The sequence below is a fragment of the Coturnix japonica genome, chromosome 12, assembly GCF_054131305.1.
Source record: "Coturnix japonica strain WE chromosome 12, WE-NBRP24, whole genome shotgun sequence".
Classification (NCBI taxonomy): Eukaryota; Metazoa; Chordata; class Aves; order Galliformes; family Phasianidae; genus Coturnix; species Coturnix japonica.
The window spans coordinates 12,081,715-12,366,171 of NC_140674.1; the positions used below are offsets into that span (position 1 = coordinate 12,081,715).

At 40.7% G+C, this 284,457-nt stretch overlaps 9 protein-coding genes and 1 long non-coding RNA gene across 78 annotated transcripts; 5 read left to right on the forward strand and 5 right to left on the reverse strand.

The window, feature by feature from the left end:
- Positions 1-14,636: 14,636 nt before the first annotated feature.
- Positions 14,637-38,424, forward strand: AGTR1 (angiotensin II receptor type 1). Of its 4 annotated transcripts, XM_085513562.1 has the most exons (4): positions 14,637-14,794; positions 15,893-16,002; positions 19,492-19,596; positions 31,464-38,424. In XM_085513562.1, exon 4 carries the CDS (start codon positions 31,517-31,519, stop codon positions 32,594-32,596), a length of 1,080 nt encoding a protein of 359 aa, XP_085369688.1. In that variant the 5' UTR covers positions 14,637-14,794; positions 15,893-16,002; positions 19,492-19,596; positions 31,464-31,516; the 3' UTR covers positions 32,597-38,424. The 4 variants fall into 4 exon arrangements, 3 of the variants coding, with proteins under 3 accessions (XP_085369688.1, XP_015727427.2, XP_015727426.2); XM_015871941.3 differs by lacking the exon at positions 15,893-16,002; XR_014933553.1 differs by lacking the exons at positions 15,893-16,002; positions 19,492-19,596; positions 31,464-38,424 and adding an exon at positions 15,333-15,846.
- A 13,205-nt stretch (positions 38,425-51,629) lies between these two features.
- Positions 51,630-71,441, forward strand: CPB1 (carboxypeptidase B1). Of its 2 annotated transcripts, none has more exons than XM_015871657.3 (11): positions 51,630-51,898; positions 55,634-55,709; positions 57,630-57,754; positions 59,363-59,462; positions 60,206-60,307; positions 60,996-61,097; positions 62,201-62,311; positions 62,407-62,497; positions 63,117-63,319; positions 70,943-71,027; positions 71,216-71,441. In XM_015871657.3, exons 1-11 carry the CDS (start codon positions 51,888-51,890, stop codon positions 71,401-71,403), a joined length of 1,194 nt encoding a protein of 397 aa, XP_015727143.2. In that variant the 5' UTR covers positions 51,630-51,887; the 3' UTR covers positions 71,404-71,441. The 2 variants fall into 2 exon arrangements, with proteins under 2 accessions (XP_015727143.2, XP_015727144.2); XM_015871658.3 differs by lacking the exon at positions 51,630-51,898 and adding an exon at positions 55,387-55,528.
- A 7,978-nt stretch (positions 71,442-79,419) lies between these two features.
- Positions 79,420-82,610, reverse strand: NCBP2 (nuclear cap binding protein subunit 2). The gene is made up of 4 exons (XM_015871655.3): positions 82,507-82,610; positions 82,242-82,423; positions 81,319-81,457; positions 79,420-81,174 (listed from the first exon to the last, which is right to left on the reverse strand). Exons 1-4 carry the CDS (start codon positions 82,585-82,587, stop codon positions 81,103-81,105), a joined length of 474 nt encoding a protein of 157 aa, XP_015727141.3. The 5' UTR covers positions 82,588-82,610; the 3' UTR covers positions 79,420-81,102.
- A 43-nt stretch (positions 82,611-82,653) lies between these two features.
- Positions 82,654-83,873, forward strand: NCBP2AS2 (NCBP2 antisense 2 (head to head)). Its single transcript, XM_085513586.1, has one exon. The coding sequence runs from the start codon at positions 82,711-82,713 to the stop codon at positions 82,966-82,968; it is 258 nt and encodes an 85-aa protein (XP_085369712.1). The 5' UTR covers positions 82,654-82,710; the 3' UTR covers positions 82,969-83,873.
- Positions 83,874-83,955: 82 nt separating this feature from the next.
- Positions 83,956-87,485, reverse strand: PIGZ (phosphatidylinositol glycan anchor biosynthesis class Z (Gwada blood group)). The gene is made up of 2 exons (XM_015871654.3): positions 87,269-87,485; positions 83,956-87,047 (listed from the first exon to the last, which is right to left on the reverse strand). The coding sequence occupies exons 1-2, from the start codon at positions 87,483-87,485 to the stop codon at positions 85,483-85,485; spliced, it is 1,782 nt and encodes a 593-aa protein (XP_015727140.2). The 3' UTR covers positions 83,956-85,482.
- Positions 87,486-87,578: 93 nt separating this feature from the next.
- Positions 87,579-102,480, reverse strand: MELTF (melanotransferrin). 3 transcript variants are annotated; one of them, XM_015871651.3, is made up of 16 exons: positions 102,292-102,475; positions 99,211-99,365; positions 96,802-96,901; positions 95,953-96,135; positions 95,495-95,651; positions 94,493-94,560; positions 93,602-93,789; positions 93,024-93,204; positions 92,506-92,657; positions 91,960-92,056; positions 91,378-91,572; positions 90,043-90,199; positions 88,951-89,018; positions 88,657-88,844; positions 88,064-88,262; positions 87,579-87,862 (listed from the first exon to the last, which is right to left on the reverse strand). In XM_015871651.3, exons 1-16 carry the CDS (start codon positions 102,335-102,337, stop codon positions 87,741-87,743), a joined length of 2,256 nt encoding a protein of 751 aa, XP_015727137.2. In that variant the 5' UTR covers positions 102,338-102,475; the 3' UTR covers positions 87,579-87,740. The 3 variants fall into 3 exon arrangements, with proteins under 3 accessions (XP_015727137.2, XP_085369711.1, XP_032302580.2); XM_085513585.1 differs by having other exon boundaries at positions 87,579-88,262; XM_032446689.2 differs by lacking the exons at positions 87,579-87,862; positions 88,064-88,262 and having other exon boundaries at positions 88,719-88,857; positions 102,292-102,480.
- Positions 102,481-103,069: 589 nt separating this feature from the next.
- Positions 103,070-225,981, reverse strand: DLG1 (discs large MAGUK scaffold protein 1). Of its 50 annotated transcripts, none has more exons than XM_085513564.1 (26): positions 225,630-225,959; positions 225,389-225,520; positions 212,813-212,979; positions 182,675-182,839; positions 153,785-153,883; positions 150,554-150,607; positions 147,030-147,080; positions 146,694-146,818; positions 145,412-145,581; positions 144,662-144,798; positions 143,825-143,969; positions 139,880-140,006; positions 137,763-137,919; positions 136,783-136,885; positions 126,585-126,699; positions 120,820-120,996; positions 120,278-120,347; positions 115,199-115,232; positions 113,805-113,846; positions 112,374-112,409; positions 110,842-110,892; positions 109,561-109,662; positions 109,140-109,312; positions 107,848-107,957; positions 107,370-107,461; positions 103,070-104,834 (listed from the first exon to the last, which is right to left on the reverse strand). In XM_085513564.1, exons 1-26 carry the CDS (start codon positions 225,646-225,648, stop codon positions 104,728-104,730), a joined length of 2,760 nt encoding a protein of 919 aa, XP_085369690.1. In that variant the 5' UTR covers positions 225,649-225,959; the 3' UTR covers positions 103,070-104,727. The 50 variants fall into 50 exon arrangements, 44 of the variants coding, with proteins under 44 accessions (XP_085369690.1, XP_085369689.1, XP_032302568.2 ...); XM_085513563.1 differs by lacking the exon at positions 115,199-115,232 and adding an exon at positions 115,929-116,025; XM_032446677.2 differs by lacking the exon at positions 115,199-115,232 and adding an exon at positions 115,929-116,028.
- Positions 225,417-226,863, forward strand: LOC107318161 (uncharacterized). Its single transcript, XR_001557217.2, has 2 exons — positions 225,417-225,557; positions 226,210-226,863. It is a non-coding gene; the product is annotated as an uncharacterized LOC107318161 (long non-coding RNA).
- A 23,248-nt stretch (positions 226,864-250,111) lies between these two features.
- On the reverse strand, positions 250,112-262,765 carry BDH1 (3-hydroxybutyrate dehydrogenase 1). 3 transcript variants are annotated; one of them, XM_015871715.3, is made up of 7 exons: positions 262,698-262,765; positions 261,559-261,690; positions 259,757-259,829; positions 258,229-258,339; positions 253,728-253,869; positions 252,786-252,938; positions 250,112-251,956 (listed from the first exon to the last, which is right to left on the reverse strand). In XM_015871715.3, exons 2-7 carry the CDS (start codon positions 261,639-261,641, stop codon positions 251,487-251,489), a joined length of 1,032 nt encoding a protein of 343 aa, XP_015727201.1. In that variant the 5' UTR covers positions 261,642-261,690; positions 262,698-262,765; the 3' UTR covers positions 250,112-251,486. The 3 variants fall into 3 exon arrangements, with proteins under 3 accessions (XP_015727201.1, XP_085369713.1, XP_085369714.1); XM_085513587.1 differs by having other exon boundaries at positions 261,559-261,856; XM_085513588.1 differs by lacking the exons at positions 258,229-258,339; positions 259,757-259,829; positions 261,559-261,690; positions 262,698-262,765 and adding an exon at positions 254,956-255,100.
- Positions 256,784-278,837, forward strand: LOC107318190 (D-beta-hydroxybutyrate dehydrogenase, mitochondrial-like). 12 transcript variants are annotated; one of them, XR_014933564.1, is made up of 8 exons: positions 262,812-262,946; positions 266,315-266,425; positions 266,503-266,535; positions 272,348-272,489; positions 275,014-275,198; positions 275,302-275,370; positions 275,481-275,702; positions 275,869-276,001. XR_014933564.1 is itself a non-coding variant. In XM_085513593.1 (6 exons), the coding sequence occupies exons 4-6, from the start codon at positions 272,384-272,386 to the stop codon at positions 277,241-277,243; spliced, it is 741 nt and encodes a 246-aa protein (XP_085369719.1). In that variant the 5' UTR covers positions 256,784-256,805; positions 266,315-266,425; positions 267,662-271,373; positions 272,348-272,383; the 3' UTR covers positions 277,244-278,837. The 12 variants fall into 12 exon arrangements, 8 of the variants coding, with proteins under 8 accessions (XP_085369719.1, XP_085369715.1, XP_085369720.1 ...); XR_014933565.1 differs by lacking the exon at positions 275,302-275,370 and having other exon boundaries at positions 275,481-275,713; positions 275,869-276,005; XR_014933563.1 differs by lacking the exon at positions 275,302-275,370.
- Positions 278,838-284,457: the final 5,620 nt, after the last annotated feature.

The following is a 284,457-nucleotide window of genomic DNA, read 5'->3' on the forward strand; positions in this document are numbered from 1 at the left end:
TGGCCCACGGCTCTCAGAAATTAAAACCAATCCTTCCATTTATGGCAGACTTTAGAGCAGCCAATCAACTAAATGGGGTGTAGTTCGCTATACACAATGCTCACTGCTGTGGTGAGGCATGAGCTAAGCACGTTTTCATGCTCTCCTCACCTCAGCTGAGGCCCCTAACTAGGAGAGGGAGCAGATGCTGAGGTGGAAGCAGTCAGAGCATTAATTGGTTCTTTTAGGATTAGGATGGAAGTGTGTAATGTATAATATTTAACCCCCACCCTCACAAAACACCCTCTGATCAGCCACTAGCACACTACACAATGATAGAAAAGAAGGATTTTGCCTTAAACCAACACAACATTTATAATCGTTTGACTCTGACGAACAGCAGAGTTTAATTTTGCTTCCGTTTTTGAATGCAGTAGTTGTTTGCTTTTGCAAGTGCTACAAGGCAACATTAAGTTACTGGTACCAGATACCATATTCTTAATCACATCTCAGAGACAATTTATGAAATAATTTGTTAATATATGGAAACTGTGATGGTGAGAGGAATGTTTTTGTAAGGCAGTTCAGTACAGTCATTCTGAAACTTACAGCACTCTCTCAAAAATTTACATTATTTAACCTCACATTCCAGTATATTTTTTCCACTTAATTACTGCTCTCCTTTCCAATTTTGACATTTTGTTGTCATAACACATGCAATTTTCTCCTTTGGATTATTTCACAGCATTGCAAGTATCTCTAAAATAACTGGCATTTTCTACTCAGAACTTACTGTTTTTGGAGTGAAAATCTTCTCCTACACTTAAATATTAGTTATTTCTTTTTAAGTAAAAAACAAAGGCCCTTAGAATACACACTTCATTCCGTTTACATGTGAGAAGAGACAGGGAGAGGAAAGAAAACAAAGTAATGCTGATTACATGACACTTATCAAGGCGAGAGGATACAAGGAACATAAACATGTCTGTAAATTTTAGTCAGCAAAACAAGTATGTTTGGATTTGTCCAAAATAAAGGAGTGGACAAGGGGCAGAGCATCTGGCTTATAGCAAGCCTCACATTGTAAATGCCTGGGATAGATATCTGCCGACCAAACCCAGACTTCTTCGGGACTCTCCAGTAAGAGCAGAGTTGTTTAGAAGCGAACTTTATTGCATTTACTTTGGCCTATTTTGGAATTTGTGGCCTGCATAAGGAACCCAAGTACAAGACTAGCAGAACATTGCAGTCCCTGCTCTCCTTACTACCTGAATAACAGCCACTAACCACAAAGGTAGAAACAAGCTCTAAAAGTCTAAAACGCAGGAGGTGAAAACTTCTGGACCTATTAAAACCCTTGATAAATGGTAGGGAGCAGAAAAGGACACCACTTGAAGGAATAGTGACATTGCTACAGCTTCAGAGCTTTTTTTTATTCCAAAAGTGTGGTGAGCAACATCAGTGTATGCAAAGATCATTAGTCTCACAACTTCACAGAGCTCTTAAATGCAGAGGACAAATCTATGAACACTACCCAGAGCACCTCTTCCAAATACAACCCAAAGTTAATGCTGCTGTAGGGAAGATGCTACCATATGAAGTATTTTACAACAGGAATAATTAATATAGAAAAGCCCTTAAGTGTGAACAATGGAATGTAGTTTGTCTGTTACGAGTATACAGTCATACAACCTCTGATAGGAAGGTCTGTGTATAACGTAATACATTACATATTCCTCAATCACATGGTGATCACTACTCAGTGAGAGCACAAACTGCCTAAAATGACTGATAGACAATACTTGGATTTATCCAATTTTTCTTGGACTATCTTTTGGAAACACAACTAAAACTTACATTCTTAATCATTAGCTACACTTTAAGTTTCCAGACATATAAGGATTATAGTGCAATAACTTCATTAAAAACAAAACCAAGCCACAAGAGCAGTCACAGCACTGTTGATTGGTATCCTCTTAACTGGATCACCACTCCCATTTTCCTCCAAGTGCTCATGCAACTTTAAAATGCTTTTCGAGTACAGAGGGTACTTCAGCAAAAAAGCTTCATCACGTTTTCGCAAGTCTGCCTCGAGTCTAAATGGCTTTATGCCTGACTGTGGGAGCCATTTTCACACACACAGAGCACAGTGAGTAACATCAAACATTTTTAAAGTCAGATATATGCTCACCTTTCCTTCAACCTGTTCTGTCTTTATATACTTTTCCTTTTATTTTCACTTATTTACTCCTCCTCTCTAGAACTGGCACTTCATAAGCTCAGCTTTCAGAAAGCCTGTTTCTTTCCAGTCTCTTGAAATCCAAGTCATGTTTTCCTTGCTTCCATCAGCAAATTTCTTGCAGCTGTAGCTCCTCTCCACCCAGCTGGAGTTCAGCCCATTCAAGCCTCCCCCCACCCCCCATGAGATGGTGAACTTGATCACAGCAGGTCCTTTCATTTTTTTTCTACAGCTTACAACAGTTACTATTACCTTCAATTAATCCTAGTTACATCTGATTTGTACTTTCTCTTATTTCTGTTGTAAAAACAGACCCTCACCTTGTTCCCCTCTTTTCTTCCCCGTCCACCTGTTTACTCCTAAAGAAAAAAAAGGATGTACCTTGGCTAGCTTACTGTAAACTATTCCTATCACTTTCCCGTAGCCATAGCCACTGCTTTCTCTCATAAAACTACATAAATCAGTTCTCTTTGCTACTTCTCAAGTACTCAGACCACGCTACTCTGTCACTTTCATGACTCCAGCAGCCATGACTCCTCCCACCATGCAACATGCCTCATCACACTCTACGTGAATCAGTCCTTGCGTACCGGCTTACTAAAACAAAATTTGAGCATTCAGCTCCTTCAGGCAGAAGTTTCAGTTGACAAATCCAAAAATCAGGCAAATTCTACCCTTAACTGTAACGCGATGGAAAACACAGCGACAGCAGCAGAGCCTTCGGTTGCAGCAGGAGAACATTTGCTCAAATACAACACACATGGGCACAAAGACAAAGGGGGAGAAGAAAGAAGGAGGGGAAAAAAAAGAAAAGAAAAAAAAAAGCTGCTTACCTCTAGAAGGCCTGAAGTATGTAGGAAACTCCAAATGAGACACCCTCACCTGCACTGCCAACCCTTAAATGAGGTCTGGGGAGGGGCGCACCCTGGCTCCACCCCTTCCATTCACTCAGGTACTTTGCATGCACCTGAGCTCCCTGGGTTGGCCCTGCCTGCCCACCAGGTGTTTAATCACTGGTTTAGGCCCTGGCTCAGTATTTCCATTACAAAGACTCTTAGAAACGTTTAGCGTTCCTTTGTCTAGTCAGTAGCGAGGGGTGAGAACATTAAGCCACCTAGACAAAGTTCATGGTGCTGACACGCTTTGCATAACCTTCCAAACCTTTCCTGTAACATTTTATGCATTTCAAATATTTTTGTCCCCCAGTTGCCATCTCTGTGTCCTCTGATTGTATTTAAGCAGAGCTGTCTGACACCTCTGGATTTTTAAGCAGTTTGGCAGCTTGAAACAAAAATCTGCTTCAAACAAAGTCTACCATGAGAACTGGCTACAACCGAGCTACAACGGTTCTCTAGTCACACCCCACAGGGTTAATTTGCAGCTCCATTGTGATGTTATCTCTTTTCATCTAAGCAACTGGCCAGCAGAATAGCAAGACGAGGCACCTTTAAAAACGATACTACAGGAACCTCCCATATTCTCCATAAAGCAGCATGTAAAATGAACGAAAGAAGATACATATATCAACGCCCACACAGGGTAAATAAATAAATAAACCACAGCAGAACAGTGAGCTGTCAGCAAGTGCAGGCATCCCAGAGATCACACAGAACAGCATGAAACAAGTCAGGTACTGGTTCAGTATTCTTTTTTCCAGAGACTCATGCCATATGAAAAAGGAACATCTTCATGTTTGTGCAACTTCTGTATTCTAAATTTAAGGACATGATAGTTACACGTGACATAATTTAGGTGTCCAAATGACTGATGATTCTTTAAGCAGATATTCTTTTCTGCAATGTTTTGGTAGTTTGTTTGTTTTCCTTTATATTTTATTCCAGACCAATTTTGCCACCTTTTTTTCTTAAAGACAAAATAACTTTTTAAATAAAATCCGGTTGCTGTTTGTTTCTGCCAATTTTGTTGTACTAAATTCTGTTTAGCCTGCAGCAGCATTTCAATTCTGACTTACGGCTTTCACTAGGCGAAGGCAGTTAAATCTCATGATACCACATTTACTTAACCTAAACACAATTAAGAGTTTCCCTCAAAGCAAACTGCTTTCTTCTAAACCATATTTCAGGTGATGAAGGAATGCCAAAAAAAAAAAAAAAAAAAAGACAAAAAAAGCAAGTCGCAGATCAGAAAATACTCCATGTTGTTACATTGCATTTTCAAGCACTTGCTGTTTTAACAAAAGTCTCCCCAAAAAAGGCTCGAAATGAGTCTCAGAGAGTCTGGGGGTAGAATGTTGTAAGCACTGGAGTGATTTTGGCAAAGAGAAAGAAATGGCAAAGAAGAGAAAAAATAATCTTAATTTCCAGGTTGCAGAGGCTCCTACTCAGGGCAGTCTGTTCCATCTCCCTCTGTAACCAGCTGTCCTAGACTCTTCATTACAGGTTCCTTTCAAGTACCTCTTACCACACCTAGCTAAGCTCATATTTTTACTTAGAGTTTCCCCAGCTCCAGCAATCTGGACATACATCACTACAACCAGGCAGAAAGCTTATGAATAGCACTTTTGTCCTTTCATTTTGCTTATATTTTCTTTAAGCTCTGTATTTCTCAACGGCAGTACATCCACAAATCAGTGCACGTTGCCACTCAGCTGAAACAACATGGGCTGCTTTCTTTTCATTTTCCCTAATTTAATGCATACATCTGGGGGCAATCCAAAAACACCCGACATTGGAATTTGGGTGTTCCTTTTCAACCTGACTAGCCCCAAAATGCTGTGTGGCATTAGTTGCTCTCTTCTCTCGGCTATAATACAGAAGAAAATGATGAGGAAAAAATAACTTTTATCAGATTAATACACCTCTGTTCAACTTTAGGACAGTGGAGTTCCAAAGAATAACTGAAAAGCACAAGGGATTATTATATTGGGAATGCATGAAGGTGGGCATTAGTGATGTTCTTTCTTATCTTTCATTTCCTCCTTGTTATACTTTTCTACAATGCTTTTACTTTCTTCAGAGCATACAAGCAGGGGAGATCCCAAAATAAGCAGACAAATCTTCTAAGACCTCCCCAAATGAAGAAAGGGTAGAGAAGTGATGCAAAGGAGGAAAAATCAGGATCTGCTTAAGTTCTGACTTCTCTGAATTGCTTGTAATGAAAATGAGACCTGTTTATGAGGTTCCAGAAAGGTCTGCCAGCTCACTTCTCAATGTGCAATTGCGGACAGTTCGCTACAGTTGTATCTTCTAAGTAAGCTAAAACTAATTTCCCTAGGACCAGGCTTTTCCACCTGGCTCCAAATCAGAGCTGGCTTTTTTCCTTCAGCATGCCTACAGAAATAAATGGATGAACAAATACAGTTTCTGAGGGACAGTATGGTACCTCTTGGCTCTAAACACTGGAACAAAGTACTGTGCTGATTTCATGTTGCTCAGATACAAGGAAAATTACCAAGAATGCTGCTGATTCTGTGAGTTGATAAAGAATTATTATATCAAATAGCTACACTTTCCTGTGTGGATTCTCTTTTTTTGGCTTAATGTAATTATACAAGAACAGAAATTGTTTCTGGTCAAATTGCACTAATGTTGAGGTAAATTTCTTGAGGTTATAGACCTGTATTGAAAGCTAAAAATCTAAACACTGCAGAAGAAATAATAGTTTTTTGGGGGAAAAAATGTGCAGGATCCTCATGTCCATCAATTGTTTATTGAAATATGAGCAATGACATGTACCTATCGCTCCCAAACAAAGCTTCATAAGATAGTTCTAATTCACTGTTCAATCGAATGACTGCTGACTGCGTGCCATGGAATGAGCCTGACCCTTTACATACAGTTCAGAGGAGAAAATGAAGAACGCAAGTCACATGCATCAAGATTGTCCTTCTCCTAGCCCAGAATCCTGCTATAAAAGTCAACTGCAAGAAAATGTAAAATCATTCTTTAAAAAATAAATAAAGAGTAAAAATTGTATCACAATTCATGCTTTCTTTTTTCTTTTTCTTTTTTTTTTTTTTTACATATTTTTAGGTAAATATACAAAGAATATAAGCATATATAGACATATTTCTGTTCCTTTGTATGTACACTAAGAAAGGCTTTAAGGAAGCATCATTTACTCTCTGGAATTCATATTTTCTAAATATCAAAGCATCTTAAATGCTGCTACTCATTGGTGTTAAAGGCTTAATAACCTAAACCTATTCAATAAAAACATACAAACATACACACAACAAAGCCTTAGAACCATACTACCTTCCTCTTAGTAGCCTGTTGTTCTCATCCCCCTATTTACCTAGTTCACTTAATTAGACCATTCCAACCCATTGCAAAATAACATCACAGTAAACAAGCTAAAACCAGCTCAATTGTGTACAAGCTACTATGTTCTCGCCATTCATTACAGTTTGCTCAGAACTAAATTTACTTTTTTGAAAAGCAGGATAAACAACCCAGCTCCCAAACCCAGTAAAAACAGAAAACATCTAAAAACTATGAAACAGGAGTGTCAAAGGTGCACCCTGACCTGGCTGGGCTGCCTGAGAGCACTAGGAATTAATGACTTAGTCATAGGAGGGAGAGTGTGCTCTGGTCAAAATTAAATAAAGAAAGCATCCTCCTAAATTATGTCTTTAAAATAAATAAATACCATGATTCTTTGGATCATTAAGAGACAAAATTAGAAAAAAAAATAATACTAGATCTTCTTGTCTTTCATTAACCATAGAAGAAAATGGGTCCAAGGGGGGAAGTTAACTACATTAATTAACCTTAACCCTTCATCCTCTGCCCCATCAGTATTTCCCCACACTTTTAATGCAGTACTTCAATATCTGGTGGTGGGGCAGAGAAAAGAAACACAGCAGAAGTCTTTTCTCCCATCCATAGCCACACAACATCTTGCAAACAAGATGAGAGCTACTACATCTTCACCCAGGTGCTCTTCCAACTCTGCACCAGAAGGACTTCACAATGTGTGTCAAATGCCTAAATCTTTGGATTTCTGTTCTGGATTTCATACCTTCTGAATTTAGACCAAATCCAAAGTTCTGGATCCAATGGAAATAGTCAGAACCACAAGCTGATCAAGATATATGCTTTTTATAAAAATGGATTTGCAAAATCAATGCAAATTCATGTGAAGTTACAACCCTTTGCAGAGGTGATCTTGAATATCCCTGAAGAAGGTGATACTCAAGCAAGGTTTTCAGTACCATACTGGGTTTCTCAACTAGATTTTCACAGAAGTAGCAGACATGAGCAAGGACTACTTCTACAGTAGAAAACTCAGAAATTTGTACCCATTTGAAGCAATATCCAGTTGACAAATTTGCTATCCCTTATCTTACTTTCAAAAAATTATTGCTTACAATAATTTAACGAGAAAATACTAATTCCCAGATTCACAATGATGTACAGATATTACTGCCCTCGGCATGAGACAGCAGGACATCCAGCAAGTTACTGAGCAATTAAGTGGCTGAACTCCCCAGTGGGATGACAGTAACTACTTCTGCCCTGTCCATTCTTATCCCACAAGAACCGGGAAGGGTTGGGCTGATAACTGGTAAGTGCCTGGAATATGAGGTGTTCAGCCACAACTACGGCAATCATCATCCTTGCTCTTAAACATTCTGATGAGAAAAAAAAAAAAAAAAAAAAAAAAGATAGTTTTGTGTCAGGAACAAAAAGAGGTTCCTTAATAACCCCATGTTTTAAATACCGTCTTTTAATTTCTTATTCAGAAGCAGCAAAAATTTCCTGTGTTTCCTATAAGCAATCTGCACAAAGAAAATTCATCTTTACACAGTTCTGTTTAGATCAAAGAGCACAGAAAATAATGTTAAGAGGGTCTTCTAGCTATGGTTCTCTGCAAATTAAACATTTCCAGAGTAAAATTGAGTTCTAAGCCTTTCCAATTAGGTTGGAGAGGTTTTTTACACAGTAATTATCACTGATAACAATGCACCCTCTCCATTAAATTTTAATCTCAACTATTACGTCCAACAAGAATTGGTAACCAACTCCAACACTAATCTTTGTTTCTCCTCTCACTCCAAAGTATAAATATGTTTTTATGAATATATACTGTTTTTAAGTTTACCACAATGGGAAGTCTTCTTTGTTGTTTTGAAAAAAGGCATTTTAAAAATCACTAATTACACATTAGTCCAAACCCATTTTTCAGGGATGATTAAGCCATGCAAACAACAGCTTGCTTTACCATAACCACAGTCTTTTCCAGAAACTGATAATTTTATGATGAGTAAGAAATTAAACGAGATATTTCTTAGGGCCTGTAAGAGCATTAAATCATTAACGTGCCAACAGCAGGTTTCCAGCTATCCTTTTCTACTGCACAACTGAAGAAACAGACATAGTCTGAAGTTGCTAACAGTGTTAAAGCTTAGATTTCTCAATTTCCATATTTAATATGCTCCTTTAAGTTTCCTTTAGATAAGGTGAATTTACTGAAAGAATAAACAAATGGCTAAAATGTGCTCTTCTGTTAACAGTACTCAATTCAGTTCACATGTAGTATCACATAGCGAGAATAAATCCCACAGCCTCTCTAAACGTACTTCACCATCACCACTGCTTCCAGCCTGAAGGAATTTAAACTTATTTCATTCTACAGGAACACTTCTTGGCTCAAATTCTGCACTTCCCTCATCTAAAACATAAATTCTGCCAATGGCATATTGTGTGGTGATTGAAATAGAGTCTGAAATAGACATGAGAATAATTGATAAATCACACTTCAAAGGCTTCTAAATCCTTATCGTATTCAGTGTTTACAGTGTCTCATGCTGTATTTTGTAGGAAAACCTTATTTTGAATGATATGATCTGTGCAATTTTTTATGGCATGTAGCATTTTAGAAAGCATTTGAAGTATGTTTTGCTGACAGTTCACAGAAAGAACATTGGCACGATCATGTGGAATGGGTGAATGTCCATAGGGACAAATAAAAATAACAAAGCCAAGCTACACAACACACGTGCCTGCAATGAAACACTATGAAAAAGTAAATCCTATGAGTCTGAGGGGAAAAGACTGATTTCCAAAAGTACAGCAACACATTTGGATAAATAAAGGGCTCCTCAAAAATGGAACATTTTTACCATAGTAAAATTTCTGTGGGACTCTCAAAAAATGCCTTGTCTTGGCTCTTCCTGCCCCAGTCAGGTGGAAGGCAGCAATAGAAGGCTTCTTATCATTCATTTAAACAAACACCAGATTTTTGAAATTAATAAGAAAAACAAATAAGGAAGATAAAGAAAGGAAAGGAAATACAGGAAGGAAACACATCCTGCAGTTAAAATATCTTCATTCCTGCCCACTTGAATATTAACATAAATCATTAGTCTAGCAAACTAGAGTCAGTTTTACATCCTGCTTGGTCACAAATGTTTTGTGAATGTGAGAAGGGCTGTATCTGGTTTTTGGAGCTGCCAATCCTGCACCAGCTCCTGCAGCTGGGAAGAAGAACTGTGCAGCACTGGAGTATTAGATTCGGCCTTCCTACATTCTATTCATATCCCACACTGTTGGCCAGGGCCAGCACCCAGTGGCCAGACAGCATCAGAACTCTGCAAGGCAAGAGCAGCCACAGATATGAGGAAAGAGCATGAGTTCATTGAATAGTACTGTATTTCAACATTGCTGATCAGGCCTTTCCAAGAACATGAACTTCATGTCACAAACCCTTAAGAAGCAACTGCAGAGCAGAATGAGCTCATTTTGGGGAGCCCAACCCAGCCCTGACTGCTGCCTTGTCAGCATCTGGGCTCCTCTGGCTCAGATCTTGTTTCCCGACAGTGTAGCACTTGCTGCTGAGGTAGGCCCCAGTTTCAGAAAGAGATCTCTACCTCCTTCTGTTCCTGGGACTGTAAAAAAAAGACAGGGTTCTGCCACTCAACATCCTACAGATTGTCTCAGTCCTCTGGAAGATCTGAGATTTGAGGGAGGACAAAAAGTTTACATTGAGGCAAGTGACTTCCTTATGCCACAGAAAGAGCTTTGGGAGTAGAACGAGTGTTCTGCAATAATCTGGTGACCTGACAGTTTCATCGAACACAGATTTACTCTGGGCACAAAGGAAAGTCTAAATTTCCACTGATGAAATTTCCTGCCCATGGTATCATCTGAAATTCTCTGGAAGTGCTCAGGGCCAGTTTGGATAGGGCTATGAACAACCTGGTCTTGTGGGAAGTGTCGCTTCCCAAGGCAGACTAGATGATGTTTAAGGTCCCTTCCCACACAAACTATTCTATGATTACTTCTCCAATAGCAGTGGCAGTTCCTTATGCAGAGCTGGCCACATGGCACTTGCTCTGCACCCACAGCTCTTCTGCACCCATGCTGTGATGCAGAACCAAGACCCCAGCACTCTGCCCTTGATACCCCCTGAACTGCAACCCCTGCACCCCAGCACATTACACATTATATCTGTCTCTAAATTCAATAGTCCAAACCTTCGAAGCAGTTGCTGTTATTAAACTAACAATCTGGCAAAATCCCATCTAAATTGAAAAAAATAAAAGTACATTATCACAGTATTTAATTTAATTTATATTAAATTATTTTTATATTTATTTTATTTAATATATATATATAATATATATATTTATAAATATATATATATTTATATAAATATATAAATAATTAAATTAAAAAATTTAATTAATAGAAAAAAAAATTTAAGTTTTAAAGAGTGAAGATGCTCAGTTTCTGGGGGCGTTCAAGGCTAGGATGAATGGTACCTTGAGTTTCCTCATCTTCTGGGGGGCAACCAGCCTATCACAGTGGGTTGGAACTTCCAGGTCTTTAAGATTCCTTCCAACAAAAACCATTCTATGATGCTATGATTCTAAGATGTTACACACTTTCAATTCATTTCAGCTTCCTACATTCACAGTAGAAGTCACTTAAAATTAAATATATATATATATATATATATATATATATATATATATATAAATTCTACTACTTGTCTACCAAACCAAAACCGATTTAACTATAGCGTTGAGAAAATGTTGAGTTTTCAAACACTGGCTTCCTTGGAGTCTTCACATTTTTCAGCCTCCCTTTTTCAGTACTCCACAATGATTATAGGAGATACAATTAAAGCATACAGCTGAGAACGACTAGAAGCTAAAGCGTATAGTTTCCTGGAAAGAGATTAACTATCTTAATTACTGGAGGACTATCATAAAAAATAATAATAATAATAATAATGTAAATTTCCATAGCTCTGGACAGACAGACCTTGTGGATATTAGCAGCGCTGCTGTTCAAAATTTTAGATAAATGACCTCTATCTCTGATCCCAAAAGACACTTTTGCCTCTCTCACTCTCTCATTGTCTGCCACACATGGATACATACTGCCCTAAGCGGAGGCTTCTAGCCTTAGCAAAACATTATGGTATCCAACAGTCTCACACAAAGAATGAACGACAGCACCAACATACATTCCTGTTCCTAAAAGACGACCAGTAGCTTTACTTGTGCATCTGTACAGATCTGGGATCAAGAGGAGGACAGCAAGATTCACAGTGTTCACCTTCTCTTCAAAATTTTATTTTCTTAATCTTTTCCATTAACTTTCAGTTGTGATAAACAACAAGGGGAGACACACTGAAAACACAGTTCCTTGACAAAAAAGAATTACAGCTCCTAAATAATAGATGCAGTGACTTGGGATCGATTCCTGGTCCCTCTTCTGAGGAAGTATTTAGATCTGAGAACAGAATGTGACTTAAAAACTCATAATGGTAAAAGAAGTTTCCTTTGGTGAGAAGTGTTCCTAAAAAAGTGTTTGCAGACCCTCAGCATGCTGAGATCATTTTGCTACCAGGAATGCAGGGGTTTCTGGTACAATAGAAGATCTATGTCTGAATTACTTGCTTTCTGTAGAGCTATATTCAACATGCAAAAGTACAGTCAGTTCCCTGAAATAAGCAACAGGGGGAAAATGCATCAAAAACACATATAAAAAACCACAATGGAGTAGAAGCAACCTCACAGATCTCACAGCCTTCAATGTCTTCCTCAGGCCTGGCTCCAGAAGTCCGGGACATGGGGATGGATCTATATATGGAACATCAGCTCTCAAAGAAAATTATTTTCTACTTCTCATTAATGCATGTTTAAAAAAAAAAAAAAAAAAAAAAAAAGTATGAAAATGTGAAAAAGTCCACACTACTAAAAGATTCGGATTCAAGACATTGCAGTCATATTACTAAAAACTGGAGGCTTTTAGAGGAACATTATTTTTGGTCTAAGTGAAGAAGAGTTTTAAACAATTTATTCCTTACACAGTACCAGTGATGTTAATAATTATAGTTACTGGAAGATGTATCCAGTAACCTTTGTAACAAGAGCTGTTTGATCTAACACAAGCAGTTAAATAAAGCCAGCTCCCTGAAGCTTTTCCTGCATTGTAGACATTTCAATCCATTCTGAGAGGAAGAAGGCTCTTTGTTTACAGCAGTTCAATGAAAACTGAATTCCAGTCATCAAATCTATTATTCACTGGATGTTCCTTAAAGACATATTTTTATAGCAAGCACATGTTTCAGTGCTCATCATATTAAAATTCTGTTACTGGGATTCCAAACACAAAACTCCTGGTAATGAAGAGACTTTCCCTAGTTTACATAAAATTGCATCTCATATCACAGGGATACCCCCCAGAGGTGAACTAAATGAAGATCCACATTCAATTTTACAGGCACCTTTCAAAAAACAATCAAACATCCAGGGGTGTTTTGTGACTCAGAGTTTCCAGAGTTTGATGCCAGCATTTGGATTTAGATTCAATTCCTTCAACTTAAGGAGAACTGAAAGATCACTTGAGGAAAATCTCCTGTAAACATCGCATTACAGGGATCTCCTCCCTATCAGTTCCATCCAGTGGGGTGGATTGAGACAGAACTGTGCCTGTTACCCTAGTAATATCTGCCAGATACATTGATGCTCAGTAGAATTGTGTAATCAGTCACACATGTACAAAGAAACATTTGGATTGAATAAATGTGTCCCATGTCAGGAGACTCACATAACACAACCAATAACATATATGGGAATAAAGAGCAAACAGAGTTAGTTTAGTCGGCTTTGGGGACTGCAAAGGCCTGAGCAATACTTACTGGCAGTGGCTTCCAGTCTCCATCATAGTAAAGCTGTGAACACACACATAGTTCATCATTAGATAATATCTCAGCACGATCTCCTCAGAGAGGAAGTCAATTAAAAACTCCCCAAGCGGCAGGAGGGCAGCAAGCGGCCAATACAGGCTGCTTCAATCCTGAATCCTGACTGTTGCTCTGATGAAAAGGCAGATTTTTTTCTTGACATAACACAAACAAGATGAGGGCAAAGGACTATGATGTCACTGGTGAGTTTGTGTCTTCATGATCCATCAGAGACAGCCTGGAACAATTAAAGTCATGCAATGCACCTTGGTTCTCTATCAGTACCTCTATTTCAGCGAACAGATTTTTGAAAACAAATTATAACTGGACAGTTCCCTACTGATCATTCCTGTGCAGATGTTAAAGACCAATTACCATTCCAGCTACAGTTGTTATTACTTCAGGATCCAAACGTGTCCTCATGATGTGCCGCCTTCTAGCACTAAGACTGCTGTAGGTCCTAAATATTCCTAACCACAGCCAAGTTACACTGTCAGCTCATTCTAGGTCACTGTGTCTTCATTAAGAGGGCTATCAAAAACACACTCGCTGTACAAAAAGATTACAAAGCAATTTGCAATGTGCAGGTCTCATTGGAAGCATTAGCTCTCTCCATAATGATGGGCTGAGGACTTAGAAATAAAATGGAACCTGTGAAATGCTATTCCTAGTGAGCATATCAGCCTCAGAAACACTGCCTGGGATAGGGAGCTCCCTGTCCTGTTTACCACATCCAGGTTTAGAAAAAGAGAGAAACAAACGATCACGCACAGTCCCTTAGGAAATCCCTAGGACTTTTGCCCTAAGTGGGTTAACAGACTTATCTCCTTCCCTCTACTCCCAGAGAATTAAGTTTGACATCTATTGTATTCATATCGCAGCCTCACTTAGCGATGATCGGATCGCTTCAGGTGGGCTCATAGGCAGCCCGTAGAATTCTTAGAGAAACTGGAATCGGTTGCACGGCTCTCTCGGGCTCTCCTTCAGACACCCGCGGTCAAACTCACGAACAGGCTTCCTTGGCACTGCCCACAGCCTGCCCTGCGCTGCCAGCACCCCGCACCTATCCGAGCCAAGCCGCGACTCGGCACCCCGGGCACCCCGCAGTGGGCAGGGGCGGGAGGGCTGGAGGGAGTGGGAGGGAGACGGGTCAGAAGGAGGATGTCCCGGGAGATGGGTGGGGAGAGACAGCGGGCGAGCTGGGCTGGGCTGCAACGCCCCCCTCTATAAACGAAGGGGCCGGGCAGCGGAGCGAGAGGAGCGGCGCGGCCGGAGAGCGAGAGCCCAAGCTCAGCGAGACTTGAGAGCGTCAACCGCAGCTCGACGCCGTGCCTTGAGCCGTCGGGGCTGAATCTGCTCGCCCGTCGGCGTACCCGTGCGGGGCTACGGCAGTGCAGGCTTCTGCCGAGCCAGGTAAGAGGGGCCCCGCCGCGGCTGTGCAGAGAGCGCCCTGCCGACAGAGCGCTGCCGGGCCCCGGGGGGCAGGAAGGCAACTGTGGCTCTTGGGGTAGAGTCGGGTCCGGCTGCGTTTGGGCATGGTTAGGATGGAGTTGGCAGAGGAAGCTCCTTATCCTGGCAAAACGCAGGCGTTTAAATCCCGCGCCCTACCTCCCCATTCAAGAATCGCTTCTTAAGCTGACACGTATTTATTTTGGAGACAGACAGACGTTCCTCACTTTCACAGCCATGCCACGTGCATGAGCTCTCCCGTCTCTGTCACCAGCCTGACGATAAAGCCACGGCACCTTCTGCCAGATGGCACGACGCGGGGCGGGCACCTCCTCACCAGCCAGGCACTCTCCAGCAGCCAGCCCTCCTAACCCCGGGCGTAGGCAGATGAGCACTTCAAGTATATTTTTAGTGTTGGAACCTGTGAAGTGAGCTAATAAAAAGTCACCAAAGGCAGTGCCAAGTGTTTTCTAGACTTACGCAGATATTTGTTTCTTTTCAGAAAGGAAAAAGAAATGAACAAGCCAGACAATACAGCTACCACCAGTTAGCAACTAGTGCTGGTTTCATCAAAACTTAAGCAGCGTGCAGCCTCCATAACCAGACTTAGACCTCACCCTACTTCCAAGCTCAGCTTTGATTCTTAAAACTGGATTCAGAATGTTCTTCAACACCAGTGGGTGAAATTCTGTAACATTTACTGACTTCTGACTCTCCATACACTAAATCAATTAAAACATCAGTTATTTACTGATATCGAAGCCCTGTATTCTTCCAAGCAAATCCAACAATCAGATCATGGTATGGACAAGCACTGACTTTCAGGATTTAATTTTGTTAATTTCTATATTTCTACAAACGTGCTGGAATTAATGAGTTGTGTGGCAATAAATGACAGCAGGATTCTGTCCAGAGCTTGCTACAGTAAATTTCCATCCATAAGTAGCAGTATGTGTTTTGACTTGTGTTACATAGCATGGGGCACTCTAGCAAATGCACTCAGGCAAATTACAAACCTCAAAAAAGGGATGATGTTAAAAAGGGCTTTTTGTTTATTTGGAGGCAGGGAGCAGAAGAGGGGACTGTCATACCTTTTCACCTTCATGATCCCACGCCACTAACATGATTAGATTTTTGCCTGAGCAAGAAGGACTAAGTATGGCCTGGAGCAGGTAATTACCATGGTGATCTAGAAGGGCTCTTACCGCTCTGTTTTAGTGTCTGACAGATGTTTCACACCCCTGACTGCGTCAGTCCCTTTTGCTTGTTGCCATCAGAATCTTTTATAGTATCTTTCAAAAGTATGAAGCATCTACAGGTTTTCATTCATTTATTAAGAATTTTAAGTATGTGCCTCTCCAGCAAGAATGTGGCATTTCTGTTGCTTTTCCCCTCTACTATTTAAACTACAGAGCAGAGAAATATCAGTTATTTCTGTGATGTTCTTTCTAGTTTCTGTTGCTAGACAGAGAAATAAAGAGGTTCAGTACAGTTATGGAAATCATGTTTATCATGAAATTGTTGGTCTCATTCTCCTTAGTTTAGGCAAGATAGTACATGGAAATAGTTAATTTCTGCATTGGAGGAAGGCAAAAGTAGAACTATTTCCTGCCTTATTGCTTGGAAAAAGTACCTTGCTTGGGTTGGACAGCATATGCAAAATGCAATTAGAAGTTACTGGCTTAAAATACAGTAATTGCCAGCTCGAAACCCAGTGAAGCAAGTGAGGAGGTGCTGCCTTCCTGTTTAAAATATCACAGTTCCACAACCTGCTTAGAACAAGAAGATGTAGGATTTGCACATGCTACCTGCTGAATATTATTATCTTTAATTATGATTAATATCTAAAAGTATCTGGAAATGCGTCTCACTTCTTTTTGCTACCAGTTGCAGTGCTGCAGAAGCTGAGGTGTGCTAAACAAAGATTGGGATTTATTTACATTTGCTAGAATAATTCTGTTGAAACCTAGGGACTGTGTTTATAGATGTGCAGTTAGGAGTCGGAAAGCCTCACATGAAATATCTCAGATAGTGGGTAGTTGTGCATCCTTACTACTACTACTTCTTGTTCTCTTTTTTATAAATCAATACATCTAGGGAATCTACTTGCACTTCCTGTGGTTCTTCACTACAGTTTTGCTTACTGATGAGGTAGTTTAAAGCTGCCATGAACTAAAAACTCAAATTAAGCTGTCCCTGTTAAACTTTCCATAAATTACTTGATCACTTTCTCTCCTTATCCTTGGACCTTCCTGCTGTCCAGACAGCACCTCTAGTGTCACCAGGAGTATTCATAAACTGCCTTGGGACCATTGCTGCCCAAGTCTTAGAGCATCTAAACACACTGTGAGAACCATCCAGTTGTTTCTTAATGGCTGGCACATCTCTGTGTCCAACACTTCAACTGTCCTTTTCTCTTCTGGGAGCTTCATAAAAGTGTAAGTTCTGCCATAAGTTGGATAGTACACATGGATATTTGTGCACTATTTAAATCAACTACTATGACTCTCTCTACTTAGTTGATGTTGTGTTGTTTTTGTTTTTTTTTTATTTATTTTTCTATTTTATTTTTTTTCCAATACGAAATGAAATAAAAATTGTATCTGAATATATTACACATAAAGTTGAACTGGGGAAATGGGTTATTAAGGGTAGAACTACTCTGGCAGTCCACCCTTTGGCAAGAATATTCACAACCAAGCAACATAACCCCTCTGGCAACCAAAATGCTAACCTAAGGAGGTCTGAACAACAACAGCAGTCCTGACACCCAAAGCTATAATGAAGGGAGCTCAGGCATGTACATGAAACAGCACATACAAAATGGAGACTGCTTATTTAGTGGGGAACTGGATGATACCTATTCCAACAAATGACAGAGCAAAAAGGAAAAGAGGAAGTGAAATGTTAATCAGCATATTAATTCATCCTGATTCCGGTGCAAGCTAAAGCTTAATTGCACATCAGACTCCTTGCAAATTCTTACACCTTCATTTTAAACCATCACCTCTCTCCAGAGAGTATAATTTCAAAATCCTTTCAGACTTGAAAGCTTGGTAAGGCTTACAGTTGTGAGAGCTGGAACAAGGTATAGCCCAGTCACTACAGGTCCACAGCAGTCTTTTTGTGTTGTTTAGCAAAATCTCTAGCCTTTCAGTAACCTTATTGCCACTTTTAAGCCTTATCTGGCATACTGCTGATGTTTGCACCTCATGTTCTCAGCTGTGCAACAGTTCTATTAGAAATGCACTGGCCCTTTGCACTCACATTGTGTTCTGCCATATGTTCCTCTGAAATACTAATTAGCAATTTTGCTGCATTATTGGGTAATAGTTCTGATTTTCTGACAGTTTCTCCTTAAGGAAGCTATACTGTTTTTAATAAATCTGCCTCTGTATGGCTAGGATCAAGTCTGAGAACCTAGGAGAAGGAAGTGTGCAAAATATCATAGAGGAGTATTTTGTAGAATTCTGAAGACAAATGGAAAATATGTATTGCTTATCAAAAGAAGGGGGAGATAATGGAAGACATTTTCTCCTTTCTTTCTCTTGTATGGTTAGCGTACATCATGCTAACAGGAGTAAAGGGGTTGCACTTAGAATTGAACCTAGTTAGTTATGAAGACATGTGGACTGGTTACACTTTAAAGGTATAATATTCTACGGGTGAATCAGTAAGCAGTTCTAGTATTACAGTTTTACACAAAGTTGAACACGTTGCATGTAGACACTAGCTCAGATACATTAGAAAGTTTTAAATAGACACAGAAGGATTTACACTTCAAATATAAAGGTGTACGGATCTCACACAGGAGGTCCAAACACTGCACCCTGAAGACCAAAAGGTTCAAGTGAAGCTGCTTTTCCATACTCTTACTATTGCACAGAAGGTTACTAATCTTGGTATCATTTTGTGCCTCCTCCTTCTGGTTTTAAAAACCCTGCAGTGAAAGCAAGTCAGTAAGCTTTTGCTAACCACAGTATTTAAGTTCAATTTCTATCAACAAATTTGTCACTTAAAATCACTTTCAGCAATGAAGTCATTGTACTCAGATCACTTATACCACATTGTATGCCATCTTCTAAAACTTATCCTTCACCCCTCCCAACCCCACCCCCTCCCCCCCCCCCAAAAAAAAAAAAGCACAGATGTTATCTAGAAGAATATGTCATTTTTTGAACATTTTGGGGAATTTAACAAATCTGACAAATAAGCACATGAAGTTATGATATCTGCACATTTTCTTACCTGCACTGTAACAAGCCAGTGAAAAGAGGTTATCTGAACTGTAAATCCTAACAGCTGTGATTGTTTGAGACAAAGTGCACATGAAATAAAATAGCTGGTCTAATGATTTACTGACTTATCCTCAGATAAATGATGGATTAGACTAAAATTACTTGGAGCTTTCAACTGAATTGCAAGTAAGGGTAGGAAAATACCATGCTTAGAATGACATGCTGTTAACTATTCTGTGTCGCACCATCATCTGAAGGAACTACAGATTTGGGGCTGTTAGGCCTCTTTTACAATTTTCATTCTATTTGGTTTTTGCTTGATAGCAAAACCGTCCAGGTATCCACTACATAACAACACTGGCTAGAATTCTTGGTTACTATTTGTGGTGCTTTTATTGTAGTTGAGTAGCATTTCTCTTATAGGCACAGAAAATGGGTAATAACTGAAGACTACCTCTCAGCAGGAAAGTGAGATCAGATTGGCAACAAATGGCATGACTGAAGACAAAAAGCCAGCTTCAGCACAAGGTAACATTGGCAGTATCTAAAGAAACCGGTACTGAATTTGGGCAGAGCCAATGCTTAGACAGTATTTCACTGTCTGAGGTAAAGGCTAATATTAGAGTTAAGGCCAGAACAAAGAGTGATTTAACCAAATGCCTGTTTTCAGCTAAATCATCTGTTCCTTTATTTCTGGGTCATATCAATTTGCCAAATTCTGATCAATAGTTGGATAATGGAGTCTAATACTCAGTAGATGAAGAACAGGAACAAAAAATACAAAATAAAACAGCATTCCTGAGTCCTCTCCAATTTCTGAAGATTGAGAGTGTTACACCAAATGTGCCTCAGCATTTTTAGCTCAGAGGGACTCGTGCAAATAGTAAAACATTCCAGAAAACCACTGAACAGCTGTACTTTTATGCTGGGGGGCTTACGCAAGGGAGAAAAATGCACGAGCTGACTTCCCTAAAAATGTTCTGTTGGCAGTTATCCTCAATTTAACCCTCCTTTAGGATCATCACAGCCTGGGCAGACCCTTTGCTCAAAGCAGCCGGCACGTAACATACAAAGATGCAGACTGAACTGCTTTATCTAGAAACCATGCATGCCCCTTTCAATATAACTTTATAAGACTCGTGTCTCCTTCTCATTTTTCTTCACAGAAATTGTTTTTTGGCTTTTCTCCTTTCCCCCCTAATTCCTGTAACCTCAAACTAAATGTTTATACAGTTTTCCTTTCTTCCCTATGAACCCAAGAGTGTGTCAACTACTACTCTTGGTAGCTGCCCAGAAGTTTCTCCCTTCTCAGGTACTGTATTTCAAGTGGGTTTGGAAAACACTTGTTTTCTAAGTAGGACTGTAACTCTTCTGCTAGTTTTTTCTCTGTCTTACTATTGGCTTTGTTAACTAGCCAACAGCAGCTTAGCATAGGACAGTTGCAGTTTTTCCTCAAAATCTAGCTTTTATTTGGGTAAAAAAACAAAACAAAACAAAAACAAACAACAACAATATTTACATATATGCTTTCCAAAAAAACTCTTTTAAACAGGGCTTAAAAATATTTGGAGTGCAAGTACATTGTTATCATGCTGCACCAAGAGTTCTTATGCATATCATCAGGAAAAAAGTCACATCAGTGCAGGACAAGCATATATTCCTCACATCAATCAATAGTTTTCCTAGCAGTGTAGTAGAGCTACTGTGGCACCTTTTGGAGTGCACTGTGCTACCCTTCTCAGTTATGTCTGCTTGAGAAACAAGAGTGCATTTTACTCAGGGTGCAATGATTCACAGCATATGAGCTTACCTTTGTGGCTTTTCCGTTTGTTTGTCATTAATGGACTTGTTGTTTATTTTTATCGAGTTTGCATTACGTGGGGATGGGAAAGCAGGGTAGAGCAATTAATTTTGTTTTAAAAACAAATGAATAAATTTTACATTGAGGGGGGAAAAAAAAAAGAACAGGAAACGAGCTATACACATTTGGCAGAACGTCTATTTTGCTATCATTCCATTAAGTGTGCAGCTTTCCAGACAAAGCACTAGGGATCACAGTATCTGTTCTTTTCCTGGGCAGTAACATCTTCCACACTGCTTTAAATTAAGGTATCCTTATCTGAGCTTCCATTCTTTGATTAACCCCTTAACACCTTTGTATTCCAACTGACTTGATAAAAGAAAATCACAGATGCATTGCCTATCTTTATGTTTGGCTGCTCATCAGATTTTCTCCTAGTCCCCCTAACAGGATTTTTGTTTAAGTGAAAGCACAACTGGCCTCTATGTTCTCCATGTTATACTTACTAACAGCTACAATGCCACTAATTTCTCTTGGGCTTAGCTGTATTACCATTTTAAAAGATTTTTTTTGGGGGGGGGAAAGGGTCTGAATAACTCTTGTACTTCAACAGTTACCCATACTGTTTTCTTTCCTTTCTGCCTTTGGTTTCCTTTTTTCTGACCCTAATGAGGTATTCATTAAGAAGCCTCCATGCTGATCCTTTGCTTTTAATCTTTTAACTTTTCCCTCCAGGCTGTTACTAACATTTTCATTTAAGGAAAAAAAGAGTCTTTTCTGAGGCAGATTGCCATAGTGCAGTATTTTCCCACCATAAGAATATCTAAATTAATTCTATAACAAAAATAATCAAGTGTCTCAATCAGACCCAGTGAACCAAGTCCTGTTATGCAGGGCTGAATTATGACACATGGAAAACAAAGCTTCTTTTGAACATGGGCGTTGAAATCTAACATTCATTTCCTTACACAGAAATTCACAATACTCTTGCTTTTGCTTTAGAACTTCTCCAGAAAGACAAACACTATTTTTCACAATGAAGTCAAAACAAAAAATGCTCAGCATAAGATTTGTTTTTCCCCAGAGCCATAATGCCTTGACTAGCAGGAAGTTTGATAGGAGGCACCAGCCACCTTACTAAGAATGCAGTGCTATACTGGCTAACATGGAAGTTTTGACTAACATGACAAGGTGCTTTAGTGACTTTGATATGTTTTTGTCCACATATGAATGCTGCATCTGCATGAATGATTCTTTTTCAGCTAATGTTTTCTCTACTAAAATTTATCAGTCACTTTAACCACTGGTGATGGGTGAGAAGCAGGAGTGCAGTTCATTAGAGCTTCATAGTGAAGGAAAGCCTTTTTAGATAACTGCAAATTTTTTTTCATCTCTCCCACTTTGACAGCTGTTGCTGCAGATCAAAATGTTGGTATTGCTCTGCACAGTGCATTTCTCAAACTTGAGAAGTTTCCTCTAGCATATTCTTCATTAATTTACATTTTTATATATATTTATATGTATTTCCTACAGTTTTAGGTGAAAATAGTAGAACTACAAAGTACAGTCTGCAGACAGGACTGTGTGTTAGACATAAATAGCTCTTAGATTCCCCCAAGGCTCCACCCAGATTTAGCTTAATGACAGGAAGAAGTCTATTTGAAGATGAATGTATATAAGTAAGGACTCACACACAGCACAGTATTTCCTTACTGGTCAGATGTTGCTCTACAAATTTATGCATGTAAACTCCAGTAGCACATTACTTTTTTTACAAGAAAGTACAGAAATGCAGTTCCATCACTTTTGCCACAGGATCCTTGATATTTTTAGACTCCGCATTACTTTTGTTTTCAAGAAGTTTTAAAGGTTTGCAGTGAGAATATTGTGCTGTCACCAGACTAGCCTGACTGCTACTATTACAATGCAAGTTTGTTGCCTTTCATTCCTCAGTTCCATAAAGGTAGGCATGCAAGTGCCATGCCAGGTCCAGTTCTGGCCATAGCAATACTTGGAATAACTGGTACCTCTAAGTTGTACTTTGAGCTGCAAGTGTTGTCTTTATATATTCAAGCATTGTTAAAAAGAGATCTTCAGGCTAAACTGGTAGGTATCTCTATGCTGTTCATAACATTGTCTCATCCTCCTGCAACAGTACTTCCTTTTAGAAGAGGGCATAAGTGCTTTCAGCAGTACATTCTTACTTCAATAAATCCTCCCCCACCTTGTCTCTCGAAAGCCTTTTTAATGTAAGGCTGAAACCTGGAATCTGAATCAAGCCAAGAATTAATAACAGATCCCTTATGCCTCAGGTTGGCAGAGTTCACTGTAGAAGTTTATAGTTCATTCTCTATGGAAATAATGATGCTAATAGATGCGTGGTGTTAGGTGTCCAGAAGCTCCATTTGCATAGTATGTGCACTGCTGTGCAATTAAAAAAAAAAATACTTTAAAACTTCTTATTCATGGAACTAAGCTATCAAAATAGAAACTTAAAATTCATCAAGTTATTTCGCTTGCTCTTAACAAACCTGAATTTGATTTCTGTCTTTTATTAAAAATAATCACATGGGGCACACTATATTTTATATAGGCAATTCTGGCTGCAATAAAGGAAATGTGTTAATCCACTCATTTACTATCATTTGGAGAAAGTAACCGTGCATCACGTAACCTTTCATGGCTCAAACTAATCTCACTTTTATTCGTTCTGGGACTCGATGGCTTCATTCTTGTTAACTGTGGACTCTTTGGGGTACTTCCAAATACCCTAAGGGTACTACATAACGAGACATCACATCTGAAATTATGAATGTGCACTGAACTGTATGTTTAGAATAAAACAGCATCTTACGTTGCCCTTAAAAAGTTCTTACAGGTTAATGTTGAAAATCTCAGAAGTTCTAGAACTGCTGTGATTTGAAAGACATTTCTCTTTCTGGTATTATGCAATAAATGGGGCTGTTAAAAAAAAGAGAGAGAGAGAGAGAGAGAGAGAGAGAGAGGATCTGATAAGTCCCTGATAAGTAATCTTTAGGTCTGCATACTGATTATAAATGTTTTTTCCTCTCTCCTTGTTTGTCAAATATCTTCCTTTCTGGTAATATTAACCGATAGAATAGAGATGCAATAATAATAATAATAAATAATAATAATAATAATAATAATAATAATAATAATAATAATAAATAATAATAATAATAATAATAACCTATGCTGACGGGTAAGGATAATTTATGGCTTCATTTTGATTCTAATTTCAAACACCATCTTCTCCAAAGCTTTGCCTTTTGATGTTTAGTTTAAGGACACTGAACTATAAGTCTTAAGCTAAGAATTTATTTTACATTCTCATTTTATTTATTTTTTCAATTTTAAGTTATTGCTGTATGGGTAACTTTACATCTCTATCACTTAAGTATTATATGCATTGTATTTCCTTAAGTCATTCTAAACACCAGAGAGTTTGTAATACATTGTTACAGCCTTGGTCAAAGAATAAAAACAGATTGCTCTCAAGAATAACTAAGTAAAGGAAGAGACCAGAAAGTTACATGGAAAACTGTAAGCTACCCAGAAGACTGGGTACACCGTCAAGCCAGAACCACTGATCTATAAAACCTCCACAATACCAAAATTTCCCAAGAGGTTAGATAAACAAACACAGTGCATGCTGAGAATGGTTAGTCCTTCAGTACTTTGGAGCGCACATCTACACTTATTGAACCTAAGAATAGTTTTCCTCCCATTAACAGCAGGGAAAACTTCATGCTTACATATTAAAAACTCCCAGAGAACAATGCTTACTGCTAAGCCCAGAACTAGGAGACCAGAAAAATGAAGTCTATGAACTAAAATACTTACTAAAAGTCAGTTACTCTACTTTTGGCTATTGATAATGAATGATCTGTGGATTAGTCAACAAACTTCTTTTTAAAACAACCTTATAATCACCATGCTAGTGTTGTAGTGACGTTGAGAAATTATAGTGAAGTTAAGCAATTCTTCCTTGGCTCTAATATAGGTGAATACAACTTTATAGAAATATGTACATCAGGATTTCCCAACTTTTGGGAAAACAAAACAAAACCAACAGATGAAGAGGGAATTGGTAGTTAAAACTGTTGCCAAAGAACTGAATTGCATGAATAAGTATTTCCAGTGTTCCTGGACCCTGTGAGTACTATGAGAGTACGTGAAAAAGTTGTCCAAGCTTTTACTTCCCCTGCAGCTAACAGTAACATCTGTGATGTTAATACAGTGTAAGCTGTTGGAAAGGGCATCCAGAAGGTTTGTCACATATTACATAGCAGTATTTCTAAATGCTTAATAATACCACAAAGCTTTAATAGAGATGTTGCTTTTCTAAAGCCAGTATTTTTCTGTTTTAAGAGTCCTTCAATTGTAAGGACTCAAACTGGATCATAGTGTCTTAGAACTAGAACAAGTCTCTTGCACTCCATGCAGAACATGGTACTTCTCTCAACTGCCTTCAAAACTGTGGGGATTAACAGAAGACTCTTAGGGCTGCCTAAGAACAAAAGCTGCAGAGACAAGACTGGCTCTCTGGGTTGTTCCATCTCCCCTTCAAACAAAGGTGGTCAGAAGGTGCTCTGGTAATATAGCGTACCAATGTGGAGCTATTGTAGACACAATTGATTGAGGCCTTGAAGCATTTTACAGGTTCTAGATACCTTAGAATCACAGCTTACTTTGTAATACAGGTGGCTGTCTTCAAATGGGAAAATGTCTCAAAAAAATATATTCATATATCTTCTCTCAATAGCTATATATATAGAAGGCTTTATTCATAACCCCACAGACACATAAATTAATGGTTTAAACATTGGCATTTATGCCAGCTTTTCTAACATCCATTTCTAACACACGATGCTGAAGTGTGCAATCAGGAGATGATTTGTGGTAGAACTTTGTTTGATATTTATGTCTTGAATAATCTTGAAGATGGTATTTTGAAAACTGGTGACACTTGAATATAAAATAATTACTTTTAAATAGGAAACATGGACCTCTAGTGGTCAAAAGATATACTAGTTAAATTTCAAAGCTGTTCAAATATCACTGTGCTTAGCTGTGTTATTTTCCTTCACATTTTCCTGCTCCGTAACACAAAACAACACATTCAAAGTAGCATCCTCCTGCCTGATTCCTCTATTCACTCAATCCTCAAACATCGATGTTTCCAGATGAAAACATCTTTTTACCTGCCTTTTTCTTCTATAAAATTCGTCTAAAATTGAATAAAGTTGAAAGATAGTTGGGAAGCGAAGGGAAACTTAATGAGAGTAGCCTCTGAAAACACACAGCAGAGATGCTCATTCTTTTCAGCATAAATTATGAAAGCCATCATACAGAAGGACAGACTCTTGAAATGTGCAAGAAGAAATAAATACAGGAAAGTTCTTACAGAGAAGGTCAGAGTAGATAAACAATTTCTGTTTACATGGTAGAAATAACTGGTCTTCTGCTAGCTAAAAAACAGGTGATTAACAGTTTAGAGTTTTAAGGAAACAAATCCTGTGAAGATCATTGACAGTTTATGAATCACTTACATAATGCTAGCATAAAGTTGACCAGCTCCAGCAAGGAGACAACATGAAGAATCTACATATAAAAAAGGTATTTTATTCTTAAGTATACTTTATATATGTATATACACACATATATATTTAAAGACTGCCAAGTGAATAGCAGTATACCTCACCTTTATGTGATTCGAAGCAGCAGTTGTTAAAATAATAAAGCACAAGTAAAAGTTTAATTGCTTCATGTTAAGATAGTATAAGCAAAACAAGTTAATTAAAATTTATTTCAGATCAGTGTCCCACTGCTGCAAAACACATGAATATGGATGACACTCCACCTACCTTATGGAATAAGTAAGAGTAATAATTGAGTGCAGTATGATTACTGGAAATATATTAGCATAAGTAGTACAAATACACATTTATACAGTTTTTTTCCTTCAAAAGTACCAGAGTGTACTTCTGAGGCAAAAAGTTAGGTACCTCACTATGACTCAGGCACGTAGTAAAAGTAAGCACCACAAAATTGACAGCAATTTCAATGGAGTGGCAGTTGCTTCATGCAGAACTGAATAGGAGGACAGCTGTGCAGAGGCCAGTTACAAGGTTCTGTAGATTTTACTTGTTCTTATATTGAATCACTGTGTGTTCCAAAACTGCAAAAGCAACACCCAACATGACAGTTACAAATATGGATCTTCTGAAGCTTCCTTCTACTTTTGCTAATCCTAAGTCAGTGCACAGACAGGGCTCCAGTTCCACACCTGCCTGCTGCATTTACATTTCAGCAGTATGTTGGCTCTTTGTCACTCACCATGAAGTCAGACACTGACCTCTGTGGAAGATAGTGGCAGTGAAGAAATGAGGCCTGGGCACACTGCAAGGCCACGATAGTGTTGTCACTTTCCTAAGTGTTTGCATTGCTTTCACCCTTCCCAATTCATGTATCAACTGTAGACTAAAAATACTTCACAGAATCACACAGAATCACAGAATTGTAGGGGTTGGAAGGGACCTCTAGAGATCATCGAGTCCAACCCCCCAACTTTGTTAAGCTATGAGCGAGGAAAACTGTTAGAAGCAGCAACAAAAGTAAGAGCTAGGAGAAGAATAAATGTGCAGCTTTGCAGAATGTCCAGCCTCTTCACGCTGGTCGCATTTGTCAAAGGGCTCCCAAACAATTGTCCTTCCCCCAGCTCTGGAGAATGGATTTATGATTACATGAGCTCAGTTTTTCTGCAAGATTATTTGCTTAGAGAGACAGGAACTGCACTCAATTTGTTTCGTATGTTCATTTATCTTCTAAATCCATATTTGTTAAACAGTAATTCTTTTCTTTGGATGGATTACTACTCCATTTGGTGTAGGCTATTTGTGGAATATAAGTTTGGTACTGTTCAGGGGCTCCAGGAAGGCAAGGAAGAGGCTGAGGTAGGCATGTGAAGTGGAAAAGAAAATACATTTATTTTTTAAAATACTGCAAAACAAGGGGGTTGCAATGCTGGGTAGGAAAGAAAACAAACACAGTGAGGTGAAGCATTTAGGAAGCATCATTATTTTCTCAGCAATTAGAAAAAGAATACAAGAAATTAGGAAAGGAGGGGGAGCTAAACTCTCAAGATAGAGGGGAAAAAGCTCAAACCACAGGAAAATAAACATAGTTCAATATTGAACATACTGTTCCAAACATTTTACAGCCTATTCTCCCTGTGTAATAATTTTATATAAAATTAGAATGCATCATCCTCCAACACGGTAATATCATCTCATTCATGAGAAAAGTAAATAATCAACCTACCATCAGAAGAAAAAAAAACCCACCACATTTCCTAATGGTGGCAGGTTTGTTCAGTCAGAGTTTACTTAGTTTGTGTCAAGGCAAATATTAAAAACACATTACTTTTGTTTTAAAACTGACTTGTGACATCTGCTTACCTATTTATACCTGATGAAGTTCTCACAGAAAGCCACAGTCAGTGTGATCTTATCTTTCAGCAGGCAGAGTGCTGTTTACCTTGTGTGGGCCTAGCATTCCTTGTTTCGACAGGCAGTTTAATTAGGACGCACGTTCACCCAATAGAAGCAATGAGTGGAGTGGTAAATAATAGTTGGTACAGCAGTCTGAAGCATTTCATTATCAGTGACTCATTATAATCATTGTAATTAAAAAAAATAAAAGGTCAAACAGGACAGTAGCATGCAACAGGGGTTTGCTGCTCACCAGATAATTTGCTTTAAGATTGATGTTGCCACGCCATTCACAATCACATCGATTCAGTCTTTGTAGAAAAAGCTCCTTGTGTATCAGCTTTCAAATGATTCAATTATCATTATGTTAACTCAGGTCATTCAAGATGCTTTAAATGGAATTATCTGTGTAGACAATATCAATACTTGCATTTAAGTAGACAGTGGTTTAATCTGCTGAGGTGAATTTTAAGAGAAGAGAGTTGCACTAATCACTATTTCTGCAACACCTTTAAGCAATCTGTAATACTTCTTACGTGGAAGTATCTGCTTATATAAAGTGTTTATAACCATTCATCTAGTCTTGGAGAAAGGTCTTGTTCAAGCCTTAACTGGGTCCTGCATACTATACTGCAGACCTGGTTTGCAACGCTGACTTCAGTTTCATAGTGCTAATTTTGGGCTATTATCTCAATGGGTAAATAAGCAAAGGATACAGAATCACAAAATTATTTGGGATGGAAGAAACCTTTAAAATCGTCTAGTTCCAACCCCCCTGCTACAGGCAGGGATTCCTTTCTCTAGACCAGGCTGCTCAAAGCCCCATTCTCTACCTGTGGTAATGAACTGAGCACACAGCACCAGCTGTAGGTGGGACAAGGTACATCTTGCCAGACTATGATGCTGCTGAATCTATCATTTACTGTCAACCACTTCCACAACCAAGGGCTGAGATAAGAGGATTTATCTTGCAGTCTTTTTTATGTTGGTGCTCCCTGTCCTATGGGTAGGATGACCTTCCACAGAACCAGACACCAGGTACTGTGGATATGGTGCAGTGAGAGCCAGCAAGATGAGCACAAATTGCCGTATGTGATCAGACTGGAGTACATATGTGTAACGTCAGATATATTTGCTTAACTTTTTAATGTCTTAAGCATGGTAGAAAAGGGTAATGTCATTTTGAAGCATCAAGACTAATTCACTGCAAAAATTGCTGAGCCTGGTAGGTATTCCATTATGTATCTTGACAAACGGTTTGCCATTCACTGGAATTAACTAGATATTCCAATATCCAGAAATATCAAGGACATACATCCTGAGATTGTCCCATCTGATTTATTGAATCAACTTACTAATGCAGACCTTACAAGAGAACACTAGCTAAGGAGGAAACAGGAAAAAAGAAAGAAAAAAAGGAGAGAGTATTAGAAGATAATTAAGTGAGGGCCAAAGAGAGACATGCTCAATTGGTACTGACTGCAAACCACATTCTGTGTTCAGTGCAAGGCTTTTCCCCAAATTTCCTGTATGGGCTTTACAGAAGTGTATTTATGCCTCACTTTCCTGTTAAAAACGAAGATGAAAAAGTCAACTATTTAGGGATAAGATTTGTCTCCTAACTGGAGCCTTTAAGAGAAACAGAATGGCTTGGTTTGAAAGAACCTTATAGATCATCTAGCTCCAGCCCCCCTGCCACAGGCTGCATTACCACCCATTAAATTGGGGCACTACATCAGGTTGCCCAGGGCCCCCCACAACCCACCCTTGAACATCAGCACTAGCAATGAAAATAATGAGCAACTGCCTCCTTAACAACAGAGCCCACACTACTGAAAGACCAAGTATCTTTCTGAATATATACTCTTTATACAAAAGCAGCTTTAAGGGTTTTTTGTTTGCTCTAAAGCTAGTATATTTCACTTAATCTTGTTTTCAGGCAGCACAGACTGGGTTGGGCTGGCAGCTGTCAGGATCCTGCATACAGCAATAAAAATTACTCTGCTATAATAACTATTGATTTTCATGTGTATTTTTTTATGTTTCCTTTTTTTTTTTTTTTTTTTTTTGTGAGCAAAGACTGGCTGTTTATTCTCTGTGGAAAAGTTTTAGTATCAGACTCACAGCTAGAGTCATAAATCATTAATAAGGAAATTAGTCCTGCAAAACACACAAGCCTTGGCAAACCAAATGAGTGCCGTATTCACATAATTTCCATAGAGTTAATGTTGACTAGAAGTATTTTTCTTACTCTAAGACTATGACTTCAACTCTTTGGCACATTAGTTAGTAGTGTGAATTGTGCTTCCTCTACCTTCCTTAGGCTCTATTTCTGCAGTTACTAATTTACACCAAAGAGGCACAAGCTGGATTTGCGCAGATTTGGTTCTTGGTCATAGTTCGAAATCATAGTTCTAAGCCAGACAGGATCTCAGTAGCTTCTGAATATTTAAGGTCCAACAGAAGACTATTCACATCAGAGAACAAAATAAGAACTCTTATCTGACTTCATTTCTTTCTTTGTACTTGTTTTTCTGTACATAGTAAAATGGTCAATTTAGGCATTTTTATTATTATTTATTGCTTAAGTTACATACTCCGTGGTTTACTTCCTGTAGAGTCAGGACAAAGCTCCTGCTATAGGAATTGTAGCAAGGCTTTAATATATAATCTAGTCTTTTACTCCAAATCAGCAGAGAGCAAAGTAAAAGAAACTGCTCTGCTTGTTCCATCTGCCTGCCTTCCAAAGAAAAATGATTCAACAGATTCACGTGTTTCCTTTGCTCTCCATTTAAGTTTTTCAAGAGTAGTGATTGATAATGGGGCACCTACTCCCCAGTTTTCAACTGAAAGTCATAGACAGAAGTCAGTGAATGAAAAGGAGATTAATTGCTGACTAATTCACGTCTTATGAGTAAGAAATGGAATTTGGTACAATAATTTGTATCCCCAGTTAAACAGAAAATCTTGAGATTTAGTTGAAACTTAAAAAAAACAAAACAAAACAAACAACAATAAAAACCACCTAAATTCCTCATGAACTAATTTTACTTCCCCTTTTTGCCCCCCTCTCCTCACAGGTTTGATCTTCACATTTTTTCCCTGAAACAAGGCCACAGCAGAAGAGATCAAGATGGTCCCAAACTATTCTACTGAAGAAACTGTTAAGAGAATTCACGTTGACTGTCCTGTTTCAGGAAGGCACAGTTACATCTACATTATGGTTCCAACTGTTTACAGTATCATCTTCATCATAGGCATATTTGGGAACAGCCTGGTCGTTATTGTCATTTACTGCTATATGAAATTAAAAACAGTGGCCAGCATCTTTCTACTAAACCTGGCACTGGCTGATCTGTGCTTTTTAATAACTCTGCCACTCTGGGCAGCCTACACGGCCATGGAGTACCAGTGGCCTTTTGGCAACTGTTTATGCAAGCTAGCATCAGCAGGAATAAGTTTCAATTTGTATGCCAGTGTGTTCCTACTCACATGCCTTAGTATCGACCGCTATCTGGCCATAGTACATCCAGTGAAGTCACGAATCCGGCGTACCATGTTTGTTGCCAGAGTAACCTGCATTGTCATCTGGCTCCTTGCTGGTGTGGCCAGTTTACCTGTCATCATTCACCGTAATATATTTTTCGCAGAGAACTTGAACATGACAGTCTGTGGCTTTCGATATGACAACAATAACACAACATTGAGGGTTGGGTTAGGTTTATCCAAGAACTTACTGGGATTTTTAATCCCTTTTCTCATCATACTAACAAGCTACACCCTAATTTGGAAGACCCTGAAGAAGGCATATCAAATTCAAAGAAATAAGACCAGAAATGATGATATTTTTAAGATGATTGTGGCTATAGTATTTTTCTTCTTCTTCTCCTGGATTCCTCACCAAGTATTCACTTTTCTGGATGTGTTAATTCAATTACATGTAATAACAGACTGCAAAATCACTGATATTGTGGATACAGCTATGCCCTTCACTATTTGCATCGCTTACTTTAACAATTGTTTGAATCCTTTCTTTTATGTTTTCTTTGGAAAAAACTTTAAAAAATACTTCCTTCAGCTAATAAAATACATTCCACCAAATGTCAGCACACATCCAAGTCTCACTACAAAAATGAGCTCCCTCTCATATCGACCACCAGAAAATATACGCTTGCCCACTAAAAAGACTGCTGGGTCTCTTGACACTGAGTGATGTGTTACGCTGTATGCTTTTTATCTGAACAAGGTTGCGAACGAAGCAGCATGAATGACAAAATCCATCTGCAGTCCCAGACATCACAGCTTACTGCTCGTTATAGAAAAATTAAATCACGTCAGCAAAATCACACTACAAAGATTTAGCAGTGGCCTTCTATTTTACATTGTGCAGAGGACTGCCTGATTTTCACTTTGTTTTACTTTGTTGAAAGCAGCATAAATGGTAGGACAGGTGCATCAGAGTTTGTCAGCATTCTGCCATTTACTCAAAACTACAGATGATCACTGAACTTAAAGGAAAAGCTTTTGTAAGCGACATGAATTACGAAGAAACTGTTTTGCACATGTGAGCCAAGTTTCACCAAGTTTCGTTTCAGACCCTGATGGAACTACACTGCTTGGTTTGGGGTTTGTGGGTTTGTTGTTGTTATTTTGGAGGTTGTTTGTTGTTCTTTTTAATAAGTCATTTGTCATTGTATTTATAACTTGTTTTTCAAATATATACTTTATCTACAGGCCCAATTTTAAATTGAAATTGAAATTTAAGGACCATGACATTGGTCTCATTCTGATTTATGCTACCATTTTCCATTTTTAAATAGCAAAATTTCATAATATATGCAATAAAAATGCAGGTTTATTTATTAAATATAGAATAAATATATTTTTAGATTTATACTTCTAATTAGAGATTTCAAACATTTCTTCAAACACATTTATCCCAGTGGGTATTTTTATACTAGTAATATATATACATATATATATATTCACACAGACACACAAATAGGGGTTCCTCACATTTCTCCATGGTATGCCATGCTGACTGAAGAACACTATTTATGGAATGGGCTAACTCCATGCTTTATGCAGCTGTTTGAAAACAGAAGTTGTAGGACAGAATTGATCAGAAGCCTTCAAGCTATTTTTGTAGAATAACCAAAGTAATCTATGAGAGAACTACCAACTAATAAGATCCATTCAGTGTTACAGAATTCTTAGACATTTAAGCTCAGACTCTGACAAAAGCATTGTGATGCTTTTAGTCATAACACTAAACAAGCAGGACCAAACTTTGTCCTTAGCATTTACTTCATTGCTCTTCACTTATATGAAACTGATTCTGGAATGAGGATTATTTGCTCCACGTAGACCCAATTTTCATTTGTATGGAACAATTTCAAGTTTATACTAACATAAATCAGAACAAAAATCTGGCTCAAACTCTCCTCACAAATGAAGGGGAAAAGGTGATAAGAAGTTCCAGTTCCTGAAATCCTCATATATCCTTATAACCTCAGATAATGAACTCCAGAAAATATTTGCACCTGATTAACTCCCACTTATTTTTTTTCAAAGATAAATGAGCTCATAAATAGTTTCCAACATAATAAAGCTTAAGTTAAAAAAAATTCCAAAAATTCACATATTTGTCACGTAGACAAATAGATGACCATGGAGAATTTGAGGTATTTATAATCTTCTGAATGATATCTTTAATGTTGCTTAGCTGGCAAGCAGCTGGATTTTCTGTAATTCCTATTTACATCTCACAAGGCACTGTGATGATTCAGTAAAGTTTCTGCAGCTGTACTTGATCAAAAACTGCTCTTTCACTGGAGGTTGATTTAATTGGAAGCTATTTTTAAAAATCTGATACCTGAATGTGTCATTTAGGGACAGTTGAGTGATTCTGATATATAGTGCTATTTTTTTCAGCTTATATCCTTACACTGGCATGTGAAATAGCCATTCTTTGAAAATAAATATGGCAATGGTGCCGTGCATTATAAATAGCATCCAGAGCACTCAGTAAGCTGATGATGGACTAACAGAGCTTGCCATTTATCTGCATGACATTTTGTTCATGTACATGCATACATGTCAAACTACATCAGGAGTCTCCAAAGGAAGGAAGTAGCTCTTTCTCAGACATTATTCGATGTGCTGTGCTTGCCACCTGCTGGACGCAGCCACAAATTCTTCATCTTAGAATTTCCTAAAGGAAGAGGCAGCAATATTTTCCTGCCTCTTGATAGGTCTGCAGATCATCGCCTCTGGCAAAACTCCTGTAGAAATAACTGCTTCCTGGACGGACAATTTTGTATTCAGCTCTCTTGGGAAGATGCAAAGCAAGCATTTCTTCAACACCTGCTGATCCCTTTGGTCACCAAATTTCAGTGCCCCAGACCACCACAATGCATAGCTCATTTACAAAGTGTTGACTGCATTACTACAAGAGACATCTCAAAGATGCACATAAATTCTTTGATTATTTTTGCATACATATATAATAATTAGGGTAGGAAAAAAATGGCACATTTGTGTAAGCAGTAACTAATTAGTTAACTGAAATGACTCATTATCAGGAAAAAAAAGAAGCAGAATCAGTAGTGACTATGAGTGATAAAAAATGACTATCACAGGACAAAACAGACCAGAAGCCATTAGTTAGTGATTTTCATCGTTTCAAGTTGCACCCTGAATTTTCAAGTGTATGTATCCTAGCTGCTGGTGCTACCTGTGTCGTGGGAAAAAGCAAGGGCAGGCACATTCTCCTGGGTTGCTCCAGGAAAGGCAGTAAAGGATTGCAGCTGTTCTGCTTTGAATGTAATGCTAGCCTTGAATAGATAGCCAATAAACAAATAACACTCAGATATCTTTTTTTTTTTTTTTTTTCCTAAGGGGTTGGAGAATGGTCATCAGCTGTCAAGGGCAGAATCCTATTTTAGTGTTTCCTAAAACAAAAATCAACAGATACTGAAAACCACCTATATCCAGAGATAAAAGTCTCCAACAAACAGGGCAGCAGCAGAGCCAGTGCCTCCAGAGCACAGCTGTTACTGGTGCAGCCATGTACTGCAGATGGTCTCACAGAGCCCCAAACCAAGAGTCAGCTGGAGTCCCCCTCTCCTTTAGTAAACTCACATCATTTTCTTCACCCATCCTACTGTAATAAGTGCATGTTGCTGAGCCCTGCTATTCCCTGCCATGTACTTGCTGAAAATCCTGTGCTGGAGACTTGTGAGTGGGGCACGCAGAGCAGCAGTGCCACAGGGTGGAGGGTCAGGCCCCTCTAATCAGTGACCCCCTTGAAGCAACTCAGTTTAATCATTCTGACCTCCAGTATGCAAAGTACAAAGACTCAATATAAGTTTGTTTTTCGTCTGGTTGTCTGTAAGGAGCAGATAAGAGCAGTGCCTCCTTGGTCTTTGTGGTAGGCTTGGGACTGTATGGTCCACACTGAGGAGCAGGCAGAAGACCAGAGTACCTACTCCTTGCCAACAAAGGAGGGAAGAGAAAGTTTTGGCCCTGTATGATTCTTCAACTTTGGGATATCTTTGGATTGAGCCTTCTTAATTTAATACCGAAATGCAGACTAGTTATATATACTTCAGAGCAAACTGCCACTCTCCTAAAGAACACAAAGTTAGTTAAGATGCAACAATATTACATTTCAAAAACAAGTATCCAAAGTGCTTTCTATTCCTTGGGTATCCAAAATTAAAATCCTTGACGTACTCTTAATCTGTTCCTGTACTCTCCTGGTGTGTGGATCTCAAGACATTATTAGTGGGGACAACACTTAGCCCTAAATATAAAAATCACTGCTCTTCTGCTGTCATGGTTATAGTCTGACTATAATGACTTGTGTGAATGAATACTGTCTTTGTGCTGGAGGAATAATTGCTAAATCACATTATACTTGACACGTACGTACATAACATTTATTTCTATTTATTGTGCAATTGTCCCTTATGACTCACATTTCACACTCCACTCTGTACTGGTTGGACCATTAAATGCCTAGTCTGAATCATACTGTGTGCTGAATAAACTGAATTTTAGCAAAGCCCTTACAGATACAGTAGGGATTAACTTGGGTTCTTAGCTCTAACAATTGCTTCATGATTATGTAGTTAAGGTGCTGTAGAAAAATTATTAGGTCAGAAGTCCTTTTCCTTACCAGAATCACTGTTAAGATGATGGTTCTCATCAACTTGGGACTGCGACAGCAGCAGACAATACAGTAGGACTCTCAGGTTTGGTTTGGTTTTGCTTGCATAGCTTCAGCAATGATTTATCTTACTGACCTGATTTTTAAGTATTGTAAAGTGCAAGTTCTCCTAGGGAGAAGAGTTGGCTGTGGAAACAAACAAATAAAACTAGGAGGGAATGGGATGGAGCAAGGAGAAGGCCTAGAAAGGAACATGTTAATTTCAGAAATACTTAGTGCTGCATGTAAATATCCTGTTTTCACAATTTTTTATTTTGTTTTCTGTTTGCTTTTAAAGAACTCAAGAAGAAATCTCTCAGCTAAGGGTTATGAACTTTCAGAAAGCATCTCTTTTAAGTTTCTTTAGAACATCCTGCTCAGTTTGGAACATATCAAACCACTCCTACCCAACTCACAAGGTCAGGGTCTCCAGCTTTGCTATTCTATGTCATAGTACAGGCTTGGCCAACATACCACCCGCAAGCTAGTGCAAAGCAGTGAGGTTGTTCTATCAATCACTGAGTCCATTTTATCAATGACCTCGCTACCAAGGCTGAGTTAACAAATCCACTATGCTAATGGCAGAGCTATCAAGCACATTGTTGCTGGTGAGTTCTACAGACATGGCTGTATGCTTGAGAAATGAATACAGACCATGTTTGAGACCAGGATCCCACAGTTGTTGCAGTGTTCTAGTGCTGAGGCCTTCAGCTTTAAAAATACCCTATGAATAAAGCATCAAAGACTAGGTATTTTCATTTCAGTATTTTTGTGCAGTCATGATTTGTGAAGTGGTGGCTGTTAATGTTTTCTACTTCAATAGAAATAGCTTTATACTGTAAAAAGTTATTGCTATTGTAAGAGCTTTTATTGTCTGAAGTATTATGAAAAAATACAAAATGTGTTGACAACAGGTAACATATTTGTGAAGCCATCTCTGTTGCTGTGTTAGTCCACTCAAAGAAGAGATTTATTTCTATCTTTCTCTAAGTACTCCAGTATTATCAGTGTCTTAGAAAACCATCAGACAACTGTATGTCCAGGAGAGGCAGATAATGTCCTGCATATAGATCAATAACAGCTTGGCCTACCCAGCCTGAGCTCCAGGCTTAGTTTGGAAATATAAAAGAACAGAAAATATATATTGTAGTATATGTATAATTAAATTTGCTGAACAATTATGAAATACTAAGGGAGCTAAAATAAGGCTGTTTTCTTAAGTTTTGTTTTCTCTTTTATTGATTTTTCACTGTTATTTCCATAAGCTCCTCTAAGAATTCGGTTTTGCACTGTAAAAAACCCCCAAGCACAATAAAATTTGTAGACCCTTCTTTGTATAAAAGCAGTCATATAAAAAGAGAGAATGTTTATGATTTGCAGGATACTTCTCAAGGAAAGGGGAAAAATAAAAGGTACAGGGGATGTAATTTCACCTAATGGAGAACTGTTAATGCTGAACCTGGTTATTTTGTGTGTGTGTAATTTGATCACTCTAAATGGAAGTATAATGGAATATGCAGCAAGGCATACTTCATAGCATTCTTTCTATGTTAGATTGTTATGTGGTGCAGCATATATCTTAAATACAGCAAAATGATACTTCTGTTATTCTTGAATTTCTTTGTTTATCTGTGATAACTTTGTATGCCATGGTCTGTAATTTTTACGTGAGTGAGTAGTAGATATGGAGTGCTTTGCTTTAGAAGGAATTAACAAATTTTATGTTTCCGTCCAACCGGCAATTTTGCAAAAAGTAATATTTTCTCACAGAAGTGTTTTCATCAAACTGATGGTATTTTAAAATATTGAAAACATTAATCTAAAATACACTTAACTGTGTTGGTTCAAATTATTCTTCACACCATGTGGTTAGATTGTTTCGTCCAGGTTTAGTTTTTCATCAGACCTCCAAACAAAAGTGATTCTAGTTTTACTTCCCAACAGGGGCAGCAGAGTTTAGGAAGGACAGGAACTGACAAGAACATTAGATTCAGAAATTCTGAAGGTACAATGTGATTTCTTTTTTGCTCAACAAGGTTTCTGAATCAATTTCCTGTTATTTAAAGAAAACTCTAAGCTAACTGGAAAAAAAATAAAACGCTGTACTTACTGATTGAACCTAGGTAATATTCTGCGCCTACAGTAATTAACTACATTCTTTTCAAGCATCTAACTTCAGTTTTCCTGCAGGGCTCACTGTTACGCTCATATTGGATATGTTTTGAGAACTTAGCAGATCAGCAACAAAATACCAGTATTCATTGCTATACCCACAAATATGTGCTGGAGTTAAACAGGGCATTCAGGCACAATCCTGTCGAGATGCTGGAAAATATACACTATCTGAGGCATATACATATCTGATTTTGATCCCTTACCTCCAACCCAAAAGAAGATTACAAAGCTTATTTGCAAGATAAATGTTTTCCTTACACTCCACTGCTTATCTTGGAGCTGTTTAAAGGCTAAGTTTTCTACCAAGCTAATTCAAATACTCTGACAAGGCTGTTCCATGACGGAATATGCCTTTATCTCTCCTGTCGTATCATTTGATTGATGATATGCCTGTGTCAAAGCAGAAGCCAATCGACACTGCAAAGCTCCACAACTTCCAGCTATGAGCACGCTGCCACCACTGACATGCACACTTGTGCAGAGTAGCACTGTGTTCATTAGCACCCAGTTTCACTGCAAATGAAGTTCACTCATCTGGCCCAATAAATCCATAGAATCCACAGCCTCCTGAAAGATCTGCCACAAGCAGGGACATCTCTACATTTCACCTACAATGAAACTCCTGCAATGCCAGCAGAATTGCATTTACTGATAATACACAAATACAGTACTTCACACACAGCTGTTAAGTTCACTATAGCAGTGAAGAAAGACACATGGAACAGTATGAGGAATGCACTGCATAACTGTGTTAATCCTATGTTGTTTTTAAATGCTTGCTTTCACAGAAAACAGAGGAGTCAAAGACTTCACATGTTTCAGATTTGGGAAATGCTTGCTTTTCCAAAAGCACAGAGCAGTTCTCTTAAGAGAAATTTAACAAATAAGGGGGGGAAAAAAGGATATTTCAATATCACTACACACAAATTTTGAATTGCAGAAGGAGGTAAGACAGGATATAAAACGTGTTTTAAGTGAGAGAGAAGAGAGTAAAACACAAGAAATGTTTGAAGATAGACCAATGCAGATATAGATACTAGAGCTGCATTATATACTATTACTTTTGTTTCATTGAAAATAGGTAGATTTCAAACCAAGAAGACATCTAAAAAGCAGAAGTTGTTTGGAGGTTCTGTGCTATGTTAGTCTGTTTGAGAAGTATAAAGCCTAAGGCTTTACAGTAATCAAAACTGCAAATATAATTTTAACTACATATTAAATCCTCCAATATTCTACACTTAAATTTTCAGCTTCCACTAGTGAAATCTGACATTGATCTAGAGAAGTCAAAGCAGTTCTGAAAACACCAGCCATAAGTCTGTCAAAGCTCTTCTAGTGAGCAAACAGGACAGTCTGAACATCACTCCTCAGACTTCTGTTGTACTGTGCTAAAATCTGCTTGCTTTATTCTTATCTAAAATGGTGTTGCTGCAAGGACATGGTTATAGTTCCTAGTCTGTTAAATGAGACTTTGGATTTTTAAGAAGAGGAAAAGACAAAGATAAGCAGTCAGCTGTCATGCAAGAGCTATAGGGAGTGGTACTATGGCATACCAAAGAAATTTATCAAGCAAATATGAACATTGGTTGGAGTCCATTTGTTGTGGTGTCAGCTGGAATTCGACCATTGGCTTGAAATAAGAGACAACACTCAGTTCTGAGAAGCCTCATGTCCTGCCTTGAATTCTAAAATCAGGACAAAACCAGCATCTGAATAATCATTTTATCTCCCTTTGCAAACAGATTGAACTACAGCATGCAACCACAAGAAAACCACATATACACAGTGCAATCAGCTGGGCTACTCAGTGCAAAACAGATAAGACCAAAATGATGGAACCAGGAAGTCAACCCATCCGCTTGGATGGGTTGTAGTAGACACAGACAAAACAACCTAGAAAGTGCCAGAGATTTCCTATTACTACAAAGCTGCTTCCTAGCTGCCTTTCCCCTGCCGCTTCTCTATTGTTGTGAGTAGCACTTCTTGCAGCACATATTAATCAGGAAATTAACTTGATGGTAGTCTGCTTTGCTATCAGGGAGTTTGCAGTAATCTACATGAACACCACGTGCAGTGTTGCTTAGTAACAGGAACAGTGGAATAAAGCCATAAAGTGGGAGGAGGAAGATGAGGCAGAAGGAAATCATAGCAGCATAAAAACTTTTATTGGCACTTAAGCACACTTTTCCCTGATTGAAGCAGAATTCATGAAACAATTACAACCCCATGACAAAGGCTGGTAATGATTAGCCCTTAAGAACTACAGTTATTTTCTGACAGTTCGGAAGCTATTTTTGTTTATTGCAGAAAAGGAAACATCAAATCTTCTTTGAAATACTCAGAACTGAAGACACAGATTGGCACCAGCTAATGAGCCAGTGCCAGCATTTCACTAGAACTCCCACCACAGAACAGAAAAATCTATGGAATAATTTAGAATTGTAATTAATTCATGTCACCCAACTGAATTCTTTAAAGTAACATTATGCACAACAGTACTACAATACTTTTACTATGATGTGCAGAAGTGGAAAATATATGATTTAAGGAATTATTAGGAAAAAAGATAAGTAGCTGTTACAAGAAATTACAATAATTCCAGCCTGAAATACTGACAAAGATGCTTATAAAAAGAAAACTCAGTTTTGTAGTGAAGTCTATTCTATGCGAAGCCTTCCATACATTTCAGCTATAACTGTAATTTCATTATTTAAATAAAGACATGCCTTTTTACTAGTAGCTAAAAGTTGCTTCAGTCACGGAACTGAGATTTTTTTTTCCCTCCTAGATACTGGATTTACATAGAACATACACAGAATAATTCTTCTTAGCAAAGACCGTGTTTCTGACACATGTAATCATATCTTTTTCCAATCATCAACCCATTCAAAAATAAATACATCACAGAATATCCTTGCAGCAACTAGACTGCATGATTTCTATACCTTGCTTCATCCCACTGCTTGGCGCAGTAAAGCAATACCCAGAAATAGCCAGCATATTTGACAGTTGTTTTCTCGTTCAGAAAAACACCTCTCGCTCTTTCTTATCTGCTTCACACGCCCCTTGAAATTGATTTTTTTATTATTATTATTTTTAATTGTTTGTTTCCCAAAGAAGGCCCTGCATCTTGGCATCATTTAATATCATAAGAGTCTTGTCTTTGATTAGTGACCAGGTTAGTTCACTAAATGTTGCAAGGTCCACTCCTAATCCTAATCTATCTAGAAGCAGCTCAGAGCTTTAGACAGACATCAGCTTACTCCACAACACCACTCCTGAGCCCATCAATGGCACATAACCATAAAGATGAGCAGGAATGCTGCAGCCTCTATTCCACCCAAAAGGACTGCAGACCAATTCCTCTGGACAGAAGAGGTGACCTTCACCCTGTGTTTATGCCACTGATTTCTAGAAACAGTAAGATTTTTCTGTTCTGCTCTTTCAAGTCAGAGCATAGAGTTGTAAGGGAGAGAGAAGCACCAACACAGAGATAACCACATTAGGGCATACCTGGTGCCCCACATGGTCTTTACAGAACTGTCTGTCCTGCATACAGCAGTGCCTTTGCTCTCATGAGCATGTCTTCCATATTGAAGCATAGGCCCAGTGCTGGTAGTACGCTGATCTTCCACTAACAGGAGGCTAAACTCAGTATCTACTCAACTGCTGGGACTTGTCCAGCTCAGAACTCGGGCATTCAGACAAGATTTGCATAGCAGCCAAACAACCTCATTCTTTTTCACTCTAAGAAACTCAAACTTTATCTAACTTGTGAATTCCCGGACCTCCTCCAATTCACTTTTGCACCCACTTCCCCTGCTTTGTTGATGAACTTCTTGTTATGCCTAATCTCTAAATGCAGTGCTGTGGGGAAGGCGTCCATGAATTTACTCAGTAAGTTCAAATGTATGTTTTTGATATTGGATAAACAATAAATAAGTGACAGATTTTGTATTGAGAAACTCAGAAAAGAGTCCATATAAATTAGCAAACCCTGCCTCAGAAATACCGAAACCACTGAACCATTAGAAGAGTATATATAAAAAAGAGAATTTCTTATTACAAAAGCATCTGAGCTTACCTGAGAACCTACCCAGCCATAACTTTGAAGTCATAACATGCATCTTTGAAGTAACGTGTACCTTTGAAGATTTCTCTTTACACAGTCTCCACCACAGATTAAATACCCTTTCCAATAGATAATACTTAAACATTTTCTTGTCACCACAAGAATAGGTAAGACAGAAATGTTAACTAAAACTTCTCCATAAGCATTGTCTTGTATCAAATGAAACACAGCTAGAAGCAATGAAAATACTACAAGATGTAAAATATTAGTGAAACACTAAGACTGAACTCAGGCCAGCCCTGCTTGTTATGCACACACTATGTCATTACTTAAAACACATTTCCACTCAAGCAACAGTTTTAAAAATGAAGCAACATAACATCATCTTTTGACCACAGCCCTTTAAGACAGCATATTACATCACACCAGTTACAAGTGTATCCACAAAGCTGAAACTAATTTCATTTAATTTCCCATTGACAAATTTTAAATACTTCCCAATGTCCCAATTTTTTAAAGAAATAAAAACTCCAAAAAAAACCAACAAACAAAAAACCTGCCATGAAAGAAAACCCTATGCAAAGTTGCGCATACAAGTAAAAATAACTCACTTCCCAGAGAATACCCCATAGGATTTTATGACCTGGGAGCTAAACAATGACATACAACGTGTGAGTCAATGCTCAACTCCAAATATAAGGAAACCAAACCAAAGAAGAATCACTTCCCTCTCCCTAAAACCTTTTTAAAAACATAAGCACTGTTCTTTATCAGCTCCCTCGTGAAAAAATATTTGTGGTTTTCTCTTAAAAAATGATGAAGCAAAACAGATGCTGCAGCGCAGAGAGCACAACAAAACTGAGAACAGTTGTTTGCTGACTCTCCAGTGTGCCATCCACATTATTCACAATCATGCAAGACCTCATTAGGCCGTGTGCTGAGCCAGGATGCAGTCCTACTGTCTTGGGAGCTCCGCACGTGCAACTGAGGTCAGGATTTGGCCATGTACTTTCTTTCCCAACCCAACAAGCATAATCCTCACAACATAAATTCCTACAGATGCACAGATAAACCCAGCCATGGTGCAGCTTCACTGCTGGCAGAGCTCACGTTCGCAGCTCCAAACACAGCTCACAGATGTCACGTCTGCATTTGCATCAGGAAAGCAACCAATAAAACATGAAATGAGACTGTCCACTTACTGTGCTCTCAGTAATCCTGCCATGTTGAAATTCACCAAATTAACAGCTCTCCAGGACAGCAGCAGGGTCCTCTTGCTGCTGGTACAAATGGCTGCTGCAGCTGTGGTGTTATTCCTGCAGCCTGCAGGAAGGGGCCTCCTGTAAGGCCCCAGCAAAAGCAGAAGTCATTTACTCAAGTTCTTCCACTCTCCACAGTCTGAAAAGCTTGTATTCCTTGCAACTCACAGTTTGGGGAAACTAAATCTCAAACACAGGTGATTCATCACATAAAAAAAGAGGGAGGGCCTGGGCACTGCACACCCCAGCTGCTCCCAATGGGACTCCCCCTCAGGTGCACGTTATATTCCACATGAACACCTGAGTCACATCTCAGAATCAGAGAAAGGATTCATTTGGTTAGGGCTGCCAGAACAATTTCTGTCATGCTCTATTATCCAGCTGCTTTTGAAGACTTGGTATCACCTGGGCTTTTTCTGAGTCCAAGAGTTAATTGATGGAATATCTCAATTCTCACAGAAGCTTATAATTGCAGGGTGTTCATTAGAAACACTGCTGGCCTCAGCACTGTCTGAGAAGCTTTTTGCCTTGTGGAGTGGGATTGTAGCCTTCTAATAGATGTTGTTTCACAAGAATCTGGAAGATCAACATTCTTGAGCTACAATGTAGTCTTAGAAGTTGTAAACTCCCCCAAAACACGTCTTAGAAGTTCAGATGATGGTGTATACAGTTCAAAGAAGGCAGTGGAAGCTTTGCTTTATGCTCTTTCTTAGGAAAGTCTTTAAGAGGCATGATTCCTGACAGACATTTTGTGTTGTAACTACACTGTATGGTTCATCGTTTTCCCTGTAGAGCTTGTAAGACTTTGAAAAAGTTGATGTTAGTATAAAATTATTTGAGCCTTTCAGACCTTGTGGATTCTGTAAGGAAGAATTTCCTTAGATTACAAAACCTGTCTGTTAATTGACCCTGCACATCATTAGTAACTTTCTCCTCATCTCCAGCCTTAAAAACTTGGTCTAGCCAGTAAACAAATCAGAAGTATCTCCTTTCTGGGTCCATTCCAGAATAAAAACAACAGCCTGAAACAACAGGACTGAAACTTAGTTCTGAATGATATTGAAACAAGACTTAAGAGGAGCCAAACGAAAATAAATTAAAGGTTTCATTTCCATTATTTAGAGAACATCATTTTGTTGTTTTGTTGGGTTTTTTTTCCTTCTTAATCAAATGTTTCTCAGCACTAGGCTATTTCATAGCAACCTAATTACATTTTTGCTCAAAGAGGATAAATCTCAAACAGCTGTTATATTAATGAGCAATTTGGGGCAAGAGAGGGGGGGGGAAGTGAATAAGTACCCAAAATAGTTTTAAAGCATCTTTAAAAAGAAAAAAGAACTGAAACATTTATAGTCCTCTGTAATGATCTGCAAAGATCTCAGTGCTGTTGCATCCCTGCGACTGCATGGGATTGTGGCCTAAGTCAGCAATTTTGAAAATGTTGTCCCTAGAAAGCAGATTGTTTCCTCCAAGTTTCCAGATGCTAAACTACATTAAAAGAAGTACAACATACATTAGACATTTTTCTGTGTAATTACTGCTGTAATGTTAGAAAATTATGAAAGGAATGAAGATCAGCGGTTTGTGAATGGGTGGAAGCAGGCAGTCTTTCTCTAACCATGTCCCAGAAATTCCTGATGTAAGACATTTTGAAAGGCAGATTTATTTTAATTTTTTAATGCTTGGTGCTCTCTGGGCTGCTTATAAATGCTTATATGGTTTGTCTGTGTTCTTGCAGTCTCCTGGCCTTCTGCTTGACTGTGGTTCCTCAGGGCAGAGTGAATTATAAAAGCAAAATTATACAGGAAAAAACAAAACAAAACAAAACAAAAAAACATTCTTGCAGACTACAGTGTGAGGAAAATATATATATAAGAAAACATAAAGCATTTATCTCCCAGATTTCAATTACAGAAAAATAATGTCAGTGAAAAATTTGCTACTTTCATAATTACCCTTCTCAATAACTGTTTTTTGAAATCCCATGACAAGCTCTCAGAGTGCATTTTAAACTTTGAAGCAGTGAAGTAGATCAAAGCGCATTTGTGTTTATTCGCTCTCATTAAAGATGCTACACAGTGTTTGACGGCTACGGGCCATGTGAGTTGTGTGAAACCTGCAGAATCACAACGGTAACAGACTTGAATCTGTACATGTCCCAATAGATTTCGATACAAAATAACAAAGCATCATTGGCAGTTAAATGGTTCGTGGTGTTTTTCTCTCCTTCTCAGGCCATTCATGCAGCGTTTCAGAAAAGAAACAATAAAAAATCAAGGTTAGAAAGAAAAAATGGTATCTCTTCCAGACATGAAAAGTGTTGTTTTCCCATATTGAAATCAAGTTATAAAAAGAGGGGGGAAAATAAATAAATAAATAAATAAATAGGAAAAAAATAATAAAAAAAACCCAAACAGACAAAGTCTGTATTGAAGTGATAGGAGAAAGGACATGGTTAAGTGGCTTAGAATACCTCTAGAACACATTTGGACTGGAGCATTTGTGCTGCTATTTACGCTATCTCCAAATCTTCAATATAGAAGTACTATATATGACAGAGGGAGTGATAGCAGAGATCAAGAACACTTTTCTCTGTCCTTCATTACTTTGAGCAATATGTACATCTGCATACACATTTCTTACAAGGCATGATTGTTTCATAGAGCTACATTTTGTAAGAATGCGGCCTCATGTCACTGGCCCAGCCTTTGCAAAGAAAAGCTCATAGAGAAGCAAAACACTGAGGAAGATGTGTTTGAAAACACAAGTTCACCCTCTGAAGCAACATCTATCCTTTGCTTTGTCAATTTTCCAACAACAGCTGCTAGTTATCTGTCATATTAATATGCTTTCAATATACTATGCTTGAAGCAGCTGGGCCAACTTGAAACCAATTTGAAAAACATGTTTATAGAGAAAGGCAAAGGAAATGACCTGTAACACTGTAGACACAATATGTTCCACATGAGAGCTCCCTCAGTTGAGTTTTTACCAACTCAGTTGTTTTATTATCATTCAATGCCTTCAGTTTTCATTTTGTTGCTGCTAGTAGGTCTGGGTTGCCTCTGACTTCCAATCTATCTTCCCAGAAAAAGCAAAAGTAAAACAGTCATTTAAGTGAGCAGCTTCAGACCGGCATTCCTGTGTATCTGCACCAGCATGTACTGACTAAACCAGGGCCTGGTTATGCAGCAGGTGAGTGAAGGGAATGAGCAAGTAGGTATTTTCTTTTTACATCTACAAAGAGACAAGAATGAGATTCAACGAATTAGTGTTGCAAAATGATTTTAAAAAAATTAAAATAATAAAGAACACAGTTTTAACTATTTTAGATGTTAGGATGACGTTTTATAATATAACAAAGGAGAAAGAGGTGATGAAAAAAACATTCTCCCAGCTTTCGTTCTACATTGATTTACTGAGTTGATGAAATATTCTTACGTTTGCTTCAATGCAGAAATGAAGACTCTTCTTGCTTTTGGTTACAGTTCTTATTCATTTTTAAAATATCAGCACACAAAATTTTACATAGTCTGTGTGCCAGTAAGCCAAACTGATTGCAACTTACATCAAATTTTGAAGCTGAGAATGTGAACTAAGAATAAAATAAAATAAATACTCATAAATACTACAACTTTTCACCCTTTCACAAAGAAACACGTGCATGCTTTTAAATAGACATTTGAGAAAGGAAATACTGCAGGCCTATTGCTGTCACTTGGCACTAATTATTTCAAAAGTTTTGGTTGTTTTGCACTTAAATTCTCAAGCCTGCATCCAACACTTACAGGAAACTCCTTTTGTGTATCCATGTGGTTTCAAAAGGGAAGTAACAAACTGATCAGTGGTGTTTAGAAATAATGAACCACGTAAAGAGCCAGCTGATACTGACCAAAGCACTCAGCTCTGCAAATTCTCTATCAGCAAATCAGGAGGCTGCTGGTTTGCAGAAACATGCTTATTTCAGTTGTGGTCAAACACAAGTTGATCATAAGCTTCTGATGCAATACCATTGTGGGAAAGCCATTGAAGTGTTACAACGTGTGACATGAAGTGTTGTCAGGAATTAGGAAAGTACTGATGCTATTTGCATAGTCTCTAGTGGTTCTTTCCCTGAAGTACTGATCTGAGAAGTTAGAAACAGAAGTTGAGACTGAATCGCTGCAGAGCAAGACAGTGAGAAACAGAGCACATGCCTGTCATAAATGGTTGTTCAATCCAGAAAATAGATATAAGGCTTTGGGGTTATTCTGTTTGTTTGTTTACTTGTTTGTTTCATGCACAGTGAAGATCCTATGTCTGTAAATCATATTTTTTCAGTTTTTAAAGACTGTTCTTAGATTTCTGGTCCATATGTTGCAGCCAACTGCTTTGTCTCCCCATTTGCTTGCCTCCCCACTGCTTCTCCACAAACCTGTTGAAACATTGATGTCAAGCCTTACTTAAGTTGTTGTGCTTCACATCCAGCATTTTTTTTCACCTCAGATATCATAATTTTGGTGACAGGAAAGCTTTAAATCAAAGTATTTGTCTCACTTCTACCAGACCACACAATGAAAACCTTGAGCATATTACAGCAGTAATACATCAGTTTCAGAAGTCATGTTAAATTACCCTGAATCTGCAGAAAACCCTGTGGCAAGTTTGCATCAGGAATAAAGATGGCAATTTGCAGTGCTGTTCCCTGTGATACAAAGCCTCGTGAGCTCAAGAGCTTCAAATACTACACATTGATGCTTCATGTTCCATTTATTAGAGGTATGATATGGATTTGGAAACGTCAGCATCCCAACAAATCCCTACAAAATCTACCAGAATAAAACTATGAGTGATAGAAAGTTTTCAGTTGTCTTCAAGGTGAGTTGTAGCTCATGCACAGTATTAGAAAGTCTATAAACCCGATTCTCTATGAAGTATTATCAAGTTGTGCACTTGATAATACTTGGGGGGGGGGAGAACAACAAAAAAAACAAACGAATGAAAAACCTCAACTTTTCTACCAGCACACTGCTGTTGGATAGACACAAGTCAGGAAACCATACCAGGGAAGGAACTTCTTTTCTATAATTGGTTATTTAACAGAGAGATATATGTTTGTATGTATGTATATATATTCTATATTTACATATAGTTTCTTGTGTGTGCATATGTATGTCTACCTTTTATTACCAAGCCATCTCTTCTGATGAAGAGATGCAGCAAACGAGCACCAAGCTGCTGCACTTCATGGCTGGAGTCCTCAGTCACAAAGGTGTAATATAGTGGCTGGAGAATACAGCACGGGGCCTTGGGATACCTTCCATGAAGTGGTACAGCAACATTTCCACATCAAAATATATCCTTTTTCTTGAGAAAAAGTTTTAAATGATTCACAGAAAATGTAAAGATTTCAGGTAGCTGTGATGTTTCAGGAGGTAACAGATCAAAGCATGGTCTCTCTTCCTTCAGCCCTTCCCAGAAGATCTGATTTTAGGATTGGAAACTCAAAAGTGCAGAGAAACTCAAGTAAGAAGCAGAGATAAATTAGTAGGAAAAAGCCTCTGTCTGACACTGGACCTGCATGGTCCCAGTGCTTGAGTTAGCTGTATTACAGGGTAGACTCTTACGGACTCCTTCTAATCAAGGTGGTAAAAATAATATTTTTTCAATTATACTCTCCTACGGGGGAAAAAATGGAAAAAATAATAGAAAAAAATCAATTTAAACACCTAGACTTGTGTAATACAGCAGAATCTGGAGTGAATTTAAAGCAGCTATCTTATAATCTCTGAACACCTCCACATAACAGACCAGAATATTTCCCAGGAATACTACTCTTCTGAATTCTGCTGCTTGCTTCTTTTTTCTTTCTGTCAAGCCCTTTTCATTCAAGTTTATCAGAAAGTTGTCCAGCTGAATGAATTTCCAGACACATTCATGCAAATGAATAGCAACACAATGCAAATTATTTGCACTCCTTACATTTTTCCTTTGTTCTGAGAAGGGTACTTGCTACTGAAAAATATTAAATTATTCATTTTGTGAGAAGTCCAGATTTATCTTTAGCCATTGACTTGTTTTTGTGAATAAAAAGAACTTTTCATCTAGGTGAAAATCCATATTTGGCTCCATGCAATTCAGTAGCATCCATTTGATTTCTTGTTACTTTCCCTATTATGTCTCACAAAGAACTAATAAAATTGTTTAAATCAACTCTGTTCTCCTCTCGATTTCAGGTTCATTTATTTATGTGTTCGCAGAAGAACAAACAGTGCCAAGATTAAATGGAATGAATTAATTTGCTACCTCATATTCTTATAATGAGTGAGTTATCATCTTTGCAATTAGTGTGTTTTAGTAATGCTAACCGAGTATATATTATTGGTTAAGTTAATCACTTTGGAAAGAGTTTTGGGAATGCTTCTTATTAAGTAAGAGCCACAATTTTTCTGAGAAGGATCATATTGTTACATGAGCAAACTGATACACAGAATACCTCATTTATAATACCTGATCTATTTGGCCTTTTTCATTTCCTGGTTTTCTTATGTTTTTACAGCAAGACATATCCAAAATCTGATGGTAAGGAAGAAGGAAGCTTATCTTACTCAAGACAGAGAAATAGTTGTAGCCTCTGTGCTTTCAACAGAGCTCCACTTTTTTCTGCAGCTTGAACTGAGAATTCTGTCCATTTCTAACAGACCTTGGTTTTCTGAAATGGCAAAGCTCCCTGACCTTTGCCCAGGCTGATAGAGCCCTTCTTCCAGCAAAGGGCAACAGGCCTGAAAATCCTTCAGAGTGAAGGTGACTTATCCAAGCACCGGACTTCAAACATTATCAAGTCTACTGATGACAAACAAGCTATATAGGAGAAAAATGGTCATGATTTACATCACCCACGAAGGCCAATACATGCAAAAATCAAAACAGAACAGTAAATTACCCAGCAAGCTGTAAAAAGAAATTTCACTTAAGCCTAAGAGTGGAATCTAGCTGCTGTGCTCAGTCCATTTCCTTGAACCTTTCTTGCTGATGGTTTTGATGCAGCCTGGACTCTCCCATTATGTATCATCTGTCTTCCCTCCCACTCGTGGTCACCCTGCTGTGCTGTGTTAACTTCAATCCATCACTCTCTGGATCACATTTAACTAGATGAAATGGAGATTCATCTGTCTGTCTAAATCCTTCTGTTGGAACTCGAAGTGGATGATTGCACACAGACAGCCTGATTTACCCTTCTCCCCCTGAGGATCCCGGAACAGGAACTGAAGAACACTGAGAAAGACAATGTGCTAACAACCCACATTAGTTATCCTGGGGAGACCTCAGCAGTGGGCAGATACCCCTGTATCTCTTACAGCACAACTCTAGCACCTGCCTCCGCAGCATCTGCTTCTCACATTGCTGGAGACGTTACATAGGTGTTAACGTTGTGCTGAACTACACCAGAAGAGAAACTCCTACATCCATCAGATACAGCAAGAAGTTGAGAATTGAAAGAGTTGGCTTCTGTCAGTAAGGGTGCCAAGTCCCTGGTTATTTCTGTACTTTTTTCAGATTGGGATCTTTTCAGTGAAGCCACAATAATCTCTCACTATACACCACATGCTGATTTCAGTGTCTTAAGAATTTAAGGGCAGAAACCTCATGCTTTTTAAATCTTTGATCTATTGCTGAGCCCTGCCATGACCCAGCCAGCCTTACACATGGCAGAGAATAGGCTTGAGTACAAGAACCCACCGCTCTTGATCATGGTGGAAAGCCCATCCCAAGGGCAAGATAACTAAGCAGAAGACATCCCTAACAAATGAGTGTGAGGTAAGTCCTTATTGCTCAGTTAAAAGTATTTTAAAAAGTATTCAGCTTTCAGATTCGCAGTTCCTGGCTTCAGAGAATTCTGGCACTGCCACTATATTTATCTGCTCCTTCCACTTCAGTATGTTTCACATCATTTTCAAGCAAGTAGGAATTCAAATGCAAATGGTATGCACAACGTTTGGTAGTTCAGGATAAAAAATACTTTCTGAACACTGAGCAGCTTGTACAGTGATCATAAAAGAAAGCTGTAATACATTCCTTCTTAATCCTAATCCATATTAAAAATATTTCACAGGAGATACAAATCCACTGACTTCATAAAAGAACAATTACAGATTTTGTTGTTTCCTTGTTACATATTTGTTCCATAGTCTAGATCTCATCCCTGCCACTCTTTACCATTCACATGTTAAACTGCATCTGTGGGGAGAAGGGGATGGCGGCGGGAGAGGGACATACCTACACATAGCTACTGAAATGGTAGGATATAAGCATGTCCCAGGGCACAAAAGTTGAAAAAGCCTTTGATGAATTACAGGATGCAATATTAATAATATATAAATACAAAGAAAATACCAGCAAAGCTTGAAGTGCATGTTGGATAGCAGATTCTGCTGATCCTGGCATCTTCAAAGTATACTCAAAGGTTTTCAGAATATTTTCAATAGCATAACTCTTCAAAACTAATATTACCTTGAACCCACAACTAATGGTGATAAAATAAACAATCATGATAAGATATAACAAATAGAGATAACAGTATCCCCATAATCCAAAAGCACATGGCTGGCCTGAGGCACAGTTCGGATTTTCCCGCATTACATACGTATATAGGATTAATATTTGGGCATTGAGGAATTATTCAATGTTATATTGGAACTTAATAAATATCAAAGGATAAGAAGATAAATTTGTCAGTCAGGGACTAGAAGTCCTGACAATATATTGGAATCAAAAGACAATAGACCTTCTTTAACGATAACTCACCAAAATACCTGATTCAGAAAACATGTAACAACGGAGAACTTCTACAAAAATAGATGTTATTTAATCTTAGACCTTTCACTCAGTTTGATAACAAATGGAATGAAAGGCTTCATATAATAAAGGACACTTCTAAAATGCTAACATAAATATATATTTTTTCCCCTTACTAGTTTACACTTATCCTTCAAAAGAATTTCAAGACTGAATGGTCTATTGTAGAATATTTCTATTCCTATAACTGAAATAATATAGGTAGCAATAGCTTCTGCTCTCAGTATTAAGTACAAACATCCAAGGTTTATTCAGCCATGGCCTACTGATGTGCTGTTGGCTTGTAATCAGACAATAAAAAGAACAGATGGCTTAACCAAATTTAATTTGCTATTTTATTTATCCTTATGCTGCCTCTCTGACATACAAATATTGAACAGTTATATTGTACAGTTAGAAAAACAAGACTGTGTCAGAGCTTGTTTATGAGCTAATCTAACACTTAATCATCAACTCTGAGATGCAAGATGAGTCATTTAAATAGGATTCCAGGTTATTGTTTTTTTTCCTGACCTAGTCTGTGATGGAAACAGCAAAAAGTACCATCAGAAATTATAGTATTTGGTAGCACTTGCCAGCTCAGTAGTTGATGGCAGTAATGCTGCGTCAGTGACTGCACGCAAAAGCAAAAGATCTCCAACTGCATGAAAAAAAACCACATTTAAAAGTAAACTCAGGCCTTGAAATCTGACAGTATTTCTTCTATTCCCAAAAGGTTTTTCAGTGCTCAACAGGGAATGATGCCAATTTGTCTGATTACCTCTTATGATCATTTACTCATTGCAAGATCTGGACTTGATCATTAGTGTCATTGCAGTGTCTGTGGGACCAGGCCATTATATCTAATACCATAGATCTCATCAGCTTAAAGTTAAAACTGCTGAAGACTCTGCAGTATTGTTTTGGCAGTTTGTCAGAATAACTCCTGCTGTCATCCTTCGAAGGAGTCTTGAGTAAAAGTAAGATTGTTGCAGGGCAGGTGCCCATATTGCTACAGATTAGCTCATTAATTGTGAAGTAAGTTCAAACTGAATCATTTGGCAAGCTTAACTTTTAAATAAGTAGACTTAGTTCTGGAGCATCCTTTTAAGAGCATATTCACTATGAGTCATACTGTTATATAAAACTGCTGCATACTTGGAACACAGATTTAAAACATGCATTTCTAGGGCATTTCCTATATAAGGCTGCTGCAGTTTTACTGAGCTGTCTCTAGGGAACCCCTTTAAAAAAATAAGTGCAGCATCTATCATCATTTTCTTTCTTAAGACAGTCCTCTGAATCTTACTATTCCTTTTTCTCTAAGATGAATGCATTCAATTTTCTGATGCATTTTGACATATATATGATGTACATATACGCACATTTCTGCAAAATGGCAGACATGGAGTCAAAGAACATCTCCAAGATGATCTGTGTCTGAGACCCTGGAATCTGTCAGGTCACTTGGGCATAACAGAAAACAGAACTGAGCTCATACATTCCATTTGTTATATATTTGTATACTGATTCATTTACAGGCTCCCTGCCAAAAGCATCAACCACCTCAGGACATAGCATCAGCAGACAATTCATGTAATATTTAATTCCTAGGACACGTTAATGAAAACTAAACAGATGCAATCACAGTGATGAGAGAATACTATTCTCAGATAGTTTAATAACAAAGTGGAAGACAAAAATGAAGATGTGTTTATGTGACTACATGTCATTTGATCTTTTTGGCCTATAGTTAATTCCCACAAGAGAGTTAATTTGACCTCTGATTTTCATACAGTATAATTAGAGAGAACAAATGAATCTGTGAATGTTATATGAAGAATATGTACAACTAACTCCACTGTGACTAGAACTATCTACACCTTCAGTTCTGCAGACACCTGATTCCCTTCGAGTGAGACAATTGAAGCAATAAACAAGTTCAGTACATTTCTTCCCTACTGAGAAAAGACTGATAACTCATACATCCAAACTGTGTTTCCTCTTCAGACGCTCCGACTCTGTCATAGTCAGCCACAGACCACTTAGGAAAAGAGAGAGTGCTGTGTGATTAGGAAGACTGGTCACACTGCTGCAACACCTGGAAGTCATCAGCCATTACATATGGTGACAATTAAGTATTGTAAAGTTTGTAATCCAGCAATCAAAGAATTGAAGAAAATGATTACATTTTTTCACCAAAATTCACACACACACACACAACGCTAAAAAAGATCAAAATGGATTAAACTGTTTCTGACATTAAAAGTTTATCCTGCTCTAGCAGCAAAATTCCTTAGCACTACTGCTACTACCACCTTTGAGACTTTCCTATGTTTTCACAGGTGTGGAGTAAAGCAAGCATTATAAATAGTATACAAACCAAACAAGGCCAAAGGGATAATCTGACAGCTGATCAGTGGGTTGTTCTGGGGTATATTTGATTGGAAAAAAAAAAAAGAAAAAAAAAAAAAAAAAGGACAAAACAGATTATAAAAGCAGCCCAGAAGAACTGAACACCTGTTTACTTCTTTAAAAAAAAATGTGGGCGTTCTTAGTTCTCGTAGGTGCTGCAGTTGCTTCTGCTCACCTGCAAGATCTGACTTTTGATGGGTACGTACAGACATCAGGTTTATATTTTCACAGTTTCTTCTCCATGAGCAGAACTCTTCCAGCTGACTTATCTTTTTAAAATCCAATTTCTCTCTCTCCTTTCAGCCACAAGGTGTTTCGTGTGATTCCACAGAACGATGAGCAGGTGGAAATCATCCATTCCCTCGCCAGCAAAATGCAGGTAAAGAACCTGGGGGAGGAGCTTTATTGAATCCAAAGGGAACATTTCTCCTTTTCCTCAACTAATGTATCTCTACCGAAACTAACAAAACAAAAACAACAACAAAGAACAAGTAAATACCTAATCCTGATTCATGCCAACTCATCAGGAGTGCTTCTTCAGAGGGAAGAGGAGGAGGTGATAAAGTTGGAATTATGCAAATACAAGCTAATGCCTTCCTGAAAAGTCCAGATACCCCAGCCTGAGTATGAAAGCATCCACAGCAATTTATTAGTTAAGTTACTTTGAAATCATACATTCACTGTGGAGTGCCTTCAAGAATTAGACAAAACACAAAACTTCCAAGTACCAGAATGTTCAATGTAAAGGATTTTGTTCATGCAGATAATCTAAAAATTCATATTCATAACAAACTGAACTTTGTTTTGGCCTCTAGTCTCTCATGTCACCTTTTGTCTCCCAATTTCCTTTAAAATTTTCTTTCGCCAGCCAAGCTGCATGTTTCTTACTGACCTTGATGTAGATATATGATGACATAATGACATGAGAAAAAACAATAAAGACAGCAAATGTGTTTTCAATATTTCTCTTCAGCTTTGATGTTGTAAAATAGCTGTTGGTGAAAAAGACACCATTATCTGTAGGATAAAAGGATGGTATTTTTAATGAAGTACAGATGTACAGAAGTAGCAGCAGCAGGGTAGTACAGGATGCTGAAACAGTATTCTACAGATAGGATATACTACTGGTACATTTCTGCTAGTTCTATGAAAATGAATATAACAAGTTTGCTTCTAAGCCTGCAGGAGAAAGGGATTGCTTGTTTTCTTTAAAGAAAAGAAAAGCTATCTAAACTACTGTTGTTATACAATGCAATCTACCAGGACTCACATGGTAGCGGTATGTGCTGGAATAGTCATCTCACTTGAAGATACATCATTTGTTAACATGCCCACCAGCCCACAGTCCTTTATGTTCAGGACCTGAAAGGCTGAAAAGGCACTAGACTGGTTAACCAGCTTTGTTTTCACTGACCTTCAAGAGAACTCTAAATCCAAAAGAGATCTTAAAGAAGACTTCAGAAAGAATATGTGAAGTAGTAATTGCACTGTCATTTGTTCCTTACGAGTTAAACAATATCTTCCAAAGGCATAGACTCCTCCTACAAACTGCAGCAAAATGAGTCTTAAAGACTCTTAGAAATGCAACAGACCTTTGCAGCTGATGTATGTAAAGTATGTTTGTAGCTTGCTATAGTCTGGAGACCATTTCTGTTTAATGGTTATTGGCAAAAATCTCCAATGAAATGTGTACAAATAATGAAAAAAGTTCTAAAAAGAGTTACAAATTATGCATAGCGTTCACAAATCTGTGTGCATTCTGATGCTGTAATAATTGTACAGGATGTTCAGAGCAAACAATATTCCTTATGTTCCAAAACTCCAGTCTCTTTTACATCAGATTCTTTTAAATGAAGTTTAGAATGTTCTTGTGGATATGAGGACTACCTGTCATTTAATTTAGGGTGACACTTGTCTTTTTCCTTTTTCAGTTTCGAAAAGAAAAAATACTGAGCATTGCTTTTAGCACTGTGTAAGGCTAGTGCAGTCCCTATTAAGTAATATTATTTAATAAGTCAAAAATTAAATGTACTCAAAAACTGACTTAATACTTGGCATTAGTTCAACTGTTACTGCCATCTCCAGAAATCTTCCATATAAGTTTGAGGGTCTAATAAAATCATCTTCAATGAATTCCATTTAAAACTTGAGTCAGTTTTTCTGGCAAGCAAGATCAGCTCAATGTAACACTGGAATGAAATTTGTTGTATTAATCACAATCACTACATTACACACTCACTTAAAACTCAGTCATGTGTATATATTCATTTGTTCATATATTCATTTGACGTTCTTTCAGGTTGACTTTTGGCAACCAGACTACGTCAAACTGGTAAAGCCAAACATGCAAGTTGATTTCCGAGTTGAAGCTGACAAAGCTTTGGAGGCTGAACATCTTTTGAAAGAAAACAGTGTGGATTATAAGTAAGTTTTGAGCAGGAGGAGGCTGAATACTGGAGAAAATGAGCTGAAGATTTTTATCATTGATTGACTTATCTTCCTGTCACAAACATCCTCCATTGCATCCTCCTTGGCCCAGCTTGATTAGCAGGCTTTTTCAATGTGTACTGTATGTGTAAATGTAGACACAAAACTGAGTTTCACTTGATCAAACTCCCTTGACTTCACTCAGCAGAGTGGAGGGTTTTCATCACTCAGATTTGTTTCCACCAGATCAAACTCCTCTGTTGAGTTCTCTTGAAACATAACTGTTATGACCTGCTAAATCTGAGGATTATCTTACCTAAACTTACCATCCCCATGTTAACTGTGTCCTGTTTGGATGCCATGGGAGGGAAAATAAAAGAGATTGTTCTCAGTAGTACCTCAGCCTACATACAGCACGTGAATAGAGTTTCATTGGAATTTCTTCTTTGGCAAAGGAAGAGTTACATGTGCTAATTTTCCCTATGATATTTATGAACTCCCTCAGGTCCATGTACAAATCTTTTGATTGCAACAAAGGCAAAAAAAGTCTGGAAGGTGTCCCTGACAAAGTTCAGTGGAGTGTCCTTGTGACAACCCATGCAGTTAAAATTCTTTTGAAGTAGAGCTGCAGTGCCATGACATCATGTCAACATGCCCATTTGCACTGTTTGTTCTGAAGGCTGGTGGTGCCACACAAAGTGGCCTCCTGCTCTTCTATCCAAATGATTGAGGACATATTCTGAACAAGTGAGAATTTGTAAGGATGTTAAGACAAGCACTGGAAAAAACAAGGAAACAATCTTTTTTTTTATAGCCAAGGTTGAAATATAAACAAAAGGTCCTCAAGACCATGCTTGATGATGAGCTGTGCCTTTCTATCAGCCCTAGTGAAAGATAAACAAGAGAGATTCAGCCAATGCAGACAAAATATTAGGGTGTTTTTTCTGTTGTTGTTTTCCATTGTGCTTTTTGTCGGTTTATTTTTTACCATGCTGCGTTGCTACTTTAATAGCTCTTCTCACAAGCAGTAAAGCAGACTGGAGTATGGATCCTGTCATCTGCAAACTGCACCTAAACTTTGGAAGCTTGGTTTGATAAAGAATTTAATCATGAAAACATACTTGGGTTGCTAGAGATCCTGGATAACAGGAGGGTGTTACGTTACCACAGTCCGATTGTCCTTCAGCATCATCAGTTCAAGAGAACGTCCTTTTCCTTTTGAGGAAGAGGCAATCTGGCATCACGAGGTCAGTCCAAGGCCAAGGAGAGTTGCTCTTGGATAGTTTACATGCACCCTGTTTCAGCACTGCCATTCTTCCTAAACCAAACTGATGCCACTCTGGAGGTTTGCTAGTATGGGAGTTAAGTGGGCAGGTGTGAGTTAAGAAGCCATTGCTTTGTGATCATTGTCAGCAAGGATGAGGCAGGAAGGAGACTGAAACTTGAACATAACATGTATTATTTTCAAACGCATAAACTAGTCCCCCACATTTCTCTTCACAATCAACATGGCCTTAATTCTGTGCAAATCCAAATATATCCACATAGTGCTTGATTTTCTGCTAATAAACTTCACATTTCCCTCTGATTTTCTTGGTATTGCAGAGTTCTGATTGATGACCTGCAGACTGCAGTGCATGCTCAGTTTGACAGCAAAGTTCGTAGCACTGGTCACAGCTATGAAAAATACAACAACTGGGATAAGGTAAAGTCCAAAAGTTTTCCACTGTATCTACTTGATGTCTTAGCCTCCATAGTCAAAATGGCTTCTGATATTCTTTCATCAATATTCCCTGCTCCTCTTCTGTTGCATCCATTAATTCAATAACCTACTCTCCAAAATCTCTCCTTCATTGCTTATCACAGAGATAATCTGCATAACCCATCTGCCTACACATATTTATTTCTTTTGTATTTGACTTTGCTGGACTGTTCCCACAAATCCCTGCCCAGTGCTTCTGTATGCAGTTTGAGAATGATGCTAAATAGAAGAGCTGTGAAACTGAAAAACATGACATTCAATCTACTTACTGTGAAAGAAAAAAGTTTTCTTTTGTTAAAAGAATTACAAGGATGACAAAATCATAATCTCTAAGCACTATGTAGGCTTAACATTCTAAAAGTATCTTCACTCACCAGTCAGACTCCAGTGATTGGTAGTTTTAGATAAATTCACATCAGAAAATCCTAGTTCAGCAATAGTTCGATGAAGTCTGCAATGAACCACTATCTATCACTGGAAAACAAAAAACAGAAACAAACACAACCACAACAACTAAAATGAGATATAACTCTAGTACAAGTAAGAGTTAATTCTTAGAGATCTACCAATGGTGTTAAATATTTGGTTCAATTCTCAGAAGGACCCTTCCAGCTTGAAAGCTGTGAATAAGTTCCTCTGGACCTGAGGACAGACACATCAACATCTATATCCTCCTTATTAAACAGATAGCTGCTTGGACTGCTGACATTGCTGCTCAGAACCCAAGCTTGGTCTCTCGCAAAGTAATTGGGGAAACATATGAAGGACGGCCACTGTACCTTCTCAAAGTAAGTGCTGTGATTCATTTCTGCCAGACTGTTTTCCTGCTATTATCTCTGCAAGACTATGATGTCTACTGAACGATGATGCTAAGATATTAATATACACATTTTGAAAGAAATCAAATAGATTTTTTGCACTATTTATACTATGGTCTTTTTTACCGTAAGATTTAAGGGGCATAATGAATTATTAGAAGTTCAGACATGAATTTAACAACAATCCTGTGAGCCTAGAGTATTATCACCTACCTTTAAATTCTCTCCACCTGTAAGCACATTTACTCTAAAAGGATCTATGAATGTCACTCTCTCTTGCAAAATACAGTATCTTTCTTTCTTCATAAGAGGTTTTTTGAATAACTCTCATGAGTAAATAAGATACCATCAATGAATTAAAGGTGAGAGGATAAAGGTTACTTGCCTAAAATTGCACAGCATCTATCACACATCCAAACAAAGCTAACTACTAAAAATACCACAGGGAACATATCAGCAGTGTAGAACAACCTATTATTGTGGTGAAGGAGAGAGTTACCTACATTAATAAAAATAAAATGATTAAGATTTTAAGGTTTTAGCTTGAATATCATTGAATATCAATTTTACTCTTTAGGTCATCATGCTGACGACATTCTGCATACGAATTGTTTCATTCAAAAACTGGGTTTCTTTTTTTATTTATTTGTTTCTGCAGTTGGGAAAAAGTGGTACAAATAAGAAGGCCATCTTCATGGACTGTGGTTTCCATGCAAGAGAGTGGATCTCCCCTGCTTTCTGCCAGTGGTTTGTGAAAGAAGTCAGTAAGCATAATGATCAAAATTTGTTTTACAAAATGCAATTATTTTCATTTCAACCACTCACACCAGATATTAATGGCTGCCCTGTAAACTTTAAGCAGCTTAAGACTACCTAAGCATGTGTATGAGGTATGCTTGCAGAGGCATTGGTGGCAAATATAACCTCTATCTTCTCAGACAGCCATACGGTTTTGTGTAAGGAGCAGTGGAAATTGGAAGTGACATCTCAGTGGATTCAAAGGGAATGTTATTTCATTATCTCCCAATAAGGCTGCAGACAGTATGCACTTCCATTTTTCTCTCAGCAATTCACGTCACTAAGGCTGTCATTTTCACCGTCTGATCATTTAATTCATGGATGTTCCTGACACCAGCAGTGGCTCTGCTCAGTGAATGCAAGTGTGGATAGGTAGAAGAAACTTTAAAGTGCAGTCCTCTGAGAGTCCTTGGTGGCTCAGCTGGGATTGCTTCAAAACACAAAAATCAGAAACTACAGAAAACAAACAAACAAACAAACAAAAAACACCATAAAGTAGATCATTGTTTGTATCTGCAAACAAATAATGAAAAAAAAACACCTGAAGAAACAAGCAAAAAACACAGGAAAAAAGTAAGTTCTAGTGACCTAAAATTGCTTTTCCATATTCTATTCTTTGTAGTTTTGGTTAGTGATTAAGTTTATCCGCACAACAGATATCAAAACCAGGAATAAGGATTCAAAATTTGCTATCAGTTTAAACTAAAACCAAGTGTTTAAGGTGACAGGATATGGGGAGAATATATGGACCAGAACTTTCTCCCGTCTTTCAATGATAAGCTAGTAAATGGAAACCTTTATTATCCTGTTCAAAATCAACATTACTTTAAGATATAATTTATCTACCAGAAAAAGATGACTCTTTAACAGCAATGTGGTTTCAGTAACTGTAAATCTGAGCATATGTAACATCAGAGCTACCACCTCATGTGGTGCAGTGACCTAAATGACTTCACCTTCCACATTCAGTAATTCCTTATCTTAATCCGAGCCTTCAAATATATGCCAGGAGATGTTTTCATTCCATAAAGGCATCATCAGCTCTTTCTACTTTTCTCTGATTAGGCTGTTGAGACCTACGGAACAGATAGTACTATGACCAAACTTCTCAACAGCCTGGACTTCTATGTTTTGCCAGTTGTTAATATCGATGGCTATGTTTACACTTGGACAAAGGTAAGTATGTTCCTCTTTCTCAAAAATATTGATGGCTAAGCCAACTGAAAGAACTCTTTCTTACTTTTACTCTAAGCTTCACCATTCTATTTTAGGACCGTATGTGGAGAAAGACACGCTCTAAAAATTCTGGCAGCAATTGCATTGGTACTGATCCCAACAGGAATTTCAATGCTGGCTGGTGCAGTAAGTGTCTCCTAATAGTAGCTGCAGCAATCACCCAGAAATACAATAGCCAAAATACTTAATTATGGATTTCCCCTTATATTATTATGGTTGCTTTATCATGATTTTGATTAAAGATCACTGATATAGCAGTGTGGAATAGCTTCTGTTCAAATTTTAAGCAAAAAACAAACTTTGGTTACAAATTTCATCACTACGGCTACTTCTATGAGAAGCAAACTTCAGAAGAGAAGACAAAATAGCTTTTTTTCAGTTGGTTTCACTCACTGCAGAGGGGTGGTACCCTCTTTGCTGGTTCCTGAAAGCATCCCAGATATGGGGGAGATGCACAAGAAAAAGACTTTTAAGTAAGAAAGCAAAGAATAATAACTTAGATAATATAGAATTTTACAAAAAAACCTCATGTCCCTCCAAACACGCACACAAGTACAGAGCATATTTACTTAATGCTGTGTTATACTGCCCAATGTCTTAACTACATAACAAAGGAGTCCCTCCTCCGAAATGGTACAGGTGTGGCAGTAGGATTTCCAAGGTTTATTATGAAATTCATATCATAACATTCTCCTAACAACCAACTTTTTTGTTAAATATTCATTATATTCACTGTTCTTCCCAGAACTGGGAGCCTCAAGTAGACCCTGTGATTCCACTTACTGTGGCTCCGCACCCGAGTCTGAAAAGGAGACTAAAGCTTTGGCTGATTTTATTCGTGAACATCTTTCTACAATCAAGGCATATCTGACTATTCACTCCTACTCCCAGCTGCTACTGTTTCCTTATTCATACACTTACACACATCCAAAGGATTACAGCGAACTGGTAAGCACAAGTTCTTTGTCATTTTGATGTAATGAAAAGAATGTTTTTGATACAATGAAAGAGCACTATTTAGGCCTATTTAACTTCAGGCAGCTTATTTAACTATGAATAAAGAGTATAGAGTTGCCAGTTTTTGAAAATACTTCAAAAAACAGAGAAACCACGATGGCTTCCACATAGTTCAGGCACAAGATAAACTCAAGAGCCTTAATTAACTTCAATATACACAATGAATTTGGCACAAGGTCAGGATTGCCTTCCAGTCATGCCATACAGAAATTCACTGTGTCATGCAGCACTGCTTCCTCCTGACGCAAGAGTTTGCAGTGTGTGTGGCTGCAGAACATCACACAGAAACATTATACTCTGTAAGCCATCCTAACAGCTTGCTAGATTGTGATGACTACCTAGAAATGACTGAACTGGTACCAGCACCAGCAAAAAAGGAACTCTCCCTAACACTTTGTAGGGAACCTTACTTATCGCTGAAGGAAAAGGGTGAGACTCCTATTAAAGAGAATGATACAGGTTGAGGACAGTGAGGCAGTTTTTGTCAATAATAAATATAACATATAGTATTAATTACTATATATTGGACTATAATTATAATACAAAACATTTAGGCACAAAACAGGTAAAAACAATCAGTTCTGATACCTTTGTAAGTAGGACTAGATTCAAATGCACCTCTTACTTGGAAGAGAAGAAGGGAAATGTCATGTTTTAAATAACAACTCCTCTTTTATTCGTCCAAAATGAAGGACACACCCTGACACCATCTGAGCTACAGTTTGGAGGGAAAAAAAAAATTAAAAAAAAAATTAACAATGTGAAATGTTTACAACTTTTATGCACACTTAATAAGGCCAAGAATCAACAATCATGAATAATAAAATTACTTCAGTTCTCTGGCATATTAGCAATTAGAAGCTGTTGGCAGGGAAAACAACAGAGCAAAACAAAACAAACAAATCTCTATTCCCTCTCTTTCCTGGATGCTGCCAAAAGTCCAAGGCAACAACACTAAGTGTGCTGGTCTGCTGGGGGGACTTGACAGATTTATGAGTGCTCCCAAATAGATGTCACAATTCCAAAGCACAAACAAGAACTCAGGCCAACAGTGAACTTTCCTGCAGCATATTTTACAGTTTAAAAGAGAGGATGAATTCCAGATGAAAATTTTGCTTTCTTAATTTCTTTTCCAGAAAGCTTTGATTTTAATTATTCCATGGAACTATAGTCATTTCTTGTCTTCAGTTTTCACATTTTTTCACATTTCACACATTGCAGTTCAGTCTCAGGCAATAAACAGCACAAAGCCCTTGAGCTGCTTCGTTGTCAAGATCACAAAGTTCACATGTGTTAAAAAGTCGCATGACATTCCGCTCAACTTTTTGAATCAAAAGCAAATGTGAAACTGAACTAAAACCCCAGCGTGCTTCTCACAGTATTAAACTGAGAACGTTTACATCAGTGTCTTAGTATTAAAAAAATACATGAAATCTTATCCATTAGGACAATCTTTAGAAATAAGAAATATATTGTGATTTTCTTGGTTTTCACTTTATTTTATCAATTCAAATTTTTATGATAAAAAATATATCCCAGTATAGAATATAATTTCATTACTTACTATGGTTCTCCAGCTTTTATTAATAAAAGCCTTCTTTTTCTGCCATAGAGAACAAGTCACTATTCAGCATAAAAAATAAATAGCTCAGAAACACAACCTATATACTTCACCTATTCGGTTTCACTTCCTAAGTTAGTCTTTTCACTGTCATTTTATCCTACATTTTAAATTGGGTACAATGATCCCAGAGGGAGTTCCATTATTTTCCGATACAAAGCAATTACAAACCTCACCACCAACGACAAGGTGACCCGAAGAGTGGTTTTTCATGTGTTAATTAAGGGAAAATACCTCTTTTACTGGTGATCCCAACAAAAAGACAGCAGGATCCCAGAGATGTTCTACTTGAGCAGTACCTGACTTTAACAAGGGAAGACTTGAGAATGAGATCAGAGTATCACCCAATCAAAATTGCCTGCAGCTGGGGTAATTAAACAGAAAAAGCCCAATTCACTCCCACACCAATGAATTAAATAGACTGACTTTCACAGGCTCTGGGTCAAGTTCAAAGGTGCAGCTTTTCAGGCTACTTGAGATAACTAAGATCTTATGTTATGTGCTTTAGCACATTCATTTGGGCTGTAACTAAAGAAATTTAAGATTTTTCCATCAATAGCTGTATTTGCTTAAAATGATACACTTACAAAAAGAGACGTGGTTTATGTCAGCCATTATTCTGTTACAAAAAGTTCCGACTAGATGTAAAATTTAGAGAAATGTTGAAAAATTAGAATCTCAACCTTTCACAGAGATTGTTTGGGTGAATAAGAGGACCATAAATCATTTTTCAAATGGAGCAAAATTTATAGCGCCATTATCTTATCTTGGTTGTTATTTTTACTCTGACAGATCTAATAAATTAAAGGAAATATAGCTGCAATTTCTTATCTCTTCCAGTGAGCAGCTCGACATGTGGTTAAACAAAATTTCAGGTCTGCTTATCATTAATAACATTTTGTTCCATTATATTTAATTAAAGGTAGCATAATACACTGGGGTCTGTGCCACATTCCAGTGTCTGAGACACATAAGGGTAAAAAAATTGACTAATTTGAGATTGAAATCAGTAGGTCTGCAGAAACGAAAGATCTAGAGAAAGCATGTGCCTTCCTTTCCTACAAGAACACTGAGCAGTGTCCTTGGGGCTTTTGCTCACAGCCTCGAGAAATCAACAGAAGCAACAGAAGGCAAAAAAAAAGCCTGTTCTGGTTTTGGTTTCTCAGGTAAAACAGGGCACTCTGGGAGTTCCAGCAACCTTTATGCTTCATCCTTCACTGCTATAGCTAATCATAGCAACCTCACATTATTGCAACTTAATTTGAGTAGGGGATTAGGGCTATCCCCAACCACCGCAGGACTACACAGTATAGCAGGAGATAAAAGTCATTCATGACTCCTGCTTCCCATAACTTGCCATCCTTTTCCTCAGAGGCAAGACGAACTCAATCCCACAGAACACAAGAATTTTCCCCAATTTTTTCTCCCTGTATTCAGGATAGGATAATTTATTTGTTTGTTTTTCTCACTTCCGAGATGCTGCACAGAACTTTCACTGTTATCCAAACAATATACGAACAAATAAAAACACCCAAGACAGGAGAATCTAGGTCAGAAATTTCTCAGAAGTTGCACAATATTCTGGAGATGACTCCTTGAAAGAAAAATGTACTCTTTTTTGGTGGATTGCATTTTGCCTGCCTCATAATCCCCACTTGGCTCATTATTTACTATACCCCTGAGAGTTACATTGCACACAGAATACACACTTGAATCCATGGCCTACTGAGAACAGAAGCATTAGCTCTTCACAATTAAAACATGTGCTTGGCAAGACCAGTATCTCTCCCCACCCCAAAATGATTCTTTTTATCTTCATTTTACTGTTCACATTTTTGTCTTCTTGCAATACAGGCCTCTGTATTCAATCACATTCAGCATAAGCCATTCAACCCTTATGTTTTAATCAGGTCAAGCTTTTGCCTACTTTCCTGTTAGCTCATCCTATGTTTTCCTCATTTTCAGCAAAGACGAATATAGCCCTATCCATTTTTGTTTGTATTTGAATTGGTTCTGAACAGATAGAGCAGAGGAACACCCATCAAGCTCTCTCTTCCTTTCCAGGTTCAACTCCATCTCTTAGCTGTTAGATTAGCGTATTTGTATTATTCCTGTTTGGTAGGCTATGGAATATTGTATTAATTCACAGCTGAAGATAATTTTCTAGACACAAGATTTCCACCTCTTTTGTTATTTAAGCTGACAGAAATTCATCATCTATATTGGGTTGGTCTACCATTTCATTTCTCTCACCTTTCGAGCCCTTAAAATAGGACAAAGTAGAAAGCAGAGATAGGCACAGAGGCTGTGCAGTCTGCAAGAAGAGTGAAATTCAAATATGTTACATGATCTGTGATTACCATCAGTTTGATTATTCAGTCTGATGCCTGGGAGCAAAGTCTCTTCATCCCTGATTTAATTCCAGAATGTGTTTAAGATGCAGGAATACTTGTAGTTACATAATTTTGAACAACAAAAATCCTGTTTTCTAAAGGACTTGGACCTACCAAAGAGAAGTCACAACCAATACTATTGTATCTGTACTGTTAAAAACTCCTTAGATTGTACTGTTGTTACAAGTAAATATTTGGTAGAGAAACTGGGAAGCATAGCAAATGGAAGCAGCCAGAAAAGCAGTATTTGGAAGCTCTTGCACTGAGTTTGTCAAGACAGACCTACTCTGTACTGGTAGTGTCACTACTCTGAAAAGGATGCTTAGAGCAGCAGCTTCATACAGATGATGCTTACGTTCAAGCTTGGGTCGAAGTCAAGTCTCCTACAGTTGTAGGGCGCATTCACCTTAACACAGTCACACTGGAAACCCTCTCACCAGGGATCAGTTTCTTATGCAGTCTGCAATACTGCCTCAGAGAAACTGGCTTGCATAGGAAAAAGAGCATCATAGTGAAGTCTTCCACTTGGCTGGATTCCCTAGGCTCTTGGGGGAGATGCTTAACCATGAGCAACAACAAAACAGTGCACTAAATTACACATCAGCCATGGACTCCTGAGGGGAGTCTGGTTTTACTGCCAAAACAAGAAGCCTCGGAAGTGCAGCTTCACTTGGCTACAGCTAACTTTGCAAATAGCACCCTTCAGACTTCCTTTACAAAGGAAACTTAAGCAGTACATGAGACAGAGGTGGAAGGAAAATATGGTTACCATTCTCAGGCAAATCAATCTGCAGTGCAGTGAGAGAAGAGTCTGGTCCAGTCACTCAGAGGACAGGTGTCTCCAGATTATGATGGCAAAGGGAGTTGTCTGCACACAGCAGCTGTGTAATCAACATCCCTGAAGTGTTTCTAAACAGCCACAGATTGCTGGTAAATCTGCCCTGACAATGGAAGAATGAAGTGAGGGAGCTGTCCCCCCAAAATTACCTATTAATGGGCAGAAGATTCTTCTCCTGGTGAATTATGTTGTTAGCTCAAAGCTCCAGATGTGATAGAAAGGGCAGCCAGTTAGATGTATCTTTCATTAAGCGCTAATAACAGTAAAGATAGGTTTAAAGGCTGTAAATTATGTAAGATAATGACAACTGAGAACACAACTCTGCTGTCTCACTGGCCTATGCACTCTGCACACAAGATTAGGCAAAATATTATTAATTGCTGTGTAAACGCAGATGGACGATTAGTGCAGGGAATACACCTTCTGCTGAAATGGCCTGCTCTGCGAGTTCAGCTCTGAGTCAGAACCTGAAAAGTCATTTCTGCTCCCAGTTACAAGGTATTAATTAGGAGTTATTCCTAGGACTTCAGGGCGCCACTTGCTTCTCTGCTGCTATATCTCTGAGCAGAGTTTTCCTTGCAACAGAGAGATTCTTGACTGTTAAAAACAAACAAAGAAATCACAGCAATTGAGTTAAGCCAGCTAAACAAAGACATCTTTAAACAGTCAACAGCAAAGAGAATCCTCTAAGGTCAATGAGATAGCCATGCCTCTCCTAGCTGCTGTATTCCAAATAGTATACAGGCAAGAAAATCCAAACTATTTTTTAAAAGCTAAATATCGCAACCCCTAATGAAAAATGTTGTGTTAGATGCACAAGCTTCATTCTTACTGCTCCTCATTTTTATATCATGAGAAAGAGGGGATTTTGTTCCTAAGAAGCTGAAACTTTGTTGTGACCTTCAGACATTGCACTGTAAATCCATTAGGAAAGCAACTGGGAGAGTCACTTAATAAAGGGGGAAAAAAATCGAATTTCAAACCTTTTGATAAATGTTCATTTCAAGATGAAGTCATAAATGCTCGTGTTGCTCAGTTAATGGAGAAGGTCATTTAAATACCACATCAATCTCCAAGCTGCAGAACTTGAGGAAGTCGTATATTTGGATTCCAGTCTCCTTACAGCTGGAAATCTCAACTTTTCCTACAAATCCTTCTCATAACTTCCTGGCCAATAACAAAATACACCCCAGGTAAATACACTTCCCAGCATCCTTTTCCTTCTGCCTGTTCTGGTATGATTTGAAGCAGACACATTGGCAGAGAGAAAGGTATGCTCCACTCTTCCCGAAACGCAGCTTTGCTGCTCTGTGGTCTCTACAATGCAGTTCACTGAAGAGAGATCAAATATTAATAACCAGCAGGTCCACACATAGTGTAAAACTAATCTTTCCAAATTTAGTTTCCTCTTTGCATCATTTTGAAAAGAGGAAGAATGTTCACATTTAATAATGAATCTACTACTAACAGATTTGACTCAATATCAGCTTATGTATATAATATATGTAATATTATATTTGTAATACATAATATTATAATATATAATGTAAAATGTATCTGGCATTTATTTTAAATGGGGAAAAAAAAGACAAAAAAAAACCCCAAACCCTATGGTATTGCTAGCAAATGCCAGAGAGAGTTCAGCTACCCCTGCTGCTCTGAATCAAAATCCAGCACTTATGATTGGGGAAACCCTCGCAGTCCTGTGGTAGGCTACCAGCATTAATGTAAACATATTTTGATGTTGTTTTGCTCTTTCACTAAACATTTTCAAAACACAAGGTCCAATATGCATTTTTGAGTGATTCAGAATAAAACTTAAGGCACAAGCGGAAACAGAACATCTTACAATCTCTCTCCCTCTGGGAAATAAGCCAGAGTACAATCTATAGAGAGAGTAGGGGCTTAAGGAAATTCTTGGGATAGCAAGCTGTTCAGCTGTAAGCCATAAACAAAGATAAGGCAACCCATCACTAACTCTTACACTGAACATCTGCTTTCAAAAATCGTTCACAATCATCATCTGTTAGTAATAGTTTTCATGTTTTATTACCAACACGCTGTATAATGAAGAAGTGGAGAAGCCACACATTCCAAAGTCTGTAATTTTCCTTAATGCAAGCATACAAAGCTTCACAGTAGTACTGATGGGCCTGATCCAACCCTCACTGAAATCAGTGGGAGTTGAACGAGTCCCTCCGAGCACAGGAAATGAAATGGAATTAATGAGACTACAAACGGTTCTGAGGTAATTTATGCCTTTTCTGTCTGTTAACATTTATTATACTGCTTCCACTTCCAGCGGTGTCCAACTCCACTGACTAAACTTGCGCTACTCTGAATTTATGTACTGCATGAACAGAAAGAAAAAAAAGACTATTGTGTTCCAAGTTATTACTCTTCATAGGGATTCCTTATTTATTTTAAGTCTTGTACAGGTTTCTTGTAAGTATAGAAAATGCTGTTTGCTATTGCCCCAAGTTATATGGGACTATGCACCAAGGGAGCTCTACACAGGCAGATACTATGCAACACTGAAGCTTGCAGAACAAGTACTGGCAACTACTCCCATCTAATCATTCTGAGAGGTGGAAAACAGTTTACTCTCTCAAGCACAGCTTTGCAGTTTACTCAATAAATTCACTGAGATTCACCCAGAATGAATTTGGAAATCTGCATTTATATTTGCTCTTTCCCTACAGAACACCATTGCTAAAGCTGCAGCCCAACAACTGGCCAGTTTGTACAACACTGAATACGAATATGGATCAGGAGCTACAACAATCTGTAAGTACTGGCATAAGTATGCCAACCTGAAATGGATCTCAGTAATTGCATGAGACACAAACGCCTTCCCACAAGATGAAATCAATGGATTCACTATATATCCTTTTTCGAACTGTTTGTTCTATATCTCTGGTTCTGTGGCTTGTCGTTTCCACTTTTTCAGTCATGTTTTATTTCTTTATCTACAGACCCTGCTGCAGGAGGCTCTGATGACTGGGCTTACGATCAAGGCATCAAATACTCTTTCACTTTTGAGCTCCGTGACACTGGTAATTATGGGTTTCTTCTGCCCGAGTCTCAGATAAAGCCAACCTGTGAGGAGACCCTGCTTGCTGTTAAATACATTGCCAGTTATGTCCTTGATCACTTGTATTAAAGGAAACTCTAGAAACTACTAAAGGATTTATTCAAAGATGCCTTTCTCTGTATGTTTAATAATTTTTTATTTTTTGCTTTACTTAATGCTTGGCCATATCCTTAATCCATAATTGGTCAATAATCTGAATTGACCAATAATCCATAATTGGTCAATAATCTGAAAGTCTTCCAAGAGAAATTCTACCTTCTGTTAAGACAACTAATATAATTAGGGAGGGAGGATGGCAGACAAGCCTTGCTGGAAAAATAAGCATGCCCCAACACCCGCTTTTCTGAGATCCACATCTTGAAGTACAAGTTTTAAATCACTTCTCCTTACCAGTTCTGTCTCTTATTAATCTTCATACAGAATTACCTTGGTATTTCATTCCCAACCACTAATAAAATGCTAACAACGTATAGAGTGCTAGAAGAATTTCTGCAATGACTGGATTAAATGCATATACAGAACAATCCTTCATATTTTGACTGTTACACATTTTTAAAAGAATGGCTTTCTCATCTTGGCTTCACTAGAATTGCACAGATACAGCAAGGAATATATTAATTCTCACACAAAATAGGGAAGTGAAGACTAGTGAGCTATTAATGTCTGGCCTCTAAGGAGTGAGGCAGCTACCGACTTCCTCCCATCACCATTAGGTGGGATCTTGCACTCAGATTTTTATTATGTATCCTGGCAAATGTAGTACACATTTATTTCTGCCTGTTAAAACCATGATTTCCCCACTTCTCACCCCACCTTCTGTTTTCCTTTCCCTCTGGCACTCCTTACTCTCACAAACTACGCAGACTTTCCCCAAACTTCTCCCTTTTGTTCTGTTCAGAACAGTATCCTTCCTGAAGTGAAAGACTAAAATATTAAACTTGTGATAGAAACTGTCTAACAGGGAAGAAAACAAATGGAATGGATCCTGAAACATTCCTCCTTTTTCACTCCTGAACTGATACCAGAATCAGTTTAAGCTCATCAACCTAAAACTTGCTCAAAATTGCCCTACAGCTACATATAGTCAGCATTTGCAGACTTTTTACATATAAGTGAAATTTTAATACCTTGCTTCAGGCTGTTAGGATTCACCCATAGTAACCAGTAAAGGTGAAAATGCATTACATCCTAGTTAACAGGTGCAGTCTGCAAATCAGAAAAATGAATACAGTTACAACTAGCAGAAAGAATCAGCATATTCTGCACCGGGAAAACAACTATGATGCAATCTAAGTTCTAGTTGAAAGGACATGTGTGACAATGCCTTTTTGTTTTGTTTTAAAAGTATCTGTGGGCCAGATTCTTCCCTGCTGCAGCTCAGTTAGGTCAATATGACCATATGCTCTTATCCAGAAGATTAATTTACCTTTCAAGTGAGGTGGTGCATTTAAAACTCGCAACAAGGTGACTTTACCTTCCCTTATTATAAAGGAAACTTGAGATCTATCAGGAAAGAGACAAAATCCCTTTATTAAGTGCTTATCTCAGTAATGAATATGGCACAGAAGATTCATGTTAAATGAAGCATTAATAGTAAAGATGGATATGGGACACCAGACACATCCTGGGGGGAGCTGACCAGTTTCATCTCTGTAATAATCTGCACAAGAAGCTTAAGCAACTTAAGATAAAAGTTGCTTGAATGATTAAAATGATCTTTACACAGAGCAGATGGGCAGAGCATTAGGACTTACACAGCCTGAGCACTAAGCATAATGAAAGCATCTAGGTGATTTACATAAAAACACTTTCATCCAAACTTTGCCTTAATGGTGACAGTGGCAAGGAAAAATTCTAGTAAAATCTTCCAAAAGGAAGATAGCTGGGATACCTTCTTGGGAACTGTCTCAAAACCCACCTTAATCAGCCCCATCACTGCAGATTCAAGATCCTGGCCAGTCCCATCTGAGCTCAGTGCTGAAGCTCACAGTTAATAGCAGTTCAAATGACTAAGCAAGCAGAGCTATGAGCTACTCCATGTAAGGCTCTCACACTCACAACAGCAGTGTTTGTCAAAATAGCCTGAGTTCTGGTATATCCTAAGGCCCCACATGTTTCCACTGTCATTAGCAGAATTACAAACAGCTGTGAGAATGAGTTTGATGATAAACGAATAACTTTCTCTTTCAAAAGAAGCTGTAAAGAATTACCCCTTCCTGATCCATTTTCTATACAAGTAACGTGAGTCTGATTGGGTCAAAGTGGGTGAAAGTGATAAACAGCTCCCCTCGGTGGCTTTCTCACACAGCTGCACAAAAGGTGTTTGGCATTTACCAGTGCTCTTTAGGACTTGCTGCTATGGGATATGCTCCACAGAAAGATGGGAGAAAAATCTTGTGCTAGGACAGGACCTGCCCTATCTCCCAGCTGCTGGAGGCTCTGAACAGAGATTTCTTCTGTCCATTGGCACTCTGGCAATTAGCACTGGTTTTTGTCTTGTCCCTGTCTGATGTGCTCAAAACAGGCCATGAAATGCATGCCTTACTCAATAGCCTGCTCCAGTCAGCTCAGCCCCACACTTTGCATGCAGGGCCGGTCCATCTGCTGTGAACCAGCAATGAAATAGAACCCACGTGCAAAAGTAGCACACAGCAGTGAAAAGACATGTCATTCTGTTTTGCAATAGAAGTAGGGAGGAAAATAATCAGCGTTACCAATAATAGTGCAAGCAGAACACGCTGACCAGAGCCAAACATCTCACAAAGGACAGGAAAATATTTTCCTCAGAGTACAACATATTTTGGCTAATTTTAACCAAGAAACAATCACCTGGGGATTACCCAGACTACAACTGTCTTATTTTGGCAATCGCTGCAGGCCTTATGCAGAGTGAGCTGCTGATGCTCAGCACCATTCATTCATCCCTAGGAAGATTTCAGGCAACCAAAGACACCATTACAAACTCAGATGAGGGGTCAGTCATTGCCCCCAGCAGCAGCTCCAGGCTACCCCAGTGAGTTCAAACCCATGACAAGGCAGGATGTGGCACGTTAGTGCTGATGCTCATGGAGTCAGGATGCAACAAGGCAGCAGTACATAAGGTTGCTCTGCCTTCACCGCAGGCACCTCTGGTCAAATTACAGACGTGCAGAAAACAACAGCAATTAAACATGATCTGCCATATATGATCCATGCAGCTTAGGACAGGAAGAATATATGGGGAGAAAATTAAGCCCAAAAGGACATTCTGCCAGCACGTAAGCAGTTGGGATAGAGACACTGAAAGAAAACAGAGTGGAAACAAGTAATCAAGCTTCGGTTTTCAGCACTGCCATCAAAAAGCAGACAAAATCATTTGCACAACGGATTTTCAAAGATATCATTATCGTTACTCTGAGCCAACTCCTCAGTTTTGAAATCGTTCTTTCAGAGAAACACAAGAAATAGAGGAGAAGAGATAAATACACGCTGCATGAGTCACGGAGCTGAATTTTGACTTCTTTCAATAATCCTAAAGAAAAATTTCCAGTGTTCTCCAATCTGAACCTTTTCTTGCTTTCTAAAACCAAACTGATCCGTACAGGAGCGGTGAATATTCTACCAGTGCAAAAACAGAAACAGAATCCTCACAAAAAACCTTTGGGTTCAGTTTCTCTTTCTTTCTGCATTTCAGGATGAATCTTTGCGTTGAATGCTGCAAAACCACACTGCAATTGTGCAGCATTTAAAATACTTTGAGCTGTACTTTTGTTTAAGTAAAAAAGTCCTGAAAGAACACAGATGAAGCCTTCAGCCCTCATGTGCCACTTACGGAAGGCCGAGGGAATGAGAAATTCTTCAGGAAAGGAGGGTTTTGTTGACAGATCCTGTGATCCCATGAAACTCATCCCTGCCTTCCCTGCCTGATGCAGGTCAGCTAAGGATCGAGATGAAGAGCTTTCCCTTTTTGTTTAACATTGCTTCTTTAATTAGATAACTAGAAAAGGACCATTCTGATTTCTTGGTTAATAAATGCATCAAACACTTGCCATCTTTCTCATATTAAGCTATTGTTCAGCACAATACATTCAAACAGTCGATTAACTTCAGTGCTCCAAATTTTAGAAGAGATTAAGAATTGATGAAGTGTTTTGAAGACAATGCACTGCCCACATGTCAGCTCTCACAGCAGCATTATCAGACAGAACAGGCCACGGGCAGAGGGAACATCCAACCAGCACAGATCACCCAGTCCAGCTACCAACACATCCCCACTAACCCATGTCCCTAAGCACTATATTTACCCTCTCCTTGAACACCTCCAGGGATGGTGACCCCACCACCTCCTTGGGCAGTCAACCCCAACCTCGCCACAACCTCCTTCCAGCTACTTCTTAATGATTCAGACTCAAGTGCCTCAAACACTGTGCTACAAGTTAAGCCTATGCTCTCAGTTCAGCCTGCTCTGAGTGCTGCTTTGCTGACACACAGCCTCAATGTGCTTCCAGTCACTTTGAACCATCCCCAGGCCAGACGTGGGCTGTGCAGAGAAGCAGGTTGTCTTTGTGCTCCCCACTGCACTCCCACAGCTGTGCTACAGCTGCATTAATGGGTTTTTACAACAGGGGGAGAGGAAACTGCCAAATGTCACTTTGGAGAGTGGGGTTGGGTCTCCGGGAAATATGGAAACATATTTTGAGACAGGGAAATATCTCAAAATATATAAAACATTTCCTTCAAAGGTTGTTGAACAAAGCACCCCAGCTTCTCGGCACACATGGAAATGTTTCATTTCTGCATTTAACAGGAGGCCTAAAATGCTTTACTCTGGAGTTCCTCGAGGAAAGCATGAATCACGTCGCTTTAATATAAAATCAACTCCCAATTTCCTGGCTTCATGGGGAAAAAATATATATATATATTCCTGTCTCTCTTCAGCACACTGATAACATACGCTGTAAGAACTGGCGTCAATACTGCAATGAAGGAAAAGGGAGAAAAGCTTGGGAGTAATGGCTGTTATCCCATAGAACCCTGAATCTTTCCCAAGATTACCCTGAAATCACATGAAGAGGAATCTTTACACTTGTGAATATTTATGTTGGCAAAGCAGCACCCTCTCCCTGCCCACCTCCATCTGTTAAAACTCTGAAAAGAAACCAGCTTCTCACAGAGAACAAACTGTAAGACAAAATCTAGCAGCATTTCCTCTAGAGAAACACAACAATTACGGTGCCTTTTGGCTTTGTTACAGCTACCTGCGTTCTTGTACCAGGATAATAAAATAGCGATGCACAGATATAGTAACCATTCCCTCTCTTGATATCTTCAGGTGTAAAGGTATTTTGTGCAAAGCCCTGAAACACATTGAGCACCCAGACAGCGTCACAGGCAGCAAGGCTTTACTGGAGAGGGTAGTACATAAAGAACAAATGCCTTATGGTCGAGACCTGCTGCCATCCCCAAGATCAAGCACATTTATTAAGTAAGCCCCATATCCTCTGTGTGCTTTGTGCTTACCTGATAAAGAAGTTTGATAAAGCTCATTAAGCCGCATTTAGTGCTTTTACATTATGCAAGTAGATCTCACTGAACAAAATGGGAGAGAATACTGAGCTCCTGACAGGTCTGTATACAAATCAATTCATCAAAAAGCCCAGGGTATATGTATGAGACCAAGGCAGCTTACAGAGTCTCCACCCAGTTTCCCTCTGTCAAGGGTAGGCAGCAGCAAACATCTCCTTGCAGCTACACAGACTGGAACATTGCAGGGCTGCTGCTCAGAGTTTTGACCAAGATAATGTGGACATTTCAAAGAGAAGATTCAGCTGGGAATTTAAAACCAAAAGCAAGAGGGAAAAGATTAGGACATTCTGGGATTTAAGAGGCAAAAGCCATTCCCAGTTCCTGGAAACACATTCCTTCTCTTTCCAAAGCAGACATACCAGAGGATGAAAAATAAACCAAGCCAAAGCCACCCTTTGGCAGGATGCAAAATCTTGGTTACAACATACAGAAAGAACACCTCCACCTCATGGTGCTCAGCATTATGCTACACCCCAGCACTGTCAGCACACACTCACTGCTGTCACTTCAAGGTGAGTTTGGAGGCAGTTCGGCCACCAGACCTTTGTTTCAATGCAATAATAACACAGAAAAGCATTTCTTAAAGAAAAGGAGCAGCATAGCAAAGCGATAGGTCTCCAGAGCACATTGCTCCATAGGCACTGCTCAGCCTTGCTGAGTGCCAAGGATGCAGTGTGTGAGTCCTGCAGCCAGACACGGCTTCTCATGACATCTTGTGGCAGCACGACTGGTTCTCATCAGCAGCAATGGAACAGACTGCAGAACAGTGATATTTCAGACACCAAATACCCAACGAAAAGGCACCGATTTATAATTACAGTGAACAGACAAGAGTTCAATTCAGAAAAATTAGCCATTCCAAAAGCATAGCAGTACAAAGTACAAAGGAACAGGATTGTTATTTCAAACTAGTAGAAGGAAGTCAGAAGGCTGACACAAGTTCAGCTTGATGCAATTCAAACTACCTACCTGTGACCTACAGATCTGAAGACATCTTTATATCTAACACGTTCTTATCTACTTAAGCTGCAGTCTTATACCTGACGACACCCTCGGGGCAGTGCAGAAAGGTGATGCTCCCAGCTGTTCCCTGAGTAACACTTAACTCACACTTTCCCCTCCAAAGGTATTTCAATTTCTTACTGGAATTGAATTAAGGTGGCTTTTTGGCTTTATTTATTTATTTTTTGGGGGGATTCATTCTTAAGGCACAAAAAAGCAAAGCTGTGTGCCTGTACCATGCACTTCATGCTGCACCGAGCTGCTGCCAGCAGCTTGCTTTGCTAGTTTAGAAAGCAGGCAAACCGCTTTGCAGTCAGGAGAGGGAGCCAGCTGGCACTTCCCAAATGCTCCTGGGAACACCACAGCTTTGTGGAAGGGAAAGGTTTGCATCAGATCTAAATATGCCAGTTAGTGAGTGCTGCAAATAAGGGTTTGGATACTCGTGTCTACATGTTCTCCTCTGCTGTAGAGAACACTGACAGATGCTCAGTCTTTCATTAGAAGCTGAAATAAAACTGGAGAGCTCTAGTCACTGAGGTAAAGCACACCTCTGTCTCTGGAAGTAGGCTGGGAAGCAGAGCAGGGCCAGATCATCACCATAAAATATGGAACCAATACACGAGAACACACTTCTCCTGTTTTCAAAATGTGGCTTCTCAAGGAGGTCAGCAAACTCTTCCTCCCATAACCATCTTCAGCTGGCCAGGACACAACAGAACCTTGCTGTCTTTGTGGCACAGGCATTGGGTTAAGTTATGCAGCTTTACTATATAGATCTCTTACTTTCACATATTCTCCTTTCCTAGTTCATTTGGCCAGAAATTATAGTGGAACACAGGAAATCTGCCCAACCCTTATCCCATAATGTGCTACTGTCTGGAATGTTAAGCAAGACCTGCTCAAGAACTTTCCACACCAAGTTTAGAGTAAATAACATAGGCAGGTGATAAGGGAAAACTCCGTGTTCCTCTCAAATTGTGTCTTGTAAACTGGACCATCATGGCTTACGTTCATAAGTACACAGGAAACTTTTCCACAACTGGAACTGCGCTACGATCCCTTCATTAAACCAGTTACACACTCAGCATCATTTTACTAGACAGCACCTAACAACTGAAGAACGCTGCTCTGATCTGAACAGATCCATTGATTAAAACAATTTGTCTTATGGTATCACATGCAAAGGTATTCTTCTATAGTTCCTCATAGCGTCTCATTTGAGGCTGTACAATTCATGACGTTATCGTTACAATATGGATAAGTATTTTTTGAGAGCCTTACCTCATATCTCTGTCACCATTTCAAACACTTACCATTATACACAGCACCAAACAGCACCAGTCTTTGCTGATTTGCAACCCAGGAAACGGCACTCTGTGCTGCAAGCACACACTGCTGCTTCATGGTCAGTTTTTCATCTACCAGGAGCCCCAAGTCCTTCTCAGCAGAGCTACTGGATGTAGATAATCTCTATTGTTATTTATTTATTTATTAAACAGAATCAATGGGGGAAAAGAATTCATTTTAGTGTTGCAGCTTTATTTGAAAGTGACCTCAAGTTTTGATAGTACAGAGTCTTATACAAAACTGGCACCGTGAAAAATAAACTTCACAGTTTCCTACAGTGGATTCCAGGCTGCAAGATCATCATCAAATGGTTTTTGCACACAGAAAAAGATAACTTGTTCAAAGTCTTGTTTTCAGATCAGCACCAAGTGACCCTGAAAATCCAGCTTTATTCTATGTGACAGTAAAAAAGAAAAACAAGAAAGAAAAAAAAAGAAAAAAAAGGCCCCCCTCAACCTCACTTAACAGGAAAGGCATCTTACTGCAGTGCTGCACTTCTAACATACGCTAACAGTTGTAACTAACTCTACTCTAGAAACACATCAAGATTTCCAATACTCCATTCCATGAATAAAGATTAAATTTTACATAGTTAAGATTTAAGAGCTTTGGGAAGTCAAGGTATTTGGACAAAACTTTTATCAATTGCAGTTTCTGAAGAACTCAGAAGTGCATCCAAAAGGAAAAAAAAAAAAAAAACAACCAACCATCAGCCTTTACCAATTTCTTCTAAACCCTGCTATTTCAGCAGGTCAATTCCACACTGATTTTTTTCCCCTGATGCAGTATTACAACAATATCCCATCACATTAACTTGCAGTATTAATCACAGAATGACAGAATGGCATGGTTTGAGAAGTCAGTCTGGTCCCAACCCCTGCAATGGGCTGGTGGTCCCCCATCAGCTCAGGCTGCCCAGGGCCCCACCCAGCCCGGCCTTGAGCACCTACAGGGATGGGGCTCCCACAGCTCTCTGGACAGCTTGGGCCACAGAGGCCTCACAACCTCTGACTATGGAATTTCTGCCTTACGTATCCCCCCCCGTCCTAAGATCTAGAAGAATAAAAGATATCCAAGAGTCCCATAATCCTTTTACCAGTCTCACCACATGCTCCGTAAGTGATTCTAGCACTCCACATCTCACAAAGCAAGATAGTTCTGAGCCATACAATGTCATGCAACAGCAGTATGCTTTGAAGAACACTGCAAGGGTCTGATTTCTCCTATCTGCTAAGTTTGCTTCTCATTTTATGATTTCTGGGCTCAGTTTGGCTTGCTTTATTGTGCCTTTCATAAGTGCGTGCTAACTCCAAAAGGAAAGGCATCGGTGTAAAAGGCTGTTAATTCACCAACCCCGAAGTTCACAACTTTAAGACTACTCTGGAAACTGGAATTTCATTTCCCTTTTGGGCTCTTTGACTTTTCCTTCAGTCTCTGAGCCATACACAAATCTGGCTTTAAGATCTCACTCTGCTCCGTGACACTGTGAACTCTGTAAACAAAATCCAGCAACACAATGATCAAGTTTTTGCCATGGAATAAAAAGAAGCACCATTCTGCTGAACCTTTGATTCTTTCAGTTGATTTGCAGCAGCATTCTGAGACCAAAGTCCCATGCATACTATTGCTTAAAACCTTGCTCCCAGGTCCTGTGTATTAGTGTACTTGGCAATGTTTTGGATCCTGGTATTAAAAAAGAAGATATAGAATATACTATGTGACTACAGGAACACTGATAGCAGCTCCTGTATGTTTCTATTTACATAAACTTGTGTGCAAAAGACCTCCTCTGTGCCTCATGACATCTACAATTGGCATGAAGTTATCCTGTGAGGCCGACGAGTCATTCACTATTCACTGGCATTGAACAGTTTTACCATAGCCGCCTCTTCCAGCATCATAGTCTTGTCGATACTCATCTCTGACCTTAGAAAGGAGAAAAAAACAAAGAAACAAAAGTCTGGTAAATATATACAGAAAAATATTTTCTCAAGAGCTACTACACCATCAGACTATACAGACAAACTGACTCTGCAATATACAAGTGGGCACACAAGCAGACAAACCTACCTGGCCCCCTGACCTGCCCCGGCCGTACTGCCGGCCCTCCTTAAATCCTGCATCCCAGTCCGTCCTTATGATCCTGTCATCAAGCCTGGTCCCATTGATGTACCGCATTGCGTTCTCAGCATCTCCTCTTGCATAATACCTCAGAAATTAGTTAAGAAAAACAGAATCACAGAATCACAGAATTATCAAGGTTGGAAAAGACCTAGAAGATCATCTAGTCCAACCGTTACCAATACTTCCCAGCTAAATCATATTCATCAACACAACATCCAGACATTCCTTGAACACTCCCATGGTTGATGACTCCACCACCTCCCTGGGCAGTGCATTCCAATGCCTGACTACCCTTTCCGAGAAGTAATACTTCCTAATGTTCAGCCTGAATCTCCCCTGGCGCAGCTTAAAACCATTCCCTCTAGTTCTATCATCAAAACCATGCACAGATCTGCAGGGCCTGGGGACACACAGCTCAGAGAGAACATAGAGCAATGGTAGGACAACACCTGGTGGGGCAGAGGCAATGCAGGGCAGGGAAGTGAGATAGCAACAAAACCTGTGTGTATGGCAGTATGACAGTAAGGCATTATGGCAATAAGGCAGTATGGCAGTACAGCAGTATGGCAATAAGGCAGCATGGCAGCATGGCATTATGGTATTATGGCAGTAAGGCAGTATGACAGTATGGTATTATGGCAGTATGGCAGTAAGGCAGTATGGCAGAATGGTATTATGGCAGTATGGTATTATGGCATTATGGCAGTAAGGCAGTATGGCAGAATGGTATTATGGTATTATGGCAGTATGGTATTATGGCATTATGGCAGTAAGGCAGTAAGGCAGTATGGTATTATGGACGCAGCCCGTTCTTACTCTAGCCCTAAGATAATGCCTTTAGTGCCCAGGCCCGACCGGCAGAAGGATACTCGACGAAGCAGAAGCCGCAGGCTGTTTTCTTCACCTTGTCCAGCCCCATGATGATCTTCTTGATGTCTCCGCTCTTACCGAACAGCTCGTGGATCTGCTCCTCCGTGGTGTAGAACGACAAGTTCCCCACGTACAACGTGCAGCTCTTCCTCAGCAGCCGCTCCTGGTCATAGCGCGTGCCCTAAACGCGATCACAGCGTTACCCGGCACCGTACGGACCCGAACCGATACCGGGACCGGTACCGTGATCCCCGGGGCCCTTACCCTGAAGTGCTGGTCTCGGTACTGGCTGAGGTCCACATAGGAGTCGCTCCGCAGGATGCTCAACGTGCCGCCCGAGCACATGCTGCCCCGCACCGCCCCAATGCACGGATACGGCGCTGCTGTCGCGAGAACCGCTCCCTTCCGCTCGGCGGCGGAAGGAACAGGGCGGCTCTTGCGACAAGGCGGCGCTGGCCGTGCCTCAGGATGGTGCTGCGCCGGGTGCTGCTGGCGCTGCTCAACAACCCGCAGCTCATCGAGAAACTCTCCGAGTCGCGGCCCATCCGAGCGGCCGCCCGCATCACCGCCAGCGCCATCACACGGGGACAACTGGGAGCACGGCGGGCGGCGAGAGACCTGCGGCCTGGGCTGAGCCGACTGCGGGATTCATTCCTGGGAAGGACCGAGTCACCCGGGAGGGGACCGGGAGCGGGACGGGGAACGGGACGGAGCGGCCGGCAATGAGCGGAGGGACCGGGAGGAGGCGGCACTGCGGGGAGAGCCCGGACGGAACCACGGACACGGCGGGGACGGGAGGAGCGGAACGGAACGGATGGAGGCGGCCCGCAGCGCTGAGATGGGGCCGTGACAGCGTCACTTGGCAGCGGACAGAGCGAGCATCCAGAATACTGTGAAGATCAGCACTTATGTGCGTGATGTGAAACCTAAAATAAAGCCGTTTCTCACCGGACGGCCTGTAACGATTCCTACCTGTAGCGATTCCTACCTGTACAGCAGCATAATCAACGTGGTCTGCGTTTGTACGGGAGCTTTGGTACAAAGAGAGCTCAACCGGTGTTGATATGCATCCCCCATCCTAACAGGCTGGACTGCTTTGCTTTCAGTGCTGTATGAACAGCCACATGGCTTATAAATGGCTTTGTCACAGAACTCCGGGTGCTGCTGACTGTGTGCTGAGGGAACTCGGGGGGGAGGTTGCCATAGTGGGTGTCACTGCATGTGAAAGACCCTCCCTAACTGGGAGACAATCATAGAACGGCCTGGGTTGAAAAGGAGCACAACGATCATCCTGTTTCAACCCCCTGCTATGTGCAGGGTCACCAACCAGCAGAGCAGCTGCCCAGAGCCACATCCAGCCCGGCCTTGAATGCATCAAAGCATGGGGCAGCCACAACATGCTTGGGCAAGATACGTGGCTTCCAGCACTGCTGGTAACATTAAACTTTCTGCCAACACAGATGTGCAAAGAAAGTAAACCCAAATCTATGGTATACACTGTAAAAGTCCTTATGGTGAGACTCAAGCTGTGCATTTTCAGTCTGAATCAGTATTTGTAGTTGGGGTTTATCTGCCTGACTCTGCCCCAGGTGAGCTGTGAGTGGTACCAATAAACCAAGCTGTGGAACCGGTGCTTTGTCACAGGCAGGACGAGTTTCAAGGTCTACCCAACTTATACAGAGATCATAAGCTCAACAGTTAACATAACTTCAGAAGTTTCAAAATATTATCAGACTTTATAGCTGTTTAAGAATAGCTGAAAACAGTAACATGGAATACAAATGCTGGCACAATGCTGTTGTCCCAACTTAAAAGAACAAAAAGGAAATTAACATATACATTAGCGCAGTGTTGTGGTGCTTTGTTAATTCCTCCTGCTGCTGCACGAGTACATGGCACAGCCACCCTGCTGCTCCCCCACCAAAAAGCACACACCGTCAGCATGCAGGACTCAGCAGGGAGGGATGGGGGGTTCATGGTGAGCACATGGAGGACTTACAATGCAAAACTGGCAAATAAGGTCTTAATCAAAGCTGTGCGGATGGAGAACTGCAAAAAGCTTCACTGCCGCTGCAAGCAGAAAGAATTAATTCATTTCACAGGGACAGGCCTGACAAATAGACCAAATTAGTATCTTGCTCCATGTTAGGATGGTTTTAAATTCAGAAGTTCGTGAACATAAAAACCTGGATGTTTAGTTGTGCTGTACTACTAAGCACGTGTGTTCGCTGAAGCTGAGGGTTATTTGCGTCCTGCTTTAAAATGAGACTGTGCTCTATGAGAGTGCCAGGATGTGATCGTTCCAACTAAGCTGAATCAATGGGGAGCTGTTACAGAAAGGGGAGGGGTGCCCAAAAGATGCAGCTTCCCGCTTTAACCTCACACACTCACCTGTGGCAGACCTGGTGCTTCTCTAACCCCATTGTCAGCTCAGGGATCCCTTTGGTTGGGAGGGACGGGGATCAAACCCCTGCAAGGTGTCAGTTCTGTCTGTGTAGCTCCTTGAAGCAGCATATCGCAGTGCCCAAAGTCACAGCTGCAAAACACCACAGGAACAGGAAGGGAGCTGCCCTTCTTGGAGTAGATAAGTAGTAGTCAGACTTAATTCCATCAGGCAGCACCCTCAGGTTGCTGTGCATATTATGTATGCAGGGCATCTGTGGTAATTAAACTGCGTCAAGAAACACTAAACAGGCAAAATAATACTTCAATTTTAGGATTTAGCACAAATGCTTGTGCTGAAGCATCTTCCATGTTCTAAATCTGATTCTATTACATCAATACAAAGAATACTGTAACACTGGTGTCCATATGGTGACTGATACAGTGACAGAGAGGAGGGGCTGAAATTGCAAGAGCATAAAGGTAAAATCTCATTGAAGCAGATGAAGTTCCAGTCCAGTAACTTCTCTCCAGCAGATGAGTTAAATGCCTGTTTTCAGTAGCACAGCCCACAAACCTGAGATAAGAACTTCTAATGCATATCTCATATGAAGAGAATGAAGCTCAAATTGGTTTCTGGTCTCTGGGTTCATCCTCTCTCATCAGGAAAATGAGGCAAACTCCTCAGAAACACCACAGGGACTGAATGATTCTGATCTTGGTATTGGTGGCTATACTGAGCATGAAGGGAGAATGGAGGAGCTCACAACAGCCTGTGCTGAGTGCAGGACCTTGAAGGGGAAGGTCTGACAGCACATCTGGGCAGAGTCAAAGTAAAACATCAAATATTCTAAAGATCTAAAGGCTCTGCTGAGCTCTGCCTACCTGAAGGATGTACAGTCCTAACTGACTTCTCCAGTTCTCACTGAATAGGAAGGATAGTTGTGGTGGATCTTCCATTGATAAGTGTGGAAATATCAAAGTCTCATTCTTGAGCAGGACACTGCATTTGGAAATAGCGGCTCTGACTGTACCGGGGATTATAACCCAAAAGTGACAGTCACTGCAGGTGCGATTGTTTGTGTGCTGCCCTATCACCTGGCAGAGGGTGTCCTCTTTGGACCCAGCCATATCAATCACCTCGACATGCGTGTCTTTCTTTTCGATATTTAGCAGGGACCTCGGAGGCATGTAGGTATGAGCAAAGAGCAGAGTATAGTGCCTGGGGTGGTCTGAGGACTGCAAAGAATGCACAACATGCTCCAAGTGAAACAAACACGGTATCAGCCCCGCCTGGTGCAGGCATCCAAACAGGAAAGCCCCGAGAACATTAAAAATAATAATGATTGTTTTCCACTTCACAGCTCTATTGTGTGATGCGCCGAACAGGACTAATGGTAAGATGAGAGGGATGAGAAAGCGAGGCTCTTGGTGGCTGAACAGGGAGAGAAGTGCCAAAGGAACAAAATAAAACAGCAGCAGCATCGACTGGCCCTCGGAGTGCACCGATAACCTGGGTGACCCTTTATTACTACACCATCCCACCCGCATTAACCGGTGGATGTATTTCTTTAGCATTTGAAAAGCAGCATTAATGGCCAGAAGATGTAAGATCCCAAAGAGCATGACTCCGTTCACTATAAAATGCGTCACTCGGGGGTGACTTCCATGCTGCGCAAGGTTACGAGAGTCGAGATTGTAGCAGAGAAAGTTGAAAGGGGTCAGCACCGCTCTGTGACTTAACTGAGCTATAACATCCAACAGGCTGCTGTTTGTGGAGCTGAAAAGGCCGTCCAAGCCCACGGAGGTAAAATACACGGTGTCGGCTGCTATGAAAACAACAGCGGTAAAACATGCGCAGGTGATCAGTTTTAAGAAGGGGTTTATGAGAGTTTTAATGCTCCTTTGGGAGTCAGTGTTTAAACCCGCCCAGTAGAGCAGGGGCACGAGAGCAAACGCCAGGAAGGTCGGCCTGTTGAAAAAGCCCGCAGCCACCACCACACCTATCAGAGAGCTGCATTTCGGCTTCGTGCAGCTGCTGCCAGGTGTTCTGGAGCAAACTAACACCAGCAGCAAAGCAAAGAGAAATCCTTCGAGTGTGTTGGTGAACGGCCTCGTGTAAAACACCAGAGTGACGTAGGATCCTGCAAGGAGGAGCAGCGCTGCCCACGGATCCGCTCCCCAGAGAGGAGCCAATCGGTGCACGCTGTAGTCAAGTACGAAAGAAAAGACAGTGAGGAGAAGGCGAGGAGCCACGAGAAGGCTGTAGCTGCTGACACAAGGCGAGCACACATCCAGCCGCTGCAAAGCCTTCAGCACCCAGTAGGCAAATCCAGAGGTCAGCAAAGGGAAAACAGCTGTTCTGCAGGGAGAGCTGGAAAGGAATTCCCAGGGATAATAGACCTGTAGGTTTAAAATGTCTCCTACAAAGGAAGAAAGAAAGAAAGAAAGGAAGGAAGGAAGGAAGGAAGAAAAAGCAAACGCGGCTGTTTTATTCACTAATCCATCATCAGGGTCGGTGTAAGAGGCGCTGTGTCTATGAGCAGCCTCCAGCACAACAACCCTCCGTTCTTTGCGCATCGTTCACCGGTCCCTCCCGCCCCGCTCTACCCCGGGGCTCCCCCCGCCCCTCCCGCCCCGTTACCTGCCATGACCTCGGGCGATTGGAAGAACTCATCGGGGTGCAGGTACCCGACCTGCGGCAGCACGCACCACCCCGCCCGCAGCGCCAACAGCAGCGCCCACAGCCGCCGCGCCGCCATGTCGGATGCACCTCCAGCCGCCAGGGGGCGCTCGGTGCCGGTCGGGGGCGCCGCAGAGGGAGCCGAGTGCGCAGGCACGGAATGACTCGAGTTGTGCATCCCAGCGCTGAGCTTTATTGCTCAGCTTATATTTAATTACAGTGAGGTCAGGATAAAAGCAGACATGAAGGAGGCAGAACATTACCAGCAAGGTGGATCTCTAGACAAGACTTTAATACTGCTCTTCCAAGATGTAGAAATTCCTTTACAGATCAGAAAAGCAGTATCCATCTAACAGCACACCCGGGAGACCTTCAACCCAGCGTAATTCAACATCAGCAATGATGGCACAAGTCCTTCCATTTTGCTCTGATCTCACAAGCCATGCTGACACAGGACCAATGGCTTCTGCCTCAAATTCCACTCCACGCGCATGAACAGCAGCAGCTTCCAGTCCCACCCCACTCCCCAGTGAGCAAATGGTATAAGCACCTTGCCTGCAAAGCGGCAGGAAGAGGCTTTAAAATGTTAACATGACGTATTATCCACACAGCAGCTCATCTGAAGAAAAGGTGCTAAGCCAGATGTGGCCTGGAAGTTGCCATTTGGACCACGTTAGCCCAGGCCCTGTATCTGCCCTAGAACAACAAAGGGAACAATAGTAATCACTAGTAGGTGTTGTTGTATCAACTTATTACCTGCCCCAGAGCACTGTGGTGTTTGCATCCCTTCAAGGGACTCAACATATTCACTCCCCAGCCATTCTGCATACGTCCTCTTCTCTTCCAATGGCACTATCCTCACTGCAGAATCCTTAAAGATCAAGTCTTTTCCTTGATAAGCTGAAGAATCAAACATTTTGAATCCGTTTCTGTTGCTGTTATTTCCAAAATAGTCCTGAAGACAATGCAAAATTATCAGTATCTTGCCAAGAAGAAGTGCCACATTTTTCTAGTACAGCATGAGCTGTTTAGTACATAAGAAGTTCACACAACTGCAGACTCTGCATTCGTTTTCAGACACTGCAGTAGGTAACATACAGACTCCTACCATTGGGAATTACAAGAATTTAGGTTCTTGTTACTATCTGGAAAGACTTTATACTTCTATTAGTTCTTCTGTGTAAGCATTACTGTGTAATACAAGGTTGGCTGCACAGGAGTTAACGAAATGACTGAAATACTGCTTTTAAATTAGATTCCCATTGATACTGAAGCTAAATGCCTGTGGCAGCCTGGCACGGTCTGCCTAGACACATAACTCACTGATACAATAGTTGTGTCATTATTACCTGAGCTTTGTCCAATAGTCCATACAGAGCAAAAACGTTGATATCTGGGTGAACCATAATGGCCTGAGCTGGCACCTGAGCCAGGTGACACCGAGCAAACTGAGTGACTTCAGCACGGGCCCCATTCCGGCACAGTAACTGGAAATCACTGGACTTCAAGTCACGTGCCCAACTTTCAGTATTCTTACCTAAAAGAAGAAACTAATCACTGTCACTCATTGAGTGCTTTAGAACAAAAAGGTTCAAGAAAAAAAATAACTGAATTGTAATAAAAAGTCAAGTAAAACTAAATACCATCTGTGTTCTCAAACACTGTTGAGTGCTTCACAAAGGCCACATCCCCAGCGTCCTCTGCCAGGCACCTTTATGAAATGAGAGACACAAGTTCAATTCAGAGCATCTTTATTGGGAACGCATCATTTCTAATAACTGATAGATCTAGAAATCAGTTTTTCTTGCATACTTTCCTGCACATAAATCCACTGGGCCCCAAAGTAAAGAGAAAAAGCAAACCAAGAAATGAAGCATCTTGAAATGAGAGAAAAACCAACGTCACTGCAAAGTTTATAAATACTTGAAGAATTTCAAGAGAGTAATACAGCAGGAAATAGCTATTACTGGCGATGGGAGAAAGGACAGAGGAAGGTCAATATTAGATAAGCAAAGAAACAGAAGATAAATGATACTCAGTGCTCCACTCCCCATTTGGTAACAACAGCTTCCATATCTACCCAAAGATTTGGGGCTTTAAAACAGTTAATGTCCCCAGATGTTGATGTTCACTGTTATATGAAGTATTTATTCAATTTTACACTATTTTTGCCTCCTATACCTATAGGACACAATATTTGAACATAGCTGTTTGTGCTGTATGAAACCTATTATTGCATACCACCACAAATGGTGAGGACAGAGAAGACGCAGTCACAGTTCCCTGCTCCGAGCCTGTCATGCTCAGCACACACATTCATAGCCACCCAGTACTGGCTTCTCTTTGCCCATTTCCCTGCTTAAGCTCCTTATGGATGACCTGACCCGAGTGGCAGGCTGTCACACTCAATTAAGCCGGGCTGCAGACTGATGACAACCCATGTGCTCCTCACTAGGTGAGCGCCCACTGCTCTGTAAACAGAAAAGGGGATTTGGCTGTTCCTCATCTGTGTGGCTGTAGGCCAGGATGCTGACAAGAGGCTCTGACATGCGCACACACACAGACACACCTCTCTCTTGCTATGACCGTCACAGCATCTTGCAAAGGGGAAGGCTGCTACTGTTTTTAGCAGGCTGTTCTTATAAGGAATTATGCTTTTTCCTGACTAAGATAGAGAGCAGTACCTCCTTGCACTCTGACAAACAGACTAAACAACAGCCACGTGTGCTAATTACCTGAAGGCTCCACTGTAGCTGTAATACTGTTCTTGGCTACTTGCGCTGCATTTGTTGTTTCCACTATTATCTCCAATACAGAGCTGACAGAGCACTGATGGGTAATTGTCCTGCTCAGCCGAAGGCACGCAGCTGGCAGAGAAAAACTCACTCACAGCTTAAAATAAAAAGGACAAATCAATGTAAGTGGAAGATTCTGCACAAGAAAAGGTAGTTCCAGTGTCATGGGGTTATACCAACAGCAGCTTCAGGACACTAGAAACATAAACTGTAGCTGCCTAACTGGAATTCACAAACTATAACTCAAAATATTTTCTAAGTACCACTTAACTGAATACTATTAGTACTATGGTATTACCATATTGCTCCAGTACTAAATAATGTTTGAAAATAAGTCCAATAAAATTCCAGACAATAATTCATCATTTACTGCAATGACATCCCAGAGCTGGAAGTGCCACTTAGAGAGGACAGACAGCTGTAGAGACTGTGTGAGTTCCAGTGACTGTCCTGTTAGTGACACTGACTGGAGTCAGCATCCTCAGGCATGAACAGAGATGGACAGGTGTGGAAGCAGGTTTTTCAGTGATAATAGATGATAAACCAACTTGATTCAAATTTAAAAAGACACTTCATCAATGTATCTGAAAATCAGAATAAACATTTACCAGTTTGATACACTGGAGGGCAATGGCTGCTGCTGAGATGGACCTGGGCTGGCTACAGAAACACATTGATGGGAATCTCAGAGTTCAACAAAGGTGAAAGTAAAACCCTGCTTTAAGCAGGAATAAATCATGAGAGGCTGCAAGGCTGAAAAGCGGCTTGTTAGAAAAAGGCAAAACAAAAGGACCTGGAGGACCTGGAGGGCAACACACTGACCAAGAGTTGACAGTATACTCTTGTGTCAATGAGGGCTAATAGAAGATACAATAAGGACAATTCTAATTAGATATACGGAAATTATTTATACCAAAAATGGACAAAAATTAGGGCAAAGGCCCAGAAAGGTTGTAGAATCTCCAGCCTCAGAGTTACTCAGTTTTGGTTGGACATGGTCCAGGACAATGAGATCTAACTGGACACACTTTGAGCAGCAGGTTGTATTAGATGACCCCTCCAATGTGAATTAAGCAATGACTTTGTGAAAGGAACACTTCCATGTTAGAGGTAACATTCTCAGCATGGCCCCTCTATGTCTAATGCAACATTAAAAAGGCAACAATCCCTCACAAACAAACTGATTAACTTAACACACAGCTCTGCAATATCAACACTATACTTCCCTAATGAAAATGTATAATTGGACAGTTACTATATGCCACATCTTCTTACCTTGAGGAATATTACAGTCTCTGGGATTAATAAAGCCCTTCTTAATTAGCATGCCAATGGGGATATTCCACCCAGCAGTTCTCCCCAGTCCTGTGTGGCAGGACTTCTTCCCTTTCAGGTCATTGATGGTGAATGCATTGGATGGATTCCGTTTCACTAATGCCACAGCATAGTAGGCATTATTGTTGTCTTCAGCTTACAGAAACAAACAAGCAAAAAAAAGCATGATGGTTTTCCTTAAGTATTCCCACTGCTTAATGATGGCATACATCATAACCATTACACTTCCTTCTTCCATTTAAAATATTTTTAGCAGAATTGAAAAGACAAATATGTAACCGTAAGACTCAAAACTGCAAACGAATGAACCTCGTCCAGCAACAGGACAGACAGAACTCGCACTAATTCACTGTAGGAACCCAACCCATACTTATTTTCTCCTCTATCCGTGATGTGAGGATAATAATACTCATTTCCTCTGCAAACAGCTTTCCCAGCGGGGCCAGGAAACAGAGCCTGTGCTTTTAGAGCTGCTTTGAAACAACCTGGATAAACAACATCTCTATTTCCTGACGTTCTTACCAGAGAAACCTACTCCAGCAGCTGGTACAAGGCCATACGTCTTCCCAGCAATGTAAATATCAGCTCCACCCAAAGCTACAACATCAATTTCCTTTTTCTGAAAAATAAAATTTACAATTTTTGTGGAAAAACAGAAGACATTTTCCCTTCCCCGCTACAATGACAACTCCAGCATCGTATCTTGCATCTCAGCAGACAGATCTGGTAGCCAAACAGCAATCACAGAGCAGCTTAGGTTGGATAGGACCTCAAAGATCATCTAGTTCCAACCCCTCTGCCACAGACAGGGTTGCCTACCACTAGATCATGCTGCCCAGGATCCCATCCAATTTGGCCTTGAAATGCCTTCAGAGATGGAGCAAAACACTTCTTACAGTGGAAAAGCACCGGGGTTCAGGCCCATTCATGGGATATGAGCTGCAGATCACCTCCTTGAAAGCCAGTATTGCCTGCTGATCACCTAAGAGCACATCCCTCTAATCCTACCTATCCAGCAGAGAGCAGCTTGTGTTGATTGGTTTATTGCACAAGGATCGTACAGCTTACCTGGATCATCTCCATGCACTCCTCTTTTGTCTTAGCTGAAATACACTGGATTTCTGGTTTCAAACCCTTATTCCTAAAGGCAGTTCCCATCTCACCACATTTCCAAATCTCCTCAGTGGAAACAACGCACCAGTTCAGGCTTTCTGGCAATGCTGCACAAAAATGGAAAGTAAAGTTCACTTCCTTTACAAAAGAAAAGGAGGCGTACAGCTGCACCCCCATCTCATGTGCCATACATGCTATCAAAATATTTACTTGTATGTTTCCCTCCCATTCGCTAGCTCAGACATTCACCTGATTCGGTACCACTGAGATCTCCAGACTACAGGTAAGTCTGCAGTACACACCCCCTGGTGTGAAGGAGCAAGAACTCCTATGAGTGCTGACCACTAAGCACGGCTATAAGATATTGATTATTTGCAGTCCACTGTCACAAGAGTGCAGTAAAAATACCCCCTGAACACAGGTTCCCTCACAGCCAACAGTCACTAAACAGCCCTCAGAAGATGACAACTTACTGTTGGGGTCACAGTTCAGGGCCTGCATGGCATAAAGATACTCATCACCCAGCCATGCCTGGTAATTCTGAGACGTGACAGCAACGAGCTCTGTGGTGGAGTCTCTGAACATAAGGTTCTGGGCACCATAGGCTGTGGAGTCAAACATCTGAAACTGGGTGCCTACGCCATTAAATCTTTGCTGTAAAGTTAAAGAAAAAACACTGTTCACACACCCCTCTACCTGCTGTCATAATTCTGTGATGACTTCATTTACGTGCAGGAGAAAATCTCCTGCCTACATGAAAAACAATTCAGGTTTTTGTTATGGAAGATTTACAGGTTAAGAATTGATGGAAGAATAGGCAAGCATAAAGACAAAACAAAATCACCCGTCTCAGGCAATTTTCAGCATCCCTGAGACTCTGAGGGCAAAAATGAACCCTAAATCCCACTCTGCAACTCCCATCAGGGTCCATACTGATGCTGATTGCCTCCCATAGTCCTTCAGACCACACAGAGCTGAAGGTGCTCAGATATGTTCAGATCAGCCAGTAGGTGAATTGTAATGGACTGATGAAAAAAAATCACTGTCCTACTTGTCCCTGGTTCAGAAGCTGGAATACAGCTGTTCCATCTGTGTCTGGCCGTACAACCACGGCACGAGCTGGGACTCGGGCCAGGTGGCAGGTTCTCCACTCTGTTACATCAGCTGTGCTGCCATTACGGCACAGAAGCTGGAATTCCTTGGAGCGAAGCTGCTGGGCCCAACTAGAAAGAGTTCTTCCTGAAAACAGACAGAAAACACTGACAAAATGGACACTAGGCAGGGCTGATATTTCTGGCTCCAAGTCTGCTTCAAGCATCACATTCACATGTGGAGGAGAATACAGCTTTCCTGAGCATCACCGAAATACTCCTGATTGTACAATGTACCCCATGCACGTATATGGTCCTCCAGTCTTATACCTCCAATGAGACACACAGCCTAACACCTGTGAGACTGCACCGATCTACACCAGGGTCTGCAGTGGTACCCAGAGCTTCCTTAAGACTGGATCTACATACAGCATTTTACTAATTACTCTTCCCTGCTGTAACTGATGGTAGAACAGGCCCACAACATTAAAACATGTTGTGCTCAAGGTGGGTTTCTCAAAGTACCAGACAGGGTAGGCCACGTCTTGTCAATAGGTTTCCTGCTTAGCTGGGCACAAACATTTTCATAACAGCCCAGGCACAAAACCACAAGTTTAGTGTTGCTTAAACTTTCCTTCCAAAAGCAGCTGAGGATCCCACCTCTCACCATTACTGAGACTAGCAAGTGTTTGGGGGGGAAAAAAGAATCACATGGACTCATCTAACTCCTAGTGCATATCTATGTATGCACATCTTCTTTCCCTATTAGAGCATTTTTGCTCATTCCTCAGCTCAAGGTGAATCAAACACCTGGCATTACATTGGCTTCGCAGGCACTGCTCAGCACTTACCATCAGTATTTTCAGGCACTGTGCTGTGCTTCACAAAAGCAACATCTCCAGCATCTTCAGCCAAACACCTAATAAATGCAAACCCAAATACAAAGATGCATTATAAAGCACAGCTTCCACGCATCGAGCACTGCGGGCTGGCAGCCAGAGGGCTGCACGCTACGTTCCATCAGCCAGCAGACACTGACCTAGTTCGTTGTGCTGAGAATTTAGCTCAAGGCAGAGACCAGTGGCTGACAGAGCATGAAGTAAACTACTGCTGTCATTTGGTGAACGTGGACAACATGTTCTGCGCTGCTTGGGACAAACACCATGACCTTCTTTGTCCAGCAGAGCTCTCTGTCTACTGCAGTTGCACAATCTTTTGAGGAATACATGGAGGGAAACAAGTGTTTCCCATGAGTAAATTACACCTCTGCTCTGCCAGTGCTATTACTCAGGGGCTAGGAACTGCAATGCAGCACACAGACAGGAAGAAGGGAAATACAGCAAAGAGTGTGCAAAAATGGAGGGCAGAGCAAACCAGTGAGAGAATTCAGTGCAACTGAAGGGAGATAACTGAAACAGCTGAGTAGGATGGCTGATAACTGATAGGAGAATTCAGTGCAATTGAGGTGAGATAACAAGCAGCTGGGTAGGGTGGCAGGTCAGCTATCAGCCTCCAAGGACCATCCTGTTTTACAGGGAAGAATGCAAACCACTGCAACAAACAGACTTCTGTCAACAGATACCAGACAAAGCAATCAGCAGTGGGATTGCCCTGCCCAGAGCAAATGCTAGATATCTAATTTTAACAATCAGGTGTTAATGCCTGAAATAGTGGGTTAAGAATTAATTTTGTTCAGTTTCTAGATTTAAATCATGGTCATTCCAACACTACAGCAGATTTTCTAACAGGATCAACTGGAAGTTCTCTTGCTGCAGTTTCCTGCCTGTGAGGTCTGGACATTGCAGCTATAGATACAGCACAGAGATAGAAAGGGACGGAGCTGTGATTCTTACCTGAAAGCCCCGCTGTAGTCATAGTACTGCTCTTGTGAATTTCTTTGGCATTTGTTCTGCCCAGATGAATCCCCTCTGCAGAGCTGACAGAGGGATGTGGGATAGCTGGCACTGTTGGCTCCAGGAACGCAGCTAGCACTGAAATAGTCACTAACAGCTAGAAATGAAATAAGAATGAGACATCTTTAGCAATGAATAAACAAGGTCTCATTTGAGAATATCTAAACAGTACATCTCTATAGGAATAAGCCATTCTGTTCTTAAAGGAGTTTCCAAGTTTCAAACAAATTTGCTGTTTCTATCAGACCTGTGTTTGGTCTATTCCATCTTACATGAAGCATAAAAACCACAAGGAACAAAACAGTACAAAGCCACACACTTCTACCCACATACAGATGTCCCAAGATCATACAGAAAGACACTGCTGAGGAACAGATCTCTGCCCTCTCAGCTCTTACCTTTTGGGAGGTCACATCCCATTGCTGGCAGGCGCCCACTGTCAATTAGGTAACCCACAGGCACATTCCAGCCTGCAGTTCTGTTGATTCCTGTGTGACACGAGCGGACACCCTTCAAGCTGTTGATGGTGATGTTGGAGCCTTTCTTTACAACAGCCACAGCATAGTATGAAGTTCCAATCTCTGCAGCACAGGGAGAAACAGAAGCGATTAATTGTCTCCCCCATGTACAGGCAGTCACACTGCTCCTGTCCTGACTGTGGGTACATGCCCTCCAGTACCTCTGTTGTGTGCAGTGTCATAGGAAAGGCCAAAAGCAACTTGGAACAGTAAGTGAGATGAAAGACACTCAGAGAATCATCCTGAGAAGAATCTCCCTGTGGTTCTAAATGTATTTGGATTGGATTAATATCAAGAAAATTGATTATCCTCGTGGACGGTTTAATTCTCTTCGTCTATTGTTTTAGATAATTCATAGCATTAAGACTTAAGGATCTTAAGAGACCGTGAAGTCACTTAATCTGACTTACGTGGATCAGAAGCCACTCAGTCCATTCATCTCTGACTAGTGCTCAAAACCTAACAGAGACAGACAGCCACTGGACTTTGAAGACATTTTGTTTTGAGCACCCAGGGTCATGATGTACTTAGTGGTGGGGCTGGGCTGCTGCCCTCTGTTCCCCATTTCCTCCCATACTCTATAATGAACAGGAATATCCACTAGTGAACCAAAGACCTGGAGTTCAGGGTCTTAAAGTAAAGGATCCCAAAATAAAATAGAAACAGTAGAAATGCATCAGAAAATAAACTTGTATTAAGTAACCCAAGAGTTTGTTAGTCTGATTATACCTTGATTATAAACTTCCCCAACCACAGGTTTCAGGCCATGCTCCTTTCCAGCCTGGTAAATCCATCGACCATCCAATGTCACCGCATCTGCCAAGTAATCCTGTGCAGACACAAGGTAAGAATGCATGTTGAAGCTTAGAATTATGCTGGATTTTAAGTAGGCACAGATAGGACCGTCCACAGCAGCAAGGAGAAAACTGCTACACATCCTCCTGATCTACAGAACCTGTGTTATCTGTTCATTGTGTACTGAACCTGGTGCCCAGGAGACAGCATCTCCAACAAGCTGAGAGATGGCCAAGAAAACAATCAGCAGATTGACATTTTCCATTTCTAAGGTGATGCCAAGCTTCTTACCATTTTGCTTTACCTCTGGTTCAGAACCAGAAAGGGTAGTAGGCAGTATCACTTGGCAGTATGCTGAGCATTGGTTAGGGTAGGGCTAGGACTAGTAGAAAGCTATTTTCCCCAGGCTGAAACACATAAAATGTGACAAGGGATCATCTGAGAGTGTTGACAATACACTCTGGAACCTATGTCAAATTTGAAGATGTCACGTAATTTGAAGCATATACCTGAATTGTCTCAAATGAGAAAAAAAGTTACTGATTAGCTGAAACATGAGATCTCTTGAGAGCTGTTTCTTATGAATGAAAGTTGAACCAATTTCCAGGAGAACCTGTAGAGTAGTTCAAGCTGGGAGATGTTCGCATCTTAAAGAACAGAAGCAGTCTGGAATAACCTGATCCAATATTCCATTGGGGAGAGTCAGGGCTCAGGACAACAATTTGGGAACCAAACAGAGTCTGCTGTTTAGCAGAGATACCTGACAGCAGGAGGAATTGGGAGTCAGAAAGACCTGACCCACAGGGAAAACAAAATGAGCCTCTGGAAGTGGTGGTGAAAAGAAAGCAGAGCAAATAGAATAGGAAGGGTTGCCCACAGGAGACCAGGACTGTACTATGTGTATATTATTTTTCCATCAAAGACAGTAGTAGTTTTACAGGCTACAGACTTCAGCTCCTTTAAGTACATACTGCGATAGCAGCTGAAGTGGAATAGCAAGAATAGCGTGGGTATTTCTGTTTGTAGCAAAGATCTTCCCATACACCCAGCAAAAGCATGAGACAATCCCACATGTGATTTCTGACACAGATGCAATGGGAATGCAAGTTAATTATTTTCAGAAGGACTTTATTTCTGTGTGTCACAACACTCGAGAATTACCTACAGAGGTGCTTAATCACCTACTAATAAGTATGGCCAAATTAAACATTATCAGGTTCCTGAGTTTAATATTTAGACATTTCTCAATTTCTAAGGATCTTCAAAGAAAAACACTTTATCCATATGCTAACACGTTCACAGAACTAAGTCCAGGTTGGGTAGTGCTATAAAACAGCATATCTTTGTCTGCTGAGCCAGAGTTTCCCACCCCCCTTTTTGGCCTCAAAGAGCAGAGTTCAGCACAGATGCAGAGTCAGGTGTTCCATGCAGCCCTTAAGCTACATCTTAAGCACATAGTAGATTATTAGCACAAGAAAGAAGAGGTGTCAAGGACCTTGCCTGAAGCCTTATAGTGAAGATCCACCTTATCAGAAAGCCACTTACTCATGCTATCCACCTGCAGGTTTCTGAGTTCAGCTAATCAAGTTTTACAACAGCAAGCACAAAGAGTTATTAACATATCCAGTCATCTTCCCCTTCCCTCACACTTTTCCAGGGAAGACAGTTGCGATCACCCACCTCCACATTTCCTTCAATTTCCACTTGTTGTTTCTCACTCCCTCCTAAGGAGGGAATTGTTTTCCAAACACCATTTTGCAAAGCTGAGCTTTTTGTCCAAACAGAGCATGCTGAATTAATACAGTTGGATTTGCATGCCTTCTGCTCACTGCTCTGACTACCCCACGTGCCCTGTTTGGTACTGGGAGATTTGGCTCGACACTCATTGGTATAGACAACAACTGCCATGGTGAGGCTCTGAAAAAGGAGAATTACGCAGTTTCCCTGCAGACAATCTACTTAAAGGCTCAGCAGCACAGATTTAACTGCTGTCTCCATCCTACTACTCCACCCCTTCTTAAGTATCTGCTAAATAAATCTAATACAATTCCCAAATCAAAGATTAGTGCTTCAGAAAGAACGTTTAAGATGTTTGCTTGTGTTCCTAATGACTGGCCATATGTGACTAGCTGTAGAGAAGACGCAATGCCATGCCAGAATTCAGTTCCAGATGTACATTTTAATGTCTTTTAAAAAGAAATGTATATATGTTTTGATTTTCCAAAGACATGAATGCCATAAAGCTGATTGGATGAGATGTTCACTGCTCTGTACACTGCAATGTGATCTATTATTAAGCACACAGGGAAATTAAATCACTGACGTCTATTGTTTATAACTCACCTTGATCATCTGTGTGCAGTTAGCAGCTGATTCTCCCTCCACGCATTCCAAAGGGGGAAGGATGCCAGCCCCAGCAAAGGCCTTACTCATGTCCTTACACTTGGAAAGCTCTTGGTTAGACACTGTGCACCACCGCACACGTTCCAGGCTGAAAGCTGCAAACACAACAGCAAGAGGAAATGTTACTACAAAAGAGAGAACAGTTCAACAGTGAGCTTTCACACTTCTGCTTTCATTCAGATTAACAAGAATACTAGAGTTATTTGGACTAGCAACAGGTCCAAGTCTGATACTGAAACTTGATGGAATTTATGACACAAGAAACAAGGGTACTCTGGAGCAGGTCACTGAGGACAGCTTGCTCATAAAGTCTTGAAGAATATACCATGGAGAGGATTGAGAGGGAATCTTATCACTGCTTACAAATACCTAGTGGGCAGGTGCCAAGTGGATGGGGCCAGGCTGTTTTCCATAGTGCCCAGCAACAGAACAAGGGGCAATGGGCTCAAACTGGAACACAGCAAGTTTCATACGAACACAAGGAACAATATCTTTAGTAAAGAGTGTTACAGAGCACTGGGACAGGCTGCCTGGAGAGGTGCTGGAGTTTCCTCTGGAGATACTGAAGATCCACCTGGATGTTTCCTGTGCAACCTGCTGTAGGGAACCTGCTTTAGCAGGGGGTTGGACCAGATGATTTTGAGAGGTCCCTTCCAACCCATGGGATTCTGTGAAATCTTTGTATTAACCATCAGATGCTGCAGGTTTCTGAATTTCTGTGCCAGCGTTCTTTTCACAGAAGGGCACAGTCCTGGCTTTGAGAAGCTCAGGTCTGCTTTCTGGAGCCACCTTGCAGATGCATATGGTACCATCAGAATAAAATGGTCACTTAACTATGAAGAAAAATGGGACAATTCTTTTTTGACTTTGCAGCTGCAAAGAATTCCTTAGGACAAATCTTAGGGTCAGATGTGCTGTCAAACAGATGGAGACACATTTAAGCCATATATAGTGCAAAAGAATAATCCTTGAGAGCACCATGTGCTGCAAGAACGATCGCCTGCAACTGTCTGCTCAAGATGTCCTGGGACACACAGACAATCTGTCTCTTGAGCCAGAAGTTTTAAAATCATTAATTGAAATGACAGGCTGCAAAACCAAGGAGGCTGCCCAGAGAGTCCTGCCCCTTTTCTCGTTGCTCTGAATAAAAAACAACCATAGGAGCTGAAGTACCTCACCACTGGGCTTATTAGAAACACTGGGAAAGTAAACTTGTCTCTTCAAAGCACTCTTTCATAAGAGGCTGTTTCCACAGTCACTGAAAGGGAAGGGCTGTCCCGCAAATAAACAGACTGCACAGATTCCACAGTCAGTGGAGAAAGGTGTCTTTTGCGAGGCCCAAGCAGCGGTCTTATAAGCACCAAATGTTGCTGTTGTGAGGACAAAACACCATGCACAAATGGTTCAGCTGTCTGCTGAATTTGTAAGCAGTTGGCACCAAATTTCATTGCTTTTTCTTCAATTTTGACTTCCTCTAAGTTGGAGTCTACTTTATTCATCAGGTTGTTTTCTATCAACTCTACCTGGCCCTCCGCTTCCTCACAACTGTCACACAGTTGAGAAACAACACTTAGTAAGTTAACATGATTCCACTAGTGCCCAATAGCAGCTGTGCATATTTACTGACTCCAGGTCTGCAGACTCAATGAGGCTGTTGATGCCACAAATCTTGTTTTCCATCAGATACTGAAACAGAGGGCATGGTCTGCTGCAAGTCAAGAGTCACAGTTGGACAGCCTGCAAGAAGCTTTCAAAGGAGCAATTGGTAGCAGAAGGAGAAACAAGAGCTTAGCTCTAAGATGCAGGAATTCTGAGAACCAAGAGGCATAGAAGGAATACACTATGGAGTCATGGAAAACAGACACCTTATGGAATCTCAGCTTCTGCCTCATTTATCCAAGTGAAATCTTCCCCATCTATTTCCAGGGGCAGGAAGAAGAACCAAGGTTTTCACTGATCAAGGATCCCTCCTCACTCCTCCCAAATATAAGCAACTTGAAATTTGCCTCTCAGCATATATAGATAAGTGCCATTCTTCAGCCCCACCATTCTGGCTGTAGATACAAACACACTGCAGGTAATGCATGAATAGTATGAAGAAATCATTAGGCACATTTATCTGAAACATGAAGCTCATTTGGCCCTACCTTGCAACCACAGCAGGGAAACAGGAATTTGTTTCTTACTGCCTCCACCCCACCTGAAAGATGCACTTAATCTGTCCCTTACAAAACTACTGGACACCACCCAGGATCTGAACAGATGCTTTCCTGTAACAACAAATTCCCTTACAAGTTAACCCATCTGAAGTGAGCTCAGGCACAGACAAGGTCTGCAGTCAGACTGTGCTTCTATTGCCAGACAAGAACATGTGGAAACAGCAGGTGAGACTCTGAACCTAAGTTAATACCCAATCTTGGTCCAAACTCCTTTGCTGAAAATAACACTGCTGCATTGTGTAACGTCTTCTCAAAAGGCTGTTAATATACTATCAAAGGCTTTCAATAGTAACAATTTAAAAGAGGAATATACTATGATAATTTCAGAACCTGAACTTGTAAAAAAAAAATATAATCAATTGCAGAGCCCCTTCAGAAACAGCATTTGCACCTCTGGTGAAATTTTAAGCATTCACCACCAGAACCTGGGAGTGAGAGGAGAAAGCCAGCACATCACACACACCCTATTGAATAGAGTACGGTACTTTGATATTTATTTACACACACACCAAAAGGAAGTATTACAGAACTGTTCACATCTGTGAAAAATGGGGAGTGTGGAGCTAGGAGTAGCTTTAGTGCAGTTAATAAGGCAAGACACACACACAACATTCAATACATCCTTTATATTCTTTAGATTCTATGGGTTGTTTTTTTTCCCCTATATTTTCTTTCTATTCTTTTCTTGACCTCTTGAAATTGGTTCTCAACTGGTTTTAGTTTCCCTCTGCACTCTCAAATCACAAATTAGCCAATCCCAAAGGCAGCATGCCACAGCAAAACAGTTTGAAGAGGTACTTACCAGCGTGAACCAAGAGAAGGTAGAAGACATTTTCAGTGCTCTTCATCTTAAAAAAGTTGAGATTTGTGCCTTTTCCAGCCTTCAGAACTCCCGCAGATCAGTGCTTCTGCAAGTTTGCTCTCCCTGGTGTGTTTCTTGGTGAAAATCAGCAGCGTTCAAATGCAGGTGCACTTTGTTCAACAATTTATCTTGCTTACTTTGGCACACGTCACCAAAGGGAAAAAACAGCCTACCACTCTGCAGGCTGCCTTTATGCTTGGAAAAAAAAAGTCAAGACTAGGAAATTACAAAATATTCACTGCGCCAGTGAGGTTGTTACCACTTCAGCCCCACCTACAGACTTAGATCAACAGCTACACTGACTCACAGGGGTAAGGTGAGGCTGTGTAAGGGAATCTTCACCTCAGTTGTCTGAATTCCCTCTATGCTGGGGGTTGAGAAGAGTAGACTCAAGCTAAGCGATCCATCTACACTGCATTTCCAGACACAGAAGGATTCTCAGAAATACTGCACGCTTACTTTACCAAAGAAAAAAAGCTGCAAATAAACCCACAAATGATTCTGGGCCATACACTGGCAGCTGACACATGATTCAAGTCCTGTGAGCATCCCAATTAACACCAGCAACATTCTGCTCAGTGTTTGCAGCAATAATCTCACTTGCTCCCACTCTGATCACCAGTATTCCTCTACCACATCGTCACCACTTAAAGCTGATTATTTTAAAATACTACACCACCTCTATTTCTTTGTATGAAAAACACACTTGACAAATACGTCGTACAATGAAGTTTATTAGCTGTTCTCCTCTTTCTAACAAATGGAATGGATAGTGTCAATAATTCTTTACAAACCAAAGCAAATTTGGTTGTGTGACTGCCGTAAGTACATCCCCCTCATGAACAATCAGCTTCAGATAAGCAATGGCAGGTACCACATCATACGAGAGAGGATTTCATTACTGAAGGTAGTTCCATGTTTTGCTACGACATATTTATAACATTCTGCACAGAAGTTTGTGCTTCGCAAATGGAAGATCTCGCACCTATGCAATCCAAGATGAACATATACAGAAAAATAAAATGTATCGTTGACTCTGAATTCTCCCTTTGGTTAAGACATGCAGATTACAAAGAAAAACAAAAAGAGACAAACACCTGAAATTCCGTAGAAAAGAGGAGAACTTGCACGTGTTTTTTTTTTTTTCTTGTAACTAATAATTCCCTGGACTTTTTTGCCCAGCCACCACAGCCCATTTGACTTCACGTGATTAAGGAAGGTAAATTCTAATTCGTATTTTTATTGAAAACAAAAAGCTAGGAGTAGGTGGTAAAAGAAAAATATATATTTTTTTATATATATATTTATACGTGTGCGCAACTATGTAAAGAAAATAATTCCCATAGTTACAGAGTTTAGTTAAAGAAAGTTTAATATATATATATATTTATTATAACAAAATAGGCAGTTATTGTGGGTAAAATATTCATTAAAATCTGACCCCTAAGAACACACATTTTTAGGCTACGAATCGCTCTCTCATTGCCCCAACAACCATCTCTGCAGCTGTTTTCTGTATTAGTGCCAATGGAAATTTAGCAATCCTCTGAAAATACAAGGTTTCCTAGCACCTAGACGTGTTTTAGGCTCAAAAAGTGTGATGACCATTATCTATAAACAGTTTCTTTAAGACACTATAAATAGTGCTGCACGAGGAAGATTAAAAACATTACACATCTTTATCCCTAGCAATTTTATTGGCAAAAAAAAAAAAATAATAATAATGAAAAAATAGATTATAAGAATATCCATATGAAATGATGAAAATGAATATCCCTTGAGAAGGATTGATGGGAGTTAATGAAAATGTTAACTCAAAATTCAAAAGTTTCTCTTTAACTGCCTGGAAAGAAACAAAAAAACCATCAAACATCTGTGAGAATAGAATTGAATTCAGGAAATAAAACCTGAAATCGATTGCCCTGACCAAACCATGCTATTAAAGTTAAGCGTGCAAAGTTACTCATGATTTACAACTTCCTGGAATACAACTTTTCTTTCAATTGTTATGAAACTTTAAAAGAATGTCTATAAAGCTTTTTTTTTTTTTTTTTGAAAAATCTTTGAAAGTTACTTTCCCTTAAACATTAAGGAATTGTACCAAGCAAGCCCCTCCCACCCCCACCCCAAAATAATAGCTGGTCAGGCCATTCCACTGTCATGTTTGAAAAATGGCAAACCAACAACACACGATAATACAAATTGTTTAAACTAAGAGAGACATCAAATTTAAAGCGTTATGGGAACTGCAGAATGTGATGGTTAGGGTATGAACCACGCTGGGAGGAACTAGAGGCAGGCTCCACTGGAAGGGCTTAAGAGTTGTCAGATGTAGTTGGTGATGTCAGATAGAAAATGAAAAGCAAAAATTTGTTTTCATAATTTTTCCTTTGCTGGAACCCAGATGTAAGGCCCAGATTGTTCCTCTATGATCTGTTTCACTTGGTTGTAGATTTCTTCCAGTGTGTCTCCTTGGATAATAGCTGCAAAACATAACGTGGCAATCAGGTGTCATCTCTCTTTGTTCCCTAAAGAACCAAGATGCTCTAAACAAAGATGTTATTTTCTCTTGCAGGGTAGCAAAGGGATTTCAGATCACTGAAGGAACGGATACCTACTGAGAACTCTGGTTCCTGTGCTTCCAGATGGACAGACACTGCTGACAGTTGTTACAGGACACATAACGCACCGTTTCTCTCACTCAAAAGCATAGGGTTAGAATGTGGTTTTCCTTTTGGGCATACGCATATACAGCTAAGGAAGTTTATTTGCCTTTCCTAAATACAAGCTGGAGTTGGCCCAAGTCATTCCACAGACTCTGGTGCTGTCTTTGATTCAGTTCTCATTTGCATTTCCAAGAGAAAAAGACAAGACAGCACAGGGCTGTGTCCTCATGCAGTCTGTGAGCACTAACATTGGTTTTGGCAAGAAAGAAGATGAACTAATGGGGTTTGTTGCACAGCAAATAGATTCAGTTTTACAGAGTTAAAATGCAATTATAATATTCAGACTCTGATACATTTTCTCTAAGGCTAAAAAAAATAATTAGAAATGAGCCACGATGTGTTTTGACATATCAAAGGAACATATAGCCTGGTGAGAATGATGGCAAAGTGAAGTTCGAGCTGTTCTTACCACACTTCAGCCTGAGAAAGCATTCACTGTGAGACAGCAACTTCTTTTTAATTAGGATCATCACCTCAGCATTGAGATAAGCCAAGAAACAAAGTTTAATACGAAAGATAAATATTGGGGGTGGGCCAGATGTTCTTCTTTGTGCATTAATTTTATCACTGTAGCTTCCAAGCTTAAAGCAAATTACTTCTGTTTTTATTTCTACTCATTGCCATCCCTTAAAACTTTCTCCCCATCTGCAGCCTATTGCCCTAATGTCTGTGGGAGGATGAGGTGGCTCAGTTATTTGTTAGCTCTCAAGTAATACTGACAGCACAACAATGCAGTGGAAAGATGTAGAAACATCTTTACATTGCAAACATCTTACTTGTCCAGATGTTCCAACCACACTCTTTCCAAAGCCCAACACCCCCAAAACACAATATGGACATGCTCTTTCTATGCTTTAGTGTGAAGTTTAAGTCAGTTTAAGCTTAATTTGCTGATGGAGTTGACTTCAATTACTCCACATGATGTAGTATTTTTAACAGATTAGGGAATGCTCACACAATCTGCTGAGGCAGGTGAGTCATATAGGTAGCAGCAGTAAATGAGACTAATGTTTTCAAGTATCTCTAACTGATTGCCTAAACTTGGCAAAGACAAATCTGCACATAGGATGTTGCTATCTGCCCCAGTCAACAAGCCTTACACTTCTTAGAAGAAACATGGCCACGGGCATTAGAGCTCTTAAAAAAGAACCATATGACTTTGAAGTATCTTCAATTTCAGCCCTTATCTTCCTAACAGAATTGTTTGATATAATACCCTAAGACAACCTGGGAGAATACCAACTACTGACTAAATACTTAACATGTATTAACATAAATTCATCCATTTCCTGAACAACAAACCTGACATACTTGCAAATCATTTGGTAAATAACTCTGTAAGATGAAGAATTTGCAATATGTGTTGGAAAGTCCCACAGCTTTCTGAGCATAGGTGGTTATAGGGTTATGGGAAGAGTGGGAGAGCTTGATGTAGGCTTGGAATAAACAGTGACAGCTGCACAGCAATGGTGAGGGAGGCAGACAAAAAGGGAGAGACTTAAGCTGCTCATTGGGTGAGCAGCAGTCAATGCAGAGAATGAGGCAGCAGGAAGGCTGAGGCAGGGAGTCTACTGGGTCTTGCAGCTTCCTCCCATATGAAACCACCTGGCTGAGCAGACTCTTTAAGGAAGTTCTGCATTTGTAGCTCTGCCCACAAAAAGTACGTGGAAGAAGAAATTGGGCAAGGGTGACATGTCACAAAGATGGAGGTAAATGGGGCAGCAAACACTAAAACATTGCCAAAGAATGTAATAGAAAAGGAGTGAGTGTCTATCCAGGACGGGAATAGAAAAGGCTCACTACTGTCCTCCTGAAGGTCCTGACTTAATAATTCTCCTCATTTGCATGCCACGATGCAAAAAGTAAACACAGCCCGAGTGCCTGTAGTCTTCCTTTTGCTGCTGCAGTTAACAAACTGCATTTGTGCATGTTGCAGACCCTGCTGGCCAGTTTACAGAGTTATCACTACTAACATTCTTTACTTTTTGATTTCTAAAATTGAAAACAAATGAAAAGCTTGAAGTGTATAGTTTATCAACAAAGCAAACATCTGCATTTCAATACCAAAAATATGGTATAAAGTTCCATAGTTTTAAAAGACTAAATTGAGCAACTGTTAAAAATATATTAAATTCACTGATTAAATTGGTATCAGCATAGATGCATTTGGGTAGTTTTACGCTCCAAAACAATCACAGATAAGCCTGTTAAACAGTTCAACCTTATCTCAGTGGTGAGGCAGTTTCTATACAGCAAGCAATAAAATTTCAGCTCTGGCCAAGCAAAACAAACCTGTGAAGTGTTCAGTAAACTCTTGCTCCAGTTTCATCGCTCTCTCAAATGTCTTCCTGGCTTGTTCTTCTGTTAAGCGTTTATTCATTTCCCTGAGATTGAAAACATTATACATGTAAAGAAGCTACATGTAATGTTTGGAAACATCATTTTAAACCAGTGTGTGAGTATTAACCTAATAGAAGGCAGTCTCCTAAATGACACATCTAAGCAGATATGTCTCTAAGTGGAGACTGTAGAGGGAATGAGCAGTTCTGACGCTACATTATAAGGAAGTTTGCACAGGGGCACTCATTCTCAATCACTCATGGCTTAGATGAGTAGAAGTCCTTAGAAATTCAACCCAGAAAGTTTCATGAACAAAACAAATAATTACATGCTTTTTTATTACAATTATTTTCACACAATTTGCAACTGGTTTTTCAAATACCGTCACAGTCTCAAACCATTTATTCTGAGGTACTTTGCTTTTACTCACATGATATTTTCCACTGTTTTGGGTTTAATAAAAATGGAGATTGGGTACAGCTGGGCAATCTGCAACCTTTTGATCGCATTACCAGAAACATCAAGAATACAATGTTTACCCTAAAAGTGAGAGAGAAAAAGAAAAAAGGAAATAAACAAAGTTTAAGTCACAGCTATGCACAGTATAATAACTTAGAAGAGAAACCATGTTTCCAACAAAGCCAACGAAATTAAAACACCTGCATCAATGACATCAGCATTGTACTAATGTAGCATGTGGTCCCACAGTGCTCACTCCTCTGCTGGGATCATGCATAACTTGAGATGTTCTTGACTCTTTTTCCATACTCACTACATCAGAAGCTGCAGCTCAATCAACAACACAGAATACAGAGCAGCTGTACATCAAACTACACCACTATTTTAGGGTTTATTTAAGGATGCAGCCATGTCAGAGTTTAGAAAAGAGCCAGATGCCTTGACAAGCATTTCTGAGGGAATAACTGCCTCTAATGCCAAGCAAATCTATCACCATCAGAACAGTCAGATGGAACTGAATATAATGTTTCTCATTCACTGTCAGGTACCACCCCGGGGGAACGCCAGGTTTGAGACAACAAATTATATTTATTTGGGCCAATTACTTTTTATTTTTTAAGGAAACAAATACAGCTCATTCCTCAGGGGGTTGAACCAGAATGCAGCAGGGCTGTTCACCCGGTATTATTAACCTGCCACTGCTCCAGAATTTCCTCATCTCAAAGACTCCTCCTTATTCCTGAGCACCTCTTATGTCTAATACAGTAATTTCTACTTCACACATTTTTATTTCTTTTCTTTGAGTAGTGTATGAACAATTTGTGACAACACCATTTTAGAAAGGGGCAGTGTAGGGGAAGTAGAATGGAAGGACTTCGGTAGTCTGAAATGAGAACATCTTTTTCATTAGCAGTAGACCTGGCAGAGGAACAGAGAATTAAGAGCAGTAACTTGTCCATGTTCCCTTTTGTGATATGACAGCCAGTAATTGCTGCATTTGGTCCAACAATTATGCCAGGTGTTGAAGGATCTCAAACAACAGGTGGAAGACAACACTGTCAGCACTTCAGAAGTTGCTCTTCTTTCACAGCTTAATCACGATGTTCCAACTGTTTCTCTTAAATGAATTTGTAATAATGCTCTTTGATTCTAGGTTTGTATGAAGTCCTTTCAAGGTCCCAGTGGCTTCTTGCCATTCTCCTATCCACATCAGCACAGTCAAACAGTCACCTCAGTAAATGTAAACAACTGGCAGTGATTTACCTTTTCTGCTACTTCTCGCACCGATTGCACACTTGTTCCATAAAGATGATTATTGTACTGGCCAGCTTCAATGAATTTGTGCTCCTGAATATCCTTCTCCATTTGCTCTCGAGAAGTGACAAAATGGTAATCACGTCCATCCACCTCATAATCCCGTTTTGGTCTAGTAGTATCTTTGAATATAAACCAGTAACTTTAAAAGAAGAAAACAAGAAACGCCCCCCCCCCTTCCCTCCCAACATTCAAAAATAGTCCTCCATCTAAACTGCAAAACTGTAACAAGAGAAGAATATCCATTAATAAACTTCATGAAGGTATCCTAAAATTTTACTTCTATATACAGAAATTAGGTCTATGAAGGAAGTTACAACACTAAACCAAAAGCCCACTTATAATTGCTTTAGTATCTGCTGAAACTTACGTGGAACACATGAGCCAAATTTGTCTGGAAATTCTGAAATCAGATCGTCGTTAATTCTGTCTTTCATGGGTCCCAAAACAATCACAGGTCGAGTATAGTTCACTGTTCAACATAAGGAATAACTTAAGTTACATTTCAATGACATCACCTACCTTTAAATTTAGAAAATAAGCTTTACTGCATGGTAACACTAGTAATACCTAACAGAATATGTACTTCAGAAGAGGACAAGTATAAGATTCCAAATTATACTGCATTTAGCATAACAACATTAATATCTAAATACCTAGTTGTAAGCATATCATTTCAGCCATATGAATTTTAGTTCTAGTTTTAAGTTCTGTCATTACTACACAAGTCTAAATTAAATACAGTTTGACTTGTAAAATACATTTTAACTCCTGGAAGTAATTCCAATTCACAAAAGGAGTGAAGTGAATCTTATTAATTGAATATACCTTTTTCTATCTGTTTTGGGTTTTTTTGTTGTTTTTTTTTAACTGTACTCTATATTTAATAGATATCAATCATTCCTTTTTTATAAATCATATTTTTAATCAGATTATGAATATGGTATTTTACCAGATTACATAAATCAGCCATTAGCACCCTGCGGTAGTGAACAGGAATGCTAGAACTACATCTATAGCATAGAGGAAAAAAAAGATCAGGAGAAGGTGGAAAGGAAATAATAAGATCCCATTAAAAATCAGTGCAAGGAATTCTGTTCCAAGCATAAGTGTGGCGTTTTCTCCCACTGATTTCCTCTTTACTCAAAAATACTTTTTTTTTTTTTTTCTGTAATAACCCACATGGTTAACAACTAACAAATCAGCCATACAAAAAGCAGCATGCAGGAATATGAGACTTGGATGGGTTGGAAACATTTTAAACTAGGATTTCTACAACAAACAAATAATCTACTGTCATGTATTTCCCTGTGACAAAAAGGAAACAGCAACATTGGGAGCGCTACCGCAATATGAAACAGAAGAAAACTATCATTTCTGAGGTTCACAGAGACCAAACAAATATACCCTATTTTCCTTATGCAGTATAAACCACACAGTGATGAGACATTAATTTGCGCACCTTTGTATTACATGCTAAATAATTTAGCAGTTGTATTTAATAATTTATGCCTTCATGCTTTATTCATTTTAATAGGGATAACAGTCGAAAATCAATGAGGAAGTTTATTATAGCACTCGGTTCATAAGTGCACATGAACCATTCTGATACCAGAGTATGGACACGTTATACTAAGTGAGATCTACAAACCTTCTTGTTGATTGACTTGTTCGTAAGACAGGACGTATTCCTCTTGGCCACCTAGAAAGGTAAATGCAAAGAAGCATCCATGTATTTGTTTCTAAAGCAATAAACTTACACCAAGTCATTTAACGAACAGCAACAATATAGACATTCATCAGCAGAATACGTGTTACAATGATACTGATGGAGGACGGTTTTAAAGAGCAATGAATTATAAAACTCACAAAGATGTGCCAACCAACAGTATACAATTCCTTCAGCTATGTTAGCATGTTAAACTGACGTCAAGCACAAGAAGTATTTTAAAGCGTAACTGAAATGCTCTTGCGTTTCCCAGAATGAAGTGCATGCATGGTGTCATTCACTGCTAGAGGCAATGCCACCTTCTTCATGAGCACTTTCCATACTTTAAATGTTTCTGCAACATTCTTCTATATACAGAGCTGAACGTCATGCACATTTCTCCCAGTAAATTTTTCATGAAGTGGCCTCTATACAAAGACCTTCAACCACTTCAGCTCCACAAAAAATATTATGATTGTATAAATTTCACTATTATTTTACTAGTGAGTTTTTAAACATGAGCTTGAAATGGAGGAATGTTCTGTATTGTTCTCAGCTCCACAAAGCATACCAGCAGTGAATGAAACGAAAATAACGAGGCTTTGACCTTTAACAGCTGCAGGCTTTAAAAGGTTAGTGCAAGCATCTGAAATATACCTCAGTTGCCATCTCTCTAAAAGAACATCTCTAGTCCAACAAAATGCCTCAGAGTAAGATTTCTTGCATGGGAATCACTAAAAATCAGCACCACGACAGCAGAGAATTTATAATTCTGAACGTACAGGCTAAAATCACATGACAACACTATGAACTCCCAATAAAATGCAGTGCTTCAAGAACTCACTTGTGTAGCTTTTCAAACATTCTTTTCCATTCATAAGCCATACTCATAACAGCCAAAGGAACACACGAATGCTATAACCACAGCCTTTTAAGAAATAGATGGTGGATGAAGGCTTTTATAGATTCATATATTGCTTCAATATACACGTTCTTCACTTAATAGCAAAGACCACTGATCTTTTAAATCTGAAATTTACAGTGTCTAAGAGAAGGATGACTGACTTATAATAAATTTGCATTCCAGCAATACATGAACGATTTCTTTAATTTTTAAGGTATTGCAAGTGAGTAATACATTGAGACAGAAATGAAAACATGCAACCTGAATACTTTAATATCTCAAAAAGGCATTCATGCAATGGATTTTAGGACAGTATATACTTTCAGAACCCTCTTTAGGATAGGGAGAGGAACAGAGAATCACCAACTATCAACTCGTCCATGAAATATCCATCCCACAGATAATTAGATACTTCTTTGGAGAAGTCACATTGCTCTAAGGTCAAAGATCAGTTAAGCAAGCTATTAAAGAGACAGTAAGAATTATAAAGCATTCCCTAATTGAGGGCAAAAAGTATATATTGTCATTGCTTTTTCAATACTGTTGGAAAATGAATATTAATAGAATGAACCTTTTGAACAACCGTACTCATCTGTAATCAAGATAACTTTTAGACAGCAGTAAGAAGAAATTAAAAGAATAATTTTAATAAAAAGTGCTTCAAATTCCACATTGAGATAAGTAAACCCATAACATTCATAGTAAAATCAGGGCTTCTTAGGTAATAAAGGAGCCTCATTAAGAACAGTTAAAGTTTGTAAGTTAGTCATATACGCAAAGGCAACTTTCATACACATTTAATCTGTGTTATTCTCAAATAACAAATGCTTTTTTTCTTTTTTTTTTGCAACCATCCTACAAGTTTTGAGCACTGTAAGCTCTGAGGAATTTGTACATGTACACATTCTCTCAAGTGTAACCATCTGCATGCAAACTCGTGGCTCCTCATTTCTGACAATATCTGCAGCTTCCAAACAGGTGTAGCTGTTAGTGAATCACTTTTCTTATTACCCTGCCATAAATGGCATCTGTTTCTGAAGTGCCTCTTCTTGGCTTAACAGGCACCCAGGAGCAGATCAGTGAGCAGCTCTGACACACCTCTTGACTTTTACTGTTCCCTCTTTTTCTGCTCTTTGATAAGTGTTTAGCCTGCTTGCTCTGCTCTACCCATGGCTCCTACTCTGGACTCAGTAACCTCACTGAGGCACTGTTCACTGGAAACCACCAACGAGACAGAAACATCTATAGAACAGCATCACACAGCATATTACACACTGGGAATGTGTACATCTGCAGCTTGAGTAGAAGTAAATAGCACTGTAGCTCAGGTTAGTGAAAAGGGTAATTCAGTCTAGTACTTAAAATATACACTGGTGGGGGACAAGGGACATACACAAGCACAGCTGTGCATCTAGCATGCTAATTTATCACAGCTGGCTCCAGCACCTAACATGTGTCATGTTGCAAGATAATTCAAACAAAGCAACCACACTTGACAAAATAGGGAAATGAAAGCTAAAAGGAAGGGTAAATACATGTTTGGTCATCGTTACTTTCATTAGAAGTATCTACATGTTATATCTGAGCATCGTTGATAGGTACTACGCTATGTAACAGATTACACTGTTCAGTTACACTCCCTGTATTAAGCACAATAACCATTATATTTGTTGCATTAAATTTACATTTGGGTTCTAGCAGGACTAGCTAACATGGATAATTTAAATAAAAGAAATTAATTCAAATCAAGCTGAGCAATGACAATCATAAATCACGACAAAAATATCCATAAAGGAGGTTTGCAATGACTCTCTATAGTCAATTAAAAAAAAAAGACTCTGGAATTTTGCAGAACCCAATTAACACACAAACATGGATTTCAATGGAAGCTTACTGGGAAGTTCAATTTAACATGTAAATACCCTGGAAAGACACAGACAAACAAAAGCAAAGGAAGAACTACTGAACAAAGGTTCTAAATAAAGAACTTAAAAACACTTACGGTAACTACTTTCACTATCGCTGGCATTAGAGGTTACATGCTCTGAAATTGCAAGACAATGGAGAAAAATAAGGAACACACACTAATGGCATGAGTCCAAAGGAAAGCAAATCGACAAAAATAATCCAGATGAAAGACAACAGTGATACCAAAATGCTGAAATCAATACATACTGCATATAAAAGTTTTAAGGTACTTCTCATAGCTCTCAGGATCAAGCTTAATTTCACACAAAAGGAATGGATGTTAATAAAAAGAAAAAAACATTAAATAGCACGTCAAAATAAGATTATGAAAAGTACACATTCATATTTCACACACAACCCTGCAATTTTTAGCTTTTTGCTTCCATATGTGAATATTCCTGTGAAGGAACTTCTATAACAGAACCACCTAGTGACTTTTCTGAGTTAAATTACAGTCTAACGATCACAAGGCCAAAGTCAGTTATCATTGGTCTTCTGCTCTAGACAAAGAATGTCCTAAAACTGGTTTCAGAAATGGAAAACTGATGCCATTGCTACCAGGATTTTTATTTATTAAGTGGTTGAGGCCACATACAGAAGTACCCTGCCTCCTACATGCAATTTCAGGAACAGTGTGGGCTAGAATTAAGGGAACAGTTATGATCTGGGAAAAAAATATTAACTTCAGTGACTGATTTTACTATCCCATAAACCCATAACACTCCACTTGTTTAGTATCTGTCATGAAAGGAAAGTCATGACTCTTATTTCAAGTACAGAAATGATGTCACAAATCTGTTGGGGTACACAGCAACGTAGAATCGGGCTGTGTGAAACTAACGCTTAAGTGCCTCCTCTATCAGCTACCCCACCACCTGGCCAGCAGTGCTCTACGAGCACCACAAGAATTCAACAAGTCAGACGGAAAAAACTCTCATGGCATCTGTTAAGAAAAGCTTTCTTGTTTGTTTTTAAAGGGCGGCCAACATCAGTCACCTAGAGAGAGGACTGACAACTGCTGAAATTGCTACGGCAGTAGTTCTGCTATGGCTGTGAAAATCTGTAGGTTATTTTCAATAACAAAAACACAAAACAATATAAAAATGACATTGGCAAAATTATATGAGTATCAACAAGTTCACAAACACAGTCACTACCAAGGACAAACAAGTAGGTGCTGGTAAGCTTCTGGACAGCAACCAGAACACATTAATGTCATAATCACCTAAAAAGTAATATGTTCCTGAAAGTAAAAACCCCCAAAGCATTGCAAACCAGAAAAATCTTATGAAACAGATTTGGAGTCAACCTCCTTATGCCAGGAGAGCACCAGTCTCAAAGAGATCTGTTTAAAAAAAAAAGTAAAAAAATAAAAAGTAATTTTTCAGATGGAGGTTAAAATAACTTGGGAGTATTTTGATCACTTACTCAGGCCTTTTGATCCCATGTCGTCAGGGACCTCCTGCAGAGTAGTCCCCAGAGGGCAAGCAATAAAAAGACAATCACAAAGAAAATAATTGTCAGTAATATATAAAATCGGCGCTACGACAGGAGACAGTTCCCAGAACATCACAGGGAAGACAAGCCTATAGGAATGAACCAGGCTGGCACACCAAGTGTAATCACTGGTGCAAATGACAGAGAATGGCAGAGAATGTGGTTTATAGCAGATCCGATCTGAATTTGCAAATAAAGTTTTTGAGAAGACCTTTTTCTTTTTTCTTTCTTTTTTAGTGCAGGCTAAAACAATCAAATTCACATCTTCTTTAAGGAAACTGAATTAGAACAGAAAGGCTTTGATGCTGCCAGTCCAAAGGGACTGACTGAAGAGCCTGGTAAGCTCAGATATGCTTTGCTTGCTGCTCAGAATGACAACTGAGGAACCATTACTGAAAGCTCCTAAAAGCCATTACTTCTTCCAGTTCCACATACACACTTATTCATCTGTATTAACCAGTTTACTGGGATACACTCTTGGTTTAAAATTTACTTTAATAGCAAACGAATGATGGCATTGATCCTACAGATTGGGTTCTCATTTGCATGCCAAGCTCGTCAGCCTGTTGCAGCTCATGAAACTGTCTCCATGGTAACACCCTACTGCAATCTAGCAGGCCCTTCTACTGCGCTTTCTCTCCATGGAGTGCCACATACTTACGGTCAATATCACTGGTTTCCTGCTCACTCTGGTCCTTGTTCTTGTAGAAGGGAAATTTTCGGGAAAAGAGGTTCTTTTTACGCTTGTCATTGAATGACTGCTGAGGAAGAGAAGGAGGGGCAAAACAAAGGATGTCTAATTCTGTGTGAACAAAGGCCCAGACCAGCAGCTTTGTGGAAGCTGACTCCTATAACCACATTATGCAGTGCATTTTTCAACTTAACAGCATCTTCTCAGCTCATGTCAAACAGAGAGAGATCAGGATCATGGCTTTGCTCACCCCCTCAGTATTTCACACGCTTATTGCAAGAGAAGTGACAGGCTGGCTCACCCTGGAAGGCCTGACCTGCATTTCACAAACTTCAGCTTCTTGTGAGTGTAATGAGATGTGAAAAACTAGGCTGCTAGAAGGTGGCCGACCCAACATGAATTCAAAAACCAAAGCCAATGAAATCACTGGCATTATCTAGTACAGGATCTATGGTAGTTTGAAAGTCAGGTATTTACACATGCTCTTACAAACAGCTAATGTAAGAGCATACCAAAAACACGATGCTCCTCTGCAAAGGTCAAACTGTAAATACTTCAGTGCTAGCTGCTAAATAACATACCACAGTAACAACTTGGCATTGCACTGAATTCTCTAATAGTAAAACTAAGAAAGTAATAGTGAAATAATAGAAATGGAATTAAAAAAAAATGTGCATCTCCTTAAAGTAAGATTCTTCTTGTGTAAGTGATGGAGAGCACAAATGTATATTCACTCACATATATCTGAGCTTACAGGTATATTTATTTTATTAATTTGTTAATATTTATTATTAATACCAGCTGTCATGTCTGTAGTTGAAGACACTGTGACTGCAGCATCTCTAACTTACTACCCTGTGAAAAGTAAATAAAGAACCTCAGTGCATAAACAGATCAGTAATTATGCACAGAGCTGATACAGCTAACTTATGATAGGTGAAATGTCTTCTTTTTTTCCTTTAAGCATCAGTGACACATCTAACCAGATTTGCCAAGCTATGTAATTGGTCATAACTGTGTCATTTGGTTTGCAGAAATTCTATCACTGGGAGGATGGTAAAAGCAGGAAAACACCCAGCTTGGTTTTGTGATCTTATGCAGCTGGGGTGTCTGTTTATTTGTGAACCAAACACAGTCAATATGCCACAGGAAGTAATAAAACTTCCACAGAATCCTTTCCTAAAACATAATTTTAGAAATACCAAAATATATTCCATTCATTCAATAAAATTCTGTGAGCAGCTATTTCTAAAATTTAAACCACGTTAATTTAGTTTGACCTCATTTAATCCAGTCTGAGCTCTCTTACTTTATGTACAAATTACAGTAGGTAAAAAGTTACACTACCTTTGTTACCAGTCCTAAGCATGGAATGAAATATAGCAACAAGTAGGAATCAAAAAAGACTCATGTTTCAATTCACTGGCCACCGTTTTTGGTACAAGTACAAAATGAGCATTTGGCTTTCCTAAAGAGGATGCCTATAGTGCTACATGAGTTGCACACTGCTACTCTACTAATAATGCTTCTGGCCATCTGTTTTAATACAGGCTTGCTTGGCAGAATCATGCACTGAACACCAGTGATATTTTCATTACCACTGTCAAGACAAAAATATATTATTAAACCTACCAGGTGCTACAGAGGTGCATGGTAACGTAGGAGCACCTTCAGTAACATGAACAGTGAGCTCTGGATGCAGCAGTAATGTTTTAAGTAGGAAATACATAAACTTTAATTGGCTGGTATCTGTTTGACTAAAACTGTCATTCCTCTGTTAGAACTGGCAGACTTTCAACCTGACATACGGACAGAGGAACTCATTGGACTTGACTTCTCATAACCAGAAATGTCACTGGAATCTACATAAGACAGGCAACAAAGAAATATGCCCAAATGAGCAGATCTTAGCAGATCATGCACTCTGAAAGGTGGATGGCTCACATTTAGCCAACTGTCTGCTGGGACAAGACTCTCAGTTTGGTCAAAAGAACATGAGAATAAGGGAAATGATAACAAAGCAAAAAATAGAACAGTTTTACTGAGGTGGTGAGATTTTGCAGCTTGTGTGATTAAAGGAAGTGCCTGATTGGTTTTACTTCACAAGAGATCATCATGGTTTTCATTTTGGTTTTGAAAACATTTCATAGCATTAATGGTTTTATCTTTCTCTACAGTAAGTCTTACTGAACTAATATGGAAATTCATATACTGCATGTATAATGGTCAGAGTCAGTTCCATTGCCAAAAAAAAAGAAATTAAAAGCATACGGGACCGATTTTTGAACAAAAGATTAGCCAAAAGATTACTTTAAAAAGATGTTGTGATTATAAAAAGCTGAAGAGAATTGCTTATTAGTTGAAAATGCATAGTTATCACATTAAATTCTCTACAAGCCCACTGCAAATCATCATCAGGCACTAAAAGCAAGAATATATTAAAACAGAAGCAGCACAGAAAGTTAGGTAAATGTGTATATGAAAGGAACAGGAAAAAAATAACCACTTCTGCTCCAGTTTCTTAGTGTTTTTTTTAATGTAAAGGAAGGCAGATTTTACTATTTGCCATCACTAGGGTTATTCCTTAGGATTTCAATGTAGAATTTCTGAAGAATTGTTCAAAATTGATATTTCATACTGGCCATGGAGAATTATCACATACGGGCACAGAAATGAACACAGTCCATGAGGATGTGTACGTTGCAGATAACTTATGGGGAAAATACCCCCATGAGAAACACAGGAGAAATAATTTAAAGGAGAAATCATCATGTTAAAACACTTGCAGCTGAAGCAACAGATTGTGAATAAGTGTAAGCGTGTTTGCAAAACAAAGTGTTACTAAAGAAACCGCAGTTCTGTATCAATGGCAAGCGTAGTTGCTTTTCCACTCAGTATCCCATGCACATGTTTGGTGCTCTGTTAGTACACGGTGCTTGTGTACCAATTGCTCTACTGCCGAAACGCTACCTCAGGTAGATCAGTAACTGTTCACAGCTGGGTGGTAGACAGACTACAAGAACATGCAATTATCTTCTCAAAGAACACGGTAATATTTAAGAAACTGTGTAATGTCAAATAATCTGAGGTATTTAAGACATTTGGTTCTTATGCAGCTTCTAAAAAGTGAACTCAAAATCCAGAAGCGTTGGGTTAAAGGCTACCACGGTGACTGACAACTATTTATCCCAGTAGGAAAATATGAATGGATGAAAAGAGAAAAGCAAAATGAAAATGATCAGAGGGATCCTTGAGGCAGACTCTGTTAATCAGAAAATAACTGAAGATGCTGATTTTGCTTTAAACAGTTTGCATCTATCTTTAAGGTATACAGATACATTATTGTGGCTTCAGAACCTTATATATTTGACTTTTGAAGAAAGGAAAACACTAACTACAATAAAAGACAAAAGAAAACCCAATAACTTGGATTGAAAATAATTAATGTTTGTGCTATTTGAAAAAAAAAAAGTGATATATGAAATAGTTTCCTTGGAAGCTCAAAAGCACATTTCAGACTATACTAAAAAAGCAGTTGCTTTGCCTCCTCACCATTCTCATCCATCCCACTGTCCCACCTCATGTACTGGGACAAAGCTGCCATCACCAAGCAGTGACCTGCACCAAGGGACTGCTGTTCCTTTGGGACTGAGTTATCCTTCCATCCTCACTGCTAACTTTGTATGACTCCTGCACAGCCACACCAGTGTTTGTGCCAACAGAGAACAGCGATGAGACAAAAAACACTTGAGAGATGGATGGAGACTGTATGGTTAGCAATAAGGGAAAACTTAAGAGTCCCTTAAAGCTTCTGTAGCCACAGTTGTAACAAAGAATATATTTTATCCCGCTTACTGTGCACAATATAAAACCTCAATTTATCACAGGGAGCCTGATGAGCAATATTTTTTTGTTTTCTATATGCATTGCAAAAACTTTAACCAAAGGAAGGTTTTAGTTATTCTGAAAATTGGTAGTAACCCTCTTCCCTAAAAATGGAGTCCAAGGGTACAATCCAAACCAGCTTCAACAGCTTTATAAGAAGCACTTGCAGTGCCACTAGAAATGTCACTAGTTAATAAGTGATTACTATATACAGCTCCTATTAGATACTATTCTTAAGAATGTAATATATTTCTAAGCTAATCCTTTAATTTGCAATGTTCAGGCAATGGCTTACTATTTAAATTTGCTTTTGTTTTCAGAAATATTTTATTTCTATTTTTTCACTAAAAACTGACATGGAGCCTGCATACATAAACCACAGAGGAGTGTTACCATTCACAACACCAGGTTTAATTAGCACTTCATAAACTCACCCCTTTCTCTCCTCTTGTCTTGGAATTAAATTTCACTGTCTTTAAACGAGCTCGTTCTTTTTTCTCAACTCTACCAGAAAAAAAAAAACAACAAATAGACAAAACAGTTAAATGAGCAAAATTCATGAAGGTTAAATTAGTATTTGTTATACTATAAGAGTAGTGCTCAAGTGCAAACAAGATCAGCAGCAACATAGTACACAAAACTTACTTTTCCCCTACTTATACACAAATGGTGTAGGATTAAACTAATGTCACATTTCTAGTAAAGGCAGTTAACTCGCTCTATAAGGAGAGGGATTTGGAACCACCTTTGTCAATTTAGGAGCATCAAGCTCCTAAAGCTACATATGATTCCAGCAGACCTCTCACTGAGCTGATCACAGTCACACTACAGATTTTAGCTTTATTTACATGACTGGATGATGTGGTAAAGAATTAACAACAAAGAGCAAAGCTGCATGTCTACAAACATATCCATATTAATCATATCAGGTATTTAACAGCGGGCATTTCAGAGTCAATAAAACGTCATGACGTACCTGCGTTTGCTTGGGATAACTCCAATTTCATCACTCTCTCCATCTGGAGTTACCTGCCGTGCTTGCCACCATTCATCATCAGAAGCATTAATGACATGGAGAATATCACCAAATTTGAAGTTCAGTCCTTGACTTGGAAGGCCACTGTCTTTAGTCTTGTCATAATCAAAAAGAGCTCTACATGGAAAAGAAAAAAATTAACCACTGAAAAAGATGAAACAGAGGGGCTGTAAATAGCGCAAGGGTTATTTAAGCTGCCTGCGTGTTCAGAAATGACTGCAACATTCTGAAAGGGGGTCAGAAGGAGAACGCTGAATGCAATCTCCCCCCGACACATATGCACAGATAATGCAGAGTATGGTATTCACATACAATACATTGAAAGTTTTAATGACTGAGAATAAACTCCAGTACTTGGCCGAAGGTCCACAAGAAGATCTCTCCTGCAATGCAATCAATACTTCGCACAGAATAAATTACACATCAATGTAGGAAGAAAAAGTAAATTACTTTATGCATACAGCCCTGCTGAAAGTTCTGTAATGCACTTTGTTGGAAGTTACAAGCTGGAAATATTTTAGTAAATAAAAAATACTGTCAAATGCTGCACAGGAACACAATACAAAGGGATGCAAAAATAAAAAGCTTAAATATATGGTCTGAGCAGAATGTTGCTACTATAGTATCACAAGGCAAAGAAAAGTATGTGAACTTTTTGGGAAAATCCCCTACCATTTCAGAGGAATCCCAACCTTTTTCGTAATGTAAGCCTATGTTCAAGTAACAGGCACCAGCACTACCTGCAAACCAGCTGCAGGCTGCAGTATTATTCACTTTGCCAGCAAGGTCGATTTATTCAAGCTCATTGCTACTCTTGCTTTGTACTACTTCCTTCCCCTGCCCTAGTTACAAAGTAAAACTGTCTGGAAAGAGACATGGTACACCACACTGACAAATCAGTATGGGTTAAAGTTAATTTCTCCCTGTTAGATCACTTTAAATCTCAATCAGTTCTCTGAAGAACAGAGCAGACCTATGGTACACTTCTCACACAACAGCCAAGAGTTTAGTGAGGGTGTGGAATTGAATGACAGGAGTCTCTCACAGAAGCTAAGAGAGATTCCTAGGATGCTTTAGAAAGGACTCATTTTACTTTTCAAAAAGGTGCATGAACAGATGTCAAGTGAAGTGCATGTAACGAAAAAGGCCAACAAAATCATCATGTGTTTCATCTGACAGCTCACACGTTTCTCAGTGACACACCTGCTAAATGACAGCCTGTCTCCATTCAGAGATTTGATACCAAGTCCAACTCAGCCTTAGGAGAGCAGTGTCAACAGATCAAAAGTATTATATAAAGGGATAAAGGTTTTAATGGATGTTTTCTTAAGAGTCATGAGCAAGATAAACACTTTAAAACAGCTAGAAATGCACACGGCTCTGCGTATGATGGGCCAAACAGCACCCAGAGTTAAGAACAATCTCTTTCCATGCAAACCATTTAACATGGCATTTCCTGTATGCCTGGAAAGTTATCAGATGAGAACTTCATTTACACTGAAGATGACCTTTTTATCCACAGATTGCTGTATCTAAGATAGCTCCTTGATGAACTCCTTGTATGGAAAATTTTATTGTTGATTAACAGAGCATACAAGTATTTATTGTAAGTCATAACACAAATACAAATTTACTTTAGAATAAACTCAGCATTTCTGATCAACCAGTGCTTTGAATGTAGTCCCACAACATTCATTTCACATTTAAGAGCCTGCTAAAGTTAACTGACGACTCCTAAAAATTACTTTAAAGGGAAAGCACCAAGTCCTCCCCACTATTTTACCTGTGTTAATCAGAAACACAACACCACTAACATGGTAACTCAGTTCCTCCAGTTAAAGGTGTACAGAAACTGAAGGCAAGTTGCACATTTCAAAGCCAAAAACTTAACTGTTGTGTTACCAGTGCCATGTTTTCCAGAAAGCCTTTTTACCAGCTGTGTTTGCTACTTGCAATACCACAGGCTGCTGAGCAAGTACTACTGAAGCATTTCTTTTGCAGTGCCCTTGATGAACAAAGTGATGAGTGCATCCCTGTAGCAGCAGAAGCATCCTTCTGTACTTCTCTATGAAACACAAATTAAACTTCAGAATGAATCAAGGTCAGCCTGTACAGGAGCTCCTCTTTTTCTCCCTGTCTGAAACTAACGTCTGAAGTGTCGGAACAACATAAGGATGCCCAATTAAACCCTTCCTGCAGTTGAGCACACTTTTCAGGCCTGGTGCTAACATCAATCTTATTTTTCAATGGATCTAATTAAGATTTCCTAACGCTTCCAAAACTGTGAAGTTTCTTCCACTTGGAAACGCAATTATTTTCTACTCTCATGCAAGGAGAAATCAGCACCATTGTTTGAATTGGTAACGTATCGGGCTGGTTCGAAAACCACACAGGGGTGAATGCCGTATTTAAATCTGCATTCTACACACACTGCACAGACAGATATAGCACACAAGATTAGATAAAGCATGGGACAAATTTACTCCTGGCAATATATTATCAAAGAAATTTGATATCATGAAAGAATTTCACTTTTTCACATTTGCTTTTTGAATTTGCAGGTGAAGGAGGACAGCATATGGGTACGGCTCAGATGTAGAATCACAAATATTGTATAAGAGAATCCCTCTCCTCTTTAAATAAAGAATAGAAGAAATATAAAGCAGCAATCAGAGAAGGGCACTAAACCAGTACATCTTAATTAGGGGAGAGAGAGAGAGAGAGAGAGAGAGAGAGAGAGGGAATTAGCTGGGCAAATTCAGGAGTTAGTCACTGCCGAACTGCTATATTTACACTGTCCTCCAAGGACTGCTTGCTGTATTGCTATTTATCATATCTAGAGGTACATGCAATTAAAGAGGAAAATCTGTCCTTTTACTTCAAGTTGCATCTTCGTGCAAACACAATCATCTTTTCCTTAATATTACACAACACTCCCCACGATGCTGTTTGCAAGCTATCTATTTACAAAGGTACCACAGCTCAGGGATACAATGATGCAGCTCATTTTACTCGTTACTTTGTCAACATGACTTTGAGAAATCACCACAGATTATTATTCCAAAAGTCTTCAGAGTTTCTCTGCAACTGTGATCGAATGCCTATAAAGATATCTCTGCTGGACTTACTATTCAGTTCAGCTTACATTACACGATCCTAAAGGCATACCCAAAAAAAAAACCACAAAAATTACAGAATAAGTTTAACATCAGTTACTGAAACTAGTTTTGAACTAGTTCAAGTAAAAGTACAGAAAGATCATACCAAAGTAACTCACAGAGCATAAGTGGGACAGCCAACCTGTTCTGTCAGTATCTAGCAATATGTTCGAAGATCCTTGAAAGTTATTTCACTGAGGTCAAAAATTGCACTGGAAACCAGAGAACAGATGTGAACCCACCCTGCGTGTAGCCAAGTTGCCTACCAGACTTTGGCATCTTTAGATACGATGACAAGATTAGGTCTCAAAAACCATAGCAGCGCTCTCTGGGAAGGGACGTGGGTGGAGAAGTTCTTTTCACAAGGAATTTTTACATTTTAGATTTTTCTTCCAACTTCTAACAGAGCTGATTAGCAAGTTTCAAAAATCTTTCTTGGAAATGGAAGCACCAGTTTCCATGGGGCTGCTGCCAACATTCTGGAGAAGGCTGCACTTTTGGCAGCTGACAAAGTCAGAAACCCAGCCTCAATCATTCCCGGGTCATCATTTCCATCAGGAGAATAAAAGCTACATAAACACAAAACACTTGTCAGGGGCTTGCAGCACTAAATGAATGTGTGAACTGGAATGTAAGCAGTTTAGAACCTGTAGCTATAGGCTGTAACTAACAAAGCAAATTAAAAGTGGTTGAGATCGTTTAGGCTAAGTTATGCCATAAGCACTAAAGTGATAAACTTTGTGATTATGGATATGAAGGTGTCACCATCATGTCCATACACAACACATGTAAAGCGCACAAAGCTTGTCAAGGGGAAAAAAATCACCAATATTGTGCTACCATGATCGCTTCATAAACTAAAAAAGACTGATGGCAAATCTGCACAACTGCCTTAAGTGGATCCAAACCTGAGCAACCACGCTACCCCACCACCAACAGACAGACCTCTCTGAACCAGCAGTTTGTGCAGTTTTACAGAGTACAACCAGACAGAGATGACCCATGTGAAATACTGTGCTTCTCTTGGAGGTTAAAGTTACTATCACTTTACTTAAGCCTCTTATTCTGGGTCTGCACGAACACAGAAGTAGGTTAAGGAAGTGCACTGGGGAGAAAGCAGGGATTGGAGAGAAATAACAGCGAATGACAGAAGTCTGGTCAAAGATTAACCAGAGTCACCATGTTAAGAAACTCCTTAAAAATTCTGTTGCTGCATTAAAATCCCTCTCTTGGCTTCTAAAAAAAATCAGCTCTGTTCAGCAACCTGTTACACTGAATATAATGGAGATGAAACTTGACTATTAGAAACAAATTTACTGTGGCTTTCCCAGTGAAGAAGTAGTGTTTCACTGCTTACAGCTAAGACTGAATTCTCAACTAGCATTTCACTTGATAGCAATATCAGTCAAAGCAGATCCTAAGACTCTTCTCTCCTAAGCTGTACCCATTCCTGGAGGGTACACTGCTTCTACAAGAGCACAGTGATCAGGGAACTACTTTAGATAAAATGCATTTAATCAGGCTCATTTTTCTGATTTGATTCAATTTGTGGCCCTGCAAACAGATAACAAAGCACATCTGGGAGACAGAAACTGTTTGAGGTGGATTTCTGAAGGGGCAAAGGCAGTAGCACCTCAGCCTAAGATTTTTAGCAAGTAAACCAGGGAGGTCCTGCAACATTTTAAATCAAATTTAAAGTCAGCACCAGCACTACTAACAAAGTCTTATGTGCTCTATTATTACATTCTGGCCTCTTCCATGAAGCTACTGCTGGCCCTTATCCAACTCAGAGATGAGTCACATTGGGGAACTCAAAAATCCATTTATTTATTTTTTTTTAAATTCAACCTTTCAACCCACATTTCCCACTTGAAATGTTACACCTTCTCAGTAAGTCACAACTGATACAGGAATAAGGCTGCACCTTGCCATAATTTCCCAGTGAAACTATGTCTTTTCATAATTATTTCATGCTCTTTTACTCCCACTTCCTTACTGCCTTCTTTATGTTTGATTTTGTATGAAAAAAATAATGAAGGATATTCAATTTATTCACTGTGATGCATTTGATCCCTTGTTTTCCGTGGAAATTATTCTGTAACACAATTCTATCAAACTTCTTAATACAAACTGAGAACATGACTAAGCCAAGCTGAAGAAAATCAGATGGCAACCTGTCAAAGCTTAAGCACGGATTTGAAGTCAAAAGCCTAACAAAGGGGAGAATATGCAGAGTTCTGTCACAAAAACACAAACTGAGTTAAGCCAGATGTTAAGACTTCACATGCTTTGACTTAAAAAGAATAACTATGTGTTTACTGAAGGGTTATAATCTCAGACTCAGGATAAAAAGCAAGTAATTGCACCACCTTTCGAAGTTCTCAGTGCTAATGCTACTTTTTCAGTTAATCAAACTGAATTAAGTTTTGTTTTTAATGTGCTGCAATCACAAGAACATCAAGTTCAGCAATGAGTGAGTGGACAAAAGTATAGAAGCACATTTTCTGAAAAGCAGGAAAACATTATGATAAAAAAAAAGATGATTACCTGACATATAGGGATCTCTTCTGGCTGGTTCGCAAAGATCCTGATCCTGAACTAATGCTACTGTTCATCATCTGCTCCCGTAAATCATGTATTTTAGCTTCAAAACGACTGTATTCTGTAAGAGAGGGAAGCACTGCTATTAATTTCCTCCGTACCTCTGGGGATTAAATTACTCACAAAAATGCTGAAAATTTCACAAAATAAGGACTTGTTAGAGGTTTGGGTTTTTTTAATGCAAGAAAAAGCTCCAAAATTCCAATGTTTTAATTAAGCTTTGTTTATTTTTGAAATTAAAAACCACATAAAGCCTCACATTCATCAACTGAAATAGAATTTGAAATAAAGCAAATGAACAAAAGTAAATATCTGTTACAGAGATTTCATCATTCAATCTACAGTTTACAGTGACCAACTCCTCCTCAATTAAAACATAACTTTATCAATCAGTTCCCAGTAACCAAAAGACAAAAATTTTACCCCATGACTAAAATTAAAGCTTAGAATATGTATCTGAAGTGCACGTATTTATAACCTTAATTATATCTATTTTTTAATGCTAAGATGTGAGTATTACAAGTTTCTGAAAAGCTGGAACTGAACAAATACTTCAGTATCGCTGGGCTTGAGTAAGATACAGAATTTAGCAAGACAAGGTGAAGAATACGCAAAACATTATCTGAATAAAACAGTGTTCACATGGGACTTCAAGAAAGGAAAAGAACCAGAATTCTGGCATGAATCTCAATCCAATTGTAAACAGCATTAACACACTCGAACTCCCTCTATATAATTATGTACAATGTTAATCCTAGAAAAACGGATTGTGTTCTTAAGCAGCACTGTGTACTAATAAAACTAAGATAAATACATTTGATTTTATCTACAAAGGCAGACAGTAAAATAGCAATCGTTTCCGGAGGACAAACACAACCTAAAGCAAGGTACTTACATGCTGCCAGTATAAAATATGAACTCAAAACAAGTTTTTCCTTCAGTTGAATAGTTCGGACTTCAGGATCAACAGATCCACTTCTAAAACCTTTCTAGTTAAGGGAAATGCTCTACAGCCACCACCTTCGCCAGCAGACCACGTGATGCAAGATTATAACTAGTCAACATTGGGAGAGCCAGGGTGTGCACAGCCAGCAGCTGCTGAGCTGGGTAATTTGTGCTCTTCTCCCTTGCTGCACCTCATTCCCTGTGGGCATCAAATTTACTCAAGACACGCAAGACTGATTAAAAGGGCTCTAAGATGCAAAAAAAAGCCTTGAGGAAATCTCTGAACTGCATTTCCTTCTACAGCCATCTTAAATACCACAGTTTATCCAATTATGTTCTGTAGGACTTTCTCCCTACACACTCATTAGGCAATAAGCACCAAAACATAAAGGTTAGCCAAGAGAGGAAGGAAAAAGAAAAATTAAGTTATCAAGGAATTTTCTGTGAACTGTTTTCTGGTATACCACTTCATTCATCCCAGTAACTATAAATTGAATATTCTAGCAATAGCAGCCATAATTAACACTGTGCAGATTGTGACTGTAAAAACAGCCTCTTAGATAATCCTGTTTCTTGTCCTTTAAACCCAAAAGCCAGTAGTTATTAAGATAGCATCTTGGTTTTTGAATCAGCAATGGTGTCTCTATACAAATAACGTCTGGATCAAATAATTTACCAGCACTAACCAAACTGATGATGCCTGACAAGAAAAACTGTTTCCACCCTACTGATGTTATTACTAATATCAAAAAAATTCAGCATGACAAGATAGCAACCTAAGAGGAATGTAAGAAAACAGGATTTTTTAGAAAGCATCATCCCTTAGGAGAAGGACGGAGACACAGAAAGAACAGCCTTCTCCTGCTGTGCCACTGTGCACCACATGGCGTAGGTATTTTCCTCATCTTTTCCCCTTCCTCATTGCTGCTTCTCTTATCTACTTAGACCGTAAGCCCTGAGACAGGAACCCACATTTCATGAGCACTAATCTAAACAAGATTTCAGGCAGCACCTGCATATCAGCATTTCATTTATATAAACATACAGGTTCATACTGAACTCAATTTTTAACAGCTGCTGTGTCTCCCCCTTTCAAAGGTGAAAACTATAATAATAATGACTTAAATGGAAAAGTCTCATTTTACAGTAACAACTGGGGAGCAAGCACTATGTTTATCAAAAGACAGGTATCAAAACATGGGAACAAATCTGAGACAAGCCAAACTTTTTCACATGTAGGGCAGGCCAAAACCTCATTTCCTTCTTCTCTTTTGCCTCTCTCCCCAGACAAGCCACTATTTCAGAACAGCTGAGAGCCATCTCCTGAGATAAGGGAGAATGCAGTGCTAGTCCTTATGAGAGGACTGAATGTTGCCTAGAATAAGGTTCTTTGAAGTCTTAACCACTCATCTGAATCTACTGCAAAGGGATGCATTTTGAACCTGCCAATTAATCAATTCAAATCAGTGCATCATTAAAAACAAAAGTTTTAAAACACATTGTTTACTGACTACTCTAATTAAAACAACAAATAATTTAATAATAATAACTTATTAATAAGAAAATAGTTACAATTAAATTCATACTCCCAGGACAGCTTGCATTGTAGAAAAGCACTTAATTCATTCTGCCTATAAAACAGAACATCTTCAGTGTCACCAGCGTTTGAGCAGTGAAACTCTCCTGGACTGCCACTCAGGGATAGGCAGAGTGATGGTGAATTGTCTATACCGGCTGTGGAAGGTTAAAAAAAAAAAAAAAAAGGCAGCTATGACAGTTACTTTGGTCTGGACCACACAACCTAGCAAAGAGAAATAAAAGAACAGAACACTACAACAAGGGATAGAAAATTCAGAAGGAAAAGCAATTCATGAAAGCATGGATGTATGCAATGGGAACAGATGGCAGCACAGCACCCAGACGCGGAGATTCCTACATATACTAAACCCACTAAGAGCTGAAAAAGTTCACTTTAATTAAAAAAAGTATGACTCTTGCATCCCTCTTACCATCTGTTTGTGGAAAACCTTCCTTTACTGAGCCCCTCTGGATCTGCCAAAGCAGTTTCTGCTGAGAGTTTTGTGCTGGTTTCTTTTTCCCCCTCCACTCTCAGGATACTCACAATTCTCCATCATTGTGCTGCCTACAGACACACTGAGAAGCAGAGCCTGGCAGTGAGTTCGGACAGCCACCATCACACCCACCTTGTACTGACCTTCCATGTGCTTCTAGTTCTCGACTGGTGAGGCAGGACTGGCACAGCACGCAGTGCAGTGAAGCTGCACTTATGAGCTCTAGTAATGAACCACCTCTATCTCCTGACTATCATCACTGATATTTGATAAATTCATAGGTACAATTTATGTTCTTGTTACAGACTGCAGTACAAATTTCAGGTGGTAGAGAAAGCTGTGGAACGTATGCTACTTACTATGACCACACAAAAATATGTGCCAAGATGTTATTTATGAAAATATACGAGCAAAAATACTTAAGGGCATCTGGGGACAGACAGCCCTTAGCTTCAGCTCCAGACTTTCTATATTAACGTGAACTGAGAGCAACCACAACACATTCCATGTGCTATCAGTGGCTTTCACACACTTGTGCCTCACCAGCCACTCCACAGACCCAGGCCATGCAATTTCAAAACAGACTTAAAAACTGCATTTGTATTTAGTTAATAACTGTTCCCATAGAACCTGCAAAATTCAGAATGAGACCACATCCAGTCACGGCCAATACTGAGGTGAATTTACCAACAAAATGCATTTACAACCTGTAAAAGGCCGGACACTTCTTAAAGAAAGACTAGCAATTTTATTTATTATGTTAAAGTACAGAAGTGAAGATTTAAAGGATTAAAACATGAGTAAGCTGCTTTACAGTGTTATCTATCAGGACTATTTATAGCAGAACCCTTCTTCTAAGCTTAATGGGACAGACTTTAAAGGTACTTTAATTGACTAATCTGGATTATTCACAAATCAGTAGAAAGAGGTACAAGCAAGCAGGAAAAAAAATGGATGACGAGAGATCACACACCTCCCAACATGGTAAAACACTGAACTTTTTCTAAAATATTTTAAAATAATTTTCATTTTTTGAAAGTAGAAAATGTTGAATTTTTAAACCATCAATGCTTTCAGCAATTCATGTACTCCACCGAAGTGTGACTGTAGCTCAGTCTCTTGTATGCAACAAGTACTGAAAGGTAAGTATAGCAAAAAAGCATTACTGCCAGTTTGCTGCCTTTACAAATGGGAGTTCTGTATTTACAAGACAAATGTTCAGGAAAACCCTTAGCTCGAGCACATGAAAATGCTACTATTTTCCAGCATTTAGTTATTCTGTTTTAAATGCCACAAGAAAACAGTGCATAAGTAGCGGTGTCACAGTGAGAAAAATTGGTTCAATCCTGGCCATTGAAAGGTAAGATTTGCAAAGCATTATTTCTTCTAATTTGCTTTAAAGACAAAGAAAAATGAAAACTATAAGGCTGTTGTACTTGGATCTTATTTTCAGTCAATGTATAAATTCCATCAAAGCAAAAAAATACAAGGAAAATGCTGGAAAAAGAAACAGTTAGGTGTCAGGAATTTGGATTACATCACTGAATCGCAAGTACATGGTGATGGTTCACCATGAACCACTTACATTTATTGTAATCAAACTGGATAGAATAAGCATGTATCAGCAACATACATAAACAGAGCAAGTTCTGAAGTGGTGTTTTGTTTTGGTTATTTTGTACGTGTTGTGGTTTGTTTTCTGTTTGTTTGGTTGGGTTTTTTTGGTGTCTGTTGTTTGTTTTTATTTCACAACACATGAAAATCATCCCTTGAGGACTTGGCCTCAACCTGATAATCTTACACTGATCCTCCCAATCACCTAAGAACATTGGGCTAATCTGATCACTAAACCATCTCACTATTCTTTCGGAGATGAAGCGGATATACAGAGATAGACTTGATCACGTGAAATATAAAGAAAAGAGAAGTGTGGATTTTAAATTCTAAATAACAGGCAGCTGATAGTTGATGTGGGGAAAAAAAAGCAAAACCCTGTTCTGCTAATTAAAACACCTCCTTTGTTTTAAACTTCAGGCAGATTGTTGTGAAACAAAGCACTGCTATCATTTCCTGTTGTAAAAGGCTTATCTGCATTTTGCCACTATTTTGAAGGAAGGGTCAAGTGACCAATGAAAGAATGCTGATATGCCAGCACATTTTGCCTGCTTTTGTCTTCCATGATCTCTAAGAGCACTCTTCAGTCATGCGCATGTAACTGAAATTAATAAAAGATATGGACTCGATGATCTCTAAGGTCCCTTCCAACCCGCACGAGACTATGATACTATGATGATATGGACTTCATCGACCAGTTTTGAGCTAGCAGAATATAAGAAAGAAAAAGTGTTTAACCCACAAAATGATTTCCTATCCAAATTCCACATTTTAAGTATTTTCATATTTTAAACATATTTCTTTGTCTGTTTTTCTTATTTTAAAATGTTTACATGCACTCAACCTATGATAGAGTCATGGCTGTATACTGGCAGTCGTTCCTTGTCAGAATGGCCAAATCTAACCTTCCAGAAATGTAAGCCTGTATTATTATGTTGTCCTAAAACCAAAAACAAATGTTTTGGATGACCTTTTAACTTCATTGGACATCATGGAAGTGAAGGTGTCCATGCGAAATGGAGGGAAGAGTAAAACATGTCCCTCCAGAGGCTGCTGTATGTCTCTGGACAGTCCTATACTCCCCCTTGCTGCTCCTCTCCTCACTACATTCCCTTCGCACACTGCTATGTAGTACGATGGTTTCAGTGACCAGCTCAGAATAGACACTCCAAGAGATACACAGAAATCTAAATGGCTCAGAGCTTCCATTCATTCTTTCACATTATTATCATATTTTTTCCTTACCTTCCTACATTTATGGAAAACCTGAAGAAGATACAAAAATAAATAAATAAACAAATAAAAAGAGAGGAGGCAGAGTGACACTGAGGTCTCTGTAGAACTAGAGAGCAACAGAAAAATATAATGGCACAGAAACCTCTACAAATGAGAATGGTTCATCAAATGCTTTTGTGCACTGGAGGAACATCATCTTCTTTAAAACCGCTTCGGGTAATGGTTCTTTGCTTTCAGTAGCACTCACTATAAAGCAAAATCCCATTTTATTCACAAATGATGTCCTAAAGGGAGACAGAAATGTGCAATGCCACAGGGAGGAAAACAAAAAGGAATTCAAATGGAAAATAAGAACAACATCCTGACTTACTCACCACCTCCACAGGGTAATTCCTATCTCCCAAGCTCCTTTTCTACCTTTCAGCAGCACTCAGCCCCAGCAGGTTAAAACCTAGTGCTCTCTCTGATATGCACGCAACGTGTGTGCGTGTGTACCACACAAGCATGCACAAGTAGAATCCAGTATGACTCAATGTCTCACAACAACTGATTTTCGGTGATTTTTAAGGTCAAGTGTAAAACGTATCAGAAGACAGAAGCCCTCTGGCTATGGTTGTGGCACAAGTGTATAGAAGTGGTGCATGATGTACAAGCCACTTTAGTGAACAAGAAAACACACATTTCCTCCTTGGCTTTCAGCTATTCCAAAGCACGGGTAAGTGACTGTAACATGATTGAAAATAGGAGGCAAATTTTGTAAGGCATCACTAAAATTACTGAATACTGCTCAGAAGTATTTCTAAGTATAGGATTACATTTGTTTTCACACTGTTTCATTGTTTCTGATTCTATAACCAGGGAACATTTTGGAGATTTAAAAAAAAAAGGAAAGTCAGTTACATAATTTGAGCCCAAATACAGTAACAGCAGCACCATTCAGCCATGTTAGCCTATCTAGGGAGCAGTAACTACTGCTCACTAAACTACACTGTCTAACTGGATTTGAAGAGACTGGAATATGGAAAATTCAATATCTTCCATGGCAGGAGTTTTCCAATGATTTTTATTTATTTACATTAAACAGCTTACTGAGGCTTTTATATGAGAGAACGGCCTACAAAGTTTTTGGTTTTGTTCTCCCCAGAAACCAGAGAATAAAGACAGTAGGAGAACTTCTGAAAAAGCAAATGTTGCAGGATGCTATAATATAAATTAGCATTTTCAGCCACAGCTATGAACATACAAACTGTCATATACAGTTACAGGGAGTGAAGTGAGCCGGTCCCAAGTGTCTTCCAAATGCTCCTATCATACTGAATTTATTTAACCAGTTATAATGAGCACTGATGGATGTCTAGAATCTCCTTGACCTGTCCTAGCTGTCAGCATCTTTTACTAAAATCCTACTAGAATCATAAATGTAAATAACACGCATATGCAATACAAGTAGTTCGAACTTCTTTAGGAAGACATTTGAGAAACACTGATGACAAACAATAATTTTATGCTCTATTATTTTATTTGCTCTATATTATGCTCTCTCATTTAAATACTTTTTAACCTGTTCTTGAACGGCAGAAACAAATAATGGAGACATAGTCTACCATTCCCAACTTAACTGAATGAAGGTAGGGGAAAACAAGACCATCAGCAGCTATAATCCAGGAAATTTTTAAGACAATCAAAATACATACATGTTTTTATTAAATATTCAATATTAGCGCGATCATATCTTCTACTTGGAAATCTGTACCTTAAACAAAATCCTTTCCTATAATAAAAAATAATCAGGAACCTTTAAGGAAATACTCTCTTTACTGATTCCTAAGCTATAAGCAGTGAATATCTTATCCAAATTACTTCCTACACCAGATCTGAAAGAAGCTGACAGATGGAGTTCCACTCAACCTCTTTTTACAAGAAGTAAGAAAAAGACAGAGATGACAAGAGTCAGACATAAGTAGCAAGAGCTCTCCGAGGTATGCTGGCTGTGAATCACTTCATACTTCATCTCCAAACTACAATGGATCTCGGTCTCCTACACACACTTCTCTTCTGCAGCACGCTTCAAAGGAATACCCTGACATGCTTCCAAAATTCCTACTCCAAACAGGGATTAAAGAGCTACTCCAGAGGGAAAAACTGGAATGTGGACAAAATATCTTAGAAGGAAAAAAAAAAAAAGTCAGATGCCTGTCTAAAACCTGGGATATTTCAAGAAATATCTCCCACAAACTACTTTTTCAAACAGGCCTTATAATTCTCTAAGAACCACGTTCTCAGTACAGCTCAGCTGCATGCAGGTTTGGTCCCTATGCTTCAGTAGTCATGAAGGAATAAGGGCAATTCTTAGTCTGAAGCCTACAAGTGACAGTTACTGAGAAATCTGTAACAGAGGCAAGAGTATGCTGCTCTAGGCAAACCTCTGTGCAATGAGTCAAAATCCCCTCGGTCAAGCACCTCAAAACATGCTTCAAGTAAATGAGTTATCTACTTGGACAAGCAGTAATGAAGAAAGCTGTTTTTTCCAGTGTAGAAAGAGAAGGAACCATCTAAAATGCTTAGTTCTTCCTCAGGAAAAGTGAGTTCCAACCTTTGGAGTACGAAGAGATCCTTTGCTTTTATAAGCATGAGTGCCAGAAAAAGAGGACTGAAAAACTGCTTCTTTTAGCTGAAGTCTGAACACATTTTTTGGCAAGGAAGAAATAAAATGGTTGTGTCTTGGAATATGTTCTACCAGAGAAACATTTGTTCTGCTACTAGCAACCACTTCTCAAAATATCTTTCTGGCAGAAAAAACAGTGACCAAGAATGCCCTCTTTGTATGAAATAAAAAAGTGGCCTGATCCTCAAAAGAACAACCCACAAGTAAATAAGAGCACAAGTCTTAACTCTTAAGATGAAAGATCATTGCATTTGGGGCTACTGGGTGTAACACAATTTGGCTCACCTATGAGAACGCTATAGAATTAAAAGAGGATGGGCCAAATGCATATCAACAGAAATACTTGATAATTCAGACACAAAACCTAAGCAAACACACCAGAACCAATGCTGATCTTTCTATTATTTCCAGTCCTGGAACAGTTTACAGACTCGACATGTGAACAGGATGCGCACACTCAAAAGACAACACACGCATTGACCATATGGGCTGGCTGCAGGGGACTGACTGCAAAGCAGACACAAACAAATAAGTTGGCCTTATTACCGACAAGAGATCCTGGATTGGTGAATATAAGATGCAATGTTGACACAGGTGGAGAGGAGGGAAATATGAAAGCTAACACTTCAAAGGCTTAGAGAGGACAAGATAAGAAGGGTAAGAGAAACATGACAGAAGAGCAGAAAAAGAGAATGGAGAGTGCTGCAATCCACTACCTAACAACTTCAGATGAATACAGCAGTTCTTAATGACCAGTAAAAACACTTACACTTACTCCTTGATAGGACTGCTAAGGAAAAAGTTTTAAGCAGATAACTAAGTGCAAACAAGGTTTAGTTGTGTGCCTTCCAAGTAAGCAAAACCACAGAACAAGCTGTTGACTACAGTTCCTAACAAGCCACCAAGAATGTCTTGTCATATGCATAACAGTAACACATGACCTTGCAGACTGCATGTAAATACATCATTTTAGATTACTGAATTGTTAAAATCTCAAATACACAAAGGCATTTGAAACTTGCTGTACAAGTGCAGGAGGACAATATTGCATTGTGATGGAACAATATTATTTTGCTTCTGCAGTCCACAAGGATGGTTAATCAGCACCCACTGCTGTCTAATCCAGATTAGAAGAAATTGCTAGATAAATGGAAATACCAGCTTAGCATGAAACAGAGGAATGAAAATTTGATGGTTTCTCTAGGTCATCTGAATCAACACAACAGAGTAGGAATTAGTTTTTTTATCCTCCTACTGATAAAGAAAATAAAACACCATATTAAAAGGTAAAGACAATAGTAGGATATAAGTAATGCTGTGGTATTTCCACTCGGTTGTGGATTTACTGGCTTAACTTTCACATCCTGACAGTGTTAACATTTGGAAAAGAAATCAAAATTCTGAACACAGTCTGAGCAAGTAACATACCAAGCTTTGGCACCAACACTTACTTGCAATTATGCTAACAGGTTATGTGTCAACATCTATTACATCATTTGTTTCTGTTACACTCAAAAGGGCTAAATGTGGGGATGGCATGGGAAGACATTTTTGATTATCTGATTTTTAAATTATAGAAGTGAAACTCAAATGTGTATGGAAACTATCTTACCTTCTGGACGGTACTGAGCCACAATAGTTACTGCTTGGCCTGCGTTCTTCAAAGCTGTTGCTGCTTGTTCATGGGTTGCTGCCTTCAGATCGACTCCATTTACCTACAAATTATACAAAAAATCCTTTTTATCAAAATAAATGGTTGTGTTTATTATTATCATCACAAATACAGACTCATGAATAAAAAAAAGAGTTAACTGGATAGAAACAAGTTTCCATGTCTTGTGAGATTTCCCTGTTTCCAACATTATGAGCTAGTTAATATAAATGAAAATTAGTGATCTTTACTGAAATCAAAAGGCAGTGAACCCTCTCTTGCATATAACCATCTGTTAAGAGACAAATAATCACAGTATATCACTTCATGAATTTATTATCACTAAGTCAATTTTCTTGTTAAAGATCCTTTCAGTCATTTCAGGAAGAAACATGGACATGGCTTAGTGAGAGCTATTGGTAATAAGTGAACAGTTGGACTGGATGATCATTTAGATCTTTTCCAACCTCGGTGATTCTATGATTCTGAACACAAGATCTTTACGGCCTCTAGTATTAAGACAGGAAAAGTCCTCAGACAGGTTTGAGATGGGTACAATTAAAACTAATGGGAAGTTCTGCAGTTAATCCAGGAAGCGAGCCACTAAATGTCTCCATCTCATTAGAAAGCTTGTTTATGAAGATTGCATTCTTTCCATTCAGACACACAGTTAAAATAACTTAAAGTCTTACAACTTTTTAACTCTGAATAACATCTGAGATAGAACAGTGCCATTTTCAGTGAGGTAGAGATGAGAAACTAAGGCAGCCTAACATCCGCAAAGGTACTTCAGAAATATACTGGTAACTGTTCCATCGCCTCAAATTCAGCTCAATTAATAATATTCTTTACATTTAAATTGTATTATCTGGCATTAGTACCAAAAGTAGGGGAAAAAATTTTGTTGCTGGTGTTTAAATAAAAGAAGCAAGGACTCCTACAGAAATTATACGATCGCCTTTCCTAAGTTCTCCACTGAGGTCAGCTGGTCCTCCTGCAAGGATGAAAGAGATGAAAATTCCTTCTCCATCTTCTCCTCCAACAATGTTGAAACCAAGACCCGTTGAGCCTCGATGCAGGACAACCTTTCTAGGCTCCCTGGATGAAAGGAAGGAATGCCAAAGCTTAGTCACAAGTCATGAATAAAATTAAAATAAATAATTAGAAGTTGTCTGAGTTTTAAAAACTATTGAAAATTTACATACCAAAAATTATACGTTTAACAAGCAAGATTTTCAAATATTTTCTATTATTTGTATACCCTCTATTTTGCTTATAGATGCAAAAAGATCTCCCTGTTGTTAGGTGAACTGAACTATCCATTTGTATGTAGGTATTCTAAATCCCTGTTATGCTGTTTATTCAGCACTACATGACAATATTTAATACTTTCCTTATCATTCAAGAGCCTGGAACAATCTAACGGTAATAAAAACACTATTTTCTGAAACGTATCAATTAAATTCTAATGGAGAAGTTAATAACAAAACGTATGTCCTTGCTGCTCTAATTCCATTCTAGCTGGACGAGAAAAATATAGCAAAGAGAAACTGTAGCATTCTCATGTGTATTTGCAATTTCTTTGCTGAAATTGTAACTGAAAAAGTTAAATCCAAAGCAAGTTATTTCATTCTTGGCTTCCTGGCTCAGATCAGGAAATAAAAGGAGAAATGCTGATGAAGGTAAAAGAGTTAATTCAATAGGCACAGCCAGTCAACACCTAGTGCAGAAACCAGCCCTCCAAAAATCTGCTGTTTTAACCAGTAGATTAAAAGCATAGATGATTTCAGACCCAGGAAACTTCTAATAATAAAACAGAAACTGTGCACTACAGTTAAGAATCACTAGAGAGCACTAAAGAACAATTAACGGACATTCTTAAATATTTGGAGACATAAATTATTAGTTTATAGGACAAATGAAGATGCTGCATTTTTCTAAAACAAAAAATACAATCTAGTCTGGCTTTTTACACTTCTCCATTTCTGCACCAGCTTTTAGATCAACTCAGCATCAAATTCCTAAATTCTACCCTCTATCTGATGTCAGATTCATCTTTTCTAAGTGCTATTTTATTACAAACATATGACACTGTGGAAACCTACGTATATTGCACCAGATCACAATAACACATCAAGAGATAAGCTGCAGTTAGAGAACATAAGTACGTGACATGTGTTTACATATTATTCAACTTATCTAAGCCTCTTTCTGGGATGAAAGCAGTGGGAGGGAAGGTAATTTCAAGAACACATAAAGCCCTCCTTGAATAGCCCTTACATTTCAAAGGAAGCCTAAAAATCTCAGTAATTTGGAAAAAAATTGGAAAAAAACTGTACACTTACAACTTCAGTAATACAATCAGAAGGACAGAATCAATGTGACATACATGCCTACATAACCATAAGCTATAAAACACATATCTGAGGCCCTCCCAGTTTTTAATACACAAAAACTCATTCTACAACTTAACCATCTCACGTTTCAATCTGGGCAGATGCCATCTAAGAAACTGAATGACATTACCCATATTAGACAATAGTGTGGCACAGACTTCAGCAACAACATACTGAAAATGCAGTGTAATGTTCCCAATTTGCAGGAGAGAAAAGATGAGCTTTACTGATAAACAAAAAGACTGCTTTAATCTTCTATGGAATTGGTGAAGTAATGAGCGGTTGTTAGTGGGAAGGGTTAAGAGCTCTCTAGCCATTCTGGATTTACTAATCCATCAAAATAAAATAAACACTTGTCTGAAAAAGATACATTGCTGGCCTTAGGATAATGAATAATCTCTGGTCTGTTAATTCTACCATCCTAAAAAGTTCAGTCAGCTCACAATGCACTTTGGCAGGGCATTCTGATTTTAGTGCTACTTCAAGAATGATACATATACATCCTGTTTATTTTTAAAATATATATCCAATTTGCTCCTTAAAACAGTATTTAAGTTGTAAGAAAGAGATGCACTTATGCTTTGAAATATCTTTATGAGCATTTTTCCCACACATGTTCTGAGCTACCGCGGTTAACTAACGTAGCTTTTCTTCTTCATTACCTGGTAATCTCATCATCTCCAAGCATTCCCTTTGGAATTGGTGAATATCGCCCTGGAGATGCTGGGGGAAGGGACTGTCCTAAGTAGGCAGATGGAGTGATATGGTTGTCCACTGGTTGAGAATAAGCTTCAAAGAAGAAGAAAAATAAAAATAAGCATTAAGACAAGAATGAGAAAGCTGTTGGAACAGAAACAAAATATTGTGTGGAGTATCTCCTAAAAAAAAAATGTATGACTTAATATGTTACTTATTCCAAACTGGCAAGCAGCCTGCTTTTTTCTTCTAGAGATTTGACGTGGAGTATCCCAGCCCAGATACTCACTCTAGGCTATTCTTACTATTAGGTTTCTATTCTTATCAGATCTGAACAAGAAGGGATGTTACATGTCTTGAACAACGAACACAGTCATCTTGAAATGAAAGCATAGGTGTTTGTAGAGATGGTCAGCCAACAGCTCACGTTAAGAAACAAAGTAAGTCAGGATTATTCTACCTCCTGTTCTTTAAGCTAAGAGGCATCAATTCACTGAGACAGATAAACAAGCTTGTGCAAAAAAAAAAAAAAAACCAAAACAAAACAAAAAAAACAACTGTATTGCAAGGATCAGCTGCATTGATTAAATGAAGCATTATAATGATTTAGTTTAACTTCTTGTACATTAGGCCACAAATCCTGAGCAGTCCTCTGCATGACAGGTCTAAGTTTTGCCTGAGCCACAACACTAGAAAAATTTAGCAGCTTAATCCATCTTACAGCTGATGGAAAATATACTGTAATTTTGAGAAACTTTTCACAATACGACTCAGGTTATACACAAGCTTCTTCACAGAATTTCTGTAGGAGAGATTTGGTAAATATACAGCTTTCAAACCACTCAATCCATGCTGGGTTGATTCTGCATAGTTAATTCCATATATGGACATTCTATCACCCTGACCAGCGCTCTGGTAAGTGAGGTTCTCAGACAGGGAGCCGTATAGTACCTTAGTGCCTGCATAGAATCTGATATCAGATTGCTTTGTATTCTTTTCTCCGTCACAGCAGCAGAGTTTTCAGTTTTCTAGACTGAGTTTCAGCAAGCATTAAAATGCACTATTAAATGCCTAGTTAATTTGTTAGCTAGTTCTTTTACAAGTAATTGTGTTATACCACTATACCATTTTAAAAGCTAGCATTCTTAGTGCTGCGCTATGGAAGCTAATCTAACAGGCATGGAAGGCTCTCTATGGAATTCCAGAGGAAATGAAACAGAGCCTGTACCTTTTCACAAACTGGATAGCTGGATATCATACCTGAACAACATCCACAAGCAACAAGACAGAAAATAAAATGGAATATCTGCTAACTGCTCAACACTAATCACAAGTGCGATCTACAAAATGGAAATAAAATTAAAACTACACTGCAATTCATTGTCATTACATATTCTTTACTTCCCATATTTATGCTATTTAAGCAATCATAAAGCATCTACATTTCCAGTGAGGAAGCTGATTACTCTCTACCTTGCAGTACTTTATTTCTCAAAGCACAGTGAAAATACTGCACCAATGCACACAGGTGCATATGTGCACAGAGACAAGGTAATTAATTTAACATTTACTAGAAGTCAAAAGTGCATCATTAATAATGGCTTCAAAGGAGGCTTCTACATGAAATAAATAATCTATGAGCTCAAGAAAAGACTAGACATTTTCCTGTCTCCATGACATTCTACAACATGTGCACTGCAGTTAAATTTGATGGTTTTGAATAGTAGGTTCTAGACCTATTCAGTAATATTCTGTAGTAATAATCATTTATACAAATAAGTTACCCAACATTTCTTCCAGGATCCTCATCAACATTTATATTCAGATTACTGAGGTAATTCACAGTCCCTAATGACACGACTTATTTCAGAAGGCTATTAGTTATGACTATGGAACTCACAAATCAGTTTAGCTGTCAATGTTTCTAGCCAAATAGCTGGCATCAGTGAATGTGATCCCAAAATTGATTGCCATGAGTAATATACTTCATGTTCTGCAGACAGTATAGGTACCATATCAATAGGTACTGAGCACTGTGCTACCCTATGTCTCTGATAAAGTATTATTTAAAAACAACAACAACAATGCCATAAGCAAAACCAAAGGTGGATCTGGGCAGCAAACAGCACAGGCATATATTTGGGCAGTAAGGATTCATGACTTTATGCTATGATGCAATTAACTTCAATGAACTGAGTCACCAGCTCATCTACCAGTTGGGAGAAATTTATTCTCTGCATATGAAGAGAGCCTGGAGCATGCCCTTCTGCCTTATGCATGCTGCTCGAATTAATACTCCTTTAAAAGTACTTATTGATACAGACAGTAGGAATATAAAAACAAAATTATCACCCCAAGGAGATTACTAATTTCCAGTCATTGAGCCTTATACCAAGTTAGTTTTTCACTGTTGTGGAGGTAGGGGCATTTTATTATTATTATTATTATTATTTTATTTTTTTATTTTTAATTTTATTTTATTATTATTATTATTATTTTTAATTTAAATAATCTGGGATGCTGAGCAATTAGTAAATGACATTTGCTAATATCAGGGTATCACTGCGTTATCAGGAGCTGGCAACTTTATCAGGAACCAGGTCCTTCTCTACCTTCCTCTCTCTGCCTCTGTCCCCCAAAATAGATTAATAATAGTAAACACCCCAATGATCAAAGGAACAGGAGTAATAGGGAAGTTACTTTTACATTTGTCACATCACTATCCACAAAAATGCAATCAAATCACTGCGATACTACCAGGAACACTACAGATCAGGTCCTGTCTGTTCCAGAAAATCTAAATTCCATATGAGAAGACAAAAATTACAATGGAGAAAAAAAAAATCTCTTTCCCACAGAAACAGTGGGGAAGGCTGAATCACCAGATAAAATAGATCCCATAAGGGAAAATGGCTGCTCCTTCATCATTGACAATAACACAAAACAGAGGATGAAAAAAATAAGGCTGAAATTTAGTTTTGTATCAGTGAATGGAGCCTTCTAGAACATCATTTTAATAAGACAGTCAAGACACAAAAGTTATCTCCACGTTGCAATTCAACAGGCTTACGAATAGATTTACAGCTACAGTAGCCATCACCAACCAGGTGATATAAGGTTTATAAGGCACTTCTATCCTTCGTTTATTGCATTTTTGTTACTGCTCATTACATACTGGTTTAGATTACATCACTGCTTTATTCCAAGTGTTCCTTTTTTCATATGAGGTACTATCTGAACATATCAGTGCTAAGTATCTGGTATCTATTAACTGCATCTAACAGTGAAATAAACAAAGAAAAACCCTAAAACAGGTTAAAAAAACAAACAAAAAAAAAACAACAACATGCTGCTTTTCCCCCCAGAACCAACTTATGGGAAGAGATGAGTACAAGTGGTTCTCAAGAAGAGTCCACATATTTTTATTACTGGATAAATTCAATAAATAGATGGCAAATAACATATTTGAAAATTCTTTCTACCCATTAATAAGGAAAGATTTCCTCACTCCTACTTTAGAATGTTTGGTTATGGGGAAAAAAATGAGTCTTTGAGTGAGTGAAATAGCAGCTGAACAAAAGGTCAGTCTGGGTTAATAGAAAAAAAATCTTGTTTTCCAATATAACAGGAAAAAGTATTCACAATATTTAATACAATTTATATGATTTATTACAGGCTACTTAAGAGTAAATCCTTTTGATATTTTAAGTGTTTCACAGTAGCACTAGAATTTGCATCAGCAAACAGCAGTATCTTTGAAGTGAGCTGCTTCTGCAGTTGCTACCATAGTTTTAATCAAATTTACATAACAGAGAGGTTTCATTTTAAAAAGCTTTACACTTAAAGTACTAAAATGAAGTATATTAAAGCCTTAAAGAGAAAAAGACACCATGAAGAAAAGCTGAACTTACAGTTTGTGATGTCAGGAGGGGCGTAACTATCATTAATGAACATGCTGGTGGGTTTTGCAACTTTCAGATAAACAAAGTCAGAAGTGTTTTTTAAGGCAGTCACTGCTTCTTCATGAGTAACTTCTTCTAAGCAAACACTATTCACCTAAATATAAAAAAGAAACAAATTCCAATGCAAAAAAAATGCAGGTTTTCATATGACACTGAAGTCTCTTAAAGCAATCCTAGCATTGGGAGTCCTTATTATGATTCATATACCAAAGACACAAGTGGCCCAACTATGTAAAAGATTCTGTGAAAAAGATTCTATGTAAAAGTGCTGTGAAATATTATAAAATATGGAATATTTTTAAATTATATAAAATGCCTTATAGTATGAAATATTATTAAAACAGAAATAATACAAAAAGCTCTGGATATTATAGTAAACTGTACTGACAGTAACAGTTTGATTTTGGAAAACAAACAAGGCAAATATGACATCACAAATTTCGTAAGCATACACAAAGCTGCCTCCCTTTTTCTTCACTTCTTGTTTTTAATTCATCCTCTCTCCTAGTTGGAGAGCAATCCAAATCAGAGCTAAGTTCATACTACTAACTATCACAGTGATCAATACTCAAGTTATGTTATGCTACCTCAGACAGCAAACTCTTAGATTTATGTTTTATCACTGGTACACAGATATGCACTTCCTATGATGCAGATTTAAAATCTTTTTAATATTTAGTTCTTCAAAGTTCTCCCCTAAAATATAGCTTAATCACAAACTGAGTCGTGTCCTTCCTGAGTCTAAAAGTAAATAGACATAAAAAAAACACTGCTGCTTTTACTTACAGCTAAAAGTTTGTCACCGATTTGAAGTTTTCCATCTTTGTGGGCTGCCCCTCCTTCAATGATTTTGGTTACATAGATGCTGTTGTCTCCAGGTATATGCTGATTTCCTACACCACCAGCAATACTGAAACCAAGACCTGCTTGAAGATAAAGTCATTAGTCAAGAAACCTTATAGCATTCCCTAGATGCAAATGACTGTATGAATAGTAATGCTACCTATACCATCCATGAGTAAATATATACAGAAATACTAGCCTGCAGCCAAAGAAATACTGGATGCCTTTCCAAGTGAACTCTATGATTTTCCAGAAAGTTTTGGAAAAGATTCAACATTCTCAGAAGTTTTGAAAATCTAATCATCTTCTTCATGCATTGTGAAAGACACACGATGCAAAGCTATAACACCATAACTGATGTTTTAAGAACTGTTTTCCAACATATCCACATATACAAACAAAAGAATACATTAAAGCATTTTGTAGCCTCTCAAACATACTTGAAGATTATTAAATACTACCAGCAATACAATTGAACTACACATTCTTGAAAGTTCAGTAAAAAATACACATTCTACAAGAACAGCTCCAGAACAAACATGGATGAAAATCTGTGATATGTCTGCCTTAACCGGCATTATTTTGCATCTCCTAGAATTTCACATGCAACGTACTGTGTTCTTTAAGTTCTAAGTGCAGAAATGTATCATCAGCTCTATCCATCTCCTGAGGTGTTTTAGGCTTCCTACATACCTTTAGGGCCTTTTACAAGTTTTATTTCCACTATTTTTTCTGTCACTGGTTTTCTTCTTTTGACATACAATCGTACAATTGATCCCGCTTCTTTTAATGCTTCAACTGCTTTGCTGTGTGTCACGTCACGAACATCAACCTCATTTACTCGTAGAATACAATCATTAACCCTAGAGACAGCAATATTCATGTTCAGCTGTTGTGTTATAGCAGAGCAGACTCATTAGGAGTCCAATATTCTATTGAAAATACACTAAGACATGTTAACACGGTCAGATACATAGATTCTGCTTCAAAATTAAAGTAATTCAAAACAACGCTATAAAATTAAACATTGATGCTTAAAAATAAAACAAAGATAACTGGAAAACATGTAAATGGAATATTTAGTCAGAGGATACTCTTTAGATGAAACAAAAGATAGAATTTTGAAGATGACTTCGTACGAAATACCTTTCATTTAGAGCTATAAAAAAGAACTTAAAAGTCATACCCTGGGCATTATATAGTGGGAATTCACTAGTTTTAAACTATGATATGAACAAGTTGAGCTCCTTTCCTGCTTTCCACAAGCTATTTAAGTGCTGGCTTTTCTTTCCATTTAATGTGTTGCTGTAGTAACACTGAGCTCTCATTACAGTAAGTACAATGTCTGACCCACTTGTCCCTAAGTTCTGCCAGATGTATCTTCTGACAGTGCCAAACAGGCTAAAACAAAGTCCTGAAATAAGCTTAATAAGACTAAAACACTTAAGTCATCAGGCGTTTGCACAAAATAAGGTAGGGACAAGTTCTCCAGAGAACAAGACACAAAAAAGCCAGGCTTCCAAACAGCTTTTCTTGTTTTATTTTTCCTCTATGCAGTTACACAAGAGTTTATTGAAAGACCGCTTGATATTTAAAAACAATTTCAAATAATTCATAAAAGCAGTTTGTTATTAATATGCAATTTCAAGTTGCAAATATCACTTGCTACTACCTAATGGTGAATGAGCATTTCCTTACTAGTAGGTAAGCAGTCATCCCATAAATAAATAAGAAAATAAGGGGTGCTACAGAATAACTCTATCACTTTAAACAAAATTATGGCTATTGAGGATATGTAGTATCTCTGAAAAAATATGGCACAGAATGAAACCAAGCATACAAGAGAGCAATTGCTAAGCTCAATTTGTTTAAAATGCAACATAATATGATAATTGAAGCAAAGAGAAAATGTTCTATCAACTGTTTGACAAATAATAATAAACACTTAGCAACCCAATACACGAAGTCGTCATACCGTAATCTTCCATCCTGTGCAGCTGCACCTCCGGCTATAATTTTTGTAATGAAAATACTTGAATCATCCCCAATATGTGGGTTGTCTGTGCCACCTGCAATGCTGAAGCCAAGTCCTGAATTGCCCTAAAGGTAGAAGGAGGAAAAATTACCTACTACTTTTCTTGAGAAAAAATACTGTACCTGTTTCAATATAAAACTAAATTTATATAATCTAACTGATAAAAAATGTTAAAAGAACTGTCAGTTTGTGATATTAAAATATGTTGGTTTTTCATATTTATGCATTATAAGCCCCGCATGACAACAAAGTACAGGAAGACATTTAGCATCTTACCCTTTCAAGAGTAATTTCTTCATACTCGTAATCTGCATCTGTGCCATTGACCTAAAAAGAAACAAAACCAAGACTTAGAGAACTTCACACATTCTACAATACAATTTGCTATTCTGGCAGCTCATTCCAAACCAAATCTCAGCTGGTTGGCACTGATCAGTGAGCACAGGAGTGTGAATTTTCACACTGCTCTGTTCATGCATCATCAGGACACTTTCTGTATTAGCTTAAATGTAAAGCTTCCACAGGCAGACTGTTGTACATGGAACCTGTAAAGTAGAAACCTATTTCTGACTTCCTGAATAAAGCGCTCTTGCTGTTCCTCAGGCCATACGGCAAGTTAGAAGTGAGAAAAAAGAAGGGGTTGTAGTGCAAAGGAGAAATTGCATGAAAAAAGAAATCAGTATTTTCAAAGTATCATTCCTCACAGACCAGAGAAAAATCAAAGACTGATGCTTTATGCTATTTCTCACTAGAAATGAATAAAGCCCTTCGAAAGCAACATTCAACAATCATTTATGCCAATATTTATCATGTTACATATACATTTAAGTCCAACAAATCTCAACAGGACTAAACCTGGAAAAGTTTAGAATAATGTTTTATGAAGCTAGATGAAGAAAAACTCCAAGCAAGCCATAGTAAGCCATGAAGAAAAGAGAAGCCTTGTTACCCGCAATTTAGAAAGGATATCCCCATTCTTTGCTGCCTACAGAAGTAGGACACACAGAACAAGTGACAAATATCTCAATTTTAAAAAAAACCCAACAATTCAATGCCCAAATTCTTAACCGTTTGTAACAGCTCAGCACTTTAGGAAGCAATACTAACCAAGATAAGAAATAAGATTTCTATAATTGTTTTACAAAGAACCTTCTCCAGTCTTACTCTCTATCTCCTACTTCACCCTGAACAAAATTAAGATCACATCCACAGCATTCCTCATGTTTATAAAACATACTTAATTTAATTTATTTCATGTTTATTTCAGCTCCCAGAGCTGAAGACTCCATCATTTCCAGGCTGTCTATTATCAGGCTCGTTTAAGCCTCACTATAGTTTTTCTTAACCTCTAATTACATCTCCCTTTACTGCAATACAACCCATATCCATTCCAGACCTAACAGATCGTTATCTTTCTCTTTGCACAGTACCTTAAAAATGATATGTCCTAATAGTTTGTTCAATGGAAAAGATACTCTGTTTTTAACACATGATATTTCTCTATTAAAAAGGAAAAGGTCCTGACCTTCGGAATACATGAAACTGGATCCATTACTACAACAACACCAAAGAAGCCACCCTGATCAAGGCGTTTTTCCGTTAGCTTAGTCCTTGAGCTATTATCTACAAAAATGCCATGTGCTAACTGAATCACTCATCTAGTATTACAGTGCCTGTGAAATGGATCATGATGACTGATCAGCACCTGACTTTTTTATTTATTTATTTATTTTTAAATAAACAAGGACGTATAATCATTTCCCTATTCATCAACAAAAAACAAGCCCAATAGATCTAAGCCATCTATTTCTGAGTACAAAACTGCAACTCAAATATAAAATATATTCTAGATAATGGGAGTAAAGAAGAATCTCCATCATTTTTTTATCTTTTACTCAGTTCCCCAGTCAATATACTTGGCAAATTGATTTTATCTACTGAAATAAGCATTAGCGCAGGAAGAGTAAGGGTACGTGATGTGATAAAAATCACAGTCCTGTCCTACTTTTGGAAGTTCTGAAATGATCTTGGGTCTGCTGAGGCAAGCAATATTTGCAGGGTATTTCCCTGTATGAAACATTACAGTATATGACACAAATGCTGTAATTAAGCCACAGTGGAAGACTAGCCATTTTCTATGAATGTGAAGGCCAATTAGTACTTCAGCAGATAGTGACAGGACAAGGGGGAATGGTTTGAACCTAAAGGAGGGAAGATTTTTATTAGATATCGGGGGGGAAGTCTTTCACTGAGAGGGCGGTGAGGTTCTGGCAAAGGCTGCCTAGAGAGGTTGTGGCTGCTCCATCCCTGCAGGTGCTCAAGGCCAGGCTGGGCAGGGTGCTGCACAGCCTGAACTGGTGCTTGATCTAGAGGCTGGCAACCTGTATGAACCAGGGGCTTGGAACTTGGTGATACTTCAGGTCTGTTCCAACCTCAGCAGCTCTATAGTTCAGATAACAAGAGCTTTGGTTTTGAACATATTTCATTGATGAATTTCTAGATTCAAGTGAGCTCTGTTCCTACTAGTAGAAAATCTTTCACAGTTAATGTTTCACAGATTCATGATGTGGTTACCCCACAGATAAGATTTTATGTTACATACCACTATGTATGTAGTGGGAACTATGTGGGAACCTAAAAAGATATCTCCAGGATCTTTTGACTCCTATATTCACGTAATTGCTTAGGCTATAGCTAGCTATGGGTTTGTAAACTAGTAGTTTAGATAACAAATTGACACAACAAAGCATAAGCTCTGTCAGTTCTATCTTCCATTGCTGTTACTTACACCTCGGCTCAGGTCTTCTAAAATATGAGAGCATTTTTATTATTTGCTTATCTGCCCAATGTAGTTTGCACGTGCAGACACCTTACTTTCAGCATTCTTTCCTGAGCCATCTGTGACACATCACTAAAAGAGCCACACACTGCTGCTGTCATCTTTTATTCAGGCAATGTAATTCATAATAAGGACTCATTAATGAGCCAGTTATGTCACTGCACTAATCTTTTGTCTTCTGCTTCAACTAATACGTGCTTTTGCCTGCCTTTTTTGGTTGGTTGGGGTTTTTTTGTTTTTTTTTTACTTCTTTTTGCTTTACTTAGCAAGTATACATTTGTGCTTTACTTGCTAATACCTAGAAAAACAAAATATAAGCTAGTGCACATATTAACACTGTTCAGAAAAAACAACATAGAAGCAGGGTGCATGGAACAGAAGGAAAATTGACACCTATGTCAAACATGCATGCATTCCAGTGCTCCCAAAGTCTATACCTGCCAGTGTCGTTCACATCACAGACCATGCACTGCCAAACAGATTCGAGCCTCCGCCTAATTATACTTATTACCTTAATGTTTTGCACAGATCCAGCAATTTCTATGAACACTCAGAGCACTATAAGCTTAAGTATAACCACTGCATTGAGAGGCATTTTATGAGAAGTGCAACGGAAACGGCACATTAAATATTAAAGCATCTACCTGTGGAGCTGAAGAAATATACTGGCCACTGAGATGTCAGGGGTTCAGCATCCAATCACTTGGATTCTGCACTGTGTTGCACTGTCACACAGCAGTACTCACACAGAAGCTTCCCCCTACAGTCTACAGATGTTTTTTGGGGTGTTTTTCTTGTTATTTGTTTTTTGTAAAAGATCTTTTTAAATATTTCAACTAACTATGAGGGGAGTTCACAAATCCATCTACTGTAAGGTAAGATAAACATTGTTGATCAATTACAACAGATCTCAACTACTATCATTATATGAAGTTGTAATTGAAAGGAAGTCTATGCTTACGTATGTTGGAGTGTCCAAAGAATCCGTATTCACCAGAACTGGAGGTGGGTTGGCCTTTAAAAGAAAAATTAAAAAATACATATATTATACAACACAGGAGAAAACATGAGCAGTAATTACACAATATTTGCCTCACCAGGTTTCCCAGAGGACTGTTAAAAGGCAGCCTCAGCTTAAGAGTCCCTAAAATGGACTTTTCTGAAACACTTGCTTCTAGCCTGTAGAAAGTACTTGCCTGCCAAAGACACACTCTGAGCTTATTTATTTTGTACAAATTCTGTCTCTCACGTTGTTTTTCAGGAGGACAACAACAACAAAAAAAAAGTAAACATGCCATAATTTGATGCAATATCAGTTATTTGTGATGCAATATTTAGAATTGCTTCACAAACCAGTATCCTGAATACTAACGTTGGCTTTGATCCCATCTTCTTTCTACAAGGAAGTTTTTGTGTTGTTTTTGTTTGCTTCAAAACAGAACTGTAAGCTGCAAAACGCAAACTTATAAAAGGAAACTTAGGGAAGATCCACACGCAGATGTGAAAGCAATGGCACAGCAGCACGGACTTCCATTGGAAATTTGTTATCAATTCATAGGCTATAAGAATATTGAGATTACTACCATAGAAATAGGAAATGACATAGCTATTCTTGCTGGCCAGGAACAGGTAGAATAAACATTTTAATTCACTTATGTTATTGAGAACGTTCTGAGAAAAATGCAGTTTCAGCTGAAAGAAAATCCATACAGATTGAAGGATTTTACCTGAATCAGTCTGAAATAGATTTTTTACTTTTGCACTGATTATCTCCTTTAAAATCAGATGCAGATTTCTTTTAATTTTTGATATATTAGAGACTGAGTAGCATATAAACACTTTTTAGACCTCATCCTAACAGCAAACACAAAAAGAGAAATGACAAGACACTGCATTCTTTCTGATATAACTAGAGGCCCTTTCCACAGAGAGGAGCTTCCAAGATCTACTGGAAATGCTGGCATCAAGCCTGGTCTAAGGACAACAAAGAAAATTCACAGATGTGTGGAAATACATTCTTGACCTTATTCAAATAATGTTGAGGTAATAAGTCTTATGGGATGCACAACCTCAGTGACACTACACAAAATTCATCTCAACTCCATTAAAGCTGAATAAAGCTTTTTTAACATGTATAAATATTTTTCATCTTTAAAATTAAGATATTCTTAATCTTTTTTTCATACTTCTGTGTGTACATGCATGTATGCACGTATCTAAACATATGTCTCAGTTTAAATATCTATTTAAAAAAAAAAAAAAAGCTAGTATTAAATACACTCAAAGACTTACAAAAAACATGGAAATTACAAAAGCCTCATTACCATTACAACAATCTACCTCTGAGAAATACAATTCCACCCCCAAAAGCCCCAAAGGACTGACTGGGACTGAGGTGAAAATAAACTATCATTACCAGTTGGGAGTCTGCCCTTAGGCTGATGTGTCAGAAGTTTGGCCTATAGTGTTTCATAAGTACTAAAATCAAAAGGTATTTACACTAGTTAATAGAGCTGACTATTAAAAAGGAAACAAAATGGATGACACTTATGAGTCTGCCCAGTTGCCACCAAATACCTTTCTCACATAGCAGTTCTTTCAGTATACACACAGACAGACCTTATTCAGTACCTAAATCAAGTGTTAGTTACCAGTATCATGATACAAAGCACATAAAAACGATCTAATGTGTTCAAGAACCTGACTATTCAGTGCATTCAGTGAGCAATTAGGAATCCAGGAGAAAAGATTTGTGCCAGCCATTTCCAAAGGCAGGGGTGGACACTGCAAAGACACAGGGCAGCATCTAACTCAAAATAGCAAATGCTTTTGGAAAGAAGATCTGGTATTTTGGTTTGTTATGCAAGACTTCTCCAAATTACCCAACAGTTCGGAGCTACAGTGCCAGGGCTTGTTCAAATATTTAAAAGCCATTTGACAAGTTTGTTTACAAGCAGACTTGGGCTTGCCTAAGGGGTGAAGTGACTAACAAAGTAAGGAAATGTATCTGTTTCACAAAAATGCATCTGCCAAAAGCAAAGTTGATAACTTCCTATGGTATATTCTAATTGCTTAGAGTTACGTATGAGATGCAGGATTCTACAGCTAACTCCTGCAGGCACCTGTATGCACCCAGCAGGCAGAGGCACTGAATGCTCAGTTCTCACTGTCCTACCTGTAAGGCAGCACCAGTCAACAGATATGAAGACTGTCAAGGCAGTGGCAGTTAAGCAGTGTCAAAGAAAACAATATATATATTTATATTCTCCAAGTACAAATATACACATTAGTACATATGTTAGTGCTTATTATTATGATGATTTAAATTCAATTTAGCTTACTGACAGTACCCTGAAAGTAAATGTTACTGGAGACTCAACTATCTTTAGTCATGAAATCTGACAGCAGAGGACCCCTGCGTGCCCTGGTCTGCCTGTCTTGTATGTGATGTAGATAGAATCCCTCCAAAAGAAGGAAATAGATTTGATGCTAATCACATTTCTGGTCTGCCTGGTAAGAAAAATATGGGTGACAGATTCATGTAAGCTTGAATTCATGAAAACAACTTCATCCACTTGAAGCTGGATTTAAGAACAGACTAAAACCTTTTGATATGTTACTGGATTGGGTAAAATTTACACAGAGACCTAAAGGATGACACACAAGAAGTGAAGCTCAGTCTATGAATTAAATCATTAAACTCAATTTCTAACAATAAAAAAAAAAAACAAACAACCTTTTATATCTTAGTGTGCCCCAATTATATTCATACCAACAACAGAAATAGAACAGAAAAGAATAGGAGGGAAAAAAAAACAACAACAAAATCAATGAAAGACATTGAGTGTATGAGATGAAATGATAATTTAACTAACACATCAGTCAGGGTGTGTGGGTCACCAAATACCCAATTCTTTATTTTCTTCCCATTCTTTTGGGGTGTCTTTTGTAGTTATTTCACAAAATTATCAATACTCCTCTACATAAAATGCATACATTTAAAAACAGATTAAAGTCTGCTATAAAACAAAAACCAGGATGAAACAGAACTGCATTATTAATTTAACTATCTCTCAGTTCATTTAAAACCTGAGCCAGAGTATCAAAACATTAAATTCAACAAATGAATGAAATAAACCATATAAATAAGAGCAAAACAAATTTATCAAAAACAACAAAAAAGAATAAAAACCTGTGGTATGGTGGATGGGATGACAGTGGTCTCAGCAGGGACTGGTGGGACAGGGATCACAGGGACAATGGGAGAAGAGGAAGGAACAGCTTCTGTGGGCTAAAAATCACCAATAACATGTCAAAAGGAAAGCTGGGAAAACATTTTCAGAAAAGCAAGACTTAAATTTAATACATTTTAAAAGAATCTGAACAAACAAAGTGATTTGGAGACTGTAACCACAGTTGAAAGCAGACAAAAAGCAACATGTTCATGCCAAAGCATCCATAGAAGTGAGGCACATCCACATCAGTTGTTCATACCAAGCTACTCACCTGGCAGAGCAGGGTACTATGGTTTCAGGGGTACAAAGGAAAACCTGCTCACATCAATGGATGGAATTCATCTTTTTATGAGCTGATTTCACAGCACAAGCCCCTCAAATGTGCAGTAAGAAGGGATACAAAGACTGAAGTTGATAGCACAGAACTAAATTCCTTTTTGATAAATGGGAAAAATCAAAAATATTTTTGGCTTTCCAAACTGAGCCCAAGTTTAAGAAAATCTTCACCTTGAACAGGTGAAAGACCTTAACAGTGATTCATTTAATCATTTCAAGGATCTTTATAAAGGTTTACCGTACAAATATACAGCATAGCATCTTTGGCCGAGTAGGATTTGGGGCTGGGGCATTTTAATTCAAACAGGAAAGCTACTGACACATAAGCTACAAGGGAACAAGGCTACAAATAGCATTCTGGGCAAAACACCGATTCAAATCATTCTGAGGTGCTAACATTCTGGTTGTCAACAAGCTGTCAACAACATAAACTGATGGCAACCACCATCAGGATCCCAAGCTGAACAACAGATCAAAGTTCTTTGCAACTCGGTTGTTCCAAGACATTCTTGTGAAAATATGAGAAGTATAACGACAAAATGAAATTACTGCATGCTGAAAGTAAACAAATCCCCCACACATACAAGTATTAAGCATTTTTAAAGTTCAATTTGTTTGTTTGTTTTTTTAAATACAAAGCAACGTATATGAATAGCATAACTAAAATAAAGAGTAATAGCAAAGGTTAAAGGAACCAAATGCCACCCAAGAGAAGTAACCCCTATAAAAAACAGCCATGGTATTTCAGTGTTTTGGTTGATTTTTTTTCCATGTCTACCTAAAATTAACAGCTTGTGAAAAATACTGCAGTGATAGGAAGATGATAGAACAAGGTACCTTTGATTTCTTGTGAGATTATTACTAATGTCATTTAACCATGCTTACAAGGACTGCAGTAACAACTTTTGTGTGCTTAAGTACAGGAGAAAAGGAGTACCAGAATCTAATTTGGTCTAGAAAAACACATTTCGCCAAAGATGTAGGGCATGCTCCGTGCAACAAAACTCCAGTTATCAGGAGATCAATGGTGCAACCTTTAGAGGACAGATCAAATTAAATGGCTTCAGCAGTTACTTTGCCCACATACACAAAAATAAACCTCCTCTTCAAATCTGTCTTGCTCCAAAACAAGCAGCTTCACCAATGTGAGCAGAGCAGAACTCCTATTAATCAAACAGTCAGATATAAAAACACAGTGCAAGGGCCAAATAGGTAACCACGAACAGGTTAGAAATGTCCTCCTTTACAGTTATAACTCCTGGTACAAGAGAAGGTGAAAAACAAACCCATGTTATTCACAGTCCTTGACCACACAACTACCTGCTCTTTGGCTCAGCAAAGTAACTGACACCATAGAAATTTTCTTTGTACACCAATGCACGCATCTATCATACTGATGGTAGCTCTGTTTCTGTGCTTCATTCTTTCTCAGTCCCTAACGCCCTGTCTCTCTGGGTTTCTCATTCCCAATCATTTCAAGAACTCTCCCAACCAGTTCCAATTCTAATTATTATTATTAATCTTTTAAAACTGGTGTTGTTCATAACGCTTTGCGCCTTAAAGCTCCAGTCTTGTGAGCTGTTAGCACGGTCACTGTTTTCTCCCTGATGCTATTTGATTTGGTATCCACTTTGTCTTAGCAGCCCACCCTGCTCAGCCCAGCTGCCTGACAACATTCCCACTGTGTCTCCTCCCCTAGTGTGTGATGTGCAAAACCAGGTCGAGACAGGCCTGTCTTCACCTAAATATGAGCAGTTTTGTGGAGCACAGGAACTATTGCAGGCACTGTGGCTACCACAAGGCAGACAAGAAAAGGGAGAAGAGATGAAGCCCAGCCTTGAAACATACTTATCTTGAATTACTTGAATTTTACTGCTTGACTTACAATCCACACAAGTGGAAAATCATCTGAACCATTTAAGTAAAGCTTTTAATTATTCAATTACAAGACTCACAAAGAGCTTCTTTAGTGCCGTTTTATATTTCAGATAGGCTAATTTAACTACATATTTTAGAACCCCCTCTTTGCATACAATCCCACTACCCTGGCTTTTGATACAGACCACAGTGCTACATGAAATTTAACTGTGGGGACTGCGAGGATGGAGGATGCCAGGCATTCTCAGAAAAGCGAGAAGCTAATAATAAAACACCCACCAAAATCACCCAAAAGGGAACACTTTCTGAAATGCATGAAGGTAAAGCATTGGCAGTAGGGACAAGAAAGTTGTTGCAACTTTTTACAAGACAGTAACATGCCATATCCAAGATGCTCACTGCACCACTGCTGTGATCAGAGCCCAAACTACAACAGGAACAACGAAGCCCTACAAGGGCAATTAGCGGAGCAGACATCTGCAGCCAAAAAAGCAGCATCTGGCATGTTTCAATTAGCAAAGAGGGCTGTAACACCGACAGTGGCTTATATGCTGACACCGTACATTTGGCCTGCACACATGTGGTAGGTACATGATCATAAGACATCCGTGTTCCACAGTATCAGTGGCATGCAGCCGCAGGTCTGCATGAGCTACACATGTCGCCAGACACATCTCAGCCTACTTCTCTTCCTTTCCAGAGCAGGGCTAGTGGCTAGTGCTCAGCATACAGCCTCTTCCAGAGTGGGCATGCAGACACTTCACAACTCTCTTTCCCAGCACCAACACCCTTCAGTGCACCTGAAAGTGAAGCAGCAGAACAGAACTTCTGCAGATATAAGGCCTGCAAGCTGTATGTATGAAGAACATGCATGAGGAAAGAGAGATGGTGCAAGGAAAGGAAGATACAGCATAACCCAAGAAAGAGAGGAACCCAAGCAACCTTCAGCATCTGTTTTTATTACATTCCCTTGGAGTGGGAAAGTGCAGTGCCAACAGAAGAAGTAGCCCTGCTCCTTAACACTGCACCCAAAAAAACCTCACCTGGTCACTTTGGATTGCCAATTAGTACCAAGCAGTGCAAGAAATTATGTGGTTTCTAACCTAGAAAGTTCTTAATAAGGGAAGGAAAATACTAATTTTACTGCACTATGGCACGTAATCAGCCTGAAAATGGTTATGTGCTGATGGTATCTTTGAGAGCAGCTGAACAGGCTCCAACAGCCCAAGGCATCACTCTCAGCACTCTCCTTCCTAGGAATTTCAGAGAAAACATCTATAATGTTTAGGAATTTGTCAGGTCAATACATTAAATTAATCTAAAAGACAAAAGATTATCCTCAAAATAAGTCAAAATTAAGACATCGCTGACTACAACACTGAATAATTCTGCTTTAAATGGACAGAAACCTACCTACACTATAAAAGTGTGCTAATTAAAAATGTGTAAACAAACATTAGCACATCTATGACAGACTACATCATATTATATATATGAGCACACGTCTTGAATGCTAACATAAAGTGAATCTGACAGCAGAAATAAATGCATGAAAATCTGCATTAAAAAGTTATTGTATTACAACAGGCACAAGAAATGTTGTTGGGTACCAACATAACGTGATGGACATTCTAAGTGTATAAGTCAAAAAATAATCAACTTTACAAGTTGCACGCCTAAGAAAAACAAATTTAATAATGCATTTCAACAGCTAATTAAAATTATGCCAGATATCCCCAGATCTAATACCAAAGTCCAGACCTTGTGAAAAGAAATAACACTCCAATTTTCTGATCTTTAACCAACATACACAGTAACACTTTCTGTGAGGAAATGCCAACTAACCTGAAATGAATCAAAGCACCAAACACACCTGAAAGCAGATCACCAGATCAAATTCCATGACATTGCTGTTCTTCAAGTATCTGAAGATAATGTTTTGGAGAACAAAACTAAAGCAAACCACACCTTCCTCCCTTTCATTAAGTTACTAGCTGAAAAGAACACTGCATGCAGTGCAATGATCTTAATGGGAAAACAGAGACTAGAAATACCCCTTTGCCAAGTGGAGTTCATTAATCACTACTCTAATTGCTACCCATAAAATATGTGGGGGAAAAAAAGGTAGCAGCAGGGTTAAACTACAGAAAGAAGCACAACATATTATCCACAGTCTGCATCACATTCACCTCATCTCATTTTACAAGTGCATGACATCTTTCAAAACTGCACATCTCTAAGTGCCTAATGCAATACGTACCTTTTCTAAGTAACAGTTAGAGCACGAGCCATCAGACACCCAACCACTAGCAGCTTTAACTTTTGCTGTGCTTTTTGTAGGACTCTTTTTTACACTATCACGCAGGTTGGTAAATTTTCCTCTGTGTTTGGAGGAGGCTGGCAGTGTGGATGAACTAAAAGATGCATGAAAGCCCAGCGTCTGCTGCTGATGCTGGAAAGGCTGCTTTGGCTGCACAAGGCGATTTTGATGTATTTCCATTCTGGGGCTCCTGGTTAGATCAGCTAGCTTGAGCGTTCCCATTTCACAGTCATCTGTAGCACCATAGCGTTTGTAGTCATGAAAGTAACCAGTCATGAAGCTAGCAACACAACAGTCCTTAATGGGAGAAAATGAAGGGAAAACAAACCAAAATATTGCCTCCTGAAGAAGTTATAAATATTATTGTTTTCTGGATTATGGTCGTAGGAAAAAAGAAAACAACCCAGCAGTGAACGCTGTTTTAGCCAGGACTGCATGTAGTGTACTCTGTCACGCTATTTAAAGAGCACCATTGAACCACCACACAACAGTCAATTTGCTAGGCATAAATAATCAATGCGATGCACAAATTATTGAATAGATGGCAAAACTCATCTGACTATTAAAAAGCAGCTATGAAAGGTTATAGTCATTTTTTCTCCTACATGAAATCCTACTATCCCTAAACTTTGTTGTATTTTTACAGTATCTCTGATATTTGCTGCTTTATTCCACCTTTGCAAACATAACGGGGCTGAAATACTTTGCGTTCATCTGTTAAAAGCTCATATTGCCACAAACAAGCACTGTGAAACCACAATTTAAAGGTATTCACTGTTGGAAATAATAGTTAAAAAAATAACAATTATTTTTTTTAAAGAAGTTATTAATTTCATTGCTTATTTGGTTCCTAATGTCACAGATGCATTATTGCATTTTAACCCTTGTTTTCGAAACAAACCCTCACCTCCATAAAAAACAAAAAGCGTGTACAGAGGAGTTATCTTGATACAATCATACTGACGTATATTTAACTCTAGCAGCCCATTGTAAAGCAGTCCTTCTAAAAAGAGATAAGGTTTAAAAGTTAAGTTCCCAAAGACTACATGAAAATTAGCATCTAAAGAGGGTCACTTCCATGCAGGAAGAGGCAGAACCCACGCAGCTCCAGAGCAGCACAGCCCATGCTATCTGCATTCTGTCCAGTGGGTTTGGTGTAGGAATATACTGTCAATCTGAATATCTATCTTGCACTGGGTATGGTAGAATGAAGGACGTTAGCCCACAGAAAACAAAGCTGGATTAGATCAACTGTGCTATGATGAAGTAGAGAGATTTTATCAGTTCAAAGCATTAAAACAGTATTTTCCCTTCCATCGTACACTCTTCTACAGTAAACCTGGCTACAGCAATATGAGTCAGCATAATTATTACACAGTGAATTAAAAAAATCCTAGAAATATATACTTACGTACAAACATTTACAGTTATTTATAGCATGAATATTAAGAGAGAAATAAGAACTGACAGATGCTCCTCTAATCACCAAGAGCTGCCACGTCTCATCTTCTACCCGGAATGGATGTAATCAAGAGCTGCATATCAGATCATTAATGTGATACTTAAAAATATGGAGACAGAAAGATTTCTGGCCAGTGACAGAAAGCTGGGAACACGTGGCCATCCAAAGCCTCACAGATGTGGGCTTGTGCACTGCAGGTGTGTCTTCTGCCTCTGCAACAGCAGGGAGAGTGATGAGAGCGTCTTGCTAACACTAACAGGCAGATGCACAAGGGTCACATAGGGACCCCAGATTTCATTACTGAAGGGCAAAGGCAGAGAGAAAGATAGGCAGACTGTGAATGTGCACAGAGACTAACAGCTCAAAATGAGCACATCACAACTAATTTTTCCTCCTTGGAGAAAATTCCCCACACAGCTTCATAGTGAGCAAACATGAGGCATCAACTTAGCTGAAAACACAGACTAACTACCTTCTTGCTTCAAGTGAAAATCAGCTTGGAAATGCACTAATTGAGAATGTGGAGAGTTGCTGGAAACCGTGTTCTTGGAAACTGAGCTGTATTACTTGGAACACTCTCCTCCAGACAAAAGGGAATTCACACCTCCTGTGCTTCAGACACACTGATTTCGGTAGCAAAAGAATAAAGATGATATGGCAGATAGTTGATAATAGTACAAAGAGGATTCTGGAAGTCCACTTGTCTTTGGAACCTAAGACCGTGACAATAAGATATCGATGATTAAAAAAGAAAAACCAGAAAAATAGAGGGAGCAATGAAGTTTAGTGGTTAATGGGTACAGAAAGAGAACTGTGGTGACAGAAGCATGGGCAGAAGAAGAAAGAAATTTATAAGAAACAAAGTGAGGCTTACAAAGAGCAATGTTGATGTAAACAAAATGAAAAGATAATAGCAAAAAAACAACAACCACCACCAACCAGCAGAGGAAGAAGAGAAAGGAATAAAGGCAAGAGGAATGCTATGCACTGAGATCAGACATTTGAGAGTCAGAGATTATTCTACCAAATTACATTCACACGAGTGATGTAAGGTAACGCCTGTCTTGAGGTTGTACCAGAAAAGAAGAATCTGTGGGGGAGCAGAAGGACATATGGATGATTCAAAGAAAGAAAAACAGTTATGTAACGAAAGCGGCACAGATTTGACAAGATCCTCCTCTGACTGCAGAAAGTCTGTGAGCGTTCTCTGCAGACTGCATTAATTGCTAACATGAGCTGCTGTACTCCATTGCCAAGTGCTAAGTGATTCCACATAACTAGAGGGGGTTCAGGATGAGGCTGTGCTGTAATTGTACCTGCAAACTGAGCTACCTGTTGCTATCACAGAGGTGAATCATATCCGTTTCTTTTAAATGACTACAATTTGCACTGATCACTTCAACCAGGCATTTTGTAACGTTTTCTTTAAATGTACAACACAGAGGGTTTTTTTGCAGCAGTCTGTTAAAATGCTAATAACACATTACAGGTAGTATTTCTTCAAGAATCACCTTCTTTCCACATTCTATAACAACCACCCCATAGCTGGCAACAATACCTGTGTGGACAGGGAAACCAGAATTGCTATCTGATTGACAACGTCTACTGCAAGGGTCTTATTCAAGTCCAGGTAACCTTCAGTAGGCAGCTTCTGTTGCTCCAAAAAGAAACTGCAATGCTTAAGAGAATTCTCCAAAAATAATTCTGTACTTCACTCCTCCCATTGCCTTTCAGCAGCTACCACACCCACTGCTACTTCTGTTAATAGAACTCGACAGATAAAGACCAGCCCACATTCCTTACAACTTCATGAAGTGGGAAATAAAGTATCTACAAAAGTGAGCAGAACCTAAAAAGCAGGAAGGTAGGAAGAAATTATTTTGATTCAAAATCCACTGACAGGGCTGAAAACAAATGCAATATATTTCCACAGATACATTGCTTAATTCTGTATCTTTCTGTGAACTACATCCTTGAATGCCACAGCACATTCCACTTGTGAAGTTTGCCACCTGAAGAACTTCACCTCATTCTCGTTCACAGCAATAAAAGTCAATATTCATCTGAGAATATATTCTGAGATAGACAGGTGGCTTGGTGGGGTCTAAAGCTGGGAAGAAACTAGCACAGATGCCATCCATCCTTATTTACAAACCATGTTAGCTGTACATTGCCCAGAACACCAAAGACAGGGAAATGAGCACTGCTGCACCACCTATACCACGGTCCTCCTGAAATCAGTGCCATCCTGTGGCTTGGGTATGACTGCAGTAAAAACTGCATCTCTGTGAGCACTCTATGGCAAGACACCCAGCCAGCACAGTAGGTATGACTAAACTCTAGCAGATGTTTTCTTTGTTTAAAAACAAGACAACAAATTGATTCTCTAACGTACTTTTCTACTGGGATGCCACAACACTTTAAAGTTTTAAGTTCATTTGAGTTAACTGTAAACACAAACAGCTTTGATGGAGGAAAAGGCAACAACAGAATTTCAGGAAAATCACAAATGGTGAAGATGACCTCAAATGATTTAAGGATAAATGAGCAATTTATTTACCGTCAATGTCCTGCTACAATCAAATCTTACAGAAGCAATCAATCGAGGACCAATTTGTACCATAATTACCACAATTAAAGTAAAGCAACAAAGGCAGTGCAGTAGGGCTGTTGTTACTTGCCGAGGCCCAGTAAAAAAGATTTAAGGCAGAGAAGATAAACCGCTACATCCATAAGAAACAGCATATGAGCAGAAAGGCTGACCAGCAGCACATGGCATCAAGTTCTACTCTTTAGCATTAGAGCTGTTCTATGAGATAAATGCAAACATGCCACGTGTCAGTGGGAGGCTGGAGCCCCAAAGCAACTGGCAGCTCTCCCATGGTGCCCTCTTGCTTCTTCAGTGGTGAAACCTTCAAATGCTGAGAACTGCATGCAAATACAAGCAATAATTGCAAAGCTTTGGCAACAAATAATCCATCTCTGTTCTCTCTGTCAGGATCAGAAAATGAAACCTTACTGACTGAATTCCATCCTGAATAATGCCTCATCCAAAGGAGGGTAACAGCCCCCTCCAAGACTGGTATTCAGAAGGAGTTACACAGCTCAAAATAATTTGTTTCTGAAGGACTCCTTCAATGACTGAAAATAAGCCATATTCCTAACACATATGCAAAGTTAATTCTGGGTTTAATAAAGGTAAGTATAATTTTGGTTTCTCAAAATCTCAGCAAACATCCAGCACCAAGCCCTGTGCCACAGGTTAATCACTAACATTCACCAAGCAACTTTGAATTTAAGCTCAAAACAGAATTACAGGCTCCTCACTAAGGCTCATAAGTGATATGAGAATGAATTTAATGTATTTAATTTATTATTAAACATAAAGCCATTTAAACAACATCACCCTTAAGAACTGTAGCTTTCATTATTACTCTGAATAGCCCACAAATAAGCTCTGGCAGTGTTTCAATGTCAGAAAGAAGCCAAGCAAAGGAAAAATGTACTCTAAAGCTTCATTACAGAAAAATAACAACACTCTAAGATGTCTTGAGAGTGGTGCTCTTCAGTATCTTTACTGATGACTTAGAGAGTGGGACTGAGTGCACCCTCAGCCAGTTTGCTGAGCAGTGCAGTTGACACAATAGAAAGAAGGGATGCCATCCAAAGGGAAGCCATTCTATGATTCTATGTCAATATTTTCAGCTTCTGGAATTCAAATTAGAAAGAGCATTCTGTAGTACAAAACTGAGATGCAATTGTGTTAATTCCTGAGAACTCTTGTATATCTAAATACAACACATAAAGGCTGGTTACTCTTCATGCACTCTGATGAATATGGCAGTCCTTACAAAATTTTGGAGCACATCATTTCCAGTTCTTCCTAAATGATTACAACAGAATCATTAAATCCTCCTAGGCAACATACTTATTTTGTTTGTTATAATTCATTCACGTTGAAAAAGGTTTCCTCTATCTAGCTCTGATACTAGGAAACAACTTCTCTCAATACCTGGAATAGATCAATTAACTATAAAAACTATCTTGCTATTCTCAAAATTTTCCAGTTTTCATTTGTTTGTTTTGGTCCTTTGTTAAAATTCGATTACTCTGTAAGAAATATTACTCATAAAATATTAAAATGACACATACCAACAACGTCCTATATAATTACAATCTTTTTCTTTAGAGTAAGAAACTTCAGGTTCCCTTGCCTAGAGTACTTCATTGCCCCTGAAGGTGCAGCCTTAAAACAAAGTGATTAAGACTGTGGAGGAAATCAGTCAATCTAAGTTTGGTTTGGACAAGCTATTATTTATTTTACTGATAACTATTATTTTGTGCTGCACAAAAAAAATTCTTTATACAGAAGTTTGCTCTAAAACACTGAGGATGAGCAGAAAATAATTTATCTCACATTAATGAACAGCAAAAAGAAAAATCACAAGAAAAGGCACTTTCAAGAATTCATTAGTTAAAATTTATTAATTACTTCAGAAAGCAAGTGTCCAAAAATTTTAGTAAATTAATTACTTTATTTACACATAAAGTGTCTTTATACTGAAGCCACTCCTTACTTTGTTTACAAAAAGCTTCAAACAAGAGGCCTTAGCATTTTATCTTTACACATGCTGAATTCCTCCCAGAGACGATTACGCACTTTCACTGCAGACCTGACAGCTTTGTATTACTATGCAGATGCTTTACCCCATCATTGCTCAGCGCTACAGCTGAAATCCTTACCATGCAATTACTAGCTAGGTACCACATTTGGTTTTATTCATTCTTACACCATGGAAACACTGGAAGCTGCTTCACTTTTGCTTCCATGACAACATGCGGTTATAATACTGTCTCAAACAAGTACCATTATACAACACACTCGGGCTCTAGAATGAGTCATAAGTGCCCTGCAACTTTTCAGTAAAATAGGCACCTTTTCTGTACTGTCAAACACTCCAGGTCCTCAGCAAATTAAGACGCTCTACAACAGGTGTAATGTTTAGTATTATTTTGTGCAAACTCCACAATTAAATAAAAAGTAAATAACAAAGCTGTTTGCTAAAGAACATCCATAACATTTTAGCACTACTCGGTTTAATTTAGAAAAGAACACAATCTTTTTCGGTCTTACAATGGAAAAATGAACATTCCTCTTTGATTCTAATCTTACAACGTTGAATAAAAATAATATATTTTGGAAAGACAGTCTACAGAGAGACTGACTTGTGATTCCTAATTATCCGTCGTCATTTCATCTGGATTTCAGGCTAATTACTGCCCAGGGACACCAGGGCTCAGGTTTGATCACTTCAAATGTGGCGCTGGACAAATACTATCATGGCCCTTCCATAGACAGCTCATGCACAAGCTGATTAACCTCTCAAGCAGCGCAGGAAACCTGAGACAGTCATTCCGAATTCTCTCATATTCCACATTAAAGCAGTTTGTACAACTCATTAAGTGGAACCAGACAGAGTCAGACAACCTAAATTAAAATGGAGCCGAGTATATCCACTTGTATCCAAACTGAGCGCAGAAGTCACTCCGAATGCTCCCTGCAGCTGCCCAGGATGGAGCCAAGGGCCATGGCTCAGTGCTGCCATGTGGTAGGCTTTAACTGGTGACAGAAGGCTGCACTGCCAGCCATGAGGCTCTGATTAGCTAACTTTATTTTATAAAGTACTAATCACCCACCTGTGCCTCTGTTCCTCATAGCTCTGCCAGGCATACAAACATCCAACCCCAGATCATTCATGAATGTGACCTTAAGGGACTCCAGTCCAAGCTGAAGGGACCTGTTTTAGGCAACTGAAAACCTACAAAATATTCTTCCCCCTTATCTCATAACATCACTAATTTTAACTGCCTTTGATTCAAGAGCTATTACTTTCAAATACTTCTATAATTATCATAACCTTCTGATGACTAAATGATCCCATGTATGCTTTTATCTACGCGTTCCCTGTTTTCCAAGAAGCCTGGAAGACCTATAAATGCTCGTTTACTCTTTACAAAGAGTAGCTGACTTCTTCTCAAGGTATCTGTTTATCCATCTGTTAATTCCTTTTTAATCATTTCCCACAGAAATCAGCTGCAGCCTCAGAGAATACAACTCAGCACCTTGTAAAAAGGCTATCATTTGCTTTTTGAATTTGTTTTATTTCTAGGAATACTCAGTTTAAACAAAAAAGAATATAAAAAGAATTAAAGAATTAAACATAGAATATGACGGGCCCTTCATCCCTAATAAACATAAGTTCCTTAAGAAATCCTGAGTAAATGTCATCACATATTGATCATCTGTGCTTCTTGCCAAATTAAACTCTCTCTTATTGGCACCCGATTTTTTATTTTATTTTATACACAGGAAATGACTCATAGTAACTACTCCAACCGTGGGACTGCCCCAGCTGTAATTTTGGCTTGGATAAAAGCATCTGCGTTAGCATCCCCCACCTGGGAATAGTTACCGGGCAAAGCGTTATCGCCATCAGCAGTGGGAGCAGTAGTATTTCACAGTCAATTTGCATTCCACCTTATTTAGGATGAAATCACTGTAAGTGCTGCTCCGTAATGGGTCTTAATGTGCTGAAAATTTTTAAAGCTACATACAGATTTTCCCTCACAGAGTTCAAAGAGTACAAAATACGAAAGGAGTTGAACCAAAAAAACTATAGTAACAAGTAATTGAAAGTATGAACTGCTTTCTAGCAGTGTACAGATTCCAAACAGCAGGTAAAAGTCGTATCAAATGTTGAATCATCAGAGATTTTGTAATTCATTTTTATATTTTCAAGTACAACATTATTTGTTATATTTTTTATTTTTCTTTTTTTTTTTAACATAGGAAATATTCCTTTATTACTCTGATTTGGCAATTATACAACATCCCACTACGTTTTTAAATGCTTTACTCTAATAAGATCCTTCTTTAAAATTTAATTTTCTATTTGACTTTATCTAGCTTCAGTTCCCAGACTTGGAACTCAGATGCTGCCTTCTAATAAATAAACAAGCTTACTTATTACAGAAATCTATCCTCGTGTGTTTATATTTAGTCTGTGATCAAGTGATCTACTGATTTTCCTTTGGGTGAACCAAGTAGAGATTCTTAAGTTTCTCATTTCAAAATAAGTCCTCCTGAACACAATCCATGGGTATAATCCTTTTTCTGAACTCTCTCCCAGTTCATTAAGATCTCTTTTCACATTTCAGATCAGAGTCTGTACAACATTACAGTTCCCTCTTCCACCTTTTCCAAAGGATTAACAATTAACTTCAGTGAGAACTGTAAATAAATGAATACATGCACTGTGAGGTGGCTCTATTAAATAGAATTTAGGTGGAGAGGCAGGAAGACTCAGGCCTAACATTCCCAGAGTGGTTTCAAGCAAATACCCCACAAAGTAGCAGGAAGAAACTGAGAATTCTGTGGTTAAATATCTGAAATCACATCAAAAGATTGATAAAACTTCATAGATAACAGTCTCCAGTAACAAAAGTATGAACTTCCAAACAGATATTTTAAACCAAAGGTACCAAAAGAACAGGAGAATTCTTACACTGACTGCTTTTTACCAGCATCGAAGGAAAATTAAAACTATTTAGTCTGAATGCTAAGATTCCACGTCAACAAGTAACAGTAACTCATGGTCAGGGCATAAGCACTGGCAACAGAGAACAATGCAAGTCTCAAAAAATTAAAGGTAGAATAAAGAAGAAAACTCATCTGAAGAAATTCAGTCATTCACATAGAAAGAGAACCACCTGTGCCAGGGTCTCACCATGTCTGAGTAAAGAAATTCTTCCTAACAGCTAACCTAAATCTTCCCTCTTTTAGTTTAAAATAGAGTAGATGGGAAAGCAGTGGCCCCAGTAGGTACTCAATAAAAGGGAAAGAAATTCCTCCGAAGAGACTGCATAGATAGCATGCGCAAAGATTTTGATTTATCTTGCTGTATCAACACCACAGGCTCTCTCTTTGAGTCTCTATAAATCCTAGAAAGCCTGAGGACACAAGGTTTACCAAGACTTTGACTTGGCTATAAACTAAAAGTCTCTCAGAAGGATAATGCAGATTAAGCTATCATTTTAGCCTTCAAATATGGATGTAGATCATTCTAAAAAGACCAAGTCATGTTTGCTAAATATATCTGAGACATTTTAGTTGCATTACATTCTTCCAACTATAAAAATCATCCTGCACATCTTTAATCATAATTGAGAGTGCTCTCAATAACATAGACCAAAATAGAAGAACAGGAAGAAGATGGCGTTCACTTTAGACTCAGTGGTTCTGTCAGACAGTCATTTACTTCATAATTATATTAACTGAAACATATACAGCAGCTTTGGCAGCAATGCAGAAATGCTATATGAAGGAGATTGCTTGAGCTGTTTAGTCAGCTGACAGCTGGTGAAAGGCTGACTGGCCTGTACTTGATTTCCAAAACACTTTGTCAATGCAAGCCTCAGCTGAGAGGACAACTATCACAACATGGAATAAAATTGCAAAGTTATATGGCAAAAAATAGCCCAACCCCTTTCACAGTCTTCCATGAGTCCACCCACGTTATCTGCTGTAGATACAGGATTAAAAGGGGCTTCGGTGCCTAATCTAGGGCCGATGCAGACAGACAGACACTGAAAGCCATAGCGGTATTTCAAAAGCACGACATTGTGGTGCCTTCTCCTTCACTTAGCAGATTTCTGATTCATTCTGGAAAAGTTAATTTTCTTGAGATACAATGGAACACAAATCCAAAGAAATTCTGTAAAATCAGCTCTGAGTGAGACAGAGCAACTGCGAAATACAGGTGTGAGAAAGCAGAACCCCAGGCCCTCCCTGGCAGCAAGGCAGCCTGTCACCAGTTCTCATCATCACCGCTGTGCTGCAAGTGATGAAACCAGCAAATGCACTGCGTGTGCCAACGTGACAACTACTGTATGGGTTTGGGAAGGAAAAAGCACAGCCCTTTTCTTTACCTGCGTACTAGTCATTTGCAAGAGGAAAGATAGTGGGTACAGCAGAAAGCCAGCAGGACACCAACAATTTCCACGATGTTACACGATTCTTGTTAGGTATTCCTAAGATTTATTGATTTTAATGTGCTCTTCAAATTGTATTTCTTTTTCAGCATCAAGAAAATTTCACAGTCTTGATTGATTGCACATCATTTCTGAATGAACCCGAGGTTTAAGCACAGTCAATTTATCTAAAATTGCCCAGTTCACAAACTATTGAATAGAATATACTTGCTGTTAATATGTCTCCTTTAAAGCATGAGTCCTTACCCTTTTATCTTTGCTATAAATCCCCCTTGTGGAAAATTGGACTGCTGACACAATTAATATTTTCAAAAAGTAAATTCATCCTTCTACAGATGTGTGATACCATAGAGCTAAAACTAAAGGATAAGGAAACACTACAGTAGAATGATTCAGATAATGCTCTCATAGTTGAAGTCAACCAAAGCAATCTATTTAAAGCTACTTTTTCATTCATGTATTAATCACAATATTAACAGCAGCAATTTATAGGCAGAGTACACGTAGATTTGAAACTCTAGGAAAAGTCTGTGATAAGAATCTAATAATGACAACTGTTCTTCTGCGTAGTCATAGAAAATTCTCTACAGTCAGCCCTGTAACTCCTTTTTTCTTTACTACATCACCTATTTCAATCCCATCAACGTGCTGAACAAATCCTCCTAGTAAAGAACTTAATGCCTCACGTTGGCTGCCATAATCAAATCTCAGCTTCATTTGTAAACTTGAAGTGAAGCTATACCAGTTGTGCATTCACACTGAAGTTTGACATTCTTAAAACACATCTGCTGATGTCTGACTAAAACAATCAGTACCTACACTGCTATCAAAATGCTATGAAACTTTAGTTGCAGTATCTTCTATAGGTTCCAGGTTTCACATGAAGCCTTCCCTGCCTTTTCTTTTCAGGCCCTTATTTTGTGATCTCTATATCTAGAAATATAACAATGTTAAATATATCAAATTTATAGAAAGGACGGTAAATATTGCTGTAAGAAATCAACTTTTGCAGGCCATGAGATGTAAAAAGTACAATAAAAAGGGGGTGCGGATAAAGATAAGTTCTGATTACAATACAGCATTTTATACACGCTACAACTATGTTCCTAATATTTCAAAGAGCTCTCCTTACTAAGCAATATTCTTGGAATAACAGCATACAGTAAAACTTGATGTATATATCCTGAGAGATCCAGAGGGAAGAAATGCTTGGACTTTAACAACTGGCAGAATCAGTTTGGTAAGCTCTGAAGTTTAATGTTAAAACACAGAATTTGTACACTAATAGTATGAGTGAAATAGATGAGGGGAGTTATGGGTTTTTCTGCCATATTTTTTCTCCTTTCCTAAAACATGCCCTGAAAACCTGAGGTAGGAATTAGAACAGCATACCCAAAGAGCTAAACAATTTTCCAGTATCAAATGCTGGAAGCATACCATACCACATTACTTGCTCAGAATAGCCTGAGTGCATTGCTGTTAGAACCAGTTTGGTGCTACGAGTTTCAGACAAGTCAGTCTCTGCATTTGTAGCACAGTGCAGGCCAAGAACTACTTAGAGTTAAAATGCATTTGAGGCATTCAGGTAGTGGTATTCACCATTAAGAATAGATGCTTTTCAGAGCTCTGGCTTTTATTAAAGAAATTTATGTATTTGTGAACAAGAATTGAAAGACCAGCCTCTAATTTGATCTCTAAATTCTTCTAAGTGAATAACCAATGCCTCATCACAGAGAATGCAAAGGAACATGGAAAAAAGAACAAAGGTCTCAAATGCATGAGCACATTCCATCAGCTTACCTGGATACATGGAGGAGCTGGGTGCAGGGAACGGGGCAGTTGGCACTGCTGCCTCTGACAGCTCACTGCTGCACAGGGAATGGGTGTTATCCCAAGGGATGGGCAGCTTATTTAACAAAGGTCCCCCTTGCACCTGGCTGGGGAGGTAACCTATTGCAAGCACCAGCCCCATCTCCAATGTTAATGTTCACGGAGGGACCCAAAGCAAGTATCACACCTTGCTATGCCATCCCATCCAGGAAAGGTAAAGCAATGAAAGGACCACCAAACACAGCTGCTATGCAGAAGATTCACATGGAGGATTCACAAAGGAAACAAGAGACCAGTAGGTTAAAAACTATCAGCTTGATTCCACATAAATTATAAATCACCATGTTCTAGCAGTATGAAAAGATATCCCCCCTCATCAGCAGCAGAATTTCAACACACAAGGTTAGAGAAGAAGTACATCATGTCTATTATTTGGACTCTGCAGTGTTGATTAAATCCAGGTAATGGGGATGTCATTAGTAACAGTAGGTTATTAGAACAAAGTTATCAACTGTTTTCAGAACACTGCATCACAGAACAAAACCGAAGTAAATGGAAAATCAAAACTGCACCACAAGGAACAACCTTTAAGTGTCTGCCTTTATTTTTCTCTCCCTGAGGTACAAACAGCTGCAATGGATGGATAAGGCACAGGGAAGTACAGCAGATTTCCAGAGGAAGAGGCTTTGTAACAGGCCCTGCTGTTCTCAGTGCTTACTTCCAAGTAAGCTTACTACTTTTTTATCTTTCTTAACAAATATTTAACAAATATTTTAACAAATATTACTCCCTCCTTTTGGACATGAACACATGTAAGCAGTTCATTTTTAGTGTCAGAATGCAATGTAGACTCAGGAAAAAAATGCAAGCTTTCACAGATAGAATTAGCTTTTTCAAAGCAGAAAAACAGAATGAACTCTGAGATATTCACAGAATCACAGCTTAACTTTGAAGGGATCTCGGGACCTTCACCCTGTCCAACCCACTCTCGAGGAAGAAGCTATTTAGTATTTTGTTTATCAGCACTCAGTCCTCACTAGTCAGAATGTGGAATGTTTCATGCATTTCAAATCTGTTCAGGTAAGCGTCATCATAATTTTTATTCAGTAAAATATACTATATTCAGCCATATACTTTGGCTTCAAAAAACTGACAGTACTTAAAAGCTGATTGCCTGCCTGATGCATCACTTAGGGCCGGATACTGACCCATTACAGAAACTGCAGGATCTCTCTTCTAAACACATATTTACAACAAGAAATTAAAATCCTCTTTAATGTGTCACATTTGTTTACTCAAAATTCACAAGCAAAAGAGGTAACACTGAGCAGACATCACAATAAGAGGAAATGGCAGTTTATCACCTTTTAAACAATTACCAACAGATACAGGTACCTGAACAGCACTGTGGTGGCTGAGGGCATTTATAAAGCAAACAAAAAACAGAAACCCCTAAGTTTCTGTGCTACTCCAGCATAAATGACATCTGGAAAGCAATTACACTTGGCTAATGCTGAATTTAGCTTAACAGTAAGCAAACCAAATCTAACCCTTAGTTTTTAAGAGAGCACTGATGCCTCAGCATTTTCCCATACTTTTTCCTTTGTTTCATTAAGCAGAAATGGTCATCTGCTAACATCAATCAGTTTTGACCTCAGAATTCTCCTCCAATCTACATACTTGAAATCTGACTTGTCTCCTCTTATCTCTTTTGATAATAAAACAGTACTTAGAGCAGATCAACAGTGATGTGGAAAAATACAGTCTTTCAGATTGCACCATCACATGTATATTCTGTACATAAGGAAGACATTCCTTAACCTTATTTATAGGCTCCTAGCACCAAACTGACAAAGATTAGAATTTGTCACACTATATATTTTAATTAAGACTTTAATAGTTTAATCCTTTCCTTTAAATACAATTCCTTCACTGGGAAATATGTGGTCTTTATATGAACTGTCATCTTACGGCGACTGTGGATTTGGTATTTCTTAGCTGCGTTGTTCCCCTTAGGGACAAGCAGCAGAATGCAAGCTGCATTTTCCAATATTTCAATAAATACCTCAGATTTAAATTGTCGGAGGCTCTCCACTTGCAAAAAAGAAACTGTATCTCATCTTAAATGCCTCCATTTTCACGCTCTGATGATAAAAGTTATACAGAGCTCTGTGAAATACAAAAATGAAAGCAGACAGAAAACACCATTCATAAATCAGAGAAGCATGAATATCTAAACAGACGGCTATTTCTGACCAGCAAGTAACCAGAACACATGCAGACACAATAATTTCAACAAGTGGCATATTACCTGGGTGGAGCTGGCAGCAACAGAAATGCAGTCAATGAAACCATGTCTCCGAGTGAAAAATGCAAGTATCTGCTGCCAGCGGGAAGGCTCCGCTCGTAACTCATCTGCCGAGCCTTTCTTTGCCCACTGCTTCTGCTTTGGGCCTATGGAGCTATGGCTGGAGCCCGTGTTGCCTCGATTGGCGCGAGAATAGAGGAGTGTGTTATTTCCGAAAATGTAATTCATCTCTGCAGCTCTGCAGGTGGTTGCCAGGCAGTCTTACTTCCCTACCAGCTGCTGAGTGGTGAATGAGCAGAAAAAAAAATGCAGATAGAATTACAGCAGCATCGCTTACAGACCAGGAAAACAAAATTCTTCATAGCTGATGCTGTTCTTCTTCCAATCTTTCTACCACCTACATCCTTCCTCTACCTGTGATTGCTCGACAGTATGTTCGGTACTGCATTAAAAACAAAAAAGCACGAGTAAAGGTTTTCCCTTTTCAGAACAGGATTGAAAGCTTGTTTCCTTCTCTTAGCCGATAACAGATTCTTAAGAGAAGCAGGGAACAGGTACAGCACTATGTCAGAAATCCACAGCTGTAAGGACTGTGGTGCATGGTGACAGCTTCTGGGTGGAGAAAGCACGGATCACAAATTGCAAGTTTCAATCACGGTCTGTAGTAAGATCCAATAGCATCTTTTCACTGCTTGCATAAATTATCAGAATGAACCGAACAAAACAGGGAACATGCAGCAATGCAGCATAACTGCACTTACTCAATGAGAACTTATTTGGAAAAAATATTCAAGGAAATTGTTTGCTGGTCCCTGTATAATAAAAATCCTCTCCTCCTTTAACATCCTTTTAAATTTTGTATTTGTTTTTTTAACACACCAATAATTCTATGCTGCATATCAATGGGTGGTGAGTGGGGTTTTCTGAATCAGCAAGATTAGGGGAATTAACATCAAACACCAGAATCCAACACTCTGTTGCTCTTATGATCTCACCTCACTATATATAGTGAGCCAGGGGTGTTTCTCGAAAGCACAAGAAATGCCAAAAATAAAAATAAGGGGAAAAAAAAAAAAGAAAAAAAGCTTATAAAACCCTCATGAATTTTCCATAAGATTACTTTGATTTTCAATGCAAATCACAAGACGAGTAGCGCTATAGGTGTTTGTATGCTCTCTTCAAAGCACAAAGGCTAAGACTCCCTGTAAACAACCCAAAGGTTATCTGGAATTCAAGTTATCTTACTGAATTCACCATTCACATTTGTATTGGCAAATATATATTTAAATTCTCTATCTCACATCAAAGAGACTGCTGAGGGAATCACATAGCGAGGCTTTCAACAAGCTCGCCTCCAGATATCCAGAACTGAATGATCAAAACTGCCTGTCCTGTATTTCTGAACAAAACGCTTTAATGGCCATTATCATACACCAGGGAAAATGCTTTTTTTTGTAAATTATAATTATTTTTTTAAAGAAGAAAAATCACAATTTTTCCTCAATAACAAAGGCAGCAGAGTCCCTGTGTGGGCTTACAATGCTAATAAAGGTACAACAACACAATTACAGAATCACAGAATGACCTGGGTTGGAAGGGACCTCAGGGATCATGAAGCTCCAACCCCCAGTTCTTCAAACCCAGTGACTCACGATGCTCATTTTAGTAGGAATCAACAAATCCCTGTGTATACTTTTTTTTTTTGGCTTAACACACTTTACAACCTTTGACATAAATTCACAGACTACTCACATTGTGACGTAAGCCAAAACAATAGGATGACACAAAAACAATTAGCAAGATACTGGTAATAAGTTCAATGCCTTATGTGCTTTTCCTTACTAAAACAACTGAAAACCACACTTTATTCCAGTATTTTCAGAACATCTTCCAGAGGGGCCTTAGTAACATTCAGAAAACACAATGGCTTTTCAATGTAAATCATATGAAGCTAAGTCTGATTTGTGCACAGGCCTCAAAGCTACATTCATTAAGTAGACGTTGGAAATAAAGAAGTCCCTGAGATGCACTAGGTACAGTGATTCATTTAAATGGAGACACTTCTCACAATGTTAATTCTTCCAAACTGGGAGAAGGGGAGACTGCAGCCTTAGTTGAACAATGCTCTACCCACACACATTTCTACAGTCATAAAACACAATTTTTTAAACACTTGTTTATATTGTATCACTGCACATGATGCTATGAAGAGTTGCTAGAGATACCTCTATGCACTGTGTAATTTGCTGGTATAAAAATTCACAAGCTATTTATTACCTTTAAGCCACAACATTGAATTTCATACACACAAGCATCTGATAAAGACTGCTGTGATAGTCTAGCATGACTTTCTGCAAAACAAATTACAATGATTTGTCACCTTCAAAGATGCAGTTGCACCATCGGTTTTAATTAAGCTAATAGTTTCACAGGTCAACGTGGGCCACATTTAGGGGAAAAAAATACGTTGTTTGTACATCTGATTTAAAAAAATTACACAAGTGGCAACAAATACTCCTGGAGATGAAACCATGATGCTCCCTTTCTAAAGCCACAGAGACATAAATCCAAAGGACTTCAATCCAACTGGTAATACAAGACAAATGATCTGTGTAGATTCTCTCTACATGGATGTCAATGGTATTGAGCAAGACTGCTGATGCCTAAGAAGATAGAGTTTCAATTATTTGTAGAAACCCAGTTTTACAAGTTACAGAAAAAGAAACCTGAAGAGGAACCTATAGTATAACTATGGAAATGATCAAGCACCAAGATAATACAAAGGCATCTAAGCAAGAAAAATACTAGCTTGCATAATTGGAAAACAGACAAGTAGGAGTTAAAGCAAGGGCTTGCCTTGGTCAAATGCATTTCAGCGGAGTCTAACAAAATCACAGAAAGCAGTGTTTTGGTACAGACAGAAAAAGAAGCACCCAGAGAGGAGACAAACCTCTGAGCTGTGGCTCAAACGGCACCCATAACCAGCTAAACAGCTGGGAGGTAGGGGGCAGAGCAGGGGGGCTCACCAGGGTCCTAAGAAAACTCCAAGGGGAATTCTGAGCTCCAAGGGGAGCTGAGAACTTTCACCATGCCCTTTCCATATTCTAGACACTGAACTGATGAGGATAAAAAAAATACAGCCAAAGTAACAACAAAAAGTGTCTTATTTACTACAAGGCAAGAATTAAGAATTAGAAGATAAATTAAACATAACAGCACACACACCTTTCTGCGGCTTAATGAAATTACTGAAAGATGCATCTGCTTCTGTGTCAGAATGATGTTATTTGTTCTGCAGCCAGTTAATGAGATATAGTAGCTACTGTGATTACATGTAGTTCAAAAATTAGCATCAAGGACTTAAAGCAGACTTGCTCTGATTTCATACTGGAGCCAATCTCAAAATTAAACCCTTCCTGCACATACTTTTCCAAGCAGAAGGCATACCTTGAAATTCAAACATACAGTGACAAAAAAAACTTAGAGAAAGCATTGAAAAAGCTGACCTGAATCCAATTTTAGCAGTGACTATTCTCCACCTGCACTTGGCCACAGGCATGTTCTGCTTTGCTAGGCCCTGCAGTGCCGATTGCCATACACCACCACTTGGAGGAGGAGAGCCTCAGCTTGCTGACACTCCATGAGCACCATGTGGTTCATGTGATAAATTAATGGTGACTGCACTGTGTTTTCTGTTAGCAATCAGTGAATAATTATACAACATTTTAATTCATTAATGCTTGAAGCTTTAAGCCTTGCCTTCAAGCATCAGTCCTGCATGCATTCTTCCTTGAAAGGAATCACCTGTGTTCCTGTTCCTGCTCTAACAGGGTTAAGTCCTTTAATAACAAGCATGACAAGAACAAGAACAGAACAAGCTCCTTAGTAAGCATCCAGCCTTAGAGCTGCTATTTTAAACATAAAAATATTTGATTATCTCATTTGCACTGTATGACTCTCTACCTCTGAGTTCAAACTTCTCACAATTTTTTTTTCTATGTTTTTTAACTGAATGACACTGCTCAACTCTGTGTTTCCCTTAACCAGATGCCTGTATCCTGTTGTGAATAGACCACTCTGTTAAAAAGCAGAAAAGTCATTGCTGTCCCTTACATTGGTTATTCAGAGACTGGAGTGGGATGGCTTTGTGCCTCTTATGTGTTCTGAGCCACTCATTGCGGTCTGGCTCCCCCACGCTCAGGGCAAAATAATGGCTCTCATATAATGCTCGTCTGATTTTCAGCTTGTGCTTTAAAAATGTTACTGCAGTAATGGGTGGCTGTAGGAATACTGCCATACAGCACAGGCAATAATTATCCTATCCATTTAGTTTAAGGATTTCAGAAACACAAACTTAATTGTAATTCTGTCACCCCAGATTGAATGATTAAATTCAGCATACAGTGTCCTAGAATATAAAGACCACACCTAAATTTTGAGATTTTGCAGAAGGATGCAGTATTCAATATTTACAGTGTTTACTGAGATTAACTCAGATACTGAATACATTTCTAGCAATGCAAAGTTAAAAGAACCATGTTTAAATCTCTGAGTAACTGTTTCAAATGCAGCAAGAGCAGAGGATAAACAATCACTTGCCTTCAGTAAAACTCTTCACTAAAGAAATGTGCCCAAATGATAAATTTTCAAAGCACTGTCCCCAAGTTTAGGCCTGCACTGAGCTTTGCATGGTGCTTGGTCAGCAGAGGCCAGAAGTGGCACTGCTCTGCAGCCATGCAGACACTGGGTCCCCAACCCTGTTCTGGTACCAAGTGCTCTGCACAGGGCCATCGGGATCAGGCCCCAATTAACTATGGACTGACATAAACATAGCCAGCTTCACCATGTCATCAGGATGCTGTTCTGTACAGTTTTTGAGTTATGAATGTGCTTTTGCAGTCCTGCAAGAGCTTCTGCTCTTATCTTAGTTTTATTGAGAGTTTTTAGTTAAGAGAGAAGACCAAAAGGATTGACTTTCATCAAGCCTTATTTGCATAGTCAAAAGAATATCTAACTACACATTTTCTCTAGAATGATACCGATCTGGTAGAAATATCGAACATCAAAGATTATTAAACAGCATTCATATTACACCTCTGATAACTTACCAATCTCCTCAGATTAAGCTGCCTGTTCTTACGCACACTGTTCATGAATCTCCAGCCCATCTTCTTGGCACTCCAGACTGATAGGAACATCCTATGTTTAATGCAAATTTCTTTAGGCTTTCTTCAGTCCTCAAAATGAACCCAACTGCACTGAGATCTCAAGAGGAATCTCAGGGGAAAAGAGTGCAACCAGTTATTAAGAAGACTAGATGTTGATTACTGTACCCTCGGTTGTTCCAACATTTGGATTAATCCGCCTTCCATCTGTTACAGTTTCTTGTCAACAGAGATGAGAGAGAAATAATGCTGAGCAGATCCACACTGAAAAAGGGGGCAGATTCGGTCAACTGCTTTGTAACAGAAGATGCAAACTAACACCTCTGTGCATATCTGTATCTTCTTCACTTACAGGAAGCTCAGGAAGTAGCAACCTGCCGAGAACTCGAGCAAGGCAAGATTGAAGAGCATCTCCTCAAGAGTAACCACCAAAGCATAATGCTGGTGTAAAACTGAGTGTTCCTGAAGGTTTATTCAAGTTTTGTTGGTGCTACTTTATCTTAAGTATTCTTCATTGGTCTCCTACAGACATACCTAATAGCAGAGATGCTATCTTTCTGACAGTTCCTGAAGATAGTTATAAAGCTTTAGAAGAGTCTTTGTTATAGGTAACGATATGAGATCATAGATCTTGAGATAGTAGATTTATCACAATAAAAAATGACAGCTTATCTTGCAAAATGCATCTCAGTCTATCTTAAATTAGTAATTGAAAACAGAATCATCACATTCAGTGGAGCTTTGCCTACCTGTCTCAGAGGAGAACAAGGATTTAGGAATTCATCTAAGTGGCTCAAAGTACTGGGTCAAGTAGGAAATTACTTTGACTGCCAGTTCACCTTGAGCATGTCTTTGTGGCTCATGGAGTCATAAAGTCTATCAGTATGCAGAGCTTTTCCAGTCTCTTAATGAAGACAGAAGCTCCACAAGCTCTAAAGGCCATCTGGGCAAGCACTTGAGGTGATGAAAAGGATGGAGGCATAGGGCAGAGTGGCTGCGGGGAAAAAAGACCAGGGGAGAAAGGACTTCTGAATCTTAGCAGTATAAGATTTTGGGTTAGAAGGAAAGCCAGCTGTGCATTCATAGCAGCATGCATACATATAAGCAATTATTTCTCATACAGATTAGTGAGGAATTAAATAAAGGGCAGAAGAGACAAAATGTATGCCATGATAGCTTTAATTGATGTAGCCAGAAACCAGAGCAGCTGAAAGATTTTCAAAATAAGAGAATAACAGTGGAGAACAGTTTAGTCCTCTTATAGCCACTGTCAGCAGCAAATCTGTACTTCTGAATGAGTTTATACATCTAAACATAAACTTACATTACTGAAATAACCATTCCTTATGTCAGTTAGTGTATGCAGATGACTAAACATACTGACTCCAGCTTTATTGCTAACTCCTGACTCAGCTCTTTCCCAAACAAGGAAGCAAAGTGATGCAACTTTCATTGTAGGGTAGCTGAATCCTGCCTCTGACTATTCTTCTTCCTGTTCTGTGAACCATTTCTAGGTTTGTATTTTTTCTGATCTAAAAAAAACCCCATACATTTGTCAAGATACAGGAAGCCTGATGATTGCTACAGAGATACAATAATGCAGTTTTATTCCCATTTGCTTTCTCAAGCATCCTTCATGTTCAGTTTAGCTTTTAAACTGCAACTGAGCACTGAGATCATTTTTCCATTAATCTGTTATAATTCTGAGCTCTTATTCCTCTCATGTGATGCAGTGAGAATGCAAGTTCTGATGGGAATACGTGATCTTCAGGAATCCTTCTGGTATCCTCCATCCACCATGATTTACTGATCTCTTCTCCTACAATTGAATTCCCTGTTTTTGTTGCAGTTTTGTTTGTTTTGTGAGATCTTTTTTTTCCAAAGGATTGCATTGTTTGCATCTAAAAAAAAGAATCTAAAAAAACAACATCCACAAGATGTTCTGCTGCACAAAGCCACTAAGAGCATGCACACAAAGATCAACTCTATAATGCTTTCATTAGTTTCTCATTAACCCTTTCTCCATGATTACATGCTTTACAACAGTTTCTCCATTGTTTTCCCTGTATAAAGTGAGACCAAGCTCTCTTTTCTAATATCCCTCTTGAATGTCTTTTCAAGAACAAGTACCACTTTGCCATACTTCATTCCTGTGATACCACAGACAACTGAGGCAGATGTATATGTACTTTACTGTAGCTCTAATAGATAAGTAGTTTCATAGCCGAGTCCTTTTGAAACCACTAAGCATAAATATCATGAGATCCTAGAAATACTTCTCTAGAATACTTCTATGAATGTCTCAGCACGTGACAAAAGCAGGTATGCACTAAGCGGCACAAGGCATTTACACCACAGTATAGAGCTGTAGAGTATGTAATCAACTGGATCACCCTGACAGGAAGATTATGAAGTGTCACGTGCTGCTTGGCTACCACTGAGATGTACTATTGCAAAATGTTTTGAAACTATCTACCAACATATTGTAAACGTGGGAGCTATAAATATGATACTAGCCCTTTCACACACTGGTTGCTTTCAATGAACGACACTTCAAGGTATTCTTTTCCATTGTATTGCATCATGATCTATGATTTCAAACTCTTGCAATAACTTCTTCCTCAAAGCTCTTTTCCTTGATGGAAAACTTGATTTTCCAGTCCACAGTTAGAAAAACTTGTTTGATACCTTATCTATGACTGCTTTCATTTGGTCAGAGACACTAAGTTGTTAGAATACTAAGCTGGAAAAAAAATCCAAAGGTACGGCAGAGAAGCTAAACTGAGTTTTACAATCAAAATAACTTCTTTTGTAGCATCACCATCTAGTGGTCGGCCTCATTAGCAATGTATTCCTTTCAATTACAGCAAAGTCACTTGAGTTTGGTTGCTTTTTGTTGCAGTAACTTGAGGAATCTCATATTGTAATCTCAAAGTCCTACAAAAAATGCTGAAAGCTCAAACTGAAGAAACTGGTTCTCAATGCCTGCCTACATGAAAACATTCTTTAATACATATGGGACAGAATATTTCTGAAGGAACTTTGATTCTCTACCACCAAATTTTCAAAAAAATCCAACATCATTTTACAAGATGAAGAATTTCACTTGACACATTGTTAAACAGATAATAAGAAATCTCTTAGATTAAGTTCACTTCTCTGATGCTTGAGAGGTACAAGGTATATGTATCTTCACAAACTGAAAAGGCTCCACCCTAACAAGACAAAATCCATATGCTTAACATTTGAATCTGCATAGACAGTATAGGTTGTTTCACAACACTTGCAAACATTTGAGGTTGCTCACCCCTCTCTGAGACAGGAAATAACGTTGAATTCCTATAGTACTTAGTGGGGAACATTTGATAAACAGTAATTTCATTATCAGCCTCTAAACATTTAGGATACACATTTGCTTTCTAGTTATTGAAAACGCTCTTTGAAAACCAATTGTCCAAATAAGTTACAACAGTTGCTTTAAGTCCCAGAAAATCTGATAGCTTCTCTTGAAGGCTAAACAAACTATTTAAAACCCTGACCAATTTCTCATCATCTTTTATCCACGTTCTGCGTTATGGCTCCAAATTGCTGTGGGCTTGCAATAAATAACATTTTTTAAATTTAAAAAAAAAAAAAAAGTATTCCTCAGAAAATTTGATTCTACTGCCCTCTGCAGCATTTCTAAATAGCAGCATATGATCATAATGCAGTATTTACATTTGATAGGTGCTCCAAATGACTCTCCTATTTTAGAAGTCAAATATGTTTAGCGCTTTTACTTGAAATAATTATCTTCCTGTATTATTAGGGTAATGAACACATCTTTGGTAAAACTTCCCAGTGCTCTCTATTACATTTTGTTTCTTTATGCAAGTGCACTGTTGTATAAATCTAATCCAAATCTTACACACCAGCCAAGACTAGTTCTACAACACAGTCCAACAAGTCAACATACCAAATGAATTCTGAAAAGCTCTCTCAACTCAGAGCTGTTGGCACTATATACATCTTCAGGATGAGCTATACCAAAACCAGGAATGCATCTTAAAGATCATCAGGACAAAAGAAGAGGACCAGCTATACTAAGCACACAAGAACAGCCTTGGGTTTCTCTGACATAATCAAGTCCAAGCTTTAACAGCATTTATTCCAACAGCTTTAGGAAACAATCTCCTGACCAAAAATAAATACCGTAAGCTCAAAGGCATCTTAGTCTAAAAGGTTCAATAAATACTCCCAGGGTCCATGAAATTATGAATTATAGACTCATAAAGGCTGGAAAAGACCTCAGAGACCTTAAGTCATCTGGGTGTTTTACAACCATGCATCTTTAATCAGTGTGTGGTACTAAATCAATTCCTCGATGTCTATAAAGTGAATTTGACAAATGAGCAGCTCCATAAGAAGAAACACATACATAAGCAGATGTATCTGATAACGCACAAAAATTTAATTCAAGCAGTTCAAACTCGTAACATGAAGAAGTGCAGTGCCTACCTTTACTGGTGAAATATGAGAATGAGAAACAAATCCATGTACATTCTCAATCTGGGACAGATTCTTCTCCGATACATGAACCAGCTCTGGACCAGTCACCTCGTTGGCAATGTGTGGTGAGCTGTGCTCCTGCGGAGGTGTGTCTTCATCCTGATAGCGGTATTTCTGAAGAAAACATTTAAAAACAAGATCAGCCCAGTCACAAAACATGAAAGGATTATCCAGAGAACTCAGGACAAACATACGTAGTAGTTTTCTAACTCTGCTAATCTCAAGGTAATAAAATCTAACAAGTTTAAATTATTATTTTCACTTAAACCCATCTAAAAAGCTTTATGCCATTTTAGTTCCATCAAAAATGCTATGAAAATACCTAGTTGTTTCAGGGCTATTTCTGCCAGTTTTCATACAGTTACAATGCTTCCAAACTCCCTTCCCAAGGGCTCCCCTCTTACCTGTGTTTCCTTGCACTTTTAACACAGACCCTGTGCCCTGCCTTTCCAACAGCCTCAGAAATCTTTCTCCACACTTCCTTTTTAGAGCACCTGCTGTCTCAGCTTTTATACAAGGCATCAACACAGCAATTCAACTGCTCCTAACTTTGTCTGAAGCTCTAATACATGGTTTTACTATGAGACAGAGTAAGCCTGTGCAACACAGAAGCCTCCACACAAACACAAGACATTACTCGGTCAATGTTATTAATTTTTCATTCAATTTTAAAAACCAGACCCTATTTATTTATCCACTAGGGATGCATTCTAACCAGACAGTTCTGTAGCCACTGTAGCAGATTATTGCTAAAAGCTATGAATGAAGTCAGTGACACACAGGGGCATAATATTCACCTGTTCTCTGGGTTGCAGGTTAACTGCTCATCCAGCAGCTCCAAACACATGCTCATATTATAAATGTGCTTAAAGAAAAACCTCATATTCAACTTCTCAGTCCCAACCAATTCCGAGGCATGCTCGGTCATCCATGCACTTCATTGACCTTCATAAAAGCGTAACCAATGTTACAAAGTTATGAGTTCAACACAACAAAGTATCCAATTAAGACACATCAGTTGCCAACCTCTTAATGCTTAAGCCATTCATTTCTAAGGTGACTGGAACTTGTGACCTCTGCTAGTCCACATGCTGTGAAAATATGGGAAGACGAACTGAATGTGGACCAACTTCACAACTCAGACCAGACAAAATCCTGTGGAAAGCTACAAGGGCACCAGTCAAGTTTAAAATCAAAATTGATAAACTAATTGCAAGTGAATCAAAACCAACTTACTTTACGAAAAAAGAAGTAAATATATTTTGTGAAAGCACAGAACTGCTTGGCTTTTTTCCTGAAACCAGGCACATCTATCAGAATCAGGTATTTAGTCACCGAGAGCAAACAGGCTCTAGATTTCATTAAGAAACACATCTACTCATAACAATAGATTACATATGAAGCTTTAATAAGCCAACGTGCATTACGATTTACTTTAAAAACAAGAAAATGCCGTGGTAAAGGATTCTCCAATGCAATGATGAGAGAAATACACTTCACAGAAAGCATCATAAACATGACATAATAATAGAGTTTTGATGTGATATTCAAGAGTAGTGCTGTCCCCTGCAGGAAATACTTTAAAGCAAAGTGTCTCAACTTCAAGTGAAGCAAACGTAACAGCTAGCACTCCTGAGAAGTGGAAGCATTTGGTATTAACTTTCTACTGCACATCACCCCTGGGACTCCCAGGTCTCCTGATGGACATGAAGCACCCAGGGCACCTGGCCTGCTCAAACAGTGCCATCCCCAACAGCCCATTCCTTCTTTCTCCAGGAGCTGCCACCATTGGAACAGGAATTCAGTCATCTCCTTCAGTTAAGTTAATTGTGCTGTCAGACTTGAATCAAATCCCATACAACTTAAACCCCATATGAGCCTAAAGGTGTATTTCCACTTGTACAGCCTTGCGATCCAACAGGCAGCAGCTGTGCAGAGCAGCAGGGCCCTATGGACCTCCCCCAGTGCTGCTCTGCAACCAGATCTTGCTGTCACTTGCTTCCAGCACACACCTGGCTTCATGGAGAGCAAGTTCAGCAGGCTGAGCCAGCAGCATTGGTTCCTTGTTCCAGCAATATTCATCTGCTAGTGTTTTAATTCCCTGAAGTGGTTCAGCAGATGAAACATGCAGTGATGGCAGCACAAGGAGAAAGGGAGGGAGCAGGACCAAGCCATCTCACAGTATCTAGGCAAGGACCACTTCTCTGCTTACAACTAAAATGATTCAATCATGTGCCCACCTGAGGCAGCAGGAGACCCTGCTTAGACAAGCCAGCCAAGGAATGGGCAAAGCAAATGGATCAAAGAAAGGAATCAGGCCAGGTGTGGCAAAGCAGCTCTGAATTTGCAGACAGCACAACAAGAAAGCTTCCCACCACTCAGGTAGTAGCCAGGCCTTTAAAATATTGTTTTAATCATTACTTTTTCTTTTAAGTAAACTTTATGGACTACTCTAGTTTATCATCATAATTTCAGAGTGGAAAAAAAAAACCTGCAAGTGCTGAATATTTAATATGCATTTCTGACAGACACTGCCCCTTAAAGACTTCAGCTGCAGGTTTATATGTATGCTAAGATGAAGTCCAAGCATTTCTCTTTTGATGTAACACAGTTAACAAGATTTGTTCAAAACAGATGACACACTTTATAGTATTTATCCACAGTTCAAAATTCATTGATTAAATTATTTGCTGGTTTAAACTGCTGAAGTAACCATTGACTTTAATAAGCCTGTGCTAGTTTATGTGAGACCATACACAGTCCCATATTCAGCACAGTGAAATCACTCATCATGCTAAGTGCTCAGGCCTGCAGCTTCCCTGCCTAAATTCACAAGCCTAGCAGAGTTAAAAATAAAAAGGAGCACAAGTATCTGCAAAACACGCAGGATAAACGAGGATTTTGTGGACATCTTGTAGCACTGTTTTTCAGAATACAGATCATCTGTTCACAGGAAAAGCACAGAAAAGCTTCAGGAAATGCCATATTTTAGGAAGAAGGTATTTCAAACAAATTCATACATAATCTACTCTCCAGAGATAATTAAGTTGTGGATTTATATTTTTAAGTTCCCCTAATGAGAGGTCTCACTGAAAGAGAATCAAAAGAAAATTAACAACTCCCAAATAGTCCTATGCCTTAAACTGGTGACCCACATCCACAGCAGCATGCAATTCTGTTAATCTACAGATTCAAGCTGTACAGAACGCCACGTTCATGGACTGAAAATTAATCTTGCAAGAACACCCTCAACTACCAGATAATTTGATGACAAAAATGTAAGACAGCAGCAGCTACACTTCTCTTCAGGAGGGGATGTGTATCAAAACCCAACTCATTTCAGAAGTACACAATAATCTGATTTTTACCCAAAAACAAATTTGAAAGCACAGTAACACAACTTCTGAACACACACATACACACAACAGTTCAGTGCTAAGGCAGCTTTAATGTTAGAAAAAGAGTGAAAAGGTGCCAAAAAAAGAAAACAAACAAAAATGCTGCCAGTCATCTCTCTTGTACTCCCCTTCTCCCCCAAGTTTTAATGCTCCTCACCCATAAAACAACTTGATCCCTGCAACACTACAAATAAAAACAACAAACAAGACCCAGAAAAGCACGCAGCCCGACGTATATAGCTGTGACAAGGCTGGTTGTGATTTTAACCATACAAGTCCAATCAATATTTTGAAAACGGTTGAGAATAAGCGAGGACTTGATTAAAAGGTGATACGGTCGTTCACAAGGTCAGATAACTCCTCTGCAGCATGAACAGGCAGCATAAAAAAGCATCGTGGGTTTAGACTGTTTGCTCATGATGACCCAAATGTATATACTTGTCCTTATTCAGTCACTGCTCCACTTCATGAGTGAAGCTTGACCTGAAGAGACCCATCAGAAAGCCACGCCAGCAAGCAAAGTAGTTGGGAAACACTCCTTTACATTCAGCACCTCCTCTTCTGCACAACAGGACTACAGTGCAGCAAGTTAAAAGAAGGTAAGTAGGAAAATCTAAACAACTACAGTTATCCCCATATATCTCCCTCTGAAAAAAAACAGCCTTTGCAACTCTGATTTGAAGGTTCCAATCAGCAGAAAATAAGCTCCAATAACTGCAACATCAGAAGCAACACCCAGGCAGACTTGCCATAATTGTGCTAAAACAAAGCTATTATGATGCCAGCATTGTAACCTGTAGTGTGGAGGTGCTTAACCAGGAGCAAACAGTCAGGAGAACACAGTGCTTCCTCACTGAGAAAAAGGAAAGAACATGAAGCACGCCCAGCTACTGCAGAATGGAAGTCACCTTGAAAACTTTTCATATCTGACAGCTGGGCAGACTGTGAGAACCAAATGAAACCTCATTGCAGGTGAACAGCAACTCACAATGAAAAGCTGAAAGTCTGCAGCTATAGCAATAGAAACTTCAGTAATGGAACTGATGCAGATAAGTATGTATTTTCAAAACTTCTTTGCTGATTGCAGCATAGAGAATTATTTACATTTTAGGTCTCAATATATGATAAAACAAATGATTTGAAGCAGTAGAACAGAATAAATATATTATTAAGCACACATTCAGGACTTTGAATAACTAACTCTTTGTCTCTAAAAATAGAAGCAACTGAGTTTTGTTTTAATAACTAGAGCTAAGTGAAAAAACTAAGGCATTTGAATGTACAGACATGGGGAGCTGCTTTTCATATTTGGAACTCATTTTCCTCTTCAGTTTGATGCTGAATCTTGAGCAAAACCGATGTAACATGCTAATTAGGTCACAATGTTCCACCATATGCAAAAATACAGTGTTAAACGCAAACATTTATGCATTGCTTCATGCCACGGATATTCAGAACTAAGACAGTTGAAGAAGCACATGTAGTGAGGAAATTCACCAGTTCCAGAATGCCAAGGAAAGGAGACCAAAGAGCAGTTAGGTTACCAATGGTCTTTTCCTATACAGTAAAAAGAAAACCTATTTTCTATGGGGAAAAAAAAAAACCAAACAAAAACAACAACAAAACAAGACTGTTTCATAAAACATTTGCGTGAGATGGATTATTTCTTTAAATAAAGCACTGAAGAGGTTACATTGTGTTACTATTCCACATTTTCACAAGTATGGGCTCTTTGATTTTCCTTATTTAAAAGGGATTTTTCTGATATCACAATGGTATTTCAGTACAGTACAACCCTGCAACATTCCTTCCAAAAACAATTAGAAGTGCCAAGTGCAAAATCCCTCTGCGCTACCAGCAGGTCACAGTTACTCAAACTTAATCATCAGTTCACTTGGGATTTTCAAAGCATAGAGCGCTCGCTCTGCATTAATTGTTCACAGAAGTACAGGAGGGCTGAGGTGGGCAGAATATCTGCATCCCTCTGGCCAGCCCACACCACAGCAGGACCGCCCACAGCAGATGACCTGGTGGCTTTGGAAGATCTCCAAGGAGGAGTCCCCACACCTCCCTGGTCCCTGTGCCAGTGCTCAGCCACCCACACAGAGCTAAAGTACAGCTGATTGTTCTCAGGGAACCTCCAGTGTGCCTGTTTGTGCCCATGGCCTCCTGTCCTGGCACTGGGCTCCACAGAGCCGAGCCTGGCTCTGCCTTCTTCATGCTCCCTGTTCAAGTATTTATAGACACTAATGAGATCCCCCAGAACCTTCTCTTCTGCAAGCTGAACAGCCAGTTTACTTGGCTACAATTGAAGCCCATGCAGAATAGCCTAACAAAACATTTTCAAGTACAACACCACTCAATCACACTTGAGAAACTATTCGCCTGCAGGACACGCTCCCTTACACCCTCAGCACAGGCACCAGCACCACACCTGCCCTTTGGGGTGACCTGTGCCCATGGGGTCAGGCTGGGGCCCCGCAGTCACCCTGCAGGGTGTGGGGTGCCAGGCCCAGCCGGGCCCACACACAGCCAGACAGGCCGCTGACGTGCGAGTGCAGCACGAAACACGCTGTCACTCAAATCCGGCACAAAACGCCTAAAGTGGATTCTGGATATTCGCTGGGTATTTTTAGTTTGCTCTTAAAGGGACCGGCATCTCTTTATCTACAGCACGACCGGCAAAATTAAATGCTATTTTCATCCTAGGGCTTTCTTCACAAGTTTACTGTTATAAATAAGAAAGATGTGCAGATCTCTGCAAAGAATGAAAGAAATATTGATTTTATAGCAAATAGCTTCCAACCTGCATCAATAAATATACAAACATTTATAACTGAAAAATGCTTTGGGCACATGAAAGACAAAGCACAGCAAATTCCTGCCTACTGGGAATAAGGATTTAGCCTGGAGCTTCACTAAAATCACTCGTGGAATGAAAAGAGCCATAAGAAAACAAAAAAATCAGACCCTTCCTTCCCAAACTCATGTTATTTCTTCAGCAACAATACATACGTGTTATTTATACATATATGTACAGGCACATCTGTTCCTAATTTATACAAATCAGCTTTTTTTTCCTGTGTGTGTTTAGAACGGTGAGCACCAACTTGGAAACATTGAACATGCAAAATAACTTCTGGAGACAAAGACTGCTGAATCTCAGTCTGAAAAGCAACTTTGCACACATTAAAATTAAAGGGGCTTCCTAGCAGCCAGGTTCTCATACAACCCTCAATTTATGTGTTAATTTCACTGGAGAAAGCAGTTTGAACAGCACTGAATACACTGTTTCCTACTCTGAGAATGAGGAAATCATACGTTTTATTACTCTAAAACCCAAACAGTTGATGGAGTCCTAAAATGACTAAATGCCCAAGGGGACTGTTAAACCCAAACCTGCCACTAACATTTGCTTCTATCAATATGATGTCAGGAGGCATTTCCAGCCCCACATCTCGGTGCAAGTCTCCCATGTATTTAATTCTCCACAGCTGAAGAAAATGAAAGCCAAGTGCCATAAACTGATTACACGACGATTAATGCTGATTAATGGGGAATGACGACATTTTACATGCGGCATTCAGTAAATTCAAAACGCTGTTCAAAGGGATCTCTAAAGAGTAGTCACGATAATTCATTACTTCAGTCAGAATCACCAAGAGCCCCCAAACCCAAGTAACACATAGAACAAAACACACACTATTTAAACGGAAATAAGGTACAGTCACACTACACATCCTGGCAATCATTCACAGCCTATTAAATCCAGCTTACATTCCAGGAAAGTCCTATTAGAGACCCACCTTACATCCAAACATTAAAGATATTGTGTTGTTGGTACATGCTACTTTACAGTGGCATAGCATCGGAGAAAAACAATCCAAGTTTTTTATGCTAGGAGACATTTTTTCAGACCCTGTGCACTTCAATCGATCCACGACTGAGATTCCAGAAAAATGCCTCTGTAAGCGCTGCTTGCTGCCTGTCTTTGACATTTATTCTAGGTCCATAGTGTTCAGAAATAAGCCTTTATATAAAACAGCTTGAATCCGTCAGGGGAAAAAAAAAAAAAAAAAGAATTGCTCCATGCTAGAAACCAGATCTTAAAAAAAGCAAACAAAAAAATCCCGTGTCCATCTTTAAAAATGTTCGAGTCAGCTTTACATGTAATTACATTAGCATCAGCCTGGAGCGACAACTGTACGGCGGCCCCAAGTAACACTCAGATCCTCACACCAGATCCCAGGGTTAGATCCACCGCGGCTGCTCCACCTGCTGCAGTGCAAGGTCTGCGATCTCCTCCTCCATGAAAATAGAAGCAACTCCAGCAGAGCCACGATGCTCGGCTCAGTGTGCGCTGGTTGCTTAGGGGAGGGGCAAGATGTTGCAGTAAGGGACTCGCCGCACGGCCCGCCAGAGATCAGTCCAACGCTTCCCGCAAGGTGCTTTCACACTGCACCAATGAGCATGTGAAAACCCATTTTAAAATCAGATGTGTGTAATTATAAAACCGGGGAAGTTGTAAGCTTAGCAGCAGGATATTTGCTGATCTGCAGTTTGAACAGCTTTGTTAAGGAGCTCTCAGCAGACCACGGAGTGAATGGCTATGGGATATTTAATCCTCATTTTCTAGCATTAAAAATTCAAGGTTAATGAAACGTTAAGAAATGTTAACTGCTGAGTAAAAGTCCTAGCGGTCTACAAAAGCAATTAAACAGCAACAGAAAGGCACAAATATTCTCCAGCTTCAACACAATGAAATCACAGAATCACAGGGGCTGGAAGAGATCTCCAAAGACCATCAAGTCCAACCCCCCTGCAAAGCAGGCCCCCTACTGCAGGGTGCACAGGTAGATGGTCCATGCTGATCCTGAACATCTCCAGAGAAGGAGAATCCACAGCCTCCCCAGGCAGCCTGTTACAGTGCTCCATCACCCTCACTGTGAAGGAATTCCTTCACATACTGGTGCAAAACATCCTATGCTCAAGTTTATGGATGTTTGCCCTAATCCCCACAGACCACTGAAAAGAGGTCAGCCATGTCTCTTTGACTCAGAAATCAGAAGCTATAATTTCCTCCCCTCCCACCCCACAAAAAAAAGTCTAAAGGAAGTCAGGAATGATTTGGAGTATTCATCAGTTTGGTTACAAGCTACTCTCAGTAAAGTATTTCATTACAAAGCAATGGTACAAGTGAACATTTAAAAAACAAAAGTTTTCAAAAAGGCTTTTCCCCTGGAACTGAAAATACAGTCACAGGTTCCTTGAGATTTCTATTATATGCTAAAATATTTATTATAAAAAATAGTTATGGAGGTATTGGTTTTATTTAAATCACAACCTATAAAGACTCAATTCTCCACACACACACCCCCAGAACACTCCCAGAGAAGTTTACTCTCATCCTTTCAGTTGTGACTGTTCACCTAAGTTTAAGTCTCCAGCAGCCTGCTGTCATCTCCCTTTTACTTCACCTGGTTTACCTCATGAGCACACGTTGAGGTAACGAAGTGAAAAATGGACATCCACACTTACAGCTCAGAAACAAGGAGCTTCATGAATTATACTGTAGACAGTCAACTTAACAAACGTGCAGACTGACGAAACCAAAGCTAAGGCAAATGTCCAGAGGAAAATGTGCAACTCTGCCCACAATAAACCCAAAATGAACTTCATTTGCATGAGGACCTCCTCCTTGGCAGAAGATGCTACACTAACAAGCATAGCTTTCTTTCCAGCACATACTACAACCTACACTTGCTCACCAAAAAAACCAAGACCTCGCTTCCTACAGTAGGTCATCTGCATCATGGGCAGCAACAGTAGCAAACCAAAGGAAAAATCTTAAGTGGAACAAGAAAGTATGTAACCTGCACACATATATACATCTTCTGTGTCTCCACGTGTTGGGTTAAGCTTCTCTCACATATACACATTTAAATCCAAGAGGAACCTTCAGTATAATAGAATCAGTGAGGTATCTAGAAAAGCCCTCTATTTCCCTTCAGGTGGCTGGGGGTCACAGCATACAATCTCTTGTCTGAAGAACTAGGCCAAAGCGCACAGAAAGATAAGCATAAACATCACACATGAGAAAGGAAAAAAATATTGTTGCTGTACCACCTTTTCTATACACTACAGATCAACAGCCTATTTTATTGCCGCAATTCCAGTCATACTGCAACAGTATTACTTCTGCTGAAATACATAGCCAAATGCATGGCAATTTCATGACAAAGTCAAAGAGGAAAAGCAACTGGAGTGTTGCACAAATAGCTTTTCGCAATGCAGAAAAAATAAGCTCTAATGTGCCATGGGCATAGAAGAATCAATAAGTGGAAGGCACAGTCTACATATCTACAAAGGATTCGGTCAGTAAGATATGAAAGAAGAAAAAGCTTAAGTAACTTCAGGCAATTACATCCACATTGCAGATGAAGACCACGTAACATCTGAGTCTTTCAGCCATGTCTTTACAGCTCTAGGCAAACAAATCAGTTACACGACAAAATTGCCTTGATCTTTACATAAATTGCAACTTTTGACCATCTCATATCTTGTCACAAAAGCTTAAAAATACAATTCTTAAACTTGTTTGTTGACTGAATCTCAGAATTTCACTGCAATTGTTTTAAGCAAGTGAAACTATTATTTGCGCTCCAAGGCATCTTAAACATGCAGCTGTGAACATAAAGCTTCCAGAGATCTGAATAAAACTATATAAACACCCATACTCAAAATATTTCAAACCTACTTTTGAACTCTCCCATCTCCCCATGTATCTATTACTCTGATTGCAACTGAAAGTTAGAAAGAATTGATGTTTACTCTGAAGTGACACTAATGAAATGACTTTTCATGCTCACAAAGAGGCCACATAAAAAATGAATTGCCTTTATTTCAAATTTCTTTTGAATGTTTTCTTGACAATAACACATCTTCACTCATGGCTCCCACGAGTCCAATAAAAATACCAACATCATTACGATCTTCAGTTAGTAAGCAAAAGTAATTTTGTTATTACCATAAAATAACAAAGCTGTTACTTCCAAGACTCCTTGAGATAATCAAGAGTTATGCAGTATCAAAAAAAAAAAAACAACACTGCAATCCCTTCAGGAACTGAATATTCCTGTTGAGCGTTTACCCCGATTCTTGACGGATTGCACATACTTGTACCTTTCATCAGTCCACGTGATATATCCATGTTCTCATACAATATAGGGAAAGAATCAACAACCTCATAAGATAAGATGACCTGGACATTTTTCAATACCATGAAGAAGTACAGGTCTAATTTGGCAAACACATCACTTGGTCAGAATGGCAAATCAAAGGGAAAAAAGACTATACTAACCTTCATATTGCTTTAAATAGAATATGCCCCCTTGGGATCACTGTGGACACCTGTCAATCTGGTGGAATTCTAGTTTAGGTACCTGTTCTCCCCAAGCATACCTTGAACTTGTACACTTCCAGGATACTTAGTGTAATACCATAAGAAAAAAAAGATACTTTTTAGTATTCGATTTAATTAAATCCAATTAAATTATTTTAATCGCTTTTCCTCATAATCTTAGCACATACAGATATTGAGAGGATACACAGAACTCCAAAATTAGTTTATGTAAGGAAGCTATGACACTGGTTTAAGATTACCTCATATACTGTAACTCTATCCTTTACTCAAGGAGCAGTAATTCTGTAAGCAATTTCTATAAGGTTAAATGAAATCTGAACACTAGTTTCGTAAGTTGCAATGTCTGGTGCTAACTGCATCCATGAAGCTCTTTGGCTTTGCTACTGTTACTCCCCAAAATGCAAAATGACTATTGAAACAAATTGAGGAAGCAGTCAAGAAGTGTTCTGCTTGTTTCTACATGCTTTTTATTGCCAGAAAAATCACCTGCACAGAACTTTTAGGCAAGGGGATTTACTTACTGAAAACACCATGACCTGAAGATTCCTCCTGTAAAAGTTAACTTCAGCAGCTATTTCTATCTCAGAAGCACCTTTTTGACAGCTTGGCATGTAAACACACCTACAGGGTTTAAATTGCAGCCACCATGACCACTTTCAGTTTAGAACACTGATGTGCATCTGCCCTTCTTAAGGAACTTCACAAACTCATGCACAAAACCAGAGAGAACATATTTGTAACGAGGTAGGACTGAAAACAGATCCTTTTGCAAACTTCAAATTTGGTCCAGTAATAAGGAGGAAAATACAGCAGACAGAAACACTATGGCCTTTTTCTTCCTGTCAGATGGAAATCTACTTGATCTCCTTGGTTAAAGTCACTGCTGAAAGGGAATTTCATTATATCGGTAACATCTTTGTGAGAAAAAACAAAAGAGTGACTTTCTCCTGAATAGACTGTACTCGGGTTGGAACACAACTTAAATAGGAAATCCTTGAAGTCAAGAAGTACTACGCCACTTCAAACATATCAAACCTGTTCAGAAACTGCCTGTGGTGGAAGCAAGCTTGGCTGGAAGGTTGGCCCTCACCCAACCAACCTGCTCACATCCTACTAGGAAGGATGAGGGAAAGAATCACAGGGGCAAGAAAAATAATACACAAAGGTTGAGATGAAGGAACTGTAATAAGTGTTGGGGAAAAAAAATACAAATGAATGACACAAAGATAATCACTCACTGGCTCCCAGAGCAGGGCAATGGGACTGATGCCCAACCACTCAACAGCTACAATAGAAGAACTCCTCAGTTTTACTGTAGAGCAAGACATTAAAAAGTACGGAAAATCTCCTTGACCCCTTTGGGTGTCAGCTGGGTCCCCTGCAACCACTTGCCCACTCCCTGCCTACTTACAGGAGCAGCAGATACAATAGAGAAGGCCTTGATGCTGCAAACACTGCTCAGCTAAAACACTTGTTTTGCAGGGGGTAGGACATGGTGTAGAATGAGAGAACATTTTCTCAGGGATTATTGTAGAATGAATAATGCACTAAAGATCCCTCAGCTATTGAAGGACTACTCAGAATCTGATTCATTTAATCCACCTTTTTGATAGAATTCCTTTTGGAGCAGCAGTTGTCAATTGTGGAGTGTCTTTCATGTTGTTCATGTAATGAAGCTAAGGCAAGCAGCACTGCTGTTGAGTGACTCAACATATGAATCAAGCATCTGTGCCTCCACTGGAAAAATGAGGGCAAAAGGGTTAATAAAAAAAAGTGAAAAATCAGGGAGAGGAAATACAACTGTATGTATTTTTTGTCCAGTGATGCCTCACACTACTCCAAATTCATTTCAATAGCTGTTCATGCTTCCCCAACTCAACATTCAGAAAAGACAGCAATTTGCCATGTTTCTGCTCTACTGTTTTGATGTAGCACCAGAGTAGGTTCTAAGAGCCACTCATACCTAGTGCAGATGAGACGCTTGCACAATACTAACAATGGCTTGAGAGGGTTTTGTTTTGTTTTTCAATTTTATTTCCCTCCACTGCAGAGATGGAGAAAGCAAACAAATCACTTCTCCAGTTCCACTACCTAAAAACTGTGAGAACAGACCATAACTCGATTATAGAATAGCTTTCTGAGAGCAGGAAAGAACGTGGGCACCAACAGTACCCTACTGATGCTCAATTATCTGCCACATTTAACTGCACCCTAAACTACTTACAGCTGTACTATCTTTTTTTCCTTCAGCTTTCACCAGATCTGCCCTAGCACAGCTGCTATTCAGCCAGTTCCTTCCCAGTTCCACCACATGGTTTTACTCGGCACTTACTGCAGAACTTGGCACAACTCCTTGCTGAGCTTCATGAATTGCCTCCTAACCCCATTCCCCAAGTCACTGAGATCTGACTATACCAAGGTCCTGCAATTTCTTCTCTAAGTCATGTCAGCTAGAAGGGGGGTGTCATGTCATTTTGCTTGAGGCGCGTTGCATCATTTCGGCAACTAGTGGTTTGACTTGTACCCTGTTCACAAATAAAACCTCAAATAATGATTCCGTACTAAATCCTGCCCATCAGCCCTGCATAACCATGTTTCTAAGCCACAGTACTTCAAGAAGAACCCATTTCCTGCCCTTGTAAAACTTCAGCAGCTACTGGTAAGCATACTGCACAGCTTTTCAAAAGTGAGTTTTCCTTCTTGAGAGAAACTGTATCTTTGGATTTACTGCAAAGTCAGTATCCATTGCAAATGTAGGTCTTCGTCCCCTTCCTCTAGGACACCTACAATACCATACTTCAACTAAAAAGACAAACAAGTTATTAAATAACCAAGTGGAAGAAAGCTATTTGATCAGAAAAGCTGTGCTGAAAGAATAGTAACTCTTAGTATAAAACTTTTTAAATCTGTTATAAAACCGCAATCAGACAAAAAGCCATTTCTCCCATTTTTCTCACATTGTTCCAAGTCAATACAAGGTAAAACTGAACTAAACAGAAAAAAAAAAAAAAATGCTACTCTTTGCATTTTGCTTTTGATTCAAAATTAGCTCTTCTTCCTTGTCCATTGGTATATCTGGGCTGATAAGTTTTGCTAAGAATCACTTGATAAAAGTCATTCCGTTTTGTGAAGTCGTTTTTGTTTGGTTGGTGCAGGAAGAAAGATTATATGTGTGCACACATGTTTAAATAAAGTGATACCTTCTGCAGTGCAACACCAATCCTCTGAATTAGAAAGGCACAAAGAACTTTGAATGCAGGATAATAAAACATCCTGTGTTGGCAAGGGCTCAACAAGGATCATCGAGTCCAGCTCTTGACTCCACAAATGGCAATCCAAGAATTAAAGAATATATTAACAGCATTTTTCAAATGCAGCTTGAATATCAACAGGCTCCGGGCCATGACCACTCCTCCTGGTGGGGAATAAAATAATGCAAAGTATCATCAAGATTTTAGAGTTTGGGGACCAGCAAACCTGTATCCTGTAATCTCATATCATAGTTCTACACTTTTCCCCACCTTTCAGAAGCATCTCCTCATATTTCAAACCTGTGATTCTTAGCAGGCAGGCTTAGAAAGCCATGCCAAGTTCCCTAAAATGCAGATATTCACATTTTCCTGCTTGTCCTCTTGAGGAAAAAAACATATAAGAACAGTAGAGGGCAGCATTTCTCCACTCACAAGGGCTTCTTCATCTGATGCCAGTAGCAATTAAAGATAAGGATGTAAAACACGAGACAACCTTACAGTAAACCATCTCATTTTCTAAAGTCTCCATTTTACAGCAGTACACTATCACAGCCTATGCTATACAAGCATCAGAACTGAGGTTCTGATAATGGGGTCTACTAGCCACCCCCCACCATTCAATCCTTCAAAATTACTCAAAGTAAGACAGACCTTCCGGCTGAGTTTCTCAACATGAACTCCTAATAAACAACCAAATATGATCTTCAAAATCACCCAACTCCATCATAATGAGTTGGTATTATCTACATTATTATTAAAAAAGGCTTTCATTGAAATAAATACATTTAGCAACAGGAATCTTTTGATTTGCAGCTTCAATTTATTTTAATTTAACTCACATTGTTCCTGTTCTAACATCCTGTTTGACAAGTCATTGCTATCTTTGTATTTTGGAAGTATATTCCCTTTGTAGTTGAGATGAGCTCTTCCACTTTTCCCCCCACAGTTCAGAGTGGTGATTACAAAGCACTGTGTAAAACAGCACTTACCCATCTCCTAAGTTGTGTGGATGGTCTCTAAAAAGTATTTCACAACCAATTAAAATTAAAATCAGGAAAAGAGTTAAAAGACCTTGCTACTTCTAGCTCAACCTCACACTTTCCTGCATTCCCTTGAATTTCAATTACTTTCATAACATCAGCTGTGTACATGTGACATCGTTAACAACCCAGTAGGAGGGGAGAAAGGGAAATTGATGCCTATCAGATAAGATATCACAATTATTTCAAGGAAATTTTCTACAGGAGACTTAAGATGCATTTACTATTAATGAGTCACTGAATTTGCCACTCCTCCTCATCTGAATTGTTCTAAAGTACAGAGTCCCACTTCAACAAAGAACAGTGCGGTGGCTGAAGCACTCACAGGCTGTCTGCCTGCACTGAAGGAAGACGAAAGCAGCAGGTTAAAAATAATAAAAGGCTTTATGTAATACAACAGTGCTACACATAAGAAAAAGAGTCCAGTATTGTAATATTCAGGGGATTTCAGAATAACTACAGAAAGAAGAAACCAATTGTGTCCAAGAGGAAAGCTCCTGAGCTACCCTGCTTGCACAGCCCTCACAACACACAAGCAAAGCACTCCTCAGGAGTGTCAACTGTGACAAGGCAATAAAGGCACCACAAACAGGTGGTAGCTGCTGTTTTTTCCAGTATGAAAGATATGCCACACTGGTAAGAACAAATTCACTGCAGACAATTCCATTGCAACAGCACAATTGAGAGAAGCCTAAACCATGAGTGGCACATTCAGCCTTGCGCAGATGAAGGACAAAAAATGTTCACAGCATTCATTACAAGGTATGTAGGCACAAGCAAACCCACTGTTAGAGAACGTACAAAGGATGTAAGGGAATCTCTCATCCAGGCAGCATGGGTTTTGTAGCTAAAATGCCCTATGGACTGTTCATGCTCCATTGGGCATTCAGATGGGTTCAGAGAATGCTGATGACTTCTGCCCACATTGACCTTTAAGACAGTAGCCCTCAGTCACACTTTCATTAAGTATTAGCATTTCATTAAAGCATATCCTTCCCTCCTCCAAGCCCAAGATGCAGCAGTGACTGGTGAACAAAATCACCACTCATTAAACTATGTTAATATTGAGTAATATTCACTGACAGCGTATCATGCTATGATTAAGAAACAAATAAATTAAAAAGTGAAAAGAAAAGCAATCCTCACATTAAAAAGCCCCGCTGAAACCTACTGCATCACATTTGCAAATCAAGTGCTGTGCCCACCTGTGAAAAAGAACCAACAGTGGCATACAAGAAAAATCAGCCAGTGAGTTCAGCTCACCTTCAATCACACTTGAACAAAGAGAAAACCCTACTTGGATGTCGTTTTAGAGAGGATTTTTTGAGCAAGGGGTTGGGCTGTACTTTTTTGTGGGTTTATTTTTTGAAGAAACCTAAATACCCTGCCTGCTGAAGGAATCGTGCTGGAGACCATATGCCCAGCTATGAGCAACCCTATATTTATTCACCCACTCTTTTCTCCCAGTTTTCGTTACAACAGGAAACTGTGCCAGAGCTGCTCACTCTGAGGGTCCAGATTCACGAGCAGCACCAAAAAGACCAAACATTTCAGTTCTCCTGAAGAGAGAATAGTTGCTCTCCTCCCTTCTCCTTCCAGAAAGGTTGATCTGTTAAACCCTATCATTTTACCTGCCTTTTCAGCTGCAGCTGAGCCAATTTAACTGTTCCATACACTACAATTCTCTATTCCAGCAGATACTTTTTCATAGCTCCAAGTGTTGAGCAGGCTTCTCCACAAGCTGCTTTAACTCACTAACCAACAGAAAAGCACACTGCACTCTACTGGGCTTCCAGCACATGAGCGAGAGGCTGGAAGCATTCTCTCTTGCAGCAATCTGATACATCAGGCCGCTGTCACACCTGAAGCTACAGACAGAACTCTTCTCCCACAGTAAGGACAGACAGCAGAGTAAAATTAGGAATAAACACTTCACTTTATTACTCCCATTAATCCTACCTGAAATAAATAAATAAATAGAATCACTCAAGTTGAAATCAGCAGCTCCTCTGACATGAAGTGTTCCAGAAGGGAGTTTGGAAAATGCTTGGAAGGATTATTTTATATAGGACAGATTTTTCCCCCCTTTATTGCTGCATTCAGCATCTTTTCCAATCCAAATATATTCCACACCATGATCTCAGACAGTATTGAAAATACTGGCATTTTATAGCCATTGTTGCTAATCTGACACATCTAGAACTCATGCAGTAACCAGACGTAACTACTTTCCACTACAAACAAGTAAGTACCAACTTGAGGACAAAGACTCAAAATCTTCTGGTAACATTCACCAGGTTCATATAGACACGCCAAGAGTTGGCTCAACTACCCCACGTCTTCAGTCAGACTAGAACAAGTACCAACTTTGCTGATGCATGCCTGCCTGAAGAGCTATGCAACTCTATTAACTTTATCAATGAAATAATCAAGTTAAAGCTTCTAAATGCTTAGGTCATTTACAAAGAATAAGCAAACACGTGTAAACAGATTGTCTCTAGGGATAACCTGCATATAAAGCACAAGTCACAGACTGATACCTTTGTCCTGTATTTTACGTGCATTGTGGGGAGATGGACAAGTCCATATAGAAGAGAGCCATCCAAGTTTACTAAATACAGAGCAACTGCCACCCTCACAGGTTTTCTGGGCCAGGGCATTAGTGGCTGGAAGTATATCACATCAACAGAAAGATGATAATTTAAGAAAAACCCTTTAAGGAGAAGTTACACAGATAAAGCTTACTGTATCTTTGTAACTGATATACAGTTAGATATTTTCCTAATATTTGCTTTCGCTTATATTCTTATGCTTTCTTAAGAGTGCTTTTCAGATTTTATGCTTCAGGTTGCTCTATCATTTCCATTGCTGTCACTCTGTGTCATCTTCAACTTCTTCCTCACTCCTGTTGTCTTCAGTCATCTCATCATCTTCAAATCTATTCATCCACAGAACTCGCACAAGTCTCCTCTCAGTTCTGTCCATGGAATCTGAAATACTGTATTTTTATTTATTTATTTAAGATCTTTAGCTCCAACTTTTGGATTTAACCACTCTCTCGCTGGTTCATATTACCCTGAACTACTTTATTTGCTATTAAGAGTCAGAAACACAAAGCCAAAGTCCAATCTGGGCAATAAAAATTCAAGTAGTCTTTACAAACACAACAAATACCTGCAGTGGAGATGTCATTTCTCCCAGCATGACTACAAGTTCAGTATTCTCTCCTTATATTCCTCATCTTTTTTGTCAGATACCCTTTAAGTCCACCTACAGTACACATTCCTCACTCCTAACAGCACACCTCATCTCCTATTCTGAATGCCAATGAGCCAATCCTTTAGTCTGCAGGCAGCCATCCCTCGTTCTGACACCTACCAGCCATCCCAGCAGGCAGCTGTTTCTTTGGCATTGCTTTATACTGCAAGCTTACATACAGTAGCAGTTTCATACCATCTGCCAACACTGCCAACATTACTGTGATGCACAGGTTTTTTTTCCTTTCACTTCCCAAAGTTTTTATGATGACTGATTCTGCACCCATTTCTTCAACATGATAACCAGATGGCAGATCAAAGCCAAGTGGTATCTTATTTGCACTACTCGATTGGCTCAGCAGACAACCATGTTCTATAGGCAACCCAATACATTTGGAAATCTATTTGTTCTTTAGTGAAGACAGGAAACGGTGGCAAAACGAAGTTACGGATGCCAACTTTGAAGGGCTGTTGTGGACTATTTAATGCTCACAGTATTTAAGCTTTTGATATATTTATTTCTCACACATCTATGTTTCTATAATTTTAAATTCATGGAGTTCTAGGATTCATTCTTCCATTTTAAGAATGCATCCTCCTTTGGGTCCAGACAGTAATTTCTGCATCAGCTTTATACACAAAAGCCTAAATAGGAATTGTTTCCATTTACACAGCCTTGCCTCCATTGGTTCATATTTCTTTCCATCATTACTGTGTCTACTCACAGTACTTCCAAACTCACAATGCAGCCTCTCTTTATCTCTTCTAATAGACTTTGTTATAGGATATCTGAAATACTGTGACAAGTCCTGTGGAAAGCCACCAAGATGGTGAAAAAGCTGGAGCACAATGAGGAAAGGTTCAGGGAACCTGGAGAAACAAAAGCTTCACGCAAAGTTAGCAGCAACCTTCTTACACCTAAGAGTAGTTTATGAAGAAAACCAACATTGATTCTTTGTAGTGCACTTCAGGAAGACAGATAATGTTCAAACAGACAGGGTGAAGGTAAATGAGGGAGCTACCAAAGGCATTAAAAGAAAAAAAGGGCCTGTATTTATGAAAAAGAATTAATCCTCTGACCACGTTGCCAGAAAAGGTGCCAAACCTCAGTTGCTAGATGCTTACAAGCCCCAACCAGCTAAAGCCTTAAGTGACCCATTTTGAGTTTGATGGTTGGGTGAGGTCACTTCCACAGGAGAGATCCTGTACCTGTAGGCAGCAGGTGAGGAGAAACTGGAGCTGTGCTCCATGTCTGAGCTCCACAGAGCCTCCTGCCTTGCACAGCCACATCACTGCTGGCCAGGGTGACCAGCATTTTCAGTGACTCCTGATTTAATAACCTGGGGAAGGAAGCAAAATAAAAAGCAAAAAATAGAAACCTTCATCTTTCTCTTCATTACTAAGAAACACATCATACGTGCTCACCCCCCTCTGAAGGTAGTACATTTTGGCTACTGTCAGTAACAAGGTGCTGGACTGGATGGACACTTCTTGAGGTTTTGAAACAAAAACTGTACCCAGCAACCATTTCTTTGCACTACTGCCTTACGAGGAATATTATTTGAAGAAATGTTAGATCAGATGTTTACATGTAATGATTTCACTGAACATGTACTACTAAACAAGCGAGTTAACAAAGACTGCTCAAAAACTGCTCTTCTGGAAAAAAACAAAACACACAGATATGAAAAATCATTAAGTGTCATGTACTCATTTAAAACTGTTACTTAAATAAAGTCATTACTGTAAGTGCAGCCCACGTGCCTGCTCTTAATAGTATCCATGGTTGCAGTGATGCAAATTTGCCTACCTACATCAAACCAAATGTGCCCACATAAGGAGAGAAAAAAGCCCTGCATTAATCAATGTTCTTTGCACTGGATGAGTGCGAAGAAAAGCAGTAGCTTAAGGACTTATTTGCCCATCACAAACAGACCTTCATTTTTAATTAAATACAGCACAATGATCAAATTAGGAGAGATCTCTCAAATTCATTAGAAAATTCATATCCCTGACCAAATTCTCTACTTTGCTGCACTGAAATAAAAAGTAACAATGAATCATCTCAAATACTTTTTCACGTGGTAAGGAGGAAAGTGAAGTATTTAACAGTACTTCTAATCATATCATACATTTCTTTAAAGCCGATTTCAGATGTCATATGCATTAATTTACAGAGAAGTACGCACAGTTTTACGCACAACATTAAGGAATTTGTTTTTCATTAGACTACAACTTTCCAGTCATCAGATGCACCGATGTTCACAGAGAAGCACAGTACTTCATAAGCTTCACTTTAAACGAAGATGCCAGGCAGTACAGTAACATTTAGCTAATTGTTAAACATGTTAAACAGCCAGGAAGGATTAAGAGGTGGTAGGTAACTCCAGGTGGAAGTGCAGTATCAGCCTAAGCCAATCTAAAGACTTCTGTTGGAGAGAGGATGATCTCTTCCTCTTCCGTGCAGCATCACTGCGAACAGCCGGACTTATGCAAGTATTAGCTCTCATAGGGCAATGCTGGCTGAAACACAATCCTTCCTTGCTAGAATCAGTTTTCAAGTGTCCTTAACTTTCTGTATGAATCATTTTTCTGCTCACTGGGATCATTATCTGATCCTAATCTCACTGTACCTAAAGGAGTAAAGCAGCAACACTAAGAATGACTGTAATCAAACTTGTGATTTTAAAGGGTAGGTTTCACTTCCAAGAAACCAACAGCTTGGACACCATAAAGACTTCTTGCTGGCGACAGATGAGGGAACCTCACCCATTCCAATCAGCCTGTGCTTTCCTCCATCAAACAGACTCATAAACACCTTTACCTTGCATCTCATAAAAAGTATCCCCAAATCTCTGCAACATTCTTTAAGTTGTTTAGTTTCATTATGTTCCTTGAGAATGTGCTTCTGGACAAGCTGCAATGTCTCAAATTACCTAAGAATAACACCAGAAGCCAGACTGGATTGTTAGAAGTTTAAATTTGCAATTACTCAAATATCCAGGGAAAGTGGAGCAACACAGGAGAACAGTTTGCCAATAACAAGAACAATAAAAATCTTCAAAAAGACAACAAAACAAGAAGAATCACCCCTTTCACATTTCACAAGCACACATTAACACACGAGCTGTTTATGCAACAGATTTTACCTTTACCAGTTACATGGATTGCATTAACACAATCACAAAACTTCTTTCTAGCACAGAAGTAACAGCACTAAGCTATTTGGGTGCCTCCATCTCAAAGCAGCAAGATGTCCAGATTACAGAACATATGGAAATATATCCATCCCTAGCAGGACTTGCTAAATTCAGCATCTTTTCTTTTAAAGATGTCTTGATAATGGTTATGTAAAACATCACTTAGAATTCCACACTACAGAACAAAAAGCCATCTATTATATTAGCACATTCAAAGAGCCAGTTCTATAGGAAAGAATCTTACTGCAAAATGACAAAAACAAATTCATCATTCTACTTCACATGAGTTTTTCAACCTGCATAATCAGCTCTGACAAGAATTATGTTCTGTGACTGTTCTTAGCAACAACTACAGAATGTATATTCACAATCGATGCATTTAAAGTTAAAAACAACAACACTAGAATACCATCAAGATGTTCTCAGCACAGGGAGACAAAACTGAAAGACAGGTTCAAGAACTTTTAAGATCAGAAATATTAATCAAAAGCTTTATGATCTTACCTTGGTCGTCACAATGCATAAACAATCCATTGTTTCAGCATAGCAGGTATTTTTCCAAACATTTACGAGGCTTATTTTCAGTCCCAGCTAAAGATCATCTCAAATGAGAAGCACTCTTATTCAATTGTCAAAACAGTAGATTGTGAGCCAGGTTCCCCTTTGAATTCATTCAGAGGTAGAAATAACGTGAAGAAAAAGAGAGAGCAAGCTAAAATATATAAGCTGGAAGTTTCGTGAGAGATTCTTAACCTATTTTGACTATCTGTGTCTGAAAAACTCAGATTTATCCTTGAAAATATCTTACAAAAGATGTCAAATCTAATTCCATACCAGTTAAGTGCCTCCTCATAGTCTGTTTCACTTACTCCTCTTTCAGGATTACCTAACACATGCGAGTCATAGGGATTCATTTGATGAAATGCACTAAGAAATTATTTTACAGCAAAAAAATCTCAGTTCAGCTTCTCTTAGCTGGTTCCAATTTCTAAATTTAAGCTTTTGTTCAAAAATCATTAAGGTTGCAAGGAAGCATTTTTCCTCTAACATCATTTCAGCATTTGCAAGCTGCAAAACAACTGATTTCTTAAGCTGTAATGAATGGAATATTCCACGTAGAACAGGGAGAGAAGAAAGTGGCAAGGAAAGAGTAATGCATATTGCAAGAGAAATGCTATTTTGAGCCTCAAATTAACCTAGAATTTCATTTCCTTTTGTAATGCTGTAACGCAATGACAAGGCAAAGTTTGTATGCACAAGCATAGCCTTCTCAGCCTGATTAATACAGCTGGGAAAAGTCAAACATTCGGACACACACAAAAAAACAGCTTGTACTGTGAAACACCAACCTGGCAGTTTCATGCACAAATAAGAACCCTGCTACATTAATCTAGTACACAAAGCATTGGAAGCAACCAGTTAACCTTCAGTTCAGCTATCCTCTCCTATTAGGTCTCTCCCCCCCTATATGCTGCATGTACAGGGAAGCATTTTGAAAAAATATATCAACAGACAACTTTAAACTTAAATCCTCACGTGTATTATTTTGAGTTTAGCCCAAGATGCACAACCAGCCAAATCAATGGTATTTTGTGCCACCAAACAAGTCTAAAACATTCCAGGTATCTACCCAGAGCATTCTCTCAATATCCTTTCACTTTAAAAACAGGTTCCAGAATCAAGTCCAAGCAGCCCCTGGTATGCATTGCATTAGTACAAGACTGTTCTCTCTCCTTTTTCATCCTTGAAAGAGCCATTCTTCACATCACATCATCTGGAACAATAAAGCTTAATTCACTCTGAGCCCTCTGGATGCCCACAAGTGGCTGTGCCAGCACCTACCAGGCACGGTGCTCCACTTGTCCCCACATTTGCCAGCCAGAGCACTGCACCAGGCAGCAGCCCCCCTGCTGCAGTCACCCCCAACCCACTCAAGCCTCAGGTTAATGCTGGCATTGCTCATACTGTGACGACATGGTCACAGGTGTGTGCCATGATGAGACCTTGACTTTGAATGAGGCATACACACCCATGTTTTATAGTCAAAAACAGAACTAGTTTTCTTTCAAATGAGTGTCTCAAAGCCTAGCTCTCACGGAAGTGGCAGGGCTGAAGGAGCTCAGGCATTAACAACAGAAGCACCACATGTTGAATAGTATCAAATAGAGGCTGGCAAGCCTCAGCTCACAAGAGCAATGAAGCCAAACAACAGCAATGCTGTTTTCCCCTCAGCAGATATACAAGTAGAAAAATTCCACTGTTTTAGTCCACTGGACTACTCAGCTCTGCCCTATTATACACTGCGGGGAAAGAAAAAAGCCAAAATGAAAGAAGTTAGGAATAATAATTTCCTAATTTCTTAAGATTAAACATTTCATTTTGCAGACTGTTGGTGCTTTTACAGGACATGGGAGAAAAGGACACTAGAAAATAATTTTTCCGTTTCTAAATTGCTGAAATAAATTCATTAAGCAAGAAAAGCTTGCTCACACGCACGCAAAAAAAATACTCAGCTCAGCTTAAATGGGATGTCAAGTTTTATCTTACAACATCTGGCCATCAAGACCAAGATTGCTGGAATCAAGGCAGAGATTCATGCTGTCTCTGCTGCCTCAGATGTATTTCTGGTATGAACACCAGGTGAAGCTTTCCCACTGCAGAGATAAACATGCATCTTTCAGATTGATTTAAGACTCAACTCGGACAGAAGAATAAACATTCTGAGTTCAGAAAACAGAGAAGCAAAGCAGCAGCCAAGCAGCTGGAACAGCCCTGTGTCAGAAGAAGAAACAGTCACATAGCTCAATGCATTAAGGATACTCCTCGTACAAAATATCTAAATCCCTCAAGTCTTCTGAGAAGGCTGATGGCTCAGGTGCCTTGAGCAGAGAACTTCATAAAGCACAAAGATACAAAACCAAGAGAAACTGAGCAAATGCCTTTTTAGGTGGCTTGGCATCTAGAAACATCTCATAATGTCCAGCCCAAGGCATGCAGCCCACGCATGAGTTTCTTGCACAAATTTCAATTCAGGAACTCCCAATGGTGTACAAGCTCTGTCTGCCCATCAATCATGCTGTGTTTCAAGGGCACAAATCAATTATATTTCTCATTACTCAAATCTCTCTCAGCCATCCTGCTCTAAGATTAAGCTTATACAACCTAATTGTGGCTACGTCTGACTTATTCAGAGACACTTCCTTCTTTTTTTTTTTTCTTTAAATTCTTGTCTTCTCCTGGAATCCTTTAGAACTAAAGATCATCACCTCCCCACTCACCGTCATCTTTTCTACCAAGCCCAGTGGCCAATAAACCTTGTCACAAAAGGAACTTAACTGTTCAGGCCCACCACAGATTCACAGCAGCTGTGCCAAAGGGAACAATTCAGAGAGCATTGGTTGAGGTTTCAAATGGATGAAAAAACTATTTATCAGTAAACGGATGTCATCATGGCGCAGAACAGAAAGATACCAATCACACATACTGTAATGGCAGAGCAAGACATTTTGTAGCAAATAGCAATGCACATTTTCATAAATCCAATACACAGATGGATAAGCTCTCAAAAAGAGTACATAAACAAGCAGCTCCCAGCCCAAAAACACAGTATCTGCATGCTTTTCATTGGAAATCCTGCTCAGAAAACAAACACATTTGAAAATATGAGTCAAGCATTCCTGAGGCTTAGCATTTTCAGAAGGAACAAGACCATGGCTACTTGGAGACTAGTTTTAGAACTCCCTGAATGACCAAGCACGTGTTACACCCCAGAGCTCAGAAAGACAGTAAGACAGTGTTGTTTAAGAAAAACTATATTAAAAAAACAGAACTGAACCTGCTGTAGTTAATCAATACATTAACTTGGAAACTTCTTTACATTAATTTGTGTTGTGAGAAGCAACAAAAAGATCCCGAAGTACACCAAAAACCTGAATCAATGTCATGAAATGCATGAACAACTCTATTTTTAATGCAAATAATAAGACACTTGTATGTAGCCAGTAAGCATTTCCTAGTAAAATCTCTATTATTTCAGTGAAATAATAAATAGCATCACAATCTGTTCACATACTCACATCCACTGAAAAATAAATGTTTGTCAGCTCTATGTCATACCAGTAGCAATCACCAACACCTGCTCTACCCAATTCCATTCACCACTACCTGTACCTTTAACACTGCAAAAAACAAAGCATGACACTCATGTAAGGAAAGAAGATGGGATTTTCTCATGTTGTATTACCTACCAATTCCTTCAGGCTGTACTTGGCAGTCTATTTTTTCCAACATGAGATTCTCCATCTACCAGATAAGTCACCAGATAATTAAAGGAAAATCCAAGCATATATAAGCCATCCAATGAATAAATCACAAAAATTAAAATAACGCTTTGGAAAAACAGCGATTTTGCAAATAGTTTCATCTTCCAACAAGTGATAAAAGCACACATGGTTATTTAAATGCTAATTTGCTCTCTAATTCTTCAAGAAAACCTGTGTAACATTCAGCAGTCACAGGTATAACCAGAGAAGCAGGCTTAGCTGAGCTTTTTGAGAGTACATCAGTTCCCCAACTTCAGCAGATCTGAAGAGATTTCAAAGACTTGGTAAAGATCAAGCAGTAGCATCACTGCAAGCATTATCTCAGCTCCTCTAGCAAAGGAAGTATTAACATTTTAAGATGCTGTAACCTAACCCAGCTACCTTAGAACCCATATGCACAATGCTACTACTACTAGTTAAAAACAAACAAACAATTTAGGGCAAACTTTTAGAAATAGTAGAAACGTACTGATTGTGTGTATGTGTATGCATCCTGAACTGAATTCCACTCTCTTATTTGTACAAACTGTCTGGATTTTAAGAATTGAAGGAAAATAATAGCAAGCCAAATGTCATTTTCCTCCCATAAAGTTGGCATGGGGAAAGCAATGAGGCTCCTCAGACCATACACTATACACTCACTACAAGACCTCAGACTGTACACTACTAGATGCCCAATTAAAACAAGCATGCTATTTCTTCAGAACAAAACTAGATGAAAAACATACCAGGTGATACACATGCATATGCAACAAGCACAAAGCTACAATCTGACAACAGGTTGCAGAACAATCAGACTGCACACCATCAAGGTAGCCAGCAAGGAGTCTGTATAAATACTGAGGGTGTATTTGAAGATGATCACCATGATAAGCCCAGGATTTCTCCAGGAAGCACCTGATTTTGGTAGAGGTAAAACTGACTGTGTTTGTAAAGGCCTGATGAAGATTCTGCAGTCAACAAAGCCTTCTGCAATAGAGAAACAGAAGCACAGCATCCTGCATCTTTAACACTGTACACCAGGTAGGCAGGTAATGCTTCCAGTGATTTCCTCTAAGATTCTGATTAACTATTTGATACACGTTTCTAGTACAAATACAAACAGGTACAGACTATCCATTAAATAAATCATTTTCTTCATTCCACTGGAAAATACACCTCAAGTTCCTTTTCCATATAATGTTATCTCATCTTAAAATGTCGCATAGAGCTATCAAAAAAAAGTAGTTGAAAAGTTAAAAGACACCACTGCTTGCTTTGTAGGCACAACTAATTTTCATGCTGTATGAGAAAATTAAGTTAGGTTAATTGCATCTCTTATCAAAATATTTACGTTATCTTTCTTTGTACGGATTTTGAGCACACTCAGCCCAAGCCTGCAGCATGCTTTAATAGCAAAGGCAGCTAACAGCATCTAAATGGTATTACTGTGCTTCTGATAACACCAAGGGAAACTATTCCACTTCACTTGGCACTTTTATTAGTACACCCGGAAAACTGCATTCAGCTTGCGGCCCCCCAGCATGAGAAGGATGTAGATAACCTGAAGCAAGTTGTGCAGTGGGCCACCAACACAGTGAGGGGCTCGTAGGATACCCCATAGAGAGAGAATGAGGGCGCTGCTCCTGCTTTAGCTTTTAGAAAAAGTTTCAGCATGACCTAAAAGAAGTCTTCCAGTACTTACAAGACAACAGGGGCAAATGCATCTGCATGATGAGAAAATTAAGAAAGAGAAATCAACTGAAATGGATTTCAAGGAGTAAAAGGTTTTCCCCTGTCAGGATAGTCTAGCACTGGAACAGATTGCCCAGACAGACTTTATAGTCTCTATGTTTTCATTAACTCTTAGCAATCCAACATTTTCCATTAGTGAGCCTGGACGATTCCACGACTGCAAGATGATTAAAGTTTCATTTCTACCTAGCTTTGGTTGGACACTTTGCTGACTGGTCTGTAATTTCAGCTCTTTTCCTCCCTTATTTCCTCCTCTTCTTTTTTTCCTATTACAAGAGAAAAAAACTTGGCAAGAAGGACTCAGAAGACAGTAAGCCAGATACTCTCTACATGCCTGATTCTATCTGCACATGCCCATATGTTTGAACAGGGAAAACCACAGATCAGCTAACCATTATTCACTAAACACTGAGATCTGTTAGCCTAGCTGTAAAAGTAAATGTTCTGGATCAAGTTCCATCATCTAAGCCAAAATGCTTATTTTCACATGGGATTATTTTTTTCTTCCCCCCCCCCCCAGCTTCAAGATGAAGTTGTGGCTACTTCTTTTACATCAAAGGAATTAAGCTTGAATTAAACCAACTAATACCCTACCGAGTGAAAGAAAGAGAGGGGAAAAAAAAGAAAAGTTTCCTTAGCAATGAACTCCTCAATTAGGTCAAGAGAGACTTCAACCAGAGATTCGAGTTTCACCACGTACTTCTCAGGCACGAAGCGTCCCACCTCCAGATGGCACTACAGATCATACAGATCACAGCACGCGGCTCCACAACAGCTCTGCAGCACAGACCCTTCTCCCACGGATCAGCACGGAAAGCCAGCCCGCTTTACACCCCTTAACCTACACTACCAACGCACCCCAAACTCAGTATTTAATGCACATGAGAGAGCTACGCAACCATTAACCTTTTACAACTGAAACGGGATACACCTTTCTCTGGTCCTTAGTACCGTGGGGATTAACATTCCTGTCCTACTTATCACTGCTTTGAATCTTTTTTTTTCTGTCCCATCATCATTTTGTACTGCAAGTTAAAACAAATAAAGCTGTCAGAAAGCAGGGAAAGGAAAACAGATTGCTGCGAGTAGGAAAACTGCAGTCTGTAGCTCTAACTTCCTCTAATACAGCGTCTATGGGAATTACAAAAACTACTCTTTTGATCCAGAAGTAGTAAAGCCAAAGAACTCTGTTATGTTCCATTAAAAGCCCTTAGGCAAGCGAAACTTGCATACCACTAATCTGTGTATATACAAGCACACATTGCTAAAAAGTCACTTCCAAAGTCAGCTGCATAGAAAGTTCTTGTAATACAATCCTCATTCACTTCAGGGAAGCGCTCTATTCCCACTCTCAAGCAGCTTTCACATACAGCAAGTGTCAGCTGGAAGAAAACCCAGTTGGTCCAGAGCAACGACAGCAGAAACATATCACTAAGGCAAAAGAAGCATATTTACATCCAAGACCATCAATCTGCAAGCAATAAAAACTGACCCATTCCCACCCACTCTTGTCCTACCACTAAACATGCAGCTGAAGAGGGCTAAAATAATGTCAAAGTGCATCTGGTACATTGGTCTGGTTATACCTGGTTAATGAGCTACCATTCATCTGGGGAGCAGCCCTGCAAGCCTAAAAAGTGACCGTTTCTGTTTAGAAGTTGCCCATGAACCAAATGAGTATGTTAGACTCAGGTTCCCACTGATCTCTAATAAGTTTCAGTGAACAAAACAAATCAATAAGTTTCACACATGCTGTAACAGTAACAGGCTCATTACAGGCTCATTACACCCTTACATTGATTAAAACCACGTTCTTAATAAAAAGAAAGTTCCTAGGAAAAAAGCACGTTATCTTTCAAAAAATAATGAAATTCACACTGCAATTCCACACTTCAAAACTATCCAACTACGATGTGGGAAAACAGCACTCTTAATTAGCAGAATGCTAATAAAGTCAGGTCAGCTTTGTTGTGGGTGACAAAGACAGAGAGAGGCTCAGTTTGGTTTCGAATAAACACCCACACCAATATGCACAACCCTGCTTTTAGACAGTGGAAGTAAATGCAAGATTTACTTCATATACTGAAGGTCAAACAAATGTTAGAATTCCACAGGATATTTGAGGCAATTCTGAAGGAAGACAGGTGGCTTAGTCACAAATGTCCAAATCTGGGCCACTTAAAAGAATAACAAAGTAATCCACTTGATATCAGGCTCACTTTTAGTAACAATATACACCACTACAACTGTACTGCACAGGAGAAACAGTTGCTTCATCTAGCAAACAGCTCCGCTAAGATACTTCACCAGTAACTGTGTTTAGGACTTCCTGAGTTAGGCTTACAGGTAACACAACACTTTTTTTCCATACTGCTTCTCATTTATCCAACATGACTCCATTTTCTCCATAGGTGAGAGAGTTAACATTCCAATGGTTAAAAAACACAGCAGAGATGACATACCTCTACACTTGGGCTAAGGCTGCTTGGCAGTGTTTCTGATGTCACTGTTGTGCTCGGAAGGCTGGAGAAGTCCCAGGTATTCACAGGCTGTATTGGTTCAGATGGCTGAGAGTGATCAATGCATTTTGGATTGTCAAGTAAGGTCACTTCATAAAATTCTTGAATATCTAGAAACGTGAAAAAAAAAAATAGTGAAGTTAGGCTCCATCATTACTGTGATATTCTGAGTTTAACAACATTCTCGTCCTGCAAAACAGATTAGATACCCACTACTTGATATACTCATCACAGATGAAGCCCTATCATTAAGATCACTCAAACCTTCCCACAGGCTCCCTGTGCCTTGTATCTCAGAACATGCGTGTCCCCACTCACTTCAGCCTTTGGTCACTGGCAGCAGTGCTACCAGAAGCACAGGCTGCAGCAGGAACAGCAGAAGCATATGGAATAACTTCAGTGGAACAGCAGAAGGGATGGGTATCTGTGCTTCAGCTGATGCTATACATTACCTGAGGATTCCCTTTGCTCACCTGAAACCCCTATTCAAGGGCAGCATTAGAAGGTCTCTTCCTGTGGTATGTACTTAAACTAAATGGCCACAGAAATACAAGTATACTGATGAAATAAATCAGCACCAAGAAAGTTAAAAGGAGTTAGGAAAAAGGAAACGGATTGAGATATAATGAAAGAAAAAAAACCAACACACAATGACTAAAGTAACAGAGATAGGGTGAAAACTGAATACTATGAATTATAAGTCACATTTATGAAACAATAAATAGATTTTGTTATTTATGAAGATTCAGCTGGAAACTTCAAGGGAAAAAGAATCTGGCAGCATTAGCTCTAGTTCTATTGACATCTACCCACTGCATGAAGCGCTAATTAAAAATTAAAAGCAAAAAATAGGAAGCATTAAGGGTCTCTCCAAGGATATTTAAGTATCCAAAACTTGCTACCACAACTGTAATCACTCACATAAAAGTGAGTCCCAGCATAGGAAGCTTCTCATCTGCAGAATCTTGTTGCTTTGCAGCAGCTGCCCAGAGACACTAACAGAGGCACAATAACCAATTCCTTTACAGATGGAGCAGCACCACAAGAGAAACGCCACATAAATGAGACTCCTTACTGTTCCGCTGGTGTTCCACATGCAGGTTTTTCTATAGACATTGCGCTTCTGCTCTTTTCACGTTCAGAAAACTGTAATTCTCCAATTCCATTTGTAGCTCTTCTCTGAGCACGAGAAACTCCTACCAACTGCTTACATTAATTTTTAAAGTTACACTTGCTCTTTGCACTGCTGATTGGAAGAAAGCAAAGGCTGCAGAAGGCATTAAGTGACCTAGATATACAGGAGCAAACCAACCTCAGATTTAAAGGCAATTTGTATCTCTGTCCTTCACATTAGCTCCCACAGCTGCAAATTTGTCTTGTAGCTGCATTAACATTAATGCATCAATCAAGCATACTGAGTAAAGATTTTCTTCCCCTTGATACGCAGCTCTGTACATTAAAATAGGCAATGTTTTGAGCTGATTCTATAGCAGCAATCCTCATCAACCAGGACATGAAGACTACTACATTATTTATGGGAAGGGGTTATTTGTGCAAGTGTTTTACAGCAGAAATCTAGGGCATCTACTCTCAGTTCTGGTACTTCTAAGTCTCTCTGCCAGCTGAGGTAGCCATTTATTTGTACTGCAGAATGACTTGCTTCAAAAAGCACTTCATTTCCCATACACCATTCCTACATCTATGAGGACACCATATATTTAGTATTGAGATATGTCAGACATACATGCACCACCCAATATCAGGATTAGTCTCTGTTTATCCTGATCTTGCTCCAAGTAAGTAACAAAAGTTCCTAGAAATTTAACGCCTACAAAATAACATTCTTCTTCTTAAAAAATAAATCCCAACGTTCATTTACGTTGCCTATTCAGAATGCTCACTGTAAGCACTTGTGAGCACAGCCTAGCAGCCTGTGCACCTCAGCACACTAAGACCACAAGGAATGAATGTTGGATGCTCATATTTCTCAATGTCAGAAATTCAGGCAATACTAAATCCAACACGGAATATTTTTTTATCTGGTTTACTGATATACATCAGCTCAAAGACATTTCATTGTGTGAACACACCTGACATAGCCAATGAAGTCATATTAATCTGAAGACATTTTTCACATGAAAAGTTCTGCTGTTTTCCTTGTTCTTGTAGACAGTAGCTGGCAAAATACTTTTTTTTTTTTTTTAAACTTACATCTATGATTAGGTTCCCCCTTCCAGCTAAATATATTTTTTTCAGGTCTTATCATGCCTTATCCCTTTCCTCCCATATTACTTCCAAGAGCGATTATAAATCAATCAAGACTAAAACTAAATTACAGCAAAAATAAAAACTCAAGTCAGAGAGACCAATAGAATTGAGCACAAGTTGTAACTAGAAGGAAAACATTCAGTAAACCTGAGTGACACTTATAAGCAACAGCATGATTTCAGAAGAACCAAAGAGACAACGAGCGATAAACTCGTTGGATGTTGAACTGACATACCAAAACATAATTAGATTGGTATACTGACTAAACATCTTGAAATTAAGCCACATATAACCTGGATTATGGTAATACTAAACTATGGTATGCCTGATGTCAGCACCCATTCCTGAGACTTCAATTGCCAAGTTCCTGCAACAGGCAGCTCACCTTTATTGTTTCATTTCTGGGCCCGTGATGGAATCCTGGGCTGTAACACAAGCTTTTGGGATAAGTGTGCTTTCACAAAGCTCTCAAAAAAGGATTAACTGTTCACTCTTCTCTTTTGAAAGCAGGTAGGAATTACTCTGAAGTGATCTAACAGCCAAAATGCAAGAAAATCAATAGCATACCTCATACCTCCTTCAACTCTTACATAAATTAGCATGCATATACAAATACAGCAACAGCCCTGCAGACAAAGTTCTACAGTGACCAGCACCCACTACAGCAAGGATCAGAAACAATCTGACAATATTATAGTATCTCAGCATTAAAACATACACACGAAAACCACAGACATCATACGTAAAAACAAGCCAGTAAGAGCCTTTGTCATTTTTCCTTTAAAGATAAAGACACCCAAAAGCTCAGCAGCCCCCTGCACTGGCAATGCACTGATTTCATAACCACGAGTTCTGGGACGTTCTGCAGAGAAGATATTTGCAAACCACAGACAGTCTCTGTACCCACAGAAGCTGCAGACTGTCCCCAAGAAGAGGCCAGGCTCTGCTTTCAGACAAATGTCATCACACAAAATAAGTGCTAAAATTCACAATTTTAGTAGTGACTGAACAGCTTAAAGTCAGTTTTGTTTCCAGGCTTCACTGATTGCATTACAGGCAGAAATACAAGAACCAATACAATGTTTTTGGCTTTCTGACAGGTATGAAATGACTCGCCGGAATCCTTTATTTATTGCTGTTCTTCGGGTTTTATTTAAAAATCCTAATAGCAAACCTTTAACGTTACGGTACCAAGGAGTGAGCCAAAACATCACAGGCATTTACTACTTCCAAAAACACGCTGAGCTATTTTTGGTGCACTTTTCCTTTTTTAAAATTAGAAAGCCATTTAACGATCACAGTAACTCACTGTTTTTAGGCTTTGCATTTTCACCCTCTAAGCATTTCGGCCATTTGTGGGTTATAGGTGGTTTTCCTTAACTAAACACCAGGAAATTCCACACAAGCTTAACATTTTGTGGACTAAACCACTGACACATGGCACTACAACAAACTACACTGGGCACCGTGCAGGTTAAACAGCCAACTCTTGCCCTTATGTCACACACTACACAGAGCTGTAAGCTTATTACAATACACACAAGTTAACAACATCTGTATTTGCTACATTAATTATATGCTCATTTGAAGATTCAATTTCAACATACTTATCACCATTGTGCACAAATTAGAGTTTATTTAACAAGCACATATTTGTTTTCTGTTCCATTTTCTGTTCATTTTTGATAAATGTATCTAGAAAGGTATATGAATGCATCAAACATGTTCATATTCCTCAAACACACCCCTGGGTTCAAAGCATCCACAGACTTTTTGAGCCACTGAAGGGCTCTGTATATTTAGTAACTCTCAATGGACTTCTCTTCTACAAAGACATCCAGCTTCCTTTTCCTTTAGTCTCTGCACTGAAAGCACCCCCAGAAGCAGACAGCATACTCAGCATCCAACTCACCTGAACTCACTTAACTCTTGCCTAATGCCAGTTAGTTACAATACATTCTTAAAAACCTTCCTGCATGTCCCTCAGTTTTACAGACCTTACATTCATCCCCCAATCATCTTTTTTAGGCTACAGTGTCCTAACTTGCATTCTCTGTCGTTCTCTCTGCAGGAGCCACCTCCTACCTCTTGTCACCAAGTTGTTACTTCTCCAACTTGTTCTATTTCTATTCCATCCTTCTGAAGGCCACAAAAAAAGGAAGAGACCAAAGCACTGTGTTGTGTGAGAGATCTGGGCACAACCTGGATTTTAACAGTAGGCATAATAATCGGTATTAGCCTATCTTCAACTGCTTTCCTAAATATTCCTAGGATTTGGCTTGATTTCGGCTGCTGGAGAATCCTGAGCTGACATTTTCATGGAGCTCTTTGTGTTGCCATAACAGTTCCAGGTGGGTGATGGTTAACTCGGAGCTTCCAGCAGTAAGTTTGGTTTGTTTGCTCTGCTGTGCATCACTTCAGATTTATTTGCACTGATTTTCAGAGGCTCTTTAGCTGCCCTGTCTCACTTGCCTTTCTGCAACTTATCTCTATTAATCTGGTTAATCAAATTCATCTGATAAAGCAAATGATCACCTGAAGATTGTCATCTCATTGCTCACCAACTTTTGAGGTCACTAGTAACAATTTCAAGTAACAGAAAACCATGCATGAATTGGAAGTTATTGAACCTCCCATCCAAGTAATAACTGATAATTTTCTCTCATGTTTGGTTTCCTACTTCTTTTTCTGTTTGCCCAGTCAGTGAGAGACTATCATTTCAACTACCAAAACATAAGCCACTAAGATTCAGAACATGACCAGCAATACCCTACAGCCTAGCATTAACACTCAGCATTCCCATAAGCTCATAATGCACAGAAATCAAGTTTTCAGGGTTTAAAATGGGCATTTAATGAACTCCTCAATCTAGATCTCGCCAAAGTAGCATAAAAGGGTGAGAGCCTTGAAACCTGTTTTTAAGCATTCGTATGTTTCAGCTACGTATTTAATTCTGCACTGACATCAAGGAAGTATTTCCTTCCTAGCAGACATTCAAACAGAGAACAAATCATTTTGGCCAAAGAAAGCCAGAAAGCAACAGCATACAGACCTCACAGCACATAGCATTTGAATACCATGGTCCCTCAGGCTTGCAAGTGATCAAGGAGCTTATGAATTCTTTCACAAATTGACTTACTTGTATCTCACTTTATTTCACCTGAAGATCCATCTAAGTGAACATTTCTTCTGTCATCTCCTGTTGGCCTGCTTCATATCAAAGCTTTATTCATCCAAGCACAGCAGACACAAATGTCTGATTTTTCCAAATACCTGCTTCATAAACTAACAAGTCTGCCAATAGATCTACCACCTATATAGGTTCTCCAGGAAGATGTGTCATCCCATTATAGATTACAAAGGTCTCTATCCCACTCCCTAGTGGAGGAAAAAAATAAAGGTATTTCTCTTACTTAGGGCTTCCTGCTGAAGCAGCTGAAGCACCTAAAACTTAAGACTTAAAACTAGCAGAAAGGAAAACAAAGGTCAACATGTTATTTCAGTTCAGAGCAATTTGAGATGTACGGCTTCTGCCAAGTTCTTAGCAGCCCTACATATTGGACAGACAAAATGTGAGTGGAGTTTTGATTACCATCAGATCAGGCAAAAGATACCACCAATGCTACAGATTTTCATCCCTCAGGTATAAGGCAGCTCCTGCTAATTCTGAGGGAGCCACAATCCTGCATCCTATTTCACCTGATGTCTCGAGCTAAGTAAACCCTTTGGGTTTACCCAAAAAATTAGTTATTGATAACTGACAAGAAAATAAAAATGTGAACAGAAACTTCACATTCATTTGCCAAACCAATAACCAGAGTCAGGTGAGTGTTCTCTTTGTGTATTCATCCTTCATCCCCAGCTCCCCAGGAGATACATTCATATTTATACGTTCAAAAGTGAAAACCAGTCTCACGGTAATCCCTGTAAAGCCCTTTCTAGAGCTTGTTTGTTTGTTTTTTAAACACACGCTGACTATTACTATGCTCCATCACCATATCTTGAAAAATACAAGTTGTAGTGCAGCTTTCCCACCACACATGTTCAGTTCTACAGGCTTTGAGCTGCAGCAGCCAACTCCTCCTCCTCAACCCTTCTGCTTGTTTCAATGGCTGTGCCCAAAGCTTTAACCCTTCTGCACACACTTCTAGCTCTCCAACTCCAGAAGGTATTATTTTCTGCTTCCGTAGCAAAAACGCAGCCCAATTTGCACTCAGTTGAAACTGTTCTCATCCAACCTCAGATCCAGCTCTTATTCCTCTGGCTGATGTTTGTAGTGAGCCACGTCCAACTCCTCACCAGCCTGTCCACTTATATTTTCCAAACTGTTTGTTCACATTTTCCCCTTTGCTTTCCAACTGCTCCTTCAGCAAACCTTCAGATGGTCTCCTTTCCAGTTTTCCTTCAGAATCCCACAGGGATTATATTCAAAACTAAGGTAGGAAAAACTTAACGGATTTAAAATAGTCATCAAGCAGCTAGAAGTTGGTATAACCAGCCCAGCTGTCCACACACTTTTCTATTTAACATTACCTCATGTGTACATACTTACTCATCAACCCAAGCCAGAAAATAAGCCTGAAATGAACTCCCAGTTACCCATTCTCTCCGAATAACTGAACTGCAGTTCCAAACTATTAGCAACCAATACAATTGTGCCTTTTTTCTTAAAAGGATGTATTTACCACTGTCAGGTAATAGGAACTTAACACAGGAAGAGCTATTAGTAGCTTTTAATTGTAGGACTGGCCCTAATTAGTGCCAATACAGAACTGACCAGGATTTCCTCCAAAGGAATGAACTCTGGGGAGGAAAATAACAATTGAGGGATATAGGGGATATGTTCACTCAGACATCTGAGCTGAGATCTCACACAGGTGCACAGCTCTGCTTCTTCCTCTTTTACTAATAATAGCTAATAGACTTGAAGGTAACTGACAGTGGTAGCACAACACACACCAGCATCTCCCTCCACCTGTACATTCCCTGCAACCAACTTCTACAACAAGGTTCTGAATATGGATTTGAATTTTCAATACTTTTACCATTTGTCCACAAGTCTTCCTCACTGTACTTATCTCCTAGATCAACTTTCTTTTTAATCTCAAACCAAAGCAACTGAGTTATTTTGAGGACATGGTTGGGAAGATACTTGTACATGACAAGATCCCTGTAAGAGATTCACCAAAGAACCCTACAGCTCCCCTTAGCTTAGAGTGCAAACAAAGTTAAGGAGGTTATTGTACCGTCAGCCCTCTACAGTATCTTAAAATCCCTCCAAGTTTGGCCTAGTTATGATTCAGGAAACCATCTGTGCAGGGAGACAACTCAGCAGCTATCAGATTTGGAGCTTCTTGGATGATTCATTCCACCTGCAAAGCAAGTGCCATCCCCCAACACACAGGCAATGGGACACCCAGGACAAGCCCCCATGTCAGCAGGCACAAGACATTCCAGCTGCAGCGATGGACAAAAGAAACTCTTCCAGAACTGGGAAACTGCAGCAGGAATTCTGGAAGTCCAGCTTTCTCCCCAGCCTCTAGAAGAGACACCTGATTTATTGACAGAGTTCGCTGGTCAATAATCCCTTTTTTAATGGTAGCACAGCAAACAGAGGAATACTGTGACTGACAGATACTACAGTGCAGCAATTCAGAACTGAATACACAGTTGGGATAACCACAGGGATAATCTTTTGCCACAATACTCTCTGCACACCCATAACCGCTCAACTTACACTAGTCCCACGTGCTATTTTGGGCTGCCAAAAGCAGCTCCTAATCCCATTGCACTGTCACAAATACATGCACGACAGTAAGCACTGAAACATCAGAAGGAATACAGGCAGCACGAACTTACACAACACCCCCAAAGCTTTCCACACTCTCAAGCTGTATTGCATACATACAAAAATGATAGGCAGTTCTTTAAGGAGGAGGAGCAATGAACGTCTGTTTCCCTCATCATTGCATTCCTTCAAAAGGACAGCATGAAGTTCTTCCAAAAAATGGGTTCTTAGGCAACTACAAACTACACGGAAAAAGCACAGCAACAGCTGAGTTCATGCTCCAGACTTCAGGACACAAAGCAAACTTCATTTTATACTCTCTCAATCCATATCCAGATGATCAAGTTCTTAACTACCTTTGAAGACATAACCCAATGTCCAGTCAGGCTGAAACCAAGCACCTTGTCCTGAACTTTCGGGAAGGGGACTGCACTAAGTAACCACAGCCCATCCTCAGGAGACTGATCTGGACAGCAGATAAACACCTGCAAGTCATAAAAACTGCATCCATGGATGTTTCAGTCTCAAATAGGAGCAAAGATATGACCAGCCCAGAGAAGAGGGAAAATAAAGAAAGAAAGAATCACAAAAATGCAGCCAGGTTAAAATTCCAATCTAAAAATAGCCTATTTAGCATCTATGATTTCAGTGGTATCCAATACGAGTGATAATTTAATTTTCCCTGAACTTCCATCTAATGAAAATGCACTATTCACTATCTAAATGCATCCCTGAGTTACTCTCAAGTATTCCCAGAGATGCAATGAAAATACTCTTCAGCTAAGCCTGAACCAGCCTGTGCAGAGCCTCAGCTGCATTCAATCAGGAAGCAGCTCACACTCAGCCTTCCTGCCCTTACCTACAGAGCAGCCTCACACAGTGGCACAAACCCAGCACTAAAACTCTCTCAGGCACGAACAGGTTTGAAAAGTTGACTGTGTCATCACATCCTGTGTTTTATTAACTAACTGTATCACTGAAATAAAAGCTGATACTGAAGTTTACCCAAGTGCAAGGACTTTTGGTTTCAGTTATGAAGAAAAGCTTCAGCTTTAATTGTACCAGACTTGAATTTAGCTAGTAAGTAAAGTACTTCCACACCAGATAAATAATTGAAAGGGAGCTAAAAGAGCAAGAACGGGATCCCCAAAGTCACAGACAACTCAGTGTGGGACCACCCATGGTCAGACCATACCAGATGGCCCCAGCTTTGAGAAGCAGCGACCCTACATCAGCCTAAAACAGGACTGTTCCCTTAGCCAGTCTAGAAAGGCAATGTGGACAGAGCTATGGCTGCTTTAAATTCCTAGAAGTTTTCAGTCCCAATCAGATAAATCTGAATGAGGCATTTACCTTACTGCAACCATCAGCTGTCATCACATTCCAGAGACTAAACTTATTCCTCTGGTGTATAAAAACATTAATGTTATTTGCAACACTCTATTTCATAGCATTCATCAATCCAGGCTATGGTTAAGAACACCTTCACGTTCACTGGGATGATGGGTTCTTGGTTCAGTGAAGGCTCCAGAATCCACTCCATTTTATCTGCAAGATTTCCCACACTAGATATTCAGCATTAGGAATAGTCAGCACATAATTACACCAGACATCTTCACACAGAAAGGCTCCAAGTGAAATAAATAAGGTGGCTCACACGAATGGTATTCACCACATCCAGCTTTCCACAGTCAACTTCATCATTAGAAAAAAAAAGCCTCCAGACGCATAGTCACAAACATAATGCTAAATAACCCTAAAGACTTATCTGCAGAAGTATTAACTGATTATTGTAAAATAAATACCAAATTCTGCACCAAAATGAAATACAATTATACGCCATCCCTCCTTCTGTGGATCTCTTACTGTGGCCAGTTAATAACCTGGTTCACTGCATCAATTATCAGGACATCAATAACAAGCTTTTTTTAAACAAGAATGAAATCAACAGGTAGAAGAGATAGAGTTCAACCCACAGGCAGTAAAATAGGAGTTTTACTCAAAAACAACAGTATTTCTCAAGCTGACTTTAATTAAAGGCTGCTAGTATCCATTTAATTAAAGCACCAGACATCATTATACTTGGCTGGCTGAAGCAAGTAAAATGGGAACACCACATTACAGAACACAGAAAATCAAAGACGGGCTTTTTCAGACTGTTTGAAGGAAGGTCACTGGCATTTGGTTTCTGATATTGTTACTGACTTAAAATTACTGCAGTTATTTCACTTACAGAAATAACACTGATGTGATAACGTCAATTTTGTAACACTCTTCACATCGAGTCGCCACTGCCCTAATTCAAGTCATTTTAAAGCAGACTGTTGTATGTAAGAAACAGGTCAATTTTGCAAGATTTCTGAACTAAAATCTGTTGAAGGAATTAAAGGAAAGTATGTGAACTTGCAAAGAAGCTTCTGTCAGTGCAGCTGTGGATGTTTAAGTTGGAGACACAGCACAACTCCTATAAAAGTCACACCTGAAAAATCAGCTACAAGATAATTACAAGTGCACTATTCAAGGGAAGCCCAACCTGCAGCACAGCTTTGTCCATCCTGTTCACAAGCCTCCACTGCAAGAGGACAGGCAGAAGGAAGGCAGTCAGTGCTCAAGGGCTTCCCAGCCAACGCAGCCATCTCTCACAGCACCTTTTCCTGGCAGCCCCCTACTCCCTGCAGGGAGCTGACCCCCTCCCAGGGGGCACCAAGCAGTAGTCCCAGTGTATAAAGATGTTGCCAGGAGCAGCCTGCCATGAGCAAGTACTTCTCCAACTCATTTCCATGGAGCAGGTTAAAGGAAGAATACTGAAGTTACAGCATCAATTGCTGGGAAGTGACTCTCTGCTATCACATTTCAGAGGAACAGCTTGGAGCACTAAAGCACGCTCCTTAACATACAATCACACAGTTAACCACTAAATGCAAAATGAATGTGAAATGCTCTCAAATAGCACAACACCTATTTGTGCACGCTGAGATCAACTGAACCGGACAGAATCAAAGACCCCACGGCTACAACAGAACTTCTGACAGATCAGAAAACAAGGCATGAAGCCCTCCAGCAGGCACGTGGCAACCCCAATTGAAGAGTGCTACTGCCAAGAGCTAAGTTACACAGACAACCTGGCTCTTGTTACAGATTTTAGAATAAAGTGTGTCTTACAGGTTACAATACCAAAGGCCATTTCCGTACTACTGACTTGTATCTCATTCAATTAATAACTAAGAGCGAGATTTCCCAGGTGAAAATAAGAAGCATAACCACAGTATTAAGCTTCCGATACACAACTTCAATGATTTCATTCAGCAAAGAACAAAGTCTGTTCACACACATCACACAGAGGCGCGCAGATCCTCATCACGGAGCTGCTGAGCATCAACTGAGCTCCTGCAAGTGAACCCTTTCTAGAGGTGTCCTATGAGAACAGACCCATTTGAACAACCATCTATCAGGAACATAATACAGGAGATGTTCCATAAGATGCCCAACTTCTGAAAACCCACCTGTAGATGATACAAATGCTCCAAGAGAAAGCAGTTCATGTGCAGCGATGTTTCAACCCTCCTCATATTTCCACCACAACACAAAGACACAGCACTATGAAGATGGAAACTTGTGAGATATGCTACACATGCTTCAAACCATGTAACTGCGAAGTAACAGCTGAAACCCAGACTGTCTACAATGTTAAAACAAAGTTTATGTGCAAGTTACTTTGTTAAAAGGGAAGGGCATGAAACTCCAAGCTGTCACATATGCAGTGACAACCAATCAGGAAGAAACCACAGCTCCCTGCCTCCCTGGAGAAGCTGCAAAGTCAGGTCAGGATTCTGCAAGTTGTGCTCATACCCCACGTGTTTATTTTGCTCTGTTTGTTTTCTAAGAGATGTGCAGGAAATTCAAGGCTTCACAGAATGATTTCAGCAATATTTACATTAATGGCTAAAGAGAAAAAGCACCAGAAGTGCTCTGAAGCTGGGAATGAGTGAGGTTCTCACTGCACTTCACAACCGAAGAGGAAAAAGTCAGCACAGCCACCTGCAACATGAGAAGTTTCCTTCCATTCACTTTAATTCTGCTCCTGAAATACACAACTTGCAGCATTTTTTAGGGATCCTTCAGCAGGGAGATTTGCCCGAGTTCTAAGAGTAAAACCACTTCAGCTCACTCATTGTGGACACGTGGGCTCACAACTAAAACACAATCCTAATAAATTGTTTAAACCCACAGAAACAGACGTGGAAAACCCGTCTGCACGGCACAGCCCACAACAGACACGTTGCAGCGCCAGGGCAGAAAACTCATACAAAGTAAGTGACAGAAAACAGCTCATTGCAACAGCAACGTGTCAGCGTGATACACACACAGCACTGAGGGACACGAGGGCTCCGACAACACAACAACCCGCTTCCCCTCACCACCAACACGCAAGAGCCGGACCCTAGAGGAGGGGCATCGCTTACCGATCAGCGCCTGGAAGAGGTTGCTCTGGAAGATGCCGATGACCCTCTCGATGGAGTTCCGCAGCTGCCGATCCTCCGCCTGGCTCAGTTTGGAGCGATACTCCTGCAGGAGGCGCAGGGCGCGCTGCGTATCTACGGCCGAACACGAGACTCTATGAGCACTACACAGGTGGGACACGGTGCCCCGCGACCACCCCCCGGGACCGCCCCACGCGGCTCCTTTGTCCGGGACCCCGCTCACCTTGTTTCCTGACGGGCATGGCCGCTCCGCCGCCTCAACTTGGAGCCCGACCCGGCTCGGGGCGGCGGCGGCGCGCACCCCCTGCCGGCCGGGAGCGGGGGGGAGCGCCCCGCACAGCGACCCTCCGGGGCGGCTCAGCGAGGAGAGGGACGGGTCGGGACCAGCGGTGGGGCGGCTGATAGTAGCCGGGCAGGGCAGGGCAGGGCGAGCCGCCACCACAACCAGCAGCAGCAGCACAACCACCGCCCGGCTCAGCGCTCGGGAATTCCAAACTTTCCAGCCAAAATGGCGGCCTGGAGGCTGGGGGGAGAGCACCCCCCCTCTCCCACGTGACCGGGCCCGGCTGCCGCCCAATCAGCGCACGGAGCGGCCCGGGGCCGGTACCTAACGGAGGGGCGGGGGGAGGAGGCAAGGTGAGAGGTTCAGGGTGTCCATAGCGCTTAGTGCTCACTGTGTCCATAGCGCTTAGTGCTCACTGTGTCCATAGCACCTATTGCTCACTATGTCTATGAACTTATTGCTCACTATGTCTATGCACTTATTGCTCACTATGTCCATGCACTTATTTCTATGTCTAAAGCACTTCAAAGCCCACGTGCACATCGCGTGTCCCGCAGGCAGAGCTGGGAGTCAGAGCCCATCCCGCTGCTGCCGTTCCCCATCCCAGGCTGCATCTCCTGTTGGTTTTTCGGATACAGACGCGGCTTGGGAACATCCCCGTGGAAGGGAAGAACCTCCTGGGAATGGACGTGGGTTTGATAGTCAAAAACCAGCGCTGAGTTCGGCTGTGGAACACCCCTAAAGGAAACGGACCCAGCACAGAGCTCTGCTCTGATCCAGCCCCGTTCATCCCTCAGCTTTCTGCCATGGAACAGCCCGTGTAGATCTGTGAAGAAAACAACGTGCATTCAGTGTGTTTTACTGATTTACGGGACCTTTACCAATTCCCGTAGCATCAGGGATCTGGCACTCTCTGGTACAAATCCACATATCTTATAATGAGAACATATTAAGTGAGGATGGACATTGGCTTCATTTGTTTACAACACTGAACGTACTCTAAAAGTGTCCATATTCCCCATGGTGTCAGAGTTGTACGTGTACATGAGGAGAAGAGCAGCCCAGATTGAGCCGGCAGAAAGGAGATATCCACGCAGTGAGGTTGGTTTGTTGTCTGACAAAAACATTTATTACAGAGCGAAAAATGAATAAACACTTGCAATTAAATGAACTGAATAAGTTCTTCTTAATCAGGACTTGAATGCTTTTTCAGTGTTAAGATGGAATCCCATAACGCAAGGTCATTGTGGGGATAGAGGAATAATCCCATCTAACACCCTCAGATGGCGTTTCTCACTTGTCACTCATGCACCAGAAAAAGGAAAAAATAAAGATCAAAGAAGGGTCAGGATGAAGGATCAGTGAGTCAGGAAGCAATTAGGTGGGCCCTAATGCACTTCCAATTGGGGCTGGTCCTAGTGCTGCTATTTCAGTTCCAGGGGATATTTGTTGATTCCGAGTGGTTGAACCAGAGCTCGTGGTATGAAACTTTAGAATATGGTTTGGAAATTCCAGCACGTATAGAAAATACCCTATGAATGCAAACAGCCCTTTCACCAATACACTGCAGTAAGGGTCTGTTGTAGAGCTGCCCTTAGTTCCATACCTTCTTTTTGGGGCTCCAGCCCTAAGGAAATCGTGTCATTCACACAGAGCAGGGGGAAGTGGGGCAATAACCGAAGGATCATTTATGCTACTGCTCAAGCAACATCATTTAAATCAAACTATTATAGGCAGCATTCAGAAAGGCTTGTGCTGCAATTGCGACTGATGCAATGAGCACACAAGTCAGCATTATGCTGAGCTCAGCAAGTTCTGGCTCTTGTCCAGAATGACCCTCAGCATAGGAACTCCAGAATAATTACACCAAGAAGCTGCCTGCCTGCATTGTAGCCCTTCTGGCCACAGATATGACCTAGATTGGGACAGTCCCCATCCCTGCCACTAAAGACCTTCTTTTGCCACTGTGGCCAGCAGCCTGTGTGGGACCCTGGGACATTTACTCACATCAAGTTGAACAGTCATACAGGAGGTTAGTATTGATTCTTGCAATACACTACTTCAGCAAAATAATTGCTGCTTGTTGAAGGGGAATGAGTCAAACTCAAAGAGCTTTTCGGATCAGGGTGGCTAATAAGAGAAAATGGAAGAAGAACCCTTTCAGTCTTATGCTTGTCATCCACATAGTGCCCTAAGCCTAAAAGCAGCCGCCTTACAGTGCACAGCACTAAGCTGTGGCAGCGGTACACACCTAAAGAGATCTCCTGCAGCTGCAGGGAGTCTTTCACTTCAGTTCCCCTACAAAGTCAGTGCAATGTTTCACAGCTAACTGGGGAAGCAATGAAACTAATGAAGCCTAATTTCCTCTGGCTGTTAAAGCATAAAGCCTGAGTGAAGTTAGCTTATTCATTATGCCCATCTGGATTCTCTGATGCCTGGTAAGATTGGGTCATGGGCCACAGCCTACCTGCTTTTCTGTCAGTGTTTTTTTCTTTCCATTGTGATCCATGATTTCATGGGCTAAAAAGATACAGGCAACTTCTGGATGAGTTCAGCTTAAAGGAAACCATGGCATTGCAGTATGTGTCTTCCTGCAAAACTTTCTGAATACAGCCAGTTTCCACGAGGCTACTAAAAATTCAAGCTGTTCTCACTGCAGTGTGCTGTTACTGCCCATGTCCCTGTCATACACACTCAGTTATCAGTCAGAGTACCAGCTCACTCATATCAGCTTCTCTATTGATCACAGAAGGATATAGAGAATTACAGGAATCAATACAGTGTGTTCTCAGTGCCCTTAGATCTGAAATTATTCCAGTTGTTAGAATCAAACTCTTAATAATAACCACAATTTCATCTTATTTAATTAAGCCATTCAGTAGAATTCTTATGAGATCATCTCATGCAGCTTTGATTCTCTGATTTTAACCAGGGAATGCAGAGAATACAGAGTACAGAGAATACTTTCCCATTAATACAAACTTCATGTTCTTAAGCTGTTACCTCTATATCCAATGTTTGTCCTCATAAGTGAAATGCCTCTCAGTTTAATTGGGCGTCTGAACACAAGGATCCAACAATGCATTGTTCTTATGGTTTGAGGGTCCAGCTGTGTGCGAACAGCACATGAGCATGTTCCTGATTACAAGGAGAATGAGGGAGAACTTTTGCTTTGAGTTGAGTGTTTTTTGTTTTGGGGTGATTTTTTGCCCCCCAATCTTAAACTTTCCACCTGTGTTTTGCATTCTCCGAAGCTGTCTGTGTTACTGCTGAACTAGGGATTTGGTGCCTTGTATACAATGTCATCTGTTCCCTCTTTTGCTCTTGTAATGATGTGTTCATAGTAATGCTGGGGCAACTCACCATCCTACAGAAGAATGAGTTTTGTTATTCCATCAGCCTCAAGAACTAGAAAACTACATGGAATGGAGGGTAATGTGTGGCTTCATTTTTTAGATTTAAAAATAAAGTGTTTTACTCTCACCTAACATATAGAATAGTGTAATTGAAATTTCTATAAACGAGTAAAGTTGTGTTCATAGCTGCTAATGCCCAAATGCCTTCTGAGCAGCTACAGAACAAGAACAACAAAAGCCTATGACACGATACTAGTTATAACCTTTAACAATTAATGCCAATACGACACACATCAACCCAGATCATCTTCCTCCACACTTTCTGTAACCAGGACTGTGTTATATAATATCAGCTTAACAGCTTCTTAGTTGACTTCCTGATGTAAAGATAAACATCATTATATAACCTGCCTATTTTAACTTTCTGAGTCAAACGAAGCAGAGGGTGCTGAGTTGAGTGGAATGAGTCTGTGTGAAAACCCAGCCTAAGAAGTAAACCTGCCAGTAGCAGCTTACACCTTAGGAGCGTTTTGCTATGAAAAGCGCAGCAGTTGCTTTGAGTTTTGACTGATCACATGTAACAAGTGTGGTCAGAATGTTAGTTTGGGATTTTTTCTACTACCAGGCATTAGGCAATTAAAGTAAAATCTAGTCAGTTCAACTCTCACATCATATAAACGTTTGCCATCTCTCAGGCTGCAGGCTGTTTGCTCTGTGCTGATTTTGGTCTCTTCAGGAGCTGCCCCAGAGTCCCGGCACTGCCCTACACTGGGTCGGACATCTGTGCCTCAGCCACGCGGTCCAGCAGCACGCAGCAAATTGACATCACTGCATATCACATCCAGATACCTTTGTTTCCTCATCACTAACAATGCAGCACTTGTAGCATGGAGCACAGGGCTGTGCCTCACACACCACGGTCAGATCTACAAACCTCTGCTGACATCATGTTGTCTACCATGTGCACCTGAAGGAATAAATACCCTTTGAGTTTTTGGCATTGCAGAGACACAAAGGATTAGGTGAGACTAAAAGACAAGAAAGGAAGTTTGATGGTAGTGATTTCTATCTGATGGAATCAAAGTCACACATGTCAGAAGTTGCCTTCACTAGCAGCTAAGTATCACCGTACAAATGAAACGCTCTTGCAAGACATAAGGACACTGCAATTCTCACCAAGGACAGTTCTTAGCCTGGCCTCCACACACTACCCCCCTAGCAGTTCTGCTCTCTGCTACATACAGGCTGTGCTGAGGACACCCAGATCACCAGCTTTCCACCTCCTACCTCCACTCCCTGCTGCTCAGTGCTGCAGAAGGGTTGTGCAGAGTTCTTGGAGCCAGCAGCTCCACTGGCCCCCAGGGCTACCTCTGTGGTGAGCAGGTAACTGGATTATCGGACACACCTTCCTTTTCATGGGCTTCTCCCTGCTTGTTCATGGAGAAGCTTTGAAAGGATAAAGGTAACTGTGTGCAATAGTTATGTGGAAGAAAAAAAAAAAAAGCAGCTCTAAAAAGGAACACACACACAAAAAAAGCATTCAATAAAGGTTTGATCTTGTTTTGAATTTTATGAATAATTTATATCACAGGAGGGAGAGACTGCCAATGAATGAAGCTGAGAGGTGAGTCCTCCAGTGTCACAGCTCTGAGTGAGCTGAGAGAAGAGGCTGTGCCTGGCTGAGCTGACCCTGCTGATGAGAGAAGCAGCTCTGTGGGGTCACAGACATCACCCACAGGAATGAATGAGTTTCCTCATGCCCTTGGGTGGTGCTGAGCTCACACTAACAAGGCACTCCACAGTGCCCGTATGCTCTTCTGTTTTTCTTCAAGGTATGTTTAGGTGCAGGAAGTCCTTGTAAATTTGTGGTGTTTTCGGGACAGAACACTGCTTGGAGCCATCATGCATTTCTGTAATGCCTTCAAATCCCAATGATATTGTTTCTACCCTTATGGACACAAAAGAGGCTGTCAGAATCAAAAGGAACCTGTTATTGATTCACACATGGACTCCAGTTTCTCCTTTCAGTAAGTCCTGTGTGACAGATCGCTCATTTAAGCCTTACAGCTTGCGTGATCCTTTTCTTACTCATATTCCCTAATGAAATACTGCTGCAAGTTGAATCCAATAGAAATTTAAGCGGTTTCTGATACATTCCTACTGGCCTCCTATCGGGCTCTCCGTATTACTTCCAAACACGCATAGACCATAACTGTTGCCAGCAGCTTGCGTGGAAACACAACTGCGGCAGCCAGGCCTGAGGATCTGTCTTTGTGCTCCAAAAAGCTGCAGGAAACCAGCTGCAAACATCAGGCATACACACAGAGATGACGAGCACTGTCATTCCATTCACTACTGAAAATCCAGTGCTTCTCATTCCATCTACTTGCTCTTCACTCCCCCCAAAAAATATTCTTGGAAATATATATATATATATATATATATATATATATTCTCATTCTAAGATTTGTGTGTGTGTATGATGGGAAAATCTTCCGCTGACTGTGGATGTTCTTTTTAGCAAGGTAAAAAATGATGTAACCAAAGGCCATACCACATTCCTCCCCAGATCTATGCTATTGCAACAGCAGAGCACATGGAGTAACTAGTTTGTCCGATACCAAGACTGACTCATAAGGGCAAGAAAAGTTGGAAGACAGGTGTATGCTTGCAGTCCTTATCCTATTTCCTTGATAATTTAGACATCTGACAGAAGAAAATATCATCCTGGTGATGCAAGGGCTCTCAAGGATGAGACAAAACTCAGCTATGAGGAAGAGCAACATTTCTCTCAAAGAAATGGCTTCATGGTTTCTTTTTGATGAAGGGCTGCTGTGAGCACCCAGGTCTTTGCACCGAGAGTGGGCACAGAAGCTTGAGAGAAGAGCTCAGTCTTTGTTGATGCACCATACTGAAGGACTTCTTGTTACCTTCCTGATCAGAAACATCTCCATTTTTGTCCAGGTGTAATGCAGGTGTAGAACATGTCTCACATCTCAGAATCTTACTAAGGATTTATTCAATTTGTTAATTAAAAGCTCATTTGTAATAATCCTATCATGTGCTGGAGGAGACATCGAGTTTCACTGCTAACAGTTCATTCAGACTCCAAAGACCCTGACTATCCTTCTAAAAGCAAACGGTGGTCCAAAGAAAGAGAACTGTATCATTATTTATGGCATTACATTACAATTCAGATGAGATAAACCAGCTCTGTTTCTAATCTCTTTACAATATAATATGATAAAACATGTTTGCCACATTAGTTACTGTTGGCTAAAGCTATTTGTACAGAATACATCTGTGGCATAGTCCCAGTGAATTCCTGATGCATCTTTACTTTTGCAGATACAGTTTTACTGCATGTTACCTTACTGTAACTAAAAACTATAGTCCTGTGGTTAGTCCCTGCAGTGAGCCTCCTGCTTGTATTTATACCAGAAACATCTCATCTTTGAGGAATTAGTAAACAAAGTGTACCAATTTCTGCCCATGGCTGGAATTAGGTACTGTTAACTCACTATATCTGTTTTCCAGAGGCTCAGAAAACCACAAGCATCAAAGAGAAGCTGCATGAGGACAATGCAGCCCCCTCAGACCTCACTCACTTGATGCTTTATGTGCATTTCATCGTAGCTTGTGCAATTGGTGAGGAAACATTGGGTTTTGCTGTCCTGCTCTATGTACAACACTGCTCCCTGCACCAGAATGCAATGCCCCACTGGCCCCAGTCCTACTGGTGATGTGGTCAGAGAGGTGTCTGCTTTTCAGCTTCTACAGACCTTTAGAAATGACTCTATCCATGCTGTAAGTGTTGGTAAGTAAACGATGTGGCCTACCCCAGTGAGTTCAAATGAACATTTCCACACAATACAAGCACTTGCTGCTTTTTATAGTGTTGTGGTATGTTATTTTGGTGCGCTGCTTGGATGGGCGGAAAGTATTTTTGAATATGTGGAGAAGTTATAAGCCACCTCCCAGCACCCTGCAGATCTTACCAGCCCCACTCCTGAACCAGCTGGGTTACATGGCTGATGCCCACAAAGGAAAGCTATCCGTCAGCCCCAGGCAGCCCCCATCCATGGCAGTGGCACTGGTAAAACCCAGGGAACAGCTTAACGAGCACCACGGAATGAAATCATCAGCCTCACACCCCAACATGTTCTGCAGTGCTGGATATTTAAAGCAATAAGTGTTTTCACTGCACAGATCCCAGTGAATTCCTGGGAGCAGTGCTGTGCAGGCAGCACAGGGAAAGCTTTCCTCAGGGAGTCCTAACACACTCCTTAACACTGCCTGGGAAGGGCACAGACATTTCCCATAGGGCATCTCAGATAGGATTGCTGATAAGAAACGTCTGAGCTGCCTACACTGACTGTATCTGCCTCTTGGGAAACAGATGATGTGGACTTATTCCGTGTCAGAACAAACATTTGAAATCATACAAACCCGAACTGGGAATGACCTAAACCAGCAGTAGTTTTGTGTGTCCCTCTGTGGCTTTGCAGGTCAAGCACACTCACTGTGGCACTGGGGAAGCCCTGCCTCCACCAGCAGCATCTTTGGGCAGGAGTGAAGTAACACATTCTCCCCCAGCGTGGGAAGATGGCTGAATTGCTTGTCCTAATGAATATTTCTGGCAGTTTTAATGTGTTATATCACTGCACAACATTCCCTATGGTCTCACATTGCTTCTTCCAAAGCTCTCACATGTGGCATAAGAAACAGCCTCTGCTGCTTTTTCTGACTGTATTAGGGCACAGGATAATCACTAGGTCAGGGAATGCTTACAAGGCGCAGTGATGCTTGGAATGCAAACAGCAACTAACCAGCTCCAAAGCAGAGCAGTGTACCTACACGCCCCTTGTTGGCTGTGGGATTGTGCCGCTTGTCACCTAACACTGACAGCATTTGAGGTACAGCTGCAAAAACAGCTCAGCTTCTGGTAGGCTCTTTACAGCATTCTTTTAAGCACAACTGGGGGTCACTGTTCTTAATTTGGTAAGTAATACGTCTCCTGCACTGGCACTTTACATGAGATAGAATAACTAATCTTTCTTCTACTTTTATTGGCAAAAAGAACTGTCGGAGTTCACACAATGCCTATACTGTGCTGAGGAAGAAGAATGTCATCCCTGCCTGATGCCCAACTGGGTCTGTAGCCCACTCAGCTGAGGGGCTGATGGTACAGATAGATGTATGTATATCCCTCTTTCTTGAGTCCCACTGACCTGGGTTAATCCCCAGGATGTGCTGTGAAGATAGAGAGTGCTCAAAGGATGCCTGCATCCCCCTGAAGGCCACACAGCAGCTCCCATTGATCCTAAACAAACATCTAGGTACAATTTGCCTCAAAAAAAGAAATGCCAGTGCATCCATAAAGAACAGGAAAAAAAATGCATGCATATGTAAATGGTTATGTAGAATTGTCTAAAGTTCTGAAGAGTTTGCATGGAAAATAGACACTGAAATCTCACAGATTTTCAGCATGACTCAGGGGGCATCCAACCAGTGAGTGTGACTCATGGGCTGCGTAGGCATGCACAGGTATGTGGGTAGGCTTCTGGAAACCATATGGTTTCCAGCAGGAACTGAACTGCAGTACAAGTGGTGGTTGGGAGAAGAAATGTGATGTTTTATCCTTGTAATGTGACAGAATGCACAGCAATGGCAGCACAGCAACAAGGTCCCAGGCTACAACAAATGTTGATTTGCCCAAACACAAAAGCAATGGGCGTGGAAAGACACTGTTTACCTTCAGGTAGTCAAGGATCTCCATTGAGATACCCCCACCTCCCTTTGCCAACCCTTAAATGAGGTCTGGGAAGGGGTACATCCTGGATCCACCCCTTCTATTACTCAGGTACTTTGCACACACACTGCCTCCCCATCAGGTGCTCAGTCACTGATTCAAACTGTGTCTCACCATTTCTTCTGCAATCCCACAATGAGCTACTTGAGCACTGCCCGTCTGAGCATTCCCAACAGGATGGAGCCTGGTGAGGGCTGGCTTCCATCATCATGGCAGAATACCTCTGCTCTGCTGAGGAGTGGGGTCTATTTACAGGAAAGGCTTTGGAGTACATTGAGATTTAAGGGGGTGAGAGGCAATTATATTCCCAACTTGTTTTTGTTGAAACCGGACGTTAAAGAACTCTCCACAGGAGGCTGCACTCTGGCAGAACAGGGACATCATGTGGGTCTTTGTGAAAGCAGCTGGAAGCAATTTCATCTGAAGCCTAAAAATGTTTCAAAGCGAACAGCCAAACTTAGATTCCCAACAAGACACCTACTCCATAGATGCCAAAGGAGCATTACCTGTTTAACCCAGTCTAAATGAACCGTGAAATATTACGACTACATGTTAAGGTGAGCTTCTATCATCAAAGAATGGACACGCTTCAGTAGCCAGTTCCTGGCATAGACAGGGCTCAGACCTGCCATCCAGCAAGAACAAGGGAAGTACGGTAAGCTGCTGCACCACTGGGGAACTCAGGACTCCCTTCCCAGGAGCCAGCAGAATTCACATGGCGATTTGCCCTTAGGGTGGGAAGAAATAAGCAGTTAAAGCTGAGTCATGAGTTTTGTGGCTTCTTGTGACATAGGACAGATGCTTTTCAAAGGTGGACTACACAGCACAGCCATACGCTGCCCTTCTTAATAAGTAAATGCAGCCTGCCAACTATTTCCTGAAAGAGAAAAAAGAAATGAAAAGAGTGGATATTTTCCTGTGTTATCTTTCCTGTACCAAGCTCTTCCTCACTCCAAGTCCTACACAAAAACTGAAAAGGGGGAGCAAAATATGAAATACACTGTTAACAAGGAACATTTTTATTTAAGTCCATCTCCCTGCTATTTAGCATCTTCTGGAGATGGTGCATTTGCTCCTGTAGCTTCAGTCTTAAGTCCACCAAGAGCAGGAGACCAGTGAGGAAATCAGGATGGATTCATGTTTCTTTTATCAGCCAAAGGTATGTGGCAACATGAGGTTTACATCCTGCTTTGGGCCTGGATCTTGTGGTTGCCAGATGAATGGGGAAACATCTGAGCTGATCTTACCTATATTCACAGCAACCCTGAGCTGCTGTGGAGCTGGGGAAACTCTTCCTCTGTACTGCACAAGTGTTCCTTGGAGTCCCTCTCTAAACAGAAATGTTCCAAAAATGGGACTGTTCTACCTGAAGGCATCTAAGCCCACAAGGACGTCCAGGTAGAGGGATCTGTACTAAAGATTTACACTGGGGCGTTTCACCTAGGGATCTCTCTGTAGCTTTCACAGTGATGGAAAATCACAGTAGAGAATATCCTTAGATTGCACAGATTGATTTGCTCTGATTCAGGAGTAAGTGAGAATTTTGCCAATAAATATCTGTAGATGAAGATATGACCCTTCTGCCAATGCTGCTTTTACGTTGTAGCAGGTTCAGGGAAGGGGAAGAGACAACCGTCTTGATCTAAGAGAAAAAAAAAATGAAATGACAGAAATAAAACACTGATCTCTGAGCTGTCAGAACATCTCCTCTGCCTTGGGGCCAAGCAAGGAGACAGCAGAGGAAGAGCAGGATACAAGAGGACTTTGACAGCAGTGATGAGCCATGAAAGTTTACTTCCAAAAGCCTTCCAGAAAGAATGGATGTGGGAGTGAGAGCCCCATGTTTGTGTGCCAGTCAGGGTGCTCACCTGCTGTCTCCTGTCAGCCTCGAGGGAGGAGGCAGCGAGCGTGAGCTCCAGAATGGGTCCTGCATCTCGTTCACTGGTGATTGATGCACTTTGTGCTTCATTCTTGATTTAGCGAGATCAAGTCTTTGCAGAGAGTGAATTGCTATCAAATAGACAAACTCTGTAAGCCTTACAGGTTTTGGATGGTGATCTTCCTCCTCTTCTGTACATGATGCTTGACTAAATAAGCAATTGAACTGATTAATTTAACCTTAAGGCAATAAAGATGTCTCTGTGAAAGCTTGAACACAACCAATAGTTAAATAAACTCCTTCTAATTACATCTCACTTATATGCAATTATCAGTGCCAGCAGGGCTGGCCAGCTGGGTCCAGCCTCCAGCAGAGGGGCAGTGCTCTGCTCTGGACCTGGCAATCTCCTTCCTCTATCCAATATGGAGCCTGGAGGGGATCCCTGCAGCACATGGCCCAGGAGGGGTCTGTACAGGCTCTGCTCTATGAGAAGGAACAGAAGAGTCTGATGTGAGATGAAGATTTGTCTTGTGACCTCTGTGGTAGGTTAATCAGCACTGATTACAAACCCAATACAATCTCATTAATTTGCAACACAGAACAACAAGAGCTGTTCAACAGAGAGCAGCCCTGCATCCTTCCCCTTCAAGTGTGAAATTCCTACATTTCTTAGCAGCACAACAGGGGGCTGTTTCTAAAGAAAATAGTGTGTAGGTCTGGTAAAGGCCAAAAGCAACTGAGCAGCAGATAACAGCTTCCTGCTGAATAGCACATGGTGTTTGATGCTGCTTTTCCCTTTTATATGGTGCTCGTGCAGTTCAGTTTGTATTTCCTCTTCCCAGTTGGGAGAGAGCAGATCTGAGCTGAGGATTTCTGTGAGACTGTCCCTGATGGACGATGGTGACATAAGCTGTCTGTCTTAGGGATTTCACGTAAGCTGAAGCTTGGAAGGCTGAGCTACACAGAAGAAGCATCAAAGCACACCCAGGAGCCCAGAATAGGAAGCAGAAGCAGTCACACAGACTGAAGTGTCTTAGAAGCTCTAGAACTGGGCAGCAGATTAAATATAAATTGATGTGAATATGGTCTTAACCTAATCCAGCTCCAGTGAGATGGGTGAGATATCCTGCAGCATGCGACCCTTAGGGACCAGCAGCCTGTGCAAAGGGAGAGGGGACGGAGGGCACAGGCTACCTTTATTTGGCATACAGCCCTCAAAACACATGGCTTATCCCTCCTTTCTTGTGGCCAGGCAGCAATACAACCAACTCACCTCCAGGTCACATTCAGAAAAATCATAGCCCAGGTGTTTAACATGGACACACCTGTAAATGAAAACTCACAGCTTTGCCTTGCAGCACACCATGGAGCAGCATGAAGTCAGGGCACGAGCAGGCAGATGTGCTGTGTGGACAGGCGTGGGGGCACAGATCCGATCAGTGTTACACTCAAAGATGACAGGCAGGTTTTGGGAAGTGCTCATCCTCCCTATGTGTGAAATTCGTCACTTCACTGCTAAACCCAAAACAACACTCTCATCATTCAGCTACTGCATTTTAAAAAGCAAGACAGATGAGGCACACGATTCCAGTTACCCCAGAGGAGCAGTAAGTAAAGCTTAGAGTCTCCTAAGCAGTTTATAGATTATATGTTACACTTCCGTGCCTCCTTTATGTAAAGCAAAAAACCTGCAAAGTCCTTCATCTCCGGCACCCCTGGGAGCAGCACTGGCACATGGGTCACCGGGTCAGCACAGCAGCAGAGTGTGGCTGCAGTCGGAGCATGTTTGCACCTTCCTCCTTACATACGTTTGGCGTCGGCTCCCCCATCAGCACGGGACACGCTGCGGGACTGCATGGCTCCCTCTATTCTTCGTATCACAGTCACACCGCGCTGTGGCTCAGCATCCCCGGGAATCAAGGGACTTTTTATCTGGATGAGCTCCGTGTAACGAGGCTGAAATACATCGCACAGGAGTGAAAGTAATCCTAATAGGAAATGAGGGAGTGTTCGCAGCAAGCAACCTGCTCTGCGCCTCTGCAGGAGATGGCCGGACACAATTCCCTTTGCAGCTCAGCTCTATTCATATGTAAATCAAAGCGGGTTCAAAGGCTTTTGCTGAATTCTTGATTCCCCCTGACTCTGGCTTTCAGTTTTCCCCATTATGCCAACAGCTCAGTCAGAAGTCTTTAAAATCACCGGAAACATCTCAATTATATAATTAACCAGAATGCGAATATCTGCGAGCTGCCACAAGGGAAGGATTGGCTGCCCATGGTTGCGAGCACGGTGGAAGCTTTGTGACAATGGTTTTCAGCCAGGGCCTGAAGATCGAAGGTACAGCTGTGACTCTGCCCGATCCTCCAAGGGGACGGCAGCCACCGACTGGAGATGGCTTGTGAAAAACTCAGGTCAGAGCAAACTTCTTTCTTTCGGATTAAACTGGAAAGAAGCAGAGATTTGATTCTGAATCCTGTGACTGTGACACAGAAAGGAGCACATAAGACTGCAAGTGGAATGGAGAAAAATACAATTGCTTGTCACTTCTGGCAGCACTCAGAGCAATCTGTGTATCACAGGGGATACCAAACATACAGAAAGGGGCATTCAGATACGTAAGAAAGAGGGATAAAAGAACAGCCTAACTTAACACTTTGCTTGGTTTTCAATAGGAAAACAATAATGATGAATATGAAGAAAAGGCAAAATAGATAATAGGATAAGTAAATACTGTGTAAAAAGCAGTTTCAGTACTCAGGGTGGATTGACATGACATCCGAAACATCTGTATCTGAATGAGTCTCTCATGTCTGGAATATTAGCATATGACTTTGGAAAAGAAAACCTTAAGGGAGAAGCAGGGAGGCAAGCTCAAGCTCCAGTGCTTAAATTGGGAAAGAATCAGCGTTAATGGAAAACACAAGAACATTAAATATGGACTTTGCAAAGAGAAATGTTGTCAGACTTTATTCTTTCTTCCCTTTGAAAGTCAAAGGGAGCCCCTTAGAGCTCATCTCTTTGGACTTCAGAGAAGTGGCTGACATGGCATCAAAGGGAGATCAGCAGACTGGAGACACTTCAGCTAAAATGCGTTACAAAGAAGGAAGGAACCAAACCAGCCCCAAGGGCAGCGATGAAAAGTAGTGCTGATGGAGGGAGGGAGAGCCTGAAGAGGAGTGAACGATGAGGAGCCTTAAGGGGTGGCTGCTGAGATTTGTATTTCAACGTGTGGTACAATAGGTACCTGTGGTGCTGGGTCACCTTGGGGCAGCAGCTCCCAGGTGAGCAGGGATGCTCATGGCAGCACCGGCCCCGGCCACGGTCCTCACACACTCAGAGCCATTCACCAAGCCAATGACACAGGCGTTGCTCCACGGTGGTCAAACCCTTTGGCTCATAAAATAGGAGCTTGGGTTTCCTGCCTTTCATCATTTCAGGAGCCCTTCATGATCCAGCTCATTGAGGGAAGATAACATCTCTTGGCGCGCGCTCTTTCCTCACTTGTAGGTTAACTTCATTGTTCAGCCCCTGCACAGCACATAATACGTCTCGCCCCTGGTAATCTCCAGCAAATTTCCCGACTGATGTGGATGGATACCAGCCAGGCACCACCAGTTATGGTGTCAAGGGTTTTGTTATCTCTGTGCTCCATTTTTCTCTCCTGCTTCTACCACCAGCAACACACTGTGGGACTGCACAAGTGCCTGCGAGTGCTGCAAGTAGCCTGGCTCTCCTCTGGTTCTCCTTAGGGACCATGCTCAGCAGTGGTTACAGCCAGCATCAGGCGCTCCTACTCAGATAGTGGCACGACTCCAGCAAAGTCAGTGCAGTTCAAAGAAGTTAAGGAGTATAATTTTAATTAAAATTATAAACTAATGAACCAGGTTCCAAAGGGACACAGTAAAATATCTACCACAGTGCTTTCAGAGCAAGGCTAATTGTACAGCCAGAAAATTCAACAATCCTCAGTCTGGAACAGGCGTGGGAACCACACAGAGATCTCTGTGCTTCCTTCAGAGCCCAAACTCAGCATCAGCCAACCTGGGCCTTCCTCCATGGCTGCTGTGGATATTAGCCAGCAGCTCCCCATCATTATTTAAATAGATGCGGTCACCAACCAACAGCTCACTCCTCACCCCCAGGCTGTGCCCTTTATAGCCATCTCCTCATTCCCACAAACCTGCTGCTGCCTGATAGATGCATCGTGCTTTATGTCACGCTACCAGCTGAAATGCCTTTCGCTGCTGTCACTGAGCCTTACATGGAAGTATGGTGAAAAGCAGAAGTGCCTTTGCAATTCAGAAATGCAGCGCTGAGCCTAAAAAGCACATCCCAACAGAAGGCATTCATCTGCAGAAAGGGGACTGATCCAAACTGGGGCCCCATTGAGTTCACCCACAGAGTACCAGGGCTGATCTACCGCAGCAGAGGTGAAAGCAGGAGCAGTCCTCCTGCTTTTTGCTCCACCAGCAACCACGATGTGAGGTTGTTACAGCTCAGTGCTAAGTCATAACTAGAAATGCAGCACTTCTGCTCTGTCAGACTGCTGCCAGGACACCTAGCTCAAATCAGTGCAACACAGCTCTGGTCTGCAGCACACACAAGAAGGCGTGAGGTCGGAATGCAGCTCTGATCTGAATCATTAAATGCTTCCTGATTTACTTCCTACTGGAAATGAGCTGAAGATGTGGACCTCAGGAACTCAGACAGCTTTCCTCACAGCTGACTTCTTAGAAGACCAAATAGGACTACATTGGTTAATGGTGGAAAAAAAGCATTAAATTGGCACCTTTGGAAGTCCATGAGTTCATCAGCTCTGAAGAGCAGTGCTTCCAGACAGCAGCATGGGGCTGTTTGAAGGCAGTTGGAGACCCAGGACGGGAGTCTGCCATTTGCACTGCACTGCCCACAAGCAGGTGGATAGAGGCAGCTGTTCCAGATGTGGTTTCACAGTGCAGACCAACTTCATCTTTTTTCATGCCAAAACACTATTCCTATTCCTCCAGCGTAGCTTTTCTCATTGAAAATGCCTTTATAGAATCCACAGTAAGGGCTTTTTTCCTTTCTGACTCATCTGATCTACCAAGGTCTATCGTATATGACTTTGCTTAAGGAATAAGAACGACAGAAAGTCACACGCATAAGAATACGGATGTTATTCATACAGAAATTTCTGTGATGCTGCAGCTGTTCATATTTGGGCAGAGATACCAACACGCTCCAGGTAATGATACAAAGGAGCAGCTAACTGTGCTGCTTCAGAAGTTTCACAGAAATAATTCCTTACTGGAAAGTTGTATCTCAATCCAGGATGAGGTTTGCACAGTACCTACAAAGGAGGGATTTCTGTTGGGCTGCTGATCAATTAACTTTATTTGTGCAAGCTTTGCCTAAGCAAATCCAGCTGTTCTGCCTGCAGAACTCTGTGTGACGCCCTGGGTATCCTGCAGTGCTGGTGGCTGGGCAGAGTGCTGGGATGCAGCTGGCTATGGCTGCTCTCCAGCACACGGGGCTGTTCACAGGGCAGGGGCAGACTGGTGTCAGCAGGGAACTGGGGCCTGACACAGCAAATGGAGGCAGTAACTCCTGTCATCAGGAAGGAGTTAGAGTTAGGTAGAAAGAAAGAAGCTTTGTGTGGGTGGTGAGTGGAAAAGGGGCAGATTAAGGAGACAAGGATAAGAATCTGCAAATCACGCAGAACCAGTTCTGTGTCAGGGAGTGATTAACTCGCTCTTTTTCTAGACGTGGAGTCATGGTGCTGATCTAGAAACACCCTGTCTGACACCAGGTGGATCTCGGCACACTGAAGTTTGTGTTTTGTTTTGGATTTTCAGTGTTTTTTGTGCATGGTTCTGTCACTGCAGATGGATGGATGTGAATGTTATTTCCACCGCATGTTGCAATCTGTTGGAAAAGGCACAGACCTGGTGAGGGCCAGTGCTTAGGAAAGCAGCTCAGGACAGCTCTGGTTGTAGACCTCTGCCTCCTCAGACCAGCACAGCAAGGAAGGGGCAGCTCTTGGCTTTCCAAACCTCTGCAGGACTCAGCTGAAAACAGGGCTCAGGGGACCTCATAGTTTGTCCTGTGAGCAGCCGTCAAAAGCCTTGTACATTTTCACATGTGAGAGAGGGCATAACCAGCCTGCATTTAGTGAAGCCAAGGACATGCAAAATCCACTGCTGGGAGAAGAAAGTCATTCCAAAGCAGAAAGGACAGGCAGTTATTATTCTGTCTATACTGGACTCGTTAAATAACCCCATGTCTGCAAAACGTAACCTGAAAATGTTCCCTGTCACACCATGTGCCAGCCCACAGCTACATGAAATAGAGAAAACCCATTATGAGTGACCAAAACTATTGGAAAAATAAATAACATTGCTTCAGGCTTCAAGGCCCTTTCCTGTGGAGAGAAAATTTTGCAGTTGTCTCTTAATACTGTTCATGGCTAAGAATGAATGCTCGTACACTTGGGTTTCATCAAAGGGGTTTTCATATAGGCTGTTCTGAAGTGAATACAAAAGGAGAACACTTCCTTCCTACCTCCCTCTCCCCTCCCACCTCCTGTATCAGGCACTGGGGAGTGTGAGAACCTAAAGAGCAGAATATCAGTGTGTGGGGACAAGCAGCCATACGGCATGGAGGACCATCACTGGGTTCTCCAGGTAATGACAGATCTCTAGACTAAGAAACGTAAGGAGGTGCTACAAGAATGCTGATTCCATGCAGAAACAGCCCAGGCTAGATCCTACCTCCTCCAATACAAGCCAAGAACTCCTTTTTGTCGTCCTGTTCAGAGCTGGCTGGGTTGGGTAACCCAATCAATGAAGGCCATCTCCACATCCTCAGGGATGCAGTGAGAGTGCTGTGCTCCAGGGTGCAGGAAGGCCTGGTCTGCAGGTGCTGGGTATGGAGAGCTCTGTCCTTTGGAATGCACCGAAGCCCTGTGCTCAGTGAGTCATTTATGACTGCAAAGTCCCAAGTAAAACAGATGAGCTCAGCAGGCAGAGGGCAGGCCCACGAACATCTGTTTGTAGCCATCCCACGTGTTAAAATGGTACTGCTGTGCTCTGGCATCTTAATGGCTCAGAATCAGGGCAAAACCACACAGCAAGCAGTTAAACGGTTTTCTTATCTCACAGAGAAATTAAATGTATTTGTGGCTCTTGCTGTGTACAGGATGGAGCTCGTAGGGGTAATTAGGAAAAACATAGTTGAAATAAAGAGCCTTGTTGGGTTAAATTTGAGATACTATTAGTGTTTAACTGAGAGATAAGTGCTGGCCTTCTGCACCCTCTGCATCCCGCTGTGCCTACTGGAGCTGCATGTGACTCCATGCTTGGCTTCCCACTCAGTGAGCCATGGCCATGGCCAAGCCCTGGGGCACCAGGTGCTACCTGCCCTTGGCCAAAAGGCATTGCCCAGAGCTGCTGCCCTGTCTGGGGTCTAACAGGCACAGCCCTGCTCACCCCCACTGCTGCTGGGCCCCCCTGTGGCTGTTTGGGTTTGATCAGCAACAAATGACTTTTACTGCACCCAAATTAAACCTGCTCCTTGAAGCTATTGAGAAGGCGGCTGTGATCAAAGGCAAATGGAGTCACTGCTGGTGGAAGCAGTGGTGTGTCAGACACAGGGATGGTGTAGACTGGGGTGAAGATGAAGACAACACCGTGACACCTCCTGTGGTCCATTGTTCAGGACTTCAAAGGGCCAGAGATCTGCAGCTCTGCTACTAACTGCTATCTTCCAGCAGCTGCAATTATGGGCTGAATGAGGCTCAGAGACAGCGGCTGCAAAGGGCCGGTAAAGCTGCACCTTTTTGGTTCATTTCCCTGATCACCTCTGTTTCCATTATATCCGCCCCTCCAGGGTATGTCTTTTAATCCTCTGAACCGATCTATCCCCATGAATATGCACAGTCTGTGGTACACTTATTACTGCTGTCTGGATGTCCCGAAGCTGTTATCAATCATGCCTTAATCTTGCATGCAGCTCCCAGGACTTCATCTAAAATGAAGATGGGAAACATGGAAAATGTAAAGAACCAGGAGAAGAAAAAGCTGAAGTCACTAAATGCTGAAGTAGAGGATCCTGGTTCAGTTTCCTATTGATTTTCCCATTACTGATATTGGAGTAGCGTCTGATCTGGCAGCATTTGCTGTAAGGCTGCATCTGTAGCATCGTCCCATCCCTTGCTCGGGAGCTGTTCTAACCCCCAGCCATCGTCACAGCACAGCCCTTGCTCTTCCCTGCACCAAAGGGTCGCACCAAGCCGCCCTGGTGCTCAGCTCAGGCTGCGAGAACCGGAGGGTGTTCCCTGAAGCAGGGACATTAATCACCACTGCTTTACACATCACTTTGTTCGCGTTTCTTCTTCTACATAAAAAGGGTAAGAACCCTTTTGTCATCAAACGACTGGGAGGAACAATAGCTCTGCTCACTCTGTCACCGCCCCGCAGAGGCTGAATCACCACCGCGAGGCACGTCGTCCCCGACCCGCCGTTCATCTCCTGCACACCGGTGATTCATTCTGGAGCGGGGATAGGAGCGGAAGGCGGACGCCACAGCCCCCCTAAACCAGCCGTGAATTGAGGGCTGATCTGCGGCTGGCATCGGTGGGTCAGGGCAGCGAGGGGGCGGTGGGGCTGAGGATGGTGTGCAGCCACGAGTGGAGCTGTGCGGGGCACAGAGGGCACAGGCAGCCCATGACTGTCAGCTTTGGGCACGCAGTGCTAATGTTGGGCTGGAGAGCCTCACCTCGGGGCTTGGATCTCATCTTAGTCCCATCTTCCAGCCCAGCTTTGCAGTTAGCAGGGGATCCCCGTGCCCAGGACACTGCAGGAGCCATGTGAGCACCCGGTCACCCCGGGGGTTTGGCTCTGCCTGGTGTCTCCCCAGCACAGGGCAGTGGTGGGAAGGCAGCGGGTGCTGCGGGCTGCTCTGCTGTAAATTAAACGGTGCAAGAGAAGGTCAGAGCATTAGCTCGTCACTAACAGAAAAGTTCAGGCAATTAAGCTTTAAGACACATCGGAGGGTACTGGCAGTGAATACAAATGTCAGAAAAACATTTTATGGCAATAAATAAGAAATGAACACAGACTTTTACCAGGCTCTTGAAGCCTGGAGGAAAATAAGGCCTTTTATTATTTTTTATCTTAGTAACTTCCCCTCTTCAATTGTAGGAAGGAGGCTGCCTTACTCCACCATCTCCGAATAGTCAAATCTGTCCCCACAGATAACTTGCTCGGAGATCTTACAAACAGACCTGCAAGTGAGCAGGACCGGCAAGCTGCTGCTGCTGCCTGAAGGGCGGTGTGGGCATTACAGTGCTGGGCTGTGGGTGGTTGGAGCTTAGCAGAGCTGGCTGTAAAGCTTCACCTCGAGGTACTGTGTACTGCCTCAGGACATGCTTCCACAGCTATTTCCAAGTTATTATTGAAGCCAGAAAAATGAAATAGAACATTTAATGCAGCTGATAGCCCCAAGTTCCCATCTGCTGCCCACATCTGGCAGAGTGGCATCTCCCTGTACCCCATGCGTGTGTCCCAGCGAGTCCAGTCCTTCCCCAGCCACCTCGGGGCCTCTTTGCCCCAGAAATGGGAAGGGTCTCCTGCTCCCTCCCTCGGTTTAGGAGCTTCTCAGGACCAAGCCAGGCTGCTCCCAGAAGCTTCAGCCCGCTCCATGGTGAGGGAAGGCTGACACTCCTTGGTCATTGCCCCAGCCCAGAGGTTTCTGCTCCAAGAAGAGGAAAGCCATCAGCCTCCTGGGCTTATATGGCCACCAGGAGCTGCTGGCACTGCAAGCCAGGCCTGTCACCAACAAGGGAAGGCAGAATCATATACAGGGATGTGATCTGGCTGAAATCCTGCTCTTATCCAGTTGCTGCCTTCCCTCACAGAAATCCCCCAGGATGGCTGCAGTCTCTTCCAGAACGCTGCTATCTGCACCCCCACCTTTGCCCACTGCTGCAGTGCTGCATGGGCCAACATGAGCTCTCCTACTGCATCTCAGATCAAAGCCAGCCAGCCCAAGGCACCGCTGAGAGTGGGTTTTAAAGAGCTGCAGCTCAGTCCTAAATAAATCCCATCTGCTTTCATCCTCGCTGCAGTTTAACAGACATTTACAGGCCCCTGGGTAGTGCCTTAAGGATTCCCTTTCTCCCCACTGTATCAAATGGGGATGAATCCCATTGAAATACCCCTTTCAAAGACATCGGCATCTCCTCTGCCCCATATGCATGGGTGGGGAGCAGTGAGGGAGGTGCAGCACTCTCCAGGAGCACATTGCTGTGTGCTCATGTTGCCTGCAGCATTGGGCTCCCGGCCCTCACCGAGTTCCTGCTACAACAAACCTGCTCTTTCCTGTGTCAACGATGCACAGACCTGGTGTGCTGGTTCAGCTGTGCTTACTGACAGCATTCAGATTCCTAAGGCCTGAAAAACTGGCTGCAGGTCTCTGTGGCAACACGTTATCTCACAAGATTTACGGCCCACCCGGCTCCAGGTGAAGTCAGAAATACCACTGCAGTGATCCTTCCTGATGTTGCTACATTTGTACAATGCTGCTCTGATGCTCACCACTAAGGGAGGAATGATGATAGGAACCCCAGCTTGTAGTACTGGTTGGAGAATAAGATTAGGTTGGACTCGGGGAGGAGTATCTGGGTTAGCCTAGGGATAGAATTTGGGCTTTTTTTCTTCTATTATTTCCTATTTCCATCAGTAAAGGTGTGGCAGAAGAGGTAAGTGATGGGACCAGCGCAATGGAGTTGGTCAGAAATGCAGTCCCTGCACTCCTGGGATGGCTGTAGTGGAACCACAGCTCCCAGGGTGCAGTTTCTTGTCACCATCTGAGCTCAGCTGGGCTGAGGGTGAGGTGACCTGCTTGTCCCATAGCTGTGAAACAGGGCCAGCCCTGCCTCAGGAGAGCACTGCTTCTCCAGGACTGGGGTGGTGTGTGATGACAGCTCTGCTGAGCTCTTCTGCTAAAGCTTTCCCACGTCACACCAGGAATTACACAACCTTATGCTAGAGGAGGAAGGAGAGAGAAAAACTCGGTGAGTCTGCAGTCAGGGCAGCTGCATGGCACGTACTGGTCTGATCCCTCTCCCAGATCATTATGTATAACCAATGGTAGAGCTCCATAAGCACAGAGACTCATTTGCGATCGGAGACAGACACTGACAAACAGTCATCTTCAAACAAGCACATAAACAGCAAACAAAACACTCTGTTAGCAAACACGACTCTAAAATAGCAGCCTACATCTTACCCAGCTTCCCCACCCCCTCCACTTCCTGCAGGCTGCCCTGAGCTGCTGGCTGGGTGTAGGAAACCGGTCTGAATTTTTCCTGTCTGTCCTTAAATCCTGGGGCCCTTCCAAGGCACAGTGGGAAGCAGTGGTCCCCCCCTGCCCCTCATCTGTTGTGTAGGAGCTGCAGAACTCATTGTGTCATTGCACACCTCTCTCAGCATGGTTGTGGGTGACACCAGTGCTCTGTCCCCTGGGAAGTGCTCCTGGAGAGCCATCCTTGGGTCTTTTCTGAGCTATTCATTCAATCCCCTCCTGGTTTGCTGGGACCAAGCTGGAAGCTGCTCATTTTTTCAGAGCCAGGGACCCAGAAGTGCCAGCAGTTGCATATCTGCTCTGCAGCAAGGTCTCTGCTTCAGTCAAATCTCAGTACAGACTTTGTGGCTCAGCAGCTGAGCTGTTTGCATGTTTAATTCAGTAAGCACTTCATTCTTACACTCAATTCACTCGGGGGAGGCATCCTGCGCTCAGCTATGTAACGCTGCCAGGGCTGCATTGACCCCTTTCACTTTCTGTTTCCAGAGCAGCGAGTCTCAGGACAAACCCACAGGGACAGCAGTCAGATTCCTGGCCATGAGATAATTTGCTGTTTAATCGGGAGATCCCCACAACCAGCTGTCACACAATGCTTGTCTCTAACACCACACTCACTGTCCTCAACTCAAGGAACAACAAGACCTTCAGTGGGTAGGGCTTCAAGATTTCCTCGCTAAGGCTTAGAACAACATGTAACAGCTGTAGTTAAAATTACCCCATCTCTGCTGCCTCCCACCACACCACACAAGTTATTTTTAGGTTATTAGAGTCTTACCATGGAAAGCATTGGTGACAATCTGCTCATCTCCCGGGGAGCTGAGGCAGATCTCAGCCTTGTGGATGCATGGAGAGCAGTGCTGGCCAGTGGCTTTCTGACAGCCTCTGCTCAGTAAGCTGAGCAATGAACCACTTTTCCCCCATTTGATTAATTATGTAAAGAAAAAGCAGCAGATCCCCCGTAGCTCTAGCAAAGAGGAAGGACGTGTTCCCCATCAGCAATGTGGTCTCAGCCCAGCCTGCTCTGAAGGTCTCTCTCCTACCTTAAACTGTACACACACCTGTTTCTCCAGTACTGCTCGTTTTACCTTCAAATAAACTTGGTGGGCTGAAGCTAATCCAGGAGTCCCAGCAGCACCATACAAGCAGGACTCAGTGTGCACTAAGTTGCAAGGATAGTCAAGCAAAGCCGAAGGAGATTAGCTTTTAATGCGATTCTGAGGGCAAACCCTTAAACTGTGGGATTGCCAGGATTCCAGTAGGAAAACTAACAAGCTTGCTGCCCTCATGGCCATCAATCAAACTATCCCAGTGTCAGGGAAAGTCACTAAGAAACCCAGGAATGGCCCAGACACAGAGGAGCATCCCAGCCATTGCCTCCCACACCACATACTTGGCAGCACAGTCCTCTGAACCACACTGCATTGCAGCCACTGTTATCCAGATGTTTTGCTCTGCCTTGCAAATTAGTGCCTGCTGAGTCTCTTGCGGTCTATCTCACATTCTGTCCCAGAGAGAAGGCCACGTATTGGAAAATGTGGCAATGCTCCTCCCTGTACCACCAGATGCAGCTTCCACATCCACGTCACTTCAGGACTCATGGGATCTGGAAGCTGGTTCATCACACCCAAGGTTTTGTTTTAGGTTTGCCAGGGTCCTGCTGCACGCTGCCCTGCTGAATCATTGCCATCCCCCTCCTCCCCTCTTCATAGCTCAGTGTCTCTTCTTACTCCGTGGGAATAATCCATAATAATCTTTTGTAATCCGTGGGAGCCTGGTACAGATGAAGGCTTAAGAGCTGTGAACATACAGAGTGCAGGGGTTAGACGTGTTTGTCATAGGAGGCAGGAGGAGACGTCTGGTACTTGTACTGAAGCCCTACACAAATGTGGACATGTGAGACTCCAGGCTGCAAATAAGGCTCTGAATGAAGCATGCATGTGTAACAACAGATGTCCAAAGTAAACAAACAAAACAACTGAAGTATATCAGCTTTTCACTTTAAATACCAAAAAATAGAGAAGGAGCCTCAGAATTTTGTTACCATCCATGTACACATTTATTAAGCCAAAGGAGTTCAGTCATGTCATGGTACATCACTAGAGCACATGAGATCCCTTCTCTTCAACTTGCTAACAACAGTTATTTTAATTACTTTGTTTTTTGCCTTTTGAGCTCAAACAAACGAACTCTTTCCACACTTCCCCATGAAAGGCTCTTTTGTGGCTTTTTCTTTCTCGTATCCTCTCCTTTCAGTACAAAACAAATGTTTCACAGATATGTAAACATAACCACCATGGAAATTAAACTGCTCTAAAAGTTACATTTCTTATGTTACGGACGTTTTGTTAAGATTTATATCCTGTTAGATGTACTTCAGCTCGGTGAATCCTTCAATGAAAGTTATGACCAGAACCTGCACTGTGATAGTGCCTATAGACCCTAGAGAGGGTTAAGGCCCTTCTGTGCAAGGTGCTGCACAAATACTTTGCTGTAATACACTGAGGTCTCTGGCAAAAATGACATTCACTAATGCTACTACAACCCTCTATGCTTCCCTCTGATCAGCGATGGCCCTCTCAAATAACAGGAGATGGAGTGAAACTCTACCCCAAATGAAGTCTGGAGTTGATGTCCAACTACCGTTGAAGAGAAGAGAAATGTTACTATGGGCCAATCCTGATGACTGCAGTCCTGTCAGTAAAGCTTCTCACGCTCACGGGAATGCTCATATGGTTAACAAACTTCTGTGGGAGAGGTCTGCCAAACTGAGTCCCTTGACCACTGAGCTCCTTCCTTTGCAAGAAAGCACACAAGAAAAGCAGACTGGTTCCTTTCTCTAGCAATTATTGGTACATTTCTAAGAGAAAAAGGGATATGGTCAGCTGCTTGATTTCAACGTTGTGTTTTGAGTTCTGATCCCCAAATGAAAGAAGCCTCTGCTTCGCTTTGGGCTACTATGACCAGGCCTGGAAAAGCCTATTGGACTCTCCCAGTCATCAGGAGGCAGCGGTTTGCCACTACAGCATGGAGGGCCTATATGGTGTGAAGGCTGCATCTTAAGCAGGAATTCTGAAGACTGTGGATGATCAACAGCAGAAATCATTTTGGTACCATTTCAGAGCAATTGATATTTAAATAATGATTTTATCTCGGCATTTGAGGTGAAAATAAAAAGATCACATGAAATAAATAGCAAAGAAACAACGTCCCTGCAAACATAATACATTCCTGCCCACGAAGCATCCTTTGTGAGTTATTGCCCTGTAGGTTATGTCAGATGTTTAAATGAACCCTTTAGAGCTACAGTACTCTGAAATGAGGTTAGAAAAATTTAAAAAATGGGAATTGTGTACAATGCTCTCCTTAAAAGAAAATCCCCCCCCGGGGTAGCCTAGGAGTGTGAGGCCTCAATAGACATAGAGCCGGTCTGAAATGGCCGCAGGCATGTGCGTCATGATCTGCATACGCAGCCACCAGTAGTAATCCATGGGGTGGTAGCGAGTGTAGGGGGCCGTGGAGGTGAGCGCGTGGGCAACGCTTTCAATGACGGGTGAGGTGTCTGTCGAGCCGCTGTTGCAGTACGTCTCCATCTTGCTGACCTGCTCATCAAAGTACTTTCTGCCGTAGTCTTTGCGCACAATCTCGGGGAGCTCGTCCCACATTTTATCGGCTATGGCTTTGATTCGCTCAGGGCTGTACAGGTTGGTGGCAGCTATGAAGTTGCCAGGCTCCACGATGCTGACCATCACCCCCTGGGGCTGCATTTCGTACCGCAGGCAGTCGGAGAAGGCTTCCACACCAAACTTGGTGATGCAGTATGGTGACCGGGCGGGACTGCCCATCCGACCCATCATGCTACTGATGTTCACTACACGACCTATGCAGAGGCCAGGAAAAGCACAGCTGAGCTGACACGTGTAGAGCAGACACTTGACACACACAACCCACCAGATTCGTGAAAGTGCATCTAGTTCACTCTGCATATCTTTAAGAGCTGCCTGACAGACCTGCTGCTGGTTCTGTCTGAGTACTGCTGTCCCATATAACAGCCTTCAGGCAGGAGAACAAGCCCACTGCAGGGTGCTCCCTTTACATGCGGGCATACACGCATGGTGATGCAGAAAGCACAGAGCTATGGGGAATACAGAAGAGGTTGGACAGAACCTGCACAGTGGGAAATAGGAATGCTCAGCAGCAATCAGGACTGAGCTCAGACAAGAGGAAGCAGCAACAATGCAAACCTCTGTCACCAAGGCTAAGCTTGGTTATTTGCAAGGCTAAGGCACAATATTCAGTAGCCCAATGGTGCCTTGTACTGCCTGCCTCTCAAAGTGACTGCTCCTGTACCACAACTGGGAAAAACATTCTAAGTCCACTGCTTCTTTTTCTACATGACAGCTGAATTGTGGCTTCAGAAATAGAGCTGGGCATTCTTCCCTCACCAGAAGCCACCCATTTTGGTAGAGGAGAGGACTAGCAGGAGACTGCAGATGCTGCAGCCTAATCAGAGGCTGTACATCACAGCACTGTCTATCAGTGCTCTATGCTGAGTTGCACTAAAAAGAGAAGGTTTGACCACAAAAACAGCTATGTTCCCATGATGGAAGAAATGCTCCCTGGATCACATATAGCCCAGGTGTCCAGCAAGACATGGGGCAAAGGAGAGATCCACTTCACAGAATGCCAGTCAGGAGGAGATCACTCACCCTTTGACCTCCGGATGAGTGGGAGGAAAGCCTTGGTGGTTCGCACGGTCCCCCACAGGTTCACCTCAGCTACTTCCATGTAGGTGTCCATGCTGGTGAACTCTACCTCCCCAAACGTGGAGATCCCAGCGTTGTTAACCAGCCCCCAGAGCCCTAGAAGACAAATCAGACATAAATCTCCTCTATGAGACAAATGAGATCAGCTTAGGAAAAGCTTTGCTAGCAGATCATTGAACCATTTAACAGAGCACTTACAACCTGTAGTGATGAAGCCAGAGAGTAAAGAGCCCAGAGTGAGACTTAAAACTTCTGAGCAAATAATAATCACAATCAGGATCAGCCAGAAAGTACTGGGGAAAATGTAGCTTGACAGACAGTGGAATGGTTTCAGGAATGCATGAACAACTGGGATTTCCACCATACTGGAGCAAACTTTGCTCATCAGAATGAAAGACAGGTACAGCTGCCCCCTGAACTTGGACATTTATGGTAACATCTACAATAGCATTAATGACAGCCAGCTTCAGGAGAAAACCTTTGAAGAACCTCTCTACTTCCTTTGCCAATCTCTGAACACTGGCCAGGATTTATGCCATAAAGGGAGTCACAGGAAACCTCTGGTCACAAGAACAAAGCACCAATCCCAGGGTCTTGAAACAGCACCCCAATTTCTGCTAATGTTCCCTATAGGAGCTGAGAAAAAGCAGAGTGTTTTGTTTAGTTTTATGGAGATGTCATCTTATGGTGCAAGTGGGAAGCTGCATTCTGGTATGGCACATATAAACAGATCACTTGCTCCACACTGCTTCTCCTCAAAGCTTTTTGCTCTCCGATGGCAAGTGCAGCTTTTCAGGTATGCCCTGAAAATGCTTTCAGAGCCCAGCTGAGGGAGCTCTTGTCACCCATCTACATATGAACCTACAGCCCGCTGAATGCACACACCTTTCTCTGGGTCCTCCAGGCTGCTGTTCACGTGCTCCACTGCTCGGTCCACCTCTTTGCTGTCACAGACATTGAGCTGCACGGTTCTCATTCGGTCACTGTTCATGTTGTCCAGCTCCTTGGAGCCACCCTCTCCCTTATTCTAGAGGGGAAAAAAGAGCTGGTTTGAATTTGGCCAAAGAGTTGAGTACAAGATAAAATACACACTAGCCACCACCACAAGGAAAAGACAGTATGCAGGGCAGACAACATTATCAGGAAAGTCCTCCAGTTCAAAGAGAAAGGAGATGAACAAGGATGTTCCTGAAGAAGAACACCATTCCCTGAGCCATCTGGCCATCAGTTCTGCCACTGAGTCAGCTGGTACCAACTGCTTTGACCCTGGGAAGCAGGCAGAGCTGGATCTGTCCCAGCAATGTAACTCGCACCCAATACAAGCTCCTGAGATCAAGCTATAATCCACCACCACAACGATGAGAATGTGGTACCACTGCCACTTATGCCTGCATATGGTGCACAACAAATAGCGTGGCAGTGGTGTGGTATAAAATAGTTGGTGAGTGGCTGCACACGTACACTGCATGTGTTTGTCAGTCACACTGCCTGCTCTGGGAGCGACAGTCCTATAAGAGGGACTGCCTGCCTACTGCTTTCTCCCTTCAGCTGATCTGTACACGCAGCTCCCGCTGCCTGGAGACGTATCTGCTGCCTCCAACAGACTCCTACAGAGTACAATCATCAAATGTCTGGCAACTTGCCTGTTAGTAATTCCCCAGGAGTCTTCTCCAGCATCTTACTCTCTTCTCTCTCCATTAGCTATTTCTCACTCCTGCTTCCCATTTCCATTCCTTTTTTCCTCATCTCAGAGCAATAGACTCCCGCAGCTTACACACAGATATCTGCTCATAGTCCAGCCACGTAACTGCAGCCAATTCCTCAGATACCTTTCACATAAGCAAGCAACAAGGCTGCCATGCCCTAGGTGTGTTACTTCAGTGGTCTCTCAGCCTAGTTTTGCTACGGTGCTACAAGGACACAGACACAGAATATTAATAGGAGTATGTAACTATTCCTGAATTGCTTTCATGATTATGAACTACTGTGTTGGCCATGCCAGGGTATTTTTGTGCAGGATATTGATTACATGGATCTGAAAAAAAACACTGTTTTGAAACATCTGTGTCTTTACTCTAAGAAATGCCCCATGTCCTTTAAAATCATCCCTCACCAGAAGCTCATGAACACGAAGCATGTTCCACAGAACAGTCCGATGATTGCTCCCCTTGCTGAGCTCTCAATCCTTCACGTAGCCCTGCTTACTTTGTTAGCATCAGTACGTAAGCATCAGAGTGCTCTTCACTCCTCAGCTTTAACAAGGCAGAAGTGTAGATGAGGCCACAAGGGTGACCATGTTCTCAGTGCCACCTTATCTTTCAACACACCTTCTGGCTCCTCTTGCTCCTGTGCTTATCTGCCACACTCACATGCAGTACCCCAAAATTCATTAAGTGCCTGGTCTCTCCAGCACATTCTTCTCTACCCTCTCTTATTTTAAAGAAGACTGCTAATACTGTTTAGTGCTTTTCTTTAAGAGAAGGCATTTACTGCACTCACTTCATACGGAAACACACTGCATATGGAATTGAGCCACTAAAAGTTCCATGCATAGTTTAATGACGTCTGGTTTTATGGTGACTGCAAATAGTTTTGTGCTGTTTGTTGCTCACTCAAACCCACTTCGGTGCAGTCAGAGTGCATGGCAAAGCACTGAATAGTGTACCAATGGCACACGTGGGAATGCCAAGAGGGAATCAGCAAGCATACAAGTCCCTTAGAATCAGCAGCTATAGCTAAGAGAGAAAGGACAACAGTGAGGCCAATGTGCTTTTCCCCCTGCCCCATATCTGCCAGGTCACCTCCCAGAAAAGGAAACTTCAGGGACTGCCATGAGAGCACGAGGTTAACCAGAGAGGAAAACAAGACAGCTGCAGTGTGATTGTACATTGAATCCACTGTCTTTTGACAATGAAGAATCAATATAACTCTCAAATTAACAGCTGTTAGTAAGAATAGTGAAACTAGTGAAATAGCGCTGTTAGCACAGATGCACCCCTGTGCTGCCCAAAGTCATGACTTTAAAAAACCTTTAGATTTCCTTCAGTAAAAAATACAGTCAGGTGCTCAAGATCTGCCCACTCTAGGAAATGCTCCTAACAGAGTCAGCACTGCTCATAGTTTGTATCTGCAAGGAGAGTGCGTACCCCGGGGATATGACAGTGCCCTGAGCTGGAGCGTGTTCCTGATGTGCAGCTGTGCTCTGACAAGAAGTCGTGTGAAAATAACACTGAAGTTTCATACTCATTTCCTCTCAGTCAGGGCAAGGTCGAATATATCCAGTTTACAAGCGCAAAACACAACGCTTCTTATTTCCACCTTTATTTCTTTCTATATCCAAAATAAATACTAGCATTGTTCTGCCCCTAAAATCAGCACCACCACCAATAACACTGTTTTTATAGCATGTGGTTCTGCTCACAGTTTTGCTAATGAAACCTGTGGCATAAACAGAAATCAGCTCAGTGCTTTAGGGTTTAGTTCTACAGGGTTAAGAGCCCGTTGTTTTCCATAATGAACATGATCTGAAGACATATAGTACACCAATTTGTTGACTGTGTCATTTGTGGCATTTTTCTGATGACAGCTGCTGTTACCAGTCTTGCCATTGTCACACAGGCTTTGGAACATGGTATGTGAATCCAGCTAAAAACTCAACAGTCAATTACACAGGGATACAGTAAAGACTTTTGCTGATTCTTGGAGAGGAAACAAACATTGATCAAAAAGTTCTGGCACGCTGCTTCATGTCAGCTTATGCTGAAGTTGTCAAAGATCAAGATTTTTCACTAACATGCTGTAGGGAAAATGCTAAATCGTGGCCCGAAACAGTGATTGAACACCTGGTGGGAAGGCAGGGCCAACGCAGGGGAGCTCAGCTGCACACAATGCACCTGAGTGAGGTTGGCACTGGAAGTGAGGGCACCTCAGTGGAGATTCCTGTTTACTGAAAGTCTTCTAAAGGTAAGCAGTTTTTCTTCTTTTGCTTCTGTGTCTAGGCTATTCTATTTGGACTTGTTTGAATTTGCTGCCACCAAGGATTGTACTATTCCATTATTACTGATGCACTTTCCATCACACTACAGCATTATGCATGTGTTCAGCAGCATGCATGCTGAAGGCACCAAAATGGAAGGGAGGCTTCAGCAACACTTAAACCCATACTTGTGTTTTTCTGGCTCAGACTGAGGAAGTGAAATAAGGAAGTAACCCTGTGGCTCTGATATTTTTGGCTGCTGTCAATATACAGGCAGGCTATTATTCTGAACAGTGGGTCTTTAAGTTTACAGTATTATCTTCCCCAATGCTGACTTCTTTCTACAAAAGCATAGTAAAAAAAATCAACTACCAAAACAAACTCTTTTATTCTTTGTCTTCTCAATGTCTTTAGAAAAGTAGTTGTTTATAGCAGGTATCCTGTTCTGCTGTGAAGCCTGTAGAGGGAGCCAAAGTTATAAAATGAACCCTTGACTCAAAGCTGAGACCACAAGAGTCAGAGCAACCTAAATGCATTTCTCAAACTGTGGTAGAAAGTAATAATTTAAGTAGAATGTTGTGATAATGGCAAGACTAACAACAGAAAGAACTGATAATACCTACAAAAGCACCTGATGAAGACACTTTAAGTAATGTAACTATTTAGGAGACATACACAGTGATAAGTGAACAAAAAAGATTAGGCTCAAAATAACTGATTCACCCCAGGATGTCCTGAGAAGTAAGCTGGGAAATAACTATGCAACTGAAAAAGAAAGCCTCCTAAGTAGAAGCTAAAACTCGCTCTCATTCTTCATGACCAGGTACCTTGGACTGCTCTTGGAGAGCAAACCAAAGACTGCATTGCTGAGTTATGTGTGTCCTGATTCTGCCTTGCATGTACTAGTGAAGCTATTGCTTTCACATTGATTTCAGCGTGTAACTTCAGTGCGTGCTGCAGCATGGTTGTATTCATGAATGAAGAAGAAAATACTCATACCACATGCTATAAAATCACCAGTGGTTTGTTGGATGTAATGACTAATCAAAATAAACTCTGCATAATTATGTATAACCTGAGTGCAGCTCCAAAGGTTCAGACTAAACTAATTCTAAAATCACTTGCAAATAAGCCTGTAAACTCAGATTTGCGGTTTGAGTCAATTGTATTTGAAAAAGACCAGGATGTCTTAATTCAAATAGGACCGTTTCCAAGCCCTGATGAGCTCTTGTTATGGTCTAGGCCAGGTGATGCTCTGTGAAATTCAAACATGCATGTATTTTCCTTTGAGTGATTGGCAACCTTCCTCTTCACTGGCAAAATGTTGTGGAGAGTGGAGATGAAAGACAGGATTTACTGCGTGTCTGCTCATATGCCACAGATGAAGAATGAAGCTTTTGGTTTTCCTACCTTTTGCAAGCATCCAGCATAGATAATGAAGCCTTTGGTATGTAGGTGCTTGGCCAAGGCAAATCCAAACCCAGAGTCACAACCTGTTATAAGCACAGCCCTGCTGCCAATCTGCAAAACAGAACAAAACAATGCACTGAAACTGAGTAATCAAAAACAACAATCTGTGTACACTGAACAAATGGTGTCCTTGGCCAGGAGCAACCTGTTCTAGGGATGTTTTCTATGTTCACTGCCAGCTACTGCCACCCAGTGCCTCCTGAAGACAGGAAAATAAGGCTTCATAACAAACATCACTCCAGTGAGGCAGGTTCACTGTCCTCCCAGTACTTTTGGCAACAGGCTTTCAAGGCAAAAAGACCAAATAAACCAGCATTCTCTGGCTGTTTATATCTATTTTGGGAACTGTCTGGTTTATTTTCAGATTTAAAGAGAAGCTTTTCCTTCAGTAGAAACTGTCCCTTTATTTTCAGAGTAGGCAGGAATCCACTCTTCCCTACCTTGCAGCCTGTACGGTGTGGGGAATATAGTTTACCTGAGGAAGATGATGACAGGTTAATATTATTGACTGCTTGTTTATCTTTCCCCTTCCAGTACATAAAATACAGTGCTAGAGGGTTTAAAAATTAAGTAGCATCACAAGGGTTGTATACTTGAAATTAAGATCAGTCAGTGATTAGTCTTTTATTTAAATGACAGGTTTGGAGAATAAGTACATTTCCTTCTCCAAATCCCTTGCCATAACACAAAGAGAGGCAGCAGCTAAATGTTGTGTTAAGAACTGCATCATGTATCAACCATTCCCATTCTAGCAGCACCAGGTGTGTACACAGCAAGGTGCTGCTGTGGGTGGGATTAGGTAATGGCTGTTTGCAACTCATTTCATCTTATCTCTGTTAAAACTAGAAGCTTGGCTTTTCTTAGGATACAAGAGGACTGATGAGAGTTACACCAGAAGCCTGACAACACAAGGGCCATACAAGAATTCCTTTGAAACTCTGTCCTAGGTGAAATGTGCGTATTCATGTACTGTTATAGAGCTGAGTTCTATGCCATGTTACAGTGCCAGGTAAAAGGAAAGAGGATGTTATGCACTATCGGTTTTTTTTTCCTGTTAGTGCTTTCAAGGAAAGACCTATTAAAGAAGAGGGTCAGTCTCCAGAGAGAGATGTGAGGGCACACCAATTTATTTACATCACTTTATACAGCTGTACTCTGGAAAGAGTGCTTTATTAAGAACTTGTCATGCAAATTCCCTCCATGTTAAGGTGGAAGATTTCATCTGCTGAGTAAGTTCCAGAAATAGAAAAAAAAAACAGCAGTCTGATTGTTTATTGCTATCCTTAGTAGCATGTACCGTGTTGCGTCAATGGAATCTCTGTGCTAGGAAAGAATGTGGAGTATGTTGAAGAGGTCTAGCTCAGAGTTGTTCTGGCAAATAGGAAAGAAGAACTTGGTCACCAGACTCCAGAGAGTTTAAAGCTCCAGCTCAGCAGGACTAGATCTTGGAAACCACAATAATACTCACCTGATCAACCTCACTTGCATAAGAGCGGCTGCCACATGAGGACAAGAGAGGGAAACAAAATTTTTGCACGGGTCTGTTAAAGGAAAAACAACAACATGGAACAGTCAAGCATGGAATATCCCATCCATACCTTGATGCTGAAGCATACATATGAGACTGTCATCTGAGAAGACCATCTCATCTACAGTTCTCCTTAGTCTGAGCCTGTTTCCTACAGTAGGTAACGCTTCTTTCTCACAAGGCTCTGATGCTATTTCTATCTGCTGGATCTGTATGGATATAAATGAGAATTCTAAAATAGCTCCTGGTCTGAAGGCACAGAGTTGCCTCTGCCTGCAAAATGGGCAGTACAATGTTTTCAGTTTCAACACCAACAAACTCTCACATAGAGCTGCACAAAGCAGGGGTAGTGGAAGTTATACATCTGTCTATTGAAAGTATGCTGCTGTGGCATTGTGTCTGATATCCATCTTAATGATGATTTGCTTGGAGTCATCTCGCTGTTTTTACACACAGCTCCACCCTTCTGTCATCTATAACGCTTCTTCTGCAGCATGTACCCATTAGATCCTCTTAGATCTCATATCCCCTCTTAGCAGCCGTTAAAACAAAGAGATGTTTTCGCACAATGTGTGCCACACAGATCAAAAGCTACTCTACAAAGTATGTTTGACTCTGAGGAATATATAGTGCATTCAAAAATACAGATCAGAGCAAAGCAACAGTGCCTTCCAGAGGAGTATCTGTTTAGAGAAGCTTTGTTACCAGTAGTATCTTATCTTAGGCCTTGCTATCTTTAAGCAAAGCTGGGTCTAGAGAACACACCTGACCTTGCCCTCTGACCTTGCCAGCCACCTCTCTGGGCTCTATCAGCTTTTTCACAGTTTGCTTTGAGCGCTGTCATAACCTGCTGCCTTCTTGCTTTCCTCCAGATACACTGTATTTCAGCTGCTCTCTGGTTCCTCTGATATTATCCTTTAGTAGAGCTTCTCTTCCAGGCTGAGTTTGCTTAATAACTCACAATTATCTCTGCTCAGATATCACAGGCACTCCCAGAGTGACCTATGCAACACTGAACTGCAAGCTGCAGACGCTGGCCTCTGAGCTGCATGGTCAGAAAACAAGGCTAAAGAAAGGTTCTAATAGAGAAGAGGCTTTGAACTAGGTGGAAAGAGAGCTGATCTACAGTCATATGATACAACAGACGTCTGCTGCAGGTCAGTATAGGAAATATCTAACAGATCAGCTGTCTTAGCTTCACTAGCAGAGTTGTAAAGAGCAGTCTTTGCTCTTTACATCTCTCTCTCAAGAGCCAACCTTGACAGTGTGGTGCCGGAACAATTGACATTGAAGGTGTCAATTCTTGTTTAGCAGACCATTAAGTGGCTTCTCTACAATCAGTGTCACATGCTGTTGTGTGGGAACCCTGTTCTAAAGCTGGTGGAAGTACTCAATTTGCTCTGGGTTTGGACTAGCAGGGTTCATGTCACAAACCAGTACAAAGCTGTTTGTAATGGTTCCTTGCATTGCACCAAAGCCTACTTGTGGATATTCAGGAATGCTCCAAAAGGTTGTGGAATCTCCATCCTTGGAGACATTCAAAAGCATCCTGGAGATGGTCCTGGGCAAGCAGCTTTAGGTGGCTCTGCTTGAGCAAGGGTGTTGGCCGTGTGGCCTCCAGAGGGCCCTCCAAACATTAGCCCTTCTGGCATTCTGTAAGTAAACTGCCCCACTGAAATCGAGTAAGCCCCGATGTATGCTTTACTCAAGACCTCATTCTTCTTGTCTACCAAGGTACTTACCTGAAGTTGTTCCCTGGATTCTTGAAAGTCAGGGTTTTTACAGGGAGGTTCAGGAGAGGCCGGGACAGCTTGGTTGCCAACATGCTTCCAATCGACACACTCTATCAACAGCAAACCTGCTCTTCCTTAGCTCTGCAAGGCAAGATAGCACCTCACCTTTAGTTGCTCAATTATTTTGTAAGCCATGCTGACTCTGTACGTTTTTAAAGACAAAATAAAGTCCAAAGGAGCTCGTCTTTCCACTTTGTGGTTCCTCACCCTGAGATAAACGGCCCAACCTTCTGCCACCTCGACATGCCTTTAAATAAAGAAAAGACTATGTGTGGGATGACGAGCAGGAAGTTGTTTGAAGAAAATGTCCGTTTCTCTTTGTTTAATGCATCTTAAACTGTATTCTCTGAGAACTGAGTTATTTACTTATGGATTTTATTATTTTGAGTAAGATATATGATGTAAAACAGATGCTCAAGACACAGGTGACATTGTGCTCCATGTTCCTGAAGCAAAGCAGCTCATACAGCCACGTGGTTAAAAATGCATTTCCTTGTAATGGAGCAGCTGTGACCTGGGGGAGAACACGGCTCAAGAGTGGGAATTAAGCTCAGAAAGTCTGCTGTGTTCATTTCCTTTCTGTTTAAAACCGATCTGCTGCACTCACCCCATCTTAAAGCCCCGTCTCCTTCACTGCAGCTGAGAAATGCCCTCTGTTAAGCTTTATGTACGTTTGTGTTGAATCCCGCAGTTTTAGGGCCTGCTGGAAACGGGCCTAAACTTGAAAGAGCCATGAAAGAGCTGCTGTTGGCCGCAGCTCAGCAAAGAAAGGTCTAGAAAGCGAGCATTATAGCGCAACTACGTCGCTCCGCTTACATGAGGCACCCGGGTGGCTGCGGGAACCCCCTGAACGCTGCCGGTGTCCCGGTGCCGCCCCTCGGCCGTGCCCAGGCGGTGCCACCGATACCGGGCGGGGGGCGAAACACCCGGCGAGCGGCTGTCACTTGGATGCGAGGGGAGCGAGGGAAGATGTCGGCAGCGCCGCGGCCTGCGGGGCCCGGAGGAGGAGGAGAAGGAAGAGAGAAGGGACGCAGCTCGCCCACCCCTTCCCCGCAGACACACGCGGTTCTCGGCAGCCCGTTCCTTACCTTGCGGCCGGCGGGCGTCCCGGGCGCTGCGTTTGAATGAGGCTGGGCCGCTAACCCGGCTGTGGGGCGCGGTGAGGGGCGGGACGGGGGAAGGGCCGGGGCGGGCGCGGGCGGCGGCGGCGACAGGAGGCGGCCATAGGCTGAGGACGAACCGCCGCCGCCATGCGCGGTCCCGCCGTGCTGCTGGCGCTGGGCGCTGCCTTGGGCCTGGCCCGACGCCTCCTGCAGCGGCTCCGCCGGGCCCTGCCCGTGAGTACCGCGGCGGGGCCTGCGGGCGGTGCGCCAACGTGTCGCTGCTTGACGAGCCGCCCTGTGGGGCCGAGGGAGGCGTCGTGTCGGCGGTGTGAGGGGGAACCGGGCTGCTGAGAGCAGGAGCCGGGCATCTGCGGGAGCTCCGCGGCTGTTTGCAGCCGAGGCCGCGGCGTTCGGCGGGTGCTGAGTGCACGAATCTTCATACGACCTTGAAGTTAGAAAATGAACGTAATGGAGAAAAAAGCCCCGTGAATAGAATAATTGCACAACCGGCCTCCCCTAGTGTGTGTTCAGAAGTCTAGGGTTGTGTGGGGTGCTCTCAGTGGGAGCTAACTCTGCTCCTGGTTGTGCTGCAGGAGGAATCCGCAGCTCCTGCCCTTGATGCAGCCAGGATACAGCTCGTACTTCACTGCCCTCCCACGCTCCCTACACCCTTGGCACTTCCCATCGCCATCCTCTGCCTTCTGTGGCACAAGGAACCCCTGGTGAATGGTGGTACTGAGTAGAGGTGGCACCGTGGCCTCCAGAGACCCAAGGAGCAGTTCAGTGTCTCCATCATGAAGGTGATGGATGGCGCATGACTTGGCCTTCAGCCTTTGCCTTTGGAGGCCTTCCAGGTGTGATGACTTGTGACTGGCTCCTTGTGCTTTAACATGCCTATACGACTTTGCCCTGTGAATGTTTATTCTGCTGAAGCAGTGGCAGTGCCTGTGCATCGTAACCAGGCAATCCATGGTAGCCAGAACTGTGAGAAAGTTAATAATTCAGAGATTCCTGTAGCAAAGGAATCTTGTGTCTGCTGGCTGTTCTGCAGGCAGTGATTTCTGCATGTTAGGAAGACATCTTTAGAATATACCTTTAGTTCCTTTTCCTGGGATTGAAAGCCCCAAGTTCATCAATAAGGAACAAGGAAAGTATACAACGTAACTGCTTGTTCTTATCTTCAAATTAACATACCTGATAACAAGGAAATGATCAGGCAGGTCATCTGAGGCAACAGGATGCAGAAAATAACATGGCACAGAGTAGTAAAGGAAAATGTCAGGGCAAGGATGGTAGGCTCTGAAACTATAGGAAGGCTGGGGCTGACAAAGTAGCCTTGCTTAACTTTTACTGCAATAAATGGGTGTACTTTGGATAAATCACCTATGTTGGTAAAAGCTTCTACTGTTTAACAAAGCACTCGTATCCCAGTAGGAAAAGCTTATGGAGTGTGTGTGCCTCTGAGTATAATAGCAAATAATTAACAATCACAGGAGCCTTCAGTAATGTAAATTGTTACTCACCTTTCTGGTCACTGTAGGGAGCTGGGAGGTGGTTTTTTGCATACATTTGGTGGTTGGTTTGTTGTGTTGTTTTTGTTTTTAACCAGAGGAAACAAAAAAGCTGCAGTGAGTTAAACTTGATGGAGATAGGAACACAGCTCAGCCATTTATAGATGGGTTGTCCTCTATTTCATGCACCTGGGCTGCCCTTACCAAACTGACTGATGAGGCAGCTGCTTCTGGCTGAGGGCTGCACTTCTCCTTTTGACCATGGTGGTCTTTGGATCAGAGCTCTTTATGCACTATAGTTCTTAATCACCGTATGTCCTTTAGCTGTAGCTATCCTTAAAGCTTCAGTAGAACTAGCCTGTAGCTGGGTGTGTTTTTGTCCTACTGTAGGAATGGGTATTCATGTGGGTGTTGATATAATAAATGCAGGAGAAACTTTTCATCAGCTCTCGCTTCCACTTCTTGATTGTCCTTTGAAACAATGACTTGTGGATTTGAGAGGGCGTTGCTCATTTGCCTGTTGCTGTTTGCTTAGGCTCATTTAAGTACGTGCAGTAACTGATCACTATCACCCTGCAATTATCTGCAATTATCCCTTATTGCCATTTCACTATCACATGTCAGCAGATCAGAGCACTGGGGGCTGCCTGATTTCTGTCTGAAACAGTGGTTAAGCAAGACAGTGCAATTCCTACACAGCTAATATAAAATACAAATATTCGTATGCCAGATGCCATTAGTATGGCAGTGGGAAATATTAGTTGTGGGTGCCTCCACAGAGATGGAAATGACCTCACTTCCTTACTGCATTCTCCAGGCATTTATTGCCATGTCACGTTATCATCTGACAGATAGGGTTTCAGTTTGGAGCAGTCTGGAGCTCTGCATGTGGATGGCTGCTTGTTGGGATACATGTTAAGAGTTCACTGCTTCACAGTAGTGCCAAAGAAAGGCTTTCAAGCAAAGAAAGGGGATGAATGTGCAGTGTTTTGGTACAGAATTCTATTAGGGATTTTGAGTTCTGTTTTCAGAACTATCACAGGCCTGTTATGTCAAAGCAGATGTAGTATCAAATCTTCTTTCTCAATTTATCTGTCTGTCAAAAGATGATAATGTAGGAGAGAACTGTGGGATTTGATAAATGGTTCCTGTTAAAAGTTCAGTGCTTCAAAAGGAAGCCCTAAGCTGTAGTCACACTCCAGTGTGCTGAAATACAGCATGGAAGGTACTGCATAGAGTGGGAGTAAGAAGGGTGCAGACAATAGTCACTGCAGTTAAAAGAGCTGCTGTATTGATTGGACAGGTGACATACTGTTACTGAAACTTCTATGTAGTTCTTTCTTATGGGCCTATGAGCTGATAGATCACTAATTTCATTTAAAATACCTCTGTACAGTTTTGGCCACTGATACTTAGTAGCTGCAGTTTGAGCTATGGTGTCAAGGTAACACAAGTTGTTACAGACCAGTGATAAAATAAACTCAGGATTTCATGGTAGTTGGGAGCTGGTTATGCTTCTACACAGGAGTCTTGTGTTCTCCTTTATGCTGGTTGCCCCAGCAGGAGCTCCATACAGTCATTAGGTCTAGATTGCTGTGAGACAGGTTAGAGGTCACTGTGACTTGTATCTGTGCCCACCACTGTGCACAGGGGCAGAGAGCTGAGCTGCAGAGAATTATAGCTGGGTTTTGTTGCATTTAGGTTATTGCTGCTTTCAGAGTGATACTTGTCCAGAATTGTGCACCAAATCTGAGATGGTTACCTAAGCTCCCTCTGGTCTGGAGGGAGATTATCCCAGCTCTTCTGGAAACACACTGAGGTGAGCTATAGGGCCCACCTTTCCTTCTCTGTGGATTTCACAAGGACATTTGACTGCTAACTTGAATGGCCATCTTTCACATAGTTCAGATCAGGTGAGCTCAGTCCCACAGAGCCCATGTATCAGCCATATAGCCTCTTAGTTGCTAGCTTTACCTTCTAAACACTGGCAGGAGGTCTGCAAGCTGCTCTTTTGCTGTGTAGCTCAATGCTGTGGGTAGCTGCATGACTGCAGTGTCTGATGATGATAACATATTGTCTTTCCCCATACAGGCTGAAGGGAAAGCAGTGCTCATAACAGGCTGTGACAAAGGTTTTGGACATGCCTTGGCAAAACAACTTCATGCAAAGGGATTTACTGTTTTTGCTGGATGCTTGCTAGCGGTGAGTAATAATATTGATCAGAATTTTTCTGGGACTGGAGGAAGATTTTTCTCGAGTAACAGCCTTTTTATTTGCAGCTTCCATTTGCCCTAATCCAAAACCTGTGGGAGGTAAGGTGGGGACGGATCTTTATGTATCTAGTGTTGCTTCATCCGCCTGTTGAATCTTGTTGGTCCTGTAATTCTGAGCTCTTTAGGGCAGGGACTGTCTGTCAGCTGCATGTCTGTACAGTAGCTTGTACAGTAGCTTGCACAATAGCTTGCAAGGTTTGAGGTTGCTGCTGGATTGCAGCAAAATTTGCAATAAACCTGATGGTTCAAAATTACTATGGCATTGTGCTTTCCTGTCTTCTCAGGTATCTCTGTTGCTATTTTTCATTCTATCACTTTCCTCTAAGGACATTTTACTCAAACTTCTCTCCAAGCCACCTTGGTTGGGTTTATCTCCAAGTGCTTCTGCAGCTTCTCTGGAAGCTGTCTGCTTTTTGGATAAATGAAAAATTCAACAAACTGTACCGTTCTGATACCTGTAGGTCTCACCTTCTGTCATTTGTACTTGATAGGTAGCATCAATTGTAAGAGATCAGTTTAGGCACACTGAATCAGAAGAGGCTGCAGCACTGCCCGTCCAGTCCTGCTCTTGCAGGCAATCATGTTGTGTAATCCCCTATAAATTGGGCATGGTCTGCTTCCATCTGAAGTTTTATCCCTTTTTTTCTCTTTAGACTATCGAAACTTATGTGGTTTCCAGCATGAATTGGTCAAAATCAGTTCATGCTCACTTGTTTGTCTAATTTGATTTCTTATCTCTTCTCCAGATCCCATCCCTGTGATGTAACAATAATGCGCTCAAGGCTTCTCTCAACATTGTTTTTCTAGTCTAAACAAAGTTGCCCATATAACTTCTCTTAAGCATCCTCTGTTGCCTTAAACACTCCCATCTAAATGAATGTCAGGCTTTCCTATTGTCTATTTCACACTCTAGTTTTTGTTCTGTTCTTTGACTTCAGTCTTGGTGGCCATCCGTGTTGTGCTGTTTCTCTGTACCTCTGATTTCTGTGATACACACTCCTGTGTTATGGATTAAAGTCACTGATGAAAAATAGTGGATGAGATTTTTCATTTGGGAACTCCAGTGGTGACTCTCAACAGAAAGAGTATTTTCATTCCAGTATTGTCAATTGCCATCTCTCTTAATGGCTGCTTTACATCCTCATTTCAGTCTCTCACTTTTTAGACGTTTTGTTTTCTTTTGGTGCACTTCTAATCAGCACAAACACTGGAGAGTTAGAGAGGAAAACTGATTTAAGGCAAGGTAAGAGGTAAGTAAATCAAGTGTAGTAAGTAAATTCCATTGGCAGTATAACAATCATCACTTCTAGCACTAACAGGTGACATTAAAAAGATAGTGGAATTCTTTGTTTTTGCTCTTACTACTTCTCAGTGGAACAGATGCTATTTGACTATGTCTGCTCTAGTCCACATGCTCAGAGTGATGACCACAGGATAATGAAAATTATGAAGGGCAAGAACAATAGAAAAGCGGTGTGGCCATCCTTGTCTGTGTGACTTCAGCGGAGGTTACGTTCTTCCTCCAGACCAGCAGGGAAAGTTATTATCAGCTGACATATTGTGTAACTTGAGAGCAAACAAGTCCTCTTGGAAAGCTGATGTTGTTTGGAAATTTCCATGCAGAGGCTCTGTGCATCCTTCAGTAATGACGTCATTTGCTACTTTGGGATGTCTGTCTTTGTAGTGGTAGCAAGTCAGGCACTCACTTTATACAAGAGCAGGTGTAAGGAGCAGAAAATAGGTGACATGAGAATTGGCAGTGTACAAGTAACTGCTTATGGCAAATGCATAGCAACTCACCCTGTCATCAAAGAACACCCGAGCTGCTGTAGGTTCACTGCAGGGTCAGAGCAGGTATGGGAACAATTGGCACAAAGTAGATGGCAGCCTATTAGCTCACTCATTAGCTCACTTACGTCCTTTCATGCTGAGACCTGAAGGTTCCCTGATGTACTACCAAAAAGCTCTTGTATTAAATAGAAGACAGTATACCATGAAGTGCATTGGAAGCTATACATGAGCAGAAAGTAAAAAAATAAAGGCATTTCAAGAATACAGCAGGCAGGTTGGGGTAGAACTGTCAAGAATCAAGTGTAGAAGGAGTTCTATTTAACAAAGATATCTCCACAGGGAATATTTTCCTTAATACATAAGAATTAAACAACAACAAAAAAATGAAATCAATTAAAAATAACTGAAAAAATAGGAAGTACTGAAATAATTAGTCTTTTCTTTGATTTTACTGAACAAAAAAGATTTGTTTTCAGATGTGCATGGCCAGCTGTTTTCATGAGGAGATAAGGGTTTTTGTTCTGCAAGATGGGAAAAGGAGTGTTTATGTCAGTGTGTATTGAAATTCACCAGGCCTAATTGAGTGGAATAGAGTAGTTCAGATGGAAAGGACCTTCCGAGATCATCTGGTCCAGCTGCCTGGTTGCTTCAGCCTTAACCAGAAGTTAACACATTATTGAGACCTTTTGAACACTGACAGGTCTGGGGCATCAATTACCTCCTAAGGAGCCTGTTCCAGTGTTTGACCACCCTCACGGGGGAATTAAGCTTTTCTTAATGTAGTGAATGTTCCAAAAGAGCATTGAGGGGGTGAGCCAAAGTGTTTTCTACATGAGTGATATCTTCAGGAACTCTTGAAGGCGAGGGCATTTCCAGGAGGTTGAAAAAGGGCAGATGCTGTAGTTGTCTCTCAAAAGGTGGCGGACCTTTGGGGTTATCAACCAGGCAGTGTACCTTACCTTCTGCACACGAGATGAAGCTGCAACACACAGAGCTGTCAATTTGATGATCTAGGCGTTTATAGTGCCGTGTGTCATGTACGAGTTCACTGGGAACAGGTTGTGCCATGTCAGCCTAATCTCATTCTGGCTAAGCAGCAGTGTGTTTAAAGGAGAAGGAATAAGTGCACCTCAAATAAGGCTTTTGATGCAGTCCCTCGTAGTCTGATGATCAAACTTACGCTCTAAGCCTGTGACTGCTGTTAAGCCCCAGTGAAATTTTCTTGGAAGTGCCCTGGAACAGAGTTCACATAGAGGAAAAAATAAATATGAGCGTAGTGCCAAGCAGGGAGGATTGCATGTCCCTGTGGGAGCAGTATTCAAAACGGTGCCAACAAATCAGTTGCAATCTGAAAACAAATAGCTGGAATCTGGTAATGACAAATACAAGCTTTTTTTTCCTGAGGAAATGTGGAGAAGGAATGGGTGGGTAGGCAGCAGCGAGGGAACTGAAGGTGACAGGAGAATGCAAGCCCAGTGAGTCAGCCCATGTCCTGCTGTGCCTGAGTTGCTGTGTGGTGTGGGTCGGTCTGAGGCACGTGCACATGAGAAGGAGCACAGTGATGAGGTGTGGGAGGGCTGCCAGTGGGACAGGTGGCACCTCAGAGATGGTGCTCAGCACTGGGCTTGTTGCTTTTTGATTCCCAGTCAAATCACTGCAAGCGCCCAAACCAGGGCCAGTGCTGCCAATGGAATCAAGATGTTGCCCCCGCCCCCTCCCCTTCTGGTGGCAGCCTGGATAGGATTGCTTGCAGGGATAGAGGAACCAGCCAATGTGTGAAAGAAGAACAAATGCCAGGTTCAAAACCAGTCTTCAAAAAACTAGGAGGAACCACGGGAGCGTATGAACTGTACAGTGTGCTCACTGTCCCTGAGGTGCCTTGAACTATTGGTTTTATAGCTAAATAGTGCCTGGAATGGTGGCTTCTTGCTGAAATCAGTCTTCCAAGATAGCTGTGTTTTGTTAACAGCGATTAACTTCTAGCTGGGAAGGTAACTTTGTAGATGGGATTGCATTGGCACGGGGGAAAATTTCTTTCAATGATATGATATATGATATAATATGACATATTGGATTTTTAAGTTGCTGATCTGCAAGTTTTTCCTCAAAAAACAACCAACCAACCAAAGCGTGGACTGATTTCTTTATGTCATGAAGGTTATGAAAGATAAAAAAAAAAAGCAAACAAAGAAAAACAACACAGGAAAAGGGAAAGGTGTGTTCTGTGCTCTGTGATTACAGCTGTAGTTAAGTGTTTGTTTGCAGTGAGATACAGTAAACCTCTTCAGAAGCAGAATTAACTCCTCTTTATTCACAGTTCGGTATCTGAAAGTCACTTTGTGTAATTCAGAGCTGAGATGCAAGAGCATCTTCCAGAAATACAGAGAGACATTGCACAACCTTCACTCATTTCAAAGGGAATTTAGTATTTTGATGACTGTGTTATTAAGTACTTTTAATGTCACTTCCAGAGATTCTTTTTATGTGTGGATAAGAGTCACAGTGCATTGGAAAACTTAAAGTCTTTCTTTTTGTGATACTTTGAAATAGGTCAGTTGTGACGTGATCTGCAGCCATAGGGACAGAAGCAGATTCCTACTATTGCTGTAAATCTGGAGTAATTATATGCTCATATTAACAGGGGTACCCTGTTTTTCTCAATGCCCAGATGGAATTTCAGCTCTTTTCCTTCATAACATGGTACTGTTCACTGAACTGAAGGTGGAGGCAGGGTGGTTTATGCTGTGTTCATTGAATAGGTAGCTTGAGATGCATGTAGGAAAACAAGTTGTTACGGTTTTACATTAGCTTTGCTGTGGAGGCAGCGTGTTGCTCTCCTTGTTTGCCCTTGTGCTGTGGGTGGGTGTTGGTATCAAGTACTAAAGGAAGAGTGGCAGCCAGGCATGTGACTCACCTATTCATAACTTCTTCCTCCCTATCAAGGCAGATCCTGTAATTCAGGGAGTAGTTTGGCAAACTGAATCTCAAGCTGGCTGAGGAACTGCATGGCTAATCAGTGCTCTGTTCAGTTTCATTTTTTGTATGGTGTCTAAACACAGCTATCTATCCTGTCTGGAAGCGACCAGGTAAAATTTGAAGTGTGAACCACATTTAGGTTTGGTATACACAAAAAACCAACCCCAAAATAAACCAACAAATAGTAACAGAATGTCTGATGGTAACAGCAGTAAGCTGTTAAGAAGCTAAGGGCTCATAAAACTATCTTCATTATTCTAAGTGAATTGTACATTGCTTTTCTTAAACATATCCATATTAAAAATGAAGTCTTGAGAAGGTGAGAAATGCCTGGTGGAAAAGACAAAAGAAAGGAGGAGAGAAAGGAAGCCATCATATTATTGGTAGAGTGAAGAGCCTTGTTCTTGTTTCTTTGGACAGAACTTCCTCCTTTCATGCTCCAGCCACACAAGACAAAATTAAAGACATCTTCACTGTTCATGCTTTCCTGTGCATCCTGTTCTGCTGCATATTTAGAGCAAAATATTACTATTATATAGGTTACAGGCTTTCTGCTGTATCCTGTAGCATCAAACTATTTGCTGGTAGGGATGCCAGAGGTGGCCCTACTGTTTTGCTTTCTGATAGTTCCATCCCATTAGATGCTAAGCAGTATTTTAGAATTAGATGAGTAAGGTGTCTAATTAGCCTTTTGCTTTTAAGCCTAGAAAAACTTCCTCTGATTTGTGTATATATGTTTGCTGTGTTACCTATGGAGCATGGGGACTGGGGCAGCAGGGAGCCACCTGAGGCCATTCTGAGCTTACCCAGTATTTGATATTGTTTCAATTGTGGAACCCTTCAGGTGAGGAGCAAACACAAACATTTTTAACCATTCAGAGCAGTGGGTCACTAATGTAGATGTAAGGGCTGTGCTGGAGGGAACAGATTATAGCCATGGGTTGCACAGCAGGTTGTGTGTCTTGTGTGCCTGTTTCTGTACCAGGTTTACACCTCTGCATGCAGTTTTTCAATAGGTGGCATTTTCTGTCTTTGTGAATATGCCTGCAGCCTTAGCAAGGCATCTTTCTTTTCTGTTGAGCAGGATAAGAATGGAGACGGAGCCAGAGAGCTGAAGGACATGAAGTCAGATCGCATGAAAGTGCTACAGATGAATGTGTGCAGCGACCAGGAGGTGGCTGAGGCTGTGGATTATGTGAAGATGACCCTGAAAGACCCAGAGGAAGGTGTGTGGGGACCTTTGTTTTTCTGGGCCAGATGATTCTTTGGTGTACTCTCAGAATCCTTCCTATGGATCAGGCCCAGCTCTGTCCAGGTTGTTCCAGTGCTGCAATGCCAAAACATGATTTACAGGCTTGGAGGCCTGGTGGTCAGGTAGCATTGTATTTAGGTCAGTGGGAATTCCCATGTGGCCAGGACATCTGTGCCAGAACAAGAGCCCAAGACTGGCTGAGATGGTAAGGCTCTAACCCTACATCCCATAAAAAGTGATGAGTGGCAGCAAGTCCCTAAGAACTGATTTCTCTGAGTGACCAAAGTGACATTGGATGGCAAGACCTTGATTCCCTTCTCCTGTTACAGCTCCACAGATGTTTCTGTAGCAATCCTGCTTGAGGAGAGGCCACAACCCCTGGCAGCTTATTGCTGTGCTGGTACTACCTGCTTGTGTAATCAAGTGCTGAGCTGGTCCATAAAACTCACCTGGCCTCAAATCTAGATCATTTTCCAGCTGTACTAGTACATGCTTTCAGTTTGCCATGCAACACGCTAGCTGTGATGTGAGACAGAATTTAGGATGGGCTCAGCACAGGCCACCTTGATCTGCAAGCAGCTTCAAGTGTGAGTCCAGGTAGAGGCCTTAGGAGCATGCAAAAGAAGATAATTCTTTCTTTATGTTTCTTCTTTCTTGGGAGTGTGTGGAGCTGGGAAGGCAGGAAAGGAACAGCCCACGAGAGCGTAGACAGCTCAAGATACAGATGACAGGATACTCCATGTCTACCCTTGCACAGGGCTTGAATGGAGCAGAGGTACTGGGGAAAGGGTGACTGATTGCATTGCTGCTGCAGCACAGCTTGGCTCCTGTATTGGGCTTCAGATGGCTTCTGTGAGTGGTTTGGCAATGGGATATGAGCTTACAGCCAGAGCCTGTGTGATACCTCACCTCTTCCCACGTGATGAGGCTGTGAGGTTTTCTTGCCCTTTCTGGGTTTCCGTGCAGCCTCTGTGTGAATAACAAGCTGGGCAGCAGCTACAGTGTCTGGCTGAGGGTGGACTGAAGCTTCACATCTGTCTCCAGCATTCATGGATTGTGTGTCTGGATGGTGATTGCTCCTGAGGCTTGGATGAGGCTACTGTGAGCCTGTCCTAATTCATATAAATGCATAAAGCAAGTAAATAACAGCTCTAATCTTCTTGCAAATTATGTAGCACACCCTTCCACCTAAAACGAGCATATGAAACTGAGTTACATACAAGCTCTGTTCCCACACATGCTCTGCATGATTTTTCTTCCTACGCAATCATCCAGCCCTCGTCACACATTTCACAGCTTCTCAAGCTTTCCCTGAAGAGCCCAGCAACAGCAGTGGTGGCACAGTGCCATTTCCCACTGTGAGTTAACTTGTAAGGGGGCAGCTCTGCTGCTTCTATAAATGCAGCAGCGTTCACAAAATCCTGTGTGCAGAATGAACAGTGAAAGCTTGTGCCCTTGATCAGCGAGTTGGACCGGTTCCTCCTGCTCTTAAGAGCCTTACCTTGTAGTTGGTTGCTGCAGCACAGAGTGCAAAGCAGTAAAGACCTCTTTTTAGGAGGCATGTGACTGAGGTTTGGAGCTTGCTTATAAATAGTGCTCAGTAACATAATGGAATAGTCTGCATTCAGACTGAGGTGCTTTGCACACCAAGTGTGGCCCTGAAGGTAACACAGAACAGTTCTTGTGTTAGACTTCTCTATCTCTATCCACTGTGTACATAAGGCTAAACTCATTCTGATATTGGGAGTGCCACTGTTTGTCTTCAGTGTTATGTAGTTCCCACTGTATTATTGACATTAAAGAAGTAATAGCGATAAGGCTGTGCTCTATAAACACACCACTGTCCTGCAAACGGCCTTGTGACCATTTAAGTATTAGCTCTTTGTTCTGTTTGTAACATGGCCTGACTGGGACAGACTGTGAGGGAATGTGTGGTTATCACTGGGTAGGACATGACTCCCTCTGTTCCCCTCTACATGGGGCAGCTAGAAGTTTTCAGGTGAGGTGAACTCAGCTGGGAGCAGGACAAGGGAGGGCTACCACAGCCATCATGAAAGCCAGGCTGGCAGGAGCAGGTTGGGCTTCTAAAGTGATCCAGGAGAATACATTCTGTTGACATTTATTGGGTGAATGGGGGAATGTTACAACTTTCTTAGACTATGTGTAGTAAAATATGCGGTTACTGTCATCCTGCAAACAAACCTAGGCTGGAAGACTTTCATACATGAGAGCAGAGGAGGTGTGGAACAGGCTGGGCAAACAGCCCAAACTTTTTTCAGAGGTTGATAAGTTTTTGTGTCAGGGTGGCATGGCACGGGTACTTGTGATAGCAGTGTCTGAGATCCCTGTACGCAGATATTATTTCCTACTCCTGTGTGTGTTCTTAATACTAAGAAGAGAGTCAGAAAGCAGAAAGGCTCACCAATTCAAGCTTGCTACTTACACAAAAAATGAGAACAGCAGGACATCTAATTAGGACAATTCTTATCTTGTTCCAGCTCTTCTGTTTGTTCTTACTGCAGTTTATGGCTGCATAGTCCTGTGCTTCAGCAATTTCACAAAGCGTGGACTCCGTCCTAAAGTATTTGCCATGGGGACTCCCACAGTAATGTCTTCAAAGGGTCAAATGCTCAGTGACCTGCTAAGTCTTGGACATGTAAGGAGCTGAGTGCAGGAGCTTGTGGTAAGTGCAGTCTATTTAATCTTGACTGCATGCACAATAGAAGTTCATTTTTTAGTTCCAGTAGTTTAAGGGTTGGTTGTAAATTTGCCATGTCCTGCATTAGTTAGGATTGAGGGAGTCCAAATATCTGGACTGAAGTACAGGAGCTGGTAACTGGACCACAATCTTGCAGGTCAGTACTTGCAGCTCTCCCAATTAGTGCATCACAGCCCGGAGTAGTGAAGTAGATGTAGAAATCTAAGATGGTTGTTTTTCTTCTGTTTTATTGTTTGCTTAATTGAGGGAAAGTCCAGCCCTCTTAAGAATGAAGGATGGCATCATAAAGTCCAAGGGAGAAGACAAACCTGGGACCTACAAGAGGCATAAAAGAGGGCCAGCCGGGTCCAACCATACAGAGACAAAGTAGAGCCTCCAGCCTTAGAGGAGACATTCAGGATTGCTATTCTTGTGGACCCCCCTCCCTATCCCAGAAGCTCCAAAGAAGCCCTACAGGCTTTATTTCTGGTATCTTTAAGGTCTTTTTTCTCTTTGTTTGGTTTTTATCTACAACCTTTCTTTTTCTATGGAAGTGTCCAGTTCTTTGTCAAGGTGCTGGGTTACTGTGAACAGAGCTGCTTCTCTGTGACATTTTTCCTTGCTCCATTCTTTAACTTGTTGTTGTTGTTGGCAGGTCTGTGGGGCCTGGTGAACAATGCTGGCGTCTCAACTTTCGGAGAGGTGGAATTTACAAGTTTAGACAACTACAAGGAGGTGACAGATATCAACCTGTGGGGCACCGTGAGGGTGACAAAGGCTTTTCTGCCCCTCATTCGCAGAGCTAAAGGTAAGGTATATGCTGGGTATTGTGGCAAGGTTCATGGATATTTTGCCATGCAGCAAAGAAACATAGCTAAAATGTATGAACCAGGCTGCTTCAAAGGATGCCAAGGAGGATGTCTGTGGCATGCAGGTAAAATAGACAGCATCGTTTGATGCATTATGTTCCAGACAGGGGGTCTATCTAAGCACTACACAGCAGGTGTAATCTTAGACATTCCAGGATGTCAAAGATCTCCAAGCATTGCTGCAGATAGGACAGGAGAACTTGGACCACCTTTAGAAAAAGTGTCTATGGCCGTAAGAAAGATACTTCTGGCTTCCAAAGTTACAATTAGTGCTTAAGTTTGGACAGCTGAATCTTTCCCTTCATGTTACTCAGCTCACAGATGACTGCAGAGGGGTTGTCATGGAATAAATGAGTCCATAACAGCCATTTTAGATGGTATGTGTGAAGGTGGTTACCATCAAAATTCTATTTTATGAAGGGGAGAGGAACCCTATGAGCAAAGCTCTGAAGAATTTCTTTATTTAGTGTGTGTGGGAGGATGCTGGTACAGCTATGTGTTCTGTGAGGACAGAAAGAGGCTATATTGAGCAGATTGCTCAGATACCATTTCCAGAAGGTACCCACTAAACAAGCTCCATCTTACTACAAAATGCCACTTATCAATCAGGTCAGTAAGTGGTTCTCACAGTCCCTCCAAACTTGGGTCAGTCATTTCTCATTGCTTTTTTCCCCTCCAGGCCGTGTAGTGAATATCACAAGCATGTTAGGACGGATGGTGAGTCCATCTCGCTCCTGCTACTGCATTTCCAAGTATGGGGTGGCAGCCTTCTCCGACTGCCTCCGGCAGGAGATGTATCGCTGGGGAGTCAAAGTCATCCTCATTGAGCCCAGTAATTTTGTGGCAGCGACCGGCATCCTGACAGAGGACAGCATCGACAAGCAGGCTGAGGTGCTGTGGAGTGGAGCCAGCAGCACCGTGCAGAAGGACTATGGGAGGGAGTATTTCACTCGCCACGTGGCCCTGATGAAGTCCTTTGTTAACAGTGGCCTGAAGGACATGTCTCTTGTCGTGAATGACATCACCAACGCGCTCATCTCCGCACACCCAAACAACCGCTACAATCCCATGGAGACCTACTGGTGGATGAGACTGCAAGTCATGACTCATCTGCCCACTGCCATTGCTGACTGGCTTTACATTCCTGGAGCCACACTGTGAAAGGCCATCCTTCAAGCATCCTTCCAGTGCTTGTTTGTACACACAGTTTAGAGCTGACTTAGTTCTAATCACTGGTGCATCTCCTCTTTATAGATTTTATGTGCCTTCAGTTTGGTTGGGTTATGGCTTCACATTTTGTGTTGAGGGATACTGAGAAAAGTTATGTCTTTTCTGTCTCTTTCCTAACTCGGTCTTTCCTCTGCTGCCCTGATTAAAGTTGAAAGGTGTTTTGCTTTTAACTGTGGAGAAGGCAGAGGAAGGTTAACATAACAGGTCAAATATGTGGCTAGTGTAACTAGGTCAGCTGAGTTCCCCTAGTGATAAATTGGACTAATTGCTGGGCTCCTGGTTTTCCTTACAAGGATAGGCTGGTAATAGCAGAGTGAAGCTGTTGCTATGAGATGTCTCAAAGGGAAAAAGCTAAAATGGGAAACAAAAGCAGTTTTCCATTTGATTAAAAATGGGTCAGTCACAGCCTTGTTTTGTTTTCACAGTACTGGTTGGAAGCTCTGCTGCTCCATAACTGTTTGCTCTTTCTATGAAAACAGCCGCACTGCCTCTAAACAGCCTCATTAGCTAAGTGCAAAGAAGTGCTCTTCCCTCCCAGCACTGTGAACAGGAGCTGCTGGAGCCAGAAGACAGGAGACAGACTGAGCAGGGAAAAGCCCTGTAATAACTCCTGCTGTGTGAGCTGCCCCTCAGCCAGTGGTCTTTCCACCCACTGCCGATGAGCTTTATGAGACAGGCTTGAATCTGATGTAGCAAAGAAATTTGGCTTCTTTAACTGCAGTATCAGGTACCAGTTTTAAAAGGGCACCGTGTGGTCAGTTTGGCCTGACTATGAGCTCTGGAAGGATGTTTCAAGTGATGCATTTCCTTTGAATCAATACTGCACAATGAAATTTCCACGTCACACATGATCGTCTCCTCAGAACTTCATGACAACTGATATGAGCTACTTCTGCAAAATCCCCCTAAGGGGTGTCTCCTGTTGGCCATATCCAGAGCATTCAGTCATTTTTCCAAGTGCTGAGGCTGCCAAACCTCACACCTTCTGTCCTCTTTCCAAGTGGTGACCACCAGCAAAGCAGCTAGTGGGGATCTGCCCTCTCATTCTAGGCTGTCAGCCTCCCATTCTGCTGCTAAATTTTGTTCTGTGTTGTCTTATGTGAGGTTAAATGAACATAAGAGCTTGTAATTTGCTCTCACCTCATCTATCTCAGGTAGCTGTGACTTTGAAGCTGTGCCATAAACTTTTATATGCTGCTGTTTGTAACTGCTTGGAGAGTGGATGTAGCTGTGAAAGCTGTGATGGCTAAGGAGGCACTGGCTTCCTTTGGGTGTGCTGTGGAGGTAGCTTGTATTACAGATAATTTCTGAAAATGCTGTCCATGCAGTTCTTTTTCTATTTCAGACCATAATCACGTGGAGACTGTCTGGGATCCAGCACCCGGAATGATCCCACAGTCCTACTGAACTGCAGCTTGTTCAGGCAGAGTTGAAATCACTTCTGCCCCTTGCACTGTGAAATGTGAGTAATGTTAAGTAGCACTAATTTGCACAGAGGAAAATAAACTGTGAGATTTGTAAAGCACATGCCCGTGTCTCCAGCTCTCATTTCTCCAATGTTTCTTTCCCCCTCTGAACATCTCAGTGCCCTGAGCAGTTTTGTGTTGGTTGATTATACCCGTTATTGCTTGGATTTACTTGGAGAAATGGGAAGTGAGATGTCTGAGCTGCTATTTGAGTTGATGGCTTCAGTTACCAGCTCTTCTGTGCGAGGTGGCTTTGTACTAAGGCAGTGACAGTATTGAGATCCTTCCTCCAGCAGCTCTTGGCCTGGACTGCTGGAAGCAATGGGTGGAAGGGAAGAAGGAATTGGAGAAAAGGTTCTTCAGAAGATCCCTGTTCTGGAGCCGTGCCTGGGAACCGCTCACTGCTGGCTGTTTGTGTTCAGTCTTCAATGTAAAGCAAAAAGCCTCTTAAGTTGTGCTGCCTTTGCTTAGGTCTTCTCAGCTATCCAGCTCAGGGAGGTCTCAGCAAGCACACTGCCTGTGCTGCGAATGCTGTTCCCAGACCAACAGTGCACTTAGAGTTCCACAGGTCCTGTGTTTCATTAGCAAAAGGCAGCTGGAGAAAGGCCTCTGCGAACACACACATTACCACTGTTTATATTTTATGTGGTTTCCCTCAAGTGACATTGGTGAGAAAGTGTTGATACAAGTTATTCATTGCCTCAGCATTCTACATGTAACTAATCCGAATGCTACAGCTGTCAGGTAATAAGGATTAGCTCTTCTTACAGGCAGAGCTGAGACTTGCAAGCCAAGAAGTGCCCAAGGCCATGCGAGGACCTCATGCCAGGGTCAGTGTTAGGATTTCACAGCATGTGAGCCCCAGTCCCTTCGTCTGTCCCTCTGAGAAGTGCTTGGGTGAGCTGCCACAGCCCAGACTGATTTCTGCCTTGGTGAGAGCTCTGCGTGGATGGCTGGGGGTGAGAAGAGCAGAGTGCTGACGTGGAAGAGCAACTATCAGATGTTTCTGCACAGTACGCAGGCTCTGATCCAGCAGGAGAGAGCCAAGCTGACTGAGCTGGGTCCTTTACCATCTTTAACCTCCAGCAGCTGTTTGCTGTCCAGTGAAAACTTGGTTTTAAAGTCTGCTCCCCGAGGCAGATTGCTGTAGCATGTTGCATTATGCAGTCACTGAGGGCAGGTTGTTGTCTTGCTAATGAGTAACAGGGAAGAAAACATTCAATCTTTTTGGGAATGACCTTGAAGTGTGGAGGACGGGAAAGTCAGAAGCTAAGTGATATCCCATGGAAATCCATGTTCATTGCTGCTGTGGTAGCCTGTGAGGAGTTAGGCTTTCCTACAAAGGGCCAGCTGCTAAGACTACAGCAGTGCTGCCTTTTCCTGCATGTTCTTCATGGTGCTTTAAGACATACAGCACCTTCAGTCTTTGCAAAATAGTTTTGTTTTCCTGGCCATGTTGAGTTAGTTCTCTATGATGCCTCTGGGAGCTGAGGAGTGGTTGTCTGCATGTCATGTTTGCTCTGGTCCAGCTTAACACAGCAAGGGGACTTCTGCAGCCTCCCATATGAACTCTGTGAATTTGTCTGAGTGCTCCAAATAGCTCCAGAATCTCTCTGTCTGAACCACAAAACAAGTCCCAGAATAGTGACAAGTCTCAGCTTGTGACCCTGACCTCAGAGCACCCGTGGTACTTGGCTTACACTCAACGTGAATCCTCAACTGGCAGCACAGGGAGAGAGTTTACAGGGTGAGGTTTATTGGGGGTGGAGTAAAGAAAGATCATCTCTAAAAGTCTAGAGAAACCAGAAAGCTCTTCTAAGCAGCAAGAGCTGCAGAGGAAGTGTTTCATCTCAGGCAGAGACGAGGAGTTGCTATGGAGATCCCTCGTTGATGATCTTGTATGTGTTTAGCTGTACAGGGAGATAGATAGAGAATAAGAATGTATGCTTCTTCCTCTGGGCTTCAGCAGTTGTTACCGCAGCTGTGAGTGAATTATACCATAGGTCTGCTGTTCTTGTATGGCTGGGAGAGCTCAAACAGGTGCAGAATTGGTCAGGAGGTGAGTGATACCAAATGTTAACTGCTGTATTGGAATGGTAATCTGCAGTCAGATTAAAAAGGCAGCATCTAGAGAAGTGTTCATAGGTAATGGTGTGTGATTTCTCTTTGATGATGTTAATAATTGGAATATTTCTATACTTTCCTTCCAAATAATGGTCTTGTAGGCACTGTCTGGTCACTGAGCACCATCAAAAAGTAACAATAAAAAAGACAAGGGATGTGAGCTGCTCCACTCTGCTAAGCAGGCCCAATGCTCTTTTTCCTGGCCAAAGGGTGCAGCTGAGCAATTCATGGTGTGTTGGCAACAGCCTGTGGAGCCTATTGCTTTGAGACCTGGGATGGAGGTGGATGGGTGTCGGATTTAAGGAGCCCTTTGTGCATGTCTGGCTTTGAACCTGTAGCTGAGGAGCTGTATTTCTGCCAGAAACATCTCTGGGAAGGAGGCCAGTGATGGCAATGTTCTCACACACAGCAATGGCCCTGAAAGCACCACGGGACATTGCCCAGGGCTGCTCTCCTTTAGCCCCGTACCTCTGTTGCTGCAATGCAGTCCTGTTTTCAAAGGTCTACATGGGGACTGGGTTACCCAGGGCTCATGCAATTCAACCCTCAAACACCTCCACCAGCAGGGGATGCAGACAGGAGAGCCTGTTCCTTTCATAACTACTTTTCACGTATCTGAAGACTGTACTCAGTCTTGACTACAGAACCTTCCATCTTTAAACCTTTCCAGCCAGGTCGTTTTTGAGCACTGAAGTGCAGCACTGTGCAGGCAGCTGTGGCCTCCCACTTAGGTGAGGAGTGACATTCGGTTTGAGAGACTGAGAAGGTTAGACAAATAAATTCACACGGTCTGGCTGAGACAAGGCTGAGGGTTTCAGGTGCAGAAGCTGTAAATGCACGTGCTGTCCCTACCCACTTCTGCCAGCTGGAGCCACTGGGTTAAAGCACCATGCACAAATTCAGTTGGATCTTGTCCTTGAGAAAAGATCAAAGATGAACATCAGCGTTATCATCTGGAAAAGAAAAGAGTATTCAGCGTGTTAAATGAAGGTTAGAAGGCTGTACTCAAGATTACTACAACAGCTACATCTGCTCTGCGAGGAGGCTGAGCCCTGCCCTGCACTGACTGCTGCTGGCCCAGCTGCACCCACTGCAACAGTGCCACCCAGCGTGCCTCAGCTGGAGGCTCGTTATGTGCTTTACAAATGGAAACCATTCCATGTGTCCTAGGTCTTAATCTTCCTATCCTGGGGGCTGCCCTGGAGACAGCGATGCTGTAAATAGTGAGACAGCAGCAGCAGCACCTGCCTTTCCGGCTGGGGTTTCAAAATGTGGGTTTTCAGCATCTTCTGTGACCACAATGCTGATAAATGCCTTTCTAACAAACCCAAACCAGCGTATTTCTCAGCCAGCTGCCTGAGTGCTGGGGATGGGAGAGATGCTTCAAATAGAACGAGAGCTTGTAACAGAGCCAGAGCCACCTGGTTCGGAGCCAGGTGGAGTGTGTTCATTCTCAGCAGAGCTGGAAGAGCCTCAGGGATGGTACCGACATGGCCGGATCATATTCTCCCTTGGCGTGTGTTCAGGGTAAGGTAGCACAGCTGTGCCTTCACCTGGAGCAATGATGTGAAGTAACAGTTCTCCCCCGATAGAAGCTCAAGTGGCTCAATGGTGCAGTGCCTCCTCTGGCAGCCTCTTGAGCTCCCTCTGCCTGTCATCAGCATCCTCGCACCTCTGATGCTGTCTGGGAGGTATTGGGAAGTGGAAATCCAAATCTGTTTTGTTGTGTCCAAACGGCTGTTACCTCTTCCATCAGCTGAATCACTTTTTTTTGTAGCAGAATAGAAGACATTGCTCCAGAATTCTGCATGAAAGCTGCAGAAGTGAATTAATCATTCCTGAAATCACCTGACTTGTGCAAAGCTCACCATGAATGGTGTCTGTGTGCTGTTTCAAAGCCCAACTGTGGGTTGAAACAAAGTCAGAGCTCTGAGTGCAGAATATATATGATTTATTTTCCTTGCAGTGTAAGCTCCAGCTGGGGAGCACTCAGGCCTGTGTTGCACCGGGGCAGCCCAGCATCCTCACTGCAGCCATCCCTTCTGTTGCAATGATTTGCAGCTCGTGCAAAGTCCCACCACAGCTCTAAGTGTGCTCAGTTGGCTGCCTCCATTGCAGCCTGCACCGCCAGGATTGCTTTGGCATAATAACATCTTATTCAGTTTTACGACTCCTTAAATCTCTTAAATGCCTTCTTGCATTTTGAATGTGTAATTGGATGATTTCCGAGCTGGAAAATTACTCACTAATGTACATACATGAATCACAACATCTTTCGTGCAGTCACCTTGGAACACGTTCCTCCATCCCAGAGGCCACTTCTTGCTTCCAGAGCTTGTTTACTTCCTTTGGTGCTGTAGCTGTAATTGGGATTTTTACACCATTTTGCACAAACAGATTTCAAAGCACTTTCTGCCACTCCTAGAAACAGAGAAGAATTCCCACCTGCCCTTCTTTTCTCTGCCTTTTCCCCTCTGGGCTCATTTTTGTCTCTATACACGTTTTGGCCTGTTTGGTCTTCCAAAACCACATTTCCTTTAAAGGAGGCAGAAAAACACCCCAAAGGAACTTGCAGGGGCAAAGACAGAGAAAGGGAAGGAAGGAGCCTTCTGTATGAGGAAGAGCTGCCCATGTAGTGTTGTCTGTGTGCTGGATCTCAGCCCTGGCCCTGGGACACTCTTGCGCCTGCACTAAGGGCAGGAGCTGCTGGTGTCCCATAGCAGAGCCTGAGCTCCTGGTCTCTGTAGCACCTCTACCACAGGCGTTTCCAGCTGCTCTCCCATCCTGTACAGCTGGTAGATGAAATCCCACAGCAGCTCCACCACCCTGACACAAGCAGCAGCCCCAGGAGCCATCCAGCCCCGCATCCACCGCAGCCTGTGCTCCCTGAGAAGCACTTCCACACGAAGCTTCTGACCAGCACCACAATCAGTGTGCACAGTGCGGTGCTCTGTGTGGCAGAGGTGGATGTGCAGGCAGCATTCCGGGCACCTCCTGCTCTGCCTTGGCCCCATTTCCCCCCCCCCACTCCTCCTTCCTGTGCTCTCAGCCCTGCCCCAGCTTCCTGCCCTTTGATGTGCCTCCCTCCTCTGCCCCAGGCTGGGAGCCACATGCCAGCTGGAGATGAGCTCTCTGCACCCCACAATTAAGCTGCTGGGGAGGCCCAGCTCCCCCCTGACCCTTGGCTCTACATGGCCAGGCAGAGACACAGGGACAGCCCAGGCACCAGGCAGGCCCAGCAGCCAGGGCCCAGCTGTCAGCCCGTTTCAGTTCTGCCTTAGTGCACCCAGGGGGCCCATCATGGCCTGTCTCTGCATGGGCTTTTTGGGAGGGATGTTTGTGGCTCTCGGGGCACCATGTGGGCAGTCAGGGGCTCCCTAGGATGTGCACACACATACAAGGGCACACAGAGTGGATGTCTCAGCAAAGATAAGGTTTTAAAGACAGTAATTGGCCACACAGGGCAGCTGGCTGTCACCCAGCTCCTTGCATAACGCACGGGTCCAGCGGACTCACAGATGACTGCGCTGCTGTCAGAGCCATTTGCCGGGCACC

Coding starts and splice junctions, on each gene's coding strand:
- AGTR1 (XM_085513562.1), top strand. CDS start 31,517: ATGGTCCCAAACTATTCTACTGAAGAAACTGTTAAGAGAATTCACGTT.
- CPB1 (XM_015871658.3), top strand. CDS start 55,458: ATGTGGGCGTTCTTAGTTCTCGTAGGTGCTGCAGTTGCTTCTGCTCAC. Junction 55,529..55,633: donor CAAGATCTGACTTTTGATGG/GTACGTACAGAC, acceptor CTCTCCTTTCAG/CCACAAGGTGTTTCGTGTGA. Junction 55,710..57,629: donor CCCTCGCCAGCAAAATGCAG/GTAAAGAACCTG, acceptor ACGTTCTTTCAG/GTTGACTTTTGGCAACCAGA.
- NCBP2 (XM_015871655.3), bottom strand. CDS start 82,587: ATGTGCTCGGGCGGCACGTTGAGCATCCTGCGGAGCGACTCCTATGTG. Junction 82,424..82,506: donor ACCGAGACCAGCACTTCAGG/GTAAGGGCCCCG, acceptor GATCGCGTTTAG/GGCACGCGCTATGACCAGGA. Junction 81,458..82,241: donor TGCGGCTTCTGCTTCGTCGA/GTATCCTTCTGC, acceptor CTAATTTCTGAG/GTATTATGCAAGAGGAGATG.
- NCBP2AS2 (XM_085513586.1), top strand. CDS start 82,711: ATGGTGCTGCGCCGGGTGCTGCTGGCGCTGCTCAACAACCCGCAGCTC.
- PIGZ (XM_015871654.3), bottom strand. CDS start 87,485: ATGCACAACTCGAGTCATTCCGTGCCTGCGCACTCGGCTCCCTCTGCG. Junction 87,048..87,268: donor ATCGCCCGAGGTCATGGCAG/GTAACGGGGCGG, acceptor CTTCCTTTGTAG/GAGACATTTTAAACCTACAG.
- MELTF (XM_015871651.3), bottom strand. CDS start 102,337: ATGAAGAGCACTGAAAATGTCTTCTACCTTCTCTTGGTTCACGCTG. Junction 99,366..102,291: donor CCTTCTCTTGGTTCACGCTG/GTAAGTACCTCT, acceptor TTGTGTTTGCAG/CTTTCAGCCTGGAACGTGTG. Junction 93,205..93,601: donor AGCTTCTGAACCAGGGACAA/GTAGGACAGTGA, acceptor TTAACTTTACAG/CAAAGATTTAATGGCGTAGG.
- DLG1 (XM_032446676.2), bottom strand. Junction 107,958..109,139: donor TGCGAGAAGTAGCAGAAAAG/GTAAATCACTGC, acceptor TCTCACTTTTAG/GGTAAACATTGTATTCTTGA. Junction 107,462..107,847: donor AAAACAGTGGAAAATATCAT/GTGAGTAAAAGC, acceptor TTTCAATCTCAG/GGAAATGAATAAACGCTTAA.
- BDH1 (XM_015871715.3), bottom strand. CDS start 261,641: ATGTTGGCAACCAAGCTGTCCCGGCCTCTCCTGAACCTCCCTGTAAAA. Junction 253,870..258,228: donor ATGCTGGATGCTTGCAAAAG/GTAGGAAAACCA, acceptor TTTCCCCTCTAG/AATAAGGGAGAGGGTGGCTC. Junction 252,939..253,727: donor CCTGGAGGACCCAGAGAAAG/GTGTGTGCATTC, acceptor TTTGTCTTCTAG/GGCTCTGGGGGCTGGTTAAC.
- LOC107318190 (XM_085513589.1), top strand. CDS start 262,860: ATGCGCGGTCCCGCCGTGCTGCTGGCGCTGGGCGCTGCCTTGGGCCTG. Junction 262,947..266,314: donor GGCTCCGCCGGGCCCTGCCC/GTGAGTACCGCG, acceptor TTCCCCATACAG/GCTGAAGGGAAAGCAGTGCT. Junction 266,426..266,502: donor TTGCTGGATGCTTGCTAGCG/GTGAGTAATAAT, acceptor TTTTATTTGCAG/CTTCCATTTGCCCTAATCCA.